General features: G+C 46.4%; 3 protein-coding genes across 5 annotated transcripts in view; 2 read left to right on the top strand and 1 right to left on the bottom strand.

The window, feature by feature from the left end:
- Ctu1 (Cytosolic thiouridylase subunit 1) overlaps positions 1–39,761 on the top strand; it is a 59,648-nt gene extending 19,887 nt beyond the window's left edge. For all 3 annotated transcript variants that reach the window (XM_075691669.1, XM_075691670.1, XM_075691668.1), the window contains 6 exons: positions 1,831–1,896; positions 14,392–14,450; positions 21,739–21,798; positions 24,716–24,803; positions 33,974–34,010; positions 39,173–39,761. In XM_075691669.1, the coding sequence (XP_075547784.1) occupies positions 1,831–1,896; positions 14,392–14,450; positions 21,739–21,798; positions 24,716–24,803; positions 33,974–34,010; positions 39,173–39,274 (412 nt within the window). In that variant the 3' untranslated portion in view covers positions 39,275–39,761. The remainder of the gene's footprint in view (positions 1–1,830; positions 1,897–14,391; positions 14,451–21,738; positions 21,799–24,715; positions 24,804–33,973; positions 34,011–39,172) is intronic.
- Positions 39,762–44,520: 4,759 nt separating this feature from the next.
- Positions 44,521–73,669, top strand: p24-1 (transmembrane emp24 domain-containing protein). The gene is made up of 3 exons (XM_075691667.1): positions 44,521–44,804; positions 69,710–69,955; positions 71,680–73,669. The coding sequence occupies exons 1-3, from the start codon at positions 44,658–44,660 to the stop codon at positions 71,905–71,907; spliced, it is 621 nt and encodes a 206-aa protein (XP_075547782.1). The 5' UTR covers positions 44,521–44,657; the 3' UTR covers positions 71,908–73,669.
- A 32,246-nt stretch (positions 73,670–105,915) lies between these two features.
- On the bottom strand, positions 105,916–264,351 carry Gad1 (glutamate decarboxylase). Its single transcript, XM_075691666.1, has 14 exons — positions 264,213–264,351; positions 201,453–201,686; positions 184,894–184,984; positions 180,545–180,651; positions 148,424–148,539; positions 141,523–141,602; positions 122,722–122,893; positions 122,469–122,533; positions 121,912–121,990; positions 121,661–121,810; positions 120,946–120,995; positions 120,110–120,164; positions 118,809–118,898; positions 105,916–116,991 (listed from the first exon to the last, which is right to left on the bottom strand). The coding sequence occupies exons 1-14, from the start codon at positions 264,259–264,261 to the stop codon at positions 116,818–116,820; spliced, it is 1,512 nt and encodes a 503-aa protein (XP_075547781.1). The 5' UTR covers positions 264,262–264,351; the 3' UTR covers positions 105,916–116,817.
- Between the last annotated feature and the right edge of the window lie 24,007 nt (positions 264,352–288,358).

Genomic DNA, 288,358 nt, shown 5'->3' with positions numbered 1-288,358 from the left:
TATTTACATCACACAGATACATTAGCATTTTTGTACTTTCTATAGCTTGCAATTCAGCCGTTTGTGCTGATCAAACCAATGCCATTTGGGATTAGAGAACATAATGTATGTCAATTGTCAGCTGATTTTCTAGTGTTCTTATTGCCCTCTACAGCCGAGCAATAGAATGAGAGGGAAAAAAATCGCCCGCATGTTTGCCATTGAAGGCACAACAAGTTTTTGTATGTTCTATATGGCATGCATTGTATGATCCTCTGTAGGGCATAACACATATCATTACATGTTCTTCACTTCGTGCTGTTTTAGGGCGCAGCTTGTCAAGTATGTTCTTTACTTCAGGAAATCCTCGGCGCATGTACACACACACACACCGTACCGCATGCGGCTTGCTCCACCGATTACTTCACTCACTCACTCAGTTCGTTGTCGCGCGTTCCCTGCATGCCAACCACGCACACATGCCTTCCATGTTCCCCCTCTCCACCACACACCGTTGCCTACCATCCCGTGCCTGCTACTCTACACAGTTGCCTACCGTCTCCTGCCTGCAACTCTACACCACCTGGCGTCGGCCCGGTACCTTCTCAAGCTCTTAGTCGCCCATTCCTGTGGCGAGCGTCACCATCTGCATAATCAAGCGAAAGAGCACAGGGAAGGATGAAAGAGCAAACACAGAGCACAGCGGGGGATGAAAGATGTGATAAGGAAAGCGGAGGAGGAGGGTATGGCGAAAGTGTGAGAAGAAAAGCGTAGTGCATCGATAATGGCTACGAGATGGCACCAGAGTAGCGCGAATCGTCTGGGCAGTTTGTCTGCGGCAGCTGCTGTGAATCACGCCCACATGTCACCCACGTGCTGCCTCTCGCAATCTCCGGATTAGCGAGGCAATTGCGCCACACTTCGCTCCATTCGCAACATTCCATACAGGACAGATTGTCCGTGCCAGCCAATATATAACAAAATGAAAACACTTGGAGCTGGACTGAAATTTCGCATTAGGGAGTATTGTAATCATCGGCAAATTAAGACCAAACACCTCTGAAGTCATCATGTACCTGCAGTTCATGGCCTCTCATACCAATGCTCAAGCTTACGTGGGCTTAAATTTTTTTAAGGCCTGCACCGTGTCTGCACCTCTGCAATTCATTTCAAGTGTTGTGTTATGCTTGCATTACTGAGATCGAGCTGCACAATTTCTGAACTTCTTGTTCCCCGTAGTGAACTGTTGTACATTGGTGCAGGTGAATTAAACGAACCTATTGTGAAAGCAATGCAGATGGAAAATATTCTTGCCTTTTGTCACATCTTTCCCATTTCTTTCGGTACCATATGAAGCCAAGGAAATCACAGGGGAATCAATTTTTAATTTTTAATTGAAGTGTAGAAATGATGAGCTAAAGGGAAATGCAAGTGGACGAAAATACAACTTGCTGCCTGTGGGAGCCAAACCGACAAACTCCACATGATGTCTGTGTAGCACTACCAATTGTGCTACGGCGGTAGCTGTTCCCAAGCCCACATTTTTGGGGTATTTATGTATGTGTACAAGATCTTACCATGGAAGTGTTGGCTAGCGCCACCCATGGCCATGGCTGCGGATATGGAACATCATTTTTTGACTGATGGCGTCAGCCACTTCATTAGCAGCCTATCACTAGGGCTTACACTTATTTGGGTAACTGGACTGCGTGACATGCATGCACAGTTCTTTCACTCAGTTTTCAGCTCAACCGAAAACTTGAGTTAAATTCTGAATGCCTCACTGTGATCTCCTCTTTGCTGTATGCACACCACAGTTGCCACTGCCATAAAAGCTTCACCCTATTGCAGGTATGCCCACTTCAAGAAATTAGACTACTTTTCTACAGAGTGCATCTACTCCCCAAATGCCTACAGGTGGGTGAGCTGGTATTTGGGAATATTGGGAGCATTGGAACAAATATTGCGTCTTTGAGTTCATTGCACCATGCCGCCATTTTAAAAGTGTGTGTTGTAGAAAACATGTCGTAGGGACCATATGTTTGTGAAGTGAATAAAATTTACAGTGTTCTTCCTGCTTTAACATGGCAATAAGCATGCGTACATTCAAGTGAAACCTTTTATAATCTGCTTAGTGCTGTTAGTTATACCATGGATGAAAGATTTTTATTGTTGATCATTGTCATTATATCTATGAAGTTGGTAGACTTGCATTATTTTTACGTGTGACCTAATCAGCCACTGTAGATTAAAAAAAAGCACAACAGTACTGAAAATTTATATCAAAAATCTGTTTTCTGTACATGTACACCATTAGTGATGTTTAACTGGGAACTTAGGTTCGTGCCTACTCTGAAAGTCATCGCTGGGCACATGAAGCACTCTGGAGCTTTGAAGTGCATTGCAAAGCAGCCTTAATATGCACATGGAATTTTTCACTCATAAGACCCTGCAAATAGCATACTGGTGAGGCTATCAGGTCTAAGTAGGCCATCTGCCATTTGTATAGTATGTCCTGCAGATTTTCTTCACAAGGTAGGTAGTAGTAGCCTTATCACCTACTGGTCCAGTTCACTGCCCATCTTACAGTGACCCACCTGCCACTTGATTATCGTATTTGCACGATTGTACCACACCCCCAATTGTAATTGCGCAGTGATATTACTGCCAACAGATTAACTTGGTGCTGATTCTACTGCCCACATAAAGTAACGAAGCTTGAGTTGATACGTACTGTGTTGAAACAATTTTGTGGAACGTACAAAGGCACATAGGCACACAGCTGAACCTTAGCGGCTAGTCGCTATCGGAGTCCGACGCCAACTCCTTTTCGCTGTCCACAGTTACCGTTACCAACCACAGAAAGTCATCTTCAGTCCCATCTAATGCATGAGAAATGCCATACAAGATTTGCATGAGAAATGCCACCAACCAAGGCAGAAAAAAACAGTGTCCGTTCGATGGCAGTGTGGCTAGCTACCCTGCATTGAGCTTTCTTTCTTGGGTAAGAATCTGTTTCGTTTTTGATTTTGAGTACAAGTAGAATTAGTTACAATTGTAAAGTGCGGGAAAATTTGAACGCACCTTTTATTTGAAAAAAGTGTGCGTTGGAATCGTGCAAATATGGTATACCTGTGCCTGCTGCAAGGTGCTGTGGCATGCTGGTATGCCCAAGGGGTGAATTGCAGGGACAGGTTTCTGCACGGGATCTGTGAAGTGCATTTAACACTATTGGAGAAGGGAAAGAGGCTTCCATTTTGTAACGAGGGCGATTTGTGAGCGATTTTGATTTAGTATGTGGTTCTCTTTTTTTTTTTTTTTCCTATGTGTGCAGCTTATTGTTACATGTGATAATTTTGAGCATATGCAGAAGGTAGGGTTTAAATAGCATGTTGTTCTCTGAAGCTCAGTTGGTAGTCCCTACTTGTGTTGGGGTCCTTTTATGTACATTGTTTTGTGCTGTGGTTACAATGTACATATACAGTGGTGTGATGTAAACACTGATGGCAACTTATTTGTGCAAAGATTCTGTGGTTACCAGCGACCATGGCGGGGCCACTACGCATGCACCTATAAGTGCTTATGGGGCTTAACCCTCTCCCTCCGCCCCCCCCCCCCCCCCCCCTGCCAGAAATGTTTTCGTACTGTCATGCACTGCCAACCAAAACAACCTGTGGCGCCAGAAATTATTTTGGATTTTGTCTAGAATGTCTTTTTCATGTTCGGAAAGGCATTTCAGCACAAACATTGCGAACTTGGGCTGGTTTTTGCAGCAGCGCCCATGCACCAGGAGTCGCATAATGCAAGGAGCCCCATCCAAGCACAGTTTCAAGGGCGTTTTGATGGCAAGCAGGCTCGTCGCAGAATATAGCGAAAGCCGCGGAGCGCATGGATTTCAATTCCGAAACTTTACGAGTACTATAATGTTCTCATAAACTTTTGATGTGGAAGTTGCATTCACATTTCCAAAGTTGTGCTTTAGATTTTTAATTCCTGAACATTTGACGCAAAGGTACCTTGACTTATCTGAAGTCATACGTCGAACCACACAACGAGACAAGCCAAATCAACACACTATCACACAAGTTGACAAAGCACGCAGCGAAGTCTGATGAGACGGAGGGTCGTGGCGGTTCATTTGTGCTGTCATGGCACAGAAAAGAATATCAACATTCTTTTCACCTGCACTAAAGCATCCATGTCCAGACACTAATGCCAGCAAAGGTAACTACGTTCTTATTTATTTTTCTACTTTGACTTTTATTCATGAGCATACACTGAGCCTCATCAATTTTCTTGCTCTCGCTACCCGCGGGCTGCCAGAGCCAGCCAGAACGCATGCATCTTTCTCGTGTTGCCCAGACTACCACGCGGCGCACTTTGGGGAGCATTCGTTTTTCTCTGGCTGAGGGGATTTTCGCCTGGCACAGCTTTGAATGCTTTCTGGCTAGCAGAAGAGAAAAAGAAACAATAGTCGCTCGCCTCCATCACTGTGGGGAATCGACGGATTTGCAACGCGTTCGCTTGAGCACAACCTCTCCAGAAAGTCTTGTCTCGCCAGTGTAGGATACCGAGCATTATGCGTATGGTTCTCTGTGGACCAAGCGTCTCACGGTTTCTTGGATATTCCTTCGGTAGCCACATTAGGTGCCCAAAGTAGGCATTCGATTGTGGCCAACATGCTTTCCTTTGCGTCTTTTTTTTTTTTCATTTCGGTGCCCCCGCCTCACAAAAAAAAAAGGCATTGTTGTGGCGAAGCGGATTGTCGCATGGTGAAACTTCGATTTTGCTACTTCTTCTTCTTCTTTTGTGGAAAGTAACGGGCCATGGGACCCTTCAGTTGCAAGATACTTCTATTATATTATTGTGACAGCAATTATATAGACATTCTAGGTGCATTCCGGCCGCCGCCATCGCCTTCTGTTCAGTATAAACTCCGATAACATCATGACCGCGTGCCGCATGCTGTCTGTGCTAGTGAAAGCGTGTGTGTGGGGGGGGAGGTAGTGTCATGAGTGAGCCGATGTTGGTGGCTTCGTCGTGTGTGCAAGGGAGAAAAGTGGGGAGGAAGGGCGCCGCCTTCCATCACGTGTGATGGAGAGGGGGGGAGGGGCTTAAGGTTGTGTGATCTGTGAATCTGTGATTACGCAACATGTTTATTTGCTTTGTTTGATGTGTTATATACAGTGACTTTTTCTGAGATACTTATATTTATTGGAAATTTATGTGTATATGTAAATATCTTGTTGCAAGGTTTTGTGCCCACATGCAGTGAACTTCGTATCCAGTGACACTTTTTTGCCCTTTATCAAGCTGTATTTTCGCATTTGTATATTCCATTGTTCATAATCTGAGAGGCATGTGTGTAGCACACGGGCATCTCTCATTTACATAAGTGACACGTAGGTGTGAGGCTAAATGTTCTTTAATGCTCTCATACACGGGGTTGAACATGGTTGCATGACATCATGGACGCTCCAAAAGTTGAACAGCATGGTGTCGCAATGTTTTTGACAGCTTAAGGTGTTTTCCAAAAAGAAGTTAGTCGCCATATGGCTGGCGTGTACATAGAACAGTGCATTTCACTGGCCACTGTGAAGCATTGGAACAAACGGTTCAAAAAAGGACGTGAAAGTTTCAAGGACGATCCAAGACCGGGCCAATTATTATCATTATTATATATGGAAACATGCAAGCACACAATGGAAACAGGAAGGGAGCATACTTACTCCTGCTACTGAGAGAGGCACAACGCCTGCCTACATTTTCAGGAAGAGGGAATGAAAAGAGGAAAAGAAGATAGAAAACAAAGAAATAGGAAAGAAAATAGGAAATAAACAAATGACAGAGACACAGACAAAAAAAGTAGAAACACGGAAAAAATGTCTATAAACGGGAAGCCAAATCAGTTTTATTCATGAAAGTTTGCAAGGCTCTAGGGCCAGGTCGCGTTGAGCAGCACTCCCTCTTGGAAACAGGCAATCGTCAAGGGTCGTACACTCGAGTTCCATCACTCCATATTCCTTAATTAGCAGTGCACATTGTGTGACAAATGCGAGACACTCCAATGTAAGGTGCTCAAGTGTCTCGCAGGAGCCACAGGACATACACGATGGACTGTCCACACGTACTTGATACAAGCGTTCGTGCAACAACACAAAGCCAACTCTTAATTTCACTAACAGTGCTCTAGCACTATGAGGCAAGCCGCAACCACAAACACGGGGAGAGAACAAGTCATTTGCAACACAGTGGTCTGGGTGCTGTTTTAGGATGTTTCGGCATATTAACACGCAGGCATTGTCAGTAATACAGGAAATTTCTGGGCAGTCATTCCCGTTGTGAGCACAAGTTGAAGCAAGGCGATCAGCCTCTATATTTCCAGCAATCCCACGTGCGAAGGTATCCACTGGGCATTGAGGGACACTCCACTAGAAGTAATTTTGTCGGTGGACCCAATTATACTGCGTAGAATAGGGCTATTGGCATCCTTTCTCAACAGCCCGCTTAGGGCAGCACAGGAGCCTGTAAGGATGATGACCTTCAATGAGCTTATTTCTTCCTGCATATACTTCAGAGCAACATCAACAGCTGCCAGCTCCGTAGTTGTTGATGAGGATGGATGAGGTATTCGAAACACTGTCCTTATGTCAGTCAAAGGGCAGGAGAAAGCTGCTGCAGCGCCTTGAGTGTCGCTGCTTACCTATGTGACCATAAATACTTTAATTAAGATGGCCTCCATATTTTTCAACTAAGTGCCGCTGGGCCAACTGGAATAGTGCCGAAACAGGCTGGTCAGACTTTGCGTATCTTGGGATTTGAAAGATGAATAGGGAAGGGGTATTTGTTATGTTCCTTCGGAGTTTTCAGTGAGGTAGTGTCTTCTGAATTGCCAGCAATGGCAACGAACAATGCCGCCATTTTCCCTATGCGGGAGAACGGTCGCTGAATCAGCTGGTTAGTGAGTGCTTGTCCGTCGGATGCTCAGTGCAGACGCTCTACGTGATGTAATGCTCTTTGGTCTTCTTGCAGCCTCGGTGGCAGCTAGTGTGCTTCAGTGAGTAATGGAGCAGACTGCACCTCACGAGGTAAGCCAAGAATGACTCGGAGGGTAACAGGATGGTCCTATTCCAGTTGAGACATTAAACTCGGTGGCACATTCAACACTGGCAAGGCATACATCATGCCAGAAAGTACAGATGATTGATATACGTGTACTGCTGTCATCTCATCACAGCTGTCGCCTCTAGCAGTCAAGGCTGCCACATATCTGAGTAGGGACTGCGATTTTCGACGTACAGAGATGACAGCAGGGCGCCATAATAGGCTATCATCAATAATTACGCCCAGGTAGCGGTGTCGCTGTACCCAATCTATCGGCATATCTCCGGGGTGTAGCTGGCTCATGATTCGATGAGCGCGTTGTCTAGGATGATACGCAATTGCGGCTGACTTAGCGGGTGAAATCTGCAGACCAACTTCATCCATGTACTGTGATGTGACATTCAGAGCTCTTTACAAGATTCCATGAAGATGTGGACTATGGTGCGAAGGACTGCTGATTCACAGTGCGATGTCATCAGCATACATTGCTATGCCGATTGGAAAGTCGCATTCTTGAGGCAATCGGCTTGGAAGTCCAGCAAGTAAGCTGTTGAAGAGAAGCGGCGATAAGACACTGCCTTGCGACACACCACACTTAACAGTGCGAGATTCACTTGTTGCTCTTCCAACGCGCACTTTCATTTTGCGCTCCGATAGAAAGTGGCCAATGAAACATAGCAAACGACGAGAAATTCCCGCTGTCATAAGCGTGAGAACAATCGCCCGATGTGGTACCGAATCAAATGTTTGCTGTATGTCTAGGAATAGTATATATGCAGAGTGCTTGTTTTCTCAAGCAGATTCAAGCGATGGCCAAAGCCACCGTGGAATAAACCCCAACACGATGGCAAAGGTTGATGAGCTGATTAGACAAGAACGGAGGATAAGCATAGATGAGCTGGCAGAGTGTGTGAAAATCAGTCACAGTTCGGCCCACACCATGATTCATGAACATCTCAGTTATCGGCTCTTGTGTGCGCAATGGATGTCCAAGATTTTGAGCCATCGCCTGAAGACGGAGAGGTTCGGCGCTGCCTTGCCTCATCTTATCCGGTATCACAATGAGGGTGATGACTTCTTGTCTGCAATTGTGACTGGGGATGAATCATGGTGACGAGCCTAAAACACGATGGCAAAGCTTACAGTGGAAACATTCGAATTCACCACCCCTAAAGAAAGCAAAGGCCGTTACTTCTGCTGGAAAGGTGTTGTTGACTTCTTTTCTTTTTTCGATTTTCAGAGGCCATTACTGGTCGAATTTGCTAAACCTGTAGAGACTTTCAATCGTTTCTGATATTGTAAAACGCCGGATCGGCTGCATGTCGCAATCAAGAACAAGCAACATGGAAAATTGACAAATTGGGTCATTTTACTCTACGACAATGCCCGTCCCCATGTCGTGGATGTGGCCAACACAAAACTGGCAAAGTTCGAGTGGGAAACGCTGCAACATCCGCCATACAGCCCAGACCTGTTGCCTTGCGACTTCCACATTTTGGGGCAATTGAAAAAAACAGTTCAAGGGAACCAGATGCGTGTTGGACAATGACATGAAAGTGTCAGTTACAGACTTTTTGAAGCGGTGGGACAAATGTATAAATGCTCAAGGAGACTACTTTTAAATAAGGTATCCGATTTGTCATATATTCGCATTTGCTCACTTTCATTTGACTCGCCCTCATATATTTTGCAGAACTCTTGCTTTTTATATGTGCTCTCTGTTGCGACTATAATTTCAGTGTAATTACAATACACGACCAGTGACAACTGCTCCTGCACAATACATTGGAACAAAGGACAGTGTCATTGAGATTTTTCCCTGGCCATTGCATATGTACAAAAATGTAAACAAGGTTCTTGAATGACGAAGTTTCATTGAAATATTTGCCCTCAACTGATTCATTTCATGACATTTACATTTTTCATATCAGCGGCATGCTCTGCTTTGATGGTTTCGAACTGATATAGTTCTAAAGTTTGTGTGGTATTTTCTCTACTTATTAAATAGACAAAAAACATGAAAGCATTGATATCAGTGATTTCAGGCACAATTTTTTAAACATACGAGTATATTCTTCTATGAACAAATACATATTTTACCTGTCTGTACAGTGTGTAGGGCTAAAGAATTCGTTTGCACCATCTTTGGCAATGGCAATGCATTATTATTTATGTATTTGATCCCTCAACAAATTCTATAAGGAGAAGGCCGAGCTACAACGTGAGCCCCCCCCCACGAATGCAATTTCTGGCTACGCCACTGGGTGCAGGGTGCAAGGTGCAAGGGGGAGCTCGCGTGTTGTTACGCGAAGTACGAGTCAGTAAGACAAGCAACTATTTACAGGTTATATTTAAAATAGTGGTTGCCGCGCTGACCGGTTAGGTTCACAGCACGAGTCCAGTTCATTCTTCCTCCTCTTTTCTTGAGTGATGGCACCCATGCGCCTCATTCAAACAATCAAATACCACACGCGTGTAGCATAATCCCCCGGCAGCAGAAGCGACGTCCCTGAGTGCCTAAATGTCATCACTGGGAGGGTGATACTGCTTCAGTTGTGTAACGTGCATGATATCACTGGACTGGGAAGCAGATGGGGCGTCAGGGGTGATCTTGTAGGTGACGGTAGTCGCGACACGAAGCACTCAGTATGGGCCTGTGTAACGAGACAGCAGTTTTTCCGACAGGCCGACCTGACACAACGGAGACCATACAAGCACCTAAGACACCAAATAACTAGGCAAGAAGTGCATGTCTCGGTGTCGCCGATCGTACAAACGCCTTTGACTCTCTTAGGATTTCAGAAGCCGGTCACGGGCAATTTCCCTTGCGTGGGCACAGCAGGCGATGGCGTCAAGTGCATATTTACTGGTTGGTGCCGCGTGAACAGGGAGGGTTGTGTTGAGGCGCAGTGCTGGTTCTCATCTGAACAAAATGAAAAATGGGGAATGACCGGCTGTGTCGTGGCGTGATGAATTATAAGCAAATGTGACAAACGGTAGAGCAAGGTCCCAGTCAGTGTGGCCTGAAAGACATATTTCGTGAGCATGTCTGTGAGAGTGCGATTGAGATGCTCCGTGAGGCCATTTGTTTGCGGATGCTATGACGTGGATAGCTTCTGCTTCATGGCACAGGACTGCAGGATGTCCGTGATAACTTTTGATAGGAATGTCCGGCCACGGTCTGTGAGAAGTTGTCACGGAGCTCCATGTAATAAAATCACGTCCCGTAGAAGAAAATCTGCAACATCTGTGGCGCAGCTTGTAGGAAGTGCTCAGGTGATGGCGTAGCGCATGGCGTAATGCGTGGCCACAGTGATCCTCCTGTTCCCAGAGGTAGAAAACGGAAAAGGCCCAAGTAAGTCCGAGCCAACCCGAAAGAATGGTTCCGCGGGAATGTCGAGTGGTTGAAAGTACCCAGCAGGGAGCGTCGATGGTGTCTTGTGCCGCTGACATTTCTCATACGCAGTTACGTATCTTCGAACGGAGCGAGCAAGCCTTGGCCAAAAGAAGCATCGGCGGATCCGGTCGTAGGTACGGATATTCTTTTAGTCAGGAGGGCCCAACGACCGAGCCGGCCAGTAGGATCCTTGAGCAACGAAAGCCAACAGAGCGCACGATGGTCTGTGATTACTGAGAAGGGCTTGCCATATAAGTATGGGCGGAACATTTAAACAGCCCAGATGAGAGCTAGACATTCGCTTTCAGTAATCTAATAGTTGCGTTCTGCAAGTGTCAGGAGCCGGCTAGCATAGGCTATAACGCGGTCGTGTCCGTGTTGGCGTTGTGATAAGACGGCACCGATCCCATAACCACTGGCATCGGTTCGGACCTCTGTAGGTGCAGACGGGTCAAAGTGGGTCAAGACTGGTGGATTGGTGAAAATTGTGATAAGGCGTGAAAATGCGGCAGCCTGAGGGGAACCCCACGTAAAAGGCACGTCTTTCTTCAGAAGTTCAGTGAGTGGTCGAGCGATTGCTGCGGAAATAAGAACACAACCCCCACAAAACCACGGACGTCTTTGACGGACTGAGGTACAGGAAAAGCCGTTACCACTCGAACCTTCTCCGGGTCAGGTTGGACTCCTGAAGCATCGACGAGATGACCTAGCACTGTAATCTGTCGGCACCCGAAGTGGCACTTCGATGAGTTTAATTGGAGTCCAGCCTTGCGTAAGACGTAAGGATGGCTGCGACACGCTCAAGGTGCGTCTCAAATGTAGGAGAGAGCACAAGGATGTCGTCAGAGGTAACAAAAGCAAGTTGACCATTTGAAACCTTGAAGCAGAGAGTCGATCATCCGTTCGAACATGGCGGGGGCATTGCATAAACCGAACGGCATAACCTTGAATTGGTAAAGGCCATCTGGAGTGATGAAAGGGCTCTTTTCCTGGCCTTGCTCATCGACAGAAATCTGCCAATAACCAGATCGAAGGTCGATGGACGAAAAGTATTTGGCATCGTGAAAACAATCAAGAGTGTCGTTGATTCGTGGTAAAGGGTAAACGTCCTTTTTACTAATTCGGTTTAGGTGGCGGTAATCAATGCAGAAACGCCACGTGCCATCTTTCTTTTTGACAAGCATGAGCGGCGACGCCCAAGGACTCAACGAGGGCTCAACAATGCCTCTGGCGAGCATCTTGTTTACTTCCTGCTGACTAACTTGCCGTTCTGCTGTGGACCCACGATACGGTCGGCGGTGAATGGGAACAGCATCACCAGTGTTTATCCGATGCTTAACAAGGGACGTCTGACCAAGTGGTCGATTGTCAATGTCAAATATGTCGCAGTAGGAATGCAAAAGGCAATATAGGTCAGCTGCTTGGTTAGATGTGAGGTCCGGAGCGATCATGAGACGTAATGGGCCGTTGAGGTCCAAGGCATCCTGCGGGTAATCAGAAGGATCTGGAGATGCGTCGGCTGCGAAAGCAGTGACATGGTTGTCTGTCCCTGACCGGAGCGTGGCCACCGCTATGCCTTCAGGTAACACTTGCTTCGTCAAGCTGAAATTTATAACGAGGAGACACATCCGATTAGCGGCAAGGGTTATGACGAAGTGTGGCACAGAGATGTTGCGCGCCAGGAGGACGTCATGAACAGGTGCGACGACATAGCCGCCATCAGGCACGGTTGCCATTGAGGCCAATTTGATGAAGGTTAGGGCTTTTGGATGCAAGAGAACAAACGCTGCAGTGCAGAGGGTGTTCGGTTGTTAAGGGCGAATATCTGAAAAAAGAAGAAGCTCGAGGCACACCGTACCGGTGGCACAGTCGATGAGGGCAGAATACGTCGTCAGAAAGTTGAGCCCGAAGATTAGGTCATGAGGGCACCTGGTCAGCACGGGGAACAGGACTGGAACGTAGCAGCCAGCAATTCCTATGCGAGCATTGCATATACCCCTGACAGCAACAGTGGCGCCATTGGCGATGCGTAGGGCTCGAGTGATGGCAGGCGCAAGAACTTTTTTGAGGTGACGACATAGGCTAGCGCTCATAATGGACACTTGGGCTCCTGTATCAATTAATGCCGTCAACGGAACACCATCTATGTCTACTTCAATTAGGTTCGTGTTGGTGAGGAGAGTCAACGGAGGATTTGGACAGGACGAACATGATGCAGCACTACCTCCAAGAGCTGCATGGCCTAGTTTTCCGTCCATCGGTTTGGCGAGGAAAAGCGGCAAGGCTGGGGTGACGGGGAGCGACGGCGCTGAGGCGACGGTGATGGCACAGAGGAGCGGCTGACAGGGGCATCAGAAGTAGGGTACAGATGGCGAGGTGAACAACGGCGAGCGTCGGCGTATGGGCGAGGAGCAGGGAATGAGCTCCAGTATGGTGGCATCAAGGTGGAGCAGCAGTGGCGGGATACATGACCAATGCGGTGGCAGCGGAAGCAGATAGGTTTGTCGTCTGTGGTTCACCATTCAGCAGGATTGCATGGTCTTGGAGCAAAATACTGGTAATGACAGGTTGTGGACATGGGAATGGTTGCTGAATCAGGTCAGGAGACAGAGCAGGTGGCAGGGATGCCAAGGTTAGCAATTTCTTGCCCCACAACTGCTTGAATAACGGAAATAGTAAGGGCAGCTTGGTCAAAGGTACCGTCAGGGGGTCGTGGATGAAGGGGGCCTGGACTCGCCGCTTCAATCTCACAGCGAACGATAGGTATGATGTTCTCTTGAAATGGTCCTGTGGCGGTAAGAGCGGAGCAAGAGGACGTGGCAGAAGTGTTTGGGACCTGGGAAAACTGTGGGACGACGCGGTGGCTTTTGGCTACCTCAAAGCTGCGGCATTCTTTGACGATGGTGTCGACGATAGAAACGTCATTATAGACGAGCAAATTGAAGACGTCTGCGATACCCTTTAGGATATGGCCCAACTTGTCAACCTCGCTCATGTGCTCATCGACTTTCCGGCAAAGCACAAGCACTTCCTGTATGTAGGAGACATATGATTTGGTTGACAACTGGACTCTGGTGGCAAGCTCTTTTCACGCAGCCTGTTGGCGACCTGACAGGTTGCCAATTAGGTCGCGAAGCCGCTCTTTGAAAATGTCCCAGCTGAAGAGCTCGATCTCATGGGCGCGAAACCAGACACGCGGTGTCCAGTCCAGATAAAAGATCACATTGGCAAGCATGATGGTTGGGTCCCAGTGGTGGCTTTGGCTAACATGCTCGTACATGCTAAGCCAGTTGTCGATGTCAGCGTCATTTTGGGAGGAGAATGTCCCAGGATCACGGAGACTAGGAACCATAACATATGTTGGGGTTGGCGCCGCAGGTGTAGGTGGGGACGGGGTGGTTCTATTGAAAGCCATGGCTGAGAAGACGACAGTGCGGCCGCTTCGGAGCTCCGTGGCGAGGACAAGGAACATTCCACCTCCACCACAATGTTACGCGAAGGACGAGTCAGTAAGACGAGCAACTATTTACAGATTATATTTACAACAGCGGTTGCAGCGCTGACTGGTTAGATTCACAGTGCGAATCAAGTTCGTTCTTCCTCCTCTTTTCTCGAGTGGTGGTGTTCACGCACCTTGTTCAAACAATCAAATACCACATGTGTGTAGCAATAAATTCAGAAAAATCTTGTCTGAATATATTTTTGCACTCGTGGCCGTGCCGATATATGGCGCAGCATGTTCAGACAGAAGCGCAAGGGAGGAGCCCTGCTGCATACATAACTCATACTGACACAGCTCTACAGTGTGTCAATGTATCCCTATTTCGGTTCAGTGCAGTACTCTGCAGTAGGTGACAGTGCAGCAGCGTGTGCCCAGTATTTTAGTCAGGCTGGCTTGCATTGCTTTGCAGAGGCCATGCTCGGGCATACCTCAAGGACCTCGAAGCTATCCGGCCTACATCCATCCTAGGTGAGTGCTACCATGTCATCTTGCATTAAAGTGCTAGGTACCTGAAGTATGTTGCTATCTTATATGCAATCTTGCCCTTTCCTTCTTCATTTATGCTATATGCAACATATATTTAATTAAACACTTTTATTTTGTGTTCCTTTGATGTTTCATATTTTTGTCAGGACAGTGCTGGTACAAGCTTAGTTCTTGTTGAAGAGATTACATGTATCATCTTTTTGTGATGGTATAGCATGTTGCTGTGGTATATCTATAGTGCAGGTTTACATGCAATACTGTATTAGTTTATTTAGTTATTTATTTTTACATACTACATCCCTTTATCATGGCTTTTGAGGGAATGGGCACATAGCACAAATGAACATGTAAGAAAATAATGTAGTTCAAGGTACAAATAAAGGAGAACATTCTAAGGCATTCAGAAATTCTTGTATATAGGTAATGACCAAATGTTGCCCGGCATTTCATTGCATACTTCTGTGGACCAAGGGGAAAAAGAACTTGTGTTTAGGCAAGGGGGAAAATGTGTTTAGGAAAGTTAGTTTGAGGATGAAAGGCAGATGTGTTTAGCACCTGGGTGTTTTAAGTGGGTGATAATTTGGAGCACGTTAAGCAGTTGTTTGAGAAGGCATATTCAAATGAGTTGAAGAGAGAGTGCAGAAGTCTCTGGAACTCAATGTTGCGTTGTTTAGAAAAGAGAGAAAAGAGAATGCTAGATGGGTGAACTGTTATCATAGTGTCAGTAGATGCTATGAACTTTGGTAACTAATGCAGAAATAAGACGAATAACTAAAAAATGAGCAAGTACATTTTAGCACTAAATTATAATATTGGTTCATACGTTCTGCATTCCTCAGCCGTAATTCCCAGACTATCTTGTACTTAACATTCTTCTCTGTGCTTTACAAATTATTCATCTATGTGTACATTGTACTGATGGGTTGTTTACACTTTTTGCTAATTGGGTTCAATTTTATTTTCCCATGACATTAGCTCTTTTTTCGGAAGACAGCACGAAAGACACAAGTGAGAAGACAATGCAAGTGCTGATTGGCAGCTGAAAGTTAATTCTACACATGGCAAGATACTTTATTTTGCGACAGAAACTGTTGATGTATTAGAAAATACACAGCAAAGAATGTCACTGTGTCACATTATAGTCACTGGCGCCACCAAGGTGCCATAACACAAACATAGAAATGCAAAGCCAAAACACCAAAATGGCAAGATAGGAGAGCACAGAGTGCTTCATACACTGTCTTAAGTGCTGTCATTAGATAGCACATGAAGAAGCAAATAAAAGGCGGGGATGAAAAGTGAGTGGTAGGGGATGAGACTGGCAGGACCTTTTCATGGTGGTGAGGATTGCGAAGAGTTCCAGGCAGGAACAAAAGACCAAAGCTGCTGCTATGGAAACATTTGAATAAAAGAGAAAAACATAATTTGTTTATCTTACGCTGCATTTGCTAATTTTGGTAACCACAATGATTCATTTTGTGACTGTTGATCTTCCTTTGAGCTAAAGTTTTTGTCTTACAATATATGCTGCCATGCGCTGAGTTGCCATCATGTGCATCAGTTGCCAGCCAACGGTTGTGTTGTCTTCTCACTTGATTTGCCATTTGCACCGTTTTCAAGTAAGGGACCTAGCCAGCCGTCCCAACACGCCTTACAAGCTCTTTTTATTTCACAAGCTTAATTTCCTCCTCATAACTTGTGTATTATCCGTTGCTACATATCTAGTCTTTCTTGTGCTGTTTTTAATGACTTCTCCTGTTCTATGTGTGATGTCTTATTGTGCCACAAAGTAGGAATGCAGTTGAACCTCAATATAACAAACATGGATATAAAGAATTATCCAATGCAACGAAATAAATATAATATGTTTCTGACTGATATCAACAGGTAATGAATATATGCTTATAACAAATGGCAGATGTAATGAAGGTACAGTATAACCCTGCAGACACATGGTTTAGAGGACCTTAGAATGAGAATGTATTATCCAGAAAAAACTCAACATCTGATAATGATTGCGGCAGAACTACTGATGATACGGGAAGCTACCCTTAATACAGAACCCTCTCTCAGGTTGAATAGACGGGCAACAAACTATTGAAAATTCACTCAGTAAAGCTCATCATCGCGGCCTGGCATTTAGATTTAACATTAAACACATGTTGTTGTTCTTTTGTAATTGTTGCTGTGAAACACACCGAATGAAGCTTGTAGTATCAATTTGGTGCTTGGATCAGATTTTAAATGTTAACAGCCTCCTTTTCAACACCTGCAGCTTATTTTTCAGTTTGCAAACGTCCTTGCATATCAAGGTAATCACACAAGGTATCAAAGGCCATGATAGATTGTCTGTGAACGTTGGTGTGTGACCCATTGTGCCTTCATCTACCTCTTCTTAGCTGTTAACTTCGTGAGCCATGTTGAGATCAGCAACCGGCAAAGGGGCACTTGCACCCCCCTCCCCCCCCCCCCGCCCCACTTTTGAAATTCGAGAATATATGCGCCTAGAGTGGCAACCAAGATCACTCGGGTCTACAGAAAGCGACTTGAAGCACTGATAATGGGTGTCTGGCCTCTCCACCAGCTGCACGTGGAGTCTCAGCCACATTGGTTCTTCAGTGCACTCATCACTGGTACTTATATAGCACTCAGAGTCTACACAGTCATCATCAGCCTGGTTATGCCCACTGCAGGGCAAAGGCCTCTCCCATACTTCTCCAATTACCCCGGTCATGTACTAATTGTGGCCATGTTGTCCCTACAAACTTCTTAATCTCATCCGCCCACCTAACTTTCTGCTGCCCTCTGCTACGCTTCCCTTCCCTTGGGATCAATTCCGTAACTCTTAATGACCATCGGTTATCTTCCCTCATCATTACGTGTCCTGCCCATGCCCATTTCTTTTTCTCAATTTCAACTAAGATATCATTAACTCGCGTTCGTTCCCTCACCCAATCTGCTCTTTTCTTATCCCTTAATGTTACACCTATCATTACCTAACGTTACACTCGGTAACAGCTCGTAAATTTCCCCACCTCTGCAAGTCTGCAGTAGTCTTTCAAGTCTTGACCCAGACATTGATTTGGGCTACTTGGTCTGTCAATGGTGCAATTGAACCTCATTAGTGCAATTGAGGTTCCCAGAACTTTCAAGGCTGCTTTTAGTTATTTGGTCGTGAAAGGTGTTCTCGCAGTAAAACTGAGGCAGCATGAAGCGTTCGCTTATTACTGCCGGCGGTCTTCATCACGTCAGCATTGTGACAAGTGCTCATGGTCTTCGAGTGAGATGTGTTTATATTTGTCTGTACATGCTGGACACCATACTTGTTATAGGCGTATACCGGTTCGGGAGGAGTTGTGCCCCTCCCCCAACAGTCAGAATTGAAAAAGAAAAGTAGGCCATTTATCCACCCTCCTGTGCGCACACACTTGTGAAAGTGGGCACTGCCGGCTGCACACTGCATAAATACAACAAAACAACAGCTGAGGCCAAGTTTTCGCTCAGAATTGGGCTCACATGGGCACGATTTATTTATTATGTATCCCCTGCTTTTGGGCTTTGCCTCCACGTACTGTAGCAGATGACCTATTACTCCATACTTTGTGGTGTGAGACGCCTGCGGGACGTGCCTTGCAAGCCTGAATTGCCAAGAAAGCTATGGCTAGGCTGTCCAAAACAAATTTAATCTACTATCACTTTCATCATCCCATGTTTGTTGGGGCCGTCTAACCTAGCCATCCTTGAAAACACATAATCAAATTTGCTTTTATAATTTACCGGTATTTTATCAATGTTGCCATTTTAGCGATTCTGACGCTAGATTTTGATACTTTTTTGTCTGTTTACGGCAAAGTTTGCTGTTTAGCAATCATTGACTTTTTAGTGACTTGAATGAACAGCTGGCAATATTTTAACACCTTATAAGTTAGAAAGATTGCTTGGGAAATGGCCTTCAAGAACATGCTTTAACATTCAAAAGCCACATGCAAGTGGCCGAAACTCGCTGTACGATGCATAGGCTCCGTGACTATGATGAACCAGCTGCCTTCACATTGGTTGCCTTCATGTTATGATAGTGCTTCACAGCACAGTGGTCACCATAGCCATGACATTGTGGTCACAAAATTGAACTTTAATTATTATTTACAAAACCTTTTGAATGTATATATATTTGAATATTACAAAACCTATGCAAACCCTCAGCGTTTGAACACTATGGGTTCAGCGATGTCACTAAATCCATCCAATTTATATACGCTTGGAAAGCGTTTCATAGAACTAATTTACGAAAACCAAGTGGAATAAATTTTCTGTTCACATTTAGAACACAGCATATGAGTAAGACCTATCGACTATGTAAAAGCGTAAATATTGGAACGGTTTATCTCGTTCATGCGCAACTGAACAAATCCCTTCCGTTTCTCACGCCTTTCGGACCAATCAGTGCTTCTTGGCAGCTTTCAGGTAGATCAAGAGCGAAAATATGGTATTTAACCTGCATAAAGCTCAGGCAATTGTCATTGCCATGTTAACAGCATGCGGCAAAGCATGTTCCACAGAATCTAGTTCTGTTACCACGAATGTCAACAAGCACAAAAAATTTAAGGATAATATGCAGACTAAATGCATTTTCATGCTAGGAAAACTGTGTTGCTTGTGTTCTTTTGAATCGTGCTATATGTGCAACCTTGCAATCTGAATATAATGCAAAAATTAAGCTGTCATAATTGAGTATGTAAATATTAGTAGTAGACGCTCGGATATCGTCTTATTCAAATACGAATCGAATACAAATAATAAGTATCAAATATTGAGTAGACAAACGCAGACACACACATTTACAGCAGGAGTATTTATTTCAGTATAATTAGGAACATGCTTGCACCGAATAAACAGTCAACTATCACGCACAATTAAGGTAGTTTTAAACACAAAATCACAACAGTCATCAAGAGAACTGCACGAATAGCCGCTTGACACCTTTAAGCCTGGTCGCAAACAAGATTTCCAAGAATGACAGGCATTTGAAACTGACCAACTTTTCAAAAATGCATAATAAATAGTTGTTGAAAAAATATCAGAAGTTATGGAAAAGGAAGATAAAACATTAAGGAGGTATTTTTGTGCCCTAGAAAAATACAGAGCCTTTACGAGAAAAAACACCACTGGTTGTGACGTAAGAGATAAAACTCCTACATGACTAGCCTACAAGAAAGACTGATTGGTAGGCATAAGCACAATATAACAGATTGTCAAAATTGGACGAAAAGAAGGGGAACTGAGGGGCCCGGCTTTATTGTAAGAACGCTCACATGTATTTCTTAGTCAGAACCATATGAAAACAACGGGTAATGAAGAAACGGAAAGCATAGAATAAATTATTTGTAGTTTCTAATTGAAGTGCGAAAGTAAGAAGCTAATGGTAAATGGGGGAAAACTCAATTTGGCTAATGGTGAGAGCCGAATCCACAACCTACGCATTACGCGTGCGTTGCACTACAGATTGTGCTACGATGATGACGGCAGTTCCCATGTTCATGCAGTCTTGGGTATTTATGTATGTATACATGATTTAACCCAAGGAGTATTAACCAGTGCAAAACTTCCACTGCAAAACAAAACAAAAAATTTAATTATAGGGTTTTATGTGCCAAAACCACGATCTGATTATGAGGCACGCCGTAGTGTCTGGAGACTCCAGAAATTTGGACCACCTGGGGTTCTTTAACATGTACCTAAATTTAAGCACATGGATGTTTTCGCCCCCATTGTAATGCAACCACCGTGGCCAGGATTCGATCCCGCCCGGACATCGTGCTTAGCAGCCAAACACCACAGCCACTAAGCAACCACGGTGGGTCCCAGGAAACCGAAAACAAAGCTTGTATTACCGACCTGGTTTTCGCATTGCACCAAAACCTTGTCGCTGTTTTTCGTATGATAATTATAATTTGCAATACCTTGTTCAGCAGGTGGAGAACAGTAACCCGATTTTAACAGTCGGTTGTTGCAAAATATTTGGTTAAATTTGATATTCAACAATACCGAATAGTTCATTTTTGAATACGAATATTACACACCAACTATCAATATTCAAAATTTTGATATTTGCCTATCCTATAGTAAATAAATTACTAAAGTAAGCCCTCTGGACTGTGTTAGTAAATTCACTGTTTTCTTCAGCTGCACGCACATTAGACCAACATGACATGTCTAGGTAAATTATTTAGTTCACGCTAGCTTATATTAGAGTGTTTCAAGATACCTACATTCATAAAATTCACTTCACAGTTATAGCGAGAGTTTTAGTGACTTTTTTTGTCTCCCTTCAGAGGCATGCTTCCTAAAATGTTGGCAACACTAGACTGTAATGGTTTGTAATTGAAAGCTAGATCTGTTGATGACAAAGATAATTTCACCAACACATTTTTCAGTTTATTTTATTGCAATGGCAGTCGGGTAATCCACAAGGGAGGCAAACATTACAGTATACATGCCACCTAGGCCCGCTCTGAGTATGCATTCTCTGCCCATCCATGAACGTGAACTTTTGTATAACCTCCAATGAATATTTTCCAGCAAATTAACATGTCATTGTTTATTGGTCTGTGGCCGCTAAAGCGGCATCTACCTAACCTCCTTCCCACCCGGAAGGAGCCGGGTGGTAGGGGCGTTAGGTAGATGCCGCTGACCTGACCTCCACTCCCCTTGGAAGGAGCCCTCTGTGTGGGGATTTGTGGTAAAAACCATACGAAAAAGGAACATGTACTGCAGAGAAGTCCAAGGGGAAATTATACGCAGGGTAGTGTAGCAGCCGCGATCCCAGGTGGCACGTACTGCGAACACCACTTTCATATATATATATATATATATATATATATATATATATATATATATATATATATATATATATATATATAGAGAGAGAGAGAGAGAGAGAGAGAGAGAGAGAGAGAGAGAGAGAGAGAGAGGTGACTTGCCCCCCCCACTCGAAATATAGTTGGTACGTCACTGCAGATATATGTGGTGGAAAACATAGGTGCCACCGACAGATGATGCTGCATTGGTGGTGTACCATCACAGTTTTTGGACATAACAACCAGAAAGCTAAAGGTTGCTTCAGAGTGTAAGAACCAGAGAAAACATAAGAATGGATCGCAAAGGTTCTGCTTGTAGCTTTGTGTTACATGCAACTTCATATAACAAGGTTTCTACTGCCTACAACAGTAAATTGTGCTTCAGTGTTCACAGCGAATGTTTTATTATGCAGACATTATCCATTCTGGCGAGTGCATGGCTGTCAAGGAGGGCGTCCGACTTCCTAAAAAAGGCAAGCACAACTTTTGAGTCTTAACTGGGGCGTTCTTTACTTCCAGAGCTGCCTTTATAAAGTAATTATGTAGCTGTGCAGCCTTAAATTATAACTCAGCATATAGGTTTTGTCAGCATGCATCTGCTACATCACTACTTCAATACAGTGTACTGTTTGCAATATTGCATGGGGATAAAGTGCTGGAATGGTAGCAAAGAATGAAAAGGGACACAAATGCAGATGTGTTCATTTGAATTAAAGCAAAGCTTTCTAGATGAACCCTCCTAGACATTGCTGACTATGGCTGCTGCTGCTGTCTTGCTGAATAGCTCATACACAGAACAGCACCTGTATATCGAATTGGCTGATCTGTTCTAACAGTTTAGATGCGCCAGTGACCTGCTCTGTTCTCTATGTAATTATGCAGTGAAATAAGAAATGGTACCTAAATATCCTCAATGCAAGGAATATGCACCTTCAGGGGCATAATCCCTTAATTAAAGCAAAGTTTTTAAGCCTTCTTGGTTGTGTTATTGTCAAGTAAGGTTGGAAAGCCCTGGAGATAGTTCACTGGTGAATTGGGCTTATCCCAGAGATGGCATTATGAAAAGTGGGCCGATCCCAGAGAGATTGTAGTCCATGGTCATGTGGATCATGTGTGGTTTGCATAGGGGTGGAGTTTCTTGTTGATTTTCCAGGTGGGCACGTAATGGCTATGCTGCAAAATGCAATGTAGAAGGCGAACACTTTTATGGCATTAAATTAACCGGTTCATGAAATCTTTGCTTCATGCAGATCGCAAAATGTGCATTGGATCTGTGTGATTCTTTAATGCGATTAGCATTCTTTAAAAACTTTATCCATTTTGCAGCGTGTGTGTGTGCTTACATGCGTGTGTGTGCGCACACACTTGCCTGCTCTCCCCCCTACCCACTCGTGCCTAAACTCTTTCCTGTCAATTTGGGTAGAGCATTGGGCTGCTGTGCTGAGGGAACCAGATTCAAAACCAACCATCAGACCAACTTTGGTCACTGGTTATCAGTGCTGCCAACCTCCAAAGCCAGCTTTCCCCTAACTATGATAAACATTCCCTGGATTTCCCTAGATTTTAATGTGTCACTGCGTCACTGGGTACTCAGTGGTTGGATAGGCAGTGCATGGGGCTGCTGTGCTGAGGTAACAGGGTTCGAAACCGACCATCAGACCAACTTGGGTCACTGGGTATGTGGCAGTATGTACATACATGCCACTCTTTAACGAACTTATTTCACACCGACATGGGTCACTGTATATGTGCATCTGGGTAGGTGCTGCTGTTTGAAGAAACTCTTTGATGCCGACTTGATGCACTGAGTATGTGCCACTCGGTTTGCGCTGGTATTCAATAAACATCTTTGATGGCAACTTGAATCACTGGGTATGCTCCAGTAGGGGTGTGCTGCTCTTCAATGAATGTCTGTGATGTCAACTTGATTAAATAGGTATGTGCCACTGAGAATGTGCTGCTCTAGTATAACGAAAAAGATCCATCTCTTATGCTGAGCAAATTCGAACCCACGCCACAAGGGTTCCTGAAGAATAGCAATCCAATGCTTTAGCAGGCTGTGCCACAAATGCACTGGGTATGTGCCCCCTTTTCACTGAACATCATTCACGCCAACGCCTTAACAAGTTGTACCATCAGTCTACTAGATATGTGCCATTCCTCAGTAAACCTCTCACCAACTTGGGTCAATGAGTATGTTCCACTGAGTGTGCAGCAAGCAAGGACACAATTCTCAGTGTTCGCAGGCACCAGTTCGCCACGCTTCTCGTCTCGGAAGTCATGCACAGACTTCTTGGCACTGCCACTAGATGGTGCAGCATGTCCAGAAAATGAGAGAGAGGAGCCTGGTTGCCTCATGATGCGTTTCTCAGCATTTGCACACACTTCACGGCGGTGGCACTAGATGGTGGTGTCGAGTCTCCTCAGGGAAGCACGAAAAAGGAATCGCACTGCAGTACACGCCTCCTACATAACTTGTTTCGACGGTGGCAATACGTTGTGTGACTATATTGATTCAATGCTAAATACGTTACTGTCGACGGTCGTCGTGAGATAAATTCTGTCATATTTTTCACTAGGTACGATTGTTCATTTTATCAATAGGATTTCTGTAAAGATAAATTCTTCAGTTATGTAAATAGACTGCACATTTTTTCTTAAAATTTATTTCTAAGCTCAATTTGAAATATTTAAATAAAAGATTGTGGCGAAACTCATCTCACGATTAATGTTGACGTTAATGCGATTAGCAATAAAGCAGTGCAGCGTCACACCATATTTCCACCGCAGAAATGCATCATGTGGGGGGGGGGGGGGGTGTATGCAGCTGGGCTCCTCTCTGGTGCTTCTCTCTGGACAGACTGCGTCATTCAGTGGCAACTCTGCAAAGTCCGCACGTGGCACTTGTGCGAGTATAACGTTCAGACAAGTCTGTCTGATTATATATGATGCTGATTCGATACCGCCCAGTACTGGAGAAATTCTGAATTATTATTTTTTTTGTCATTGTAGAGTGATACATAGTAAATAAACCATAGTTAGCCAAGTCGATGTCAAAGAGGTTCACTGAAGAGCGGCACATACCCTGTGGTCCAATTTGGTGTCAAAGAAGTTTGTTCAAGAGTGGTACATACTAAATGACACATACCCCTCATGCTCTACCCATTTACAGGAGCCTCACGCTCTACCCATTTGACCATGGACTACCCAGTAATCCAAGGCAGGAGAGAAGTTACACACACACACACACACACACACACACACAGAGAGAGAGAGAGACAAACAAACAAACTGGGTGAGGTTCCCAAAAAAATATAATTGCATTAAAACAAGCAACATTGCTTGAGGCCAATGCTGCTAAGTGTTAGATGTATGTGTGTACATGTGCAGGAACATGCAGTCGTTGTGGGTACATCTCCAGCCAGCAGTTCTGCAAGGCCTGTGTGCTCCTTGAGGGACTCAACCGAGGTGTCCCCAGGTGGGTATCCATGTCATTTGCTCACCTGGCTTCATTTCAGTCATGGCTGGGTGGGCATATCAAGGTGACTAGCTTAATTTGGGCAGTGAAGGAAATAAGCAGCCCAGTTTTTCCAGAAGCAGCCAAGAGAAATATAAACAGCCAGAATAGCTAACGTAAAAAAAATCTATTTTGGAAACCTGGCATCTTAAGGTTACAAATATTCCATGTACTACCCTATGCAGAAGTAAACACACCAACGATTCTGCAGTAGAGCCGGTTTTCTTCTCTGTTTATGGATGTAACTTGGAAGTTGAGGACCGCAGTCCAAATTTGGCATTGCAAACTTTTCAGTGCACTCGTCGATTTCAGTTTGTATGTCTGATATACGAATAAATTTAATTTTTTTGGTGAGTGCATTGTCTGTGTGCTTTTGCTCACAAATGCACATTAATTTTTCATGCACTAGCCTCTGTTTTAGTCTAACAAATTTAGATCATTTAGTGCTTTCCTCTGCTTTATTATTGCTGAGATCATACAGCAAGATTGCATTTTATCGTCTGGATCATTCATTGAAACAGTTGGCATTATTGGCCTGGCCTTTCTGGGAATTTAATCGCTGACAGGTGGCAGAACCAGCACATGTTGGTGCAGCAACTAGCTAATCTGATATCATCGTGCACATACACTGGTTTTCCTTTTTTTTCTGGACAAACCACACAAGCAATTATGCCCATTGTTTCATTAAGTGTTGCAGATCAAGAAATATGGTCTTGGTGTCAAACTTGGCCAATAAAAAAAGCAGCAGCAAATACAGTGTTCTTTGCCTCTAAAGTTAGAAAGAAACAAAAACATAATTGTGCATTTCATAGGAGATGAGTGCATTTGCTAAAAGTGTTGAGGGAAAATGCTTGAAAATGAGTTGCCATTCATTGTAGTGCTACCTTGTGGTAAGTACTAATAGCAGTGATAGCTTTTGAGTTGCTCTTGTTTTTCACGAGCTGTAGATCGGCATGAATGCTGGCATCATAGACCACATGGAAAGTTGATCAATGTGAATGTGCATAAATGTCAGAATGTGCAGTAAAATCTTGGTAAATCAAAAGCACTTCAATGGAATTGTGGCTTAAATGAACAAAAGCTTCTAAATTGGGTGAAAGAAAAAAATTAAATTATGGGGTTTTACGTGCCAAAACCACTTCCAAATTGGATAGTTTGTATTTCGGTAATGCAAAAAAAAAAAGACATTAATTGAAGCCAAAATGTTTGCAACTCACTGTAAGCGAAGCCATAGAAATAAGCTCCAAAGCATTTTTCAGACAGAGGCAGGATTTGAAATTTATAATTTGTGACACTTGTCCTGTAGCCAAAATCAATTCAAGACTCAACACAGGCAAAAATTTGACAGCTTTTTAAACCACAGCATGTACACATCTGAACAGTTTCGCAGCAACATTAATCACCCTATAAATTACCATAATAAAGACCAATAAAATTTTGGATGCCTTACAGAGTGCCATTTGATAATTTTGACCCTCCCTGCATGACCCTCTCATAGTCTGGCTCTGACAGGAGCAGTAAAAACTATGTTTTCGTTTTGGTACGTCACCAGCGAATCACAAGCCTAGCAAATCCAGTAGCCTTCAACTGCATCCAAACCACGAAGCAAACACGGCTACACTCAATTCTTTATGCATAGCATACCTATATATCAGAGTTAAGAGGGTGTATGACGTATAGTGCTGCACCTCAATAAGTTTTGCAAAAGGTGACAGTATGGTAATAGGACAACAATTGTTTAACATCATTTTGTCTCCTTTTTTAAATACTTATAGTATAGTCTCGGATACCTTGAACTTTGATGCAAGTGTAACAAAGATCTTAACAATTATATGCAAAAGCAGCTCATTTAACAAACATGATAGTCTTTTTAGAAAAGACACTGAAATTACATCTTTTCCAGTAGAATTAGCATTTTTAATGACTGAATTAACTTGTTTACTTCGAGAACTAGATGTAAAAAAAAATTCAGGAATGCAGATTTTTCATGATGGCAATGCAGTCAGATGAAGGTTGTATGTTTGATGAATGCAGAGAGGCAGCCGTGTCTGCAAAGTGTTTGTTAAAAGCGTCACAAATATTGACAAGATTTGTAGTTGTGGTATTGGCGATGCATAATCCGATATATTTCTTTGAGTGCTATTGTTGCTATTGTGACTGAAGCTCGTATTTTTCATATGACACCTGAATCTCCGTTTGTTTGCCTGATCTTTGAGTGAAAGAAATTTTGTTTAGAAATATAAAGTAGCCTATTAAGAGTATTGCTGTAGCTTTTATCTTTAGCCTCTGAATGCACATTGTGTGTTTAGTTCTTCAGTTTCTTGTACATGTTATTTTAATTATTTTAGCTGATTGCACCAGACCAGTAGTTACCCAGGATTTATGTTTTGGTAAAGCAGGATCCAACCACAAATGGATCATACCGAAGGAAGGTAATGATTATTATATGTGACAGAGAGGGTAGTATAGTGAAAATTTACAAAGCAAGTAAACGAACTTTTACTTAATCATACAGAGGTACACAGGAAGATGGAAACTAGAACTGATGTCCAGAGGATGTCCAGCGAAGCTGTTGAAAACCATCATTGCAACATCTGAGGGGTTATGCAATGCCTTTTTGCCCAATTCCTCCTCCTGCACATTATTCAGCCTCAGGAGAATGCGGACATGCGGACTTCCCCTGTGCTGGAACTCCACGGCAGTACGACCAGTGGCAGCATGCCACTGCTGCTTATATTGCCATTTCCTTTGCCGCCCCTCATATTTACACTGCGCCTCGGGAGTCCTAACTGTGCATTGTCTACCCATAGTAGTGCTGCAACAACAATGAAATCAGCTGCTAGGCTGGTTCTTTTATATATCACAAGCTAGTGACGTCACTCCCCATGTCGCAAGCTGCCGTTGCCACGACAGCTTGCATAATCAACAGTAATCTTTACCAGGGAAGGTATGCAGGGAGTAGGGGGGGGGGGGGGCTACATGCTTTGCATTTTTAGCAGTAGCACCGTATCATCAATTATGTGGTTTGGATGCTTGTTCTGTGCTTGTTCTTTATTGAAACGAATGTTGTGCTGCATGTTGTATGCACTTTTCACTTCAATCGCTGAAGGGTTTTTCTGTGAGAACGACGCTGCAAAAAATCTCGACCAACTAGAGGCTAAGAGCTTCGCTGTAAAGTAAACACTAAACAGTTCTCCGTAAAAGCTCTGTTAGCATGCATGCACTCAGCGATCCTGAAGTGGGACTTACAACCGTCCAACAGTAACTGTGTTTCACTTACCATGGAATGTGTTTTTTATTGCGAACTCAGGGCTGCAAAAATGTTTCTTGCGAACTTTCATGCTTTCACTCTTGTTAAAAATAAGCTACTGCTTTTCAAGAAGCCTGATGACCCAGAAATTTCTATAATTTTATAATTCCTACAAACCGACTGCAGCATGAATAAAAAAATAATTTCCTCCTCATCTTCTCTTACAAGCTGAATAATTCGACCATACCGAGTGTAACAGGGGCCAAGTACCTCGGCGTTCACTTCTCAAGCGATCTTACTTGGCAGGATCACATTGCAGAGATTGCCGCGAAAGGCAATAACAAACTAATCTTCTTGGCTCGAAATTTTCACCCCTGTCCTTTGGCAACCAAGAAGTTATTATACAAGACGTACGTAAGGCCTATTCTTGAATACGCATGCACGATATGGGACCCTTATCAGGACAACCTTAAATATATCTTAGAGCGTGTACAAAACTGAGTGGCACGCTTTATCACTGGGAGCTATCGCAGATCTAGTAGCATCACAGAAATGAAAATACGCCTAGCGCTTTCAACGTTAGCCGAACGCCGGCGTTGCTTGCGTCTCAAATTTTTTCATACGATCTTTTACAACAATACTGGCATTAATAAATCAAAATACATGCTTAACCCGCATTACGTATCCCATCGTCGTGAACACGCATTAAAAGTAAGGCCAATGAAGTCAAGAACGAACTTGTTAAAATAGTCTTTTTTCCGAAAACCATCAATGAATAGATGCTCTGTTTGAGGACACCGTTTCTAAAACATCAAATTCAGCCTTCTTCAATGAACTGCTTGACATGTGATCAGTTCGTGTGTTTTGATGTTTCTTTTTCTTTCTTTTTCTTTCACGTTTGCTCGTTTACTATATATATTTAGGAGCATATATGTGTTGATATATTCATGTATGCCAATGTATGTGTATACATGTACATTCAGATTCAGATTTATTGGTTCCAAAAAAAGAAGTAATTACATGACAAATATACAGACGAGGGTCCCAGAGTGAAAGAACTGTAGTGGGACCCTCGGTTAATAATAACAACATTGATGGTGATATCAATAGTCAGCAAATTAGCGTATTATAAACAACATCTACAGATCAAATACGTCATTAGACATGTCATTTACAATCAAACACAAAAAAGCATGTTATAAAGAAAGTCGGAAAAAAGCATGGATGAAATACAAGAAATGACATGCGAGATAAAAGTCAAAGGTACACCGCCAGATTGTAGTTAAGTTATCGCAGGAAATGATGCTTAAGGTGATTTTTAAAATTGCAAGTACAGGATTTTATGGTTGTTGCTAATTCATTCCAAAGAGAAAATGCAGCGAAGGAAGATGTTTTTTTGCCGTAATTGGTATGAACCATGGGTAACAAGAAATTGTTGTTAGTCGCAAATCTGGTCATATTTTTATTGTGCAAAAGGTCAGTTGCAATGAACGGAAACGTAAGGTTATTATGAAACAACTTGTGGAGTAAGACGAGTATGTTAAACTGGAACAAATTCTTAATAGGCAAGATATTATACGTGCGAAGTAACAAAGAGGCATTGGATTGCATGGAGCTAGAAGTGATCATGCGTATTGACTGATTTTGGATATGTTGAATTGATGATAAGTGACAAGCATACATGTTGCTCCATGAAACAATGCCGTAATTAATGTGACTATGAATGAACGCATAATACAATGCTAGCAGAGCCTCACGAGAAAAAAAAGGGCGAACTTTGATTAATGCACGTATACCAAACACCGTCTTGTACTTGAGATGTTGGAAGTGAGAGCGAAATGTAAGGTTAGGGTCAAGCTTTATGCCAAGAAAAGTGACATCGGTGCTAACGGGAATTGAATGAATTCCAAGCTTTACTTCAGGAATAGAAGTTAAGGCCCTTTGAGCACTTTTGAATAACATTTATTTAGTTTTTAAAGGATTAAAAACTAAGTAATTGTTGCTACACCATTTTATAATGTTACTTAATGCAATATTTAACTTACAAGTAAGAGTAGCAACAGATTTGTCAGATGAAGATATGGTTGTGTCATGTGCCTATAAAATGCAATGCACGTAGTTGGTGGAGTTAAGAGAATCCGGAAGATCATTAATATATAAAAGGAAAAGCAAAGGGCCCAGAAATGATCCCTGTGGTACACCTTGGTTAATACATTTTGTTACTGAGAAAGTATTTGCTGCATGTACTGTGTATGGCCGGTCAAGTAAATAATTTTTTAAGAATGTTAGCGCAGGACCGGTTATACCATAAGAGTCAAGTTTATTAAACAGGACTTGATGGTTAACCGTGTCATAAGCTTTACTGAAGTCTAAAAATACAGATCCGACTAAGTTTCCCGAATCGATACATTTTTTTATGTAGTCAGTTAGAGATAGAACAGCTAGATTCGTGGAACTTCCAGGGCAGAAACCAAATTGATTGTTCTTTAGCAATTTAAACTTTGTTAAGTATTTATTAAGACGTTTAACAAATAATTTCTCAATGAGTTTACTAAGGCAGGAAAGAATTGCAATTGGTCGGTAATTATTAACTGTGTGTTTGTCGCCTTTTTTAAAAACAGGAATAATCTCGGCATTTTTTAAAAATGAAGGGAATGCACCTTCTTTAAATATAAGGTTGATAATATTACAGAGCATGTCGCAAACTAAATGTGCAACCAGTTTTAAATGCCTGACACAAACATTGTCTAAGCCAGGCCCTGTATTTTTAAGGTTAGCAAACGTGGAGCACACTTCATTTGGTGTAGCTGGTAACAAGAAGAATGATTGTGTCGTACGGCTCAAAGTATTATGCAACTGCGCATATATGTTGTTATTAGTGTAAACAGAAGAAAAGTAGTCTGAAAAAGCATTAGCAATTTCGTTGGGCTCAGAAAGAGTCAGACCATTGTAATTTATTTTGGTTATAGAGGCATCAACAGACGATTTGTTAAGAAAAGAGTTCGATAACTGCCATTGCTTTTTGGGGTTATCCTTATTCTGATCAAATTTATTTTTGTAGTACCTTTTTTTTGCCTGTTTAAGTAAAACATTCAGTAATTTACAGTACCTACTATAGCGTCTAGCTAATCCAGTATTAAAGGGCTGATGTTTAGTTTTCTTGTACATGTTTTCCTTCTTTCTTAAGCTTTCTAGAAGACCGTCCATCATCCATGGGTTGCACGGATATTTATACTTTTTCCCACATTTTACAGTGCGTGTGTTAGTCGAAACGGCCAATAAAAATAAAGTGCAGAATTTGTTTAGTGCTTCTTCGGAATCACACATAGAATTAATTGGCGACCAATCAGTTTCACTGATGGCTTCAATAAAGGTATCTGCACCAAATACGGTAGTAAAGTAGTTATTATCGCTCTCATGTATTTCATTGTTAAATGTAAGAAAAAGAGGAAAATGATCGGTTATGTCAGTATTAATAACCCCGGGGCAAGGCGATGGTGATATGTTAGATAACACGTGATCAATGAGCGTACTGCTCCCACGAGAGGCTACTCTAGTTGGGCAGTCAATGAGTGATTCAAAACCAAATCCAGCAAAACAGTCTGTGTAAGTTGTGTACGAGGTAGCTTCAGTGTCAAGTAAGTTAATATTAACATCACCTACAATCACCACATCCTTATTTTCAAAAGCTAGCTTGGACAATACTGCATCAAGAGAAAGCAGGAAATCGTTAAGGGAAGATGACGGTGAGCAATAAATGCAACCAAGGATCAAGTTCTTATTGTTATTGAAGAATTACCGGTCGACTTTTATCCACACTGACTCACAATGATTCACGTTAACTGCCATATCAAAGCTGTGAGCATAGGTGACAGCTTGTGAAACAAAAATGGTGGTGCCACCATGACTGTTAGTTGGACGATGACAATACTCGGGTTGGTAAGATGGAAAACCACTCATGTTGTTGTCGGAATCAGAAAGCCAAGTCTCCGATATGCAGATAAAAGTGAAGACATGGTGAAGTGAGGCAATGAAGTTATTAATTACATCTATGTTCTTACGAAGGTTACGAGCATTGAAGTGAATGAGTGATCGTTTATTTGCGGTAAGACGAGATTTTACGTCAGCGGGGTAGAGCAAGGCCATGAAAAAAAGGGAAAAAAGAAAAAAAAATATTTACAGTGAATCACGTGAAGATTCGAAGGTCGGACTCAGTGAAAATGCGATAGACCCTGCTATCATCAGTCTTGCGGGCTTTTGTCTGGAAGTTTTCTGTCCACAAGTATTTCCACTTATTTTCTTTCTTGAGTGCCAGCGCTTTCGAGAACATCTTGTTATCAATGGTCAAGTGGTCATTTACAAAGACAGGCGTGCTAGTGCCACCTGTGAAACCAATGTGGTCAGTGCAAAGCCTAGCTCTTCTTGCCTTCCTAATGAACTCGTTTTTCTTATCGCGTGAGCAGAAGCGAACAATCATGCTCTTTTCATTTGACTTGGAGGTAACACGGTGAGCCATGTCGATATCAGCGGTTAAGAGAGGGTACTCGATAGCATCGCCAATTCGCTTCAGAATGACTCCGCAGTCTTCACCCTGCGATGCAGGGATTCCCTTAATTTCCAGATTATTCATTCTTGAATATTGCTCTAAATCAGCCACTTTTCTTTCGAGTGTTTCATTATGTGACAAGAGCGCCTGGTTTGAGGTTACGAGTTCTTCCTGTTTCAGTTTCATCATGTCTAGTTCCTTGTTCATCAACTGAACACTTTCACAGAGGGAAGCGTGCTCACCTAGTCCTACATTCTGTAGCTTGATGTTAATTCGTAACACTAAATCATCGATCAGTGTATCCAACTTCTCGTTCAGCACTGCTTCAAGAGATGCAATTTTTTTCGCCAGTTCCGCTGTGGTAGGCATAGTGAAGTATATGCCCTACAAACAGTGAAACAAGAAGTTTGGGCAGCACTTGCGGCAGAATTAACTTTTAGATAGTGTACAGAAATAACAAACCAACCTGTTGGCAAGAAGAATTTTCTTAGAAGGAGGACGTGCCGCCGCAACTGCTGCCGCCAAATTGAATCAGTGCCGTTGTGTGCATCCTTATATGGTCCTCGTTGAAGTCACGTGCAATCCGCGCAGACACAGCAGGCAGTACAGGGTTCTGACGCTTGAAAGCACTCGCAGTGAGTGCAAGCGCACGTGGAAATGAAACCACGGTGGCCATAGACGACGCAGGAACCAAGGACGAGCAGGAACACAGGCCACTGATCAACCTTTTGGCAAGAAGAATTTTCTTAGAAAGAGGACATGCCGCCGCAACTGCTGCCGCCAAATTGAATCAGTGCCGTTGTGTGCGTCCTTATATGCTCCTCTTTGAAGTCACGTGCAGTCCACGCAGACGCAGACTGCGTCTTTATAGTCCTTTCCTTTCTTTTCCCTTTTTGTTTTGAGATAGTTATGCTGCCTGCACTGCATTATTTGTCACCGTGTTTTTTGCTATGTAACCTTAATGACAGCTGTTTCACATTTGTATTATTCCCCCCCCCCCCACTGTAATGCTCTCTGAGCGAATGTGGGACTGTATAATAAATAAATAATAAATAAACAAACTCCTGATAAGTTAGTACTTTATATTATTTCGTTATCTGACTGTTACATTCAGACAAGACAGAGAAACTCACAGGAGGATGGAGGCCTGAATTTATTAACAGTGCACAAACGAGAAAAGTGTTAGTCTAGAGGCAACATATTGACAAGGAGACTTGTCTTCATCAAGGCAAAACTTCTGCTGAGACATGAACTCCTAGCTTAGCAATTCCTGTATTCACCCACTGTTAATGTACTTATATTTATGACAATATATTCTCCACTACTTTCTTCCAGATTGGGAGTTGGTAAAAGCTCTAAAGACAAGGCAAAGGTAAGCTAAAATGAATGTTAAAAAATTTATGTACCAGGTAAACCCTGTTTTTATTTACATATATATTTACAGTACTGCTAGCCTCCACGTGAAGCTGTAAGCAGGAGTGGGTGACATAAAAAACAATAAAGTGTTCATACATAAAAGAAATCAAGACACAATAAGCGTATTACACAAACCGACAAGAAATTAAGAAATGCACTCACGAGAAACACCTCCTACAAAGTCCTGTAAAAGAAAAAGAAGGAAAGAACAAATAAAGCACATGCGCAGCATTTGAAACATTGGTCATTACAACTGGTTGCAAAAATGATTACAACTGAAGTGCTTGTACACTGCTTGTACACTGCTTGTGTGCACTGCAGTGTACACCAGTGTATGCTGCTTGTACACTGGTTCTATGTATGTGCACTTGTGTATACCAAGTTTGTTGTGGAATATCAAGTGCATGTACTTTGATCGGTCACGTTGGCGCCGCTTCTGTAAACAATCTAGACCTGCTTGTTTTACCAGAGAACTCGCAGAAGTACGCCAACTATATAAACGGTATACAAACCTAACTGCTTTCTTTTGAACAGGTTCTAGCTCGTTTATGCTGCCTCGAGTGTACGGACCACTAACAATTTATACATATTCTATTACAGAGTGAACTAAAGTTTTATATGCTATTACTTTAACCTCATGTGTGCACTGTTGCAGGGTTTTTAGGTAACCAAGTTTCCACATGGCCCTCTTCACAACTTCCGATAAGGGCTCATTTCACCTTGGATCTGATGTTATAATGGCACCCAGATATTTATAGCTGTTTACCACTGCGAGAGGGTTGTCACCTATGCAGTATGAGAAATTTAACAGTTGTCGTTTCCGTGGGATTGACATCGCAACTGATTTCTTTATGTTTATTGTCACTTGCCAGTCTGAGCACCATGTTGCAATCGTTGCTAATATTAAGTACAGCCTGGTCGCTGGAATTGTTATCAGATAAAAAAAGGTTACTCAGACACGTTATGCTTGAATAACAGTCTCAAGGGCATTGGGTCCATTCTAGGGAACTGAAGTGATATTGGAGGAATGAGTCTAAAAAAGAATGACACTCAAAATACAATAATGTTTATCAGCAAAGTTCGATTCCTTAGAGGCGTTTTACAAATATGGTGGTTGTTTGAACTCGTAAGTAGGTGACGCTGGATGGCGATTTTTCTAACAACATTTGCCTGGCTTGAATGCAGCCTTATATGACCAGAAAAAAAATTCAGATCTTCCTGAGATGTGGGTGGTGAAGAATTCATTTGCTCACTCTAGGTGCAAACACGGAAGTGCCGCGATTCTACAGCACTCGCCATTTTTCTTAAGGCGGTCATAGGGTAACAGATTAAAGGGGCACTACACAAAAAAAAATAATTTGAGGTGCATTAACAGCCTTAGTGAGATTAGAAGAACTGGTGAGGCTTATACATTGCTGAATAACGGACATGTCCCCTGCTATAGAGGTCTTCTAGATAAGAAGCAATACAGGATAGGATTCTTAATCCATAAGGACATAGCGGGCAACATTGACGAATTCTACAGCATTGAGAGGGTAGCTGTAGTCGTAATCGAACTTAATAAGAGGTATAGATTAAAGGTGGTACGAGCTTATGCTCCAACATCCAGTCACGATGATGATGAAGTAGATCAGTTTTGTGACGGCGTTGAATTAGCGATGAGAAAAGTGCAAACTCAGTATACTGTAGTAATGGGCGACTTCAATGCAAAAGTGGGGGAAAAGCAGGCTGGTGAACAAGCAATTGGCAACTACGGCATCTATTCTAGGAACGCAAGAAGAGAGATGCTGGTAGAATTCGCAGAAAGGAATAAGCTTCGAATAATGAACACCTTTTTCAGGAAGTGTAGCAACAGAAAGTGGACCTGGAAAAGCCCTAATGGTGAAACAAGAAATGAAATTGACTTCATACTCTCTGCTGATCCCAGCATAGTGCAGGATGTGGAAGTGATGGGTAGGGTAAAGTGTAGTGATCATAGGTAAGTGAGGGCTAGGATTCACCTCAATTTGAAGAAAGAGTAAAATGGGTCAAGAAGAAACAGGTCAACCTAGAGACAGTAAGGGTAAAAGCAGACAAATTCAGGCTGTTACTTGCAAACAAATATGCAGCCTTAGAACAGAGAGATGATGATAACATAGAGTTAATGAATGAAATCGTAACTAGGCTGGCTTCAAAGGCAGCAGTTGAAGTGGGAGGCAAGGCACCAAGGCGTCCTGTAGGCAAGCTCTCCCAAGTAACAAAGGACCTAATAAAGAAATGACAAAAAATGAAAGTGTCCAACTCGAGATAGAATTCGCAAAACTGTCAAAACTGATCAACAAGGCGAAAATAAGTTATACTTGAAACTATAACGTAAGAAAGTCTGAAGAAGCCGTAAGAAATGGACGCAGCAGTGAGAAAGAAACATGGCATACGACAAACCAAGGTGTATGCACTAAAAGATAGCAGGGTAATATCATCAGCAATCTTGAAGATATAGTAAAAGCAGCGGAAGAATTCTATACTGGCCTGTACAGTACCCAGAGGAGTCACGATACCTCAATTAGAAACAGTAATGAACAGGATACAGAAACTCCTCCTATATCTAGCGATGAGGTCAGAAGGGCCTTGCAAGACAAGAAACAAGGAAGAGCGGCAGGAGAAGATGGAATAACAGTCGATTTAATCAAAGATGGAGGAGACATAATGCTTGGAAAACTGGTGGCTCTTTGTACGAAGTGTCCATCGACTGCAAGGGTCCCAGAAAACTGGAAGAATGCAAATATACTAATCCACAAAAAGGGAGACGTTAAAGAAGTGAAAAATTATTGGCCCATTAGCTTACTCCCAGTATTGTATAAAATATTTACCAAAATAATCTCCAGTAGAATAAGGGCAACACTGGACTTTAGTCAGCCAAGGGAAGAGGGCTGGCTTCAGGAAGAGATACCTTACAATGGATCACATCCATGTCTTTAATCAGGTTATCGAGAAATATGCAGAGTATAATAAGCCTCTCTATATGGCTTTCATAGATTACGAAAAGGCATTTGATTCAGTAGAGATAGCAGCAGTCACAGAGGCATTACGTAATCAAGGAGTACAGAACGCTTACGCAAATACCTTGGAAAATATCTGCAGAGGTTCCACAACTACCTTAATTCTACATAAGAAAAGCAGCAAGATACCTATAAAGAAAGGGGTCAGAAAGGGAGACGCAATCTCTCCAGTGCTATTCACTATGTGCTTGGAAGAAATATTCAAGCTATTAAACTGAGAAGGCTTAGGAGTAAGGATCGACAGCGAATATCTCAGCAACCTTCGGTTTGCCGATGACATTGTTCTATTCAGCAACAATGCAGACAAGTTACAACAAATGATTGAGGACCTTAACAGAGAGAGTGTAAGAGTGGGATTGAAGATTAATATGCAGAAGACAAAGATAATGATAAATATCCAGCCAAAGGAACAAGAGTTCAGGATTGCCAGTCGGCCTCTAGAATCTGTGAAAGAGTAGTATGTTTACCTAGGTCAATTAGTAACGAGGAACCCTGATCATGAGAAGGAAATTCACAGAAGAATAAAAATGGGTTGGTTCACATAAGGCAGACATTGCCAGCTCCTGACTGGAAGCTTACCATTATCATTGAAAAGGACTGTGTACAATCAGTGCATTTTACCAGTGCTGACATATGGAGCAAAGACTTGGAGATTGACAAAGAAGCTTGAGAACAAGGACCACGCAAAGAGCGATGGAACGAAGATTGCTAGGCATAAGGTTAAGAGACAGAAAGAGAGCGGTTTGGATCAGAGAGCAAGCGGGTATAGATGATATTCTAATTGACATCAAGAGAAAAAAAATGGAGCTGGGCAGGTCATGTAATGTGCAGGTTAGATAACCGTTGGACCATTAGGGTTACATAATGGGTACCAAGAGAAGGGAAACGCAGTCGAGGACGGCAGAAGACAAGGTGGAGCAATAAAATTAGGAAATTCGTGGACGCTAGTTGGAATTGGTTGGCGCCGGACAGGGGTAATTGGAGATCACAGGGAGAGGCCTTCGTCCTGCAGTGGACATAAAACAGGCTGATGATGATGATGATGATGAGTCTATTATGTTTCTGCAGTACCAAAAGTGCCACTCTTACTGGGAAAAGAGGCTTGCCAAGCCAGAAAACATATAAGTAAAGATAAGCTATGTTGCATTCTTTAAGAAGCCAAAAAATGTACTTCACGAATTTTGTAAGTAGTATTTACTGGGCCACGATGGTCCAAATGGATAAGCTATGTTGCATTCTTTAAGAAGCCAAAAATGTACTTCACGAATTTTGTAAGTAGTATTTACTGGGCCACGATGGTCCAAATGCAAAAATGTACTTTAACATTTATGACGTCACATACCAGTGCTTGCGAAATTTAAATGATAATAAGCCTGACATTAATTCTGTTCTAGTAATGACCTTCTTACCTCAGAATTAATTAACATGGAGTTTTGAAAAATACTTTATTAGTCTGACCTGGCTTAACGTTTCTCTTCGGTGTCCTATAATATGGGACTTGAGGCTCATTGAGGCTATTTGGGTGGTTAGGTTGATTGCCTCTTGAAACAGAAACTACAGTTCTGCCAGAGAGCGCATGAGATAATGTCTCAGGACAACATTCATTTGGGCTAGATGGTGCATACTGGAATTAGGAAGGAACAGCGCCAACTAAGACAATCATGAGAGGGAGAACGACACAGAACAAGCACTAACGCTTGCCCTGTGTCATTCTCCTTCTCGTGATCATCTTAGTTGGCGCTGTTCCTTCCTAATTCGAGATAACATCAACGGGAACTAAAATGTAAATCACTACAGCTGAAAAAGAAAAAAATGTTACATTCACATCTAGTTTATTTAATTGTTGTGATACTCCTGTCGTAACAATTATATGCTGTTTGCATGCTGCAGAGAGCTCTGATAACATAACTAAGAAAGCCATTGTTAGCACCATGCCAAAATGAATACTGAGCTGTTTCAGCATAAAAATAAAGAATGCTAAATTGTGTATTTCTGTGGCATTTGTTGAATCTGCTCTTTGTGATTGGGTGTGTGAAAGCACAAGTTATAATGTAGACTTCTATTTCTTTTTTTTTTCCAGTTTGCAGAACTGCAAGCACCCAATTTGCAACACTCAGTATCCCACGTTTCTGGAGCCATGTCATCATCATCGGCTCGCCATAATGCTTCATTAGAGTGGTGACTCCAAGTGCAAATGTCACCATACATTTTTGCTGTGTGATAATACGACTCAGTATTCTTGGCCTACCGTGACTATTCTGTACCTATTTCTATAAGCCAGGTATTCTCACTAGTTCTTTTATGAATTAAAGGAGCACTGACATCACTTTGTTTATCCTTTTTCCTTTCTTTAATTAAAAGTCATCGATTTCGACATTGAATAGAATATACTGGCAAGTCTCAAAGCACCCTGTATAATTCATTATAACAGCTTTTCTACAACCACTTTCGGTATCATTTCTCAGGAGGTGTAGGTGTCGTGATGTAATTACACAGAAAGTGGTCACAAGTTTGTCGTGTATAAAGCCTTCTGTGTAAATATCATGTGAGAGCTACTGCCATGTAAGGGACCCTGGGCCTCCATCAAGCTGCTGCGACAGCTTATTGCCCAGGTGTCCCTCCAGTTCCTTTTGTTTCTGGTAAATAAAATTGACTGATTGATTGATTAATTGAGTATGTGCCTTCAAAGAATGGCTACGAAATGGTCCACACATTATTTTGCAAAGGGCAGTGCAAAGCTGTGCCAATGTCTGAAGCAGTTAACATTGGCACTGGAATTGCTTTATCTATACGATCTGATCGACCTTCATATGCTGACATTTTTTCAAAGGTGACCGTAAACCTACTGAAAATCAATTATTTGTGTACGAGCCCTTGCAAATATTTGGACGGTGCCTGCAGGTCAATTCGCAGAAAAGCTCAGTACCTAACATATTTTTACTTTGCTATATAGTTTAAAATTTCAAAATTTATCACCATATACAGCGAAACTCCGTTAAACCGTAGTTGACCAGAGCTCGCAAAAAGTATGTACTAAATGGTAGTACTGCTGAACCGAAACAGAGTGAGATCACCCACTCACATGTCAAAAACAGAACTTGGAGAGAGTGCAATGAAAGGGCAGAAACATGGCAGTATTTATTCACTTCGCAAGACAAAAGTATTGTTATTTTCGTTTGATGCCGTGGCAGCCCAGCAGTAACGACGGCGGTCTCAAACTTGCTGAAGGTGCGAGCCAGCTTTTCAGCCAGCACACTCTTTTCGGCGAAAACTCCCATGGCAGATTCCTCTTTAGTGTTGCATATTCTCCGTGCAAGGGTGTAGTAGAGCTGTAGAACTTGCTGGGTGCCTTTTTCATTGCGGGGAGCTGTTCTCGTTGCTACGATTGCATTTATGAGGCCGACCTAATGCGCAGCTTCTGCCACTGTCGGGCCTGAATCGCCCGTGCTGTTGCTTTCCGTGTTGTCCTCATTACTGTTGTTAGGCGACACTTAGGCAACAGAGGCAACGATGGCAAAAAGTCGAACCTCGTAGCCGACATCTATTCACGGTCGCAGCTGCGCTGCCGAGCAACTTCGCATTCCAAATTCCACACACCGTAGTCAACTGCAGATGCCTGTTGCGTGCCAGTGCCGAATTCTTCGTGCCACATTCGGTAGCACAAACGATATCCAATTTTTCTTCTATGCTGAGCACCCGGTGTTTTTTTATCACAGCTTCACCATGACGCGAGTCTTCGCTTGCATGACGCTGAAATTATGATATGGCTTCACGCGCGAGCGCACGGGGCGGTGGGAGGCCGCTGTTCCGATCTCTGAGGCTTGTTTTTTTGACAGGCTGCCTAATGGGGACAATGCACCACCGTGATTGCACGACAAAAAGTGGAAACACTATGTGTTAACCGATGTGTCCACAATAAGCTGGTACGGTTTATGTGGATACAAAACGTATTACGTTCAGTGGCCGCTGTGTCGGGGATTTGACTTTAATATTTTTAAAACGAAACTGCTGTTTAAGCTGGTACGGTTCAACGAGGTTTTACTGCACCATAACTGACGGCTTCACAAGCACCTGAGGCCTAATACATTGTGCTCAAAAGTGAAAAAGTCTATAAAGTGGGTCTGAAATGCTACTGTTGGCACACTTTTCAATGCATAGTGGAAACTGCTATGTTTTCTATTTTTTTTTTTTTTTTACTTCTGCCTGAAAAATTTGTCCCTGAACCTTTGTGTCACTTTGCAGGTTAAAGGTTTTGCAGACAACAGTTGTAGCTAACTTGTCAAAATTGAAGGTGCAGACATGATATGACAAGAACTTAGAGTCCTAAGAAACTGAGATCTATGGGAGCCGAAGGCTCCTCCTGATGAAGTCGGTGGCTCCGCCCACGATGGGACCGGGAGACGAAGTCCCGCCGCAATGTCCTGGGCCCTCTGGACAGCTTGGAGTTGAATGTGAAGATTGCTGCTCTTGAGGGATTCCTCCCATTACTCTTTCATGATCAGTGGAAAGGCGTTAAGGGTGGGGCACAGCCAGAGCATGTGATCAAAAGAGCATAAGTCATGACCATATTTAGGGCACGACTGTGAGTGGTCAAGGTCTGTCCTGTTAAGGGACCAAGGATACGAACAGGTTTGCAGAATTCTGAGTGTGCTAGCCTGAGGTTTGTTCAATTTGGGGTGGGGGGGTGGAAATGTCCTCCTGCCCAGACGATAATGGGAAACAATTTCGTGGAAAGTACATAATGGATGTTCGAGAATGTTGACCTCGTTCCCAGCCTGGCTACCCGTGACAGCGTAGTACGTGAAATCGCGCACACTGTGGTGAGCCTGCTCGTTAGGATTACATCCGAGCTGGTTAAGTGAGGCATCTGGATGAGCTGGGAACCACGAGGTGTGGTACCCTCCTTCGCTGCTCTCCTGAGTTCTTTGAAATGCTTTGTTCACGATAATGTTCGCCTGTTCAGACATGAGGGCGGACGAGAAGGATCTAACCGCCCTGCGCGAGTCTGAGAAGATGGTAGGGGGAACTGTTGCACTGTGAAAAGCCAGAGCAATTGCTGCTTCCTCTGCCACATGGGCAAACTTAGTATAGACTGAGGCTGCATTGACCAGGTTGCCCCTGCGTCTACAACTGAGACAACAAACTTATCCACACTATCATATCTGGCAGCATCAAACAAAGAGGGCACCTAGTTGTGCTGATTGATTTTTTTTAAGGATGGACTTGGCTCTCGCTAATCTTTACCCTCGTGCACTGGGTGGATGTTTCGCAGGACAGGGTCAACCATATGCATGATGCAAATTCTGGTTTCCCAGGCCAAGCTAACTATGGTCACTGGTTCATGTCTCGGCTGGATACCCACTTCTAAAATATTGATCCCTGGCTTAGTGGATGGTAGCCTCATTATTTGAGCCACTGTGTGTGCTTCTATTAGCTCATCGATGGTGGTGTGAAGTCGTAGCTCCAGCGGCTTCTCGGTGCTCATGGACTGCGGAAGGCCGAGCACTCGCTTGAGGCTGGTTCTGATTAGGGAGTTGAGTTTGACCTTTTCCGCCTTACCCCAATTAAGATATGACACAATGTAGATAACATGACTTAGGAAAAATGCCTGTTAAGCTCTGAGCAGATTGTCTTCTTTGAGACTGCCTCTTCGATTTGAGACGCAGAAGCGCCAGTAAAGAAACCACTTGTACATCTGTTTCTGTCTTAACAACTGTGCACATAATATTAAAGAGCTTTCACACATGAAATCAATTTCTTTAAGCTTGTATTTTTATCACGCTAACTAGTATGCAAGCAGCATTAAAATGGGGTTGGGAAAGTGGTTTTTGCAGTGAAAGTGGATGAAGTAAAATTGTGCTTATCAACTCAAAGTACCGCTAGTTACGTTCATTATATTTTCTTAACACTAAAAAGGGACAACTAGAAAAGAATGTTTTACTATTACTAAGGTTTTGGTAAATAGTAAAGTGTTTGAAATCATGGTGTTCACTGCGGCATCTCTCATGGCACACACAAAACTTTTGTAGCAGACTAGGCATGCTGGTTTCCTTGTGTTATGAGGATCCCCTTTGAGGCAGGGGTGACAGCACATCCCACTATGGTCATTCCTTTAATCTTTATCAAAATATTTAATGTTTCATACACTAAGTTGCCTTACTCAACATTGAAGGTACAGACAAATGCAGATTTATTTTTTTCTTTGCGCGACCATTCTTTCAACCCTTGTCTCCATCGTTGATTCACTTACGTTCCCTCGAGTCAGGTAGGCTAACTGCAGTAAAACCCTTTTGATACATGTTCTAGGGAACCACGAGAACGCATGAGCCGAAAAAACGTAACATCCGGTAACGAATTACGGCAGCACTACAGATGAGGCAGAAAAGCTGCTTTTAGCAAACTTGCATAGAAAGGCGGCGAACTATGGAAAATGCGCTAAATAACGCTTTCTATCGCTATAGACTAAACACCTTTTCTGGCAGTCATAGCTGTGAACCACACCAAATGAAGGTTGTGATTTCTATCTGGCGCGGATAGAAAGTTGATTTATAACGGCCCTCTTTCGAGCCTTCGTACCTCTCTCAGTTCGCATGCAGGTATCGAAAATTACCGAAAACGGGCGATTTCGACGCCGTGACCTGTGTTGAGATCGATGACGATGTTCCGACGTCGTCATCGTATTCACGATGGGCACGTCATAGAAACTATGGGGCACGTGACATAAGCTGTTCGTTCTGTCGTACGAAGTTTCTGCACCCCTTTGGTAGACTCGTCAGTGTTGTCGGTGTCTTGCGCATCCTCGGCATGTTTTCAGCAGCGACACGCAGAGATAGCGTAGGAGCCTCCGACTGCCATTGCAGTTTTTGGGCATAACTGGCAACAGAAACCTAACAAACGGGATGCTAATACACTCTCAGACAAAACGTAACAAACAGGAACTTGTACCCGCATTTATCGCTAGACGGGAATTGTGGCTACGTCATTTGCACTCGCTATGCACGAATCTTCATTCCAAAGTGTTCTGTTTTTCCACATTCTCGGACGTGCACTTACTCCGGCTTCGAACGACAAGGCTCTGTCATTGGGTTTATCATAACCCTACTAGCCATTGCTAAACTCGCAATGTTAAATTGTAGACAGGCGTGGATGCGTGCATAGTGAGAAACTCTATGGATGCGTGGATTCTGAAGCCCTTCTTGCTTTCGTCGCGCAGAAGAGCGGCAGTAGCGAACAGAAACCGAAACAGTAAGAGAACGTGAACAACGTTAATTGATTGCGGCTATAGATGTATGTGCTGCAAATTATTGCGAAGGCTGAAATTTTTTTAGTTGTTGGTCAGCAGTTCGCCTCCTAGTAATGTTTTGTGTGGCAGCAACCTATGCGCGGATGTGCTGTACTTTCAGTTCCGCTCGCTGTATGGTGGCGCCGTCGCGCCGCCATGGAAAACTTCCGCTTGCGTCTGCCCGTTGTACACGTTGGAACCTGGTGAAAAATCGGGCTTATTCCGATGCCGAAGTGCCCCTTATTTATTTAATGCGTGCTGTTCCACACCAGGACCTCACACTATGTGCTCCATGCGAATGCTTATAGCTTTTGTGGCCATCGTACAGACTGCGTTTGGTGTAGAGCTGACTTTTGAGCTGCCGGACAACTCCAAACAGTGCTTTCACGAAGACATCGAGGCGAACAAACAGACTACGGTGGAATTTCAGGTAACCCTCCGAAATGTGTTTATACGATCAACTCACTCTCAACATATACCTGCTTCTGAAGGCAGTGAAATCCGACGGTATGCTGCCGGCGTGGTTTGGCGCGACAGCGTGCCGGTACGTGGTCTCGCGGGGATACGTCAACCTTAGCGCGTTGTCATATGCTACTAAACGAAATCCCTATGTTAGGATCTTAGCAAGTTCAGTCAATAACTTCTGTTTTTCGCTTTTGTTGAGACTCCGTCGTGCCACGAAGCGGTGGCCGATGTACCACGTGTAGCTTCATTTTGAATGAACCTAGTGCGGTATGATGCGAGGGTGCGCCGATCTAGATCTAACCTTTGTGATGTACAATTGCTGCATAAACTCCGAGTTTAATTTTCCTCTGAGTAAAATTGGCGAAGACAAGAACACACACACACACACACATGATAGTAACGGACAGCATGTGCAAGTAAAAAATAGCTGTTTCGTAATTCGTAATGTGCGTATTTGCACTTCTAAATAATGCGGTCTAATGCCAACACGACTGACCGCATAAGTTTAATTTGGAAAATTCATGACGTATTACATTACATATAACATTAGAAGCTCTGTGCGAAATATTTTTCCCTACATTTTCCATAAGCTTTCTGCTTCGAGTGCTCGATTGGAATTGCATGACAGTAACGAAGGCACACAGCGCCCACTGTATTCAAGGTATCGGAATCAAGACTAGGCTGCGTGCATGACCATATGGATCAAACCCAGAAGCTGCACACAAGTAGTAGTAGCAGCCACAAATGTTGTATAGCAGACAAAGTTAGAAATTCAGAGTGGCTTATGCAAAATCTGAAATATGTAAAGAAACCATGCACAAATATTGCTTTCTTTTCTATGCAGCCTACCACACATGCAGTTTAGGAGCACACTATGTTGGGCTAGTTTGTGCATAGCTATTTGAGGACCTGGTGCGAGGTTAAAATGCGCAAGAAAAAGAGAAGATGAAGTATGCTTTAATGGTGTGGAACTCTTTCTGTCTTCTTTCTTGTATGTCTTTACCTTGTGCTGCCAGGTCCTTGAATAACTGTGTATGTGCTTGTGGGTGCTCGTACAGTCTAGAGTACTACTGTATCACTGTGCTTGTACAGTTCATATTTTATGTTGAAAGATAGGAAGCAAGCTGTTCTTTTCGTGAAACATGGACATAGAGCAAGCAGAACAATGGTCGAGTTGTCTGTGGGATGCCTACAAGGCATTTCTTCCTGTCAAAGAAAGGGAAGACAAAAAGAAGAAAGAAAAAAGGTGTCCTCGTGTCTCCTGCTGGTTGTTTGTGCGATCGTGCACCAGCTCACTGTGCTCTCATGCCATTGGTAAAGTTCAGACGTATGTAGGCAGTTGACACTTGGGAGTGCGCATCAGTTATGTTGCTGGTTCAAACAAGCATTACCACATGGCTTATCATTTTGTTTACACAGCAGCTAGCAAGCAGAGCTTAATTTTTTTTCTACCATATGTGTATATCTCTGTAGTAGAACCAGAAGTTCTTATCTTCACCAAAAACTTGTGTGTGAATACTGCATTTTTTTTTTGCATGTGTAGATACTGTACCAGCTGTGTTACAAGAGAACAGCTTGCTGTATTTAGCACAGTTGTAGAAGCATTAAACATGCTCATGTTTACAAGCTGCCAAGGCCTTTCATGTTTTGTACAATATTTGCTTGCCATGATCCACAAGAGAAGGAACACTTGTTGCAGCACCTTATTATTATTTTAGCCATTACATTTTGTACGTTAAGAATGGCCGATAACTTTGCTACAGGGTGTAGTCAGGCACATTTATATGGCCCTGTTTATAGTGAACACTTACTTATTAGAAGGTTTTCCCATCATTTTTATCAAAAAGGCCCATATGCCCCATTACCCCAATGTCCAGTAATCGCATATGATGTATGGAAACATAGTTTTCATATGGGATCTGTATTTTATTATGTAAGATTATTGGGTAGAGGGTATTGATTCACTTTTTTTTAAAAAATAAGGATAAACAGATATTGCAATGTGTCAGTGTAGGACCACACACTTTTCCAACTTTCAAGCTGACATGGCCTCTGCACCAGCCATGTGCAAAGTACAGTGTGGCCACCTCTTGAAGGTGTCCTTGAACAAGGGAAAGTTAAAGTGTAAAAAACGAGTCAACTTGCTTGTACAGCAGAGTACTTAGCGCCTGGCACCTTTTCATGTTCATGCCACTAGCCTACATGCAAATACCCAACTAGCAGGTGGATATCATGTCAAACCTCAGGAGCATTAATGCTGTGTAGGTGCTTATTAACCAGACCCTAGATGTTTATGGCCAAAAATTACTGCATGTGTAACTTCGGGGTATTAAATCTTCCTGAAACTCATGAATTTCCTGAAATAAATGTTGATTGCAAGCACATTTTGCGCTAAACAGTAAATTATTGAAAGAATGCTGGGCTGTGTACAAAGAATTGCACAGAAAGCTGTGAGAAGTTGCAAATTTGGTGCCCAGGCCCACTGAACGCATTCTAACAGGTGCAGAAAGCAAAAATGATCATGTACCTTGCTTTGTGGGCATGTTTAACTCAAGGTGCCAAATTAATCCAGAGCTCCTTACCACTGGCTCACTCATGCTTGTGTGTTGTTTTGGCACGCCAGACCCTGTCAATGAATGAATCGCTGCTTTTCATGCGGTGCCCATTACTAATTTTACCACAACCATGTCAGTAGCTATCGCAAACATTGGATCTTGCAGTCCTAGCTGATTGTTGTAGTATAAGGATACTATCATGGCAGACTGCAAGCTTAAGCAAAATAAAATGGCGTTTCTGGCACTACGCATGATGTCTGACAGCAGTATGTCAGCTTTTGATTGTCTCTGGAAAATAAAGGTCCAGATACGCAGTTTCGAGCAAGGCCAAACATTCCAAGAAGACCCTGTGATTTCCTCCTCTATTTTGCATAAATTAGGAGCATAATCTCAGCAATACTATCCGTTCAAAAGCTACCACAATGTGGAAGACTGCTCACTTTTTATGCAAAATATAGCAGAAAAATAATTATAAAAACATCACTTTGTTTCAGGTGCCTATTAGAGAGTTTTAGGACAGGGGCCCCAAAGAGCTTTGCGGGTGTTAGCATTGGGGCACGCAGGAGTGAAGAGCTTTAGAATAGGGCTTTGCGCTTGTGGATAGCTTCTTGTGCTGACAGCACCACTACGGCGTCAAAGAAAAGCTATTATCAATAATTAAATAAAATATACCATTTTATGATAGGAATAGTAATTTTGAATTGCGTGTATTTGCGTTTCATTACAATTTAGAGGTTATTCTGTAAGCAGCAAACAATTAGTTGCGCTTAGTTTTCAACAAACCAACTTTACGTGCCTTCACCAGACAAGCTTAGCCGTGTTAGGCCTACGAGCCATAAAATCCGCAATTGAATTTGGAATCAGCGGCGTCTAATGAATTAATCTTCACAACACATGCTAGTTGAGAGAAAGCGATAACCGCAGTCACTGCTCCTAGCTTGCCAACTTCACGCGTTACCACGAATCGAACAAAGTTTGGTGCTAGGTTCGAGCCGTCACTGTGATTGGTGCCGCCATGTTTGCTGACGCTAAGCTTTAGGGGCCGCGATTTGGGCTCCCGCTAAACGGTGAAATAGCGTTCCCAACGCAAAACCCAAATGCAGTTTGCGTCTCGCGCATGAGCCATGGCTTCAACGCTATTTCTTTGGGGCCCCAAAACATTTGGGGCCCCTATTCTAAAACTCTCTATTGTTTCACACAGCAAAGCCATAAATTTTACCTTATGACAACAAACGGAGTAGAATAAAGTTTAGTCATCAGGACACCTATAAGGAATCGCATACAATATAAACAATTTCTTTTGGGAAATCAAAGAAGAAAAAGATGATCATAAGGGGTTGCATGTGGCAGCGTTTATGAGCATCACTCATGAGTCTTGGCTACCCAATTCACTTGAATGTAGCATAACTTTCTACAACTATGGAGAGCAACTGTAAAGTTATAAGCACCGTTCAAGAACTAGGTTCAAGCAACTGACCCTTCAGCTTTAGACAAGCACTTGCTAGACATTCACTGATTGCATATGCTTAGGGGTAGTTACATGTAAAACAACAGCACTCCCTGAAAGAAAAACTTAGAAATTTCATCCTATTTACTGCACAGATATAAAGTACACACATCGAAGAACACAAGTTCCCACTACCAACAATTTTATTCAGGGAAAGGGAAACTACTTATGCATGTACATGCATCACATCTCTACATATATGAATCCGAAAATATCACTTCCATTGTAGCTGTGTAATTGTCATAGCCCTGTATTCACAGAAGCAATTTAAGTAGGTAACAAAGAGAAAGTTCATTGATAGAGTAATGAAGACCTTTTCATTTATAATGAAGATGCTGCAAATGTCAAGAGCCTGTTTTGCATTCTGATGGCAGTGAGCAGTATATACTTAATCAACCATAACCACAGAGAGTTCTCTAGACGTGTACCACGTTCTCATACCATCATGTGCATGCTATGGCATGGCACAGAATAGTCACAGGCGAAAAAAGCATTCAAATAGTCATTAGTAGCAAAATGGGCCTTGAACCAATTGATATGGGCTTCATAGCATTATGTGTGCTCACTTTCCCAGGAGTCTGCTCACTTGTCCAGTTATAACATTCGAAATACTACTCCATACTGCTTTGGAGTGCTACCGCAGATGATGCATTAAATTGAAATTACTAAGCAGTTGGGTGTGGCTCTGCGAAATTGGCCTCGAGGGGTAGACTTTGAGCATTGTATCTTTTGATCGTAGATGCTCATTCTTGTAAGGGAATGCCTTGAGTTAGTATTAGTCTTATGTGTTTTTGGTTTTTATTAAACAGTTGGCATATTCCTTTCAGTTATCTTTGTACACAACAATTCTGTTTATTTCAGCAAATATATTTTTCATGATTTCATCATCATTACTTTTATACCTTTAAAGGTCCCAGTGGTACATTGCATGAGGTGGGAGCAAATATATAAATTGAAAAAATTCTTGAAATGAGAAGCATGAGAATGATACAGGCAAAAAGCTAAAAAAAAGTTGCAAGGCAGAAGACAGAACACAATATTTTACAGTACACGGAACAATATATAGCATGATACGGGAAACTAGGAATGATGCATGTTAACACATGTTCTTTAAATTTCTCGGGTTTTCACTCTTTGACAATGTTACTGGAAGTTTATTCCAGTCACTGGCTGCAGGTAACAGAGACTGATTAAAAAGACTGGAATTATGCAGGCTCGGAAAATTTTAATATAGGTTATGAAAAGAGAGAGTGATTCTACAATGGGAAAGGAGCTATTTTCTTATTTTCTGCAGCCCTTTTAGGAGCACGGCTCAGCACCTTGGCAAGCGGCGCAAGCAGCAGGTGAGCGGCGCACCTACAAGTTAGACACCAGCCCTGTGTCCTCTAGGAATTTAAGGAGGTGTGAAATAAGTATACGCAGGCAATTTTTCGACTGTGAACAAGAGGGAGAAGGTCCAGGGATAATTCTTTGGCCATGTCATTTTGATAGCAGTCGTACCCTGATGTGATGAAGCACACTATGTGGTTCTGAGAAAGAGAGAGTAAAACATCTTTATTAATAATATTTGAATGGCGGGAGCAGTGTGGGAGGAACCCTCACTCCAAGGTCCCTAAGATGATTCCGGCAATGTTTCGAGCCCGTTGTATCACAGCCCGGAGGACCTCGGGAGGTCCATCGTGGAGGGCATCGTCCCACAGCTCTTTATTGTGTAGGGGGTAAAGGAGAGTTGGCAAGGGAGGAAAGAGGTTTGCAATGCACTCAATCGTGACGTGGGAGATTGTGGGCGAGCAGCCACAGCCAGGGCAACGATCTGCATAACAGTGTGGGTAGAATTTATTGAGAGAGACAAGATTTGGAAAAGTTGCGGTTTGCAACTGGCGTAATGCCACTGCTTCCTCCTGCGAGAAGGATGGCGGTGGTGCAGCGTGGGTGCGACGAATGCGTGTATAATGACGGAGTATGTCTTTGTAACGGAGCAAGGGATCCCCCCACTCTGAACTAGTCGCCTCACCACACAGACTCGCCCGGAGGGAAATTTCTCGGGCAACCGCATGTGCGCGTTCGTTACCCAGCAGCGAGGTATGACCAGGGGTCCAGAGTAAGTGGATGCAGGGAGGTGTGGTTGGTGTATTTTGCGGGATCTGTTTGAGAATTTAGTGCGCCGCTCTCGGGATGCCATGTCCTGATAGCACGGAGCAAGAAATATTTAGGAGTGGAAACTCCGCTGTTTGCGGCGACCAGAAAAGGTCACAAGCCCGCGGAGCCGTTATCGTGCTGGCGGCCTGGAAAAAAATTACCGCCGTTGAGAGCGCGCCGGAGTGGCCGGAGCCACCTGCCCGGGCGCTGCATTTTTATTTTTTTTCGCTGCGGCTTCTACGACGCGCTGCATGGCGCCGCCACTGTATATGGCCCCGTCGGCGCATACAACAATTGTGACTTTATCTGGTCGCCCGCGCTCGCTCGTGCTGACGGGAGTTTCACCTCCTATATGTCTTACTCCGTGCCTGATAGGAACGCCCGGCATGCCTGTTGCGAGTCCGTCAATATATAAACTTCCTCAGGAACACGGATGGCGTATCGAATTGCAAGAGCAACACCGAGAATTTTTCTGTCAGCGGCATTTGTTCCGCGCATTGCAGCAGAGTCTCTCAGGGATTCGGTGCCATCCAAGACTACCGAGGTATAGCCCTCTTGAGTGAGTGATGTGTCCGTGTGTAAGGTATGTGTTTCCGGGATGCTTGCAAGCATGCGGCCAATGTATCGTACACGGGCTTTGCGCCGCCCTTTGTCATGCTCGGGGGGCATATTACGTGGCAATGGATGAATACTTAGTGCTTGGCTTATCGCTGACGACAAGATTGTTGGACGGGTTTCAGACTCAAGGGGTGGGACAGAGTATCCTAGCCGTGTGAGAAGATGGCGGCCAGTAGGAGTGAGTAGGAGGCGCTGGTGATAACTGACCCAGTGTGCCTCTAGCAGCTCGCCTAGTGTGTTATGTGTCCCTACGTTAAGGAGACGGCGTGTGGAAGTATAATTCGGGAGGCCATGGGCCAACTTCGTCGCTTTGCGAATCATTGCGTCTATGCGAAGTTGTTGCGCTTGGGTCAACCGCTGAAATGGGAGATGGTATGTAAGGCGGCTGATCACGCATGCCTCCACCAAGCGCAGAAGGTCCTCTTCTCGAAGGCCTGAGTGCCTGTTGGAGACCCTACGGATCATGGCCAGAATTTGCTCAATCTGTCTGGATAGAAGGGAAACAGGGTAGTTTTACCTGCCATCTGCTTGGACGTGTAGGCCGAGGATACGAGCACGATTAACCTGTGGTATCGGTGTGCCATCCACGTGCACAGTGATAGGGGGAGTAGAGGAACGGCTCCGGGGGCGAATGATTATGAGCTCCGACTTTTCCGGAGCACATTTTAAGCCGCATTTTCTCGCGTACTTGGAAACTGTATCGACTGCTTGCTGCAGTCGGTCCTGGATAGCTCCATCGGAACCCCGTGTCGACCAGATAGTAATGTCGTCCGCATAAATAGTGTGGGTGACATTGGGGATCTGGTCGAGTAACCGGGGGAGCCCTGCGAGCGCGATATTGAATAGAGTAGGGGAAAGAACTGAGCCCTGGGGTGTGCCACGTCCTACAAGGCGAATCGTACCGGATCTATGCGGTCCCATTCCTACGGTGGCTGTGCGATCTCGAAGAAATGCGCGGATATAGTTGTACATACGAATTCCACAGTGTGAATGTGCAACACTGCGAAGGATGAGGTCATGTTCAGCATTATCAAATGCCCCTTTTAGGTCTAAGGCGATGAGTGCTCTCGTTTGGGCGGACGACGGAGGTCCTATGACTTCCTCCCGCAATTGTAGAAGCACATCTTTGGCAGACAGATCTGCCCGATATCCGAATTGAGAGTTAGAAAAGAATGATTTTCCTTCGAGGAAGGGCTGCAGACGCCGCAAGAGTACATGCTCCATGAGCTTACCAATGCAGGATGTTAGGGAGATGGGTCGTAAGTTTTCAACCTTAACAGGCTTGCCCGGTTTGGGGATCAGTGTGATGTCAGCGTGTCGCCATGCTGGGGGAAGCATGCCCTTGCGCCAGCAATCATTGAAGATATGGGTGAGGTGGTTAATATCCACGTCACTGAGGTTACGAAGGGTGGCGAATCGGATGTGGTCAGCTCCCGGTGCCGTGTTGCGGCGTAGGTCTTGTAGGACCACCCGCACCTCATCAGATGTGATGTCTGCATCGAGCAATTCGTTCGCCTCGCCTACATAAGGATAGTCAGGGTACTGCGGCGGCGGGCCTGTGGGTATGAAATGCTTCTCTAGCTCTCTGAGGAGTGTCGAGACATCGTCCCTGTACTCGTGCATTAGGATGTACAGCTGTTGAAATGTTTTTCCCTTTGTTGTGGTGGGATCTGTGAGTCAGCAAAGAATCGACCACGTTTTTACTGTGCTCAATGTGCCTGAGAGGCGATCGCAAAATCCTCGCCAGTTATTCCTCGTAAGGATCTCTGCATACTCCTGGGATTCCCGTGTAATTTGATCTATACGTTTCCAAAGTTTGCGGTTGAGGCGTTCTCGTTTCCATCGTCATGTCAACCCTCTGCGGGCGTTTTAAAGATGAAGTAAATGCGGGTCTATGTCTGGTGTCTCGGTTGTGGTGCGCAGTGTGCTCGTGGTGGCCTCTAGATCTTGTGCGAGAGAGTCAAGCCAGCGTTCGTACCCTTGACGCTCAGGTGGGTCCTGGCGACGTTCCCTGAATTTCGCCCAATCCGTTATACGCACATATCGCTCGGGCCTGCGCGCACCCCGTAATGACAAGGTGGTTGCCACAGTGTAGTGGTCACTACCAAGGTGCTCCTCTAAAGGCCCGTGTGCAACGACTGGGCCAGTATTGTGCACGAAGGTAAGGTCAGGGCAGGTGTCACTAGATACGCTGTTGCCTATCCGAGTGGGGTGCTCTGGGTCGGTAAACAGTGTGTATCTCATGTTACAGATGGCACTCTATAAGCGGGTCCCTTTAGCCTGCGATTTAACATAACCCCATGCAGTATGCGGAGCGTTAAAGTCGCCGGCCACCACACAAACCCGTCCAAACCTACGAAATTCTGTTAGTAGTTGCTGAAAACAGTGCGTTCGCGAACGGGGGGAACTGTATGCGTTGAGTATAAACAGACTCTTGCTGCGTTTACCTTGCGTAATTATTTCCAATTTCTTGGTGAGGAATGTCAATGTTAGTGGTATGCATGCGACATGTAACATATTTCGAAACTAAGGCTCCCACAAGAGGAGAGACACCCGAGAGTGTGCTGTAGCCGGATAAAGAAGGGGTGCAATTGACTTCCTGTAAGAGGATGACATCGGGAGGGTTCGTGGATGTGGCGATATACTGCTGTAGGGAACCTCGTTTTCAGCGGAATCCCCTACAATTCCACTGCCACACCACTAGTTGCTCCGCATTACGCTGCGCCATCATCATCGCGACAGGAAGCAGGCGGTCGTGCATAGGGATGCGGGCGCCGGGTGCCCACATTTGAAGGTTGCGGCCGAGAGCCTTGGTCGGAAAGCGCGCTTTCGTTGTTAACGCTAAGCTCAGGAACTTGCATGCGTGCGAAAGTCCACTCTATACATGATTTTACTTGCTCCATAATCCCTATTTGAAGGGCCTCCATTTGGCGTTCTATCCTGTCCAGGGCCGCCTGCATACTAGTGCTCATGTCTGCCACCAGCGCGTCCATTTGTTTTTGTAGGCGCGCTGTCACGACGTAGGCGGGCTATTTCTATTTGAGGATAGGGATTTGGTAACGAATTGGTAATAGGGAAAGGGGTAGGGAGAGATTTACGGGGCGGAGCGAGCTGTGGGGGACTCTCCGCCCGACCTACCTCCCGAGGCGCCTCCATTGCTGTTTTCTTCTCCGGGGTCCGCTGCACCCCTGAAGGGACCAGGGTCACCTTTGCTGGGGCGTTGGTCTGCAGGGCCTGCTTGTAGGGTTGTTAGGAAGATGTGGAAGGAGGGTGCCTCTCTGGGAGGCGCACTGATGCCTCGCGGGATCAGGACCGAAACTTGGAGCGTTTCCGGGACTTGCGACGGGATCTCGAACGGGTGTCCGACCGGACTTGCCTGGTCTCCTTCGTTGGGGCGCGTGACGTTCGGGTCTCTGCTGTATCTGTGGTAGTGGTCGGGTCGCTGGAGGGTTGGAGTTCATGCTGCTCTTTTTCGAGAGCTTTCCGCACCCAAGCGTTGTTCAGTGTCTGTCTAGCACGCCGCGGGCAGTTTGGATCCGCTGTAGGGTGGGTCCCGTCACAGGATCTGCAGTGGGGGGTGCACGGATGTGATGGGGTGGGGTTGTCAGTCCCGTACGTCGCGCAAATGACCATGTGCGGCGTAGGACAGTAATCAGCCCAATGGCCGAGCTTGTGACATATCTTGCAGACCAGTTGGCGGGGTCGATGGGGGTACCAGCGGAGTTCTGCACCATAGAAACGCACGTAGCGAGGTACTTTAAGTCCTTCAAATGTTACCAACGCAACGTTGGTTTGACCCATAATTTGTGCTTGAAGTATTTGAGTTCCAGGAGCCAAAAGCTCATCCACTAGCTTGGAAGATGGTGTCCCGGGCAAAAGACCAAGAACAATTCCCTTGCATGAGTTGTCTGGGGCCGCAAAATATGTTGTGATGGGATAGACCCGCTGACCAAGGTTCAGCTCCCTCACCTTGTACAATGCGTCGGCTACATGTGACTGGGGTGTGCTGTTAATTGCCAAGTTCTGAAGTCTCAGTCGGAATATGATGTCCTGACGATCGTTAGGACGGCTGCACTCTATAGAGCACTGGCGAGTTCTGGGCGCGTCCACTTATCGAGGCAAAGTCCTCCGTGAGGCTGCAGAATTATCTTTTCATTGTGCAAAGGAAGTTGAGGCAGGTTCTGATTCCGACTGCACTTGCGTACGGTAGGCTGGGAGGCATCTGGAATGCCCAAGATGTTCTCGGAGGGTTGCGTCTTAGCGTGCGTTTGACGGATGCGTCGCGTATGTATGACTGTCATCCAACAGCCACCTGTGTCGTCGTCAGTTTTGTTGTCGTAAATGTTCGGGGTAGCATCTTCCTCCATCCTTTCCCCGGTCAGAGTGTCTACCTCTCGTTGTTGGGAGGGAAAATTGGCGACGTTGGGATCGGCGGCCACTCCCACGGTATCCACCTCGGGCGTCTTCGTTGTTGTCGAGGAACGCGCGGCGTTCTCCATCGCCGATTGCGTCCTCTGCTCGTTGGAAAATGACGTTGCGGTAGATAAATGCTCCATCGAAACAGAGCGGTGAATTGGCCGAAGGCCCTTTGCACGCCCGTTTAGAACATGGGCCTCGGAAGAGCTGGTCGCTTGGCGCTCTTGGTTCATGGTGTAGAAAACACGCCAAGGCAGCTATGGCCCCGGCAGGGGCAGCCGCGTTGGAACTGCTTCAGAGCTGTAGTGGTGCAGAGAGCGGCAACAAAGTCCCGGCAAGAAAAGGCGGTCAGTGGGAAACGGCGAGAAAGCCGCTTCCCATACGACTCCTGGCGAAAGCGGCCCGGGCAAGGGCGGTCAAGGGCGGTCGGTGAAGGTTGCGTAGTCTCTGTGGTTGCGGAGCACACCAACGACATGTCCGTTCACTTCGGCCGACTGATTGGAACTCCATGTGGTTTTGAAAGCCTTCGATAGAGTTTACTGGTATTCTTGACATGGTTTTCAGTGCCGAAGTGTACAAAGTTTTGTGCAAATTAACGGTTACGTAAGGCAATTTTCAAACAGATTGAGAGCAAATGCGGAGGGATCGTCTGATGAAACTGAAGTACTATAGCGCCAAACAGATGACGCAAGAAGAGACACGGACGTGTCGTCTGTTTGGTGCTATAGTACTTCAGTAACATGCACCAACTAGCCCAACAGAAAGTTCTTCTGTTTGATGAAACCTAGTGTTTCGGAAGCAACGGGTGCGAGCTCAAGTGGGTGGACAGAACACGTCAGATAACTTTTTTCCTTGTAAAGCTTTCACGTAGAGTTTATTGTCTTGTTTTGCTAATAGACACTGAGACGTGTTGTATGACTGTACATGCTGCCCTTCAACACTGTAAACGGAAACGTTTTTGAGATGCAGTCTTCAGGAATTTCTCAATGTGATACGTGATGTTCCGTTGGAAGAATTAATAGAGTACATGTGATATTCGAGCACAAACAGAATGAGACTTTATTTGTAACGTTACACAGGTACATATAATTAAACAAATGAAGAAAAGAAAGGTGTATGTCAAGCCGAGCAACTCACCACATCAAACACAAGACGAAGCTGTGTAAGGGTGTTCTCGCACTCTAGGGAAGTCTTAGCTAAGGGTCTGTTTTGCCACTACCTTAAATGTACCAGAGTTTTACGCGCAACTGTACATGCCTCGTCTGTGAAATTGGTGAAATTATGTGTGTCACTGCAAGGGAGCGAGCACCGGAGGAGGAAGGCGCCTGGAAGTGGAGAAGAGAATCTCGCATCGGTGAAAGTACAGAGGAGCACATTGAGGACGGACGGACGGGTGGAATACATGCTATGAGCGTCCCCTTTGAAATGGGAGTGTGGGTTGCACCACCAATCTCTTGTTATCTTTATTACTATAGCGGTTATATAGGCACTCCAAGCACATTATTGCTGTCGCGTTGATGTTCCGTATACATTCCAAGGGCAATAGAGAGCTTTAGTTTGGGGACGCAAGGCGTTGGGGTCCCTAGCGCTTGGGTGCGTTTGCGTACGCAAGCAGAAACACGTTGTCGGTTAGCGGCCCCAAACGCAAGCCGCAGTGAGGTCGCATGCACTCGCAGCGCCATCAACGTCCGATCGTTTCAGCGTTATCATTTTTTAAAACATGAAATCAAGCATATGAAGTAAAGCACGTAAAACTATTCTTATTCAAAGCAGTTTATAGAGAGGTTAGAGTGTCCGTTATTCGGATAAATGCAGGCTGGGGCGTTGCGGTGGAGCCATGAACAGGAGCGACCTGCATGGTGCAGCCACCTGGTGGCGCAAAGCTCAAACAGACAAACACAGCTAATATTGCAGTAACCAAGTGTATTTTACTTTGCTGCAGGTATAAATTTTTGGCAGCATCACAATTACGCCAGTGCCGGAAATTTACACCAGCAGGGAAGTTGAATAGACTTGGTTACAGCAATATTAGCTGCTTTTGTCCGTTTGAACTTTGCGCCGCCAGGTGGATGCACCATGCAGGATGCTCCCGTTTATGGCTCCACCCCAACGCCCCAACTGCGTTTATCTGAATACCGGACACGCTAAACCACTCTAATGCATATAAAAACGACGTCTGTCGACACTTGGCGAAAGATTTGTTAGATTATCTACCCGCTAGCTACTCGTAAGTTCTCCTACACTGTGAGAGTCATGTGGGTAACGTGACCACTTAGGGGCAGCAATGTTTTCGGCTGGCCAAACAACTAAAGGATGCAAGTAGACGTAGCGGTCTGTGCATGCGTAGTACCGTCGCCCCTAGTTCTTGCGTACGCAAGCAGCTTGCGTCCCCTAAACTAAACCTCTCTAATAACACCATCGCCGTGTGCTGTATGTGCGAGTGAAAGCGTGCAAGGGTGAGCTGACGATTTCGGCTCAATCTCGCGCACGCGCATTGGAGGAAAGCGGGGAGGATGCATGCCGTCTACCGTCATGCGCACGGTGCCGGGAGAGGGGAGAGTGAGGGGCTTGGTACTGCGACAGCAACTGAGTATGGGTGTGGTGTGTTCATGTTTTCCTGTGCACGCTGACACCATGCTTGTTAATTTAGTTGCTGGCAGAACCACTATCCTTACTTCGTATGGTTGTCTACTAATTTGACATTGCAATCGATGCTTAGCCTTTCAGGCGAAACTGCAACTTTTTTGCCTAATGTCTATATTAAAAAAGAGCACCACAGAATTTGCAGCATCAAATTTTCTTGACCACTGTTGGGAACTTTGTTTTTGTACGCTTCCGTTGTTTGTGATCTCCTAACTTTTCTGCGACTAAACTTCCCATCACCTCTTACTAGTTTATATTGCGGACATGTTTGTTTTACCTCTGCTATTCCAAACCGAAGGGCCTCAACGAGGCCAGAGGAGCCTGAACTGACCACTGGGCAGATATCTCGACATTCTAATAAATCATGTTCCACCGTTTCCCTAGCTTTACCTCAGCAAGCACATGCTTTTTCTTCTTTGTCATCATCATCATCAGCCTGGTTACCCCCACTGCAGGGCAAAGGCCTCTCCCATACTTCTCCAGCTGCGGTCATGTACTAATTGTGGCCATGTCGTCCCTGCAAACAACTTAATCTCATCCGCCCACCTAACTTTCTGCCGCCCCCTGCTACGCTTCCCTTCCCTTGGAATCCAGTCCGTAACCCTTAGTGACCATCGGTTATCTTCCCTCCTCATTACATGTCCTGCCCATGCCCATTTCTTTTTCTTGATTTCAACTAAGATGTCATTTACTTGCGTTTGTTCTCTTACCCAATCTGCTCTTTTCTTATCCCTTAACGTTACACCCATCATTCTTCTTTCCATAGCTTGTTGCGTCATCCTCAATTTAAGCAGAACCCTTTTCGTAAGCCTCCAGGTTTCTGCCCCGTACGCGAGTACTGGTAAGACACAGCTGATTATACACTTTTCTCTTGAGGGATAATGGCAACCTGCTGTTCATGATCTGAGAATGCCTGCCAAACGCACCCCAGCCCATTCTTATTCTTCTGATTATTTCAGTCTCATGATCCGGATCCGCGGTCATTACCTGCCCTAAGTAGATGTATTCCCTTACCACTTCCAGTGCTTCGCTACCTATCGTAAACTGCTGTTGTCTTCCGAGACTGTTAAACAATACTTTAGTTTTCTGCAGATTCATTTTCAGAGCCACCCTTCTGCTTTCCCGCTCCAGGTCAGTGAGCATGCATTGCAATTGGTCTCCTGAGTTACTAAGCAAGGCAATATCATCAGCGAATCGCAAGTTGCTAAGGTATTCTCCATCAACTTTTATCCCCAATTCCTCCCACTCCAGGCCTCTGAATACCTCCTGTAAACATGCTGTGAATAGCATTGGAGGTATCGTATCTCCCTGTCTGACGCCTTTCTTTATAGGGATTTTGTTGCTTTCTTTGTGGAGGACTACGGTGGCTGTGGAGCCGCTATATATATCTTCCAGTATCTTTACATATGGCTCATCTACACCCTGATTCCGTAATGCCTCCATGACTGCTGAGGTTTCGACTGAATCAAACGCTTTCTCGTAATCAATGAAAGCTATATATAAGGGTTGGTTATATTCTGCACATTTCTCTATCACTTGATTGATAGTGTGAATATGGTCTATTTTTGAATAGCCTTTACGGAATCCTGCCTGGTCCTTTGGTTGACAGAAGTCTAAGGTGTTCCTGATTCTATTTGCGATTACCTTAGTAAATAGTTTGTAGGCAACGGACAGTAAGCTGATCGGTCTATAATTTTTCAAGTCTTTGGCGTCCCCTTTCTTATGGATTAGGATTATGTTAGCGTTCTTCCAAGATTCCGGTACGCTCGAGGTTATGAGGCATTGCGTATACAGGGTGGCCAGTTTCTCTAGAACAATCTGACCACCATCCTTCAACAAATCTGCTGTTACCTGATCCTCCCCAGTTGCCTTCCCCCTTTGCATAGCTCCTAAGGCTTTCTTTTCTTCTTCTGGCGTTACCTGTGGGATTTCGAATTCCTCTAGGCTATTCTCTCTTCTACTATCGTCGTGGGTGCCACTGGTACTGTATAAATCTCTATAGAACTCCTCAGCCACTTGAACTATCTCATCCATATTAGTAACGATATTGCCGGCTTTGTCTCTTAACGCACACATCTGATTCTTGCCTATTCCTAGTTTCTTTTTCACTGTTTTTAGGCTTCCTCCTTTCCTGAGAGCCTGTTCAATTCTATCCATATTATAGTTCCTGATGTCCGCTGTCTTACGCTTGTTGATTAACTTAGAAAGTTCTGCCAGTTCTATTCTAGCTGTAGGGTTAGAGGCTTTCATACATTGGCGTTTCTTGATCAGATCTTTCGTCTCCTGCGATAGCTTACTGGTTTCCTGTCTAACGGCATTACCACCGACTTCTATTGCGCACTCCTTAATGATGCCCATGAGATAGTCGTTCATTGCTTCAACACTAAGGTCCTCTTCCTGAGTTAAAGCCGAATACCTGTTCTGTAGCATGATCCGGAATTCCTCTAGTTTCCCTCTTACCGCTAACTCATTGATTGGCTTCTTGTGTACCAGTTTCTTCCGTTCCCTCCTCAAGTCTAGGCTAATTCGAGTTCTTCCCATCCTATGGTCACTGCAGCGTACCTTGCCGAGCACGTCTACATCTTGTGTGATGCCAGGGTTCGCGCAGAGTATGAAGTCGATTTCATTTCTAGTCTCACCATTCGGGCTCCTCCACGTCCACTTTCGACTAACCTGCTTGCGGAAAAAGGTGTTCATTATCCGCATATTACTCTGTTCTGCAAACGCTACTAATAATTCTCCTCTGCGATTCCTAGAGCCTGTGCCATATTCCCCCACTGACTTGTCTCCAGCCTGCTTCTTGCCTACCCTGGCATTGAAGTCGCCCATCAGTATAGTGTATTTTGTTTTGACTTTACCCATCGCCGATTCCACGTCTTCATAAAAGCTTTCGACTTCCTGGTCATCATGACTGCATGTAGGGGCATAGACTTGTACCACCTTCAATTTGTACCTCTTATTAAGTTTAACAACAAGACCTGCCACCCTCTCGTTAATGCTATAGAATTCCTGTATGTTACCAGCTATTTCCTTATTAATCAGGAATCCGACTCCTAGTTCTCGTCTCTCCTCTAAGCCCCGGTAACACAGTACATGCCCGCTTTTTAGCACTGTATATGCTACTTTTGTCGTCCTAACCTCACTGAGCCCTATTATATCCCATTTACTACCCTCTAATTCCTCCAATAACACTGCTAGACTCGCCTCACTAGATAGCGTTCTAACGTTAAACGTTGCCAGGTTCAGATTCCAATGACGGCCTGTCCGGAGCCAGGTATTCTTAGCACCCTCTGCAGCGTCACAGATCTGACCGCTGCCGTGGTCAGTTGCTTCGCGGCTGCTGGGGACTGAGGGCCGGGGTTTGATTGTTGTATTCATATAGGAGGTTGTGGCCCAGTACTGCACCAGGGTGGCCAATCCTGCTCTGGTGAAAGAGTGCGTTACCGGTTCTGGTCACCGGGATCAGGCCGCACTCCAGGCCTGTTTGTGCAATTTTCTCAACACACGGTTTTTTTTTTGTATTTTCCGGTGGAGAATCGCGCGGCACCGGGATTTGAATCACGGTCCTCTTGCACTGGAGACGGATACTCTACCGTCCCCGCAGGAGTTAAATTAAAAATTGAATTATGGGGTTTTGCGTGACAAAACCACTTTCTGATTATGCACGCCGTAGTGGAGGACTCCGAAAATTTCGACCACCTGGGGTTCTTTAACGTGCACCTAATTCTAAGTACATGGGTGTTTTCGCATTTCGCCCCCATCGAAATGCGGCCGCCGTGGCCGGGGTCCGATCCCGCGACCTCGTGCTCAGCACTCTAACACCATAACCACTGAGCAACCACGGCGGGTCCCGCAGGAGTTGTACGCCTCATTTAACCTACAGTGGTGCCCTATTTGATCAGTCAAGGTGGACCAATCTGAGCTCGGTTATACCGCATGGATGGCACTCGGCTAGAGAACCTGGTATTTATGACCTGCACATCTGTGGCCACACATAATTGAGGATATATAATTTTTTTTTTAGGAGGGTTTCCGTACAGTGATAAAATGAAGGAAAAGACATTGAAAAGAAAGAAAAAAAAGGGGGGGGGAAAAGGAACATAACATGTGATTTGAACTCGTGATCCTTCAATGTTGCCCGGAAAGGTAGCTCAGTCGGTTGGTTCGTCAAGCCAACGGTTACTTTCAAGCGCCATAGCTCCTGCTCCGAGCCTCATACTTCTGTGGAAAGGGACTGATGTTGTCCGCGACAGTCGATTTTTGCTGATTCCGAGTGGTTGGAAGGTATACTTTCTTGGAGAAATTGCCGCCCGAGGAGAAGAGCGGACTTGAGCGGCTTTAGAGACTAGGAAAACTGCCTTAAAATATTTAGACTTGAGGGGAAGCTTCGTTAACAAACTATAACACGGCAATCAGCACTCGAATACGACAAGAGAAATTATTGAGACGTGGAAAATTCCCTTGAAATAAATCTGGTTTGCGAGACAAATGCTTGTATGTATTGAATCTCTTAAAAGATGAGGGGGGAAATATGCGCTCTCCGAGAGGGCATCGTCAGCACGAGACCACCACCAGGCACCTTACTGAGATGTGGAGAGCTTCGCGGCCGGAACGAAGCCTCCCCTCTCCGCTGGCCAAGAGTGGAAAACGCGCTTTCCGATCGCTCAAGGTTGCGCGGATATTGTATAGCTCTAGCGTCTAGGAAAAAGCTTAAACAGGTGCGAGGGCGGCACGCATAGCGTGGGAAGCTAGCCGCCAGAATAGCTATCTCAAGTACTGCTGCTGGCGAGGGCGAAATACCTTCGTGTAATTATAATAACCCTAATAGGACTTCTTTCAAAGAAAAAAAAAGAAAAAAAAAAGGAAACGGCTCAGATGGCTGTACTACGAGAGCTATGGCTGATACTTTTCTATATATATGTATTCATCTCATCTATGGATCGCATGCGCGCGCTGTTGCTTTGTCTCTGCGTGTAGTAGTTAAGAGAGCCAGTTTAAGGGCGGAGAAGAAGGAAGGAGAGGAAAGCAATATTGCAGCGCCGTGGTTTTAAAGCGCAACCGTGGTAGGGAAACGGAAGGCGATATTAGCATGCGTGTCCATGATACGCACACGACAAACTGCCTTACAATATTTAGACTTGAGGGGAAGCTTCTTTAACAAACTATAAGACGGCAATCAGCACTCGAATATAATTATAACCCTAATAATAATTGTAAATATTCATCTCATCTATAGGATTTAAAGCGCGCGCTGTTGCTTTGTCTCTGCGTGTAGTAGTTAAGAGAGCCAGTTTAAGGGCGGGGAAGAGGGAAGGAAAGGAAAGCCTCTGAAGCTAACTTGCAGCGCCGTGGTTTTAAAGCGCAACCGTGGTAGAGAAACAGAAAGGCGATATAAGCATGCGTGGCCATGATACGCACACGACAAACTGCCTTACAATATTTAGACTTGAGGGGAAGTTTCGTTAACAAACTATGATACCCCCTCCTTTATACCCCCTCTATATCCGATGATGCATTTCGTTGGCTCTACCAATGCCATTTTCTGGCTGCGTATTCTGCTAGCCTGGTAGGGCTGCATAACCATCACGGATGCCGGTGTCAGGCTTCGCATTCTCACCGATGTACTAGCTATGTGAACTACCATTGTCGTAGGCATGCCTCAAGGCTCCGACGTTTGCTGCATTGCATATCGTACTTTGACATTTTATATTGGCCGTACACCGTTAGCCTTAGCCGCCACCACACGAGAACTCTTGTAAAACTTGCCTTAACTGTTTAGCTTCCCTTAACTTAACTGTTTAGCTTCCCAGCTTCCCTTAGCGTTTCCATCACTGAACTTGCCCAATTCAATTGTCGCAGCTGGGACCGCTGCACAAAGACCATAATAATCAGGGCCAGGGCAATCCTGTTGCCCCGGTTATTGTTTTTGTCACAGCTGCAGGTAAAACAGAAGCGCAAATAAAAGAAAAATATGGATGTTTCTTGGGCGGCCAGCTGAATCATGACCTTCACCTCTTCAGGCTGCTTGCATCGAAGCACATGTAGGTTTGCGATTGAGATCCAATATCTGTCTTAGCTCTCTGGCAAGCTTACTTTCTCTGCCCGTTTTGAACTGAATTCATTTGCAGCTGAATTCGACAGGAGAAAACTTGCAGTCTCGAAAAAGCTGGTGCGCATTTTACTCGTAAATGATGAATAAATAAATAAATAACATAGTGTCGCCTGCGAGAAGAAGCATGTGCTTCGTTTCCTGCATAACAGGGGTTCTTTTTCACCTTTCTTACGACATTAGATAGACCAGGAGGTGCCATAATGAGCAGCCGTGGGAGCATCATAGTGCCGTTTCAGGCGTTAGCTGGATGAGGACATCTCACAGACACTGTAAACGATGCCATTGCATGTCAAAGCTTGGCAGCACACATGTGCTGGGTAAATGTGAGGCGGAAAAGTGCAGATTGGAAGCATATTTCGTACAACGAGCTGAAATGCTTTAGCACACTATATCTGGATCTTGAGTGACTTAGATTATGTGAACCTGAGGATGCTATATATAGTTAGCATGCATAATGGGAAACTTGAGTGATATATATTGTGGGTAGACTGGGTTCGGTTGTCCGGGTCATCAATTTATGGGTTGACGCTGGTATGGCTGGGTTTGGTGAAATCTTGAATGCTGATAGCATCAAGGTTGTGGTCGCTGAATGCATCGTGAAGGTTTACTTGTGGCGTCGCTGTGCCTGCGAGAGTAAAATTTGTGCATAGTGGAGCCAGTGGGAAAGCCTCTGCATCGGTGATGAGTGCAGTGCCCCCGAATGAAAAACTCTTACGTTTGGCCCCTTTAATTCCTTGGAAAGAGTCGTGGTGCAGCTGCCTTTGAGCTGGGGAGGAGGCTCACAAACCGAGTAGAGGTCCGATGCTGGAGTCAGCGCGTGGGACGACAAGACGTGGAATGATGCGACGGTTCAAATGTCGAGAGCAGTTGTGACTGAGTGCCCGAGGTGACATAGTGAGCAAGGACGGCTGTCCGCAAGTTGTCATAGAAGTAGGGGCTGGGGGGTGGCGTCAGGAGCCTGGAATGCAGCCAGTGCCTGAAACCTTGTTGACAAGGAAGTGGCTGTCCAGCTGGATGAACCAGATAGATGTCTGGCATGTCGATGTAGAATACCTGGACACCCTACAACCGCGTAACATCTGCTGGACTGCGTGAGGCCACGTCACTTGCCTTGGTTGAGTCGGTGCGCTGACGCTGGCATGGCTGGGCTCAGTCGTCTGGGTCACCAATTTGTGGGTTGACGCTGACATGGCTGGGCGTCCAAACAAATTGGCGTCCCCCACCTCGTGCGCTGCATGTGGAGCTGTTGTCCCACTGCTTGACTGTTCCCGAAAGTGTAGTGGGAGCCTGGCACTGTTCCAGGTAACGTGGGTCCCGAGCAAAGCTGCTTTGCGGCTCTGAAAGGTCATTCGAGAACAAACCGCCTGCCCCGCTGTGCGCTTGCAAGCCGCGAGGCAGGACGGCTGTAATGCATCGTGAAGCCCTGGCAGCAACCCCCCCATCCGCCTTTGTGATGGCAGTTGCAGACCAGGAAGGCAATACTGCAGAGAAGTACTCCCTCGGACAGGTGGAGACAATGGAGCGACCCTCTGTGCCGGGTGTGACTTACATTCGCACGGGCGCCTACCATTGGCCGAAAATGACGCCACGTGAGCGGGCTCGACGATTGACCGAACGGGATGTGACTTCGAGACACCGAAGGGGTTAAAAGTCAGAGACCGGGAGCAGCAAGAGAGCATTCCTTCATTCGTCTCTTTCGAGCTTCTTGCCATGGGCCGCAGCGTCTGAGTTGCTGCCAGTCTGTAATGACTTTATGACTGTTAATTTCTTTGTACTCTCACTGTAAATAATGTAAATAAACCTCCAGTTTTCATCTCAAAGTCCTCCTCAACCTCGGCCAACACCCGCACCAACGGCAAGGTCCAATATCTGGGGGACAGCAGTTGGGATTGTCCTCCAGATCAAACAGCACGCGTAATGCAAAGACGTGGGATCATTCTCCACCTGTGTCAAGTTGTTTGTTCATCCACTTTCATTGCAATTAATTTATCATTTCTTGACTTCAGTTAGTGAGTACAAGTAATTTCCTTTATGTTGTCTTTGGTGTCTTTGTTGGCTTCTCATATATGTATATTATCACGACGCCTAATCGACCCAAAAGAAGAGGTCCTGCACCTATGGAGAAACCTGACCGACCAGGAAAACAACAGCCCAGCTCATGTCCAGGCCATGTTGATTCACTGTAGTCCCGGCTTATGCATGCTAGTCTGCTACACTGCTGAAAACAAGCGTCAATCGAGTCCGTGCCAAGGGTGGCGTGAGTGAGCGTGACTTGCAAGAAGACGACATTGCGTCTGAAGTTAAGAGTGGAAGCCCCAGTATTGTAAGGTGGTCACAAGGTGTAACACCCGCGCAGCTGCATGGGCCTTTATTTCCATGTGCGCATTGCATTTGCTGCGTGTAGTGTTGGTCAAAAGTTTGGAGACCACTCTGCTGATGGAGGACTTATCGCCGAACCATATAAAATGGCAGCTATGACATGCCTGGTCTGTGGCAGTGCCAGTATGTGACCCATCGGTCCATCCAGTTAGTGGCTAAGCGCCCACTGATTTCCAAACTTTTCGACACTTCGATTGTGCCTGTTCTATTTTGTCGATCGGATGTGGATGATTTGCTCGATGCTGAACAACAGCTTCCATTCGGCGTGACAATTTGTTCCCTTTCATGCATGCACGCAAAAAAAAAAAAGAGCATTAACGTGCAGTTAGCAGACAGCCTGTTGTCAACTGTACGGTGGTTACCCCAGGCTCTGAAGTACGAAATCAGCAAGAGCCCACCTTCATGCATGGCGTTCGCCGCCAGCGTTTCCAGGGAAACATTATGTTTACATAGGCTGCAGTTGCTGGGAAGCATGAGAAGCAGTCAGGGATCTTTGAATACTGTCGCGTTACACTCTTAAAGGCGAAGCTTAAACATCCTCTAAGATCTTGTACATGGTGAGAGGGGGTGCCGAGAATGACCTGATGACATACGGAAAGGGTGGACACAGCAAACCCAGTTTCGAGTTTTTAAGTGTTAACGCCGTAAAATATGCTCCTCTTTCTGTTTCGACAAACCATGAAGCATTACCTACTTTCCATCTGTGAATCCTGCTAGGTTGTGTAAATCTTTGGCAAATGGTAACATACTTTTAAGTTGTGCAGCGTCCTCCTAAGCTGCTGCTCACATGTTTGCATGCCTAGTTCCCTCGTCTTCTTGCTCCCCTTTATTGACAATGCCTGTGGCCGCTCCCTGTGAAGCAGGCGATCAACAGTCGTAGACCGGGTCAGACCAAAAAAGAAATAATAAAAGTAAATGCAGCAGTTCCAACGAGCTGGAGTCTACTTACAACGAAGCTTTATGTGATTGCATAAAGCATCGAAACAAGAGTTTATGTTTTTCAGATTTTTTTCTTTGCCCCGCATGGCTGCCGCTGGATGGATGGATGCTATGAGCATCTTTTTTGAAGCCATCTGGTGATGGTACAAGAAACACAGTGGCAGGGACGTCGCGCGCCTCCTCCGCTGCAGTAGAGTTGAAACAAGAGCTTGTGCTTTTCTGTTTCTTTTTTATTTCCTCCGCACGGCAGCCGCAGATACATGGAGTCAAGCGCCATCTGGTGGTAGTAAAGAAACGAAGCGGCGGTGATGTTGCGCGCGTCCTCCGCTGTGATTGTTTGGCTTATTCAGCTAGAGAATAGCCACGTAGCACCCATGATCACAAAAATCCGGCGAGGTTTGCAGAGAAAAGCTTCGCTTTTAATTATGATAGTAATTAAAACCCACAAAACTTGCCTTTTCATTAAATGCAAGGTAGCCAACCATGCATGCGTCTGTATAACCCCCACTGTGTTTCCATTCTGTCTCTTACCCTGATGAAACATTCCGCATAATATGTTATGGAAAAAGTATGGATCTCGCGCATTTCTCTCACGAAAGGCATGGAAAACAAGTTTGATGCAGACATATACAGGGTATTTTTTTTTAGATGCACCAAATTTTTTTAAGATTGCCTACGGCAGATACCACAGCTCTAACACTTGACCTAAATTACTCAATGAGGCGGCCATTACCTCTGCGGGAAATCAAAATGTTCAATTGAATAATTAATGTAATTATGCTATTTTTAAAATTAATTCCTTTGCATTACTCATTCCAATCTACGAATTATAGCCGCTGAGTTTGCCCGGCGCATCCACTTGGAACGAATTTTCTGGACAGCACCAGTTCTGAGATATTAGTTTTCAATGTGTCCGTCAAAATGCATTGGTGTTCCAGTTACTTTTGTGCTTCAATGCATAAGACGGTAGTTTCTTGGCTCCTCTTTATGGAGAACTCTGCACATGCCTATGAGCATAAGTACAAACGCGAACCATTCTGAAATTACTCCACTGGTTTGTTTAGTTTCCAGGTTCACCTGTATTTGTAACTGGCTAATTCAGTCACCAAAACTTACATTTACGACTACTCCATGCTTGATAGTGGTGGTTACACTAGTCATACTTCCATCTAATCATGCGTAACAGGCATTCTGATTTGTTATATGCTGATCAAGTTTCAATTTATGTTGGTAGTAAATGAGGAGTCCTTATAGATAATGGCCATGCTTATGCGATTATGGACACGCACGTATGAAGGCACATCAGTATGGTATTTTATCTAGGATGTCAAAAATCTATACGTATAGGTTGGTATTGGTAAATGTAACATTTTCCTGCATGTTTGAATGTATATGGGTGACGTTTTGTGAAATGAGTAGTCTATTTGTCACCTCGGGTGTCTTTTTCATCATGACTTCATGCAGTCTCTTCTTTAAGGCTGAACCCGAATTTTACTTTTGTCACCACTGTGCCTGTTTGCATCTGCCCTGCTTATGCCATCCGCTCCTTGGTGTACTTGCAGGTGGTGACGGGTGGGCACTACGATGTGGACATGACCCTGAAAGGGCCGAATGATGAGACCCTGTACCAGGGCGTGAAGAAGCAGTTCGACACAGTCAAAATCACGCCCAAGACAGCCGGCACGTACACGGCCTGCTTCTCGAATGAGTTCTCAACCTTCTCGCACAAGCTGGTCTATATGAACTTCCAGGTGGGCGAGGAGAAGCCCCTGCCGGGACTGGGCGAGCACTACACGGCCATGACCAAGGTGCGTGTGTCCACGCCACTGTGATTACATGATGTAGCCATTGGCTGACAGTGACGGCGAGTTAATCCTCGGTGTCACTGTCGGCCAGTTAATACACGGAGCGCGTGGCACCTGCAGCGATAGGTTTGTCGTGACCGAAAATTGGTGAAGGAATCAAGGTGGCACTAGATTTGCTTCAAAAAGTAATGTGTGTTGAAGCAACAAATTGATAATGTTACAATGAATGTTATGCAACTTGGACTCTACAGATTTAGAAATGAACACTTAAATAAGAAAATGTGTGCGACATAAATGGAAAGTGAGTGCACAAGAAAAGCAAGAGTAGATTCATGCTTTTGTTACTGAGATTAGTGTTAGGACATAAGTATGTGATCACCTCGTGTTATCTTGCCTGCAGTCTCACTCCGTTTACTTGACCGTTTTGCTCGAGATATAGTTTGGCCGGCATGGGCCGGACATCTAATGAGGAGGGAAGATAACCGATGGCCATTAAGGGTTACGGACTGAATTCCAAGGGAAGGGAAGTGTAGCAGGGGGCGGCAGAAAGTTAGGTGGGCGGATGAGTAAGAAGTTTACAGGGACGACATGGCCACATTTAGTACATGACCGCAGTTGGAGAAGTATGGGAGAGGCCTTTGCCCTGCAGTGGGCGTAACCAGACTGACGATGATGAATTAATCACCGACATCCTGGTCATATGGCCACTTCAGGGATCCCTCGCAAGTCGGGTTGCTGGATCATGTCATCAGCTTTCACCACTAGCGTTCTTCCAGCATGAAGCTGGCAGTAAAACACGATGTGAGGAACAAAAATTGAGAATTACTGGCTGCAAAAAAAGGAAAAAGGAGAGATAAAAGAAAACGCAGAGAAGTTGTCTATTCAAGTGAGGTATATGCAAGGTAACATTTATTTTAGGATTACTGGTTATTACATTTCTAAGCGAAAATGCGGGACTTTAATGCAGGTTTTGTTGCTGGCTCTTTCACATTCGATGGCTGTGCATGCCAATGATGCACAGAAACGGTCGTGGATAAAAAATGTGATCTTCATGAAAGCAGATATGCCATATAGTGTGGTATTTTTCAACAGGAAGGAAAATAAATAATCGCGAAGCAGAAGGAAGTGGTTGCTGACTGCTCCTCACCACACTAGGCATAAAACTGGGGCAATCCTACTCTGTCGTGCCTCGCATCAGATTGGTGGATTCAAATGACTCGGACGTGGTACAGGAAGTTTGTCGGATGAGCTTCAAACGTGTTCGGTGATAAGCCATGGTCGTGGACTCAACTGCACGAGCCGCCTCGAAAACTTGGCCCCACCGCCGCTGACACGCATGTATAATGGATGCCACATGTATAAACATTTCATCCTGCCTCATAAGTTTTGCTAAGCTCTGTATTGGAATGGAGTGCTTACATAATCATGCATTACTGTCGGTGTTTTGGTTTGGCAACTTCCACTGTTGAAGCGGTTGTCCAACATCAAGCGCCTACTTGTGCAAGCTTACTCACAATCGTCTGATCATTTTCTGTTGAGTGCGGTGCAACGGCATGTTGTTTTTTCTTGTTTTGTATGACTTAATCAAGGCGTATAACTCGTTTTAAAACATCGCTGCTGATGCAGGTATGTTTGTGATTGAATGTGAATTTGCACAGCTTCTGATGTCAAGGCATGCTTTCCTATTTGTTATGTATATTAGAGCACTGTTCATGGTTCCCGTGCAGATGGAGTCTTCGTCCGACTCTGTGCACAACAACCTGAACACCATTGTGGACTACCAGACACACCACCGGCTGCGTGAAGCGCAGGGCCGCAAGCGTGCTGAGGACCTGAATGCGCGGGTGCTTTACTGGTCAATCGGCGAAACCATAGCTATGCTGGTCATCTTTGTCGGACAAGTCTTCGTGCTCAAAGGCTTCTTCACCGAGCGAAAAACCATTGTGACCACATAAAATTGCTTCCGAGCCCTCCCTGCCAGACTGTTGCCAGCATCCCCCCATTCCCACTGCATCGTCTTTTTCCCCATCTCTCTCACTCTTTTCTGTTTGCTGTTCACCAGGATAATACAGTACATTGCTGGTTACTCGTTCATAGGGCGTTGCGAATCCCACGCGGTAGAAAGTGATATCAAGGTGGTGTCTACACACGTCTGTTGGAACAGGGGAGATGTGGTTGGGACTTAGTCGTTGCACAGTTTTCACCTTGCGTTGCCTTGAAGTGAGCGTTCCGGGAATGGCGATTACGAATCGACAACGTTGCACAACGGTCATGAAAGGGGGCACCGCAAAGGAGCATGCGTCGGCTCAGTTATTTTCTTTTTTTGTTTTGTTTTTTGCTGACCCAGACGCTTTTGGAAGTTACAGGATATTGGACAGCTAGCATCGGCAGGTTGGTAACGGTAGCTGTGAAGCATTTCACTTGTTTTGCATGATTCTGCAGCACCATCTGTCGTTTGGCCTCTTTACCACCCAACACGTAAGGTATGGACCGTCTAAGTTTAGGGGAACAAGTATGGCAGTGACAGGTGGAGCAAGCTGATCTGAGAAGCCCATACTGGTGGGCCACATTTCCGTAAAGGTTTGCTTGCTCATTGCAGACCCGTGCACCAAGAAACTTGTGTGTGTGCTAAGCAACGCATCTGTGTCCCTAGATGTCTTGGTTGAATGCGGCATCTTATATTTCGCGGATTTAAACTGAAAGGCATGTGGAAACTTCAATCACGAGCAGTTTTGAGAGGCGTGTGTGTGCAATTGATGATACAGAGTTCATTAAAAAACGATGCAACTTAGAAATTGGCCATCAGTATAGATTACCTCTCTGTCATCTTGTGCGACTAGCTGTTCACTGGTGCTACGGCACCCATAGGACAATGACGCGACGAAGGCGGGTGCGATATGATCAGCAGTGAATTCTGGTAGTGCACAGTGCTTGCTGTTCACCAGCATATCACTTTTGGGCATCGTTATCATCCAACGCTCGTCGCTCATGGTGGGCATCACCTCTCCATTGTGAAGCTTCGCCAGCTTCTGCCATGTCGTGTAATCTGCAAGTGCTTTTCATTCAAAGGAAGTAGGGTGCTCCAGTTTTGGTCCCAGAACCTAAGATATGTCATTGTGATATGAGCCCTGTGATTAGAATAAATATCCAAGGAAAATCTTGCAGAAAGAGCATACTGAGATATATAACGCAACTGGTTGCATTTGAAGTGCAAAAGTTTCGAGGCACTTTCCCCGTCGTTGCAAGCTGGTGGGGGGGGGGGGAGGGGAGGGTATGATCACTACTGCCGTGCGTTCCCGTACCTCTACACTTCATCCCATCCTTTTCACGGAACAGCCACGATTCGAATCTCTCGCGTAGCACAGCGTTGTGGGCAAACCACTTCTTGACTGGGCTTTAGTAAAGCTGCTGCCACCCCACTCCTTCTTATGTCATGCGAGTTCGATGTGGCATATGGGTGCCTAGCTGTAAATAACCTTTGTACTACACTGATGACCCAGTCAAGGCTAGGTGGGGTAGATATTGGTATGACAAGTTCGAGAGCTATTGCTACATCGACGGGAGCACAGGATTTGAAAGTTATAAATCTTAAGTCTGGCTATTCTCGCGATACGTCGGCGATGTATGTGGATACGGGTTTTTTTTTTTTTGTGATTTGAAGACCACTTCGCCATTTGAGATTGACTAATAAAAACAGCACTTGCACTATGAGGACTATTCATGTGTGTCTGTTCGTGCCTTATACTTTGAACATTGCGTAATGCATTTGATAATTTCTTTTCACTAAGCTAATGGGACTTGCCAGCAGAATGCGGCATTGTTAGAATGCGGTTAACATTATAACGTGGTGTGAGGTCAGGATAGGGCAGGCTTAGTGCCTCCATTGGGAACGCTTGCATGCGGTGCCACTCGTGTGCCATTGGCAATTCGTAAACAGTACCTTTGCTGCAGAGCACGAAGTCATGGGTTTGGTTCCCTGCGGTATTCATATTGGAGCAGAATGCAAAAGTCCTTCGCAGATGTAAGCCGATCTCGACAGCTGATACATCAAAGACAGTAAAACTGCATGAGCAACTGTTCTAAACTCTGAGGAAGTGCTAGCAGTGTCTGTGTGCTGGCGGGTCTTAGTGATAATTCATCACCGACGCCATGGTCGTATGCTTTTCGGGGTTCTCACTCAGGCGGCGTTACTAGATTGTTTTGGATTAGATTACCTAAGCACTGGGGGTCGCAAACCGCCAGGTGCACAATATGCAAAGCTAGCAGAAAATGCAAAGGGCCCGAAAAGTCTAGTTTGCATCCCCCAACACTTACGTGTGGATTGGGTACTCTCATAAGGCCGTCAGCTTTCACCACAGCTGTCGACCTCCAATGTGAAGCCGGTATTACACTACGTGGGAAGCAAAACCTATTACTGGTTAAAACATACTTTCAGATGCGCCTGAGAAACAACGCATTGATTGCGATAACAAATTAGCAGACAGTCATCTTACTAATTAAATTAACAATGATAGTATATGTAAGCGTGACTCAACTAGAACGTAGAAAGAAACAGACACACGGAGACAGCGCTGCCTTTATGCGTCTTCTTTCTGCGTCCTTGTTCAGTCGCGCTTACACATACTATCATGCATTCAAACCGAATAGCCCGTCATCGTGTTTTAACTAAGTTAACCTGCACGGTGTCACGCGCGCACACGTAAACATGAACGCGGCAGCAGCCGCGAGCCAATTGACCTCCGTGCATCTGTCGCTTCAACACATACAAAACGTCGAAAGCACAGCATATACGAAGCTACCAGCACTACGCGCACTCTGGAAACATCGCAGATCGCTTTTGAAAATGAGACCCGCGTGGACGTGCACTTTAGCCACGTCGCAGACCGCTTTCAAGACACGAGCGCCGGGAGCGCATCCCTGCGGTGGCATCCACGATTATCTTGGTCAACGTCATAGTAGAGTGCGATTGCGAGGAGGAAGAGGCGCTATTTTCTGCAGCCCTTTAGGGAGCACGACTCAACACCTTGGGGAAGGGAACATAAAGAGGGAAAAAAAAAACAGAGAAGAAAGATAAGGTCGACGCGATTGCAGAGCCTGGTACCGCTAGCTACCGCTGTCAGCGGTAGCTATGCAGCGCATTCACAATTTACACGATAGCCCCGTGTCCTCCAGCAACGTAAGAAGGTGCCTGAAGGCGGAGCCGTGGTGCCGGCCGGGAAACAGCAACTGGGATGCCAAAACCGCTCCGAGTCCGAGGCGTCGTAATGAGACGTGGGGAGAAGCCCTCTCTTTGGAGAAGGCGGGACAGGAGGAAAGTAGATGGTCGATTATTTCGTCCTCGCCGCACGCTGAGCAAGCTGGTGATGAAGCCAGGCCTTTGCTGTACCTCTGGGATGCCGTTCAAGAGCAGCCGATCCGGAGCTGCAGCAGGAGAGACCGCTCTTGCTTTGTGAGGCCACGTTCACGAAGTGGACGGGTAGTGCGACCGCTGGCGACGCGCTGATCCTGGTGGAGCACCGTCAGGTGTCGCTGCAATGTGTGCCATGGTGCCACTGACAAAAGGATAGGGGGCAGGATGGGTTGCCAGGCAACAGCTTCTTTAGGGGGACCCAGAGCCCTGAAAGAAGCAGTGCAGGTGTGGACGATTCGAGGCAGGGGCCTCAAACAAGCAAACATTGGTACTGTAGGAGAGGCGACAGGAATAAGCACCAGAGCCAAATTAAGTCAGACATAGGGTTCATTAACATGCAAGGTGGCAGAAATAGGCTAAAATGGGAGGAAATCGAAGAACAACTAAGGCAGGAGAACTTAATGGTTTATGGGTTTGTAGAGACACATCTTAGGGACATGGAACAACTGCCCTGTAACCCTGATTATGCATGGGAATACTGCAACAGAGTGCAGGGTAGCAGAAAGGGTGGGGGAATTGAGCACTCATTCATAAAAATACAAATTGGCAAAGGGTCAAACAGGAATGCAAGGAGCATTTATGGCTAAAAGGAAAAGTAGCAGGGGTGAAAACACTTCTAGGCTTTGTATACTTTTGGACAGGATCAAATGCTAAAGAGGAAAACAAAAGAAAATGTTGGACTGTATAGCAGCGGACATCAGTGAGCTAGGAAAAGGATGCGAGATAATTGTATTAGGAGACATGAATGCGCATGTTGAAGATATGGATGGGTACATAGACTCCACAGGTAACATGCTGCTGGGTATGTGTGAGAGGCTTAACTTAGTTGTCTGTAACCCTTCAGTAGAGTTACAGAGAACTAAGTTGGGGGTTAATGCATTAATGTCACATAGCATGTACGATAGATTAGGAGCCATGATTATAGATGAACAGGGCTCCAGAAGTATAGGTAGCGACCACAAACGTATGAAGTTGAGTTGTAAGAGGGAAACTAAAGCACGAACGATGCGTGAGGAAATGCCAGATGTGATTTTTTACACAGAAGACCAAGTGGAAGTAGCGGCCAAACAAATTGAAGAGGAAATATAAGAGGGTACTGAAACTGATTGGACTTACCCAAAGTTAATGAGACTGTTTGAGGGTGAGCTAAGTAAGGCGCGGGTCAGGAAAACAAGGCAAGGGATACGAAAACTCGAGAGCTGGTGGGATGAAGAGGTTAACAAGGCCATAAAGAAACATCAGGAAGCCTCCAGGGAACACAGGTATTCCAAAAGGGAGAACCTGAAGCAGAAGTAGAGAGGAAATGGGTAAACCAGATAATGCATGAGGGAAGCATCCTATTTGATCAACGAGAAAATCAAGACAAAAGGGTCCCAGTGGCTGTCAGAAATAAGCAATAAAAAAGATAAACAGGCAGCTAGGAAATCCTGGCAACATCTGAACTCCTTGTGTAATCGGACAAGCCTAGAGCAGAGGTATATAGTAACAGCTCAAGGTACTCGGTTGGAAGGAGAGGAGGCAATGGAGCATATAGGAACCATGATGAGGGAAAAATTTACAGAACAGAGAAATGGTACATGCAGTATGTCGGAGAGGGATATCCCGGTCAATCCACTGCTTTCGCTTGGACAAAGAGAGTGGGAAAGGGCTGAGATGAGGGTACCAAGTAGCACATCGGCAGGCCCGGATGGTATTCCAATTATGTTAATAAAGAAATTGGGCCCGAAATCTAAGAAAGCATTAAGGGACGCGGTGAGCAAAATGCTAATGGATGGTAAAGTACCTGACGAATGGAGGCTAAGTAGGATGAGAATGATATATAAGGGAAAGGAGGACAAAGCTGACATAAATAACTACCAGCCTATAACAGTGACGTCAGTGGTTTACAGGGTGGTTATGCAGATTATAAAAGACAGACTACACGCATGGGTAGAGAACGAGCGGGTACTTGGAGAGCTACAAAATGGGTTCCGGAAGCATAGGAGGCTAGAAGACAATCTGTTCTCACTTACACAGTGCATTGAAATAGCTGAAAAGAAACACAGACCCCTATGGCTGGCTTTTTTGGACATCAAGGGAGCCTATCACAGTGTACTTCAAGAGGGCTTGTGGGGCGTTCTGTAAACTTTAGGAGTGCAAGATGGAGAAACCAATTTCTTAAAAGATATCTATAAAGGTAACCGGGTGATTATACAATGGGAAAAGCAGGTTTCGAAGCCTGTAATGATTCAGCGGGGGCTCAGGCAGGAGTGCCCATTGTCACCTTTGATGTTTATGCTGTACCTACAAGGTTTAGAAGCCAAAATACAGCAAAGCGGACTCTGCTTCAACCTATCATTTTTCAAACAAGGAAAATTGATTGAACAGTCATTACCAGGTACGCGGATGACATTGTATTAATGGCTGACAATGCAGAAGATCTGCAGGGATTGATGGACATATATGGTACAGAAGGAGACCAGATTAGGCTTGAAGTTTAGCAAAGAAAAATCAGCAGTCATGATTTTTAATCATAGCATTTGCGGCGAGCATAAGATACAGGAGGTCACGCTGGAGATAGTCGATAAATACAAGTACCTTGGGGTGTGGATAAATAATGGCATTGAGTATCTGACAGAGTACGAAAAATATCTAACGACTAAAGGTAACAGAAGTGCAGCGATTATGAAGAGTAGGGCACTGTGGAACTACAATAGGTACGATGTAGTACGAGAGATATGGAAGGGGGTAATAGTTCCAGGCCTGACTTTTGCCAATGCAGTTCTATGTATGAGAGTAGGGACCCGGCAAAAGTTGGAAACTAGGCAACGTGGTGTGGGTAGGCTCCCTCTGGGAGCACATGGCAAGACACCAAATCTTGGGGTACAGGGGGATCTGGGATGGTCTTCTTTCGAGGGCAGAGAGGCTAGTAGCAAGGTAGCATTTGAGGAACGATTAAAAAAATGGGGGAAATGGGTGGGCTAGGAAGGTTTTAGTTACTTATACACGAGGAATGTTGACACAAGGTGGAGGAAGCGAACTAGAAAATTGACAAGCAAATACTTGGGCAGCAGTGGGGGGACAGGTAAGGAATCATCCGTCAAGAAAAAAGGTTAAGGAGACAGAGGGGTATGTGTAAAACAGATGCAAACCAAATCAGCATTAGAAACATACAGGACGTTTAAGCAAGAAATAGCCAAAGAAAATATTTACGATAACTTTAAGGGAAGCTCATTGTTTGAAGCCAGGACAGGTGTACTGCTGACTAAAATGTACCGAGCCGGATACCAGGAGATAGATTTGTTGTGCGGGGCGTGTGGAGAGGAGGAGGAAACGGCTGAACACCTGATACTTGCTTGTAAACAACTTCACCCTGCAGTTGAATTACGGGGAACTATTCAAAGCTTTGGGTGTTAAAGACAGTGAAAGTAAAATAGTCTTTAACAGGTAGAAATAATAAATGGAGGCTGTCTGATTGGTGGATAATATCAACGCAAAAGTAAAGGAGTAAATACATACACTCTAAGAACAGTTTACACTCTTTGGCTTGCCCCTTCTGCCACACAAAAATAATCATTTGCCTTGATGCGTTTCCTTTCTTTATCGCTGCGAGCCCAGAACTTTCCAGTAACGAATGGCACGCGCGTTATCAGCATAGAACAGTTTACACCCTTTGGAGTGCCCCTTCTGATAACGCGCGTGGCGTTCGTCACTGGAAAGTTCCGGGCTTGCAGCGATAAAGAAAGGAAACACATCAAGGCAGATGATTATTTTTGTGTGGCAGAAGGGGCAAGCCAAAGGGTGTAAACTGTTCTTAGAGTGTAGGTATGCATGCATATAGTACCATTCAAGGCTAGGTGGCGCGCGCCGCCGCCGCCCGATTCAAAGGGTTGAGCCTCAATCATCCATCCATCGATGGTTGGATTTTGTGGCGAATGGACGTGCTTTTCGGGGCTCCGTAGCGGCGACGAAATCATAAGTTTTTGTGCATGCTTTGAGCTTGCTTCTGTTTTTGATTTGCTGATTTTTTGCCTTTAAATAGTAATTGGGTGGTTTTCTCCTTTATCTTTCTTTCTTTGTCTCATATTTTGGGTCAGCGGGTGTGTTTCGTGTACATTTGGTTTTGCAGGATGGTTAAAGCATCCTTTCGCGCCACGGGCTTGTACACGTGCAGCCGGGTGGGACGTTGAGCGTCTGTAGTCCTTAAATGGTAGCTTGGAAGTGGCAAAACTAATAGCTATTAGTGGTTTTACTGTGCGTGTTTTGGTAGAAAAGCGAGAGCGTGGCCGCGTGGTTGAGCGCGTGCGAAAGCGTGTCACACCTTCGGTATCCGCGGCATTGATTGCTTTTGAAACAGTGGTGAGAGTTGCTTTGCGGCATTTTGAGGATTTTGACCCTATACGTATCGATTTTTGCTAAAAGGCACGTGCTCTGCATTGATATAGTATTATAGCGTTTGCATCAGTAGTAGCATTATTATAGTATTTGCAAAAAGCCGTGCAATACATGGCGAGAAAGCAGGGAAAGCAGGCAGTGAGCGGGGCGTCCCTTAACGCAGATGAATAGACGGATGAGAATGAGGAGCGCGTCGAAACAACCGGCACACAATGTGATGTATATTCTAGGCTGCAGAAAATGGAGGCTTTCCAGGAAGAGCTTGTCAAACAGGTGCAAGAGCCCAAAATGAGCTAAACAGGGAGCTTGATGCACGAAAGGTAGTTGAAAAGAGACTTGAAGCAGCCGAGGAAAGGCTGAACAGGGCCGCCATTGTGAACGAGAATGTGCGTGACAATGGGACGCAGACCTCCGACGCGACAGGAGAGGGAGCGTAGCAAAGTACGGGGAATGCGTGCAGCGTGATGAGTTAGCTGGAAGGAGCGGCACCTACCTTGAGGCCGCCACGCGGAAAAAGCAGGAACCCAGGGGACAATGACCCTTGTCGAGTCCGAATCACGCGGAAAAGGAAGCAAGGAGAGGTAGGAGTGAGTGAAAGGGTGATTATCGCCGGTGACTCAAACCTGGCTGGGTGCTCAAAAGCAATTGTGGAGAGGGTGAAAGGCGATAAAATAGTGGCGGTAGGGACATTTCCGGGGCGGGCACTGGGTTCTGTCATGGAGCGAGCAAAAGAAAAGCTCGCGGAAAATGCCCACGTGCGCAACCATGTCATAGTAGCAGGTGGGCTAATGACGTCCTAAACAGGAAAGGGACAGGACTAGGCCAGCGCTTGCGAAGGGGGCGGATGACTTGCGCGAGCTATCCCCGCAGGTGCAGATCGTGGTGTGCACGGTACCGGAGGTGCCTGTGCGTGACAGTCACGTACAAAGAGCCTTAGTGACTGCTAATTTTGCGATATGGAAAATGAGCCGAGAGAAAGGCTTCGAGGTTGAGAAAGGCTTCGAGGGAAGTGAGAAGGTGTGGTGGTTTTAAACGAGACGGGATCCACTTCAATTACAGGCTGGCACGAGAAGTGGGCTGGCGACTTTGTGGTCGCGCTATTGCTTTTTTAGGGGGCGCGCGGGCGCTCGGGAGGTCAGAGTAGGTAGTAATGAAGGAGGTCCCATAGAGGAACCTCAGAAGAGCATTGTCCTCTTCCAGCATGTCCGCAGCCAGATGGAGGCCAGCCACCTCAGCAGCGGTGGAGCTTGCCGCGAAAGGCAGCCGGCACACCCCAGAGCGCCGAAGTACTTGCCGAACTCTGCCGAAGGGCAGGGATCACGCAGGAGGCAGTGGCAGATCCGGAGACTGTATGGACGGAGCTAGACTGTATGGACCGAGCTAGGCTGTATGGACCGAGCTGTCCGTGTAGATGTGGAGATGTCCGTCCAGCCGGTCCTTCAACAGGAACGCCGACGCCGAGTACAATGCGCAGGATGGGGATTGCCCTTTCATGAGGCCCTCCAACATAGTAGAGACCTCCAATGGCTGATGGTGCGGAGGAGATGATGGGATGGCTAGCGTAGGAGGACGGCCAACAACACCCTCGTATAGCTGACACAAGCTGCCCATGCGCAAGTGAGGTCGGCTCCGCAACCTTGAAAGCAGAGGCGTGCTACCCGGGGCGCGATGTAGCCTGTAAACGTGATAGAGGCCACGCTGTAGGAGCAGCAGGGACAGCGACCAAGTCTGCCTCGGCTAGGGTGGCAGCAATGTTCGAGGTCGCTGGCAAGCCAAGGATCATCAGGATGGCTTTCCGGTGGTGGAACTCCAGGTGCTCTACGCGAACCCGTGGGAGGGCCACAACCGGGAGTGCATAAAGAAGCCTTGACGTAGCCGCGGCGGCGTATAGACGGATACCTCATTGTGGTGTGCAACCTCTGCCGCGGAGAAGACGGCCAACCGCCTTTTGGACTTTCTGCACTTGAGCGATGAGCGCCTTGGCAGCTGGCGCCTACGAGAGCCGGTGATCAATCTGCAGGCCCAAGTAGGTAACAACCCGCTTCCATGGTATCCCGTTGCCTCCCAGCACCACCGGGACTGTTCGTTGGCGTATGGCCACGCTAGGGTGGACGAGAAGGGCGTCTGTCTTTGAGCACAGTACGGAGAGGCCTACTGTCTGGAAGTACGAAACAACTTCGTCCAAGGCTCGCTGCAAGCAGGACCGAACGGCTGGAAGGCTTCTAATGATACGCCGAATCCACAGAGCTACATCGTCAGCGTATACGGAAATGTAGACGCGATGTCGAAGGTCTGCTGGGATGGCAGAAGGAAGAGAAGCCAGCGCCAAGTTGAAAAGGAAGGGGCTTAGGATGGATCCCTGCGGCACTCCAGAACTGACTGCCCATGGGGAGCTCACAGTATTTCCCACCCTTACACAAAGGGAGGGCCCTGTGAGAAAGGCCGTGACGAAACTCCGGAGACATCCCGTAACCCCAGGATAGTCCAGAGAGAGTTGAGTGCCCGGGTAAGGCAAGCCATCAGAAGCGTTTTCCACATAAAGAAGCACAAGGAGTGCTACTTCGCGATAGTCTCTGGCGTCATTCAGGGATGATACAACATCCGCGATGAAGTCAGCAGTGCACCGGTGACGACGGACCCCAGTCTACTGTTCCGGGAAGAAGTCGAGAGCTCCCGACATCCACTCGAAGCGCGCCAATGCTGCAGACTCCAGCACCTTGCAGGCCGCTGAGGTGAGGGACACGGGGCTGTAGGAAGCGAGCGCCTTGGCAGACTTTCCTTGTTTTAAGATTGGCACACTGACAGCCATCAACCATGCCTCCGGAAGGCATCCAGACCGCCAGATGTCGTTAAAGTAGTCCAGCAGCCGGTCCTTCTCCGGATGAGCGAGGTTCCGTAGCATTTGGAATGTGATAATATCCAACCTGCAGCTGCAGCGGTGGCGTAGAGCTAGAGCATCCGCCTCGCGTGCAAGAAGACCGTGGTTCGAATCCCGGTGCCGCGCAATTTCCCACCGGATTTAAAAAAAGAAAATCTGCGGGTTGATAAAATTGCATAAACAGGCCTGGAGTGCGGCCTGATCCCTGTGACCAGAACTGGTAACGCACTCCCTCACCAGAGCAGGATTGGCCACCCTGGTGCAGTACTTGGCCATAACCTCCTATACGAATACAACAATCAAACCCCGGCCCTCAGTCCCCAGTAGCTGCAAAGCAACTGACCACGGCGGTGGTCAGACCTGTGACGCAGCAGAGGGTGCTAACAATCTCTGGGTCCGAACAGGCCGCCGTTGGAATCTGAACCTGGCAACGCTTAACGCTAGAACGTTATCTTGTGAGGCGAGTCTAGTATAGTGCTATTTGAGGAATTAGCGGGCTGTAAATGGGATATAATAGGGCTCAGTAAGGTTAGGAGGACAAAAGAAGCACATACAGGGCTAAAAAGCGGGCACGTCCTGTGCTACCGGGGCTTATCGGAGAGACGAGAACTAGGAGTCGGATTCCTGATTAATAAGGATATAGCTGGTAACATACAAAAATTTATAGCATTAACGCGAGGGTGGCAGGTCTTGTGAAACCTAATAAGAGATGCAAATTGAAGGTCGTACAGGTCTACGCCCCTACATCCAGTCATGATGACCAGGACTTCTATGAAGACGTGGAATCGGCGATGGGTAAAGTCAAAACAAAATACGCTATACTCATGGGCGACTTCAATGCCAGGGTAGGCAAGAAGCAGGCTGGAGACAATAAGCCAGCAGTGGGAGAATAGTGGGCATAGAGAGAGAGAAAATAATGCAGAGAAAGGCAGGGAGGTTAACCAGAGGTAGGCCCTCAGTCCCCAGCAGCTGCAAAGCAACTGACCACGACGGTGGTCAGACCTGTGACGCAGCCGAGGGTGCTAACAATCTCTGGGTCCGAACAGGCCGCCGTTGGAATCTGAACCTGGCAACGCTTAACGCTAGAACCTTATCTTGTGAGGCGAGTCTAGTATAGTGCGCGCACAGTTTTACCCTGCGCAGGGGGAAGGGTTAAGGGGGATAAAAAGAGAAACAAAGTGGAAGGGGGAGATAGAAAGAAAGAGAGACAGAGCGGTAGGGGGCGGCATTCTTAGAGTCTGCTTAATAACGCGAGTAAGGCCTTCAACGCGGGTGTTCTTTCGGAGCATTATCCTAAAGCTTTTAGTTCTGATAGTGGACGATTGTCCAACTGGTCCAGTACTCTACACATCACTGGGCACTTTATCGCGGGCAGACACCGATAATATGTGCGAGCGTCTCGTCGATGTTGCATGTGTCGCACGTGGTGCTGTTGGCCATTCCAATGAGGAAAGCATATGAGTTCGTAAAGGCAACGCCTAGCCACAGACGGTAGAGCATGGTCTGTTCACGTCGTGGTAACCGAGGCGGGAGGTGCATCCGTATGTCCGGAGACAACAAACATTTGAGTCCCACAGGGGCAAAGTACACTCACGGGACATCAATCGCAGCCAAGCCGCAGCGTCTGTTCGCGAAAGCGGAATGAAGACTCGCTGACCACTTTCATGTGCAGATCGGGCGGCTTCGTCTGCGTGGTCATTCCCGCTGATGTTACAATGTCCTGGAAGCCACTGAAAGATTATGTTGTGTCCCTTGTCATGGCTTTGATGATATATGTGCCGAATTTCTGAGGCCAGTTGTTCATTGGGGTCCGTGGCGCATTGGGCTTCGTATGCACTGAAGGGCTGCCTTGGAGTCACTAAAGACTGTCCATTGCTGCGGTGGCTTCTGCTTAATGAAATCAAGTGCAGCACGGAGCGCCGCGAGTTCTGCACACGTCGATGTGGTCACACATGAAGTTCTTAATTTGATTTCCTCAGATTTTGCCGGGATGATGACCGCAGCAGCAGAGCTGTTGAGTTTTACTGAACCATCTGTGTATACATGTTGCCGGAATCTGTGCACGTTGTGAATGTGCTCCAATGTTGCTTATTTCAAAGCTTGAAATGGCGCTCCAGCTTTCTTCCTGATTCCTGGAATTGTCAGTTGCACTTCCGGCCGGTGCAGACACCACAATGTATTTGACAATCGTGTAGCGGGCGTAAATTGTGATGGCAAGTAGGACTGATGTCTTACAATAGTTTTTGCAAAAGTTGAAAGTGGCCTTTTTGCTGGCAAGCAAGCAAGGTGGTGGGAGGGAATCCGAGTCAGGTGTCGGATGTGTGCTCTCAGGACATCTGTATCAATGTAGACTGTCAAAGGAGTGTCTCTGGCTATGACCACTGTCGCAATCGATGACGTAGTTTTGGGAAGACCGAGACAAGTCCCGAGTGCTTGTGCTTGCACGCTCTGGAGTTTGCTGGTATTCGTAGTGCAAGTATTTCCTAGCACATGTAAGCTGTACCGCAGGAAAAAAAAAGCTCAAACGCGGATGCAAACATGAATTCGTCAGCTTCGCATGAACTTCGTACTGCGCGCGGCCCGTCAGCGCCAAGTTACTGGATGGATGGATGGAAGGTAGGAGCGTCCCCTTTGAAACGGGGTGATGGCACTTGCCACCATGCTCAGCTTTTTATTTTGCCTTTTATTTTTACTTACCTGTGCTGTGTGTTATTAAAATTCTCGATTTTCTTTAAATACGTCTTCCTACCCTTTTAACCTTATGTCACATCTCTGCTATTGAGCCACCAATCCTCCAATCGCCTTTTGCTAATTTCCACCGCGTATTTATTTACATGACTATTATTATCTCTGAACCCTAGGGCCTCAGGAAGCGTGACTGTGGCCGCATCGACATCGGGATTGATACCATCACATTTTAGTATGAGGTGTTCTATTGTTTCTACAGATTTACCACACACAGTACATGTGTCTTCGTCTTCGTTAAATTTCTTTTTATAGCTCCGCATTCTAAGACATCCTGACCTAGCTTCAATGAGAGGGGCACTGCCTCTTGAGTTATCATAAAACGCTTCCTTCCTGATCTGCTGTTTCCAGTCTTGATATAGTTCAACATTATGCTTCTTTTCCATTGAACTTATCCAATTATTACCTTCCGTATTTTTAACCTGTCGTTTAATGCTCTGTCTTTCTTCATCCTCGTGTCTGGCATACTTACTGGTTAGCTTTCTAGTTCTTTTCCGCCATTGTGAGCAAACGCCCTTTCTGTATAGGTATTTAAACACCTTAGCTGCCCACCTGTTATCGTCCAATTTCATCAGGTGTTTTTCGTATAGGATTTTACTCTGAGCTTCGCGTGCTTCGAACGATGCCCAGCCCATATCCTCCTGGGCTGCCTCGTTTGTGGTTTTCCCGTGGGCACCTAGTGCTAATCTTCAAACAGCTCTCTGATTTACTTCTAGTCTCGACTGAACCTCTGCCCTTAAACACAGGACCGCATTCCCGAAAGTAAGCCCCGGCACCATTACTCCCTTCCAAATACCTCTCAGTACCTCATACCTGTTGCACCCCCACAATGCCCTATGCTTCATTATCCCGGCATCTCTTCGCCCTTTTGCTATGAGAGACTGTTCGTGCTTTTCCGTGTACATCTGCCCTTTGTTTATCCATACCCCGAGATATTTGTATTCGGCCACTCGGGGTATTTTATGGTCTTGTATTGTAAGCTCCTGATCAGTTGTATCGTTGAAAAGCAACCCTCCGGGCCTAGCTGCACTAAAACTGAAACCTAGACTGTCTCCTTCGTCTCCACAGTAATTAACCAGAGTTAATTATTGTGGAGCGGTGATTAACATCTATGCCTGCCGCTATTTGCGCTATTTGTTCGTCATATAATTTTGCGTACTCTTTTTGATTTCCCTGCATTTCTGTTTTGAGCAGGGCTCCCAGCTGTAGACTAATACGATTATGATCACTTCCGAGGCTGTACTTCCCCTCTTCTTTCTATTTCCATTATTGCGAGCTTGCTATACATCCCCTGCGACATTAAAGGGACACTAAAGGTTACTATTAAGTCAACGTGGACTGTTGAAATACCATCACAGAAACCTCGAAACGCTTGTTTCGTGCCAAGGAGAGACTTATTTTAAGAGAAAATGCGTTCTGAAGCGTCCGCGTACCTCTAGCGCGGTTCAAATCGCCCGCCCTCCGATCGAGGAGTACTGACATCATGGTCTCATAGTGACGTTGCGCCATCGGTGAGTAGAACGGCGTCCGCAGACGGCGCTACGGCTTTTCTGCGCAAAACGCGAACGCGCGGCCAGAAACAGAGCCAAGACAGAGCCGACAGCAGAGCGAAAGCGAGAGTATGGTGGCTAGCGGAAGGAGAAACGAATTACGTCCCACATTACGTCCCACGGCACACGGAGAGTCCGTTTTCGTTAAACTATAGGCTGCGGCGAGCTCTCAGCGTGGTCGGCGTGGTCTATGAGAAGCGACGAGCCTTTTCGCACTCGCAACAGGGCATAAAAATGTGCGAATCGACGCGAAACTCGGCCTAGAAACGTGTTTCGCCACAGCCAGGGCTCAATACGACCCAAGCTGGCACGACCCAGATGTCGTTTCCCGCACCGCCACCAGGCGCCGCTACTATACCTCAAACTCCAGCGCAAGACGCCCATTAGCTGGTACTTCATTCTATGACGCTAACTTCGACGCTCGTCGCTATGGACCCTGACACCGACAGATTGGCTCGCGATGGTGGGCTCAACTTGAGCGATTTGAGCGCCGACGAGCGCGACCTGCTGCTGATGGCTCGCACTGCCGGCGTCGTTGCGTACTACGACGGCGGCCTCGACACCGGCTCTCCGGAGCGGGAATGCAACGAGGGCTTCCCACGACATCACATGGTCGTGGCATTCTCGCTGCTTGTTCCAAATGAAAGTTTCGCGAGCCAGCAAAACCCTCACAGCACGACGCGATAACGAAACTACTGAAACTCCAAAGCGGGCGCGGCGCAGAGTCGAGCGCGCAGAGTCGAGCGAAAACGAAACCTTTCGAACACCCATATTACTGTAGGGTAACGTCAAAATGTTATTTTTTCTTAGAATCGAATAGACGTAGACAAGTAGCATTTTTTTCCGTCTTATAATCGAATGAAATGATGTTTTTAATATGAGTAGTTGAGTATTAGTAACACAAATTATGAGGAGTCCTTTCGTCATCGGCCTAGTACCGGAATGTCGCTGGGGGGTCTCAAAACGTGTCATGCATTTACCTCAATTTCTCGGTTACTAAAGCTCTGTTCGCGATTATATTGACGCCTTAGACGTTCTAGAACATTGCTCTATCACTTTAACTTGAGTTTCTGGTAACCTTTAGTGTCCCTTTAAGCAGTAGTCAATGGCCAGATAACGATGCGGTAGGGTGCCTCGATGCCAGTGCCGCCGTTCAGGGTGGTGCCATTCTTTGACCCACGAACTACTGTATAAGGGGCGACCTGCGCGTGTGGCGCTGCGCCAGCGCCGCTGATTTGCTTTTGCTTGTGTGGCTTTTTTTAGTTTTCCAAACCGCCGCCGCGAACAGTGGCGCTAGTGCTCACCCCCACCTAAAGTCCCTTGATAATTTGAAAGTAACGACACTCTTTGAACTCTGCCGCCGCCGCGCGACCTCCTCGCCTCCTCCTCGCCCCTTGTGCGTTACCCCCGCGGTAACCAGTTTTGCCCCCGTTTTTCTGCACGCCTATTGGTCTCCCTGCCGTTGCCCTTGGAAACGCGCGTATCTTGGGTTTTGCTTGTGTTTCTCTTTTTCGTTCGCGCCATTTTCCTCCTGAGCACGGCTGGCTCGGCGCTTTAGCTCGGCGTAGGGAACGTTGTACGCCGTATTTCCTGCTCTCTGTGCTAGCGCTATGCCGGGCTGTTGCGCATATAACTGCAGCAAGAAGCCTCAAGATGGCTATGCCGTTTTTATGATACCACAAGGAAAGCGTGACCGCTTGCGCACGAAGCAGTGGCTGCGTGACATTGGCCCAAAAGAACTTTATTCCGACAAAGAACAGCGTTGTTTGTGAGCTGAGGCGTCTTTCTTAGAGCTCGTAGCACAGCATCCCGTAATGCTGCATTTTTTTTCGTTCTTCCGGCCTGCTCACCAGCGCTTTTGTTGCGGTTGTCCTCAGTATGCTTAATATTCCCCTCGCACGTCGCTAAATGTTGTTATTCAGTCGGAAGTGCAGCATTATAGATTCTGCTTTGCGCCGTGAAAAAATTAGTGGCAAATATACCCGTATATTGCAGGTGATAAGCGTTAGCTTTTAGATCTCTATATTTCAAGGTCCCGTTGTAAACTGGAAGTATCACGTGACCCAAGGGAGGCCAGAGGTGACCCAAATCATGTCCACCCCTGTATAAGAGAATGATTACCCAATTAATGAATCATTAGTGATTGACATAAGGTGGATTAGGGAGGAATAATGTGATTAGAGTGTATTAAAGAAGATTAAGGTGGATTAGAGTGCGTTAAGAAGGATTAAGATGCATGAATAAAGATTAAGGTGGGTGGAGGGGGATTAAGGCGGATTATGGTGGATTACGGTGAAGGGTTGATGAAAGGGTATTAGGACCGATTAGGGTGGAATAGGGTGCATGAACTAGGATTAGGGAGGATTAAGGTGGATAAAGTAAGATTAAGGTCCATTAATGTGGATTAAGGTGAATTAGGGTTGATAAAGGGGGATTAGGACCGATTAGGTTGGATTAGTGTAGATTAAGGTGGATTAGGGACCATGGAGCTGGATTAGGCTTGATAGAGGTGGATTAGGATGTACTAAGGTAGATTGGGACTATTAGGCAGGATAACATTGGATTAAGGTGTATGAATAAGGATTAAGGTGGATGGAGGATTAAGGCGGATTATGATGGATGCGGATTGATAAAGGAGAATTAAGACCGTATATGGTAGGCTAAGGTGCATTAGGGGCGATGTACGTTGATTAGGTTGTATTAAGGTGGATTGGGAGTACTAAGCTGGATTAAGGTGGATGAAGGAGCATTAAGGTGGATTAGGGTGGACTAAGGTGAATTAGGGTTCAAAGAGTATTAAGACCGATTAGACTACCACAATCCTCCTTATGCACATTAATCCACATTTATCGACCTTAATCCTCCTACATTCACTTTAATCCACCATAATCCACGATAGTCCTCCTTAATGCACCCTAATCCACCTTCATCGACCTTAATCTACTCTAACCCTCTTTAATGCACTTTAATCCTCCTTAATTAATCAACCCTACTGCTTCCTCATTCACTTTAATCCACCCTAATCCACTATAATCGTCCTTAATTCACCTTAATCCACATTCATTTACCTTAGTCCACTCTAATCCTCCTTAATCCACCCTTATCCTCCTTCATTCACTTTAATTCACTTTAGCCCACCATAATCCTTAATGCACCTTAATCCTTTTTAATCCACCCTCACCCTCCTTCATGCACTTTAATCCACCCTAATCCACAATACTTCAGAAGAACTTCACTTTGGCCTAGTTGGTATTTACTGCATACCATATTGAAGCACATATCTCGTACAGATGGCCCCTCTTTCTGTGTTCCATCGTCCGTGGTGTCCCCAAACGAAGAATCCCTCATCAGTTACATCGTTACCGCCCGTGCTGTTTATGTGTTCTCTCCCTCTGTCCCCGTCTTTTTTTGCGGTCAATATCATATGCAGTAATCCACTATAATCGTCCTTAATGCACCTCAACGCACCTTCATCCACCCTAATCCACATTCATCGACCTTAATCCAACCTTATCCTCCTTTATGCACCTTAATCCACTTCCATCAACTTTAATCCACCTTAACGCTCCTTAACACACCCGAATTCATCTTAATCCGATCACTAATCATCATTACTTTGCTAATCATTAATCATCTCCTATGCGCGGCTGCACATGCTTTGGTTCGCTTCCCGCCTTTCTTCGGTCACGAGATATTTTCTGTAGCTCACAACGGGACCTTGAAACAGAGGTCTAAGGCTTTCGCTTAATAAACCACGCACAAAGGGATGTGTCACAAGCAATACTAGATCAGACGCACGAAGTAAAGCATCTGATCATGTGGCAGAAAAATTAATAATATAATAATATTTGGGGTTTTACGTGCCAAAACCACTTTCTGATTATGAGGCACGCCGTAGTGGAGGACTCCGGAAATTTTGACCACCTGGGGTTCTTTAACGTGCACCTAAATCTAAGCACACAGGTGTTTTCGCATTTCGCCCCCATCGAAATGCGGCCGCCGTGGCCGGGATTCGATCCCGCGACCTCGTGCTCAGCAGCCCAACACCATAGCCACTGAGCAACCACGGCGGGTTGGCAGAAAAATTGTCTGGAGCATACAACTCGCCCCAAAGCTCCCTTTACATCAGTATACCCCGTTCATACGGCTTTAAGAAAAAACCAACCTCCTCATAAACGTTGCCTTCAGCATTATCGATGCTGTTATTAGCATTTCTCAAAATTTTGAACCCCTGTGGGGCGCGCAACTGGCCCAAAGGAACACGCTTCCATAGAATCCTGCGGCCCGTCCGCGGGAGCCCAGGAGGAATAGCGTGCCGTGCGCAGCCGGCGGGTGAGGAGAATCGAGGAGGAAAGCGCCGTGAGGAGGAGAGTGTCGCTACTTTCAAATTATCAAGGGGCTTTCAATATCAATTTCAATTCAATATCAATTATCAAATGGTGTAGTAGATTTTCAGAGTACTAGCGGCCTAACCGTGGACAATTTCATGAAGCTACTAGAATTTTATCTTGAGTCCACTTTTGTAACCTTTGACAACCGTTTTCATGTTCAACGTCAGGGCATTTGCATCGGGTCTTGTGTGGCACCGGCACTGGCTAACATTTTCCTAGCCAGCATTGATCGTGATCTGGTGTGTTATTTGGACGACAAGATAGTTCTGAGAGTTTTTAGATACGTGGACGATTATTTGGTGATTTTTAAGAAGCAACCCGGTTTGACGCACACGGTTACCGTGCAAGAGACCTTATCTGTCTTTAAACGACACGGGAGGGGTCTAACCTTCACCCACGAATTACCTGAACAAGACAGATTGCAGTTTTTACATCACTTTAACACCAGATCACACGTGTTGGATGTACTCACCACGAGCCCGGAAAGACCTGTTGCCTTTTGAGTCCGCTCATTCTAAGACGGTAAAACGCGCCATTGTTATGCTGTGACTGAAGGAAGCCCTGCAGAAATCATGTGTTCACCTGGTAAAGGACAGCCTCAACAATCAGATTGGCAGGTTATAGAAGGCTGGTTTTCCCGTTTCCGTCGTGGCTGCTGTGGCAGAGAAGCTTCTGCAAAGCTTGAAACCTAGAACACCTCAAGAGGGTGGCGGTCAACCTAAGACCAGACCGGTGGTTGTCCCCTATATTCATAGAGTCTCGCACAACCTAAAGAATGTAGCCAATCGCTACGGTGTGCCGGTGGTATTTTCTGCCCCGCGCAAGTTGGCCTCTTTGTGCCCCCGGATTGTCTCCGGCGAGGAGTGCGTGCGAGACTGCATGAAACGTCACGCCACCCAGTTTGTCAGGTGTTCGGTCGGGGCTGTGTATGAAATTCCCCTGACATGTGGAAAAGTTTACATTGGCCAGACGGGCCGTTGTATAAATGAACGACTAAGGGAACATAAGCTTTCTATGGTTAACGAAAAAGGGTCAAATTTGCCCTTACATTGCGGCGCATGCCCTTTGGCTACGCCTGATAAAGCATGCCAGCCTTTGCTGGCTAGAACCAAAATCTTAAGGCGCAGTCGTAACCAGGTAGCACGTGAACTCGCAGAGGCTTTCTACATTGATAAGTCAGGTGATGAATGCGTAAGCGATTCTAGTATCAATCTGTATAAGAAAGAGAAAACGTTCTTGGCATGTGCGCTTAGGCAATGGTTGAATGAAAAATTAGGTATATATATGTATGTGCTTTCTGAATAAAATCAGTCGCGAGTTTGCGCCCGTCCATGTCCTTACTCGTCCGTGTCTTTTTTTAGCGCAATTCCCTTCTTTAAGCTTTATGTGAGGGTGAGCACTGGCAGCCTCTACCGGCACGCTTGGTCCCTACTCAATGATCACGTGGTATTTCTTCGGCCGCGCGCTGCCGTAGGCGACCACGGGATGCGCAGGTCGCCCTTTGTACAGTAGGTCGTGCTTTGACCACCCCCACGCCGCCTCTTTCTCGCTGCGACGCCATATTGAATCACGGCGGGCGGTCAGAGTGGTCGCAGTTGATCGGTGCTAACAGCTGAGCTTGCGTTGTTCGAGGCACTCGCTGGTGGTTCAACTTGTTTAACAGTGTTCGACTGTATGACTGACAAGCTTTTCAAGTCCACTGAGCCATCATGACGGGCTGTTGTGTGCCAATGTGCTCCGGGTCAACGCGTAAAGGCCTGCGTTGTTTTCGCTTCCCCCGGGACTCGGAGCGAACAAAGAAATGGGAAGCTCAAGTAAAGCGGGATCGGTGGAACGCAACTGACAGCTCATATATCTGCGAGGTGAGTTGCAAAACAGTTAAGTCTTATTGATGCGTATTTTGCAATTAAAGCAAACTCGTGTGCGCCGCTGTTGCATAGGCAGCGTATAGGTACGCGCATACGTACGGGTGCGAGCGTGTTTTTCGTTTTGAACTTAGCTTTTCTACGCGAGTAGTGCCCTGATTATGGAGTCGGACGAGGGTGATTTTGATTCGCGGAATATTTAACACTAGCAAAAAATCGTAACGTCGCACACCTGTTTTATATTTTCACAGAAAGCACTGGCGTCTCCTTTGCAAAGTTCGCGTCGCTATTGTTTAGACAGCAGAGTTACTTTTACGTTAAGCGAAAATAGACGAACCAAAAGTTAAGTGCTCGTTATTTGCTACTGAAGGCACACACTGCTTCATCTGGAGAGTGCGGCTGTTGTGCTGGTGCCACTCGAAGCCCTGCGGTTTTCTTTGAGAGCTCAATAGATAATTGCGGCTCTCATGTCAAAGTGCATACAGGATTTTTTTTTATTGGTATATAATTGCATCGTGCTATTCGAAAGCGACGTAGCCGATGTTATGATCGCGGGCATATTTGCACTACGCTGTTCGTAAGCAGACCTTATCGCTGCATGTTCGTTCCCGATCGTGGTTGCTATTCCGTGACGGAGCTAAATACTTAAGCAGGATGTACTCATGTAAATGTGCAGCTAACGCACATTATGGGTCAAATTTTTCTGAGCTTTCTGCTCGGCGTCCGTCGTAGCCTGCGCGTTGTTTGGAAACGTGCGAGGTTCGGTCATACAGCAACATTTTTTATGAACATTTTCTGTTAAGCACCTTAAATAACTGGTTATTTTTTACAAGTATTTTTGTATCAGCCCAAACAAACGTGAATATTCACATTTGGTGTTTTATTTATTTTTTTAGCTCCACTTTGAAGAGGACCAGTTCGAAAAAAATCGGCAGGATGGTCGCCGCCTGTTAATGTCTACAGCTCTGCCCACGCTGTTCGACTTTAGACGTGAGTAATAATTGTAGTGGAGCGTATTATTTCCGCGATTTGCAGTTATTTCAATAAGCATTGAGACATGTCTTTTTTATTTTTATTATTCAGCTCAACCTAAACGAAGGAAACTCCCTATGAGACGGACTGCCGAATGTGGACCTGCTGGCGAGGAAGGCACCAAGTCCTCCTCAACACTTGCTACAGACGCTGACCAAGAAGATTCCGCAGAACTGAGTCGAGATAGTACCTCTTTTTTCGAAGAAAATGCAGTGGAGCATGAGAGCAATGAAGATATTTCCTCGCTCTCTGTATGTGAGCTACGAAAGGCTCTGCAAGATGCGAAAAAGAAAAACACTGATTTGCAAGAAAACTTGTCGACATCAAGTTAATGACTGCTGCCAGGAAAACAAAGCGGTTAGAAAAAGACCTCTCAACGCTGACCAAAAATCTGGATTTCTTGAACGAGGACCAGAAGGCTGCCTTGAAGAGAAAGAGCCGGAAAGGCAGTGCATGGAGTGCAGAAACCATAAAGAAAGCGCTGCAACTCAAATTTGCTTGTGGCTCTGCAGGCTATGACTTACTTTTAGAACAGGGCAATCCTCTTCCCTCACGAAGAACACTTTGCAGACGACTGCAGCACCTGTCATTTAAGCCCGGGGTTTTGATTGATATAGTAAATATGATGAAAGTGAAAGTGGCCGCAATGTCAAACATTGAAAAAGACTGCGTCATATTTCTCGGTGAAATGGAGATTCGCAAGGGTGTCGAGCTAGACCGCAGTGGTGACGGCTTCCTTGGCAACGTGACACTCCCTGAAACCGACCGAGCAGCAAACCCTGTACTCGTCTTTATGGTTGGGGGCCTAAACACCCGCTGGAAGCAGGTGATTGCTTATCACTACACAGGTGCTTTTGTCAATGGAGAGAAGCTGAGAGACTTTGTCGTCCATTTAATCAACCTTTGTGCAGACATTTATTTGCGTGTGCTGTGCGTGACATGCGACATGGGGAGCTCCAACCGTGCTATGTGGCGGAGCTTAAACCTGTCTAGCTCCGGCTACTCTGTCACTAGATGCACTGTTCCCCACCCATGTGACAATTCTATGTCATTGTTTTTTATGCCGGATCCTTCACATGTACTAAAAAATATTAGAGGGCACCTCGTGCGAAAAGATCCCATGAAACTTAGTGAAGAAATAGTGGCAAAGTACAATTTACGCAGCAGTGACGTGTCGATTGAGTACATAGAAGCAGTCCTAAAGATGGACTCAGAACAACTGAAGGTGGCACCTAACCTGAGTACCGTGCACATTTCCAACGGCCACTTCACAAAGATGAAGGTAGGGGTAGCTGTTCAGTTATTCCGGGAAGCACCTGCAGCTATAAGGTACTTTGTAGAGCGTATGAAGCTGCCGCCCGAGGCTGAAACAACAGCCTGGTTTTGTGAAGTAATTTTCAAGTGGTACACAATCATGACTGCACGGCACCCTGTTGTTGCTCTGAGCTTATCAAATGAAAGCAAATATGAAGAGGCTATTGCAATGCTGAAACTCGCTGTTGAAGTCATTGAGAGCTTAGGCATTGGCATCAAAAAGGTCTGGAAGCCATGCCAGGCAGGGGTTCTAATGTCCACTGCTGTAGTGATTCAACTGCATGAATTTCTGCTAAAGAAATGTGGCTATGCATTCTTCTTGACAGGACGATTGGCCCAAGATTGCCTGGAGAACTTGTTTTCGGTCATCAGGATGATTTCTCCTGTGCCCAGTGCATATGATGTCAAAAATGCGCTCAGAATTATGTCAGTTAGCCAGTTCCTCAAGGTACCTAAGAACACTGGTTATGAAGCTGACGACAGCAACTACTTAGTGGATTTCTTCTCTGCAGAGATTCAAGAAGTGCAGAAAGAATTTCAAGAACCCTCGCACAAATGATGAATGCACAGAGGGCGAGCCATTGTCTCTTGTAGAAAATGACATCATTGCTCACTTGGCAGGGTATTTGGTGAAGTCTTTTATATCTACTAACAAACCATGCTCCACCTGTACTGAGACGCTGATTGCTGATGAGGCGTCCGATGAGCATGCTCTTGTGCAGCTCAAGGAGTACAATCAAGGTTCTAGAAATTTGGTGTATGTAAGCCATACGGTACTGCGCTTTGTTTCTTCCTGTGAATGTGTCTTTAAGAAATTTTCACAGGAAAATGATGTTTGTCATTTGGATCACCCAATCAATACATTGACGAGCCTTATTGAGCGATCAGTTTCTCTGCCACCTACTGAATGCGCTGACCACCCAAGCGTTATGAGAAAACTGATGTGCTGTTTTGTTGTCATGCGACTGCGTATCTACCTCCGCTGGCTGAACGAGCCTGATGATTCAGACGACGGTTATGGCAGCAGGACTGTGGCTGGCGTGAACTTGTCGTAGAGTACCTTGCTTTAAATCTTGCACCACTCCGTAAATAGCTGCTTTTTTACCACTGACTTGCTGGCTTATTTTGTAGTTTGCATCTTTCTTCATACTTTGTTTTCATGTTTGCTACGTGCACTGTGGTAACACCACAGTGCACGTAGCAACTTGCCCCTGTGTCTTGCTCGCTTATGTGGAGATTTGCATCTTTTTCCATGCTTTGTTTTTATGCTTTCCTTTTAAGGTTAAACGCCCCTGTACATACCCCACTTATCTGTCCCTCTGTCTTGCTTACTTGTATTGTAGTTTGCGTTTTTTCATGGTCGACTGCACTTGACATTAAATAAATAATTTGAACTGTTTTTTTTTGTTGCCTTTGCTGTCTGTAAGGGGTGAGGTTGACAAGCTAGGTTAGATATTGTTCTGCAGCACTAGAAGCTCAACCTTTAGGGAGCAGTTATTTTCAACATCATAGCCCATCACCACTCAATTTTGCAGGCAAAATAGGAATTGCATGCACAGGCATCGTCAAAACTACAGCTTTTTACTAAACCTTTTCTGGTCGATTGTTTTTCACAAAGCATAAATTTTCAGTCTGTTACTTTTATTTCGGATTTAAAATTGTGAGGAAGGAATTACTGCAGTTATTTAATGACCTCAAATTCACCCTTTTTTGTGTAGGTGTACAAGCATGATTTATATATGAGTACAGATGGGCATGAATAAAATAAATACAATGAAAATGTATGCAGAAATGCGCTTCACAAACGGAGGAATCGTAGCAGAGCAACCGGTGTCCATGTCCAGAGCGCAAGCGAAGCCTGCATATGAGCGCACGCAAGAACGCTCGGTGGTTGTGCGCCTGTCAGAAAAATAAAACGAGTGGAAAACTTGCAGTAGTGGTTTATCCTACCGCCAATGAGGTGCAATCAGTTTTCATGGGCCTCGTGAAAGAAAACGCAGGCGCAGTGGCAACGTTGGTATACGCGGCATCGTTTGTATGTGCCAGCGCCAGCCTGTAAACAGATGTGGTTGCATCCCTGTGGGCAATAAACAGGCGAGGAACTCGCAGTTACACTTTGGAAGATTAAAAAGCAGACAGGTTGTCTTTGCGAGCAAAACAAACGGAAACAGCTCGCGCGACCGAAGCGAAACCAACCGCCGCGCGCGAGCGGCTGATGACGCGCGGCTGTTATCATAGCGCAGGAATTGAAAAACCAAAAACCACGTAGAAAAAAAAAAATTCTTCCACTCGCACGGAGCGGTAGCACCTGCTGGGCAACGCATCTTTAAAATGATAGCCTGTTTAAAATGATGGCCAACTGACGGCACACTAATTGTTCAACCTCGACCACTCGGGGCCCTAAAATTAATTCTTACAATTACGTCTTCGACCCTCGGATGTTAAAACGGCTATTATGAGTAAAAAGATGCGCAGTGCAATATTGATAAAAAGATTGCTCAAATCAAAGCACTCGAAGCGCGCCGAGAGCATGAACGGCGCCGTTACGAGCGCTAGCGCAGCCGATCCTGTGTGCTTCAATATGGCGGCGCGTTGAGGTTGTCTCCACCCTGAACGGCGGTGCTGGCATCGAGGCACCCTACGATGGATGGATGGATGGATGTTATGAGCGTCCCCTTTGGAAAGGGGCGGTGGCTTGCGCCACCAAGCTCCTGCTACTATGCTGCCTAATATCCTACCTAGATTAACCAATGAAAAAAAAAACACTATGAACTACCACGTCCAAATTTTCTGATACCCTATTGCGAACTGTGCTTTTGTACGTCTCCGTCTTTTGTCGTTTCCCTACTTTTCTTCCACCAATCCTCCAATCGCCTCTTACTGATGTCTATTGCGGACCTGTTTGCTCTACCACTGCTCCCGCTGAACCCAAGGGCTTCAAGGAGGCCAGTGGTGCCTAAATCGACCGCTGGATAGACGTCTTCACATTCTAATAAAATATGCTCAGTCGTTTCCCTAGCTTTACCGCAGCAAGCACATGCTTCTTCTTCCTTCTTATATCTCGCTTTATAGGTACGTGTTCTAAGGCATCCCGATCTCGCTTCCAAAAGTAATGAGCTTCCCTTTGAGTTATCATAAATGGTTTCTTTCCTAATTTCGTTTTTTCCCCTTAAGTAGTTACTCATGGCAGGTTTCTTTTCCATTGCCGCCACCCATGAGATTAATTCAGCCTCTCTGACTTTCCGCTTGACCTTCTTTGTTGCTGTGTTGCCCACCCCACAGGCCGCATACTTGCTGGTAAGCTTCCTAGTTCTTTTCCTCCACTGTGAATCAATGTTTTGCCTGTACAGATACCTGAACACTCTCCCAGCCCATTTACTTTCCTCCATATTCCTCAGCCGTTCTTCATACTCAATTTTACTGCGAGCTTCCCTCACTTCAAAACTAGTCCAGCCCATATCCCCTTGCACAGCTTTATTTGTAGTCTTCCCGTGAGCGCCCAATGCGAGGCGACCCACTGACCTTTGGTTCCCGTCGAGTCCTGATTGTACCCCTGATTTATAGCAAACAGCCGCATTTCCAAAAGTAAGTCCTGGAACCATTACCCCTTTCCACATACCTCGGAGGACCTCGTACCTATTGTATCCCCATAGCGCTCTGTGCTTCAATATGGCTGCATTTCTCTTCCCCTTGACTGTTATGGTTTTTACCTGTGTTTCCATATATCTGTTGCCTTCGTTTATCCATATACCAAGGTATTTATATTCTGTTACCCGAGGTATTTCTTGGCCCTGTATCTCCACTGTCTGTTTACTGTTTTCATTGAATACAATAACACCCGATTTTCTAACACTAAATTTCAAACCTAAATTGTTGCCTTCCTGTCCACAGATATTAGCCAGACGTTGCAAATCACTTTGCTTGTTTGCGAGCAACACAATGTCGTCCGCATAAAATAAACCTGGGAGTTGCTGCTTTATTACTGTACCTGCCTGTTTGTATGAGAGATTAAACCCGATATTACTTCCTTCTAGCGCCCTCTCCATCCTCACCATGTACATCATAAACAGCAGCGGGGATAAAAGGCACCCCTGCCTCAGTCCCTTGTTGATATGAACTTTCTCCGCGCTCCTCATCCCTTCCCATTCAACGCAAACAGTATTTTCTAGGTAAATCTCTCTCAAAAGCTGTATACAATCGTTACCTAAGCCTTCCCCTTCCAGAATATCCCACAAAATGCTGCGGTCTACGTTGTCGTATGCTCCTGTAATGTCCAAAAAGGCCACATACAACGGTCTGCTTTCTGCTTTTGATATTTCAATACACTGAGTAAGAACAAACAAGTTATCATCCAAACGCCTACCTATTCTAAAGCCATTCTGAAGCTCTCCCAAAATGCCATTATTTTCTGCCTATGCTTGAAGCTTTAATTTGATTGCCTGCATTGCTAGCCTGTATATTACCGATGTAATGGTCAACGGTCTATACGGTGTGAATTCTGTCTTTCTCCCCCTTACCTTTATAAATTAAATTCGTTCTACTTTGTCGCCAACTGTCTGGTATTCGTCTATCTTTTAAAGTTTTTTTCAACTGCTTTCACGAGAGCTTCCTTACTTTTTGGTCCCAGTTCATTTATCAGCCTAACGGGAACCTCGTCTAGCACTGTGGCTGTGCGCTTAGGAATTTTCTCTTCCGCTTTCTTCCAGTTGAAATTTGTCAGCACTAGCTCCTTTCCCCCTTGGGTCTCTTTCATGCTCTTTGCTCATGCTCGATGCGGCGGAGGCGAGCGCCATCTGCAGGAGTTGAAAGGAACCTGGCGCGCTGCTCCATGGCCTTCAACATTTGCGCGCGCCGGCGCGCGCAAATCGTTGACACTGTGGCCAATCTACGAATGGTGGAAACGCTGGAAAAGGGGTTTGAGTTTCCGCGAAACAGAATTATGTTTTCTTGTATACTCACATTATAATCCGAGGCTATCTTGTCTGTAGGTTGTGTGTAAGTCATCCTTTACGATTTTTCTGACGTATTTTGCTTTGAGAAATTCAATTAGTTCAGCAACTTTGCGCTACACGGAAAGTCTGCGTGGTTGGGTTTGAATGATTCGGAATGATTGCCGAAACGACGGTGAGTGCGGGACACTGACGCTGGACCTTCTGCGACACGGGGTCCTTGACGCTATCGCGTGAATATGCTTTTTCCCTGTGGCAAACCAGGTGCCCCGGGCTGGAGATAAATGTAGCGACCGCGTTCGCGCCGTTCCGTTTGTGCTTCGACGCTGCGCTGCCCGCTCCCCGTCCACTTCCTGAACGCGGCCTCACAAGGCAGGAGCGGTCTCTCCTGCCGCGGCTCCGGATCGGCTGCTCTTGAACGCCATTCCGAAGATACAGCAAAGGCCTGGCTTCATCCCCGGCCTGCCCAGCGTGCGGCGAGGACGAAACAATCGATTATCGACTTTGTTCCTGTCCCGCCTTCTCCAAAGAGAGAGCTTCTCTCCACGTCTCATTCCGACGCCTCGGACTCCCAGCGGTCTCGACATTCCAGCTGGTATTTCCCCGCCGGAACCACGGCTCTGCCTTCAGGCACCGTCTTACGTTGCTGGAGGACACATGGCTGTCGTGTAAATTGTGAATGCGCCGCATGGGTACCACTAACAGCGGTACCTAACGTTACCAAGCTTTGTAATCGCCTCGACTTTCTTTTATTTCTTTCGTGTTTATACCCCCCTCCCGTTTCTCAAGGCGCTGAGTCGTGCTCTCTAAACGGCTGCAGAGAATAGCGCCCCTTCCTCTTCACGATCACACACTCTCTCTGTCGCTGAACATGTTCGTAGCGTCCATACGCTTGCGCATGGCCCGCGTTCACAAAGTGGAACGTCACTGTAATTTTCGTTGTTGCGACAACAAAGCCGGCGACGTCTGCATAGCAGCGAAACGGCACCTAACTCTCCGTTGGCTGCGACGCCAATGCAGATAATCTACAAATGACCCTATTATTGCGATAGCAATTACATGGACACCCCAGGCGCATTTCTACCGTCGGCGTCTCCGTGATGTTCCGCATAAAGTCCAAGAGCGATCACACCGTCGCCGCGCCCTACAACGTATGTGCGAATGAGAGCATGGCGAGGGGAGCCGACGATCGCGGCTCAATCTCGCCCGCGTGAAAACGAGGAGAGCGGGGAGGAAGCGCGCTGTCTTCCATCGTTGCGAGGCACCAGGTGGGGGGCGTTCTACTCCGGCTGCAACTGCGTATGCGGCGGGTGTGCGCGGTCGCGCGGCCGTATCTGGAGAGCGATCTGCGTTGGGGCAGAGTCTATAGGTGCGTCGACGACTCGTAGCTTCGTGCGTGCTGTGTGTTCTCGGTTCTCAGTTTGTGATTTGGGAAGTTACCGCAACACACGAGAACATAGGAGACGTCGTATCGTGTGTTCTCGTGTGTTGCGGTAACTTTCCAAATTATGCTTGAATCACCGACTGGCTTACGCCCACACTCTGCTACGCTCAGTCTGCGTTGAAGTGATAGACAGCACAAAGGTGACGTCGCTCGCTGCTGCTGCGCTTGCTCAAGCCAGTTTCGACAGCGAGTTTCCGCAGTCATCGAGTGTGATGTGTTCATGTTTGCTGTGCGCGCTGACCACGCTTGTTAATTTAGTTAGCAACCAAACGTTTACAAGTTGATACGGCCGATAAAAGAGCTATTCTTACTTCGTATGGCTGTCTGCTAAGTTGCTATCGCAATTTATGCTTGATTTTCCTGGCGGAAATGCGACCTTTTTCTGCCGCGTATTTAAATTTCGGTGCCACCGTTTATGCGATCATCTTCCAATTGCAGGCTGTCTGGCTGCACTACTCGAACTGACCTACTTCTTGAGCAAGATCTTAAAGATGCTGGTTGTGACACGCAATTTCATTCACCAAGCTACATATCAAACGGATAATTTTATTCTTACTGGTACAATAAAAATAATGGTAAAATAAGCAATGTTAGCAGATTACGTTACCTCAAGCCAAAGCGGCCCCAATACGAGAATAAACATTTTGAATTTTTGAGGTCGCACGTACAGGCACTGAGGTTCCGACGAAGAACTTAGTAAAGAACGCTTGCTGTACATTTCTTCAACTCTTCGCGAAACTTCTTTATCACAGAATGAATAAAAACTGTAAAATAGTACTCTACCATTGTAAGCATCTTCAAGTGGGTCGCGTAAGATACTTCTTAATTATTACTGCCCCTTTGTCTCCGTTCCGTAGGCCTAAAGGCTCCCATATGTTTGACTTTGTTTTTGCCATGATGGCGAACTGGCAAAACGTAATTCACCACGTAAAAATGCATTACACCCGCAGTCTGAAAAGCTAATGTCCCGAAAATGTGCAAGACGCCAGCTTCCTTTTCCTATAGGGGAGCAAAGCAAAAGAGCTGCGTTTATTGGTGTTACATGAGAATTCCGAAAGATACAAAGAATCTCGGAGCAAACAAAGAGGTGGGTTTTTGTTATACAATGTCGGCACGTGGCCGTAAGTTTCAGAAAGGTGCCGTTGCACGTACCTATACATCTACTGTTCTTTTTACTTCGGTGTTCTAAGAAAACTTAATTTTCCAGTGTTTCCACAGTTTCCCTTATAGAAACCCTGTTTTTTCATGCTTTTATCACGCCTTCGAAATATCCGGAAATTTCGCATCACTAGTCATAGGCAGCTCCAGCAAGTACCTACAATCCACAGTGGAGCATAGAAAAAAAAGGAGGGGGTGAGCTTATTTGAAAACTTTAGAATTATTCTGCACCGTCTGTTACGTTGTTGCTTTTGTTACTGTGGGCGCCTGAGCTAGTCAAGCTGGCAAAATGCAGCTCACCCCCCCCCCCCCCCCACACACACACACTTTTAACCTTACCACTATAAGGTGCATCTCATGGTGTAGTGATATGGGGAAACAAACAAAACCAAATCAAACCACAAATCACATAATTAGAACTGCAAAAAAGCCGGTAGTTTTAGATGAGGGCTATCAGTTGTGGCGAAAGTGCTATGCGGTGACAGCGTTGCTTTTCCTTTTTCTTTTCTGCGAGCGTTCTACAGTTGACACACTAGAAATGACACGCCATTCACCTGAGAAAGGAAGGGAAGAGGGCCACGAGTATAGAACGCGGCTGGTCCGGAGAATTGAGGGCCGTGGCAGGGCATCACTGTGGTGGCGAATGGTATGGCGATAATATTTAACTTTTCCGGAATTTTTAAAGATCGCCCGTGGCCGGTGGCGTAATTCTTGTCCTTGAGCTGAATCATTTGAACAGGCGGGAATTACTAGCACGATAAATTGAATCACATAATCAAATAATTAACAAAAAATTCTAATTATGAATCCTTAATTATCTTACGGCACGTTTTGCAGCTTACGAATTGTAGCCGGTGAATTGGCAAGACAGACGTATCCGCTTGAAATGAACCTCCAGGATGACATCAGTTTCCCGATGTGTGAGGCGAAATACATAAGTGTTCCATGCAGTTGCTTTTGTTCATCAATGTATAAAAGAACGTTCTGATAAAAAAGTAAGTGAAATAACAGCGCATTTTTAGGGCGAGTTTGCGCATATCTCCAAGCTGGCTGTCATACTGTAAATTCATTCCAAGTTGATACGCTTTGAAAACTCTCTGGCTACAATTCGTAAATTGCAATGTGTGCCCTAAAGTAAATAATTATGAAGTTAATTAGCGATTTATTTATTAGTTGAATATGTGTTTCTTGTACAAGTAATGTCCGCCTCCCTGAATAATCCAGCTCCAGGACTAGAGTTATGTTATCTGCAACAGTCTATTTCTGAAAAATTCTTAAATCTTAAAAATTATTGCCCCTTATAGGTGAGAACAGTATGTACACAAGCGCACTGCGAGAGACGTAGGATATTCAGCTGCGGCGTGTGTTCTTCGGTGTTGTAGGTGGTCTCGCTTCGCAGATGCTATACGTATATTGAATATTGTGACGTCTTACCAGCCATCGGCACCATCTGTACCATAGTGGCTGACTGAGGGTCTCCCACCTCCAAGAGCAATTGCAGATCACTCGAGTGAAAATAAAATTGGCAGAGGCTTAGCTTGGTAAAAGCCTAGTGGATTGCGAAAGCAAGACTGCCTGGCTGCGCCCTGGTTCCACTGAAGCCGTCCTTGGCGATTCGTTTAGTAAAGCTTATTGTTTTGCATGGTTTTGCTACCGTGGTATACAAATGAGTATACATTCGCCTGGCTGCATAATATGCACGCCGTTTAGCTAAACGTTGTTCCCGCTCTTCATCCGTTTCTTCCGCACGCCGCCGCTTCTTAGCTGCAGCACATCGTTGCAGCTTCACCTTATACACATCATCCGACATACCGTGGAGGATTCGCTGGGACGATCGCGACGTGCCGAGTTAGGGCACCGCTTTTCCACAGCTGGTATGACGTCACACATAGGTCACGCTAAAGGTCGATGGTGGATTCTCCGGAATGACGGCCAAGAGCGGAAACCTCGAGCAGTATTGCTTTCGCAATAAAAGATAATAATAATGCAATTTTTGACTAATCGTTTAATTCGTACACGGGAAAGTTAAATTAATTTTGTGTGTCGCGATGAAGTGGGATTAACAACAGCAACAACAAAGTAGAAGGAGGAGAACGGTGTAGGCTGTAGGCGGATATAGCCTTGCAAGGCATGCCGGCAACTGCTCCGCCCTCCGAGCGCCTCCTTTGGGGAAATTTCGTCGCTTCTCAGAAGCGCGCAGCACGAGACGGGCGGACAAGAGGCGGAGCAAGACGCAAGCCCGCGGAGCGCACGGTGCCGCTCCGGACCGTCCACCCTCCGCCCTGAAACGGACCCGCCAATCGCGACCAATCATTGACTAAGTCGATATCGCTTGAAGACTTGGGGAGGAATCGGGACACCTCCTTCCCGAATGTCCTGTGCCCACGAAGGAAACACCGTGTCGTACCCGTCATCATGTGGATAGCCTGGAGTGCGTCAAACAACAAGTTGCACTTTGTAACAAGTCTGTGTAGGCACTGCAACACAGTGTTCATCATAACCTAAAGCCGTACCAGGTCGGACACAACGGAGACGCGGTGAGTCCGAGCTTGTACGGCCATGCCGCAGTACGCGCGGACCCCGTACGGAGGAGATGCAGCGGGGACGCTCCTGGCCCTCGTCTCATCAACAGTATGCGAGAGCGTGGCAGCGACAGAGACTACTGCAGATGGCAGCAATCCTCCCTTTGGCAGCGCTTAAATCAACCTGTCTTCGCCAACGTACTGTCCATGACCTGTGAAAGAGCATAGGGCAAGCAATGCACGCAACTTCCACATTGTGGCCCAGCGCAGCTACTCCACGCCGTCTGTGGAATCCATGAGCGTGGGAATGAGAGAGGCAGGAAAGGTACGGTATCACAGCGTCTAGACTGGACATTTATTGCCGACAAGCATCGTTTCATTTCAAATACAGCGATGTTTTCCGTGATATTCACGTCTTCTATTTCTCCCAACGTTATGTTTTCAGATACACGGATGTTTGTTGTTCTTTGTATTAATCGGGAGGAAAAAACACAGGGAAACACCATACACGCACACGTGCACAATCAATATACAGCTGCCTTTTCTTGACTTCACCTTTCCCCAGGAAATTTTACTTATGCAGGGTTCAGTGGGTGATGTGTCAGCGTACAACCTACATTACCAGGGTACTATACATCCAGAGGCAGACGCACACGGACAAAGGGAGCCGAAAAACACCAACAATGGCTCCATTACATAACATGCTTATCATTCAGGGCTGTATTTTTTTTCTCTCTCACTGACTCCCAACTGCGCAGCGTCTGCATCGCTGCAGGACAGCGGATTGTTGAAGCCAATGCTGTTTTATTGCTCACTACGGTGGGAGAGGCACCGGCTTGCAAGTTTTCCCGCACCGCGGTGGAAGCTCGCTAGCGGCTCCCCTCGACTAAGGAGAACAAAGGTTGGGAAGCTGCGGGTGGAAGGCTTTTACAACGTGTAGCTACTAGTTGTTTATTTCTTTTCTTTTTTTTTAATCTTCAGAGACACTGTCGCACTAAGCGAAGCGGCAGACCCCTTTGAAGACTTTGAATGGGACAGTAAAGAGAAATAGTAAGGGATGCTAGATTGATTAAGAAACAGATAGCCACCGGAGCTTATGTCTTACCGCCAGTGTGGCAGAAAAGACGCCAGGACGAAAGACAGCTTCTTCCCGCATTAGTTCCTTGTAGCTATGCGACATTCAGTCGAGGCCGGCTAACTGTTGAATTACACGAAATTATTACATTGAATTTGCAAATAATATAAGGTTTAAAAGGGAGAGAGAGAAAAAAGAGGGGTCACCTAGAAGCTCTTCACGTTTATTGCGCCAAATTGGAAAAATTTTCTTCGAATCCACGAACATAGTCAGAAACGTGGTTTCAGATCGAAATTTAGAAGCAGATGTATTACCTTTTACCCGTAACAAGCAGTCTGCCCTCCCCCTCCCCCCTGCTTTCTTTTTTTCTTCAGTTTTTCGCTGTGGCGTGGAGTTCTTATAGGACAAATTACGAGCCTAAATTCGTATAGTAGTTATGTCTCGTTACACTTTAGGTTTTCGGTAGTTTGTCATTTCTTGCACGCTAAATGCAGTGGTCAGGAAAAGAAGGAAACGCGCACTAGCCGCACATTAATGGTAATTTTAACAACACGTTGACCGCAGTGGTGCGTTGCGGAAAAGTCAGCCTGCAGTTTTCAAAAGGGTCCACCCATCGAGTGCGCACGGTTTCTCTCGAACCAGTTGCTCGTGCTACCATCGCAGCAAGACCGTTCGCCACACACCCGCACAGTGGTCGACGCATGCGCAGCGACATCTTGATGAGAACCTGCGTGTGTATTTACGCCAGCAAAGATGCTAGCGGATTTTGGTTGCACATAGTTTAATACCTTGAAGTACGGCGACCCACCACGTGACCAAACAATGCTAGCAGCTTTTACCATTTTTTGTCCTATCTTTTGATCTTCACGGATGTTACATTGATCCCAGCTGGCTCTTGCTTACAACTTTGAAATAAACTGAATATACCTGTTGCCTGTTGGGACCGCTATTCTGCTTAACGCCTATGCATGCGACACTTAAGCTGTACTCTGATTAACGGTGCCCACGAAGGCGAAGAAACTTTCGTTGCAAGTCGTGCTTTAATGAAGCCGAACATGCTGCAATTGTGTTGACGCTATCTAAAGCTGCTAAGCTTTGACTGAAACGGGTTTAAGATATTTTATGTACTAACTGTAAGCATTATAGCTGGCCTCACTCATGTCACTGGTTAAAAGTTTATCAAGCTCGGGTTCTGCACGGACGCGACTTCTATTTCGCCGATAGTGTAGTGCGGACTTCAAGGAACGTCATGCGTGTGGTATTTGAACAGCTGGTTATTAGAAGCACGCATAAGCAACGTTTGGACGTCGCCGCTTGTCAGATATTATCCTCTTCTACGTGCATTTTTTCGGAAGTTATGTGCATTGTAGTGCTGCATATCGCTCTAATTTACAGCATTCGCCGTTTGTACTTGCTTCGAGAAGAGTTGTTCACCGAACACGTACGCACGCAACGCCTTGATTTCTCAAATATCCGATCAGGCAGGCGGGAAGATGCGGCTTGCGCGCATGCGCCAACAGCTGCATTTCGGTACGGCTCGAAATGTGCCGCAGAACTGTTGCCACTCACGAAAACGCTCACGACAAATGTTTTCACTCGGCAGCGCCAGAGACGTACACCGACTCAAGACGCACACGTGATGTACACAGGATACTGGGAATGTTTGTCCATTGTGGTGAATAAAGCTTGACTCTTATGAGAGGACCACACTGTTCCTCTGGTTTGAAACATTATACAACGACCAACAGCGCATGCATGCGGCACGAACAGATTGCTCGCCTTAAAGCAGCGGCCATAACACGACGGTTTCGTTCGTAAAGACTGCTTTTACACCTCTGTGCAGTAATATCGAGCGAAACAGACACATACCATTTGCAGCGTGATATGCTAGAAGGGTAGGATCACACAAATCTTCAGTGTAATGCAAGGGTATTCATCGCACATCGCAGGGACTAAAGCACAGTCAGCGCGGCGAAAAATAGATGCTCTACGTGACGTGCCGACTTAATTTTCTTCGCCAACGGAGAAAGTTGAATGCGGAATCTCTTCAAATCTTCTTTTCTTTTTTTTTTGCGTTCAGGTTGGCGATGAATTAGTTGGCACTGAGAATGTGTCAAGAAACAAAAATGTAAAGCTATATCAAGTAGATTTTTGGCAGACCTAATGCAACCGCACTTCGTAAGCACTATTCTGTATACGTGTTGCATGTAGGTGTGATGCAATGCCGGACTTTTTTTTCTAAGTCATGCATATTTAGCATGAATAGCTTGTTTGCATCCAGATGTGGCATTCAAACGAGCTGGTGGTAAACCGTATGACGTGTGCTGGCCCTGGCTACATTACTTCGTCCTTAAAGCTGTGAAGCACAACGGAAAACACAAATACGACGCATTCACCACCGGGTTAGTCCGACACAGCACGCGAATTTCAGCTTACAACCAGCTGAGTATGTACACTCAGGTGCGCACAAACATACGAGAAACAAGGAAACGGCTCGCATGCGACGTAACAAACATCCCGCGGACACATGCGAAGATATCTATGTAAAGATAGACTGCATGCGTTCCTACGGGCTATCGCTTGATTGAGAATGCAATTTTAACCACTGTGGCGCCGCGCGAGGCGCTGATGATTGTGCTGCGAGGCATAAATGAGGTTGGGCCGCGCGTGCGTGCGGGCCAACCAATGCGCGGCTATGCGGCGTAAATGCCGCTCGAAAGAAGCTCGACACATCAGCGTCTCTGTCTTACGTAGCTGTCGTCGGTGCTTGCCAGCGACTCTCACTTAGTGCGTGATGGTGCAATTACTGAGCGCCCCGGAACGCTTCTATGTGGAGGAATGATTTAAGGAGCGTTTTGTTGTGCCGGCGTTGAAAACAAAGTACAATACGTGGCAGACAAGGAAATGTTCTGCTTGAGATGCGCGTTACACCGCCTTGAGAGTGTTCATGCATGGAGGAGACCATGGTGCACGGAAGGGAATTTAATCCTCGATGCTACGCTTCTTTCATTTATTGCTAAGAGTCTTGAGCAACGGTTTGTCTCATATATGCTGTACGCGAAATATTTGTCCTGCAATTGCGCAGTAATGTTTGGAGCGAATAGTCCAAGGCCCAGAGAAGTACTCAGGTGTCATTGTGATATCGGCAGAATTACCGTGCCTGACGCAGGAAAGTATGCAAAGTGAAAACTGCTTTACAATGCCAACTTTAAGATCTTCATAATATTGCGTATATATACATGGAAGACTGTTTCTGACTGCTCAGGGCTTGAAGCGGATGCATCGAGGATTGTCTCGAAGCGCAACATAATACGATTTGTCGACGCTTACGTTAAATACATATGTATATATCTACGCATAACTGAGATCAAAGAGGATCACTGGTAGCGTTGAGGAAATAAACAGCAAGGCGGCCGTTTTGTAGAACGTGAACTAAACTATTTCACTACTGGCGATGGAAGCTCATAATTATTGAGATTGTCTAGAAAACAAGCCTCGACACGTGATTTTTCAGTCAACGAAAATTTCGTACGAAATTCCGCTTCGTTGCGAACAGTCTTTTGACGTCTTGTAAAAGCTCTCCCACTTTCTTTTTTTACCTTTTTTTTTAAAGGTCTGCGGCCTGGGAGGGTAACCTTTCCATGCAAGTACTACGGGCGACGCCGAAGGAAAAATTTTTGCTCCAACCGGTCGAGGTGCGCACAAGGTCAAGCTTGCGACCAAGTAGTGCGCGGAGTTGCCACGTATAGGAATTCTGTAGTCTCTCGCGAGACCGACCACTGAAAAGAAAACGCGATGGCGCCTGCACACTAAAAGGTCAACCAGACTCGTCCGGTGCCTTCTTCGCATAATCAAAGGCAACTTACTCAGCACGGGCACAGCAATGGCCAGAGCATGGAGTTAGCACGTTTAGTGGCAAAATCGAAAGTGTACAGCTTACTTCTATTGAGATGCACGTTGTATCACTGCGCCTAGTGAAACGCAACGGTGGTACACGGTTTTTCTGGCTTTCTTCGCCATAAACGATCTGCCGGATTTCCGCTTGTCTATGCGCTGAACTTATACTTACTAAGGTGGGTTGTCCCACATCTCGATGGACTAGCAGACGAGCTTAAAGACATAAACTGCGTATTTGCACATGATAAATTTCGGACTCTTTGCTTTTTGGCTTGACAGAGTGCGTCGAAGACTTTTTTACTTGTTGTGACTATCTTTGTGCTTCTATCTGTTGCACGCCAGAGTTAGATCACGTGCTGTAACGTGAGAAGCTTGACGTATGGAGGCCAGGTCTAGGAGCTGCGTTCGGAACTCCACTGCTCAGCTCTTCTTTGTAATACCGCTGTGCTTGCGGGCCTCGAATCAAAGCTCTAATCTAGGATTGTCTGTTTGCCATTACATTCAGTGAGGAGCTTCCAATGCTGTGGGCAGCTCCTGCATTCTTAGTCAGCAAATTAACGCACGCCAATCGAAAATCTTTGAGGTCGTCTCCCTTTCCCTCTGCTGTGGAGAAAGTAACTGCGCGAAAGCAGTTACCTTTAATCACAGACGTGATGAGCGGAATAGCTGTATCACTTTTAATTAGCTCTACTTTTTGCCTTGTCATCGCTTCTCGAGCGCGTCTGAAGAAGAGAAAATGCGGGTAGCTTACCAGTAACTGCTGGAACGCCTTGCCCATTCACACAGAGAAATCTAACGCGCGACATAACCTGCCGGTTAAATGAACAGGAAGTACGTGACCAGTGTAGTACAGGGAATGCGGCATCGATTTTGTCTACCAGACCACCGCAGCGCGGTCTGCCTTTTGGCCCATAGAGATACGGAAAGTTCGCACCACCAGTCCTGGCGTCCTAAACCTTCAAGGGTCAATTCCTCCGGCCGAGGAAGGGTCGAGAGTGTTTAACTGTCCTTATTTCGGACAGTGAAATATTCTCATGAAATTATATGCTCATGAATTTATGCTTTTCCAAGGCAGAAAGGCTTATTAAAATGTAGTATTTTGTTACGTCGTTAAAGGGGCCGTCGTTAACGGGGCCGTGACATGGTCGCCAAACTATTCTGTGTTTAAGATTGTAACTGTTGGCAGAAGGCCAAATATGTTTATAAAAAATGAATGCTGCACTCTCGACCCTCTTAGATGGCTGCGACGTTTCTCGCTGTTTACTGAGGGGAGCGGCACGCAGCGCGGAGGAAGCGACCCGTTGCACCACTTTGTTTCCTTCCACTGCTTGTGTTGTCATTCACGGGCTGAGAAGTGTTTTCGGCGGCCACAGCGCGTTCTTTAGTCCACAATCACTGAGGGGTGGGGTGCGAACGTGCTCGAAATCCCTGCTGTTCCTTCGTTTAACGATGGCAGCAGCGAAAGACGAATCGCGATTGTCCGGCCTCCGGAATCCGCCTTCGTGAAAGTGCGACGGCTGTGCTGCGGGAGAGAAGCCATTCAAGGCAGGGCTCTACGCCGTGGTAACACAGATTACAGGTATCCGCATGCATTCCGGTTCGGACATCTATGTAGATAATTTCTGAAGGGTCAGCCAGCGCTGTTCGTAAGCAACGACGCCCGAATCAACTTTGGAGTTTTAGGCGCGCCAACAAGCAAATTTGGGGCCCACTTGGTGGAACAAACACTGACGGACACGGGAGCGGACAAGCGAAGCTTCGAGCAGTCACCGGGGCACTGGGCACTGAGGCATTCAGAAGCTTCCCCTTGTGTGTACGAACAGGAAGGTGTGCTGGCAAGCCATATCGGTTGCGTGTACATAGCGGTTACCACACGATAAAGGTGCACTCTTCTATACCCTTTATGAATGTCTGAATTTCACGCGCAAGACGTAACGACGTCAATGTAGCGATACCAGGTGCATTTGCATTCACTCACCTCACTGAAGCTCTAATCCTAAGCCAGCGGAAAGAGAACGGGAAGGACTGCGGCAAGCAAGACACCTTTGCGACATCACAGACGTGTAGCGTGTACTGACACGAATAATACTGTCTTGAATCATGATACGGGACGTACAAGGGTGGCGAGTATTTACACTGACGGGGGGTTTTCCGTTCTGTCTTATTGTGACAGGCTGCCTTGCCGCGAACATGATACATTTCAATTTTGTGTTTACCTCTTATTTGTTTTCAGTGAAACATGTGAATGTTGAACTCGGTATACTTGGCAGCGATTCAATTCCTGGTAAATTCTACAGGTATATCTTATGCAAACGAGAAATACTCTTAGAGTGGCTTTATACACTGCTACAGGCGAGATTTGGAAATCTGCAGGTTTCGAGACAATATGCAATGATTTTCTGCAGCAGCATTGTTTCCGTTGCACTGAGGCAGGCCAATCAACAACTTCCATCTTATGTCACAGGAGAATCGAGGTTAACTGATATGGAAGCACAAAACATTCACCGTTTACCACGCACAAACTAATTGTCTTTATGAAATGGAGTGCTTGGAATGACAAGAGAGGACTGCGGATGAAAGCACCTATTTAATGCCACAGTGTTTACCGTTCACACACGCGGTTCGCTGCCGCGGCGCATTACGCAATGCATCAAGGGAAAACTCTGGGTTGCTGTTTTGTACTACAAGGCTTACGTGCATCCCAGAAGCGCTATAGGTGAGTGAGTCGTGTCAACCGTACACTTTTGCGGGTTTATGATCGCGATAAGCGCCCTTCCGATGTGGTTTGTTTTTGTTCGAATGAGCGACTGCTAATTACGGACGGGCACTAAGTAAAAACAATGTTACGATTTGACGCGCATATCATTAGCGTTTCCTGATCAGTTGGAATGATCTTTCGCTAACTGTTTCTTCAGGCAGTCCCTATAATTCACTAACATGATGAAAACGACACAATGAAAATGTGTAGCCCATCTGAAAGTACGATGCTTGCGTGTTGTCTCATTTGAAAACAGATTGCGCGCTGATACGTTTGAAGGTCTACATAAAGTAGCGGAGTCGAGTGGCAGTCAACTCTCAGGATGAGATACACCCAAAGCAAAGGTGAATTCTTCGACATCACTGCAAACTGGGAAGACTTAGACTGCAAACTTAGAATATTAGCACCTGTGTACCTATAGCATCAAAATCATGTGAACCTGTCTAAAAAAAACCACAACCTACGGGATACTATGACTTGAAGTTGTGCACAGGAACAAACCGTAGAATGAATGTCTCTGTAAGCACGGCTGACCTCGTTCGGAAAGGGACGGGGGGAAGTTTTGATCGAATGGAGAGCACGTACTGTGACATTGGGTCTTCGTGTGCCAGGGAAGTTTCCATCGCCACATTTCAACCGTTAAACGCGAAACAACTGGATCATATAGACTCTGTAAACGTTCAACGTGATATAAATCTGCTATCGTTCTCTCCTGCTTATACTGACCGTCCCGGTGTCCTGGCGACGAGACGATATTCATCTACACACACATACAGAGCGCACGATTGGCACGTGTTAGGGAGGTCTGGGACAAAGATGGCGGACATAGGCTTAGCTGACACTGCGCAGTTAGGCCCAGCTGGCCTGCCCGCTCAAAGCTCCCGCGACCTGCTCCTGGAAGACTTGGGATTTTGCTGCTTTGGCACGTCGAAAAGCCGCGCGGTGCGTCATCGCCGAATTTCCGAACTGGTCACACGACGCGACATGTTCGTGTTGATCGACGACGCCACCATGCACGTGCTGCGGGGATGGTCTATGTTCGTCCGCGAACGACTCGCGGAAAATCAACAACAGCAACGACGATAGCGAAGAAGAAACACTCCTCTCCTTTCTCGCCTACAACTCATCGCGATTCAACGCAACGCGGTTCATGTGAAACTCAACAAGCGTACGGCACGTGTCAACGCTACTTCAACCGCAACAGGAACACGATGTACGCGTTATACACATATGTATACATATATTTATGCATCTGTTATCTTGCGATTGGAAAATGCAGACACAGTGCAAGGTGTCAATTTATTGATCTTTTTCTTTCTTTCTTTTCTAGGCAAGGAAAGTCTTATGTCGAGCATATATTCTTAGTTCCTCCGAGTTTCCTTTGTTTCCTGGCTCTTCGAGAATCGAGAACGCTACTGTCTGAGAGCCTGCCGCCACGCAGATATAGTTTAGGAAAGGCAATATTCTTTGGCTGACTAACGTTCTACGAACGTGCTTTCAGTCAAGCCGCTATTTCACGTTTTAGTGGTTGCTGGATTGGTCGCCGTTAAAAATATCAGCAGTAATTTAAATCGGATATATCTCACGCTTTCTATTGCTTGGTTTGTTTACACCAAAAATAGCGGAAGACATGGACGTGCAGATGTTCGTAAAACATTCGTTTTTTGTAGGTTGCCACAGGAAAATACTTTTGACATGAACATTGATCTTTGTGCTATTACATTATCAATTTTACATTATGCCATTGTTTACATCTCGCAGGTTTTGGAAAGTAGATTTAGTACCAGAATTTATAATTAAATATGCGCTTCATCACATATAAGCAGTGGATGTAGGCAGCAAAACCGGTTTCTTGCGTAAAAGTTTGCTCATTATCATGTTTTTATATGCATGTAAGTGCCAGATGTCTGTTTTATGCAGTGGTAATTCGATTATGTATTTTCTTGTCTAATTGTATTCATAGAAACCCCCTAACATCGCTTATTGTTGTCGCGTAATAGAGCGTCACACGTCTTTTGCTATAAGCGAACGAAGAAACAAGCTCTCCAAGAAAATAGTTTTCTGGACAAGAGCCAGTCCTGACAAAAAAAATCAGGTGAAGGAATACAATGCAGAGGTAGCTGTAAAAGCAGGCATTATGAAATACAGTTTCAAACGCAGTGTGTACGTATAACGAGTGTGGCACCGCTAAAGGAAAGAAGCGCAGATTCTTCTTTCCTCACCTCCGGCTTGTTAAAAGCTAATATTTCACGCGATGATCACATTTGGCGGTGGGCATCGTACAGAAGCTCGCATATTACGGAAATTGTACGATTTCCTTAAAGTAAGCCTAAATGTATGCGGATACGCGCGAAGATTTTAAATATTCATATAGGCCTGACCAAATTTATAGGGCTAACTACAGCGATGAACCGTGGCACCGGCTATCGCTGAGGGAATGCGGTGCATAAGACAGAAAACACCAGCAACTGTTATCATCTAGCTCGCTTAGCAGTCCATAGCACGTCGCTTATAACGCAGCAAAATTCTACATTTCGTTCTATACCGTGTGGCCTGTTTAAATAAACAGGCCGGCACACCGTCACTAAACCCGCCACAAGATTTCACCCCTCTGTGAAACATGTGCGCGAAATAAATAGGCACTGTGGCACGAAAACTTATTAGTCCACTAGCAATGCCACAACCGATAAGTTATAAGGAAAGACGACAGCCAATCAGAGTGGCTGCACTGCAACCCACGCTTATAGCAGAAGAAAGCTTCAGCTGGGTGCTCGAGTTACCCGGACCTTTCCCTGATACTATAAAACGCACAATCACAAGCTGCGATTTTACGTCCTGTAATATGCTCAATTTTATCGCTGGAAATTGTTGTCCGGCTTTTCTCACTCTCAGTTCCTTTTTTTCTTTTCTTTTTAATTATACAGCGTAGAGCTCGCCAAATGTTGTGTGTTGCGCATATCTATAACACATTCACAGAGCAGAATATCGTCCCGGTTACGTAGGAGCAGAAAAAAAGCCCCAGAGGAGCTCTCCCTTCTGAGCCTTAACAAGGTCGGCTAACTATTATAACAGTTCCACGTGCACGTAGCAAGACAAGCCGACATCAAACAACTCTTGTAAAACAAAAGGACCAGCAGATTTCTCACGAAATTCGAGCCCGCGTATACGTTTTGCCCAACGAACGAACAACGCTATAGGTTAGACCGGCTTCTGCTTGATCAACACCTTCACCGTGTAACAAGAACACCGCCATCAATCGATGGCTTGTTCTCGAAAACGAAAAAGGAAAAAAAAATATATCGAACAACTCGGCGATGTTCTTTCCCGCTGGGACAACATCACGTCGTCAACTACCATGCCTGGCCGTATATCAGCGATTGCTTTTCCTAAATAGCGGGGCCTCACAGCAGCTCGGTTCGGTCTGGCCAACTCCGAAGGACAGTGGCGGGGCCGCCGGGAAACAGAGGACGTGGCGTGGAAGACGCTCGTCGGAGGAAAGCGTCCTACAGGTCGTGGCCGAGGCGGTCCAGCTCCTCGACGAGGAAGTCGATGTCTTCTCGTCGCACGCCCGCGTTGGAAACGATGTTTCGGAAGAAGTTCGGCTTGTCCCAGATGGGCTGGTAGGTGATCATCAGCGTCCCGGTGTTCATCATCCGCGCCTTCAAGTGCGCTGTCACCTGCACGCACCATGTCAGAATTTGCAAAGAAAGCGGCATCCACGGTCACGCGATGAGAGGTTGTCCGAATTAGAGAGCGCGCGAGACAGACAGACACGAAGCGCGCGCCCTCACACGGCACGAGACGTGGGACTCTCATCGGCGGGGGAATCAGGCATTGCCACTCTGCTGCGGATATCGCTGTGTGCCCACGAACGCACATTGAACTCGTTTTCGTGCATGGGCGCTGGCATCACAACCTCCTCGCACTTTCGTTATCTTCCCTTTCCAAATTGTGGGGTAGCAAACCAGAAGAAACATGATTAACATCTCTGCTTTTCGTTTTCTTTCTGTCATCGATGCAAGATGAACCACCCGCGCCAACTATCTCAGAAAAAGACACTCTTTTAGACTTCATGGCGGAAACATTAGTCCTGACTAGGTGATGGGGGGGGCTTAAACAATTTGAAAGAAAACGCGACGAAGCCCCACCAAAAACGTGAAAACTTGGAATAAATGAAGAAAGAAAATAGAAGGACACATCAACAAAGTTCAAGACAGGAGACTCGACCAAGCCTGTCTGCAGTCCGTGGCCCGCCCTTAAGTTCGCCTGATTTCCTATATGAAATCCAGCCCCATACGGCCTTTCACGGAGGCATTGCACTTTCTCATTCAATAGCCTCCTTATGCTCATAAAAAAAAGAAAAAAGAACAAGAGCGCATGGTTTCTTATGCACTTTATCTGGCCCCGGAATGATCGAAAGTACCGCTACCTTTCCGATAGACCTCAATGGCAAACGTTGCCGCGTACCCCATTTCGTTGCTACTTGAGCTGTCCATTCGCTTCGCTACGTGTTTGCACCTAAATTACATTTCGTATGCATAGCTTTGGGCTAACACTCCCAAGGTTAGTTTTAGCAGTAACAAATAAATACCCAGAAAAAGTGGACGGGGAAAACGGCGCCGTGGTAGCTCAATTGGTTAGAGCATCGCACGCGTAATCCGAAGACGTGGGATCGTTCCCTAACTGCGGCAAGTTGTTTTTTTCATCCACTTTCATTTCCATTTATTTATCGTTTCTTTAATTCACCTAGTAAGTACAACTAACTTCCCCTATGTCAGTGTCAGTGTTTTTTGGCTTCTTATGATAAGACTAGAAGCAAAGATTACAGGTTGTCATGCAATAGCCTTCTGCTGCGAGACCGAAAACAAATCTTGCATTACCCATTTCGTTTCTGTAGTGCTTTAAAAACTATTGTTGTTTCACTTCTGATAATTTGCGATACTTTGTTTTGCAGACAGAGAAAAATAATCAGAACTTAACAGTTGCTAGTTAGGAAATATTTGGTTAGTTTCGAATATACGAAAATACAGAATCCTTTTCGAACACAAATATGAATAACTAGTGTAGTTTCCTATGAAAAACTTGGAATATTCGCCCACCCCTACTATTTTTATGTTGGCAGTTGTGTCTCGACTTCGGAGATTGTTGTTTGGATGCATGGAGGCAAGTGAAGACGCCCCTGTGCACCGTCGTGCACGTTAACGATCCCAAACCAGAGAAGAATTATCTGTAGACATGTACTACGGTGTCGGAACGATGTAAGACGTTCATTGGCTACAGAACTTCCATTACTCTGTCTCTTTAATATCACTGCTGAATTTTGTACACTAAGGCTTTATAGTGTCTTGTAAAAAGAGCGCAAAAGGACAGGAATAAAAAGAAAACGACCCGAGCGCTCGTTTTGTTCCCTTTCTTGTATTTGGTAGCTTGCGCTGTTTTGCAACTAGATCACGAGGACTGCGTGCCGACAGGAGGAGGAAAGGTCCACACTCACCACTCCCAGCTCCTGCTCCTTCTCCCTGCTGTGGGGCTTTCCGCGAAGCCTCTTGGGAATGTACCAGAAGCACACGTTCACTAGCTCCGGCTGCGACAAGAGAAGGGAGACTTCACGACTGGCTCCCATCATCCGAGTTCGTTGCGCAAGTCCTTTCCGCGTATGTGGCATCTTGCTTGCATAAAAAAGTCTCTGGCTACCACTGTCACGGTGGAGTGCAGCGTAGTGTAGTGTTCCCGGTAAAAAAAAAATTACAACGCACGCGTGGTACGATAAGGACAGCTGACGAGTTCGATGGTCGTATATCCAGTGGCCAAACAGGAGAATGTTCACAAGGCCGAGAAATACGAGGAAGCTTGCTTCCGTCGGGGCAACAACTGTTGTAGATGTAGAGCCTAGACGTTAGGGCCAAATGCACACATTGGGGGATGGGGGGATTGGCCAAGAATCGGGTAGTTCCACATAACAATAAGAAAAAGAGTGATAAAATGACTGTAAACAAAATTGGTGAATCGGCATATGAGAAGTAATAGGTAGATTGTAGCTTATTAATTTAGTAGAATGTAAGAATAAATTAAAACAAAAATGCAGCTAATATAATGGATTTTGTAGAATTATAACAACACCTTATGTTTTGATTTTATAGTCTAAATATTTCGGACCCGGTAATAATATCCTCGATGGCATCGCCAACCTTCCTGTCGCTGTGCCCAAGGGTCGAGACACGGAAAGATAGTAAATTTTGAACATTTAAGTCTTATCTAAGAAGGCGAAACGGCGTTTGCAATGTTCTTTTTCGCAATTCAGAATATATTTGACAATCAATGAGAAAAATGATATGTTTTCCTCACGAAAACAAGTTTCCTCGTCTTTCTCGGCGTTGTGAACGTCTCTTGTTCACAACGCTCAAAGTACCAACTGCTGCCCTGACGAAAAGTGATAAAAGCAAACGAAATAAAATCTATTTACTTATTTTTGTTTTCGTCAGAGCAACGAGAAAAACAAGTTTCTTTGTCAGTGTTGTACGACTACAGCTGATCGCTTCAAGTCTCTTGATGATGACGATGCTGTGATGTGGCGCAAGGGCCAGACAAAGAGTCTCCTTCTTCCTGTGAATATCTTGGATAAACTAGGTCAATATGCTAGACTATCTCTCGCTTATAAATGTTTCTCTGAGTGAAAGAAATCGAGTTTTTTTTTCTTTTTTGCAAATATGTCTAGCGTTGGACTATACATTTTGTTCCCTTGACACCTCTGCACCTGTTGTAGTGTAAATATTAGGCTCCGATAGTGAGTCTCACCTCGAGTAGTAGATGGAACATATCTGGCCTGTCCTTGATCTTCTGCACTAGGTAGCTGCAACACACAGAACGCGGAATCGTTTCAGGTCCAGCGCGTATTGTGCCTTTAGTTTCTACGAGTATAGGAACGAGAAGCAGTGGGATACACTCATTCCTTTGAGACGCGACTGTACTTGGGTTGAAACCATAGTATGCTGTAAGGCGGGGCAGGATGCATGAACAGGATGTGCGACATTTGTAAACCCCTGTGTTCGCAGGTTTAACATAATATTACGCGTTGGTAATTCTGCCGACGGCACAGATCTACTACGGGAGAAACAAAGCGGCCGTTTCGAGCGTATTTCTGCCGCCAAGAAAATGGGTTGGAACGTTTCTGGTCTGATCCGACAAAGAGTAGTCCTAACGGATGAATTCTTGCCCACAAGATGGTGACCTTTCTATGTCTTGTTATGGACCCGCGCATACTCCACATACTTTTGCTTTGTTGTTAGTTATGATGGACGTACCATTCATAGCTGAGTAAAACATAACATAGCATTGAGTGAAGAGTTATAGGAAGGCCTATACGGCCGAACGCATTCATGATGATTGGCAAGACAAGCCTGCGGAGCTGTGACTTGCTGTCTGCGTGCATAAAAAGGTGAGCATGCGCACTTAAGTTTGGTCGACACTCTCGCGTTAGAAGACAGGGCGTACAAGGGGTAATCTTACATACCTGGATATCACGAAAGGGCTCGGCGTTAATACGGCAAAATAAGAATTATAGCTCAGCTTGAACGGTACACAGAAGAGAGGACGGGCTAATGCATACTGTTAACGTTATTAAGAACACTTACTTGGACATGTCAAAAAGGTGGTCTATTTGACGTTCGAAACCCGCGGTCCCCTGAAACGAGCAAAATGAGTTGAGCGCGTTAACGTACGACAAACAAGTTTACAGAACATAATAAAAGTATATTCATATCAATCGTTCTGATGAAAAAAAGCGATATATATTGGTTTTATTGGAGTTTTCCTGTATACGTGATCACTAACTACGGTAGCGTGACGTAGCTATAGTTAAGCCAGCGCGGCTACTGCAAATGAAGCAAAATTTAAAGTCCGAGTTCGTACGGAAGCGTAGTGCAAGACCGTGGAGGACACGGAAAAACGAGGAAGGGGACGAACGCATTACTGCGGCTGAACTGCTTTTCTTGTTACCGCTGGCCATACCTTTGAAGTTTTCGTGACTTGGCCGTTTGGTTGTTGCTTTTACTTTTCGCATTGTGTGAGAGTGCCGCTTTCCTTATCCAGTAAATTTTTGTAGGAGCGCGCGTTCGTTTATGGTCTCCTTCCCGCGACTTCTGCGGCTTCACATCATGGCTTGAAATCGAGAGCATAGACCAAATCCCGTCGGTTCGGGACGGAACGTGACAAAAGTTGAAGACCGTGAACAAATTCTTTTGTGGTAAGTGTTTGTCGTTTCATCGTTTCGACCGAGCTGAATGTTTTAAATTTCCTTATACTTAGCATCGCGACAAAGACACCGAAGTAACAGCACAGCGTGCGTACCTTGGCCCTCCACATGAGCCACAGCTTGAATATGTCGTTGTGGCGTCCGCACTGGGGCACCTTGTCGCCCGTGTCGAAGGACACGTCGTAATGTTTGTCCTGTTGGAACAGGTACTCGGCGCACATCTGATTGCAGCTGAGCAAGAGACCCTGAGAAAACGCCACCAGTGCATGACAAGTGCGGAATTGGAAAAAAAAAAAAGGGAGGAACAAGCATAATATTAGCGCTGAATTTTCGACAGGGCACTCACGTCCTCCTTCAGATGTATCGTGGAGCATTGCAAGTGTGTTCCCATTAGCTTGTGAGGATTCCATGTCACCGAGTCGGATCTGCGAAGACGGCGAGGGTAATCGCTATGAAACGCTTCGCGAGCTACACTAATTTACGGCTGTGGATTACGAAAAGAGAGCGAGAGGCAGAGAGGTATTTGTTATGAGAGTAAAGCTGAGAGGTCGGCCCGAATCAATGTTCTGACCTGCTACTCGGCTTGGGGGAAGGGGAAAAAGGGAGGTTGTTGCTGTCAGCAAACACAAAAAAAAATTTATGTTGCCACAAGGCACAGTTTTGAATTAAATAGAAAGACCAGCGACGTTGTAGTAAGCCAACAACTAACTTTGTAGTGTTAATTTGATGGCCCGATGAAGAAATTGTACGATAAAGAAAGTTGTGTTCCTCCTGTCGTGGATTTAGGCTTCTGTTCAAGCATGACAGTTTCATAATTAGTTTAATAAATTTGCACGCGATGTGCCAAACAGTAGCTAATTGTTATCAAGATACAGTTGAGGCACATAATACAGCAGCGCTCACCGTTCAACGCCGTCCAAAAGATGCCGGTGTTTCTTAGAGAGGAGGCAACCTCCACCCCAGGCAGCCTGCAAGGCAACGTAAATTCATAAGTGCGTTTGTAGCCAGAAGGAGCACGTCAAAATCCAAGCAGCTTGCACGACCACTAGCAACCTTTCTTGTGGTCTCCTTCGGCAACAATGCCAGCCGTACACAAAGGCCTTGTTCACCATTTGCCGCATCAAAGATCCGAGGTACCTATAGCAGGGATACTCACGTCTACGTGGAGCCACAGCCCGTGTCGCTGGCAGATGTCGGCGATCGGGTGTATGGGGTCGAAGGCGCCAATCACCGTCGAGCCGGCAGTGCAGTTGACAAAGAACGGCACGTGGCCGCGGGCCTTGGACGCCTGGATCTCCTTCTCCAGGACGTCCACCATCATGCGCCCGCTGCGACCCACAGGGACAGTGTTCAATTGCCTGCACCTCGTTACTAATAGGGCGAGGAGAGGATATGGCGTCATTGTGCAGTAATATATAATTAGACGCCCGCTCCATGAGAGCCCAAAGCTCTCGTGGCCTGCAGGACCTGAATAAAGTTGATTTCCTTCCTTCCTTCCTATAATCCTATTGTACCTAGTCTAACGTCTTACAGATGGTAGTAAATATTCTACAACCAAACATGCAATAGGTCTAAAGAAAGAAAGAAAGAAAGAAAGAAAGAAAGAAATATGACGCCAGAGAGGCCAGGGACAAGAATGCACGGGCCATAAACTTGACTGCGCGAAATCTGAACCGGTAAATATAGGCCTCGGGGGAAGATACCTCGTGACTCATTCTCCTTGTATAGCTTGTTTTCTGTTGCACTAAAATATGTGTGATGTTGCGGAAACATGGAGCAAGTGTCTGTATATATATATATATATATGTCTGTATATATATATATATATGTGTCTGTATCTGTATATAGTGTGCAAGTGTACAAGTGTCTATCTGTACAAGTGTCTGTATATATATATATATAATAATAATAATAATAATATACTATAATCAACAACGCGCAACGAAGTCTCTCCTGAAATGTGCACGCGTAGTGACACAATGCTGCCGAGTTGTGTCGAAGCAGCCGCGCGCAAAGCAGGCAGTGAATCCCCACGTGTCACAGTCAGGGCGCGACACCACCGCGGTGGCTAACCTTTAATAACGATGAATCACCGCTCGAGGCGCGCGCGATGGCGACACATCGTGCGTCTGCGTGCCATCGCCCCCAGCTTCCCTTCCGTTGCCGTTCAATTTGCCGTTAGCGCAACGGCTTAGCGAGAACCGTGCGATCCCCCCCCCCCTCTCTCTCTCTCTCTCTCTCTCTCCAAACGCAGGCTGCTGCAGTGCCGAGTCCGATGATTGCGCTCTCCGCGCCGTCTGAGCGTTGCCATACGGCGGCGGCCACCGAGCGGTGACTGTAGCCGTAGAAAGAACCGCGCTCGATGACTGGACCATGCAAAGCTACAATGTTCCAACTCGCCAGCTTTGCCACCAAGCATCCTTCCACGTTCAAGTGAGAGGAGGCGTTAAATTCACAGTGCCGTGAAATGCCGCTTCATAGAACACCACTTGATGAGTTTTAAGTGTCGACAGAAAGAACAGACAGCATAGCCGCGGCATTATCGCCGCAGCGATGCTGTCTGTTCTTTCTGTCTCTAGCTGAAGCTAGCTAATGTGTGCATCTCACTTGAAGACACACACACACGCACACACACACACACACACACACACACACACACACACACACACACACACACACACACACACACACACACACACACACACACACACACACACACACACACACACACACACACACACACACACACACACACACACACACACACACACACGCACGCACGCACGCACGCGCGCACGCACGCACGCACGCACGCACGCACGCACACGAACGCACCAAAACGCCATGCGCTGGCGCAGCTTGTGGCATACGATTAAGGCCGCCATTGCCAGGCTGCTGGGTGGTCTGCGTTAGACGGCTGCCATCGTAGCAGCTGCGCAACTGGCATCGGAGCGAGTCAGTTACTGGATGTGGCTACTAGTACCCTCTGACGTGGTGCAGGGAATTGAGAGACGACGGACCGCGGTGGGTGGGAGAACGCCGGAGGACGAGGCTCGGTCGCGTCCGTCGTGGTGTGCGCCGGCAAGTAATTAGCCCCGCCGGTCTGTCATGCGTTATCGGGCCCACGCCATATTAGCCCGCGACAATGGCCACGGGCGCTGAGAGAGCCGCGGGCCGATTACACGCCGCCCGCGCGTCAGCTTGGCTGCGCTCACGGCACCAGCTGCACAGGATTTGTGCGTTCGTTGCTATGCGTGAGGCTCCCAGCAAGCGTCGTTTTGCAAGAGCTCTCCGGTAGCAACAATGTTCTAATGAACGCTAAATCGCATTACTTGGCCAAGAAATTAGCACCTACAGTGGTGGCTACGAAAAAAATAGCGGTTCACTTCAGCGTTTTGTGCGGCTCTGTGTCGTTTAACTGACGCTGACGAAGTGATACACTCTAAATAAAGTTTACACCCTTTGGGGCTTACCTTGTCCCCAAACAATAATTGTCATCTGCCTTGCTTGCGTTCCCTCTCTTGAAAACTCGGCGCTCGCTACTTTCCTGTCGAGAATGCTGTGTCAAGCTGATAGCGCGCATACCCATAGAGTTTCTCACTATAACACCTAGAGGGAAATCTGGCGCCACCGTCTATGGGAGTTTCCTAAGGGGCGCTGTGCCGTCATGGGAATGACGTTATATGTGTCTGCGAGGCTTGTGTTGGCTGGTGTTGTAAGAGGCTTCGTCTAAAACGTGGACATGGCTACACAAATAACGCATTCTTAAAGCAAAATCTTCATGAAAAGTTTCCTTTCACGCAAATTGCATCTTTACTCACCTACAATGCATGACTAAGGGAAGAAAAGCAACGATAGACGACAAACTGTTTCAAAGCGAACGCGAATCTTGTCGTCTGTCCACCAACATTAGTGGCCCGGTGACACTTTTTACGTATCATATAATTGTAGATGCACTAACAATGTCCCATAGTTAAACAAGACATGTTTTCGTATAATAATAAAGCTAAACCAGCTTTTTACGTGCAGTTTTACTAGAAAATGAATCATTGTGACAGAGGAAACGGTGCTTGCCTGGCTCTCCGAGAACGATGCCAACCCGAAGTCATAATATACCGGCATTCCTATAGAGTTTCTCGTGTAAGGAAGAAGAAGTGCGCCGGTGCCGAGCTCCGCAGCCGGATCGCCAATGCTACTGAAGTGGGGCTCGGGCTAGACGCTGTTCCTGGTGTGACTGGCTAAGCCTACGCTGTTGCGTCTTCTTGTCCGCGTCCATCGTGCCGTCCACAGCCGTGTCGGACTTCATTGCCATAATTGGTGGATGTTTGCTGGATCTCCTGCAATCCTGGAATTGCGCAGCCGGACTCTCCCTGCCATCATGACCACCGAAAGCGCCACGAGCTTACCACCACCTGCTCCCCAGTCTACCGTATGCTGGCACGTTCCGCCAGCGGGACCCTCCTATCTTCAGCGGCACTGACAACCACGACGTTGATGGCCGGCTCTCATCATACGAACGCGTCAGTCGGAACAATAAATGGGATGACATCACGAAATTGACCACCGTCCCTTTCTACCTCACCGGAATTGCCCACTTGTGGTTTCGGAACCACGAAAGCGAAGTCCCAAGCTGGACGGTGTTCAAGACAAAGTTCAGCGAGGTCTTCGGCCGCCCTGCTGTTCAAAAGCTTCGTGCCGAACAGCGTCTGCAGTCGCGCTCTCAGCAGCCTGGTGAGAACTTTACCAGCTACATCGAAGATGTTATCGATCTCTGTAAACGCGTCGATGCATCCATGACTGAGGGCAATAAAATCAAGCATATCATGAAGGGTATCGACGAGGACGCGTTTCAGATGCTCATTTCAAAGAGCCCCTCTACTGTTGACTAAGTTACTGAACTGTGCCAAAGGTATGACGAGCTCCGCCGTCAACGCCTCCTCACCCGCCGTCCTGTTCCCCATCAGGAATCGTTGTCCGGCTTGACCTCTCCTTTTCCAGATGCCACCCTCCTCTCGCAAATCAAGGCTTTCGTCCGGGAAGAAGTTGCTCGCCAGCTCTCCCTCATCTCCAACCCACCGGAGTCAAGTTCGTCCCTTAGTCCGACCCTACGACACGTTATAGAAGAACACGTGTCCGAGGTCCTTCCTCTGGAACGGGCGCCTCAACTCACCGCCCCATTGACTTACGCCGACGCCGTCGCACGACCACGACCACCGACCTTCCGGGCTCCGCCTCCGATGCCTAGCCCTGTTTTTACCCCCACGCCGCCACGACCTCCAGTCCATCGAGTAATTAATCCCTGGCGTACAGCGGACAATCGGCCCATCTGCTATTCGTGCGGTATTCCCGGTCACGTTGTACGCCTGTGCCGTCACCAAGCTGTCATTGATTGCTCCCGTGCAGAAGTCGCCTTCTCTTCGCTTGGCAATGCCATATCTGATGACGTTTCGCTTTCCTGCACCAAGTTGTCCCTCACTGACGACATCCAAATACCTCCACACGCATCCGTTCTGGCACCTGTATCCTGTTCCGTTGCCTCCGATGCTACCATACTCTTCACACCTTCGACTGCTTTCGTTCATCGCCACCTCTCACCACTCCCAACTGCGCTGCTTGGCCTTCAAGCTGGCGCGACTCACCTTCCTGTATACAATTACTTCCCATTCCCGATTACGTTGCTTCGCGATGAATCTCTCGGCACTGTGGAGCCTTACGACACCATTACCACGTTGCAACTTCCTATTGGATCGACAGAGGTCAACACGCTCTACTGTAGTCCCGTGACTGCCACATCGCCTGAAGACGTTTTCAACCATGTCATCGACAATGCCTTAAACCCCAAGCAACGCCATGACCTTCTTCGTCTCCTCAAGAAATTTCGCCCTGCTTTTGACAGCCATACCACTTCTCTGGGCCGAACGACGACTGTATGTCACCGGATTGACACCGGTTCTCACTCACCGCTACGGCAGCGACCATACCGCGTATTGTCGACCGAACGGCGCGTCATTGATGAGCAAGTAGGTGACATGCTAAAGCGTGGTGTCATTGAACCATCCGACAGCCCATGGGCATCGCCAGTAGGTTTAGTTAAAAAGAAAGATGGCTCGATCCGCTTTTGTGTGGATTACCGTCGCCTAAACAAAATAACCCGAAAGGATGTTTATCCATTGCTGCGGATCGACGACGCCCTAGACTGCTTACAAGGCGCAGAGTTCTTTTCCTCCCTTAATCTGCGCTCTGGTTATTGGCAGGTGCCTATGGCTGCAGACGATAAGCCTAAAACTGCTTTCATCACACCAGATGGCCTATACGAATTTCGTGTGATGCCATTCGGACTTTGCAACGCGCCCGCGACTTTTGAGCGGATGATGGACACTATTCTCCGACGAGGCCTCAAATGGAACACGTGATTGTGTTATTTGGATGATGTAGTAGTGTTTGCACCAGATTTTCCTACTCACCTTCATCGCTTCGAGCAGGTTTTACGCTGTCTCAGTGACGCTGGCCTCCAACCAAGCCTGAAAAAAATGTCACTTTGGCGCACGCAAGCTGACAATTCTCGGACATGTCGTGTCGAAGGACGGCGTTCCCCCTGATGCCGCAAAGCTCCGTGCTGTTACAGAATTCCCGAGGCCAACGTCACTAAAAGACTTGCGCAGTTTCATTGGCCTCTGCTCGTACTTCCGCCGCTTTATTCGAAATTTCGCTTCGATTATGGCACCACTGACAGAGCTTCTTCGCGGAGACCCCAAGCTTTCCTCATGGTCCCCGGCTTGCGATGATGCCTTTGCGACGCTACGTCGCCTGCTCACAACACCACCGATACTACGTCATTTCGATCCAACTGCTCCCACGGAAATCCATACGGATGCTAGCGGTGTTGGTCTTGGCGCTGTGCTCGCCCAGCGAAAGCCCGGCTGCCAAGAATATGTTGTTGCTTACGCGAGCCGCACTCTGACGAAAGCTGAAGCCAACTATTCCGTCACGTAAAAAGAATGTCTCGCGATCATCTGGGCCATCACAAAATTTCGCCCATACCTGTACGGCCGGTCCTTCGATGTCGTTACCGATCACCACGCACTTTGCTGGTTGTCGTCTCTCGAGGATCCCTGCGGCCGCCTAGCCCGGTGGGCACTGAGGCTCCAAGAGTACGATATCCGGGTTGTCTACCGCTCAGGCAAGAAGCACGCCGATGCCGATGCTCTTTCGCGCTCGCCTGTCCACGCCGACATTGTCAGTGTGTCCGTCCTAGACGACCCACTTCTCCCATTCGCTTCTGTCGACATGGTTTTGGAGCAGCGGAAGGACTCCTGGATTTCATCTTTGATAGATTACATCTCTAATTCACCTACACGCCCACCATCCCGAGCGTTACACCGACAAGCTTCGCACTTCGCCATCCGCGACGGAATTGTCTATCGCCGTAACTACAGTTCCGACGCCCGCAAATGGCTGCTTGTAATACCTCGGCAGCTCCGCACTGATGTATGCGCCGCTTTCCACGCCGACCCTCAGTGCGCACACGCTGGTCTCTTCAAGACCTACACCAGACTACGTCATAGGTTTTATTGGCGTGGTATGTACACATTTGTGCAAAAGTACATTCGCTCTTGCACAGAATGTCAACGCCGGAAGCCTGATCCTTGCCGCCCTTCTGGACCAATGCAACCTTTGCCGTGCCCTTCGCGACCCTTTGACCGGGTTGGGACAGACCTCTATGGGCCTCTGCCATACACAGCTTGCTGGCAATCGCTGGGTCATTGTAGCTTCCTCCTTCAACGCTTCGTTCTACGTCACGGCGCTCCCCGCGAACTCCTGAGCGACCGGGGCCGCGTCTTTCTCGCCGATGTCATTCAAGAACTTCTCGCTGAATGCCGTATTATTCATCGCTGTAGCACCGCATATCACCCGCAAACAAACGGATTGACAGAGCGCTTTAACCGAACTCTTGGCGACATGCTTTCGATGTATGTCGCCTCCAACCACACCAACTAGGACCTCATCCTTCCCTATGTCACGTACGCCTACAACACGGCACCCCAGTCAACGACGGGCTTTTCTCCCTTCTTTCTTCTATATGGCCGTAAACCATCATTTACCATTGACACTATCCTCCCTTACCGTCCCGACTTATCAGAGGGTACACCGGTTTCCGAAGCCGCCCGGTATGCAGTAGAATGGCGGCAACTAGCTCGCTCCCTTACAACGCAAGCACGAGCGCTACAGAAATTTAGTCATGACGACGGGCGCCCCCACCACCAGTTTTCGCCTGACGCTCTTGTTTGGTTGTGGGTGCCTCCTACTTCGACACAAGGTGTCTCCTCCAAGTTTGTATCCCGATACCATGGACCTTACCGGGTTCTACGCCAAACTTCTCCGGTGAACTACGTTATCGAACCTCTGACGCCCCCTATACGGACCTGCGTCGTCGAGGCCGCGAAATTGTGCACGTAGATCGGCTCAAGCCGTATCACGAGCCCTTCGTCCTCACGACGCCTTAGGCCTCCTGTGCGGCTCCGTCTTCAGCGAGGGGGGAAGTTGTAAGGAAGAAGTGCGCCGGTGCCGAGCTCCGCAGCCGGATCGCCAGCTGAAGTGGGGCTCGGGCTAGACGCTGTTCCTGGTGTGACTGGCTAAGACTACGCTGTTGCGTCTTCTCGTCCGCGTCCTTCGTGTCGTCCACAGCCGTGTCGGACTGCTTTGCCATACTCGCTATATATATTGTGTTATAGTGAGAAACTCTATGGGCATTCCCATGCATGCCACAGCGCAGCAGCGCCAGATTTCCCTCTAGGTAATATAGTGAGAAGCTCTATGCGTATGCCGTTCGTGACTAGGAAGTATACCGGGCTCGCAGCGTTCAAGAAAGGAAATGCGGGCAGGACAGATGACGATTATTGTTTGGGGACGAAATACAACCCAAAAGGGTGTGAACTTTTTTTAGAGTGTAGGGCAGTGACGCAGATGTTGGCTTCAAAATTCACACTAGCGATTGGTCCAACCCCCGGAAGGCTAGTGCTAGTTTCGGATTTAAGTAACGTGCGCGCTCCTAGCGTATTCCGTACATTCTAAGATGTGGAAAATAGATGTGGATGTTCGCATTTCCTGTCATTCACAAGTCTGTAGAAATAAAGAAGTCTGAGTGAACGGCAAACAACTCTCCTTTCTATTTAGCTTTTTTTTTCTCTTTTTGCGAATTCCAAATCGGGCGAAGCGCGGGAAGTGGCTGACTTCGTGCATTCATCGAGCTTGCCTCCGCTCAACCTTGCCGCTCGCCCAGCAATATCACAAGCCGGATCGCGCTCAGTCATCTGCTTCGGTTGTCGTGCCAAGTATGAAGATGGGAAAGTTAAGCCAGAGAAACTTGATCTGGCGCGCAAGGAACGCAAGACGCAGGAAACCAGCAGGTCAACTAAGCGTTAGACGAAGATGGCTGTCTAGTGCGGCTGTGTCGCATGTCTAGTGCGGCTGTGTGGTGTTCTAACACCGTGGCCGGGATTTCCAGTGCTGCTGAATTTTTCAGATTTCCTAATGGCAACACGTGAGCACAAGTACTTCACTCTATTTTCTGAGCAGGTATTCACTTTGCATGAGTAAACCAGCTCTGTACAAGCCTGAGTGCGTTGACATAAGAGAGTGCCGCTCGACTCAGTAGTCAAGATGGCAGCCCATCTGCTGCCGGTGAAATACATCTAATGAAGGGCTTGAGTGCGTGCTAGTTTGTGTTGCTCAGTTACCTTGCTCAGTTACCATGCCACGTTTTTCACCACCTGCGTTATAGACGAGGCGCAATGCTATTTGTTTCGCCAACAAAATGTCTTTAATAATGCCAATGAGCAAAACAAGAACAAGGTCAAAGCGGCAGCCAACGTTTTGACAAGTGGACTTTTCTTTTTCTCAAGGCGACATAAGACAAGTCCACTTGTCGAAACGCTGGCTCGCGCTTTTACCTTGTTCTCGTTTTGCTCATCGTCTTGAATTTCCATCTCCCGCCTTCTCCTTGTTTTCCCTGGATTGTTAATGTCAGTAATAGAAATATAGGATATTCAATGCTAATTAAGTACCAACTGGTAATCCCCCTGGCGATGCCCAGTGCTAATAATAAGTTCTTTTTATGAATGGTTCGTTCCTTGCATTGATGTTGTGGCAGTGTCTTAACACTCGTCGTGTGTTTCCGTATATAGGAATATGACACAAAGTATGACGACAGCAGGGGCGTAGCCAGAGAGGGGGGTGCTTATTGGGCTTCAGCCCCCCCCCCCCCCCGCGAAATTTTTTCGCTCTGTCATGCAGCGCCGACCAAAGCAACACCCGGCGCTGGGAAATCATTCTGGATTTTGTCTAGAATGTTATCTTCACGCTCGAAAAGACATTTTAGACCGAACACTGCGAACTCGGACTGGATTTCGAGGTGACGCCAATGCACCGGGAGTCACATGACGCAACGAGCCCCATCCGAGCACGAAGTTTCGAGGGCGTTTTGAATGCGAGCGGGCTCGTCGCACCATCTCGCGGAGGCCGCGGAGTCTACGGAGCGCATGGATTTCAATTCTGAAACTTCATGGGTATAAAGTTCTCATAAACTTTTGATGCGAAAGGTGCATTGACGTTTCCAAACCCTTGCTTTAGATTTTCAATTCCGGAAGTTTGCGGGTTTAATGTTGTTATAAGCATTGACTTTTCTAAAGTCGTATACCGGACAATAGAACGAGACAAGCCAAATCAACACGCTGTCAGACAAGTTGTCAAAGCACGCAGCGAGGTCCGATGAGACGAAACGTTGTGGTGGTTCATTTGTGCCGTCATGTCACAGAAAAGAATATCGACATTTTTTTTCAGCTACGCCAAAGCATCCATGTCAAGACACTAAAGCCAGCAAAGGTAGTTACGTTCTGAATTATTTTTCTACTTTGAGTTTTATTCGCGAGGACACATTGATATTCTTCAGTTTTCTTGTTCTCGCTACCCGTGGGCTGCCAGAGCCAGCCAAAGCGCATGCGTTTTTCTCGTGTTGCCCCGACCACCGCGCGGTGCACTTCGGTGCGCGTTAGTTTTACTCTGGACAAGTGGATTTTCTCCTGGCAGAATTTTGGACGCATTCTGGCTAGTAGACGAGAGAAATAAGCAATGGTCGCTCGCCGCCATCACTGTGGAGACTCGACGGATTGCAAAGCGTTCGCTTGAGCGCTGCCTCTCAGCAAAATTTTGTCTCGCCGTAGTAGAATAGCGAGCAGTACGCCTATGGTTCTCTGTGGGCCAAGCGTCTAAAGTTTTCTTCGATATTCTTTCGGTAGCCACATTAGGTGCTGTTAAGAACGGCCAGCTGCAGTGCAAGTTTGCCAGCCATTTACGCCAGCGATGGCAACCTCATCTTGGAATTTCGCCGCCAACCTCTAGCCACGGTGTGACTAAGTCGACTTTGTGTCGGGAACAATACGCGCATCCTCCACTCTCTGTCGCTTCAGCTAGGATGCGTTCGACGAAGCAGGCTTTGTGCTGAAACCGCCACCGTTACGCTCTAGCCTCATCGCCGTTGTGACTGAAGGAGTTCGACGAAGCAGGCTTTGTGAGCAACACGACAACGCCGCCCTGTTCTGCTATGAGTGGGACATTGCATTTCATTGGCCACTGTGAAGCGTTGTAGCAAACGGTTCAAAGAAGGACGTGAAAGTTACAAAGATGGTCCAAGACCGGGCCAAAGCCATCCTGCAATCACCCCTAACAAAATTGCAAAGGTTGATGAGCTGTTGAGACAAGCACGGAGGATAAGCATCAATGAACTGGCAGAGCGTGTGAACATCAGTCACGGTCCGGATCACACCATAATTCATAAACATCTCGGTTATCGGCTCTTGTGTGCGCAATGGACGCCCAAGATTTTGAACCACCGCCAGAAGACGGAGAGGTTCGGCGCTGCCTTGACTCATCTAATATGGTCACACAATGAAGGTGACGACTTCTTGTCTGCAGTTGTGACCGGGGACGAATCATGGTACCACTACTACGAGCATGAAACAGGACGGCAAAGCTCACAGTGGAAACATTCGAATTCACCACCCCCAAAAAAAGCAAAGGCCGTCATTACCGCCCGAAAGGTGTTGTTGACTTTTTTTGTCAATCGTCAGGGGCCATTGCTTTTCGAATTTGATAAACCTGGAGAGACTCAATCGTTTGCGATATTGTGAAACGCTGGATCGGCTGCATATCGAAATCAAGAACAAATGACGTGGAAAATTGACGAATGGGGTCATCTTGCTCCGCGACAATGCCCGTCCCCACGTCGCTGATGTGGTTAGCACAAAACTTGCAAAGTTCAAGTAGAAAACGCTGCAACATCCGTCATACAGCTCAAACCTGCCTCCTTGCGACTTACACATTTTGGGGCAATTGAAATAAACAGCTCAAGGGAACTAGATTCGTGTTGGATGATGACGTGAACGAGGAGTTTTATGAGACGGGAATCACTCGACTCTTTAGTCAGTGAAACAAATGTCTAAATGCTCATGGAGACTACTTTTAAATAAAGTACCTCGTTTGTCATATATTCGCATTTGCTCACTTTCATTTGACTTGCCTTCGTATATTTTGCAGAACTCCTGCTTTTATATGTGCTCTCTGTTCCGGCTATAATTTCGGTGCAATTACTCACAATACACGACCGGTGACAGCTGCTCTTGCGCAGTACATTGGAGCAAAGGACAGCGTCATTGAAATTGTTCCCTGGCTGGGTAATATCAAGCCCAATCCATCATGCCAGCGAATGGTGCCACAATAACAGGAGTCATCTATGACATTGACAATGAAATACCTAACGCAGACTTCCAAGTTCTGATAAAACCAGCAAGTGAACATAACGTCATTGTGCGGGTTGGCCGCCTAGGTAACACACGTTGCGTGTAAATAACGTTCAAAAGTGACTGTCTTCCCTCCTACGTGAAGGTTGGCCACTTTCGCCACCAGGTTCGTCCATTTATTCTAAGACCAATGCAATGTTTCAATTATCAGAAGATTGGCCATGTGAAGGGCGTTTGCATAAATTCCGCAGTGTGCCCTCGATGCGCCGAACCAACTCAGAAGACAACTGCAGCGCATGCAACCACGTTCAAGCGTCCTAAGTGTCAAGGTGATCACTGCTCCTCTTGCATATCAAGATCAAGAAAGAGATCTCGATTGTCAAACAAATGTTGAGAGACAGCTCCACCCACAAAGAGGCCACTGAGACAGAAAGTCCAGCGAAGACGACGTCACCATTGAAGGTCCTCACGACGGAAAATATCAACTTTTCAAGAAAAGTCGACTCGTCAAGCAGCACCGTCAGCGGAAGTTTCCAACACCCCAAACACCGATATTAGAAGGGAGAAAACTGCTAGATCTCTCTCTACAAAGGAATGGCTGCCACTGGCGCGTACACGACCGGCAGAAGAGCCACAGCAGAAGCCGCCCTCAGTACAGCAAGGTGCTACATCCGAGGAGTCGCGGAAAGCAGATGAGCAAGTGATAGCTCTTCTTTGGCTTTTAATGAATGCCATTAGCGTGTCGCTTAACAACATGCACACACCGTCTCTCAGAAGTGCGCTTCAAGTACTGGACGTTCTGAGTCCGGTGCTGGCAACCCTTGAGTAGATCATGGCTCCCCAGCCACTGTCTTTTAGGGATGAGGTCCGAAAAGCAGCTATTTTTCAGTGGAATGCCCGCGGACTCAGAGTGCGCATTTCGGATTTCCGTAGCTTCGCGTATGCTAATATGTTTCCCATTATCGTCATTCGTGAGCCGAACCTCTCGAACAGGATCAGGTTTTCTGGATATGAATCGTTTATGTCGTCAACTGTTGGTAAAAACTGCAAAGTTTTGGTGTTCATTCGCTGTGACCTCACTTGCACTCATCAGCATGTGCCACCTAATGACGATAATCAAGATATATGTCTAACAGTAAAGAAAAAGAATTTTAGCTCTACTGTTATGGGCGCCTACCTATCTCCGTCAAGTCTATTTGGTCACAAAAGACTACGAGACATACTGTCCCCAACTCCCCATCCGTGGGTCATTATTGTAGACTTCAACGCCCATCATACACTTTGAGGACGTTCGAAGATCAACGCGAGAGGCGGAGCTCTGGTATCTTTCGCCTCCAGTAATGAACTTTGGCTGTTGAATGATGGAAGTCCTACGTTTCTACGTGGCTCCACATACAGCAGCTGTCTTGACTTGGCTTTTGTCTCACGAAGCCTTGTCGTACGTGCTGGGTGGTTTGCGAACATAGAGACGCACGGTAGCGACCATATACCCACGTACGTCAAGATCAGAGGATTGCCTCCTTCCAAAATACGGGATACGATCCAAAGAGTGGACTTGACTAAATTTCAATCTGTCATGGAAGAACACTGCGAAGCCAATCCATCTTTCGAGTTGGAAGAGGCAATGAAGAGCACGGTGCAAGACACTATGCGTACTCTCACATGCTCTTCGAAATTGACGGAATTTGATGCGGAACTAGAACGGCTTCGAGCAATCCGACGACGTGCTGAGCGAAGGTACCGATGCACAAAGGCAATTGACGATTTAGGGACCGCCAGACGCACGCCAAAGAAGATCCAGCGCCGGTTAGACAAGCTCGAATCGCAACGTTGGTTTGCCTTCTGTAAGTCGCTAGATCCACGCAAGCCTTTGTCGCAACTATGGAGAACGGTGCGTGGCCTTCGGACACCCCCGGTACAGCGGTTCCCATTCAAGACTCTAGCCCTCTCTCAAAAGAGACCAGAGATTGACATGGCAGAGGAGTTCTGCGCCAGAGTATCCGGCCAACTCACAGCTCCCATCACTCCACCACCTTCGAGTAGTCGTCCGCCACCACGTGATCACCGCATGGGTCTACCATTCTCAATCCACGAACTTAAGGCAGCATTAGCTTTGTGTCGCCGTACATGAGCGCCAGGACCTGAAGGAATTTCCTACCGAGCTCTGTGTCACCTGGGTAAGCGAGCGAGAGTTGTTCTCCTTGAGCTGTACAGTGAATATTTGCGAGATGGCACGCTACCCATAAGCTGGAAGACAAGTCGCCTTGTTCCACTGCTGAAGCTTGGCAAGTCAATGTTGGAGCTCTCATCATACGTTGTTTCCTCTGTGTAACGGACATTATTAATTTTAAAACTTTATGCTATCGTCAGTAGTGTATGTTTGCTTTTGCTTTACTTTCCACTTGTACACTCCTGTCTTGGCCACTAATAGGCAGTCTGCAGTTTTTGATAAATAAATAATACATAAATATCGCCCGATCGCTTTGGCAAGTTGTGTGGGTAAAGTAATGGAAAGGATGGTCCTAGGACGTCTGAGGTAGTACTTGGAGTATCACAACACCTACCCGGATACCGTGGCGGACTTTCGACCTGGTCAATCATCGATCGATAACGTCGTCGACTTGGTCACGTATACGTCCAGCATGAGAAATGCCGTAAGCGCCTCTGCGCTTCCTTGTTCCTCGACGTCAAAGGAGCGTATGACAGCGTTACGCATGAAGCCACCCTCTCTGCTCTCGAAGAGGTAGGAGTGGGTGGTCGGGTGTTTCATTGGATACGCAGCTATCTCTACATGCGATCCTTTTTTGCAAGCACCGAGGAAGGCCACACTTCTCTACATTATAGCTGCTTCGGCGTCCCCCAGGGCGGTGTACTTAGTCCTGTGTTATTTAATCTAACTCTAATTGCTATCCTTGAGCACGTGCCAAGCACAGTCAGGTTATCAATGTACGCGGATGACATCTGCATCTGGACGTCTGCAGTAACTAGCCAAAAGTTGCGAGCGAGAATTCAGAGAGCTGCTACCCAAACTGTTATCTACCTCAGTAATCGAGGCCTGGATGATGAAAAGCTTTATTTATCCCTCTTTAAAGGGGAGGGGGCAATGAAATAGAGGGTGGGGGAGGAACTACTTGAAGTGACCTCCTTTATCCTCTCAGCCCACTCCAGGATGGCCTCCTGAAGATCGGGCCTGGAGCTGCGCAAGGCAGCCTCCCACTGCTCCTCACTAGATATTAATTGCTTGAGGAAAGGGGGAAGGGGGTGCTTAGGGCACCCCCACATGATGTGGTTTAAGTCTGCTTTGGGAGAGACACAGAATTTACAAGAGGGATAAAGGTAAATGGCGGGATGAATGCGGTGGAGGAGGTAAGGGGACGGAAAGGTGCGAGTCTGCAGCTGTCGCCACAGAACTTCACACCTACGCGGGGATTTGCCCATGAGTGGCGGAAAGGTTAAGCGGTCTAATCGGTAGTGTGTGCAGATGTCGTGGTAAGTAATAAGTCGATCCCGCGCTGTAAACGGCGCCTCCTCCGTGGCGAAGTCCGACACATCTGATGCCTGAGCCCGGACAGTAAATCCTCGGGCACTGGCATGAGCCGCCTCGTTTCCGGCAAGGCCCGCATGCGCGGGAGTCCAGATTAATGCCACAGTTTGATGGAAAGGATGGGCCAAGAGGAGAGAAAAGGCTGGCTTAGAAATTTCCTCCGAAAAATGCGCACTGGTGTCATTTACGCGCAAACCCGTGACAAACTACAGCGTAATGATAAATGGCCAAAAATGCCATATGTTCGATTTTACGAGTTTCTAGATGTCATAATCGACAAAGACTTGTCATGACAGGGACCCCGCGACCTCATGCTTAGCAGCCCAACTACACAGGCAACCACGACGGGCCCTAAATATTTTAGAACCTTGACTAAAGTTAGCTGGGACACCCTGTATACTGACTGTGCGTCACAGTGAAGCAGCTAATCATTCAGTTCAACACCACCACCACCACCACCACCACCACCACCACCACCACCACCACCACCACCACCAACAACAACAACAACAACAACAACAACAACAACAACGAAATAGCCTCTGTAGTCCCTTGTTCGCGATAGCAATTTGCTGAGTTCTTTGCATAACTGCCTCAGTGTGTTTGATGTTGTTACGTGTGAACACCACAAAAGTGTTAATTGAACGTTTGCCACGTGTCAAACCAGTGCACCTCCTACCGAGACGACAACGCAACGTGGACGCTGACGGTTGAAGAGCGCTCACTCGACCATTACCTAGACACCTGAGCAAAGTATGAAAAGGAGGGAACCACAACGTATTGAGAGGCGCAGTTAATTAGACGTTTGCGAGTCAAATCACCACTCATCCCTCAGCACTTATCCAGCCTTCAAGACAGCGGGTAAACCAGCTGTTGCAGAGTTCCACGAAAGGCCCTCAGCCCGCCCTTTACCTGGCAGCCTGAGCGAAGAAGAAAGGGGGGAGGGGGGCGACGACGAACGAAGTAAGTGTCGCTGGCTTATTTCTTTCCACAGATTCCAAACCAGTTTCTTCGGAGGTGAAGTTACTGCGGGTTATGGATAGCATGGGCGTGGTATCGCAACGGAGTCGACGATCGTGATTTGCTGCGGTACAGTCTTGATTCCCTAGTCGACTCAGCTATTAAAGACGCCCGGATTAAAAGGAGAGACTTTTCGATAGTGTAGACAGAGGGTCCTGATGTGAGCTGAGACGTTTAACTTGCTCCTGCATGGAGTGGGCTTCCGTACTGGAGCCGTGTAACTAAGCTAAATAAATCATTTTTCTTCACTTTCTACAACTTGACGTAGTAGTCGATGGGCTTGGTGGATTCCATGCCCTGAACGCCACTCTAGCCGCAACAATGCGAATAACCATTTTCTAAAACATACATACATACATACATACATACATACATACATACATACACACACACACACACACACACATACATACATACATACATACATACATACATACATACATACATACATACATACATACATACATACATACATACATACATACATACATACATACATACATACATACATACATACATACATAGGGTGTTATACGTAACTTGAACCAAGGATTTTAAATGATGATGAAGCAACATTTGCTGGGCCCGAAATAAATCGGTGGTGCACGCAGGCACCAGACGGGGTGGTTCCCTAGTTACGGGACCCAGCAGCTCCTGGCCCCTGTCCGTCAGTGCGAGTTGAATGGGTAGGGCGGGGCTGGATAACAAGGTCTCCCATCGTTCAAGGGGTTGGGGAAGTGGTTAACTGCAGCTGAATGAAACCAACGACATATGGTTTGCCGTCATGTGGGGCTCATTAGAGTATGTTTATATTCTGCGTAAATAGTTGACTAAGAACACTTATGCAGCATTTTTTAATATTCACTTTAGGGCCAATTGCGTTTCGTTGCATTGTAGGGGGGATTCGGAAACGACCGATCCAATTTTTTATGACAATGTACATGCTGCGTGGTGATTTTTGTCTGGGTTTAAAGAAAGCCCACGAAATATGAAATAAAGCCACGTGACTACGCTCATGCGCTATCGTACTGCTGCGCTCTCAACCGTACTTCCGTGTGCGCGGACCGTGGAGAAGTGAGCGGCCGCGGCTCTAGGCATTGGTTTCGCAGTGCGTCAGCATCTTTGACGGTGGCACATGGAAAGGAAGCACCGTCGTCCCTGATAAGCGATAGGCATGGTTGAGAGCGCTGGAATGCGATTGCGCATGAGCGCAGTCACGTGGTTTTATTTCATACTTCGCGGGCTTTCTTTAAACGCCGAAAAAAAAAAATCACGCAGCATGTTTGTTGCCACGAAAATTTGGATCGGTCGTTCCTGTACCTTCTCTACAACGTAACGAAATGCATATAACCCTAATGTGAATATTAAAAATTTTGAATAATTGACCTCAGTTGACTAATCAGGCGGATTATAAAAATATTTTGAGGAGAGCCACATGACGGCAAACCATATGCCGTTGATTTCACCCAACTGCGGTTAACCGCTCTTTAAAATCATTGGTTAAAGTCACGTGAAACATCACACACACGCGCGCACACACACACACATGGCAGATGTTATTCTTTTGCACCCATCCTTCTGCAAAATATTTTATTGTCATATGAGAAGACACAAATGACATGAGCTGCTGCAAATAATTATTAAAAATTTAATCAGCCCTTCCACTTTGTGCAGGGCGTGCAGCCAAGCTGTGATGTTTTACCTCAATCGACGCATCTGTGTATTATAGGTATTATTATTGTTGTTGTTGTTGAAGGACACAAACAACGAATGCATCTTTTGACTGTGGAGCGATCTATTCTTATTCTTTTATGAATTATAGGGACGTGTGCAAGCACCGCCGCATGGCAGACAGGAATTCCACAATATTTACGACTTCACTGTGAACTACATATTTGCGAAAAGTAGAAAGAACTCGGCATAACGTTAGCGTCGTCGTAGCGGATAATTTGCGTATAATTTTTCTCGGGGTAATTTTGATAAAACAAGAGTTACAGCCGTTTTATCTAATCGTATTTCCACCGTAGACGGCCACGTATTGAAAGCAGACGGGAATTCTGTAATGTTTACAACTTCACTGTGAACTAACTATTTTTGACAAATACATGAAACTCGGCATAATGATAGAGTCGTCTTAGCAGCGAATTTCGGCATAATGTTTCCAAGATACCCACGTTAGATTGAGAGCTACAGAGCATTCGCGAGAAACTAGAGACGAAATTTTTTCATCTCGACGCCACTCGTAGACAGACGGACGTCGACTACTCCGGAGCGTATAGCTATACACAGATTCGCTGTAAAAAAGAAATCTGAATGAGGAGCATACAGTCCTTACAAGCTTCAATCTATGGCACATGTTGTCGGACCGTTAAAACGTTTTCTGCAATAAACAAAGAAATGTACCGCTATAAAATAGCAAGCAACTAAACCATTGAAAGATAAGAAAACAAAACAAAATAAAAAAGACAATCACAGCTTATAGTCCATTACGAGATTTTCAGTTATCGTACTATACCCATAAGTGCAGCCTTCGGAGCGAAGTTATTAAAGGGAACGCCGCACATTGTAACCGGCAGGAAAGATGAGCGCCGAGACTCACCTCTTGTCGACGGGTACGGAGACCACGTTGTCCGTCCCGAGGCCGACGGCTGCTCCGGCTCCCTTCACGGAATAGTGGCTCTGCGGGGCGCAGATGGGAGAGGGGCTAAAGGCACTGACGAGGACCACACTTTGTTTTTCTGTGCCATTCTCTTGCTATTCATTTCTCTTCGTATGCCTCCTCCACCCCACCCTCCCGTCAAGTAAAAGGTTGCGAATGGAACCCATATTTAGTTCACCTTCCTTTATTTCCCCTCGTTTTCTCTCGCAGTTATTCCTACAATCTAGTCATTACGTATAGCATAAATTTTCAATCGCAAGGCCACCACGCTTCCGGAGGCTTCTTATTTTTATTTGCAACGGACTATAAAGCAGTCGTTTCGTAGAAAACGCACAAATATTTGAGAAGAAGCAAGCAGTGTCTGTTACGTTTCCGTGATGTCATTTTACGCGCACGTGTTGTAAAATCGTAATGCATTAAAACTTGAATTCGGGAAACACGGGCCATAGTTGGCTGGTTGGTTTACCTCTGCGTATACGGCTCGTGCGCACTGTGAGAGACTGGCCAGGAATCGCAGCGCCTTTTCTCATTTTTCTCCCCACACCTCGCGCGATTTTCCGAACGGTAGAAAGACAGAAAAGCGCAGTCCCGACGCCTGCCCCGCACACACAACGTGAGCGCCGCACGCGGTGGCCGCCAGAGTGGAATGCGCTCGATTCATTCCGCGCAAGCGAATCCGGCGCCGAGCACCCGGCACGGCTCGTCGGCCGGAGCAAATCCACCGCGTCGCACGGGTGAGCCCCGGTCGTACCAGATGACGACAGACCTCTTTCGAGCGCATATAAGCGTCCTCGCGATCTTCCTCCCTGCAGGCGAGCTGTCCTCCAAATCCCAGACTTCTCGCCTTTTGCTTCTCTCGCCCTCCTCTATAGCGTTGTATTGCTTTACTTGTGCTGGAGGCTGAGCAACCATTTTTCTGCGACAGAGGGAGACTTTTTCCCCTTACCCAAAACGTCATCCCTGCTTTTGCATTCTTCTACATTCTGAGCACTGCCCTCTCCTGTTGTTTTAATGCCAGGAAGCAAAACGATCATTTTCCGGCTAGGGAGAGTCGGATGGGAATTCGGGGAGAGTGAGGAATCACTAACGCGCTTGCATACATCTCCGGCGCTGCGTCTCCTCCCGTTCCGTGTAACGTTTCCAGAGCAGGCTCACCGACCGAACACGCCCAACGGTGCGCCGAAAGGCGCGGGCAATTTGCAATCCTGGCTCGGCTTCGTTTCTTTTTTTTTTTCTCGCGGCAGCTTCGTTCGTGGCGGCGTCCCCACCCGACTTCCCCCAGGCGCCCTTCCCCACTGCCTCGCGCTGTGTCGTCGCGCACGCGTGCCGTCTGTTATCAGCAGCGGGCAGAGCGTCATTCCTGCGCAGTCGTCGCTGGGCGCCGACCATTCATCGCCTGCTTCTGTCGGGCCCCGCTGACAAAGCTGTTCGAAGCTATTAAAAATTTGTAACGTGGCGCGTGCGCGGAATGGCCGGCGTGCTTCGCTCGTGGCGTTCTCGGAATGTTTCGCTGCAAGCCAACGTGAGCGAGCTAGCAATTTTCCGTGAACAATTTCGAAGACGTTTCCTCCGACCGCACCGGCGCTGCGCGGGACGGGCTTGGGCGTATTTTCCGAGAACATCATTATACGCCTGCCTTAAATTACGAGGAATCGTCGCGCCGAGAGCTGAACGCGTTTAGATGTCATCGACTTCGCGCGCATGTAGGTGGAGCTGTATCATAACGGACGACGATGCCTCGAGCCTTACGAGTTATGACTGCAATGATTGTTCGTTATTTAGTTTTTTTATTACGTTACTTTGACTTGTGGAATGGAACGCAAAAAAAAAAAAATCAGTCATTTCTAACTCGTGCAATCTTAACGAGCAACCACAGGGCTTCCGTTATTGCTATATGTACTAGCTAGCCCATGTCAAGGCTCTCGGCCATAGAGAGTACTTGCTTTTAGCAAAATGTAACACAGATGTAGCAGTCTATACTTCCGCAATGTCATTACAACTGGCTTAGATATGAAGGTGGTAGCAAATTTTAGTTTATGCCGTATGTTCAATAACTTTCTTCCGTGATCCACTGAGTGCGTGATAATTGGGTGTGTGTACATTAGCAGACCGAAACTTAGTTGGCAGCAACGTTTCCGAAAGCACGCTTTTCTACTGAAGCGGCAGAACTGTGGAGGCGCGCGCACAAAGGGTGCTTAGAGCGCGATGTCAAGTGGAAGTTACCGTTGAAAGGTGGGACATTAGTAACTCGACTGCACGAGTGAGGTTACGAGTAAAATAGGGAAGTGCAGCCTGATTTATTGAAGCATGTCTGAGTAAATGCAGATCGTTATTGTTACGGCTCGCTTTATCGGCAACCGAAAAGGATGCACGACGCGAGCACAATACGATGACAGAGAAGAAAGGAAAGGTGGCAAAGAAAAAAAAAAGGACAGTGGCATCATGGCGACTGAATTAAATCTCTGTTTCTGTTCCTGAAATGCTTCCCTCCTCGTAGCATCGTAGTATTATTGTAATTTTTTCTTAACATGCGCTGGGTGTGCACGGAAAATGTCACTAATGTCTAAATTCCTTGTTTCAGTTGCTGAAGCGCTCCATTATGTTTTGCGTCTATACGGGCTTAGCAGTATTTGGCGGCTTGAAAGCCCTGTTAGCTTGGAGACCTCCCCTGCATTATACCTCCAGAGGTCGCCAAGATTCAGCTTGTTCTTTTTTTTTTCATAGAATAACTCTAGTCATACTTATCGTGCGTCTAGGCAGATGTATGACGCTGAACTACCCGGCACTGACAATGATTCAAGCGCAGCACACTATACCCGTCGGTGCCCGCGAAGCGCCCCCTGCGACGAACAAACCTTGCTTCACTGCGCGCAGCTGACCAGCACAACACGACGGTACTTATGAAAACAAAGCGGCGTACGGGAAATCCCCAGGAATCACGCCCAACTGGTGTCATGCGCCGTGTGATCTTTAAACATACGTAAGCTGGCGCCTCCGGTGGAAATCGGAGAGGAAAAAGAAAGGCAAGGCGGTAGACCCATCGCGCAACCCGTCCCAAATCCCGCTGGGTCTCGACAGCAGCGTGAGATGCGGCGGAGAAGGAGGGTGGGCAGCGCTTCGAATCGGAAATGCCTCGTGCGTTCTCTTTTTGTTGAATTCTCGTTCTCGGACAACTGCAGCGATGCACCCGTGCTCAGCAATGCGTAGCTCGGAGCAGTTTTTCGCTGAGCCCCCATATTAACTTTCCGGCTTGCTGAACATTGAAACAAGGAAGGCACCGAGCTCGTGCCTGCTGGCTTTATCGGCGCGGCGAAGTGGCGCCGAAATAACGAGCAGCGCACGGGGGAACGGTGCGGGAAGAAGGGCAGCGCAGCCGCAGAACTGTGACTGCTGCGTTGTGGGTGGTGCAAGGGCAGGCTGTCGGTGAAGGAAGATCATCGCGTGTGGATCACGGGCTGAGCCACGGCTGGGCTCACACTCGGGGGAAGTGCGCGCCATACCGAGCTTCTCTGGCGGCCTGATCGCGGGCCCAGCTATCACGAGAGGCTGCGCTCCCGGGATTACAAACGATACTGCTGTGCTTCTTCCCCACCTCAGCGACCCCTGTCTACCCCAACAGGGCGCCCCTCCCTCCAACCGACCGCTACAGCTAGTTTAAGGGATAAGGGGGTGTGGGGAAGGGGGCCTAATCCGCGCAAGATGGGCTCTCCTATATAGGCCGCCCTGAGCGCGCGCGCCGATCAATCTCGCGCTGCGAGAACCACTTCATGGCTCCCCGGAGGTAAGTAATTACGCTGACAGCCACGATTGATTCTCCGCCCCGTGCTTCCCCGTTCGTTCGACCCTTGGCTCGGTCCTGCCGGAGGTCTCTGGACCCATGGCCCGTACGGGCGCCCGACGAACGACGGACCGTCGGTGCAAAGGTTGTAAAGGGCGCATAGGCGCATGTCGAAAAAGATGGGCTAGCTCGTGAATGTCTCGGTTCCCGCTTGTATTCAGAGAATGCGAGTTATTCAGGACACAGATTCTGTCTCGCAACTTAAGCACGCTGCCCAAGTTTTGCGTGGCGGGCCAGTTCGCGCTATATATGAAACTTCGTGCCTTCGCGATTTTAATTAAGGAGGTTGAAATGAAAGCTGTTTTCTCGTGTTCTGTTATTGTTCATGTGCGCAAGGACGTACGAAGAACCATCAGGATCACGCATCTAAACGTGCGTGGTAGTATCGAGATATTATAGGCAGACGAAACATTCCGCAGAAATCATTGCATCTTGCTCACCGTATAGTCGCCTGCTGAAATGGCTCCCAAGGCTAAGGTGCAGCGGTGGCAAGCACGAGGCAGCATTATCTACTTTGTAAGGTTTCATTGAAAAACCATAGTTTGTTGTCAACAGTAAATAATCGTAACTGACTGGGAATGTGTTCTGCTGCATCAATCCCACGTGTGTGCCACACACGTCGGTGTGTGTCCGGGCTTCACCCACGTGCACCTGCAGCTCCTGTCCTCTGTGCGCTCACGCAACAGTACAAATTTCGCGACATGTGCGCTGTACATTTAACGATTCAGTTCCAGCTCTAGTATAATTATTGTTGTATGGCGCGTCACCGAAAGTCGGCGCGTATGAGAATGCGGCCACGTTCACTTCGCGAGACAGTCGCGACACATGGCGCAGCTGCACACCGTTGATACTGCCGCGTGTACTTTTTACAGCGAAGCTGCATATGGCTCGCATCCGGGGTTTCGTGACGTCTATGCGCAGAAACAATCATCATGCGGGCCGACCCTGATGATAGTACAGAAAAGGTCCAAGCTGTGGGCTCGGGAACCCGCAACGCGCCCTTGAACTACACTTGTCACGCCTGGATACCCAAAGAGGCCCCAGGCAAAAACAAATGTTTTTCGAAATAAATGTTCTGTCCAACTTTCTCAAAAAAAGGACCCTTAAAAAATTATCGGCGCCAACCGTGCGAACGCGTTCGTGCCACTGCTCGCGCGTTCATCGTCATTTAATAACACCGACACATTTAATAACAGAGGTGGCACGCGAATGTGTGTGCATGCCTATATTGTCACCATGACCACAGATCAAGACAATAAATATGTTCGTACTTTTGTTCGACATTCTTTGTCACTTCTGCGTCATGCGTTAAACATCTTCGCTGGTCACACACCTTCACACAGTGGAATGGCTCATGAATTTTTTTATCTTTTCCGGTGATCGTCTTATACCGGCTAACCAATGTTCAAAGTTATCGCCCAGCGCAAGGCACGCCTTTCTATATTGGACGTTTCTCGAAGTTATTGACAGCTTTTGTTTATGTTGTCGCCGAGACTTGTGTAATCAGAGTACGTGTGCGACGACAATAGGGCTGTACATTCTAGAACTTGCGCGAGCACCAGCGACTGCTCTGAAACCTTCGACGAGTCGTGTGTAAGCAGCCGCAGATGTCGACGAGCGTGCTCGTTGCAATCATTGGGCTGGGCGTCACTTGTTTAGCTGGGTTCGCCCAATAAAGAGTCAGTTTCGTGATTTGCGTTGTGCGACTGCGGTTGTTCACCGTCATTACAACGCCGTAACGTTACTCGCACGAGTGTTTTCTGTAGCAGGTTCTTCGACCTTCTTAAATAGTAATCACAGCACTCACTCATTAAAGAAAAAAAAAAGACAGCAGCTACGTGGTTTGCTTTTATAGAAGGCTCAAACGTACATATTGTTCAAATTCAAAGACGTCGTTAGCGGGAAAATAGAATGCTGAAGAGTGACAGTCAAGCTGATTTCTTTCCATTGCATAATTTCACTGCCTCTTCGCCTCCGTCTTCTTTGGATTGGGCAAGCTGCGGTCGCGCTCATCCTGCGTGTGCGTCCCGCGCCTAGTCTTCCCGGCGTCCCTCCTGCCCGAGCGGCACCGCGCCTGCAGCACGCGCCAGCCGCGGTGAGTCAGAACGTCGAAACGACGGCCGCATAGTACGGGAGGCACGGCGGTTAACGTCACGCAGAAGAAAAAACAGAAGGCAGTGGGGAAAAAAAAAGAGGGGGGGGGGAGAGATATAAAGAAATACAGTATTAAGCGGGAAAGAAAAACATCCGGAGCTGCATAGCGGGAAATGTCGCGAAACTGGGCGCCGTTGCAAAAGAGGCACTTTGGCGGTGAGCGTGGCGGGAGCGTCCGGGGCGGACAAGCTGCTACCGCTCCGGGGCGCCCGTTGTCGCTCGAGAAAGCAGGAACAGTAACAGCACCTCTCGTCGACTCCGTGCTGCGCGTGCTCCGGCCGAAATGAAACCAATAAGGCACGCGCCGATTAGGGAAGGACACGCGTGCGCGAGGTGGAGGGGCCGGGGGAGGGAAGGAGGGGCCGAACAACTCGTCGTGCTGCCGCAAGCTGTCGCCACCGTGGTTGCTTGCGCTTGCGCTTTCCCTGCGAGCACACTTTCCGCGGGCGCTTCCTCGCTTCCTTTTTTATTGTTTCCCTCCTTACCCATTCACTTTGGACGCGTGACAGAACACACGCGCAAGTCGCCGACAGCCGGTCTTCGGGCATCGGCCCATACGCGTGCATGTGCGCATTGTGTGATATACGAGTACAGACTGATGGTGTGTGTGATCAGGACTGAGCTAATTTACAAAGATGTTCGTAAGAATATATGTATATATCAGTAAATTCCCAATAATGAGTAGAAAAGCTTGCGAACGACATAGAAATGTTTTGCCGAATTGGCAAGCTTTGTTGCGTCTGTTTATTTCCTTTTTTCTTTCTGTACTAGATGGCACTGCAGTGACCGGGAACAGAAAACATATAGAGTAGGGCTGGGGGTTTCTGATAGCAGTTCTGGGTCGCTCACGTCTTCTGAAGTGTACATGACGAGCTGTGGCAGCGCCTTGAGTCCCATGGTCTTGTAGTTGGGGAACATCTTGTGCCGCGCCGCCATCACAGCGTACAGGTTGGACACCGAGCCGCCTGCGAGAATGGGTGCGAGGTAACGTAAGTGTCCGTTGCAAGTATACGCCTTTGGCAGGCGGTAGTTGCAAAGGTCGTGCGTGACAGCTGAGGCGCTTTGCTCTCTATAGCCCTTAGCGCGTAAACAACACCAACGACCACGTAATATGCTTCGTCAGCATACGTTTCCTCGCGCGCCCGTCAGCTGCTGACGTTAACATTTTGTCGAGAACTCTGTGTTGCCTGTTACGTGGCAATACACGATTTCAGCATCTCACATCAGTGCACAAGCAGTACACTGAACCTTTCTGGCAGACGTGTAAGTTCAGACTTTTAACGTTCGATACTTGCCCTTATGAAAAACCAAAGACACTGTAAGCGTAGTAATATAATGGTTCCACATAGCAATACACACCACACATTATGTTCGTGCATAGACTGTGTTGTGTTACTCGTGGATTCCATATTCACTTAGCGCCTTGGCGCCTCTGAAGCATGTGTATTTCATAGCCGATATCTAATGCTCTTTTCCGGTAACGAGAGGTGGACACAGAAGAAAGAGAAAAGCTATAGTGTGAGGAGAAATGGGAGCGGAAAAGCGGCGAGGGGAGGTGGGCGGAGAAAGGTAGAGAGAAGCGTTGCGATGTAATACGGAGGCAACTAGCAAAAATAAAAGAACTTGCAGCTGCTGCTTGGGATCGACAGCTCGCCCTGGCATAGCAGTGCCTTTTGTATCTTCCTTTCTGTTTTTGACCCTTACCCACATACGACGCGAATGAACGTAACTTTCGATGTCATCTTGAGAGCGGGTGATAAAAAAAAAAAGAAAAAAAGAAAGCACGCGAAACTGCGGAGTTTCTTTTTTATCAATGTAAGTATAAAATGAAAAAAAAAAGCCTGTATCTTTCACTTTGAAACTTTGTAGTGGCATTTTGGAATGGCTTTCTTCTTCCCTCTCTAAAGGATGCATTACAGGATTTTGCCGAACCAAGGCAAACAGGACTATCTAAGCCGTCCGCAGCTTCAAAAAAAAAAAAAAAAAAGAACGCGCAGCATTTATTGTAAGACTGAGGTCTGCTATTACAAAGGCCTTTGTTTTCGTATCCAGAAAAGTATTGTACACTCATGCCGAACCAAAGGAAACAAGAAAACGGCTTTTCTAACGGTACGTGGCTCCATGTACAATCTTTTCGTATAGTCTCAAATCAAAACACGGATTACGCACGACTCTACCCTCGAACCACATTTTGAGAGGAAGGAAGAAAAACGCAACCGCCTGGAGCATATAAGCCACACCATAGTTTGAAAACAGAGTAAGATGGAGGATAAGCATTGTATTGCGCCATCTTTTATACAGGGAATGAAAGGACAAAGAATCTATACATTATAACATCACCCTGTACATTTACTTCGATAATTCTAGCTTTTCTGTGTATTGTTCTCTTCGTTATTGGGCACCATGACGCAGAATTATAAAATATTCTCTCATCTTTCCGTACTTCGTGCTCGCAAAGCAAGCCGTGAATATCCTGAGTTGGTGTAGGTGGGTCTTGTGTGTTATATTTACCATTGTTCACCCTGTTCTAAGGCCAGCTATTTGCTTTAAGAAAAGAGTGCATCATTCACTACAACAATGTTTCACTATAATCTTACCATTGCTTTCTATTAGATGTTTGTGACACTACTTTCTAACGAGCTTATTATAGTAGGCTCTTCCGGAATCCTGGTTTCGCTGTGTTGGCTTTCAGTATAAAATTTCCGCTGAGTGTACGCAACTTTAAATGGAAAACAACGTCCTAATTTACTTAACGCACTGAAGCGTTACTGTATGAAAACACAATGTGCTAAAAAATTAAGTGAACTAATAAGATAACAAGTGAAAGCGCTAAGTAAGTCATTTCCGGTATACACACCGGAAACCTACCTTTAAAAAATTATATCCTCTTACTAGCGTGCGAATTATTCATACTCCTTCTCGCTTTTCTTTTAAAGTCTTGTGATGCACTTTTAATTCAATATCTCGTTTAGTCTTCATTGTTTTGTTGTCATTATTATTGGTACTATAAATTTTGTCTTGTTTTGGTACATTCATTAGGGTACTCATTTTAATGTGTTGTAAAAAAACTAAGTTCTGGCGTTTTATGCATCTGATTGCGAGCTACGCAGTAGTGGTCGGAATCGTTTTCGCCACCTCTTCTTTAGCGTTCACTCCCAATGCGTTTTTGCATTCCTTTCCCGGTACGGGAATGCGGCCACCGTGCGGCATTCGATCCCGTGACCTCGTGCTCAGCAGCAGCCCAACGCGTAATTGCACCACTTTCTTCCAGAGGCGAGAGCACGGAGGCGGATTACCGCGTCGGCTTTTCTGATATTTCGCGGGTTTTCTTTGCAAAACAAGGAGAAATAGGTACACTAAAGATATCTAAAAACAACTAAGCACATTGTGTTGAGACTATCATCATCATCTGCTTATTTATGTCCACTGCACGATGAAGGCCTTTCCCAGCGATCTCCAACTGTACCCCTGTTTTGCGCCCGCTGATTCCCTGTTGTGCCTGCAAACTTCGTAATTTTATCACACCACTTAATTATCTACCGTTCTCGACTGCGCTTCCCTTCTCTTGGCACCCACTTGCCTGTTTCACATGATGCGATTTTTGTCGCACCGGAAGTGCAATTGCCGTAGTTTGCGACGAAAATCGCAGTCGCAGTGTCGACCCCCCGATTTTCGGCTGCGACCAACCGGTTGGTGGCACAGTCGAAATTGCGCGGAGAGCTATCTCGCCGGTTTGTTTTGGGAATTGGCGTCTCGCTCAACGAGTGCAATGCGAGGTGACGTGGGTTGCCGAATTTGGTACGTACGCCAAGGGAGAATAAAAAAATTGTACCGTAGATTCCATTCTCCCATTTCTATGCGTTCGTTGACACGCTACGCAGCAAATGAAGTGCATTTTCATATTTGCTTCGTGCGCTTTTGCGGGTCGGGTGTTCGATCCCCGCGAGACGACATGGCCTTTTGGAGTCGTCACAATTTGCTTTGAGTAGCATACAAAAATTGCCGCCTACGGAGCAGCTTCAATAATTTCAACCTCGGCAAGGGCAAATGACAAGACATGTTACTAGCGGCCTGCGGGGGCTGGCGATCTTCGGAGAAGCGACCTCCGAACCCTCCCAGCCCGCTGCGACGACTCTCTTTGAGAAGACAACAATGCACCTCGTCAACAGCTCGATGGCGTCGGCATGTCTAGTGACAGTCGGCGGACCGAGTATTGTTAGTTGATTCGCCGTCGCCTTCACGGTTTGTTTGGAGCGAGAGAACTCCTGGAACAGGGCGTTTTCCGGTGCGGTCTCACGGGCCCCAGAAGTCGTCACAGTCAATGCACAGACGCAGCGGCCACTGACTGCGGGGTCAGCTCTGCAAGGGTACCGACCTACAAAATTTTCCCAGTGAGCTGCAGGTGCGGGGGTGGCGAGCTTCCCAGAAGCCACCTCGGAACCCTTTCCCACCTGTTGCGGCGACTCGCTTTGTAGGGACGACGATGTGCCGCATAAACACCCCCTCGGTGCCGCTATGACTAAACGCGGTCGGCGGACCAAGTATTGTTAGTGGATTCGCAGTCGCCGCCTCGGGTTGTTTAAAGCGGCGGAATTCCTGGAAAGAGTTATTTTGCAGCTGCGATCTCACGAGCGCCAGAAGTCGTCGGTCAATGGACAGACGCGGCGGCCGCTGTCTACGGGGTCAGTTTTTGGATCAAGAGGCGCCTGCTTGGGGCAAGACCCCTGTCTGCGAGAACCCTCTGACCTCGGTGTGTTCAGTGAAGTCTGTGCGGAAGTGAGTGTGTAAACCCTCCCTCTCAAAGGCGGGCCGGCTACGATGACTTTGGGCGCTCCCATTGGTCGAAGGTTGAACGGCCGTTTTCCCTCACCTGGGCATCTAGGGAGGACAGAGTTTTTAAGAGCCGTTGAAGGCTGCGTGGTGTGCATTCTCTTTCAGTCATGCTAGACGGATGAACTGTAACGTTCTCCACCCTCCATATAGATACTGTAAATAAATCCCATATTCCTCGTTCTCGATGAGAACAAGTCTCCCCCTTCAAAAACGTCCTCAGCGTGGATAAGGTGGACGACGGCATGGGCCAGCTACCATTTATTTTATGCCCGACCCCAATCCTTACAGACAGCAGAGTACCCGAAGTTTCAACGTTGTGCTGAACGCGGTACTGTTCTGCTGGATTTTCTTGTCGGTTTTCAAGCGCGACTTTCCCGATGTACCTTGAAAGGTTATCTTACCTCACTTATTTTCACATGGCAAACGTTCAGGTTATCGTAATGAACTTCCTGCGATAGGATTAACTCCGCGGCTTGAATAAAGAGCGTCGTCAATTTGTTTTCAACTATTTCATGCACGTTAAGTTGCATCTCTTCTCTGGAGAATTCTTTTCCTCCATAGAAACCAATAAACCTTGAATATGTTGCGGACTTTGTATCCTTACTGCCCCTGTATTAACATTTGCTTTGAACGGTAGTTAGCTCTGCGTTTAGTAAATTATTGGCTTGCTATAGTGGCACAGTGACAACGTACCCTCCTACACCGTCATGTAAAACTCGTGCAACAATGCAAAAAGCAGGCAAACAGCCTGTTCTTGTGGGGGTAAAACAGTAGAAAACGACACGTTAAAGAAAAGTAAATCAAAACTGTGCAGTGAATTCAGCCAGTTTCATCCCCCTTTCTGTGAATATTTTAAATATAAACGTTTCTTGCACGTCCACAGCTAATCAAGTATGCAGAATCATACATGCTTTACAGGTGTCTAATAACAGTTTCTGATAAGTTTGTGAACACATCTATTAGTGTGTAATCCCATATAACGATATCCTCTGTGATTACTACCTTTATAAGTAATGAAGTACCATGCTACTTGCAAGAACATATCACCCTGGGATTTTAAAAGAAATTTCTGCATTTCAACTATACACAATGTGCAATTTATTCAATAGAGGACCACAACCTGTTTTTTGCAATGACACACGTATTGCCAGCTTTACTTGCATACAGGCAAGAAAAAAACATCTGCAGACAAAGAAATTGCTCAATTTATTCGCCTGCCACTGGCTATAGCATTCTGCTGCTAACACAAGGTGAGGGGTTGTATTGCCAGCCGTGGTAGTCGCATTTCGATGGGAAAAAAAGGCAAAAGAAACTCTTGCGCTTTGATTATTTATTATAATTATCATTTATTGAACCCTTAAGCTTTGCAAGACTGTTGCATAAGTGGGCATGCATATGCAAAATCTAACAAGCAATATTAACACTAATCGAAAGCAAATGGCACAGTTGTATAACTAGCATCTTTTCTGATGTTTCGAATGTATAAACATTCATTGCATCAATATCTGTTGTCCAACAGCACTGCACAAATAAGCATGATCAGGCATAGTAAACATTCTATCAGGTAGCTGGTTCTACAGATGTATAAATCTCAAAAGACATGAATGCTGATACTACATCATGCACAAAGCACAAAGAAAACCTTTTTCAAGAGTTGTCCCTTCTGGCAGATATGAGTGGGCCATAAGCATTAGCGACTTTATTAGAGGGCATTGTGTAATACCACTTATGAAAGAATGAAGAAAGTGAAGAGGCTTTTAATACAGCACATCATGCTACTCTAATATGAGGAACGATGAGCGAAATAATTGGTGGCAGAGCACGTAAGTTAAACCGTAACTTTTTGAACGACATAAAATTCCAGGTGAGAGTTGGAGGTAAATTTCGCCCACCCACACCAACAACGCAAGCATACTCCAAGAAGCACTACAGTCTATCGAGTACTAGAGTCTATGGGAAAGCTACCTTATACAGAAATCAAGAATCATGCGACAAGCTCTCGACAACATGGCATACTTTCTTAGCCAGTTCGGCCTCTCATTTTCTGATAAGTCAGTTTACATCGACATTGGAAATAAGACCAGAATCAAAAACTACTCCATATTGCACATTGTGCTTCACATAGCTGGACAAATATATCTGCAAGTCAACAGCCCCAAATGATCGGCTAGTGTAAGACCAAGATGGGAGAGCGAGCACGTGGGCGAAACAATTATGCCATGCCTATTCTACACCCAGTGAAAAGAATAATCTTAAAACCATGGGGGTGGACAAGCGGATACTATGAAAAATCGCATATACTGTACTTGTGTCCAAGGTATTGTACAGTTGAATTACCAGCAGCGCACAAAAAAAAAAGAGAACTCATCGAATGCAGGCGTCGGGTACTGAGAGGTCATTCCAACTTTACCATCCTTGAAGACCTCTACGAGAAAGAGGAAACGAACAAGTACCTAGACAGAGTTGAGTTGCAGTCTGTGGCCCAATTTTTTCGCCTTAAAAGCTTGGAACCTGGTTGCAAGATACTACGCCAGCTAGCATGTGAGATGCAAAGACGACTACCACTCCCTTCAGAAACACTACCTCAGGAGCACCTGAACGTGAAACACAGCGGGCCCATACCATGGAATATGAGGGTAAACAATTAGGCCAGGAGACTATATGCAATTGCCAAACATACAAAAGAGGTTGCTAATCATGAAGACACAAACAAACTTCAGGCACATATAGTACACTGATGTGGCAATAACAGTTTAACAGTAGTATGACACTACATAAAATTAAATACCATACAACCAGAAAAGCTGAACTGAGAGCAATCAAAGCAGCACTTACAGTGCAAATTTGCTGACTACAACATCCTGCATGCCTGCATGGATTCACCAGAAATTGTCAGAGCCTATACATCACACAATATTATCAGGAAAATCGGCAGATTGACACGCGACTTGCAAGCACATGGCTAAGAAATTAAATTACACGATACATAGCCATGCAGATATTCCGCAACATAAGTGGGCTCATGAGCCCAACATAAGAAATGAAAACTGGAGGAGTTGGCATGGATTAATTATTAACTATAGCGAAAAGAAAAGACAACGGTGAAGATCAAATCACTCTGTGCGTTCACTTCGTTCTCGTTTATTGTCTTTCTGTTGCGCTGTAATGAATGAATTCATGAGGCTGCACAGGAGCAAAACAATGTCCCCACCTAAGGCCCCGATTTCACATCCAAATCTATTTGCACGGACGCGCACACATACACACACAAATGTTGCAAGGGCGCATAGCATGAAGCAGTATCGACAGGATGGCATTTGAAAGGGATGAGGGCTAACTTCCAACTAAGATTTATTGTGAAAATGAGGCAATTTATCCAGTTTACCAGAAAAGATAAGACAGCAAGACGGACAGGTAAAAATTGGTGCTTGATGCAACCAAACATAAATAAAAATGTTACAGAAAGAAAACGCAGGTAAAAATTCCAAGTGCAGTAAAAAACAAATCACTACAATCGCCAACCACGCGTGCCAGCACCTTCCAACAAACAATGTTTTTTTTTTCCCAATAGACAGATTGACAGCTTTCTTATGCAAGCACCGTCTTCCAGTTCCATGCCATTGGGAAAAGAGGTCTTGGAAGGTGGTCGCATGCGCAGTTGGTGATCACAATGCTTTTTTTCCCTGGACTTGTATATTTATTTGTATTTTCTCTCTTTCCTGTTTTTGATTGTTTGGTTTAATCAAGCATTGGTTTTTATCAGGCCTTGTCGCTGTACTACTTTCTGGTAACCTTTATAAATCGCTGCATTATCACAATAAACCTTTTAATTAGAAGTTAGCGTGCCCTGTTCTTACTGCCTTCACACTATACACTCTTGCAACATTGCCCAAATAAAAGGTTTTATAAGGTACACAGAAGTATCATAAGGACCATTAATGCCACTTGTTGCAGTCTAAAAAAAAATAAAGAATAGCCTGGCTGCAAATGACACAAGATAACAAATAGGACGAACAAGAAAACCGAGATCATTTTTACCGAGAACAGAATATTTAATGTACCTGGCGAGTAAATGTTGGCTGACAAACAATAAACTGAACACACACAACAAGGAGAAGCAAGGATCAATGTGTTTTTCCTGACAGGAAATGCACACATTTCTAACGGAGGCCATGCTGACGAGATTCTCCCAGCGTTTCTAGATCTACAGCTTCCATAATTTCTCTAGGCAGCAGATCTGTACAGAATGCTAGCTTCTTCGTCTACAATGCATGCTCAGATGTCGAGAGTGCATTGTAGAGGAAGAAGCTAGCATTCTGTGGAGATCGGCTGCCCAGAGAAATTATCGAAGCTGTATATGCAAAGACACTAGGAGAATCTTGTGTCAGCATGACCTGTGTTGCACTTTCAGAGATGGATGCGTTTCTTGTTGGGATCTGTATGGAAACACACCTGTTTTTGCTTCTCCTTTTTGTGTACCTTCGATTTATTGCTTGTCAACCAGCATTTACTTCGCATGTTCAATAAACTTTCATTTGCTAATGCGCCTTATGATCGTCTTGGTCTCTAGCAGAAAAGTGTTCATTCTTTTTACAGCAAAGCTCTATATGCCTAGGCGAAACACTCGTAGTCCGACCACAGAAACTCTAATGCAGGGGTATGAGCCATTGTTTGGGGGGCTATGAGCCATTGCATTCGTCTTACGTGACGGACAGACAAATTTCTCGTTGTGTAGGCATATAAATGGTCATGTATTTAAAACATATACATTTGTCTATGTATTATTGCAGGGAAGGGACACAAAGGGGGATGGGGTTCTCTCTATCTCTACGACTCCGAAATAAGTTCAAAATGTGTCCCTGTATTTAATTAAATGAAATGTGCGGTCCCGGTGTGTCACTTGGTAACTACAGTGCATAACCGAGTCATAAATACTATGATTAGCGCATTACGACACAAAAAATACTTAACATATTTCAGATACTTTGATGAACCTACTGGATTAACACAATGTACCACTCATTGCACCCTTCATGATGGTGATTATGCGAAGCGTGATGTGTGGCATTTCAAATGAACAATGTGATAAACCCAAGCCAAACGTGTGCGTAACCTCATTAAGAAACACAGACGTAACCAATAATTGAGAAAGACTTTAATAAACCGTCGGAATCAACCCAGTGATAAACGACGGAGCCGCATATTTCAGCTTCACCGGTTTACCATCTGTACGGGGTGCATGGGCGGTAATTTTTTCTGTTATTACTTGTTCAGCATTATATAATGTTGTGCCCTTCTTCCTTTGTAACCACTTTTTTGTTCCCCCTCGCCTAATATTCCAACCTCAATTGCACCCTGCCAGGTATATGAATAAATAAATAAATACATAAGCACATGTCATTCGTTCTTCTGCATACACCACGCACCATCCCTCCCTCAACAAATGCCACTGTGTTGATGTCTTGCAGTGTGCATCTACATTAACTGCTGTTTGCATTTTGGTATAGTTTGTGAACAGTGTAGTGCATAAACATTACATGATATTCTGGTTGTGACCTATGCGGTGCATAAGCAAACCTTGCAAAGGATGACATACTGGATTGCTGAAAATAAGACCAATTGTACAATATCACAGCTACTTTAACAGCATTTAATTGACCATTTGACAAAAACCTCACTTCGCATAGATTCCAACACATGCACTGAATCTGCAGTTTTTTTTCGCTTATTAATGCGGTCGTTACTGCATGACCACATCTTGTAGATTTGAAAACAACGTTCAGTAAATTGCTTTGATGCAACATATTTAAACAAATGTGTGCATCACTGCGATGGCAACACCAGAACTTGATACAGGCACGCACACTATAGCATGTGGACGAATGCTCAGGAGAAACACCATAATGTTTGCATCCTGATACTCGTAAGAGGTAATAGTTTGATTCCATGTCTGTTGATGAGAGGGAGAAAGAAAACTTGTGTTCATGGAACAAAGTCACGTTGATAAGCTTCGAGATATATTCATTACTTAACACTTTCGAAATGCTTACGACGAAGGCGCCAAGTAAAACGACGGACGAAGGAAGACGACACGGGACAACCACAAAGTCGTAATCATGCATAACCAACTCGGCCGCCAGCACGTGCTCAGTGACTTTCGAAATGAATAGTTATAGCTTGCTATCAGGGGCGTAGCCAGGGGGGGGGGGGGCTTATGGGGCTTCAGCCCCCCCCCCCCCCCCGAAATTTTTTCGTGCTGTCCATGCACCGCCTACCGAAGCTACCCTCGGCACCGGAAATCATTCTGGATTTTATCTAGAATGTCTTTTTCACGCTCGAAAAGACATTTCACCGCAAACATTGCGAACTGGGGCTGGATTTCACGGTTCGTCCATGTACCGGGAGTCACATAACGCAAGCAGCCCCATCCGAGCACAAAGTTTCAAGGGCGTTTTGATGACGAAAGGGCTACCCGCGGCATCTCGCGGAGGCCGCGGAATCTACGGAACGCATGGATTTCAATTCCGAAACTTTATGGGTATAAAGTTCCCATAAACTTTTGATGTGAAAGGTGCATTGACATTTCCAACGTTGTGCTTCAGATTTTCAATTGCGGAGCTTTGTGGGATTAATGCTGTTATAAACATTTGACGCTAAAAGTACACTGATTTTCTAAAGTCTTAAATCGGAACATACAACGAGACAAGCCAAATCAACACACTATCAGACAAGTCGACAAAGCACACAGCGAGGTCCGATAAGACGAAGCGTGGTGGTGGTTCTTTTGAGGCGTCATGTCACATAAAAAATATAAACATTTTTTTCACCTACGCCATAGCATCCATGTCAAGACACTAAAGCCAGCAAAGGTAACTGCGTCCTTATTTATTTTTTCTACTTTGACTTTTATTCGCAAGCATATTGAGCCTCTTCAATTTTTTTGTTGTCGCTGCCCTAATCGTGGGCTGCCAGAGCTAGCCAGAGCGCATACGTTTTTATCGTGTTACTCCGACCACCGCGCGGCGCACTTTGGTGCGCGTTCGGTTTGTTCTGGCGGAGTGGATTTTCGCCTGGCAGAGCTTTCGACGCTTTTTGGCTAGCAAACAACAAAAAGAAACAATGGTCGCTCGCCGCTGTCACTATGGGGACTCGACGGATTGCACCGAGTTCGCTTGAGCGCAGCCTCTCAGCAAAATTTTGTCTCGCCGTAGTAGAATACCGAGCAGTACGCCTATGGTTCTTTGTGGACCAAGCGCTTCACGTTTTCTTCGATATTCTTTCGATAGTTCCATTACGTGCCCAAAGTAAGCATTCGATTGTGACCAACATGCTTTCCTTTGCGTTTTCTCATTCCCGTGACCCCGCCCCACAATAGAAAACAAGACATTGTTGCGGGGCAGCAAATTGCCGCATGGCAAAAGTTCGATTTTCTTACCTCTTCTTTTGCGGAAAGTTTTGCGCCACGGGACGCTTCAGTTGTCGGCTACTCTTATTATATTATTGCGATAGCAATTATATGGACACTCCAGGCGCATTACTGCCGTTGCCGTCGCCTTCGCCCTCATGTTTTGTATAAAGCCCGAGGGCGAGAACATCGTGACCGAGCGCCGCATGCTGTATGTGCGAGTGAAAGCGTGGGGGGGGGGGGGGAATGGGTCAGCTGACGATGGTGACGCAATCTTCGGTGCGCAAAGGAGAAAAGCGGGGAGCAAGCGCGCCGCCTTCCTTCGCGCGCGATACATCAGGGGGAGTGGAGGGAGGAGGGTCGGGCCTTAGGATTCTGTGATCTGTGATTGTGCAAGATGTTTGTTTGCCTTGTTTGACGAATTATATACGGTGACGTTTTCTTAGATGCGTAGATTTATTGGAGACTTACATGTGTATTTAAATATTTTGTTGCGAGGTTTTGTGTATACGTGCAGTGAACTTTGTTTACCGTGATACTTTTTTGGCCTTTATCAAGCTCTATCTTCACATTTGCGTATTCCATTGTAGCTTCGTATTCCTAATGTACGAGGGTGAGTCAAATGAACGTGAGCCAACCCACTCCGCCCAATAATGGTTCGGTTCATTATCTGCGAGGCATGCGCGTAACACACAGGCATCTTTCATTTACAAAAGTGACACGCAGGTGTGAGGATAAATGCTTTTTAATGTTTCATACACTGGGTTAAACATGGTTGCGTGACATAATGGACATTCCAAAAGTTTAACAGCGTGGTGCTATGAAGTTTTTGACAGCTGAAGGCATTTTAAAAAAAGAAATTAGTCACCGCATGGCTGCCGCGTACGTTGAACATTGCATTTCATTGGCCACTGTGAAGCGTTGTAGCAAACGGTTCAAAGAAGGACGTGAAAGTTACAAAAATAGTCCAAGACCGGGCCAAAGCCATCCTGCAATCACCCCTAACAATATTGCAAAGGTTGATGAGCTGTTGAGACAAGCACGGATGATAAGCATCAGTGAACTGGCAGAGCGTGTGAACATCAGTCACGGTCCGGATCACACCATAATTCATAAACATCTCGGTTATCGGCTCTTGTGCGCGCAATGGACGCCCAAGATTTTGAACCACCGCCAGATGACGGAGAGGTTCGGCGCTGTCTTGACTCATCTGATATGGTCTCACAATGAAGGTGACGACTTCTTGTCTGTAGTTGTGACCGGGGACGAATCATGGTACCACTACTACGAGCATGAAACAGGACGGCAAAGCTCACAGTGAAAACATTCGCATTCACCACCCCCAAGAAAGCAAAGGCCATCATTTCTGCCGGAAAGGTGGTGTTGACTTTTTTTTCGATCGTCAGGGGCCATTGCTGAGAGAATTTGTTAACTCTTGAGAGACTATCAACTTTTTCGGATATTGTGAAACGCCGGAACGGCTGCGTGTCGCAATCAAGAGCAAACGACAGGGAAAATTGACGAATGGGGTCATCTTGTTCCACGACAATGCACGCCCCTACGTCGCTGATGTGGTTAGCACAAAACTGGCAAAGTTCAAGCGGGAAACGCTGAAACATCCGTCATACCGCCCAGACTTGTCGCCTTGCGACTTCCACTTTTTGGGGCAACAGAAAAAAACAGCTCAAGGGCACCAGATTCATGTCGGACGATAACGTGAAATAGTCAGTTGCTGACTTTTTGAAACAGCAACCCAAGGACTTTTATGAGACGGGAATCACGCGACTCGTTAGTCAATGGGACAAATGTCTAAATGCTCATGGAGACTACTTTTAGATAAAGTACCCCATTTCTCATATATTCGTATTGGCTCACTTTCATTTGACTCGCCCTCGTATGTTTTGCAGAACTGCTTTCTATACGTGCTCTCTGTTGAGACTATAATTTTGGTGCATTTACTCACAATACACGACCGGTGACAGCTGCTCCTGCTTAATACATTGGAACAAATGAGAGCGTCATCGAGATTTTTCACTGGCCGTTGAATATGCACTAGAATGTAAACACACTTCTTGAATGACAAAGTTTCATTAACATATTTGCCCTAAACTTGTTATTTCATGGCCTTTACATTTTTCATATCAGCGGCATGCAGTACTTTGCTGGTTTCGGACTGATACAATTCTAAAGTTCGTGTGATATTTTCTTTACCTATTAAATATACAACAACCAGGAATCATATATATCAGTTATTTTGTGCGCAATTTTTGGCACATACTAGGATGTTTTATGAAAAATACATATTTTACTTGTTTTGACAGTGCGTAACATACAAGAATTCGTTTGCGACATCTTTGGCAATGGCAATGCAATTATTATTCATGTATTTCATCCCTTGACAAATTGTTTAAGAGGAAGCGTTAGCTCGGGCCCAACTCCGGCGCGGATTATTCATATACATGGAAAACACAGAAACGCTTTTCTGTGATAACCCCTGGATCGCTTTTAATGAAATTTGTTGTATTTGAGAGAGAAAGGTGAATTCTAGTGTCTATTGGAAGCGAAATTTCGATTTAGGGCTTGAATTTTGTTGAAAATATTTCGAAAAATTCGAAAGTTAAAAAAAAAATATAAGCACGACGTTTACAAACTAGTAGCGTTGCATCAAGAAGAGATATCGCTGTTCTGTAAACATCTATCATAACAGTCAAAGCGGACAAATTTGGTTTGTCAATTTGTAGCTTACGTGAATTGGTCATGTTGTGTACAAGGATTCTGCAAAAGCCGTATTTCCACAATAGTAATTTTTTTTAGATTCATGTGCAACAATCAATTTTGTTCGCTTTAGATGTATTATTAGGTGGAATTCACAGAATTGTGATGCCAATTTTCATTGTTGAATTACAGACTTATAAACTAGATAGTTTCGTTTTCTGAAATTTTGCGATTTTGGCCAATTTTTGATAAAGAATTGAAAACCCAAATGAAAAATCCGAAACCAGCAGCCACTAGAATTTCAGTTTTTCCTTTAAATGCAAGAAACCTCGTCAAAATTGGTGCAGTGGTTGCCGACAAAAACGAATTCCCCTTCTCCATGTATTTAGGTACGAGCAGCCGACCTAAAGCTTCCTCTTAAGGACGAGGCCGAGCTGCAGGGTGAGCCCCCCAGGAACGAAATTTCTGGCTACAGCACTGCTTGCTATCGACATTGAAGCAGCCTTTTGACAGCAAGAAAAGAAACCAGTTTTTCCAGAATTGTGCATTGAATTTCAGGCAATTCAAACGGGCATAAAATTCTGCAAATAGAATCTGTTTAGGAAGACCAAATAGGAATAAAGATTTAGGCTTTCCTTTGTACTTTGGCTGAGCAACCTAGTTTGAAATGACACCAATTAGCATGTCGTAACAATGTTGATCTAATGCAGGTTAAATGCATGACTAGCTTAAGAAATCTGGATGATTGCTATAAATTACAATGAAGGAACTATAATATCTAATAACATCACTAATAATAATAATAATAATAATAATAATAATAATAATAATAATAATAATAATAATAATAATAATAATAATAATAATAATAATAATAATAATAATAATAATAATAATAGTTATTTCCACAAAACAGGCTAAGCGTTAGCGGCGTGCGAGGCTGTGCAGCAAGGTGAAAAACCCTACGGCAAGTGCGCCGCCGTGGGCGTACGTTCCTGTAGCACGCATTGATATGGTCTTCTCGTTGGAAGTTCGCAATATACTACTAGCGCGAGACACAGAACAACAAAGTGAACGAGAAGGGTGTCTTTTAGAATGCTTTGATACCACGCACTGTTTCTGCAGAAGTGAAGGAAACTGCCCAAAAAATCTGATGCGTCGGCTTTCGCGCCTTTATAAATATTCAGAGACGACTCATATATATATATATAGCTCTTGTAGCTCTCATATATAGCTCTCATATATATATATATATATATATATATATAGTCATAGCTCTTGTAGTATAGCCCTCTGGACCGTTTCCTTTTTTTTTTCTTCGAAAATAGTCCTATTAGGGTTATTATAATTACACGAAGGTATTTCGCCCTCGTCAGCAGCAGTCCCTGAGATAGTTATTCTGGCGGCTAGCTTCCCACGCTATGCGTGCCGCCCTCGCACCTGTTTAAGCTTTTCCTAGACGCTAGAGTTATACTAGGTCCACGCAACCTTGAGCGATCGGAAAGCGTGTTTTCCCCTCTTGGCCGGCGGAGAAGGGAGGCTTTGTTCCGGCCGCAGATTCCTCCCCGTCTCAGTAAAGTGCCTGGTGGTGGTCTCGCGCGGACGATGCCCTCTCGGTGAGCGCTTATTCCCCCTAATCTTTCAAGAGGTTCAATGCTTACAAGCATTTGTCTCGCAAACCATATTTATTTCAAGGGAGTTTTCCACGTCTCAATAATTTCTCTCGTCGTATTCGAGTGCTGATTGCCGTGTTATAGTTTGTTAACGAAGTTTTCCCTCAAGTCTAAATATTTTAAGGCAGTTTTCCTAGTCTCTAAAGCCGCTTGATCAAGTTCGCTTTTCTCCTCGGGCGGCCATTTTTCCAAGAAAGTATGCCTTCCAACCACTTGGAAAGCTACTATCGCGGAACACATCAGTCCCTTTCCACGTAAGTATGAGGCTCGGAGCAGGAGCTATGGCACTTGAAAGTAACCTGGGGCCTGACGAACCAACCGACTGAGCTATCTTTCCAGGCAACATCCAAGGGTCACGAGTTCAAATCACCTCTTATGTTCCTTTTTTTCCCCCAAATTTTCCTTCTTTTTTTTAAATTGTTTTTTCCTTTATTTTACCACTGTACGGGAACCCTCCTTCAATATATATATATATATATATATATATATATATATATATATATATATATATATATATATATATATATATATATATATATATATATATATATATATATATATATATATATTTATATTTATATATATATATATGGTCAATTATATATGGCCACACATGTGCAGGTCATAAATACCAGGTTCTCTAGCCGAGTGCCATCCGTGCGGTATAACCGAGCTCAGATTGGTCCACCTTGACTGATCAAATAGGGCACCACTATAGGTGAAATGAGGCGCACAACTCCTGCAGGACCCGCCGTGGTTGCTCAGTGGCTATGGTGTTAGACTGCTGAGCACGAGGTCGCGGGATCGAATCCCGGCCACGGCGGACGCATTTCGATGGGGGCGAAATGCGAAAACACCCGTGTACTTAGAATGAGGTGCAAGTTAAAGAACCCCAGGTGGTCGAAATTTCCGGAGTCCTCCACTACGGCGTGCCTCATAATCAGAAAGTGGTTTTGTCACGTAAAAACCCATAATTTAATTTTTAATTTAACTCCTGCGGGGACGGTAGAGTATCCGCCTCCCGTGCAAGAGGACCGTGGTTCAAATCCCGGTGCCGCGCAATTCCCCACCGGAAAATACAAAAATAAAGGCCGTGTGTTGAGAAAATTGCACAAACAGGCCTGGAGTGCGGCCTGATCCCGGTGACCAGAACCGGTAACGCACTCTCTCACCAGAGCAGGATTGGCCACCCTGGTGCAGTACTTGGCCACAACCTCCTATATGAATACAACAATCAAACCCCGGCCCTCAGTCCCCAGCAGCCGCGAAGCAACTGACCACGGCGGCGGTCAGATCTGTGACGCTGCAGAGGGTGCTAAGAATACCTGGTTCCGGACAGGCCGCCATTGGGATCTGAACCTGGCAACGTTTAACGTTAGAACGTTATCTAGTGAGGTGAGTCTAGCAGTGTTATTGGAGAAATTAGAGGGTAGTAAACGGTATATAATAGGGCTCAGTGACGTTAGGAGGACAAAAGAAGCATATACAGTGCTAAAAAGTGGGCACGTACTGTGCTACCGGGGCTTAGCGGAGAGACGAGAACTAGGAGTCGGATTCCTGATTAATAAGGAAATAGCTGGTAACATACAGGAATTCTATAGCATTAACGAGAGGGTGGCAGGTCTTGTTGTGAAACTTAATAAGAGGTACAAATTGAAGGTGGTACAAGTCTATGCCCCTACATGCGGTCATGATGACCAGGAAGTCGAAAGCTTTTATGAAGACGTCGTATCGGCGATGGGTAAAGTCAAAACAAAATACACTATACTGATGGGCGACTTCAATGCCAGGGTAGGCAAGAAGCAGGCTGGAGACAAGTCAGTGGGGGAATATGGCATAGGCTCTAGGAATAGCAGAGGAGAGTTATTAGTAGAGTTTGCAGAACAGAATAATATGCGGATAATGAATACCTTTTTCCGCAAGCGGGTTAGCCGAAAGTGGACGTGGAGGAGCCCGAATGGTGAGACTAGAAATGAAATCGACTTCATACTCAGCGCGAACCCTGGCATCATACAAGATGTAGACGTGCTCGGCAAGGTACGCTGCAGTGACCATAGGATGGTAAGAACTCGAATAAGCCTAGACTTGAGGAGGGAACGGAAGAAACTGGTACACAAGAAGCCAATCAATGAGTTAGCGGTAAGAGGGAAACTAGAGGAATTCTGGATCAAGCTACAGAACAGGTATTCGGCTTTAACTCAGGAAGAGAACCTTAGTGTTGAAGCAATGAACGACAATCTCATGGGCATCATTAAGCAGTGCGCAATAGAAGTCGGTGGTAACCCCGTTAGACAGGAAACCAGTAAGCTACCGCAGGAGACGAAAGATCTGATCAAGAAATGCCAATGTATGAAAGCCTCTAACCCTACAGCTAGAATAGAACTGGCAGAACTTTCTAAGTTAATCAACAAGCGTAAGACAGCGGACATCAGGAACTATAATATGGATAGAATTGAACATGCTCTCAGGAACGGAGGAAGCCTAAAAACAGTGAAGAAGAAACTAGGAATAGGCAAGAATCAGATGTGTGCGTTAAGAGACAAAGCCGGCAATATCGTTACTAATATGGATGAGGTAGTTCAAGTGGCTGAGGAGTTCTATAGAGATTTATACAGTACCAGTGGCACCCACGACGATAGTAGAAGAGAGAATAGCCTAGAGGAATTCGAAATCCCACAGGTAACGCCAGAAGAAGAAAAGAAAGCCTTAGGAGCTATGCAAAGGGGGAAGGCAGCTGGGGAGGATCAGGTAACAGCAGATTTGTTGAAGGATGGTGGTGAGATTGTTATAGAGAAACTGGCCACCCTATATACACAATGCCTCATAACCTCGAGCGTACCGGAATCTTGGAAGAACGCTAAAATAATCCTAATCCATAAGAAAGGGGACGCCAAAGACTTGAAAAATTATAGACCGATCAGCTTACTGTCCGTTGCCAACAAAGTATTTACTAAGGTAATCGCAAATAGAATCAGGAACACCTTAGACTTCTGTCAACCAAAGGACCAGGCAGGATTCCGTAAAGGCTACTCAAAAATAGACCATATTCACACTATCAATCAAGTGATAGAGAAATGTGCAGAATATAACCAACCCTTATATATAGCTTTCATTGATTACGAGAAAGCGTTTGATTCAGTCGAAACCTCAGCAGTCATGGAGGCATTACGGAATCAGGGTGTAGATGAGCCATATGCAAAAATACTGGAAGATATCTATAGCTGCTCCACAGCCACCGTAGTCCTCCACAAAGAAAGCAACAAAATCCCTATAAAGAAAGGCGTCAGACAGGGAGATACGATCTCTCCAATGCTATTCGCAGCATGTTTACAGGAGGTATTCAGAGACCTGGAGTGGGAAGAATTGGGGATAAAAGTTGATGGAGAATACCTTAGCAACTTGCGATTCGCTGATGATATTGCCTTGCTTAGTAACTCAGGAGACCAATTACAATGCATGCTCACTGACCTGCAGAGGCAAAGCAGAAGGGTGGGTCTGAAAATTAATCTGCAGAAAACTAAAGTAATGTTTAACAGTCTCGGAAGAGAACAGCAGTTTACGATAGGTAGCGAGGCACTGGAAGTGGTAAGGGAATACATCTACTTAGGGCAGGTAGTGACCACGGACCGGATCATGAGACTGAAATAACCAGAAGAATAAGAATGGGCTGGGGTGCGTTTGGCCGGCATTATCAAATCATGAACAGCAGGTTGCCACTATCCCTCAAAAGGAAAGTGTATAACAGCTGTGTGTTACCAGTACTCACATATGGGGCAGAAACCTGGAGGCTTACGAAAAGGGTTCTGCTGAAATTGAGGACGACGCAACGAGCTATGGAAAGAATGACGGGTGTAACGTTAAGGGATAAGAAAAGAGCAGATTGGGTGAGGCAACAAACGCGGGTAAATGACATCTTAGTTAAAATCAAGAAAAAGAAATGGGCATGGGCCGGACTTGTAATGAGGAGGGAAGATAACCGATGGTCATTAAGGGTTACGGACTGGATTCCAAGGGAAGGGAAGCGCAGCAGGGGGCGGCAGAAAGTTAGGTGGGCGGATGACATTAAGACGTTTGCAGGGACAACATGGCCACAATTAGTACATGACCGGGGTAGTTGGAGAAGTATGGGAGAGGCCTTTGCCCTGCAGTGGGCGTAACTAGGCTGATGATATATATATATATATATATATATATATATATATATATATATATATATATATATATATATATATATATATATATATGTGTGTGTGTGTGTGTGTGTGTGTGTTTGTGTGTGTGTGTTTGTGTGTGTGTGTGTGTGTGTGTGTGTGTGTTTGTGTGTGTGTGTTTGTGTGTGTGTGTGTGTGTGTGTGTGTGTGTGTGTGTGTGTGTGTGTGTGTGTGTGTGTGTGTGTGTGTGTGTGTGTATTGTTACGGTTGAATAGAGGACAAAGTCGTCGACGGTAAAGACGACGAAGTGGCAACAGCCTCTCGGGGTTCTGTGCTGCTGTATATATACGCATCGTGTAAATACATCGTGTAAATAGTTTATACCCGCGACATTTTGGTGGAGGTGCGGGGTACGCGTCTTCGCCACGGAGCTTCTCAGCGGACGTCTCACCCAGCCTTGGACCATGCTTCCAGTGGAAGTCACCGCGTCTGCAGCTACAATGTCGACTACGCATACCCAGTACGTTGCTCTACCTCAGCCACAAGACCACGACAAGTTCACGGGCCTCGAAGGCGTTGACGTAGAAGAATGGTTGAAGATGTATGAGCGCATCAGCAAGGTGAGCAGGTGGGATCCGATCATAATGCTGGCCAATGTCGTGTTGTACCTCGACGGAACACTGCGTATGTGGTTTTACACACACGAAGAAGAGCTAACCAGCTGGGACTTGTTCAAAGAGAAGCTGTCGGACGTTTTTGGCAATCCGACTGGTCGGCAACTAGCCGCCAAGCAACAACTCGCCACGCGTGCCCAAACTGCTACCGAGACGTATGTCTCCTACATTCAGGACGTCCTAGCCCTCTGTCATAACATCGGCACATCCATGCCAGAGGCGGACAAGCTTGGACACATTACCAAAGACATCGCGGACGACGCACTCAACCTTCTGGTCTTTAGAAACTTATCGACTGTCGACGCCATCGTGAAGGAATGTTGCCGTTTCGAGCAAGCGAAGAGTCGCCGCATATACAATAGGTTTACACGGCTTCCAAATACTGCAGCGACCTCTTCCTGTACCGACCCCACCGACCAATCTAGCTCGCCACCACCAAGCGAAAACGTTACCCGAGTTGTACGCCGCGAACTCGAAGCAGCGTTCCCTGCCTCGCCTCAACAGACGTCTTGGAACAACACTGCTGAGACGATATCGCTGATCCAGTCCGTGGTTCGCCAGGAAATCGCTAATATGGGTCTCCCCGGCGCCTGCTCCTTGAGTCGCCCTGACACCCGCCCTACTCCTATGCGTCCGTCCTATCGCAGTCCACCTCACAGTGTCCGTTATCCCTACACTACCACCAGAAAGCCATCGGACTGGCGTACACCTGACGACAGACCGATGTGTTTCTGCTGCGGCCGAATCGGTCACGTTTCTCATCACTGCCGGAGCCCTTGGCCGTCCCCTCCTCGAAACACCTTCCGGAATACAAGTTCGCCCCGAAGTTCCTCACCCCGTCGCTTCTATGACGCTTCCGACGCCACTACGTCGACTCGCCGCTATGCTCGCTCGCCCTTGCCTCAACGTCGTCAGCCACGTCCGCCCCAGCTTCACCGCTCGCCGTCGCCGACCTACCCAGGACCGTCCCAGCAGGAAAACTAGGCAATGCGGCACCTCGAGGTGGTGCTGCAATGTCGCATTCGCCGCAAAATCCTCCTTAGACGCTGTTCACGAGAAATAACCTTCTTGACGTCCAAGTTGCACACCCTTCACAGCATATCGCAGAACACATATCGATTATGACCAGCCGCCTGCGCCACCATTTAAAGATAATTGTTACGCCTTCCGTTACTCGGTTCGTACGAATCGCCGACGGTAGCATGGTGACCGTGGTCGGAATGTGTACGGCACGTGTGAGCCTTTGCGGCCGCCATACTGTCGTCCTTTTCGCTGTGCTTGACCAATGCCCCCATGACCTCATAATAGGCCTAGACTTCTCCGCCCATTCAGCGCTCATCGATTGTTCCTCAAGTACTGTGCGTCTCGACCTGCCTCTGCTGGACGTTCCTACGACACCGCACGAAATTCACCTAAGACCGACTGATTTTGTTCACGTTCCACCACAGGTCTGCACATACATCGATATGTCGCCTTCTACGGCAGTTCCCGATGGTGATTACATCTCCGCTCCCATAACTGCCATCGTTCTCACCCACAACGTTACCGTTCCGTATACAACAGTGAGGGTCACAGACAATCGCACGTATCTCTCTGTGGTGAATTTCGGGCTCGCTAAGCAAATTCTGCCGAAAGATATCACCCTGGCTACAATCACTCCTTTCGAAGTTAGTTGCGTTGAGACCTTCGCCGTCGATGCTGCCTGTGAGCCTTTCCGGTCTGCTAAATGTACTGACAACGACATCAGGAAAATGGTCGCCCCGGATCTCACTCCTGCAGAGACTGAACAGCTGATAATCCACCCATCCATCGGCGACCATACCGAGTGTCAGCTTCGGAGCGTCACGTCATCAAAACCGAAATTGACAAGTTGCTAGCGAAATACATCATTGAGCCATCGTCAAGTCTCTGAGCATCCCCTGTCGTGCTGGTTAAAAAGAAGAACGGTTCATGGAGGTTCTGCGGCGATTACCGCCGCCTTAACGGCATTAACGAAGAAGCGCCTTTCAGCTGTACTTGCCGTTTTTCGCAAGGCCGGTCTACAGCTCAACTCTAAGAAATGTAACTTCGGCCACCGTGAGATTACTGTTCTCGGACATGTCGTTAATGCGACTGGCATCCGACCGGATCCAGAGAAAATTCGCGCCGTGAAAGAGTTCTCGGTCCCACGGTCCGCAAAAGATGTCCGAGAGATAGAGAGAGAGAGAAAAACTTTATTTGGTTCCTTCAAGGATTTAGCCTCTCGAGGTCTCGGTCGTCTTGGGCGCCGGCGACTTGGAGCCTCTTCCGGCAAGGGTGGGCCCCTATTCCAGGGCTCCACTGAGCCTAGCTACCTCACTAGCGTGCTGCACTAAGGCCCTTTGGGCCGTGAGCTCGCAGCTGGTATGCCGACTCTCCCATTGCTCCGCACTCGGGTTATTGTGTTGGTGGAATGATTTATTGTGTTTACATTCCCATGTGACATGATATAGTGTGGGTGTGGCCCCACACCATGGGCAGGTGTCTCTGTATTGTGTTGGGTACATTTTGTTTAGGATGTATAAATTTGGGAAGGAGTTTGTCTGCAATCTGCGCCAACTCGTTGCTTCCTCCTGCGTTAGAGCTTTGTGCGGTGGGGGATATTTGGCTCTCGTCCCTCTGTATAAGTTTAAGATTTCTGTGTATCCTCCTTCACAAGCGTGTGGGTGATACTCCGGGGCGCGAAGTTTCGTGGGCCTTTGCTCTTACTTCCGCCGCTTTGTTAAAGATTTTGCCACGATAGCACGCCCTCTCATAGATCTCCTGAAGAAAAGTGTGCCGTTTTCATGGGGATCCTCTCAGGTCACCGCCTTTTCTCGCCTTACCACCATGCTCACCACCCCACCGATTCTAGGACATTTTGCTACTTCAGCCCCTACAGAGGTGCGCACCGATGCCGGTGGCCACGGAATCGGTGCCGTCTTGGCACAAGTTCAACACGGCCGTGAACGTGTCATCGCGTACGCTAGCCGTCTTTTGTCACCTGTGGAGCGGAACTACTTCATTACCGAGCGCGAATGTTTGGTCGTTGTGTGGGCAGTGGCGAAATTCCGCCCCTATTTATACGGCAGGCTTTTTTCTATTGTAATGGATCACCACGCCCTCTGTTGGCTTTCGTCCTTAAAAGATCCCACAGGGATGCTTGGACGATGGGCTTTGCGGCTACAAGAGTATTCCTATTCGGTGGTGTATAGGTCTGGTCGCCTACACAAGGACGCCGACTGTTTGTCCCGTTACCCTGTACACACGCCTGCCAACGCCGACATGGACGCTTCCGCAAGTGTTCTTTCCATTTCCCAGCTTTTGGACATGGCCAACGAGCAACGCTATGACACTACTTTGAGGGCCCTCATTGACCAAATGGAATCTGTTCCTACTGATCCATCGTTACGGTGGTTCGTTCTCAACGACGGGATATTGTACCAACGCAGTTCTCATCCTCACGGTCCTCCCCTTCTCCTTGTCGTTCCTCAACACCTCCGCTCAACCGTGCTTCAGGAGCTTCATGACGCCCCAACTGCCGGACACCTTGGCTTTGCTCGCACTTACGACCGCGTGCGCCGCCGCTTCTACTGGCCCGGCCTCGCAAGCTCCGTACGGCGCTATGTAGCTGCTTGCAAGCCCTGTCAATATCGCAAAAAGCCAGCAACGCTTCCTGCCGGTTACTTACAGCCGATCGACATTCCACCTTAGCCGTTCTTTCGCGTGGGTTTGGATCTCCTTGGTCCTTTCCCTGAGTCCAGCTCCGGCAACAGGTGGATCGCTGTGGCTACTGATTATGCGACGCGCTATGCCATCACTCGGGCACTTCCCACGAGCTGCGCAACGGACGTCGCAGATTTCCTACTCCGGGATATCATTTTAGTACATGGCGCCCCGTGACAGCTCCTTACTGACTGAGGCCGCACTTTCCTCTCCCAAGTCATCGCCGATATCCTACGATCATGTTCTACCAAGCAGAAACTGACCACCTCCTATCATACCCAGACCAACGGCCTTACTGAGCGACTTAATCGGACTATTACTGACATGCTATCTTAATACGTTTCACCCGACCACAAGGACTGGGATGTGGCGCTGCCCTACGTCACGTTCGCCTATAATTCATCTTGCCATGATACTGCTGGGTATTCTCCATTTTACTTACTCTTCGGTCGTGACCCACTATTATCATTGGACGCTTCCCTCCCCTTGATACAGGATCCGAGGAGCGAGTATGCCTGCGACGCCATCGCCCACGCCGACCATGCGCGCCAGCTTGCCCGCACTCGTCTGTTGGCATCGCAGGAATCTCAACGACAGGCTTACAATCGCCGCCATCGTTACACACATTTTTCACCAATCTCTCTCGTGCTACTTTGGTCCCCTTGCCGCCGAGTGGGGCTCTCCGAGAAACTCCTTCCTTGCTACAAAGGCCCTTACCGTGTTCTACGTCAAGTGACCAATGTTACTTACGAGATCATCCCCGAGACCTCCATCATGCCACCCGGTTCCACATCACCTGACGTCGTACACGTCTCTCGGCTTAAGCCGTACTTTGCCCTTACCGACGGCCCCATCTGAAGCACCTGGACGGTGCTTTTTCTGCCAGAAGTCGTGTTACGGTGTAAAAGAGGACAAAGTCGTCGACGGTAAAGACGACGAAGTGGCAACAGCCTCTCGGGGTTCTGTGCTGCTGTATATATACGCATCGTGTAAATACATCGTGTAAATAGTTTATACCCGTGACAATATATATATAGACAGCATACTCCGCACCGCGACGGAAGAACCAGACTAGCGCTAAGGTTGAATTTCACAACACAATTTTCATTCCACTGTCAGTAATCACACAGATCATTTGCGACTTCGTTCAGGGGCACACGCGGGCTTTCGGGTTGTTTACTTGTTGCTGCGTTTGGCGCAATAATATGGCTAGAAGCAGGTACCGCATATGCGCAATCACGAGCAATATACACACATTATTTCCCCAGAAGCTGACGCTGAGCACGGGTAACGTGAGGATCTTGTTGGGCTGACACGACGAATTCGTGGCAGCCAAATTCCGAATACTGCACATGCGGTGAGGGCAGCTATCTGAAGTTGGTGATTGGCCATCTTGTAGATTGTTGTAGAGCAGGCTGAACGAAACGGTCATACAAGGCAGACGATACAACACACAGCGCCGACCAACTGTTTACGGTCGCTGTGTCTCGTTGCACTGGACTTCAGAAACCGCCGTTGCGCACTCCAAAACAAATCTTAACTTCAACATGGTTTCAAATGACAAAACACGCATATTGTTTGCTCTTAATAAAGAAAAGTCTACATGCAATATTATAATTCAAACGTATTATTCGTTACATTAAAAGAAATATGCAGCGTGTGGCACGAAACCTGGCAGTTAGCCACCCTGGGCGTCGCACCAGTCGCATTGTTGAAATCGCAATCATGTGAAATGAGCCCTCTAAAAATCGCATTGCGACGCGTGCGACTGCACCGATTTTCGTCGTTCCAGTCGCAGCATGTGAACAGCCTTAATAGAACCGCAAAGGAGTGGAACGGTCTGTCTGCCCATGTCACGCACCACTCCGACGCACATCACTTCAAGGCTGCTCTCGAATCACTGTCTTGTTAAACTAAGCCCATTCCTCATGTAATACCCCGGCCTTTGAGGTATAGCAAACAAACAAACAAACAAACAAACAAACAAACAAACAAACAAACAAACAAACAAACAAACAAACAAACAAACAAACAAACAAGCAAACAAACAAACAAACAAACAAACAAACAAACAAACAAACAAACAAACAAAAACAAACAAACAAACAAACAAACAAACAAAAACAAACAAACAAACAAACAAACAAATAAATAAATATGCCCTGGGCAGTACATGGCCTGTCTAGCTCAAAATTTTCTCCTTACTGCCAACTAGAATATCGACTACCGTTGTTTGCTCTCACATTCACACCGCTGTCTTCGTGTATTTACACCCTGCATTGTAAATGTAGTCACAAAATTATAGTAATATTTATTATTCCTATGGTCAGGCACGTACCCAGCGGGGAGGGGGGTGCGAAATTAAGCGGCACAACCCCCTACCCCCCGCCCACGCCACCATTCCGCAACCATATTCCTAAAGTGCCGCCAAATCAATCTTGAGACTTGACAGCTATTCGGCCGTCAGCACTGGACAGCTGTTACAGTATTATTAGACATGTTTAGTTTAGCGTTTGCAACCAAACGTAAACACATTACGTACGTATAGAAATAGCATTGTCATCACTGGTGCATACTCTGAACGTTATTGGGTGTCTGCGGTTTACGTTAAAAAAGATTTAAATTATGGAGTTTTACGTGCCAAAACCACTTGCTGATTACGAGGCACGCCGTAGTATGGGGACACCGAAAATTTCGACCACCTGGGGTTCTTTAACGTGCATGCGGTTTACGTGCACCGTGATAACGTACGTTATTTGACGAGTTTAACGTTCGAATGCTAAGAAATAGCGTTGTCGAACATGGCAGCACCCATGGCTCCCGCTTCAGCGTGAATTCCCGTGATGGCTGCACTCCGACTCGCGTTGATCGGCAGTAAATATTGAAATGAGCTTTTGCTTCCTCTAAGCTGACCTGAAATGTTAGTTATGACTGCATAGCGTGTCCAATTTCTGAGATAGTTCGGCGATTCCGGCGCCCCTAGGCCTAACGAGACGCGTTGGCATAGCAACAGCAGGATGGTTGCGAATGGATTGTCTCGGGTTGGATACGTTAGGCACGAGGCACCAGACGGCGCCCTGTTATATAACGTGCAACCATAGAGTTTCTCACTACATTACCCTAGAGGGAAATCTGGCGCTGCAATCCTTCAACCATCATGGGAATGATGGGAAGTACAGGCTTCGGATTGGCGTTCTGTTGACAGGCGAACAAGTCTACAAGTATTTTTTGCCAGTTTAGGTTTCGCTCCAAGCGCAATTGCTGTAACCTGCAGTGCGACAGTGCAACGCAAAGCTCTCTGCCTTTGTTATGTTGCTCGAAGTGGCGATAGCGCGCTGGGCAAGCGGCTGAGATTATGTTTGTGTCGCGGTGTGGTGTCGAAGCCCTGACGAGAAAGCCACGGCATCGTAAACGTTGAAAGAACATGTTTTGACAGTTTGGACCTTGGTTTGTTAAGTGTACTAATTAGGTTGGCGCTGTAGCGTTACGTGTTTTATGAAACTTCAGAATAGGAAAAAGAAGGCACTACTGATACAGGACATAGACAGTTGTACTTCTGGTGGCTTGACAATGAAATTTTTTTGCGGGCTTCATTATGCATTGCTCGTTTATGTGCTCATTGAAATGCGTGTTTTAGGACTTTGAGAACACAAACTTACTTGTGATAGGAAAGGTTGCTGCTTCCTGGCTGTATTCTAGTGTCGCAAAATGGGTAAGTGCAAAGCCACGCCGTAACGCTTCGGAAGCGGTACGTCAATATAATATATAATGAAGCATACTCGTAGGAAGCCACAAGCGTCCTAGCTATCACTGCAGCAGATATGCTTAAAAGTACTTGAAGACGTTCCGCAATCGTGACAGCCGACGCAGCTTTTCGAAAGAGCGTGAGAGTTCGCAAGTGCATGTCGTCTGCGAGAAAAGTCTTGCGTTTGCAGCGAGCAGGCGTCGTATCAGGCGACACTTGTAGCATTCCGCTCAAGGGCGCAACACTTTCTCACAATACATGTTTATTTCCATAAATACTTGATGAGTATTTTTATATAAGTACATGTACGGTTGTTATTGCTGTTGCAAAAATAAATAAATAATTATTCTTTGGCGTTAAATCCGGAACATAATGGCACAAGAATGCATACCCTGGTGTGTCCTGGCGATAAACCATAGTAAACCGTGCTTCCATCTCAAAGGGATACAAAGTTTATGCAGCGTGTTGCACATTATATAACATACTGCAGAAATAAAATTAGATTTTACGCGATAATATTTGAATATAGCTTCGTTTACTGCGCCGCAAGCAAACGCCACTAGTCTTAAAATCGAAGTCAATCCGAAGCCTGTACTTCCCACCATTCCCATGTAGGTTGAGGCAACGCTCATGAGAGCCCCCGTAGACACTAGCGCAACATTTCCCCCTAGGGTATTTATTTAGAAACTCTATGCGTGCAACAGAACTGAGTCGGAAAGAAAGGGAGGGGGAGTCGGAATGCTCATCCATCAAGGACCCAAATGGAAAAGAGTAAATTCAAAATGTAGCTTAGAACGACAGAAAGTTGAGCTAGTTGTTAAAGATTCATTATGCAAAAAAAGAGGTGAGGGGTGCAAACAGGACACAAGAGTAGAGAAGTGGACAAAACGAACGCCGACTATCAAGTGAAGGGAGCACTGAGGCGAAAAAAGAAAAGAAGACACAAAACTCATCCGCGCAAGCTCAGGAATGGTATCACCACGTGTCAGTCGGGTACATGGTTCGGTCAACGTGAGCGATAACTGTTGAGGGACTTAATCTCTTCTTTATGTAAGGTAATCGAAGGCTGACTCACGCACGCACTTCCACCTTTATAGATATGCCATGCCTCTACCATAAGATGCGTATCGTCATTCCTATGCCTTGTCAGGATTGGGGGCTCAATCCCATCGCTCGTGATCCGTTAACAAGGTTGGAGTCGGGCATGAATTAGAAGGTAGCTGGCCCATGCCGTCGTCCAACTTATCCACGCTGAGGACGTTGATGAAGGGAAGGACTGCTTCTCATCGAGAACGAGGAATATGGGTTTATTTGCAGTATTTATATCAGTCTAACATGACTTTTTGAGAAAGTACATCAGTCTAACATGACTGCTTGAGAGAGAGTGCCCTGAGCAGCCGCACAACAGCGGTTTTTAAACACTCGGTCCTCTCCCGATACAAGGTGATGCGAACGTTCGTTTAGTCATCGTAAACTAGCCGCCTCTCTGCGGCACGGTTTACACACACACACGCATACACACAGGTGCGAAGGTCCGGAGCCGACGTCAGAGGGGCCCCGTAGAACTCGGAGCCGTTCCGGGTAGCGCGTTGTCTTGCGTCTTGGCCGGTGCGTGGGAAGCAGCGCAAAACGGCGTTCCCGCGGCAACTCGCGCACCCGTAGCAGATCAGGTCCGCGTCGGGGAGTTTGGTAACAATAGTTGGCCCGCCGAACTCATTCCGTCACAACGGCGATGAGGCTAGAAGTTGGCGGCGGTTTCAGCACAAAGCCTGCTTCATCAAACGCATCCTAGCTGAAGCGACGGAGGGTGGGGGATGCGCGTCTTGTTCCCCGACACAAAGTCGATTTAGTCACGCTGTGGCTAGAGGTCGGCGGCGATGCTTCCGAGATGTTGCTTTCCCAGTCGCAACTGGGTGGCAAATTTGCACTGCAGCTGGCGGTTCTTAACAACCTGTACAATATCGCGCATTCATCTAACTCTGGCGTGCAGTTACAATCTTGGCATATTGACATATCTATCTATATACCTTGACATATCTCTAAAGGTGGAAGTGCGTGCGTGAGTCAGCCTTCGATTACCTTACATAAGGAAGAGATTAAGTGCCTTAACAGTTATCTCTCACGTAGACCGACACATGTACCCGAGTGACACGTGGTGATACCATTCGTGAGCTTGCGCAGATGAGCTTTGTGTCTTCTTTCTTTGTTCGCCTCAGTGCTTCCTTCAGTTGATAGTCGGCGTTCGTGTTGTCTCCTTCTCCACTCTTGTGTCCTGTCTGCACGCCTCACCTCTTCTTTTTTTGCATAAGGAATCCTTACCAGCTCTTCTGTCATTCTAAGCTTCAATTCTAGTTCTCTGATCCCTTTTCCATGTTCCCCTACTTATCTGCACAATCCTGCTTCGTTAGCTTCCTTAAATGCGATATGTATGTTCCACGCTAGAACTATGTCGTGGTTTAGTCGCAATCGTGTCGTCACATTGGAAGTTGAAATGATGTGCGGCTTCCTTCAACCATCAACTGGGCATGCAAGGAGGATTGGAGCTATTCTTTCCGCCGAATCATGACGCCAAGTTAGGTTCTATCAGGAGTGTCTAAAGGTCCGTTGCGCGGCCCTGGGAGACGGACGCCATTACAACCGCCCCTACGCCGATTGGAATATATCAACATTATCTGAAAGCAACAGTAGCACATCAGCTTACCCTAAGAATACTGAAGAGACGAACGAATCTTCCGGTTGTCGCCTTCGCCAATTGCGGAACGTAACCTATTTTCTAGTGGCAGACCTGAATTTAACTCTATAGCAGCTTGCGGCGTACTACTACCCTGTTCTTATATGGCCCGTGGCAATGTTCCCACAGTAGTCTAGGGAGACTTACCCGCGCATTAATTGCTGTCATCTTCCTTGAACAGTTTCAGAAGATGATAGCTGTACGGTGGCTCTTTTATCTTGTTAATCTTTAAATGATACATACGGGTACCAGTGATGCTCACTCCCAGTCCATTTGGGTGACAAACTACATCGATTGCAAAACCTTTCGTTAATTCACGGCAGCGAAGGTGGGAAGCGTTTCCGATTGTATAACGATGCCGCAGGGAGCAAGCAATGCTGCGCGAGGCATCAAAAGGCGCCAATGGAGCTTGTTAGCCGCACGGCATTCGAAGGAATTCAATCCGCGGTGGACGTGCGAGCCAGTTTTGCCGCATGCGCTCACTGAAACAACGGCGCAGATGTGACGGAGCAAAAAAGCCAAGTCGACGAGCACCGTAACCTCCCCAGGGAAAGCTATACGACACGCCGGCGGATATATGATGGAACGCACATGCGCACTGCTGCTCGGACGCGACCGTCGACAGTACGTGCCGCGCCGCTAACAGGTGCGTTGATCCAATTCACGGCTGTTCACATTGCCAAGTACTCGGTGACCCAAGCTTGTCCAACGGTTGGTTTCGAGCCCTGTTCCCTCTGTCTATAGCAGCCCGATGCGTTACCCCCATTCGACGACGGATTCTACAAAACAGATACAGGCACAGAAACATACATAAATAGAAACATAGATAACCCCCGAAAAGTTTGTGAAGTACCCTGACTATGCTCATGCATAAAAAAAAAAGCTATTTCATGTCATCCATAAATGAACAGGAGCTCGACATGGAAACTTTTTCGGGCCTTTTTTTTGCAAGCCAAAGGCCCGAATACACAACTAATTAATAAGCCTAAATCAGTGATGCCACATTCGTGTCGTCGGCGCCACTGTTAGTGTTTGGGCACGTAATTCAGCACGGACACTTAGGTATCCATTTTCTGTGTCGATTAGTCGGTCCTAAATTTTTTGTCATGCAGCGTGGGAAGATTTCCGAAAGGGCAATTTGGAGGTCTGTTCTGATTCTGTGTCTGCTTAATACGCATGAATGGACAGGAGCCGTTTGTTGTCACTGGAGGCGCTTCAGTCGCTGCCTGTTTTGGGGGTGCTTTGCAAGCACGCTCCAAAGTAGCTGATGACATATCAGTGCGGAAACGCTGCGCATGCGTGAGTCCACAGCGTGCTCACCGGGTGCCAGGATGCTGTCGCCGTTGGTGTAGCCGATGAGATCTCGCATCTTCTTCATCACCACGTTCTCCATGAGGATGAACACCGGTGCGATCTCGTACGTGAACCTGCACAATCGCACGCATATAGTGCTTTCAACTGATGTCAATACGTGCGTCACTGTGTTTGCACCACACAGCACAAAAATGTGCGGGTATGAGCTTTGAGTTTCAATAAAGATGCTGTAACCACCAGTGTTGTCCAGGATAGAAAATAGCTATCGAGCTGCTTGAAGCATCAAAATAAAAGCCTCCGACAGGAACATGGTGCCATAAAAATGTGCCACGCAGCCCATTCTGAAGGACCACTATGCCGCAGCTACATTCACATCTAATCGACCTTTTGCTTAGCTGCCTTACCCGCCGTGGTGGTTTGGCGGGGTGTTTTGCTGCTAAGTGCGAGGTGTTGCGTACTCCAGGGTAGCGTACCGTACTGCTGCCGAGAAGTAGCGACGCCTGTCTATCGAAGCTCGACCGACATTACTTTTTGGGTAGTGTGGCGTTGTCGGCGGGCTGCAGGCATCCGGTAGATCATGGCGACCAAGCAGAGGCGAGACGATTTGCTAGTGCGAAACTTGCACTGTTTATTAAAAGGTAGTTGAAAGAAAATAAGAAAAGCATGAAGTATGAAGTCTCAGGTATGAAGTCTCTCAAAGTACATTTCGGAGCCCCTTAAATAGGCTCTCTACAAGTTGTGGGCGGGATCTTGCTTCCGTCGAATGACACGTGACAGGCACGGAGAGAGGGACCCCGTGGGCTCCGTCTCAGGGGGGGGGGGGGGTGAGGGGATGAGGTCAGCACACGCGATGCACGACCATGAGAGGCGACGGGGATGAGGTCGTGGGCTCCGGCTCAGGGGTAGGGTGAATGACCTCTCGCCACGTAGTGTCAGACGCCAACCCTAACAGAGGTCGCGGAATCAAATCCGGCCTCGGCGGCCGCATTTTGATGGCGGCGAAATGCAAGAACGTCCGTGCCCCGTGCATTGGGGACACGTTAAAGATCCCCAGGTGGTCAAAATGATTTCGTAGTCCACCTCTATGGCGTGACTCATAATCAAATGGTAGTTTTGGCACGTAGAACCCCAGAATTCAATTAACAGAGTTGCTTTGTTTCCTTGCTTTGTGCCTTGCTTGCTGCATAGGTGAAAGACAGCGAAATATCACTTCTGATGTTGTTGCTGACACAACACTTGTACATGCGTTTTATATTTCCATTTTGTCGGTTTCTTGCCAGTAGAAAAATACAACACAATGCGTTGGCGGGCTAGTTGGTGCGAATCCATGAATACTTTGCTTAGCGCAAAACGACAGGCACAAGAAAGATGACAGTCATCTTTCTTATGCCTGTCGTTTTGCGCTAAACAAAGTATTCATAGAAAAGTACAAGTTGCGAATGCTGACAAGTGCTTGAATATATTAGCTTTCTTTTTGTTTTAGCATTACGCCAGAGTGATAGCAGTTTAATAGATTATCTTGCAACGTGCTTCAGAAAATGGTTTGTCTAGGAACCACAGCTTAGCACAGAATAATGTGCGAATTATAGTAACGCGTTCAGAAAGTTCGACGAAAAGAAGATATCGTAGAAGTATTAAACCGAATTTACGAACCAACTGACAGTACGAACACATAATAGGAATGTGTGCGTGTGTGTGTGCTAGTGTGTGCGTGCGTTTGCTTTTTTCGTAAATAAGTTTGTTAGCGCTATAATATCGATTTTTCTTCGTGACTTTACTGCTTCGCAAAGTTTCGCTGAAATGGGTCGTTGTGTAAGTGAGTGCAAAAGCAATAATCTTGAAATTAAAAGAACAATTATTAGAATTACATTACGTCGAAAGGCATACCGCAGAGATAACGAATCTGACGTCATCACAGCTAGCTCGTTTAACATTGGCAGCGCGAGAACTATCATAAGTGCTTCTATAAAATATGGCTAAAACAGTGTTTCTTCAAACTTATTGCATTTTGCTTTAAGGGAAATTTCACCACATGGATAATTACTTTACAATACATAAAAAACGTAAGTTTGATTATGGTTGAAACAATATTATAGAAAACTATCAGAAATGTTAACAGCGGAGGAAGTTGTAAGATGAAAGGAAAGCACAAGAATTGCTGTAACAGATGGGTAGTGCAAACGCATGCCATAACAAAAGTAGAATCCTAAAATAAGCTAAATTGGCCTGCATGAACCACTATGGTTGCATTTACTGTATTGGTTAGTGTCTGCAGATGCGTACGATGAAGGGCAAATGGCAGGGCGAATTTACAGTGTTTCTAACAATTTCTGTAAGTATGATTTAAAAACGACAGCTTTTAGTCGCCTTGAATGGATTAAAATATTACGCTATAGTAACCTCAAAAGTATCGCTTGTACATTGTTTCTGATACGCATACACTTATTGCCATCTATAAAAAACGATTTTGTCCCCCACACCGGCGCCTGCATATACTGCTGGATTCTTTCAAGGCAGTCATTGCAACTTTTTTTTTCATGGATTTGCGCGCCTTTTGTTATCAACAACGCCGCAGAAAGGCAGTATGTTGTACTTCAGCGTGTGACGCTTACAATTATTCAGTTTCCAGGAAAGTTCTGTGGTCAGTTTGCTGCATTCAGTTCTCAATTTCCATGACACTGCTCTGAAAAGCTCTAAAATGGATATTGCACCACGTACTAATGTTTACTGCTCGAACGCGCTTGATATTATCACCTTGTGGCACGTTCCGTAGCGGAGCAAGTGGGCATGCAGGAAAGACAGAGATGACGAGCATGAAAAAAGCTCACCCCCCCCCCCCCCTCGTGAAATGAAGATAACGTAAAATTCGCCTACGCAACAACGATGATAGTTCACGGTTGTCAAGTCCCCTCTAAATTTTCTCACGTCCGTTTGTGATTTTGGGTTGGTATATCCGAGCTTATCCATCTTACCGTTATAGCCTCAGGATGCCGTAGCATTCATAAAAGTGTAGGTTACGCGAACTTATCCGCTTCACAGTAATGCGATTGTGTCTTGTGAGGAAACAGAAACGCGGTTGCATCTTGCCTGGGGAGTAACCGAAGAATATATTCAAATTGTTTCACATACGTGATCCTGCTACGTGTAGTCCAAGAGTATGCCTCCGTATTTTATTCAAATCACTGCGTAATACTTATACTAATCACTGAGCTCGCATATAATGTTCTGTACATTTATCTCTTGCGCTTGTCTGTTTTCTTTTGCTTTTTCCCGCTGGTTTATGGCTAAGTCTGCCGCATGCTTTCGGTTTTATAATGCAACGGAAATAAATTTGGACAAGATGGCCAAATCTAGGTGGCAACGTTAGAGGTGGAAGGCCCTGGAAACGAGGAAGGAGTGCTGTGACCGTGCTAGTCGCGCGGACCAGAACTAACGCCAACCAAGCTGTGGGTACTACACATTGAATAGCTTCAATGTGTAGTACCCACAGCGCTCACCAGCCTGAGCTTCTACTGTTACCTGTAGCTTGATTTAGAAACTTGATAGAACTTTTTTTTTCATAAATTGATCCTTCGTCTCATAGTGCTATTGTATTTTTGTCCCTTCTGTTATCATTATCTTACTCAATGATTCTTTGGAGCTTGTAATCTATTATAAATAAATAAATAAATAGATAAATAAATAAATAAATAAATAAATAAATAAATAAATAAATAAATAAATAAATAAATAAATAGAAAGTTGTATCAAGTGATTCCTGGCATCAACGTCCAAAGCGGCCATCGCTACCGAGCCATTCCAATTTGTCGGCCAACATCTGGTGCACCTCCCCTGGTGCTATTCACTCATTAGTCATTTAGACTTTAAAGACAAATTGTATAACGGACGCCAGCAAACGTTCAGGTTCCTTGAAGAAGTGTCCAAGTCTGAAATGTAATTTAATATAATGTTGCACATAATTGAGCCCTAGAAGTAATGTTCGTGTTACAATAATAAAAATAGGTGTATGGGAGCTACGTAATACCAGACAAATGGAAAAATACAAATTTACCTGCCAAAAAATTCGAGTACACCTAAGCGTTTCTTATGAGTCGCGAATACGAAAGCATTAATGTCTGATCAGTGGCCCGAGGCAGCAAGCGCGATCCAGCGTCACGAATGTGCGAGGTGAGCTCGTGACCTGGCGCCCTGGCCGATGGGGAAGGGGGGGTGCCCTTTCGCTGCTGCTACAGAGGCCGCCGGCTTTTTCGTTCATTGGGTCATTTGATGCTTTCGCATCAATAAATAACAGAATAGCACCAACGTAACGGTGCAGCAGAATCCAAGGAGTGAGTTTTCAGACAGAATTATCTCACATGTTAGTGTTGGCTGCAGCAGTGAGCCACTCGCCAGCCAAGGAGATAATGTCCAGGCCACTTGACAGCTGGTTGAAGAAGTGCGGGTGACCTGACAAATGGGAGAAAGAAAGAGTACGTGTCGTTATAGCGAGTTCGTATAACAACGCCAGCTACGCTGTTAATCACGGGCACAAAATGTCGCGCGTAATTTGTTTGCACTGTATTCTTCCCACAAGAAAGAACTTTTTTTAATAGGCAGAGATGACCATTATTAGATATCGATATTACATACATACATACATACATACATACATACATACATACATACATACATACATACATACATACATACATACATACATACATACATACATACATACATATGCTACGCTAATTACATATATAAATAGAGAGTATCATTACTAATACTGTTTAATTTCTAAATTCAGGCGTGAATTTGAATGGAAAACTGTTAGTGCGTCCTAAAAATCTCATTCAGTAGTTTTCATCGGTCGCTATGTCCTACGTAAGTGTTTTTTTCCGCACTTCACTCGTAGCACACGAAACACAACAGTTCCGCGGGATTGCGCGCCCGCGCGTCGCGACACCATCGATCCCGACAGGGATTTGAGGCAACTAATTTTGCACATTGGCTGCCTTCGCAGCCACCTGGAAGTGACAAACTGTCGGTGTTGGCTTCCGCTGATCGCGAGCTGCCTGTTCCGCGTGACGCGTCCAAAGCTTTGGACGCAATTCGAACCGCACTGCATGACCCCTAAACAATTTAGGTTATTTGCTTAACGGCTTTAGAAATTTCAAAACCGATGCACGAGGGCAAATTTGCTGTCCTGTAGCAAATTTCGCGGCTTTGTCAAAAATTTTCTTCCGTACTTTTCTTTTTAATTTTTTGCCTGTAAAGCGTGCTTTGCCGCCTGGAGGGTATTAACGCGGCAAAGATGCCGCAGTGAGCAGCTGCGAGATTAGTTGTATGGCAAGCTCACTGATGCTCTTAACAATTTTGTTAATATGTGCACTAGTGAGAAATCATGCGCGACAGACGTTTGTTAGTCTACAGAGTCCATACAGATATACGTGGCCAGCAACGTTTTTTTTTTTCTTTTTTACTTTGCAAAAAAAAAAAAAAACCGGGACAATGACAGTCGCGATATTGCACCTTTGGTTTGCCGAAGATTGTGGTTCTCCTACATTTAGCTGAAGTTACTGAACAACGCAAATATTTTCAAACGCTAAAAAAATTATTCGAACATGCTTGGAGGGAGATAAGCTGAGCGAATTAGTTATAACAGATGTCACGACTTGTGTTCAACGGAGACATCTGTGAGTGGGTTGCTCACGCTTATCGGAGCAGTTGTGCGTCAATCTTTTTGCTTGTTCAGTTCACATACAATTGCCGTAAGTAGACAAAACCAGCTTCTTCAGTCCTGTTTTAATGTTTAGGATGCTATGACTTAAGATATGTGACAGCGACGCTTGTATGCTACAAGTTTTACGCATAAAGACGGGTGACAGCACTTATCAAACAGAAGGTGTCGTACACTGTTAGACACAATACTACACAAGAAACAACAAAAGAAAAAAGAGTTCTGTTGGGGACGTCAACATTCTGTCTATATGTACACGCTACGTTTTTCTTACAGAGCCTCTGTCAATGAATCTGAGGATGGGATGTGATGGACGTCCCCATTATATATTCATTATGCACGATTAGGCCTGCACCGTAGCAAAAAAGCGTCTACTGAAAGGTAATTACAAAATGAGCTTCAAGGAGGCACCGAATGTTATTGTAAGCCAGGTGCAACGCATTTGCACGTCGAAGTCGAAGATAAAGGCCACACCTTGCACATAAGGCGGGACTTTTATTCTGAATATTTTCCAGGAATGCTGTTGAGCGCGGGAATGAGAAATGCGATGTCCTCGGAGCCTAGATTTAAAATCTACATGTACAGATACACTATGGAGGCACCTTTAGTGCGCTACGGGCAGGTACGTAAGCTTTATAGAGGAGATTATAGGTCCTGGCTGCGAGGCACCTCAGGTTTGCTGCAACTAAATATAGCAGCATGAAGCGTCAGGTTTCGCGAGAAAAGCTGCACTCACGCCCACATGTCACGTGACAGAAGGTTCACAATTGAAACGTTTTTGAAACAACCAAGAGATTTGGCACAACCTGACAAGCTAGCTATCCCGCTCACCACGGCACAGCGCGCCGCGCCGCCTGCAAGGTTTCCCACGCGGCGGAGGCGATGGCGCCAAGTACGTGCAACAGGAAAAGGCTCTTAGGAGCGCCGCTTAGCGTCGGTGTCTGTCGCCAACTGATTTCGCGCCACCCTGCCACGCCTGCCTATGCTTTTTCTTGTTTAACGGAGGCCAAATGAAAAGGCACGCGGTGCTGCGTAACGCGGCCCCACCTGACGGGTTCGGCTCTTCGCGCCTTGCGTCACATGACCGTCGATGCAGACAGGTTCCCACAGATGCATATCGCACCGTCAGACACGCTTCGACGAACCTGCGTCTGGGTGTGTGGGACGAGAGTTCAGAGCTCTCCTATGTGTGATGACAGGAAAGGAGTTTGGTGAAGTGGCTGCTCAAGTGCCTTTGAATGACGGTTTCTCAGTAAGGAAGCAGAACAAGAAGAAAAAAATAATAATAAAAACATTTGGCGCCCTCGCAGAGGGACGCTTGACTGACATGTGACGTGTTTTCGAGAAAAGGTTCGAGAAAAGGCGACTTACATTGGGGGGAGGGGGGGGGCGTGATGGCATCAGAACTGTATCAGAACTGTAGCGCGCATATTTTGGAACAAACAACTTGGGTGCCTGTTGTGCATCAGCTTTGCGTTTCTCTCTGGGTGTGGATTATACTTGTTCGTGTTCGGCAATTACAGCATAAAGAGCCCCAACCAGACGCATCTGCTTTGTCAACCATTAAGGAAAGGAGAGTCTCCCGAGGCTAAACATTTGGTCTGTTCAGTTTTTTCTTGTGATATCGTAGTGAGGTCCACAATCATCTACCAAAAAGAAAAAAAAAGGAAAAGAAAATAAGTACACGCACGTTTGTATAGGCCCCTTAAGCTGTCTTTTAAAAAACACTGACCAAATGAAAGCAGTAAGATAAAAAAGAGGGGGGGGGGGGGATATTCGTTGCACTGAAAGCCGCGCTGCGAGCGAGTGTGCATCGAACACAACCATATGCGATTTTAGTTGTGGAGAGCGCGAGACACATGCTGCGTGAGCGTACGTGCTGTCTCCGCAATATACACGCAGATGCCACCGCTCTCCGAACCTGCGTCGCGTAGGCTACAAAATTCGCACGAGCTACCAAGCGGGGGCAACTTGGGAGTCAACAGCCCATGTGCTTAGTGACTTAAGAGCACCCACCAGATCTAATGGCTGTGCTGTCTGAATACGTGTCCTTCCCTAATTGTCAGGTACTTGGTGCATAAGATGCGCTAATTCTGACTGCGTTTGTTTCACTTAGATTTGTTGTTTTTCGCATATTAAATATGAAAAATAAATAAATGGCAGTTTTGTGCAAAGGCGGAGCATTAAAAGCGATATCAAGGTTGCGTTGCGCTCCTCGGAAAGCGCTCAACAATACGCGGATGCGACATGGTGGCGCAACGTAGCGCACCAGAAACTCCGGCTTCTCAGCAGGAGTATCGCCTTGGCAGTCGTCTTAGAACGCTGGCGCGAAGAGGAACGCCGGCAGCGACGTTAATGGCGTCGCACTTCGATGTTGCACGAGATGAGACCCACCCGGTGAACTGTTGGTGTTAGTGGGCGCCCAATCAAAGGTTTATATAATTTTAGCTCCCAGTTGTTTACTGCCCGTTGCTTTCAGATCAGCGTATGCACCAGCAGCGCACAGCGTTTGTTCCAGCAGTGAAACGGAGAACGCTGCCCTGGCTCCTCCTGCCGCCGATGCAGCGAAGCGCGATGGTGCGTCCACTTGGCTTCGTCGTTGTCGCAGCCAGACGGACTGCGCGTCTATGAAAACCTCATTATCCTCCGGGTGTGGGCCGCTTACCGTGACAGCACGATGTCCGTACAATTGCTATTGCGATAAAAGTTGGATAATACATCAATGATAAGAGCGCCTGGCTCTGAGTGGAGCTGCTCGGTGCCGCGCACTTGATAACCTGTGCACGTGTGGTGCGTGAAATCTTGTTATTTTTCACCTGACGATGAGCGCAAGAGTGACGAAGTGGTGCTGACGCGACACGAAGCTAAAATTCTAAAATGGGGCGCACAGGTATTTTGTAGATTATCAGAAGAGGTTCTTTCCACATTCCCGAACGACTGACTGTTGCATAACTTATGTGGCATGCCCAGTACTCGTACAGAATTTTATTAATGCGAAAGCATTACATGAACCGTCATAGGCTATACATCCAAATACTTCACTGAGTTCACGTGAGATATAGCCTTGAACTGGAAGCAAAACGATATGTTAAAAGGATTGTTAAGGAGGAAAAATAAGTTTCGCCGTACGGGCGAACGAATGAATGTGATAGCAACATGGTAGAATATTACACGAAGTGTAAGGTCCGTAAGTAAACGTAAACTACGTAAAAATGAACTGCTGTGCTACGGGTCCTTTGTTTGAATCATGTCATCGGACATTTCATCTAGGTTTATTAATAAAAGCCAACGCCACTCTTAGCGAATTTACCACCACTTTTCCGTATCGGGTATGTTTTAAACCTCTTTTGTGGTCCGATCCCGTGAGTGCTGCACAGTCGCGCCAATGAAATTACATCATCTTAATGTTTGAGCTCAGTTATTGTTGGCGTTGTTAATATTAAAGTCTGGGAAGACTTAAGATGAAAGGAATGTGCGGTCGGTGTTTTCCTTGATGATCTTTGTTTGTGGGCTGCCATTCTCAAAATTCTGAGTAATAATGTTTTCAAGAATGTACGACCTGCTATGAGCAACTTAAGTCATACAATGGTGTGGCACTATAAAACCAATAAAACCCGCATATACCGCATGTAATATAGCAGGGCGTGGCATATAGCATACATATATCTATACACGTATACACGTATATATATATATATATATATATGTATATATATATATATATATATATATATATATATATATATATATATATATATATATATATATATATATATATATATATATATATATATATATATATATCGCGCTATTTGCAATAAACCATACGATTTCCCTTCAGCTTATTTATTTCATAAACTTAACACACCGAAAGTACAGGCCCTTTTAAAGTATCGTTTAGTGCTTGCGTATAAAAATGAACAGAAAAAGAACATCAACTACATTACTTCTATGGCTAACATAAAACTACACGAAACTCCATACAGCACAAGAAAGCCAGAGTACTGGCACGTACCAAAATCGCGCACAAACTATGGATCACAAATGCTGTGCTCCAGACTACCTCGGTTATTAAACGATCTTATTGTTAATAAAATTCATATTGCAACTTGTTCTCCTCCTGATATTCTTGATTTTTTCTCTCATATGTGAGTTGTACAATGCCTGTGTGCTTTTGAAGTGCAGTGAGATTTCGTGTTTTTGCTTGCTTGCTCACATCTTGCTTTTGTTGTATTTTTTTTCCTCGCCTGATTTGCGATGCGTGTGCATGATATGTTGTAATGCTTGAATATGTGTGTACTTGGGAAAACTGTATTTCCGCGCTGCTGCTCCCTTATTTTCTTTTTGTATTTTTAAGGGTATTTGGGGCTAGTCAAGCTGCTACGAGCAGCTTTTTTCCCCACTTTACCCCCGCAAAGCTGCATTTAGTTTTTGTGGAAATAAAGCATACATACATACATACGTATATGCGAAACCTCACCGTAACGCCGACACCGACGGCGAAATTCGCTTAGAATGTCTATACAATTGATATCGCAATAAAACAAATATCGACTGCTTTTTTACGTTAATGGAGAGGTGAAAGTTTTCTAACAAGGTTTGTATGACGCACTGGTAGTACTGTAATAGATGTTGCAACAGAACTGCTTATTGGCATGGCTGGTGCTAGCTAAAAGACATGTTTTTTTTGCCGTAATTGAACATACACAAAAGGAAGACACATAAAGACAACACGGGCGGCACTTCCAACTAATTTAAGTTGGGCTGTGACCCATGAATATATATACACATACACGCATGCGCTGGCTGTTCACAGATCTACGTTACCCAGCGGTCAAATAATCTAGTTTCCGATTTATAGAGCATGAAGGATCTATCGCTAATGCAATTTCTACCTTTCTTTTTTATATAGTAAGCTTCCATTAGCTCACGTGCTGTTTGAAATCTACTCTTGCCAAGAATCCTAATCTCAGAAAAAGGTGGTTTGCACATGCAGGCCTTGGAGTGCGCAGGCAAATGTGCAACGCCATCTTTCATTAGATTTAGTTCGTGTTCCCTGGCTCGTTCAATTATGCAGCATCCAGTCTGCCCTATATAGGACTTGCCGCACTCAAGGGGAATTTCATACACCACGCCCGTAGCGCATCTCCCGTTAGGACGGGCTATGTTTCTTGCCACAGCCTTGCGAACCGGTCTCCTCGCGTGTGGTCCTCGAACAGAGTCGACCCAGTTTGACGGGGGCAGAAAAGGCAATGGGTGCACCATATATATATTCATGGGTCACAGCCCAAATTAAATCAGTTGGAAGTGCCGCCCGTGTTGTCTTTATATGTCTTCCTTTTACATCACGTGGGGTATCCCTCGTTGCTCAATGGATACCTTCACACGTAGGAATCTCCGGAAATGAAGAGGCTGATCGGCTCGCTTCAAGTTGCGCTCATAACAACTGTGACTGCCCAGAAATTTTGTGCAAGCTTGATGACGCTCGTCTGCTGATTCGTCGCCACCTACTCAAGCAGCATCCAGGTCAGCGCGTCGCAAATGGAACGTTCCCGCCCCGTGTTCGCGGTCGAGGCTTGCCTCGTCGCGCTAGAGCACAACTGCTCAAGCTGAGGGTTGGTTGCGTGAACGTGCACGAACGTTTATACAGACAAGGGCGTGTGGCAAGTCCGTTGTGTACGTCTTGTGGCTGCTACGAGACACTTCAGCACCTTATATTTGAGCGTCCCGCTTTCAGTGCGCAGCGCATGTCGCTAGTGAGAAACTATCATCTCCTTGGCCTGCGGTGTGCGACACTCGAGGAATGTTTATACCCCAGTGGTTGTGCATCTAAACGTGATCAGGCCCATCGCGCCCTACCAATCTTTCTATAGTTAACTAACTTAGGTTCACGTTTGTAGCGTGAACATTCAACATCCTATAGTAGCGTCACCTTCAGTGACCGGCCCTACTGTATGTGATCTGTACTGTGTGCCAACGCTTCTCCCTTCGAAGATGGGAGGTAGCGGGTTCAAACACCTTGTAGTGTATATTGTGAACCGACTACCGGTGAAACCGTGATTGGGTGCAGCTGTACTTGGCGTCTCATCGTGGAGCACACAATTAGCCGCATAGCGGACTAGCCATGGATGTGATTGATAATTGTGGAGGCTGTTCGACGCGGCGTCACTTTAATTCCGGCTGCAGGTCGAAACTCGGCAGAACAACGTGCGTAATGTACTGTGTCCTACTTTAGTCCTTAGACTTGTCCTGTTGCTCTTCCTTTACTCTTTCCTCCCCTCCTTCCTATCTTCCATTTCTGTGTTGCTGTCACCTCCCTTCAGAAGAGTAGAGAGGCGTTGTGCCCCTTCCGGTGGCAGTTGCCAGCCTGCTCCTCGCTTTCCCTTTCCTGTTAACTATGTATATGTGCACATGTGTTCAAAACAAATAATAATAATAATAATAATAATAATAATAATAATAATAATAATAATAATAATAATAATAATAATAATAATAATAATAATAATAATAATAATAATAATAATAATAATAATTTGTGTGTGTTCAATTGCGGCAAAAAACATGTCTTCTTGTAATAGTAATAGATATCACTGGACGTGAATATCTCTGTCTCATAAGAAAAACACAATATAATAATATTTGGGGTTTTACGTGCCAAAACCACTTTCTGATTATGAGGCACGCCGTAGCGGAGGACTCCGGAAATTTTGACCACCTGCGGTTCTTTAACGTGCACCTAAATCTAAGTACACGGGTGTTTTCGCATTTCGCCCCCATCGAAATGCGGCCGCCGTGACCGGGATTCGATCCCGCGACCTCGTGCTCAGCAGCCCAACACCATAGCCACTGAGCAACCACGGCGGGTCGAAAAACACAATATCATCTACGTATGCATACTTATGTAATTCTTGATGAGGTGGAATAGAACTAATCAGGATATTAAAAATTACGACGAAGTCACTACTCCTTCAGAAACGCCACGTGATTGCCTGCGCAAACTCGAAGAATATGGGGTTTTACGTGCCAGAACCACTATCTAATTATGAGGCACGCCGTAGTGGGTGACTCCGGAAATTTGGACCATCTGGGGTTCTTTACCATGCACATCAATCTAAATGCACGGGTGTTTTCGCATTTCACCCCCATCGAAATGAGGCCGCTGTGGCCGGGATTCGATCCCGTGACCTCGTGCTTAGCAGCCCAACACCGTGGCCACGAAGCAACTGCGGCGAGTTGCGTACACTCGAAGAAAAGTCACTCGGAGAATAATAAAATTCCCTCCCAATTAAAAGTTCGCCCAACCAGGTTGCGGGGTGCTTGATCTAGCCAATAAATCTTCGTGCTGTATACTATTGTGAGCTTTGCAAATGCCGATTGTCATTAGAGCAGCAACCTGTCTCTGGCGCCGTGCTAATGTTGTTCTATGTTCCAGATCCACACGAGCAAGCCAGATGGCACATGATTGTATTAATCCAAGTTGGATGAGGGCCTGAGACTAAACAAGTACTTGTTCTGTACAGATTTCATAAGACGCACATAGAGAATTCTTTCAATTGTTTCAACAAATTAGAGGTCAGCGAAATTGGTCTAATGGTATTTATTGTGTATCCTACTACATATTACTTGAAAATAAAGGGATTCTGTTCTTTTCTTATAATAATAATAATAATAATAATAATAATAATAATAATAATAATAATAATAATAATTTTCAAAGCCTATACACACTGCACAACATTATTACCATTGTAAGAAATCTTTCTTCTCCTTTTGCCACTAAAGCTTTGCTCGTGGCAGGCCCGCCTTGTGCTGAGGCCGTATCCGCGAAAGAAATTGGCGACTCGGCATCCGCAAATATAGCATATGAAAATCGACTTGCCAAGCTAGGAGCGCTGCTCGGCTTAAAGCCAGCAGGCAAGCTCTGGCGAGCAGCGGGACCGCGGCTTGACGTCACGAGCTTCCGCGGGCTTTGTGGCGAAGCGCAGTGCACGCGCGCACCGCTGGCACAGGGTGCGGGGGCGGGAGACAGTGGACCCACTCGTCCCTCTTTGGGGAGGAGCGGTTCCTCCTGAAGTGGGCGGGGCTACCACGCTTCGCGCACCCGCCTCCCGCAAGGCAGCGCGTGGAGGCACCGCGGCAGCATCGATCGCTTGCGTGGCGAGCGATTATCCCGCCCGGCGGACCGCGAAAAGGGAGCGCCGCGCGTCCTTCTTCCTTTTGCCAGCGACGATACCATCCGTCTTGCTCGGCTTTCAAATGTCGTGCCGGCCGCCAGAAAGCGCGAGCGTTCGGGAAAACGCTTTCCCCTCTCCTCATTCCTCCTTCGCACTCGCTCTCCTTTTCGGGGAGGGCCGAAAGAAAAAAGAAATACAACCATCAAGCACAAAAATGGAAACGCGTCGCTGGCGACAGCGCAATCCCCGTCGGAAGCGGCGGCGGCGTTGGCAGGGATCCGTTACGCAACGTACGCGCGGCGAGCAGCTGACGTCATAAAGCCCGTCTGTCCGTGTGCGCGCGTTCCTCCTTCCTCCGCGCGCAGCTGTGCTTCGTTTCGCAGCGGTGGACGTTGAGAAATACGTGTGACGCGGCTGCTGGAATGCGCACTGCGCCAGACTGCGCTGCCGGAATGCGACGTCGCGCCGCGGTGCGTCGCAGTGCGGGCACGTTGCCGTAAGGCAAACTGAGGCAATAATAATAATTAAAAAAGAATTCTCTCCGCTTGCCTCGTGTATCTCTCGCGGACTCCCCGTTTTAGTGGAGGTGTACAGCCAAGGGTGCGTTCCAGACCCTGCAGGCGATGCCGACATTTTACGTGCTTCGCCGTCCCCGCTCCGATGCACGAACTTTGCATGATGATGGCGATAGCGGCTCCTGGCACTGTAGAAGAGCCGAGTAAGCGTCGTTCGTGTTGGAAACTGAATTTCCGTCGCCCACGCAAACCTTAGTTTTCCCGATGTAGGTCGAATTCTTGTTCTCGTAATTTAACTCTTTATCCCAATAAGCGTGCGGACATTCAAGAATCTTTCTACGAGATGTTACTCGTGGCTTGTGTCAGTAAATGTCGCATTTTCTTGCAGTGCATGGCTGCTGCCAGAAAGGAAGCTTTTGAAAGTTGCCGCTTAGCTGCATGCATCGTAGGGATGCTGCCAAATCCCCAATTAAACACGTCGTGAAACACTGCTATAGGCTTGAGGAATGATATTCGTTGCTTGAAATGTAAAAGAGGCGTCAACATATTAAGAAACCACGGCTCGATTCAACAAAGCAGCAGCAACGAGCCGAAAGGTTGAGATGAAAGGTCTCGCGCTCCGATGTCTCAGTTCTCGCTCCTATAGTCGCTGCGGCTTCATCTCTCTCTTCACTGAGGCGACGACGCGCCTTTCATTTTCGCATTCTCGAATTCCTTCTGTTGAAAAGGCGTCGAGGAGAACGCAATAACAGAGCGTCGCAATCCCTCGCTGCGCCTGTCTATCGACGAGCGCTCTTGTCGCCTGCGCTCACGAGCCTGCTTTTGCCCCAGACTCGCGACTGTCGCCGCGTCTTGCATCGAGAAGTTGCGGCGCCCAAAGAAACACGAGCGCGAACGCGATAGCTGGGGAGGAGCCAAGGGGTGAGTGGGGACCAATATTCCAATTTGCTCACCCACCACGTGCCTTTGCCGGGGTTCGCTCTGTTGTTTTTCTATCTTGCTTTCGATCTCGGGCGCATCGTTCATTCCCTGCAGAGCACAGACCGACGGGGGTACGGGTTGGGACGCCGTGGAAGAATGAACGAGCCCGGCCGACAAAGCGACGGCCCGCTCCCCTGCGCCCTGCCCTTCCCTCCTTCGCAGCGGGCACAAATATTATTTTTGCGGTGCGTGCCCCTTGTGTGGCGGCCGCCAGAGGAAGGCGACAGAGCGTGAGGCACCCAGCCGCGTGTTTCGTCCGCCTGCACCCGTGCGTTTTTTGTTCCGTGCTGTTCGGCCGAACATTGCGCGTAGCACCGGCGTGCTCGGTGCTGCAAGGCAGCGCTGAAGAAAATCATGCGTTTTTAATCCGAGCATTGTAACGACGGCGCCCCCTTCCGGTTTCCTTCGCAGCGAAGCTGTTGGTACGGCTCAAAGCGCTAAAACACGGTATGCCATTTCAGTGTCTTGAAAGAAGTAGATCATTCACCAGGTTTATATATATAGTGACTATAGAAAAAAGGGAAAGAGAGGGTATAATAGGGATGACCTGCAGACAAAATTTGAAGGGTGTGGGTTAATTAGGGGCTAAATGATAATTGCTAAACCGCCCTTTGGTGCTTGTTCCCAGAGTGACAAAGTATTGTGACTGCCCTGGGATAACTGCAAATTGCGGCAATTTTATATTTAACAAGGATGGGGGCCGTACTATGGGTGATACGTATTTAAAAGCTTGGACTGCTTATATTATTTATGAACTTTGAAAATAGTTGCTGCGTATGCTCATTATCTCTATTTGTTATTTGGTTATAAGAGGCACGTAGTTGTTTTTCCGTTATTTCCATTGGGAACTAAACGGGGCGCGTTGTTTATATTCGCTTGACATTGGAAGCATGTTGAGGAGTATGTATGATGACAGCCTGTGATGTGTAGGTTAGTTTCAGTTTTTTGTAGAAATATGCAAGCGTTGCGGAGAGTTGCGAGATTATTTTACAAAGCACATATATACTTTGCCCAGTGTGTACTCAAAGAACGCAGCATGCCAAAAGCTGACATTTCAAGGAAACAATAGACATATCAGCGATTCGCAGGCGCAGGTACAACAGAACCAGACAACTAAGGAGTTTGCAAAACGTTCTATTAGCGCGTTTTCGAAAGGGTTATACATAAACCGTTACCCTCAAAGTTTCCCGGCGTCCTATATAGAAGAACTGTACCTGCCATTAAAATAACATTCGGTGTAAGTAAGGGTTACACTAAGAGTGTTGTGTGGAGAAATTTTAGCCTTCCTGGCCTAATTATGAGCATTTTAAACAATCACTGAGGACCCGTGTTGTCCCTATATTTGCATGCGTAATACTAAGTGCGTCGTTTCTCCGGTGACCTCGGTGGATTAAGCGAGGTACCTCGTTAATATTTGGTGAAAATCAGGGGAAGTTATGGGTGACATGGGTATGCCTAGTTCGGAGAGTGTGTATGGGCAATTATGGACTTTGCAGTAAATGACTTAGAGAAACGCTCCATAGCGTAATATATAGGTTTGATTTAAGAATGATGTGGAATCTAGCTTTCTATATCGTATACGTACTATGCAATACCCGAAGACATCAAATTTGCTGAAAATGGGGGGCAAATCATTGCTGTTGTGCATGCGAAGTTTAAAATATGTGGGTAAAGTACAGCTTTTGTTAAAAATCTCTCAAGCAAGTGCACGAAAGCGTTATATGTAGGCAACGTTCTTGTTTTACTGCGTGGTTTAATTACAAGCAACTGAAATTCTTAATGCTCGAACGAGACAGCTTCTCTGAATATTGTGCTCTGTTTCTGCAAGGTAGCGCAAGCGTGCTGCTCTTTTGTACGCGCAGACGTATCGGCGCTGGAGGTTCGCCGCCGGGCTCGCGTCCTGCGCCACAGCGCCCTGAGAATCGATCGAGACGCGCTCCGCCTGCGACGCCGCGTGGCTCGCATTGCGTGCGTGCTTTTTTAACGACAGTTGTGAGTTCCCAAAGCCGAATTACAAAAAAATAATAATAACAAGGAAAGAGATTCACGATGCCTGAAGCAAACTAGGTTACTCAGAAGGTGGGGCCTTTGAGTGCCCTATAGGAACAGTGAAAGTGTTGTCACAGATAGGTTCGAAAATGTGTGGCACTGAAATGTATATTACCCATGAAAGAAAAGGTCATTGCACCAAATCACTACAACGGACGCGCAGCGGACTTGCGCGTCAAACGTCCCCCGTAACCGGAAGCCCAGGGGGTCTAATCTGTACATGTACACTTATAGTGTATACATGTCCATTTCGGATGCTGCTGAAGTGCTGATTGGTTGGGCTGGGGTACTACCGAGGAGAAAACAGGCGATTACAGCCAGTTTACTAATCGCTGGTTAAGCTCCAGCTGGTCAGCTTCAGCCGAAATAGGTAGAAACTTGCAGAATACCCCCCCTCCCTCCAGAGAAACGCGACAAAGCGCTACCAGCTCCTGCGCATGCGTCTCACGTTCGACAACGAACTCACCTCGTAAGTTGGTTGCGCGAGAGCAAGTGCCCTTAGCGGAGGAAGTTTGAGCACGAAAACGGGGAACGAGCCAACAAAAGCAAGTAAGAGTCACAGAAATGCACCCAATTTAATAAAGGAATGATGCGCTTGACAACGTATATTTGTTGCCGTGAGGATACTTAGGTATAGCACTTGTTGTTACGTGGCGCGATTCCGTAGAGAACAGATCCGGTGAAAGGAGTGTCTGTCATCGCACAGGTAGTACGTATACGCCGACGCGATATTGTGGGTGCTGTCCTGTATTGGGCTATCTTCAGGCGATGATGCAATTCGCGTGAAACGGAAGATTGCGGTAGACCGTGAAAAAAACCTATTGTGCGGATACGCACAATTTTCTGCACAAAGTAAGAAACTCTACAGGATGCACCATGAGCCGACACCGACTCGGTAAAGGCCATCTCGTTGAGGTATCGTTAACAGCGGCTATCCCGCATACCCTGCTTGCAAATGCATGGTACTGCGGACAGTAGGCATTTTCTGCCGCACTTTTCAGATTACGGGGGAGCCTCTGCAGTTTCTGCAGGGATTTCTTTCTTTTCCATTCAGGTGGCATTGAACTTCTGTAATCGTGAATATTTTTAAGTTATGCGGAACTTTTAAAATTGCCTTTGGCAGATTTGTGGCAGATGTAGGCTAAATGCAAAAAAAACAACATCCATGTACCATGCGTTGCATGCAAGTTAAGAACTCCAGGTCGTCAAAATTAGACCGGTGTCCCCCACTACGGCGTGCGTCGTTATCATATTGGGGTTTTGGCACGTAAAACCCCACAATTTCGGGGCTAAGGTCCTTCCCCTCCCCCCCCCCTCTCAGATGCAAAACCAGAATGCCACTGTCAATAGAAATCGTCAATGGTGTCCGCGTTTATTTTCATCTAACCAAATATAATAAAAATATGACAGCCCCCTCCCCCCCTCCCACCCTTCCTGTTTTAATGCATGCTCCACATTCAGTGCACAACTGAGTAATCTCTAGAGGAATGACAGCGAGTCAAAATGCAGCTCTCTGCAAACTCGACTAGCAAGCTTGTTGTGAAAAACTATAGATTTCTCAAGCCAGTTTTCTCAACAGCATCAATGCAATGTCATCGTAAGAACAGTTTTTGCACGCAGCAGGTCGCAACGAAATTTCAACGTTATATAAAGAGTCATGCAGTGTTCAGCGTTAGTCAATAAATATTTCGATATCATATATCCAAAGCAACACAATACTACTTCAGTTTCATTTCACGACGTTGACCAATTGTGTTTCAATAGTCTGTCAACAAAATTTCACATAGCGCAGCAAGCACACTATAGCGGGCGAAAACGACGTTTTGCGCATCGCAAAGAAGTTGTTCTTGAGAAGATGACTGTGCCCCCTGTGATTGCTGTCCCGGAAAATGTATCCATAGCCAGTGGAATCGCTGAAATCTGTCTTTTTAATGCGAAGCGTTCTTTGAATTACGCCAGGCTCGCGTCAAACACAAGTGCTTGCTTTAGGCAAACACGTTGCTCCACCTCGTAACTCTTCGAAGAACCCCAAACGGTGCTGAACAGCCAGCAACTTGCAAAATGCTTCGCATAGCAGTGATCCCCACAATAGCTGGGATTTGCATAGTTTGTTTTTGTAAGAATATGGGCTGCTGTTAGCACCATTCACGTGAAGGAAGTCGGTGTTGCAGCTTTTGTTCATTAGTGAATAAATATTTGCGAGTGGCGAGATCGCATTGTTTTAGGCGTCGTTCCTAAGTCTTCCGTGCGGCCACTTTTTCGATGCTTTTACACGTCCCGAACTCCCTGCCAGCATTCAGTCATCTACTCGCCCGCGTGACACTGAGAGTCTCCACTTACGAGTTGATATCACGCGGTTTCCCGACATCCCGGCGGGGGTGGGTGTCCTGAAATCGGAGGCCTCAATAATAGCAGGAACGCCAGCCTGGAATTCTGGCGGTGCCCCCACTTAGTATTGGCGAGGGCGAAAATGTTGCTGTGGTCGTGGCTCTTGCTCTGCCATGTGATTGTTTCTGCTGCTTACGATTATTTTTACTTCAATGTCGCTGAAGTGAGACCGTTCGCGATCGCTTGTTTTTTACGCTAGATGCGCGAAGCGTGATCGCACTCGCAGCCTTGTTATCCAGCAGAGGATTATCGGCGCCGTCGGGTGACCCGGCGGGCCGATGTGAGCACAGCTTGTGCTCGCGTTGCCCGCACTTCTTCCTTACTCAAAACGCAAGAGCAAGAAAGAACGGTTAAGCAGCGACAAAATGTGATTGGAGCGCGATGTTCCCTCTTCATTTTAATCTCTGTTTCTTTTTAGTAGTAGTTTGGTTATTATTAATTTCATGATGAACAACTTGCAGCGCACGATAACGAGATGCTTTGTCTCGGTAATATCAAGCACTAATTTGTTGTTGACCATTGTTCCACCTTGGCTCTCTCTCTTTTTTCGACAGTGAGGGGAAGAAAAATAAAGAAACAACTTTGCGATATCACTGATTGTGGCGCAGAACAGAGTGTGTCCGGAAGCAGACACCAGAGGAATGTGCAATGCACAACAATTTTATATCGTTCCTTACAAGTCCAGTCAGAATTACACGTGCCTGTTGACAGCCTTCAAAGAAACGTGATTGAACTTGCACAGCGCTTTCGTCTGCACCATCTTTCTTTCTTTCTTTCTTTCTTTCTTTCTTTCTTTCTTTCTTTCTTTCTTTCTTTCTTTCTTTCTTTCTTTCTTTTCCACTACTCTCCTTTGCACAAAAACTATCAGCGTTCTTAGACGAACTTTGCCGAGTCATTGAACATTGGGAATTGTCAGGCCTGTCATGTGCGCCTTTACAAGTAATACAGAAAAATAGACAGAGGCGGAAATCTAGCTTTTTTTTTGCTTCTCAATTAAGAACGCAAGCAAGCAGACAGGCGGGCAAATGGATGCGCGTCAATCGGCGCTGCAGCCGTCGAGCCACTGCAGGCGCATGCACGCGTACCTGTGCGCACTTGGTGCTTGAGCGCTTCGGCGCAGTCTGCCAGCACACGCTGCAGCGGCTGCGGCTCGTCGGGCAGCTCGAGGTCCAAGATATTGATCAGCTCCTCGGGCATGTGGAACTCGAGTATCTTGCTTGAGCGGTCCTGTTGCTTGTCGACGTAGGCCCACAGTATGTCGAAGACGCGTTGCAGGAACTCTCGTGTCGGCCCGGAGTCGTCCCGGAAAGGGTAAAGATCTGCGAAGGCAACACGTGACACGAAGAAGTAAGTGAGCTGTTTGTGTAGTAAATCTAGTTCACAGATATAGTGCGTTAGACGTACTTGGAATGGAAGGTAGGGCAAAATAACACAATCATAAGGGCTTGTGCTACGGCTTGTGCTACGGCTTGTGCTACGGCTTGTGCTACGGCTTGTGCTACGCAGCCTCCCTTATTATTAAGTCTTTCTTGCGCTACTTTCAATTACAAGTATTTCAACTCTTTGTAGTTATCAGCCGTAAGGTTTACTTAGGTATTAATATTCCTGTAGGTTCTCCAGCCGTTTGCAGTCCTATGTCCAACAGTTAGTATTGTTCAACCTGGCCAACAACAGCGGCGACTGCGAGCGTATAAACGACAGACGCCGGACAAAAGAAAGAATGAGACACACGTAGAGCACTGCACTCATGTGGCATCCAAAACGCAGAGGCCCATTTTCCGCCACGGAAGACACACTGACAGGTTTTTTGAAGACAATTTCTTCTTGGGCAACTTCACACGCATTTGGCGTACGTGGGATCGAAGTCTATTTGACATCTTGATCAAGAAACGGTCCTTTCGCGTCTCCAGTGCGTCGTAGCATGTCGAAAAAGGTGTCAAATTGGAGGCCCGGAGGAGACAAAAAGCAGTGATTAGTAGCACAGTAAATAAAATTAATTGTGTGGGCATAATTGGCGACAATATAGTCGAACATTAGCCACATTGTACCATAGACCAAGTTATCTCCGGGATGGGCCCCCACCTGGCCTCTTGGTAAAAAAAATAAAAAATAAAGGAAGGCATGTCAACCAAAATTGACGCGAAAGAAGGCAACGTCGACCTACATGTGGTTAAAAAAGGACACATGAAAATGAAAAAAAGGATAGAGGGTCCGGGGAAATAAATGTGATATCTTGCAATAGAAGGAAGGAAATATAGCAAATAGCTCGAAAATGTAATGTAATTACAAAGTTGCCCACAATTTCATTACATATACCATGTACATATCCCATGTACATGTATATATACCATGTACATACATATACCATGTACCTCGATCTTGTCTTCTTTCGCGCCGACTTTGGTGGACGACCTTTTCTTTTTATTCGCATATCACCTTCGCCTCAAAAATAAGCCATATAGCCATGGACTGCGATTGCGAGCTAGAACAACACAGCTATGATATTTTGGAATGCAGATGCGCTTTTTGTCTATTAATTCGGTTCTTTACATTGCTGCAGTGTTCCCGACGCAGTCATTCAGGTAACGACTGGTTTGCCCATTATGGAAGTGTCCCAGCTAACGTTAGCCAAGCTGTTCAACAAAATAATTTATTTTAAAAAAGCGGTGCAAGATACGGTTTTAAGACCTACGGTGTTTATTTGACAAAATGCTGACAGTAGAACAGCGTAGATCTTGTAACTGTGTCTTGCCCAGTGTTTTTAAAATATTTACTATACACTCCTTACACGCTCGCAATGCTCAGCCAACTCGCCTAATTTTAGCCCTGTTGACGAACGACTGGACGAGCATTCATTTCTGTGTGCTCTGCATTGAACCTGGCCGAGTGAGCGTACAAAGAAGAAGAGTCGGAAACATGGTTAAAGAAATAGCTGCGTTGGCGAATGGAGTCCCATAGAAGAGCGATGGCCGACACCCTGCAAGATCTGACGCACATGACTTTTGTAGACGTCGTTTTCCTCGGAGGCACCGCGGCCATGAGGAAGAGAGCGCAACGACTGCTGGTTGCCTTCGTGCGAGACACGGGGCTCTTCGACACCTGGTGATGCGCACAGTGGTACTCACAGGAGGCTCAGGTGGCACAGTTGCCGGTTATACCTATGCCAGGCTAACCCCGCCTGCTGCGACAACGCGACCACTACCCCATGGCCACTGTATACGGAAGAAGTGTCAGCGAACAGCGTGTAGCTTGTCTGAGGAATGTCGAAGGTGCTGCAGGAAGTAATCTTTTTTTTCTATTTCCGGTGGGAAACTGGGTAGATGAGCGCGGTTACTTCCTTTTCCCCCTGCCTCAGGAGTCGCAGAATGCGAAAGGAGTCTCGGACGCAGCGGCCAGATTCCGTTGGGGGCGTATGCAAGAACGCTCGTGCGCTTGAGTCCCGAGTGGGCAAAACAATTCCGGAGCAAGGCGGAGCATTGTTCGCATTGGTCCTCTACTCTGACTGACCGGCCGCTAAATTAATTGTACGCGAGCGCTCGCGCCACCCACGCAGTAAGCGAAGTACGTCCGCTACATATCATGCGCTGAGCGATGCAGAAAGGCTAGCTTTAGTAGCAAACACGTGACGCAAGCACGTTATTTTGGCAAAATCCATTATAGCTGGAGTTGTGTTTATTCTTGCGACGAGACCATTGATGATGCAGGATGGCCTCCACACTGGCATCGTTCCGCACAGGCACGAGTTGTGTGTTCTGTTTTATACAGTAATGCTAAACTCCAGTTAGGGTAGATAGCTGGGCGTCCTGGTTGAGCATGATCTGATGTGAAAAGCGCGAATACGACCACGAATAGAGAGAAAACCTGAAAAAAAATTTTGCGTTTTCTTTCGCGATTAAACATTGTTGGAAGAGGCACCCTATGTGTGTGTTTTTTTTTCTTTGTCCGTCCTCGTTCTCGCACCTTTCACATCGGATCATACTAAACAGCAGGTAATAACAATGCATTACGTCAGTAGTGCCTACACCTGGTCGCACTTCTTGCTGAAAGAATGGTTATCTTGTCCTGCAGTTGAACTATATGCCACATACGGCCACAGAGAGCGCACAGGGCTTCGGAGTTGTGTTCTTGGGGGAGTTTGGTCTTTAAAAACTTGCCGCACATCGGGTCAGTCAAACTGAGCTCATTTTGTTGTAAACTGCTAATTATGACTACTTTCTCAAGGAAAGCTGCCTCTGTGTAATTCGTTCATATTGTCAAGGGTATAAACTATTTACACGATGTATTTACACGATGCGTATATATACAGCAGCACAGAACCCCGAGAGGCTGTTGCCATTTCATCGTCTCCACCGTCGACGACTGTGTCCTCTTTTCCACCGTAACACGACCCCCGGCAGAAAAAGCACCGTCCCGCTGCTTCAGATGGGGCCATCGGTAAGGGCATAGTACGGCTTAAACCGAGAGACGTGTACGACGTCAGGTGATGTGGAACCGGGTGGCATGACGGAGGTCTCGGGGATGATCTCGTAAGTGACATGGGTCACTTGACGTAGAACACGGTAAGGGCCTTTGTAGCATGGGAGGAGTTTCTCGGAGAGCCCCACTCGGTGGCAAGGGGACCAAAGTAGCACGAGAGAGCGTGGTGAAATATATGTGTCACGATGGCGGTGATTGTAAGCGTGTCGTTCAGATTCCTGCGATGCCAACAGACGAGTACGGGCAAGCTAGCGCTCATGGTCGGCGTGGGCGATGGCATCGCGGGAATACTCGGTCCTCGGATCCTGTATCAAGGGGAGGGAAGCGTCCAATGGTAATACTGGTTCACGACCGAAGAGTAAGTAGAAGGGGGAATACCCAGCAGTATCGTGGCGTGATGAATTATAGGCGAACGTGACGTAGGGCAGCGCCACAGCCCAGTCCTTGTGGTCGGGTGAAACGTGTTAAGATAGCATGTCAGTAATAGTTCGATTAAGTCGCTCAGTAAGGCCGTTGGGCCGGGGATGATAGGAGGTGGCCAGTTTGTGCTTGGTAGAGCATGATCGTAGGATATCGGCGATGACTTGGGAGAGGAAAGTGCGGCCTCAGTCAGTAAGGAGCTGTCACGGGGCGCCATGTACTAAAATGATATCCCGGAGTAGGAAATCTGCGTCATCGGTTGCGCGGCTCGTGGGAAGTGCCCGAGTGATGGCATAGCGCGTCGCATAATCAGTAGCCACAGCGATCCACCTGTTGCCAGAGCTGGACTCAGGGAAAGGACCAAGGAGATCCAAACCCACGCGAAAGAACGGCTCAGGTGGAATGTCGATCGGATGTAAGTACCCGGCAGGAAGCGTTGCTGGCTTTTTGCGATATTGACAGGGCTTGCATGCAGCTACATAGCGCCGTACGGAGCGTGCGAGGCCGGGCCAGTAGAAGCGGCGGCGCACGCGGTCGAAAGTGCGAGCAAAGCCAAGGTGTCCGGCAGTTGGGGCGTCATGAAGCTCCTGAAGCACGGTTGAACGGAGGTGTTGAGGAAAGACAAGGAGAAGGGGAGGATCGTCAGGATGAAAACTGCGTCGGTACAATATCCCGTGGTTGAGAACGAACCACCGTAACGATGGATCAGTAGGAGCAGATTCCATTCGGTCTATGAGGGTCCTCAAAGTAGGGTCATGGCATTGCTCGTTCGCCATGTCCAAAAGCTGGGAAATGGAAAGAACATTTGCGGAAGCGTCCATGTCGGCGTTGGCAGGCGTGTGTACAGGGTAACGGGACAAACAGTCGGCGTCCTTGTGTAGGCGACCAGACCTATACACCACCGAATAGGAATACTCTTGTAGCCGCAAAGCCCATCGTCCAAGCATCCCTGTGGGATCTTTTAAGGACGAAAGTCAACAGAGGGCGTGGTGATCCATTACAATAGAAAAAAGCCTGCCGTATAAATAGGGGCGGAATTTCGCCACTGCCCACACAACGACCAAACATTCGCGCTCGGTAATGAAGTAGTTCCGCTCCACAGGTGACAAAAGACGGCTAGCGTACGCGATGACACGTTCACGGCCGTGTTGAACTTGTGCAAAGACGGCACCGATTCCGTGGCCACTGGCATCGGTGCGCACCTCTGTAGGGGCTGAAGTAGCGAAATGTCCTAGAATCGGTGGGGTGGTGAGCATGGTGGTAAGGCGAGAAAAGGCGGTGACTTGAGAGGATCCCCATGAAAACGGCACACTTTTCTTCAGGAGATCTATGATAGGGCGTGCTATCGTGGCAAAATCTTTAACAAAGCGGCGGAAGTAAGAGCAAAGGCCCACGAAACTTCGCGCCCCGGAGTATCACCCACACGCTTGTGAAGGAGGATACACAGAAATCTTAAACTTATACAGAGGGACGAGAGCCAAATATCCCCCACCGCACAAAGCTCTAACGCAGGAGGAAGCAACGAGTTGGCGCAGATTGCAGACAAACTCCTTCCCAAATTTATACATCCTAAACAAAATGTACCCAACACAATACAGAGACACCTGCCCATGGTGTGGGGCCACACCCACACTATATCATGTCGCATAGGAATGTAAACACAATAAATCATTCCACCAACACAATAACCCGAGTGCGGAGCAATGGGAGAGTCGGCTTACCAGCTGCGAGCTCACGGCCCAAAGGGCCTTAGTGCAGCACGCTAGTGAGGTAGCTAGGCTCAGTGGAGCCCTGGAATAGGGGCCCACCCTTGCCGGAAGAGGCTCCAAGTCGCCGGCGCCCAAGACGACCGAGACCTCGAGAGGCTAAATCCTTGAAGGAACCAAATAAAGTTTTTCTCTCTCTCTCTATCTCTCGGACATCTTTTGCGGACCGTGGAACCGAGAACTCTTTCACGGCGCGAATTTTCTCTGGATCCGGTCGGATGCCAGTCGCATTAACGACATGTCCGAGAACAGTAATCTCACGGTGGCCGAAGTTACATTTCTTGGAGTTGAGCTGTAGACCGGCCTTGCGAAAAACGGCAAGTACAGCTGAAAGGCGCTCAATATGTGTGCTGAATGAGGGCGAGAACACAATATCATCATCTAGGTAGCAGAGAGAAGTCGACCACTTGAATCCTTGGAGTAATCAGTCCATCATGCGCTCAAAGGTAGCCGGAGCGTTGCATAGCCCAAAAGGCATAACTTTGAATTGGTAAAGACCATCAAGCGTTATAAAGGCGGTCTTTTCACGATCTAGGTCATCGACAGCGATTTGCCAATATCCGGACCGCAGGTCGATGGACGAAAAATACGATGTCCCGTATAGGAAATCGAGGGCGTCATCGATAAGAGGTAACGGGTAGACGTCCTTCTTCGTTATGCGGTTAAGGCGGCGGTAATCGACGCAGAACCTCCATGAACCGTCCTTCTTTTTGACCAGCACGACAGGGGATGCTCAGAGACTTGACGATGGCTCAATGATGTCTTTCGCTAGCATCTTGTCAATATCGGTTTTGAAGACGTGACGCTCCGAAGCTGACACTCGGTAGGGGCGCCGATGGAGGGGTGGATTATCGCCTGTAGATATACGATGTTTGAGAAGTGACGTCTGGCCTAAGGGTCGGTTGTTCAGGTCGAATATATCCTTGTAGGAAAGCAGTAGAATGCAGAGCTCTTAAGTCTCTGCAGGAGTGAGATCCGGGGTGATCATATTCCTAATGTAGTTGTCGGTACATTTAGCAGACCGGAAAGGCTCACAGGCAGCATCGACGGCGAAGGTCTCAACGCAACTAACTTCGAAAGGAGTGATTGTAGCCAGGATGATATCTTTCGGCAGAATTTGCTTAGCGAGCCCGAAATTCACCACAGAGAGATACGTGCGATTGTCTGTGACCCTCACTGTTGTATACGGAACGGTAACGTTGTGGGTGAGAACGATGGCAGTTATGGGAGCGGAGATGTAATCACCATCGGGAACTGGCGTAGAAGGCGACATATCGATGTATGTGAAGACCTGTGGTGGAACGTGAACAAAATCAGTCGGTCTTAGGTGAATTTCGTGCGGTGTCGGAGGAACGTCCAGCAGAGGCAGGTCAAGACGCACAGTACTTGAGGAACAATCGATTAGCGCTGAATGGGCGGAGAAGTCTAGGCCTATTATGAGGTCATGGGGGCATTGGTCAAGCACAGCGAAAAGGACGACAGTATGGCGGCCGCAAATGCTCACACGTGCAGTACACATTCCGACCACGGTCACCATGCTACCGTCGGCGATTCGTACGAACCGAGTAACGGAAGGCGTAACAATTTTATTTAAATGGTGGCGCAGGCGGCTGGTCATAATCGATATGTGTGCTCAGGTATCTATACATGCTATGACGGGTGTGCCATCAACTTGGACGTCAAGAAGTTTATTTCTCGAGAACAGCGTCTAAGGAGGATGTCGCGGCGAATGCGACATTGCAGCACCACCTCGAGGTGCCGCATTGCCTAGTTTTCCTGCTGGGACGGTCCTGGGTAGGTCGGCGACGGCGAGCGGTGAACCTGGGGCGGACGTGGCTGACGACGTTGAGGCGAGGGCGAGCGACGTCGGAAGCTTCATAGAAGCGACGGGGTGAGGTACTTCGGGGCGAACTTGCATTCTGGGAGGTGTTTCGAGGAGGGGACGGCCAACGGCTCCGGCAGTGATGGGAAACGTGACCGATTCGGCCGCAGCAGAAACACATCGGTCTGTCGTCAGGTGTACGCCAGTCCGATGGCTTTCTGGTGGTAGTGTAGGGATAACGAACACTGTGAGGTGGACTGCGATAGGGCCGACGCATAGGAGTAGGGCGGGTGTCAGGGCGACTCAAGGAGCAGGCGCCGGGGAGACCCATATTAGCGATTTCCTGGCGAACCACGGACTGGATCAGCGATATCGTCTCAGCAGTGTTGTTCCAAGACGTCTGTTGAGGCGAGGCAGGGAACGCTGCTTCGAGGTCACGGCGTACAATTCGGGTCACGTTTTCGCTTGGTGGTGGCGAGCTAGATTGGTCGGTGGGGTCGGTACAGGAAGAGGTCGCTGCAGTATTTGGAAGCCGTGTAAACCTATTGTATATGCGGCGACTCTTCGCTTGCTCGAAACGGCACCATTCCTTCACGATGGCGTCGACAGTCGATAAGTTTCTAAAGACCAGAAGGTTGAATGCGTCGTCCGTGATGCCTTTGATAATGTGTCCAACCTTGTTCGCCTCTGGCAAGCACGTGCCGATTTTATGACAGAGGGCTAGGACTTTCTGAATGTAAAAGACATACGACTCAGTAGCAGTTTGGGCACGCTTGGCGAGTTGTCTTGGCGGCTAGTTGTCGACCGGTCGGATTGCCAAAAACGTCCGACAGCTTCTCTTTAAACAAGTCCCAGCTGGTGAGCTCTTCTTCGTGTGTGTAAAACTACGTACACGGTGTTCCGTCGAGGTAGAACACGACATTGGCCAGCATTATGATCGGACCCCACCTGCTCACCTTGCTGATGCGCTCATACATCTTCAACCATTCTTCTACGTCAACGCCTTCGAGGCCCGTGAACTTGTCGTGGTCTTGTGGCTGAGGTAGAGCAACGTAATGGGTATGCGTAGTCGGCATTGTAGCTGCAGACGCGGTGCCTTCCATTGGAAGCATGGTCCCGGGCTGGGTGAGACGTCCGCTGCGATGCTCCGTGGCGATGACGCGTACCCAGCACCTTCACCAAAATGTCACGAGTATAAACTATTTACACGATGTATTTATACGATGCGTATATATACAGCAGCACAGAACCCCAAGAGGCTGTTGCCACTTCGTCATCACCGTCGACGACTTTGTCCTCTTTTCCACCGTAACAATATAATCCTAACGCTTATTTTCCGCAGTGCACCTTCTCAATAACAAAATACCTTGGTATTCAGCAATATCAGCTGGCCCTGGTTGCTATGTTCTGTACATTCAAGCACTAAAGGGGGGCACAGAGAAGCCCAGAGGTTTGGTGCAGTTACTAGCGCTTCTATTTTCTTGCTAATGAAGACGCACATCGTATGGCCTGGTGGAGAATCGAAATGCCACATCGCAGTTCACAAACAGCACAAACATTGTCTGCACGAATGAAAAGAACTGTGACATCCGTGATAGCTATACTGTTTGCACTAAATCAAGCCTTTACAGGTAAGTTGTAGGGAATAGATAAGTTGTTGAGGATCTCTGCCGAAGGCGGATATCCACAATGTGTCTGGACGGAGATCCGGAAATCCTCCAATCATTTCATCATCCCGAACCTCTCCCAAGAGATAGACACACACGTTGCGGGAAGGAGAAGCCCCCTGTTTCGCCTACAGGGATGCATTCCTCGTGTTTCCTTTTACAATCTCATCCCTTACTCTCAGCCCCTCTAAGCAGTCGCCAGGCCTACTGCCCACACCGCAATTAGAGGAACAAAGCCAACGGCGCTAAACGATTGCGCTTTCCCCGTCACAAGGGAGACCACCGCTTTCGCCGAGAGGCGCCCCAGCGCGAGGAATTCATTAGCCCTCGCCACCGCGGGAGGCACCGTCGATTCGGGATGGGGGACTCCCCCAAGGGAAGGGTGGCTCGGGAAGCTGGGAGTCGAGCAGTTTACGTTCACTCGGCGCAGCGCGTCGTGGCTGGAAGCAGCCCCCGAGTCGGCGCGTTGCCTGTCGACACCATGTGTCGCCGATCATTTATTCCCTCAGCGTTCTTTTTCATTGTTACTTCCACCTTGCGCAGTAAGGAACCATCCCCTCTTAGTTCCCGTTTTTCTATTGCGAAACGCTCAAGCCAAACAGGATGTATTAAGAAAAGGAACAAAACTGCAAAAATACGGGCAATTCGGAGTGACTGGGGACTTCTGGCAGTGACGGAATGGCTTTTGAGAATTAAAGATTAGAAAACGCGTGCTCCAATTACGTACACAAAATGAGATGTCGGAAAGAAAGCGCTATGACTAAATAACTGAACGTTAAGCATGGGGAGAGGGGGCGCGGGGGGTGGGTACGAATAACAGCGCAAACAACGGGGCGTCCAGACTGAGACCGACGAAACGCTGGCTATGAACCACTATTTTATTGCGCACACAGCAGTAGGTGCAGGAGCTTGAATAGGCTGGAGGGAGAGGAGAACATATGAAAATGGGAATAAATCGTCATAAAGATAGCCACGATAAACAATATAAGAAGGCACAACTAAGTGGTCGCCATCATTTATGTGCAAGATACGCGAGTTCCTCGGTGAGGAGCTATATCGATGGCACACTCACGCATATTGTCGATGCAGAAGGCCTCGTATATCTCACGTGCCCGCTGGGAACCATAGCGCCTTAGTATTTTGTATTGATGAAATAATGTACGACAACCATAACGGGAGATATGCGCAGCTAGGCGGCTGTCAACACGCCCCTTAATTAAATTGGAATGTTCTTTGAGGCGGTCATTTACACAACGGCCAGTTAGGCCGATGTAGCATCGACCGCAAGAAACGGGCATCTCATACACTACGTTGTGCCAGCAATCAACAAACTTTTTTTTTTACCACACGTGCGAGGTCCTGTGTCTTCCCTATTCACTTTTTGGCACATATTGGGCGATTTGTTTTTCGTTGAAAAAACAACTGTGATCCTTGCCTTTTGTGTTACGTTTTTATACAATAAAACACTCGGTGCAAATAAGGAATGACCGCGGTTCCTGAATGCAAACTTTTCTCTTTTGAATGTTTTTTTTTTTTGCTGTTTTACGTCTGCTAAAGGACATTCGGCAATCGGGGACCGTACATTGTCAGGATAGCCTGCCATTCGCAGTCTGAGCACTTGGGAGTCAAAACTGCTGCGCACTGTGTGAAGGAACGAGCGCGACAAGGCGGCCCCTAAACAAGATATGGCAATATAGCTTCGCTAACTGTTTCAAACTCTGAAAATAAAGTATAACAATGCATTTTTATTAGCATTGCGAATTATATGCTGAATACTCTACGCATTTGTGCTGCTTAGTTTTGATGGGCGTATTTCTGCTGCTGTTGACTTCCTGTGGTGGCGAAGCAGATCAGGAAGCACTGTGACTTTCCTCTTTCTTTATCGTCGCCATCACTTTTATAAAAATATGGAATAACTGGTCGATTTGTTCACTGATTGATTGGTACTCGCGTAGCTTTCACTCCACTATGCTTCAGGCATGCCTGTAAAATCCTCTGTCCGCAAAGGAACGCCCCTGATGAAGCTTAGTAGAGAATACAAAACCTGTTTTTTTTTTTTTTGTGTGTGTGTGTGTGTGAGTCGTCTAGAACTTAATCCAATCACTTTCACGCGGCGCTATCGCGTAGTAGCTCACTGGACATGCGCCCTAGGGCGTTCTCGCTGCTCGATGACGCTCCATGCAAACCACACGGTGTTACTTATTATGGAACCCAATTTCTTCGACAAGACACTACTGCCTCACAGGTTAGCACGGAGTGTCAAGTAGCTATGACATAACGACTCAGAGAACAGAGAAGAAAATCGGGGCGGACGGCTTGCCTATGAACCAGTTTTCACTAACAAGCGGCAAGCAGTGGGCAACGCCAGAGGCAATATTACGGGGTGCACAACAAATCGTAAAACGAACAAGAATTTTCATGGCATAATCTCTTTTGACTATGGGTTTTGTTCGTGAATATTTCTTGAATGGCAGCACGTTTTCGTGTGAAAGCACATATAGGATTTTGTAGGATGTGCCACTCGCATTTTTCGGGGGGGGGGGGGGGGGGGGTCAGTTCTTTTCAGCTCTTAAAATATAAAATTTTAATAAGGACACGTTATCGAAGGAAAATAGATTTCACGCCGTAAACTTCCTTAGCTCACAACCAAATCCTGTTGCTCACTAAAATATCAAGCAGACTGAACCAGTTTAACGATGCCAAACTTCTAAAATTGTCCCGTACTCCTCCTCTCAGTCATCGTTTATTTTGCGCACACTTTGTAAATTGAGAAAGGAGTGCAGGAATGCGGATATTAAACAGAAGATATGCGGAGATGGAATGGCTTAGCTTCTCAAGGCAACAACAATAAGAAAAAAAGCGGCAAGTGAATTAATAGGGGTCGCAGTCCGAACGATTGCCGCGGGAGAAAGGCAGTGTGGACGGGGGAGGCAACAGCGGCGTGCACAAATATGCAAAAACTACCCCGCGCGCGCCCCGACAGACAGCCGACAGCTGCTGACGAGAAATGGGTCTCGGTCCGGCTCCCCGGTGGCGTACCTTCACGAGTCGCTGGCTTCACGAGCGGGGCTGCTGGCTCCCGATAAGGTGCGTGCGGGGAGAGACGTCATATTTTTATAAGCCTCCACTCCCCCCCTCCTTTCAGCCATGGGCTCCGCAGAGGGGAGGGCGCACGTTGCGAGTTAGGCGAGAGCCTGCGCCGCGCTACGTCGTATCGAACTGTCACGAGCGCCCATCGCGGCCATCGCTTATGGCGCCCTACAATGGCCACAGGGTGCATGCCAACCAGGCTCTCGGAACGCTGCCTCCCTCTCCAACCGCGTCTTGCAGCCATCGGATGCGTTTCCGAGCCGATACTGCCTCTGGATGCGTGCCAGAAAGTTTGTGTGTACGCGTGCGCTTTCTGACAAGTGTCCGTATACGTACCGCGGGGCAACCCACGTACTTCCAACCCAAATATGCGTTACGTATCTGGCCGGCAGGTTCGATTTTTCCTGCTCCTGCCAGACGTTCTTTATTCGAAGTTCCTGCGTTTTTTTTTTTCTTCATGCGGCCACTACGTTGGTGCTGATGCTTACACGAAACTGAAGCGTGCTCAGTTGCGTCCACTCACCAGCGTCACTCGGTGCCGCATCGGCCTCGCTTCCTATCGCGGAATTCCAAACGTGGGATCCAGCTGCTGCACGGGCCTGGCGGAGTTCCATGCTCCCACCCCGTGCTCATCCTGTGCCGCGGCTTTTTCACGCTAGCGCTCTGGCTTTGTCTTTTTTTTTTCTTTCGTAGCTTACGATGATTCTTGAAAGCGTTGTGTCTAATCCAGCGTCCTCTCTCCGGATAGAAAAAAAGCTGCGCGGAACGGTTGAAAGGCAATCCCCAAATAACACACGCCAGGAGATGTTGTGCGCGAGGCTGCGAAGAAGCATTCACGAAGCGTATAAAAATGGCAGTCGCCTTCTGGCAGCGTTGCTGCTGGAAGACTCAGGAACTAGCTTTCTTTTTCTCTCCGTTTTACTCAGCCTATTCGTACAGGGATAGACAGTATATATATTTCTTGCTCTCGCGCGCTTTGAGCAGGCACAATTAACCCCAGATCAGTCGCCATTTTTCGGCACGGAGAGCACAGACACGGCGTTTGATGACAGGACAGCTGATGACAATGCCGTGACGAGCGAACGCCATCTGTGTCAAGTACGTGAGAAAAACAGACTCAGTGTTCACATGGCCGTTCCTTTCGCCAGTTTCCGACAAGTTATGGCTGTCGCCAACAAACTCTCCAAATTCTGGTCTTTACACTAAACAAAATAAAGACCAGCAGAAGACCAAGTACTATTGCCTTTTGATATGAAGAAAAACGCGACATATTAGCAGTCTAAGAACCATATATATTAGAGAATAAAATAACAGGTTTCCCAATGAAACACAAAGTCCTTGCACCTACCAAAAATTCTAATACTGCAGTAATAATACATAATGAAGGCGTACCAGTATTCCCAATTTTAATAGAAGAAAATATAATAGCAGTAACAGTTACTAAAGATAATAACAAATATCTAATCGTAAACTGTTCCAGCCCACCTCAAGAGTCAATATCATGGGTACTAAATAAATTAGAAAACATTGTCCCTGACATAGCACACAACAAACTCATGCTTTTAGGGTGTTTTAATGCTAAGAATAAAATCTGGGGTAGTAAGACTTGTGACGAAAAGGGCGAAGGCCTATTAAAATTACTATTAACATAATTTAGTAATACTAAATGATCAAAATTCTCTACCCACATTCAAAACAACAAGGGCAAAAGGATGGATTGACTTAACCATAGCAAATCAAGAATTAAGGGAAGATATTTTAAGCTGGCAAGTACTTAAACACTTTAACAACAGCGATCATAGATATACATAGCTTAACATTAAAATGAAGGACAAAACTATTAGAGGAGATAAAGAAAGATCCATGGTTTAGTGAAGTATCAAATGGAACAAGCACCAAAAATGACATCGAGGAAACAATTAAGGAATTATATAGTAAAGTAGAGACGTTATATAAAATATACAAAAAATAAAGGAAACTTTAAAAAACAAGAACTCATGGTGATCTGAAGACTTATAGATTAAACGTAAAAGAATTTAGAGCCTTGCCCAGAACGTACGAAAGATCTATAGCAGAAATGAGAACTGAATTTGAAAAGATCTACTACTTAGAACATGGCGCTTATGATGACATGACTGAAAACTCCAAGGACAACAGTCGGCATAAGGTGTGTGAAATGGTTAGGAAAAACCCCTTCACTTTACCGTAGCAAATAGCACAAAACCAAGTAAAACTAAGAGTCATATTAGTAAGTATAGAAAAAGACAATGAGGAAATGACAAAATCCTTAGAAGATACAATAAATTACATCTTAGACAAACTGTATCCTGTCACAGAAGTAGAGGTCATAAACCAAACAGAACAGGATAATCAAATAATGAAAACAAATCAGATACCAGAACCAAAAGTTCAGGACAAACCATTCACACAATTAGAATTAGATATTATAATTACAAACCTACGTAAACATGTAGCACCACTTCCGGACAACCTAAACGCCATAATAATTTAAGAACTATAAAAAGAAAAAGGAAAAATATAAATCTTTATAATGAGTGCCTCAAAAACGGATATTCCTCTAAGGAATGAAAGTCATCAAAAGTTATACTCATCCCAAAGGAAAAATGGGAAAGAAAATTTGGAATAAATAAATATTGACTCATGGCTATTAATTCAGTATTAAAGAAGATACCAGAAGATATCACTTATCCCTTCTTAGTAACCAAAAAGTTATTACAAAAGAACCAATACAGATTCAAGCACAAAACATCAATGATTATGGCCCTGCAAAAAATCAAGAGTTATACAAGCTAAAATAGATAGACAAAACATCTCAATTATCTCATTGGATATTAAAATGCCTTTCATTCAATTAAACCTACAGTTATCAAGAGAAAATTAAAGGAAGTAAAATGTTACCAAAACATTACAAATCTACGATATACTTTATGTTACCAAAACATTACAAATCTACGATATACTTACAGACCGCGCACTCATCTATAAAAGTGAAAATGAAAAAAAAATTGTCAAAAATTTAAACATATAGGTTCGCCGCAGGGCTCTCCTCTCAGCCCACTCTTGTGGAAGTTAACTATACCAGGCCTTCTCGAAATAAAATTACCTTCGGACCATTGTGATGCCACAATGGTCGGAAGAAAAAGGAATAAACTTCAACCCAGACAAATCACAATTCTTACTTGTAGGTAAAAAGTACGAAAGTCACCCGCCACACATAAATATGGGTACACATAAAATTACAATGGTAAAAGAAATGAAGGCTCTAGGAGTAGTTTCCGGCAATGCATTTTCTCTCCTACCGCACCTGCAGTATGTAAGAAATAAAGTGGCTGCATTAAGCTATAATATTAACGGAACTTTTAAACAAAAAATAAAACGGCAACCTCTATCAACTAAGGAAAATCTACATTCCAGGCATCGAAAGAATCGCCCTTTATGCATCGCCAGTTTGGTACACAAGAAAATACGTTATTCTCGAAAAGCGCAAAGCTATTCAAAGAGTATCCTTATTAATGATCGCAAAAGCATTTAAGACGACTTCAAACATAGGATTAGCCATATTAGCTAATGTTCCCCCAGTCTGTCTCACAATATAAAAAGAAAGCGAAATGTACTACATACTACGGGAACAAGAAAAAATTAAAATAGAAAAACAACACGTTTACAAGGAATGAAATAACTGAAAAACATTATCTTTGGCAGGATCATCCAGCAGACAGAGTAGAATACGCCTTTACTAAAGAAGATAACCGAACAAAAATGAAAATGTACACAGACGGTTCCAACAAACAAAATAACGTAGGAGCAGCATTTATAATACTAAAAGAGGAAAACCACATGATGGCAAGTAAACAATATCAACTACCACCCTACTCGAACAATTTCGAAGCTGAAACAATAGCAATTCTGAAAGCTATCATATACATAAAAACACTAGAAAATTTGAACAACTACCAACTATTTGCAGATAGCTTGTCTCCTCTTCAAACTATTAGAAACACGGTAAACGACAATAATTTAATCCAGCAAATTGAAAAAGAGTTAAGGACAGTAAACTTTAAAATTAAATAAACATATATTAAAGGACACAGCGGAAACTACAAGAAATAATTTAGCTGACGAACCAGTGAAGGAAGCCGGAAAATAGGCCGCACACGTTGCAATACCAGTTACCAAAACATTCATTAAAAAAAACTTAGACAGGTTATTAAGTGGAGTAAAGCTTGGATAGCAGAAGGTCAAAGCGGCCAGATATACCGATGGGTTAAAAGTATAAAACAAATACCCGAGCACTTTCCAACTAATTACCATACATCACAAGCAATTTCAGGCCATGGCCGATTTCCACACTATATTGGAAGATGTAGAATGAAGGAACGCATCACGTGCCAGTGCAACGCACAAGCCGAAACATTCTATAACTTTTTCGATAAATGTCCCATTGTCCATGTTGAAAGAACTAAATTGGCAGAAATAGTCGGAAAGAAATTACCTAAAATAAAATCAGAAATCATGCAAGACAAAAGGACAGCAAGTATACTAAAAAACGATTCAGATAATCAATGAAACCATTTCACAATATTAAAATAAACGAACACTTAACTATTGAATAACTACACCGCTTTTGAAATCCTAAGCGGGAGATTCTCCTTGCTGGAAGGCCGGAGGCTGAGTCTGCTTTTGGTGCTCAAAAGATCTAACATCATTACCAATACACACAAAAAAAGAAAATGAACAAAAATAAACAAGGAAACAAACAAATAACATAAAGGCACAAGCAGAACCCAAGAAGCAATATTGTTCGTCAAGATGGAAGTTCAAATCCCATGTAATTTCCTTTGCTTGCTTTTCTTTCAATCAATAAATGCTGCTGCTTGTGATCCATTCCCTTGGCTGTGGTCACCCGTGATGGCAGAATCTATACGTCATTCTTCCTCTTTACTCTTTCTATTCTCTAATTCCTTATTTCACATTCCTTCCAAGCTCTTTACCTTTTTTTCTTTTTGTTTTTCTTCTTTTCATCCTAACCTTTGTCCCCATTGTTGTAATCGCACCGCTGGTACGATTTGTTGGGAACTCGGCGCTGACGCCCGTTGTTGCACCTGGGTCGCAAGCCCCAAGGGTAGCGTTGGCCTGGCGGCCTGGGGTACAACTGGAAGCATCCGAAGGTCCCGGCAAAGCATGAGTCGACTGGTAACAACAAAACAACTTGTTTATTCTAACATCGCAAAGAGTTGGCGGTCAGGTTGACCGAAGTAGAGAGACGGGAGTGCACTTTACTCAACAGAAGAAATCGGAGCCCTCTTTTGGCGTCCGGGGGCAGCTGCTTTTATACTCTCGCAGTTGAGGGCAAGAAGGAACCCCTCCATAGACGAGCACGTGACGGTGCCGCTCGGGCACAAAGGGATAAGGTGGCGCAGCGTCGTGTCGGCGCCACTCGGACCCCCCCTTGCTTCACAGTTGTTGGGAGCTCCTCTCCCCGGCTGCCGCGCTTCGACAAGCGAGGGCACCAATATGCACATACACTCACACACGCACATGAAGACACGGGGCATCGGAACATGCCGGGACGCGCTTGGCAGGGAGGCGTAGCGGCGGCGCCGAACGGGCCAAAATGTCTGCCGCTTTGAACGAAGCCCTGGAGTCTGTTGTATCCTCGCCGGCTTTACCGCGCGTCGTAGGCGAAACGTAACAGACCGCCCCGCCGGGGGAAGGAGATCCCGATGGACAGGGGACTGCATCCGCTGTCCGGAGGGATGTCGCTCGATGATGCTCATAACCGAAGTCGGGCGTCCCTCGACGTTTCTTGAGCGCAGCGCACAGAGAAGGCCTCGTTCTCTCGTTCAGGTTCGCACGGGACACTGCAAAGTGACTTCGGGAGAGTTCACATTCTTGTTCTCGTTCCCGGCAAGCGTTAGAACTACGCTGAAACTCAACCGCTCAGTCAGCAAGCACGGCACAACCCTCACTAAGCCCTGCCAGGCTCTTTCCCCTTTTATACCACTGCCTAGTTCCTTACAGTAGTCTAGCATCACTCAGAACGCGTCCACAAATTGGAAAATTGCACTAGAAAGCATATCATCACTTTGAAACACTAAACAAAAGCAATATGTTAAAAAATCCTGCCTCAGGAAGAAAAACATCAGTAACAAACAATTTTGAGGCTGATTCCTACGTTAGGGGCTTCGACTTAAGCCATCGGCATTACCGTTGAGACTCCCCTTTTTGTAACGCACCTCAAAGGAATATTGTTGCAAAGCGAGGCTCCAGCGCAGGAGGCGGCCATTTTTGGGAGAGATGGTCTGCAGCCATTGGAGAGGGCAGTGATCCGTCTCAATTATAACCCTCGAGCCGGCTAGATAGCATGACAATTTCTGAACGGCCCACACGAGACATGCACACTCTTTCTCGGTGGCGCTATACGCCTGCTCACGACTGGTCAGCTTACGACTAGCATACAGGACGGGGTGTTCTACTTCTCCATTTTCCCGTTGGCACAGTACAACGCCCATGCCTCGCTCACTAGCATCGCACTGAACAACGAACCCTTTTGTATAGTCTGGCGATCGTAGCACCGGCTGGCTTGTTAGGGCACTCTTTAGGGCGCTAAAAGCTCTTTCCTTTGTCTCGTCCCATACGACTGTTTGGGGCTCTGTTTTTCTTAGAGCATCCGTCAGGGGAGCCGCGATATCAAAGTACCTGGGGATGTACCTCTGATAGTAGCCGGCGACACCTAAGAACGACCGAATATCGGTCTTCGTGCGCGGTTGCGGGAAGTCTCGCACAGCGGCCACCTTTATTTCAGAGGGGCGGCGACGACCCTGACCAATCACGTGACCGAGGTAGACAAACTCGGCCTGTGCTAACTGGCACTTGGGAGGTAACTGAGTAATACTTGTTGGGGGGCTAGTTGGTGCATGTTTCCAGAAGAGGGTTATGTGTGTTTCCAGAAGAGGGTACGTGTGTACTTCACCTATCTTTATCCGCTTTTTGTAAAAACCTCGTGCACATGTGTGGTTCTTGCTATCCATCTTTGTTTGACCTCATATTCATTCGCATACGCGGTGAATAAACAGTTGGAAGTTGCGCCTGTCCCGTCTCGCTTGCTGTGTGTTGTGTTTTTTCGGCGCTATAACCCTCTTCTAGAGGCACTTGGGAGCCTTGACTGTCAAGCCCGCTTCGCGCAGGCGGGTTAGCACTGCCCGCAAGTGTGCCATATGCTCAGACCAGGATGCGGAGAATATCGCTACGTCGTCTAGATACGGTAAAGCGAATTCTTGCTGTCCCCGCAACACTTTATCCATGAGGCTTGAAAAACAGTATGGCGCGTTCTTCAAACCAAAACTCAACACTTTGGGACGGAATGTTCCCATTGGTGAAATGAACGCCGCATACCTACTAGCCTCTTCTGTAAGTGGAACCTGCCGATAACCCCTGACAAGATCTAGGGTGGAAATAAACTGAGCGCTACTAACTTTCTCAAGGCGCTCCTCGATGTTAGGGATCGGATAAATTTGATCCTTAGTGATGGAATTAAGCCTGCGGTAGTCGACGCAAGGACGAGGTTCCTTGCCCGGTACCTCAACTAAAATCAAAGGGGAGGTATAATCACTCTCACCTGCCTCAATAACACCGAGCTGTAGCATTTTCTTTACCTCAGCCTCCATAATATCGCTCTGGCGGGGTGACACCCGGTACGCCTTGGATCGTACTGGCTCTGGGGAGGTAAGTTCTATGTCATGAGTAAGGACAGAAGTCCTACCAGGCCGCTCAGAGAACAGACCTTGAAACTCTTGTAAGAGCTGGTGTAGTTCGGTTTTCTGCTCACGCGACAGCGATGCCCCACTGACTAAGTCACTAATGACTTGACCGGTGTCTTCCCTGTTCGTCACTGAGCCTAGTCCCGGAAGCTCGACCGGAAGCTCTTCAGGAAGGTTTACCATCATGCACACCACTGCTTCCCTTTGTCTATAAGGTTTGAGCAGATTACAGTGGTAAACTTGCTGTGTTTTCCGCTTTCCTGGCAGACTTACCACGTAGTTAACGTCCGACAGTTTCTGAACAATTCGTGCTGGGCCCTCCCACTGCACGTCTAGTTTGTTGTTTAGCGATGTGTGCAATATCATGACCTCATCGCCCACCTCAAAACGACGGGCCCTGGCTGTCCGATCATAATAAACCTTGGCCCTCTGCTGGGCCTTTGCCATTGCTTCACCTGACAACTCCTGTGCCCTTCTTAAGCGTTCGAGGAGCTTAAGCACGTACTCCACCACGACTGGGTCGTCGCCCCTGCCTTCCCACGATTCTCGAAGCATGCGAAGCGGAGACCGAAGCGAGCGACCGTACACCAGCTCAGCTGGCGAAAACCCCGTAGCTGCATGCGGCGCGGTCCTTAATGCAAACATCACCCCAGGCAGACACAGCTCCCAGTCAGTTCGATGTTCAAAACACAATGCTCTCAACACGCGCTTCATGACGGAGTGAAGCTTCTCAACGGAATTCGACTGTGGGTGGTACACTGAGCTGTGTAACAGCTTTACCCCACACCTTTCGAGAAAAGTTGTCGTCAAAGCGTTAGTAAACACTGTGCCCTGATCTGATTGGATTTCCGCAGGAAAACCGACTCGCGCAAATATGGACAGTAGTGCATTGACTATCTCAACTGAGCTGAGTTCTTTAAGCGGCACTGCTTCAGGGAACTTTGTCGCTGGGCAGATCACAGTCAAAATGTGTCTGTACCCTGTGGCTGTTACCGGCAGAGGTCCCACTGTATCAATAACGAGCCGTCTAAAAGGCTCCGTAATGATAGGCACCAATCTCAACGTAGCCCTCGATTTGTCCCCTGGTTTGCCCACCCGCTGACAGGTGTCACATGTCCTCACGAAATGGTCTGCGTCCCGAAAACACCCTGGCCAATAGTACTCTTGCAAGAGACGGTCCTTAGTTTTCTTAACTCCTAGGTGTCCGGACCACGAACCCCCGTGCGACAAGCGCAACAGATCCTGACGATAGCATTGAGGCACGATCAGCTGATCGAACTCCACTCCTCTGCGGTCTAGATACTTCCGGTACAGGACTCCACCTCTTTCCACAAAGCGAGCATTTTTCTTGGCAATACCTTCCTTGACATTGCAGCGCACGTTTTCTAGGCTGCCATCCTTCTTTTGCTCGGCTATCAAAGCCGACCGGCTGACTTTTAGCAACCTATCAAGTCCGTCTGACGTAGGCGCGATGAGCAAATCTGCAGATAGCTCTTCTAACTTTCCCGCATCGGCAATTTCCTCTCCGGTATCTGGTGCCTTTAACGTTACAGACTCAATTTTATTCAGTTCAGGCGTGCTCTGAATATCGGCTTGCTGCGCCTCTGACCCTTTTTCATTGTTTGATAACGTCGGCCCCGCAACTACCGCCTTTGCAGCGAGCTCCCGAACCTTCGATCTGGTTAAGGCCTGAACGCTAGCCTCACCAAACAAAAGCCCCTTCTCGCGCAGGAGGAGATCGGACCTGTTCGAAAATAGGTACGGGTACTGGGGGGGCAGCATAGATGACACTGCGGCCTCCGTCTCAAGCGCTCCGAAAGGTCCTTCGATAAGCACCTTTGCTACCGGCAGACACACGCTATGAGCTTCCACGGCTTGCTTGATCCATGCGCACTCGCCCGTGAACATATGGGGTTCTACGTAAGAGGGGTGAACTACATCCATCGTAGCTGCGGAATCGCGAAGTACTCGGCACTCTTTCCCGTTCACGAGGAGGTCTCGCATGTAAGGCTCGAGAAGCTTCATGTTCTCGTCAGTGCTGCATATTGACAAAAACACAACTTTTGTTTTTGTTTCCGGACACTGCGCCGAAAAGTGACCCGGCTTGTGGCACGTATAACACACGCGCGCTTGCCTCATCTCGAACCTCTTTCTGCGTTCGGCTTCGGCTGCCTCCGTCTCTTTACGTTCAGTCGCACTGCTTTCACTCGCCTCCGCACTACGTGTGTTCCCCTTTGCTCTCATGGGTGTGAACTTCGGCCTCTCAAACTTGGAGCCAAATTCACCCTTTTGACCGTCCTTAGCTCCGCGAGCCCGACGCGTCACAAACTCCTCGGCTAGCTCAGCGGCTCTAGCCACCGTACTAACGTCTGGCCTATCCAAGACCCAGTACCGCACGTTCTCAGGTAACCGACTATAAAACTGTTCTAGCCCGAAACACTGCAGAACTTTATCGTGGTCACCAAACGCTTTCTCTTCTTTGAGCCACTCCTGCATGTTTGACATAAGCCTGTACGCAAACTCTGTGTATGACTCACTTCTGCCTTTCTCATTTTCCCGAAACTTCCGACGGAACGCCTCCGCTGACAGCCGGTACTTTTTTAGCAGACTCGATTTCACTTTGTCGAAATCCTCTGCCTCCTCTCTATCCAAGCGAGCGACTACGTCGGCCGCCTCGCCGGGTAACAAAGTGAGCAAGCGCTGTGGCCACGTTTCCCGAGAGAACCCCTGCTTCTCGCACGTTCGCTCAAAGTTAACCAGGAACAAACCAATGTCCTCTCCAAGCTTAAACGGCCGCATCAGGTCAGTCATTTTGAACAATACGCGTTCTCCTGCACCGTGTGCCTAACTTCCATTACGAGCGCGTTCCATCTCTATCTCGAGAAGCTTCATTTCCAAAGCGTGTTGACGGTCATGCTCTTCTTTTTTCTCTTGTTGCTCTCGCTCTTTCTGTTCTTTACGTTCACGCTCTTCTTTTTCTTTCTGTTCTTTAATTTCGCGCTCCTGTCTTTTTGCCGTCTCCCTTTCCTCAATGGTCTCAAGGCATTCCGACAGCTCGTCATCCTCAGCTTCTAACTCAAGAATAGCCCTTAGCAGTTCTGGTTTTCTGAGTTTGTCCGAGACATCCAGACCCTACTCTCTTGCAAGCTCCAGCAATTTCGGTTTGCGCAACGACTTCAAATCCATGGCTGCTCTGAATGCTGCTTTCTCTACTGCCTAATATTGTCTTGCCGCAAACTAACCCGGCAGCAACGACAACCACAATTACCAGCTCTGTTTCTGACACTAACAAAAGCCTGGCAAAGCTCAGAAGAAGAAAGTCCCGCACTCACCAAACCTCGCAGCCAAGAGTTCAGCGCAGTCGTTCCGCTGCAGGCAACCAGTCATCACACAGGGCTCGTTGCACTGCTCCCGGATCGTCGTTGAGCTGCTCAGCATACAGTCAACTGCATCTCTTCGCTGCTGGCCTCCGTTGTCGCGATCTCACCGCTGGCAGACAGTTGTTGTAATCCCACCGCTGCCACCAGTTGTAATCGCACCGCTGGTACGATTTGTTGGGAACTCGGCGCTGACGCCCGTTGTTGCACCTGGGTCGCAAGCCCCAAGGGTAGCGTTGGCCTGGCGGCCTGGGGTACAACTGGAAGCATCCGAAGGTCCCGGCAAAGCATGAGTCGACTGGTAACAACAAAACAACTTGTTTATTCTAACATCGCAAAGAGTTGGCGGTCAGGTTGACCGAAGTAGAGAGACGGGAGTGCACTTTACTCAACAGAAGAAATCGGAGCCCTCTTTTGGCGTCCGGGGGCAGCTGCTTTTATACTCTCGCAGTTGAGGGCAAGAAGGAACCCCTCCATAGACGAGCACGTGACGGTGACGCTCGGGCACAAAGGGATAAGGTGGCGCAGCGTCGTGTCGGCGCCACTCGGACCCCCCCTTGCTTCACAGTTGTTGGGAGCTCCTCTCCCCGGCTGCCGCGCTTCGACAAGCGTGGGCACAATGGGAAGAGAAGGAGGAGCAGCCGTCGTGTCGGCGCCGCTCGGACCCCCTTGCTTCACAGTTGTTGGGAGCTCCTCTCCCTGGCTGCCGCGCTTCGACAAGCGTGGGCACAATGGGAAGAGAAGGAGGAGCAGCCGTCGTGTCGGCGCCGCTCGGACCCCCTTGCTTCACAGTTGTTGGGAGCTCCTCTCCCCGGCTGCCGCGCTTCGACAAGCGAGGGCACCAATATGCACATACACTCACACACGCACATGAAGACACGGGGCATCGGAACATGCCGGGACGCGCTTGGCAGGGAGGCGTAGCGGCGGCGCCGAACGGGCCAAAATGTCTGCCGCTTTGAACGAAGCCCTGGCGTCTGTTGTATCCTCGCCGGCTTTACCGCGCGTCGTAGGCGAAACGTAACACCATCTTTCACCTCTACCTGCGACACCTAGTTGGTGCAGGCGGGGCATCCTCTTGAAGCCCTTCTCACATACTGTAGCCATCACTGTCATCATCGTTGTAACTTTTATTAATATCGCCGAGGGTTCCGACAGGCATACGAGACAAAAGTAAATTAAAAAATCCCTGTTATCACACTTTGTGCAGGCATCTGTGGGCGCCTGGAAGTGGAGAACAGAATCGCGCGCCGAGGAAAGTACGGAGGAGCGCGCTGAGAATGGATGGATGGATGCTATGAGCGTCCCCTTTGAAACACGGTGGTGGGTTGCGCCACCAAGCTCTTGTTCTTATTTTGCCTAATGTCCTACCTATATTTTTGAGGACACACAAATCACAAAGAATTCCCAGCATCAAACTTTCTGAACCATTACTGGAGAATCTGCTTTTGTAGGCCGCGATTGTTTGTGTTCTCCCTACTTTTATGCCACCGAACCTCCAATCACATCTTACCAATCTCTACTGCGGACATGTTCACTCTTGCGCTCCCATTACTGAACCTAAGGACTTCAAGGAGGCCAGAGGAACATAAACCAGCAGCTCGGTAGATATCTTTACATTCTAATTAAACATGTTCCATCGTTCCCTACCTTTGCCGCAGCAAGCACACGCTTCTTCGTCTTTGATGTACCTCGCTTTATAACTACGTGTTCCAAGGCATCCTAATCTCGCTTCGAAAAGTAAGGAGCTTCCCTTTGAGTCATCATGAAGTGTTTTTTTCCTGATTTCGTTTTTTTCCTATGAGGTAGTTACTCATAGCAGGTTTCTTTTCCATTGCCGCCACCCACGAGATCGCCTCAGCCTCTCTCGCTTTGCGTTTCATGTTCTTTGTTGCCATGTTGTTGACCATACAGGTCGCATACTTGCTGATAAGCTTCCTAGTTCTTTTCCTCCACTGTGAAACAATGTTTTTTCTGTACAAATATCTGAACACTCTCGAAACTTACTTACTTCCATATTCCTCAGTCATTCTTCAAAATCAATTTTACCCTGAGCTTCCCTCACTTCAAAACTTGTCCACCCCATATCACTCTGCACAGCTTCATTAGTAGTCTTTCCGTGAGCGCCCTATACAAGGCGTCTTACTGACCTTTGGTTGCCATCAAGTCCTGATTGTATCCCTGACTTCATGCAAACAACCGCATTTCCAAATGCAAGTCCTGGAACCATTACAGCTTTCCACATACCTCGGAGCAACTCGTGCTTATTGTATCCCCGTAGCGCTCTGTGTTTAATTATGGCCGCATTTCTCTTCCTTTTTGCTATTATCTTTTTTTCATTTGTCTCCAGATGTCTATCGCCTTCTTTTATCCGTACACCAATGCATGTGTATTTGTTTTACCAGGGTATTTCTTGGCCCTTTATTAACGCTGTCTGTTCATTGTTCTCATTGAATACCATAAAAACAGATTTTTTAACGCTAAATTTCAATCCAAAATTTTCACCCTCTCGTCCACCGATATTAGCCAGATGTTGCACATCACTTCGGCTGTTAGCAAGCAACATAAAGTCGTTCGCATAAAACAAACGCGGAATCTGCTGCTCTACTACTGTGCCCGTCTGTTTGTACTAAACCCGATATTGCTTCCTTCTAGCACCCTCTCCATCTTCACCATGTACATCATAAACAGCAGTGGGGATAAAGGGCACCTCTGCCTCAGTACCTTGTTCATATCAATTTTCTCCGCGCTCCTCATCCCTTCTCATTTAACGCAAACGGTATTTTCGAGGTAAATCTCTATAAAAAATGTATACGATCGTTAACTAAGCCTTTCCCTTCCAGAATATCCCACAAAATGTTGCGTTCTACGTTATCATACGCTCCTGTAATGTCTAAAAAACTCCACGTATAACTGTCTCCTATCTACTCTGCATAGTTTAATACACTGAGTAAGAACAAATAAATTTTCATCCAGACGCCCACCGATTCCGAAGCCATTATGAAGCTCTCTCAGTATGCCATTTTGTGCAACCTATGTTTGCAGTTTTAATTTAATCGCCTGTATTGCTAGCCTCTATATTACACATATAATGGTGAACGCTCTATACGAGTTAATTCTACCTTCACCCCCCCCCCCCCCTTACTTTTATAAATTAGATGATTTTACTTTGTCGCCAACTGTGCGGTATTCACCTATCTTGTAAGCTTTCTTCCACTGCTTTTGACAGAGCTTCCTTAAATTTTGGTCCTAGTTCATTAATCAGCCTAACGGTAATCTCGTCTAGCCCTGTGGCTATGCGCTTCGGAATTTTCTCTTCGACTTTCTTCTAGTTGAAATTTCTCAGCACCTGCTCTTTTCCGGTCTGATTCTCGTTCATGCTCTTTTGTTCCTCAGAAACCACCTCGCCATTGTCTTGGAACGTGCCGGCTGCTATTTTTCGAATGTAATTTAATTCCGTGTCCCCTTCCAGTTTGTTTCCATCTTCGTCTAGGATATGCTGTTGTATTGTTCCCGGCTTTCTGCCTAATAAGTTAATGTGATTCCAAAATATTCTAAGTGCGACCCTCTTTTTCTCACGTATTTCTGAAAACCAACGTTCACTTTCACCTTTAATCTTTGCTTGAGCCAGTATTGAAACCATAGTGTTTTTCTCCCAGTATATTTCCCATTTTCTCTCTATTTCATCCTCCGGCAACTGCATTTTTTGCCTGCCTGTGCTCTCTTGGTGCTTTCTACCGTTTTGTGCTTCTTGAGGACGACGGGCTTGTGCGACCATCTGTGACTATTAATGCAATTTCTATAAGACCACACGCGTCAGCGAACTCACCGCAATTTCCTTCTTTCCTTCCCTCCTCTCTCTCCCTGTCATTTTTGTTCTCCCCTTTCCCATTCCTCCGGTGTTGGGTAGCCAACAGGACGTTATTCTGGCTAACCTCCCTGCCTTATGCCGTTCTCTTTCCTTCTTTTTTTTTTTCTGTCGTTCATCGATCGCTTCCCGTATCTCCCTGTTCGACAAGCTTGTCGGTTTCCTTCTTCCTTTCAACAAGCGTGTTGGTTCTCTTTCCACATTTCTCTCGTCATTACACTTAGAAGCTCATTTGATTCCTACTCCTTGCTTGGCCATTTGCCAAGTTCTTTCTTGAAACTTATGACTATATTTGTTATTTGTTCTGCATTCAAATTTGGACTGGCCCATTATGCCTTCCTTGCTCTCTTTACCAACTACATATCACATTTCAAAATGACGCGCTTGCAGTAGCTCCCTATGCTGCTGTATCCTTTCTCCGTCAACGACTATTTCTCTCAACTTAGCATAAATTCCTAAGTCATCAGGCAATAATCAATGCTGATTGTCTATTTCAGCTTTCCCACGTGATCTGGCAATCACATTTGGGCCCCGCGTTCACGATAACGAGGTTACGTTCCTCACAGAGATCTAATATTAACTTCCCGTTGTTGTTGGTATAACCGTCTACATCTGGTATGTGGGCATTTATGTCACCCAACAGGATAATTTCGGCGTCATTTTTGCAACTCAATATCCGCGCTTGGCCATCCCACTAACTCTTGATTTTTCTCTTTGCAATTTTTCCCGTCCGTAATTACGTCACGCCCAGCCAGGTTTTCTTTCCAATTACTGTGCCTGATAACCAAAGATACTCAAGATACTGTGAATTTACTTTTTCCCATCACGCTCCCTGATGTAAGCGAATTACGACTCCCCCCCACCCCCACCCTCTTTCTTTTCAATTGTGTCCTGTTGCGCCCTTCCCAAACATAATTCGCGATTATTGGCGGCTCTTCTAAGTCTCTAAAGTGCGTTTTTATAACCGCATACACACTTATTTGATTTCTAATCACTTTTCTTTCTTCTGCCGTCCTGCATGTTTATGTAACCTGTTACTCCGCGAGCTATTTTCTTTTTTTTCTCGTTGTTCGGTTGTTGCCGGTGAATCTAGTAAGCCAGTAAGGCCAGCCAGCAAGCTAGTAAGGCCAAGGTTAGTATAAATGAGGAAGGTCCCCTCGGGGGACCTTCTTCATTTATACTTACTTTGGCCTCCCACCAAAAAAGCAATTGCACGACCAGCAAGTCATCAGCCCACTTCTTGTCCTAGCCTGTGATTTAAGTGGATTCCGTCTCTTTAAAAATCACCCTACCTTCTCACTTCCCTGTTGACATCCACAGCCTCAAATCCCTTCCCTCGGCTCACTTTCCAAGTCGCCTCATTAGTGGCCGCAACTGCTCTTTGTGCGTTAGTGCCACGTACAGGTACCTCCGGCACCGTGCTGACCACAATCTGCACACGAGGGGACATCTCGCTCAAGTCGTCCACACCTTTCGCCAAACGCTGGGCTAGTCCCAACCCTTTCATGTTTAGCACGCCATTTAGGCCGCCCGCTACTACAAGATTGCGTACCCATGGATTCTCCACCAGCTTTTCTCTAGCTCGCTCCATGACATAGCCCAATAGCGCGCGGCAAAGCAACGCGCGCTATTGGGCTGTGTCAACGCACGCCACCTAGAGGAAAGTCTAGGTGGCATTCAGCGAAGCGGGGAAGGACAAATGAGGCGAAGCGTCGCGGAGGAGTGGGGTGGGCGGAGGCGCGCTGGGTTGAACCCATCTGGCAGTGGCTACGGGTTCTGTGTGCGCTATGGACGTACCGGATCCATCTCGTGCTCGAGAGGCCGAGCTACGAGCGAGAAGGACGGAGGAACAACGCGTGTGGCGGCATGCCGAACGCGAGTCGACCGACCCCGAAGTCGTCACCAAACACCGGACACGAGCTGAACAAGTCCGGCAAAAGGCGCGGCAACTTACTTTCGGTCGCATAACTTCTTCTGCCGAGAGGCTGACTGAAATGCAGCAGCTTTCGCGTTTTTGCACTTCGCGAGTTTGGCTCTGGCAAAAAAATTCGCTAACCTGATATTACATTCCGGCCATGCAACCACCTGCAGAATATAAGTTCCGATAGTCGCACATGTCTTCCCCTATTATGACACATGACAGTTGTTTTGGCGTGCCCAATAGACTCCAAAAGAGTAAGAACGAGAAGAATAAGAAAATGGATAGTGTGGTTACTACATTAACAAGTTGCTTTAAATATTAAAGACTGTGCATTTCCTTACAGTGCCTTACCATCTTTACTAATGACACTTTACACTTTATAACAATCTAAAAATGGACATAAAACATACAAAATAAAAACGGGCCTTGAAAAAACCGCCCCACTTTCACACAATCGAAGCCTTTTTAAAACATTCTGCGCGCAATGAACATAAAGAGATTAGCACCAATAGACTTGCGCGTAACCCGCGTTCACGTAGTGAAACGACACTGGAACTCTTTTTGTTTGGTGACGACATCACTTGGCGAAGATAGAGAGAAAAATAATAAAGGCAACTGGTTGGATACGCCACATTTAGAAATGGAAACGAAAGTAGAGAGAGAGAGGAAGGCTGCCCGTTTTATTCAAAAGGCTTGGCAAAGGCCAGTACTATGCGAAAATCCCAAAAGCTCCTTCAATGCCACGTAAGTGAGGCCGGCTAGCGGTAATTTTATTGTTTGAGCACGGTCGTCTGGCTGTTATGATACGTTGCAGATAGATCGTCTCTTTAAGTTCGTGTCCGGAACATGGTACAGTCACTGCTCGGCGTCGATGTACGCCACGCGGATGTACGTACATTCGCTGTAAATACGATCAGCAGCAAAGGAGGGGAATAACAAAACGAAAAACGATATGCGTCAGTAACGTGTGCTTCTCCTCGCAAAGACCTTTATTGAGGAGAAGTCAACGCCGGCGCCACATTTTTGCATTTTGCTCATGCGCACAAGGACACTTCCTCAGGCGCGTCGCATGTTTTGTAAACAGGGATGCGCTGATGCAAAGCTTTCTCTCGGAATACAAATAAAGCCTAAGCTCGCACTATCTTTCCGGCGTCACCTGAGCAAATACCATTCCCAGCAGGAAGCAGCATCATTTTTTAATTGCGCACGCGAGGGACACAGCATAGGCTCAGCTGAGGCAAATGAGAACGCACCCCGATTTATACATGCTGATTAAATGTTGTGTAGGGAGGGTCCTCCATACTGCCGCGTTACGCGAAGCTTTATATAAAGAAGTAACGTTCACTTGGCTCCGCGTCTTCCCATGTGTGTTAAAGAATGAATGCATATTACATAAATGTACACGTACTCTTTTTCTGAATGTGATATCTTGTTGTCCTATTGATACTTAGGTCAGGAAATATGAAGGGAGCTAGCGTATCAATTCTACAATAAATGCCGCAGTGTCGACGTAGGTAATGGCGCTGCCTACAAAAAAAAAAGGGGGGGGGAGGGAAAGAAGAAAGGCTAGCACGGTGATTTTGGCTACATGGCTATCACTATCACCGTTTTCCGTACGCCCTAGAGCAGAAGTAAGAAGACAGAATGTCGACATGAAGAGGTTGCAGTGTGCAAGTGTCCTAGCCACCGGCGTGGCCTGGTTTGCCGCTCCAGTGAAGAGTGCAACTCATATAGGACGCCGTCCTGTTTATGACATGTATATATATATATATATATATATATATATATGTAAAGTACTTGAGCAAATTGGTAGTGAGCGCATAGCTACCTGGCATATGAAACACAAGAGATGGAAAGAGGGAGCCAATTTGTAGGGTCATATATTTAATTATATTTGTGACAACTTCGGGGAGGGCGACGTCAGTCTGGTGAGTAGTACGGAATTCAGCATGTCGGAAACGGTGCAAACTCTGCTTGCACAAGGCGAATAATGAAAAGGAAAAGAAAAAAGTGTTTATGACAGCTATGAAAAAGAAGGAATATACTTAAAGGTGAAAAGAATAAATGCGTAGTACCAACACGGGTGGTGCCGGAGAGAGTTGTAGTGTAAGAAAAGGGAGACTGAACTAAAATGGAAAGAAAGACCAAAGCGCTAGAAAGAAAAGATGAATAGGCGACAGACGCATGTGGGAAACAATGAACGCAGTGAAAGAAGAGCCCTGCCGAAAATCGTGGCCCGGTGCCGGGCTTTAGTATGTGGGCGGGTGCCCTACCGCGTCAAAAAATAACGGCGTCGGGGAGGCGATGAACGAGCGCAGTTATGAAAACGGACACCCCCCTCCCGTACCTTCCTCGGTCTGGCGCTCGCTTGCAACGTGACTCCATGATTGGGGCTTTGCTGCTACTGGGGGGCGCTACCGAACGACGGCGCTCGGGGCGACATCTCGCGGCGGCACAGTGCAAATCACTGCTCCCCGTTCCATTCTTCACTAGCAACGGCTGGCTGACTCCAGAGAACGACTGGGGCTCTTGCGCTTGGCTATGTCCCCTAATAAGCACCTTGGCTTTCGCTTTTCGCAGTCGCCTGTGCTGCGCGCAGAAGGTCGTTTTGTCGCGACGGAGACAGGAAACAATATAGAAAAGCATTACAGCGGCACTCACCACTTACTTTCGGTCGCATAACTTCATTCTTCTGCCGAGGGGCTGACTGAAATGCAGAAGCTTTCGCGTTTTTGCACTTCGTGAGTTTGGCTCTGGCCAAAGAATTCGCTAACATCATACTATTATATACCGGCCATGCAACTACCTGCAGAATATACGTTCCGATAGTCGCACGTCGTCCCCTATTATGACACATGACAGTTGCATATCTCGTGTAGGAATCTTCTCAAGGGCTTTAATCTGTGTCCTGTTCTATAGCTTGTGTTTGTCACTTGTAACTAGTTGTCGCCTTACGAACAAGGCACTTATTATCTGGGTTTCACCAGGAACAAGCAATGTCTTAAGAGTTCTAGGTTGCTAATGCAGAAAAAAAGCAAACCAATGTTGAGTGCTGGCCTTAGCAGATTATCGTGAATTTTCTATAGTCGTTTATAATTAGAGCATTCTAGTGAGCGAAATGTTATACCGACATCTAATAGAATTGTCGATGTCAATTTTACTTTTAGTAAATTGAGGCTACTGGGATACACGCTGGTCGATCGCGGTAAATCGTAAAATAAAGCTAAAGCAGCTGCCGTCACGAGAATTATAGAGATTGAGTTTGCTGTTGACATTCAGTAAAGAACAAAACATTGCCTCTATGAACATCGTTACAATTCTTGCTGTTTATAAATTGCAGCCTTGTATTAAGGATAACGTGCATTGAACTAAGAGACCACATAGAAATAAACGATATAATATGGTACTAAGTGCATATATTAACAACGAATGCATATTTCTTCACTTTTTCAAACATTGTGGTAGCTTGAAATTATTCTTATTATGGCAGCGTCACCACAGATGTGCAATACGTTAGAGGCATCTCCCTTCATGGTGCATAATTGCACGTATCGCATATGTCAATAAGAACGAAAATTAATATATTAAACGAATATCTCACGGTGAGTCGTTGGTCTCCTACTAGCACTGATTTATACGACGATAATCATGTCAGCACCTACGAAATAGTTATTGAGAAGCACGTTGTAAAAACTGTAATTGACAAGAACGTTCGTTTCTTTCCGGATTGTTCAGTAGAGTCTTCCTCCGTTGTGTTACCCATCACGTGAACACATACTGAAGGAGACAGTCAGTGATCTCATCATTGTTCGTCATCTTGCGCAGATGGGTCATATACATGACGACCGGAAAAATAATGCAGGCTTACTCTATACTCTAGCAGCAATAAATGACGCCTTCACTACTAAGAACACCGCATCTTCTATTTGGCATATTTCGATGCTGTTGTTATCTGCTTTTACCTCCCGTCAATAGTTTTTAAGTAATTGATTACTTTGAATTAGTAATTATTACTGCAGACAAAAGAATGCACTTTGTTAATAAATGTGACAGAGCGCTCGAACCCTTTTTGATTATTTGCCTAATTGAATACAGATTTTCTGAAATATGTGTGTACGTCGGTGTTACATAGTTTTTACAAGTGTTCCAGTGGTCCTGAAAACAAGCGTCAGACGTTTATCCCACTCTGCAGCTGCGAGCCGCAAGCCTCCTGGCATTTGTGATCACCGTATTGAACCGGCACTTCTTACCATAAGTTTCAAGCGCCGCCTCACTCGGGTGAAACTGTTCCAACTCGCCAGTCGCTTTGTAGTTGACATTGCTCTTTTAATAAGCGGCACTAAGCCTATTTGACGAAAAGGCAGGTGAATTGCGTTCTTATCTGCGCATTCGCTTTTTTTCCCCCTTCGGTGAGGAGGAAGGCGCACAAGCGCTCTCTTGGAATCACGGAGTACAAGAGACAGTTCGTTTAGCCTCGACACAATGGCGCAATCACGGCGCTCGTAGTCACTTAATCAGGCAGCACTGTGCCTCTCGTTTAAGGAAACGTGCCGTCACGGGGAGCGTCGTCGGGTGACGAGGCGGCGGCGGCACAATAGGTCGCAAATTTAGCGGCGGAAATTCGATCAGCGTCACCGGGGCGCGGATGGGGCAGGATTAGATCGGGTTTCTTCGACGAGAGGGAGAGGTGGAATCATGTATGCAAGGCTTAGCGTTTCACCTGCAAGCACGGAAACGGTTTTACGTGCGTGTCGGCTTATCATGACATGGGGCGCTATTCTGGACACTCCGCCATTTTCTTCGATGCGTGACGTAGACGCGAAGCGAATAAAATGGCGCCGATGGCCCCATTTTGCTTTCGCAACGTCACGCCAACTTGACGTTTGGCCTAAGAAACTGAAATGAAGGCGCTGAACGTAAGGTTCTCGGTAAAGCAAAACAGTTTTCCTCCGCTGTAAAAATAAAGCAGCTAGCTCAAAGCACATGATTATTCCGTCGAAAACCGTCCTCGCTTCCGTCGTCTGCTGCGTACAAGCCGTCGTCTGCTTCATAAGGTAAGATGCATGTCCCCGGGAAATGGAATGAGTCATAGTATGTTGGCGCCAATACGCTTGTTTTCCACCTTGAGACAACAAACGCGATCTACCAGTGGTGATGCGCGCGCGTTTTAAGCCACGTTATCGCTATCCCGTGAAACGCAAGTGACTCAGCCTAACTCGGCTGGCTGACAAATGGCCGAATATCACCGCTAGCATTGCGCGCGCCAGAGATATCCACTAGCGCGACGCAAGCGCCGGCGCTGCCATCTCTTGTTCACTTCGCTGGTTACTCGCACCGCAGGAGGAAACTTCAAGTCGCCGCCTTGCATACATTTTTTTTTATAAATTAGAAAAACGCCGTTGTCATAACTTTTGATTGTGCGAAAAGGCATTAATCTCGATTATAATACAAATGCAGCAGTGAAAAGTCGACAACATTGCCGAAAGTTTGCTATGTTCAATCAATATCATTTCGTATAAACGCGTTCTTTTAAAAAAAATGATGGCCCCAAACCACGGAGTAAGACATTTAGGAGGTGAAGCTCCCGTCAGCGCGAGCGAGCGCGGGCGACCAGATAAGGTCACAATTGTATGCGCCGACGGGGCCGTATACAGTGGCGGCGCCATGCGGCGCGTCGTAGAACGCGCAGCGAAAAAAAGAAAAAATGCAGTGCCCGGGCAGGCGATTCCGGCGCGCTCTCAACGGCGGTAATTTCTTTCCAGGCGCCGCCAGCACGATAACGGCTCCGCGGGCTTGTGACCTTTTCTGGTCGCCGCAAACAGCGGAGTTTCCACTCCTAAATGTTTCTTGCTCCGCACCCCAAACGCAAATGCCAGCACCACCCGAGAGCGATGCAAATACTATGAGCACGTGTTATTAACAAAAGATTTTCATGGCGCCAAACGATGGGGAAAATGGGGCGATACGCATTCCTCTCGGCTGCCATTGCATATGGTTGCTCATTAGCATAATTCGCGCGGCTCGTCGCCCTACAAATTATGGCGGAAAATCTCAGCAATGGCGGCCCAGCGCAACGTCACGCATCGCCAAATGACGTTTACGAAACAGCCCTTCCTGTGACGCTTCTCACGGGATATTCCTTCAGCCAATCAGCAAGCTGGCATGGCGCATATCTTGGATCGCCACCACATATTCGCGAAATTGCAGATGCATTGCACTGGCTTCTGTATGCTACCGCTCAAATTCTTTTTGAAGCGATAACGTCGCAATATAGCTGCCAAAGACAAAAACATGTATTAGTCGATAAAATTTGCAGCTTCACGTCACATTTCGTCATTTTGATAAAAACGCAAGATTGCATTTTGCGGATCTTCCGTTTATCGGCACAAATATCAAGGCACGTGAGCTCTCCACAGCCAATCAGAGAGTCAACATGGCGGATAATGGCGGCCGTGCAGCCGCCATGCGTGTCGAGAATAGCACCCAATGGTCTTTCAGCAAGTACCAACGTAAAGCTGGTAAGCTGAGACGTAGCTTTTTCTTTCCAAAGGGCCAGTGACGTAGGATTTGGTCTCTCCCTGACGCGTCTCTTAAAATTGCGGCGTATTTAATCACAAAATATGACATTCGCGGCCGCAAACTTCTGCATTAAACTGAAATCTACATTATACAGGGTGTCCCAGCTAACTTTAGCCAGTGTTAAAAAATATGCCGATTCACTCTAAGACGACGCGACCAAATCCATGTTGCTGAGTGTGTATGGAGTAAGCCGCATCATTTCCTGTGTTCTCCTTAATTGCATAATTAGTCAAGATTAATTAACCAATTTCTGAAGCAATGAAGTTACGCAAAATTTCCTATTAGAAAGTTGTACAGCGGTTTGCAAAACGTCCGATAAAACAGCTTAGAACTTTCTATCTATTACGCATTAGTTATTTTTCGCTTACTGCAGATGCCCTCGAAATACAAAAAAGGCACCACGTGACAGCCCGCTTGCGCACCGTGATTGCAGTGCTCTCGAACGTTCCGCGTACAAACGAACACAGCGTTTAGCAGGGCGTGCTGCCGCTTAATCGGCGACAGGGCAACCGTTGTCACAGCGCAAGCGATAACGGTTGCTGGCGTAAATCGCACAGCCTTGCTAGCAAAAGATTTCCAATGCCGGCGCCCTTTAGGTTTCCACCAGCTAAGTACATTCGAAAAGCATTCTCTTTGGGGTTTTAGAGCTTTCCTTTTTTCACGCATATATGGATAAACTGAAAGGAACAGCTAATAATTTATTTTAACGAAATAGAGGTTTATCACAACTTCCTCAATAATGCGCTACAATGTGTCCCGACATCTTCGGATGGACTGTGCAAAAGCCGCATAACGAGAGCACCGGTGAAGTCGAAGCTCCAAAAATTTCAAGTCCTTACATCCAATACCTAAGATAGATATAGCTGCTTGTGAATATGGGAGACACTCAGTCCAGTTTAAATTTGTGACGGCTTTGGAAAAGAAAAGTAATGATAAGAAAATGACATCAGGTGATAAGAAAACGCACATTGTGCTCGAGCTATGATAATAGTAAGTCGGCGAGAATGCCTTCGCTAGCACACGTATTGAAGATGAAGTACAAGCTATTTATTTCGATTATGCTTGTCTTTTAGCTTGTTATGTCTTCTGTAGCGTTGCAACACCTAAACGTGCTTCGATTTTATTGCAGCCTGCGCTTCAGGAACACCGCGCATCTCTCTTTCTTCAGCTTGCAACTCTGGCCCGCAGCGTTTATTGTACATACACACCGCATACGGCCAGGGCGCGCCAGTTGAGTGAGCCGGCATCGACAACAATTCAGCCTGCAAGTTTTTGCCCGTTCTGGCTCCTCGAAGCCCGTCCACGTCGGGCCGATCGATGAACCGCGAAATGTGACGCCACCGTGGTAGCGCGCTTATCGCAGCGCCAGGGGACACTTCATTTCCTGGCGGTTACACGGCGCGCGTGCCGATAGGGGGCGCCCACCGGAAGGCGCGCCGGTGCCGCGCTTATCTGCGACCAGCATCGCGGTTTGCGAACGGCCGGTGCACGCCTCCCCCGTCTTCCGCAGCGAGCATCTCCTGCACATGGCTGTGTGGGAGCCGCTAGGGGGGCACTCGTCGAAAACGTCAGAAAAAGAAAGCAGATACGCAAGCGGGAATACGGGACACGGTTTCTGCGGCTCCTCTTCTTCCCTTTTTTCTCGATATGCTTGTCGCAATCCGAGTCGCTAAAATCCGAGTCGCTATACCCACTAAAATGTCTTATTGTGAGACACCGTGCGCGAGGACGACAGCAAGAAAAAAAAAGAGACATAAGAGTTCGCGCCATCGCGCTAACCGCGATTCCAGCTTATTCACCGCCAGGAGGAAGCCGTATGTATAGGCGACGCACACTTCAGTTTGGTTGTAGCAGATGGTAAATGTTCGGGAGCGAAAGCAATATCATTCTTGAACGTTTTACGTTGGCTTCATGGCAAGGTTCCGTTGTCCAAAACTTAATGTAAATGCTTGTGAAGCAAGCTCTAAATGTGAAGCAGATGCATGTCACACTATAGATAAAAGACTATTACACAGTCACTCATCGGCAGAAAAAAATCTCCACACAATCGTCAGTTTAATAATACGTTGGTGTTCATGTTCCGGCCAAGGATGTCTTGTGACAAAGCTCACCTTGCGATGTTCTTCAGTGAGCCTGGCGGGAAGCGATGCGAACGCTGCACCTTCTGACCCTTGGTTCGATGTTTAAGAAACTTGCGATTTATATTTGAAGACAATGCTGGATTCATGCAAGAGTCGCTTTGAAGGGGGGTGATGGCTAAAGCTAACGAAAACTACGGCTGCCAGGTGGTTTATCAAAGTCCTACAGGAGAACTGGACATGAAACTAAGCTTTGTCCATGGAAAATAATTTCTAAACGTTGCCCGCCAGAAGTGTCAGTGCGGATTAATTGTTGAGGAGAAAGGCTTTACAGCTTCCATCAGTAGTGCTATCTCCGGCATAATGTCTTTTAGATAGGCGTAATCGAAAATGCCAGCATAACAGAAAAAAACAGTCGAAGTAACGGTGACGGCGATGATATGAAAACTATCTATTTGCACCTTTGAATCGAAACCTGTGCAACGTGATAGAGAAAGCATGGATGCCCTAAAGAACTAATATAACAACGCCAACAGCTCAATATGAGCGATAGAAAGAGAGAAAAATGCTTATCAAACGTACGTCTGGTTTGCTACCCCGTAGTTTGGGAAGGGAATAAAAGGCTGTAAAGAGAGAGAGAGAGAGAGAGAGAGAGATAACAGAGAGCTCGTTTCGGCGCACACTTGAAGGCGCACACTAAATCCACAAACGGTCGCAGAGACCCGTCGATTTCAAGTGCTGTAGTAATGCTTAATTGCTGCTTTGCGTACGGACACGGTCAAATTTATGTCTGTCAGGAATTACGGTAGGTCATCAAGGCGTGTCTAAAGCACTCTATGCTTGTCGCCCGCAATCATACCACGGAGGAGCACAAAGCCCTTGCGTTTCGGTGACACACGCAGTGTGCACAACCGCGGCGTTCAACAACGCAAAATTCATCTTTACCGGTGGAACACGCACGGCGGCAACTATGACAACGTAGAAGAGATGTCTTCAGGCGCATCGGATTGCGCCGGCTATTCTCATTTCCCATGTCTGCACAGCGCATTGCCGCTATGTGGCGCACAGTGTTACGATTACAAATCTGGGCTTTAATTAAGTACCAAGACCACTATCTGATTATGAGGCACGCCGTGGCGGATTCATTTTGACACCGGCTGTTCTTTTAACGGTGCACCCAGTGCACGGTACACGGGCGTCCTTGCATTTCGCCCCCCGTCGAGATGCGGTCGGTGTTGGACATCGTGTCCACTCGGTGCATCGAAGAGGGCCAAGTAAGATGGGCCCGACAGAATGTTAGGCTTGTAACGTTGAGTTAGTCATGTTTGGACGGCTTAGCGCTCTGCGTCAATAAACCCTGCAGAAATGTATTTTGCAGGCTTCTTAAAGAAACGAACGAACGAACGAACGAACGAACGAACGACGACCACGACGACGACGACGACGACGACAACAACAACAACAACAACAACAACAACGACAACGACAACAACAACAACAACAACGTTTATTGCAGCGAAAAATGCCAAACAACACAACAAACAGGTCGGTCTAATCGGGCCGACGCCGACACCGGATACTGTGCGACACGGGGCCCGATCGACAGCAATGGTGGGCCGATCCCGGACGCAGTGCAGGGCAGAGCAGTGGCTCGTACGCCCGTTAAGCAGAGGCTACAAGCAAGTGACTCATGAATGGTTCATACCCACGTAGGCAAGAAAAAAGGAGTATGTGTTTGAGTTTCCTCGTAAGAGAATTACGTTTTCACGTATATTCAATCTTCCAAATGGCCAAACTCGAACAGGTACAAAGAGAGCCGTGCGTTTTATTTATAACACATTCACGAGAAATTTAATTACAGAGCTTTTAAAGAGAGCTAATCTTTCTTCTCTGGCACAAAGAAATCCTTATTCGCGATTGAAATTCTTATATCAACTAATAAAGGGGCACTTCAAGACTGACATGACGTTAATCACATCCTCCTCGTCCGGGCACTCTTCTCGGCAAATACGTAATTTCACTATGACTCCATTTTTCTCGCCTAGGAACTCTTTCAAGTATTCATTCCCACCGCGTACAATAGTGGACTGGAACCACCGAAAAAATAACGTCGTCTCTGCGCCAACATTACATTTCTTATCATGTTTACAGTGGCATTATTTTGTTCGTATCATGTTTGCAGTGACAGTCTTTTGCTTCTTTTGTGTAAACTCGTGTGTGCCCAACCTGTATGTTTCGTATTTATTAATATAATAGTTTTTTATTAACCTGTGGATTTTCTGGACATACGATTGTATTAATTAGGCTTGTATCACCCTGCTAAAATCGCCGCATGGTGATTGCAGAATTAATAAAATAAAACAATGAATTATAAAATAAAATAATACCTGTTAAAGAATAATGCGAGTAACTCGCCAAGAAACACATTGTCTGTAAAAATCACTTCAGTGCAATGAAAGCTGTCCTTTCAAGGCCATGTTCCAAATATGGTTTCCCAGAGCCCATTTATGCGCTTACGGTGCGTACTCGAGGTGCTACTTTTGGATATTCCACTGGAGCGCGAGTGATATATAGGTTACGAAGCTGTTACGCCAGCGGTTGTATAGCGCATACGGGCTGATAAACTGCGAAAGCGCATTGAGGTCAGGACATATTGTGTGAGTTTTTAACACTTCAGGCGGCCCATCGTAAGGTAGCACTGCCATACTGTCTGCATCAATGACAGCCTTTATCCCAGTATTCGCCTCAGATATTTAGCACCTGCGTGGTTCTACAGCAGCTTCTTCCTTGCGCACGAGTCAGGGGCTTATGAACGAGGTTGCTTCATATATCAAGCACCGCTACAATCTACAAATGTGTTTTTTTTTTTAATGTGGGGGGAGATCTGGTCTTGCGAAGGTTTTCAGTATATCCTGTGACTCAAGCGAGGTCGCACGTGTAAGTATCACGCAAGATGCTTTACCCTGAATTCTATGGACAAAACATAAAATATGTTTGCGTGCAGGGTTGTCATACGTTTGTTTTCAAATCACCTGGAATGCCAAATTGTAATTTCAGACGTTGACTGTTTTTCATGTATCCTACGCGAAAGCGCGAGATTGTGTCCTATACGCGCAAGCGTGATGGCTCGTCACACGCTGGCGTCAAACATCAACCTCAAAAAAAAAAAAAAAACCAAAGCACTGAAGCTGAAACTGTACGTTCCCAAATATCAATCTGACATTCATTCATTGTATACAGAATGTCCCAATTATCATGCACCAATATTTAAAAATATGCAAATGCCACGTAGCTGGGCAGAACCAAGGTAATGTTCGCCGTCGCTTGGAGATACTCAAATTATTTCTTTAATTCCGCTTAATTAGATAACTTGTCTTAAATAATTAATCGACTTTTCAAATATTATATTTAGATAAAAAGTGTCAATGAAAAAGTTGTGGAGCGATATAAAAAACTCCCGATACAGCTTGCTGTTTCTCATTAAGTGCTACATAAAAGTGTTTTTCCGAGCGTGAAAGAACTTCGCGAGTACAAGCAAAGTGCCTCAAGCGGCCAATCGCGCAACAATTTTGCGTGTATTCGCGGGCTTCTTTCACGCTCGGAAAAACACTCTTATGTTGCACGTATTGAGCAACAGAAAGCTGTGTCAGAAGTTTTTCATTTCGCTCCACAATTTTCTCATTGAAACTTTTCATGTAATTATAATGTTCGATAAGTTGATAATTAATGAAGACTAATTATTCATTAGGCAGCATGCAAGAAAATAATCTGGGTATGTCCAAGCGACGGCAAACAACATTACCTTGATTCTGTCCAGCAACGTGGCATTTACATATTCTTTAATCTTAGTGCTTGATAGTTGGGACACGTACACTGTATGGTTTAAGCAAAACTGCCAACCTTTTAAAATTTACGACTGAAAACGCCACATGACAGGGTTCAAAAGGGGTACATGTCACTATTTACTGATGTTCCAGATCAAGTTGACAACAATAAAAGATCGCTGCCCATCCTAAATTATGACAAAACGAATATGCGCATGCACATAACTCTTTGCTTAATGAAATACGGCAATTGCAGCGAAACCTGCTTTCTAGCTTCACTAGCTTGACAGGTGTCTTGTGTATATGATAGCTGACGTGTAACGTCTGTTAAGTTTTGTCACGCTTATAAAACACTCCGCTATCTCCGAACCTCATCCGACAATTGTACTTTATGTGAAATCCAACAACCGTATTTTCTTTAACTGTTGGTGGAGAGCTGTTCAAGCCCGGAGTCACACTACTTATTCGCGTGCTAGGGTGCCTTTGGGACACGAGGGAAACGTCTGACTACGGAATCACGAATTCGATATTCCGGATGCTTTGAAAGCAGACGTATGCCAATTCTGCACCCAAGCATCTTGTCCGCACTGTACAGAGAGTTTGTAACCAAGCATTTTGCGCACAGTGAAGTCAGATACCACTGGAATGATGCTGTGCGTTAGGGACACGTGCGACAGTACCCTTCTTCTTTTGCGTATGCGCCTTGCTTACTTTCTTTGATGCAATTATTCGCATATTTATTGTAGCCCTAGCACTGTGCCTGCAAGAAGCCATATAATTGAGAATCATGCAGACTTTGTTGTCTGATATGTCTCATCAAATATTCCAAAGTAAACTGATAAAAGCGTTGACGCAAATCAGATGGTGCACCTTGCACCGAGCGCTCCCATCGTAACGTGCGGCCCGTAACACAGATGAGAAATAAATGCGAACTTACAAGAACTGATTTATCTCGCACATATTCACCGCAAGTCTCGGCTGCTTCCTTTGAAGCGAGCTGCAGCTGCGGCTTTTAATATTCATACCTAACTGGATGTGTTAAATTCAAGGGCGTACTCATATAAAAACCCAACGCCGATTTGTGTAAATTTGTTCAACTTACAGAAGTCCAATTATAATAATTTATGGGTGAATAATTTTAGAGCAAATCGTTGGTTTGGGCTAATTGGTAATCCGTACTTACTTTTACGTATATTTTAGCTTAGGCCGTCAAGATGAAAAAAAAAATATTAGCCATTTTCTTTTCTAATTTGATGTTTTATCTTTAGCAGAAACACCTTTGATGAGCAAGTCGCAACAAGTGATAATGCAGGAAACGTTGCAGTGCGCGCAAAATGCTGGAGTTGGCATTTGGATTCATTGATTTGATTTTGTTAATCAAGCCGATATGTGGTGATTCCAAATTTCTAGCATATAAGTATTGTACGATAATTTGCGTATGCGGGAGGAATCTCGCAGGAGTGAAGCAACCTGGGGCCTTCGTCGATCTGACCATCGCCGGGCCCCGAAGAATGAATATGAAGATATATTTTTTCCGCAGAAAGAGACCCGACGTAACACGCAGTCGTGCTTTCTTACTGCCACAAAATCCACCGTGGTTGCTTAGTGACTATGGTGTTGAGCTGCTAAGCACGACGTCGCGGGACCGAATCCCGGCCACGGCAGCCGATGGCCCTTCGCAGCCGATGGCCTTTCGCATTTCGCCCCCTTCGATGGGGGGGAAATGCGAAAACACCCGTGTAGTTTGATTTAGACGCACGTTAAAGAACCCAAGGTTGTCCAAATTACCGGAGTGCCCCACCTCGGCGTGCCTCATAAGCAGATTATGGTTTTGGCACGTAAAACCATCATTTTTTTTTATCGCCACAAAGCGTGGGCTCCGCTGTACATCCGTAAATACACATATTAAGATCATCTGCTGGCGCTGCAATGGTTCCAAGCCGCGTATGCTACTCGAAATCTGCTATAGGCCTCCTTGTAATGAAAACTCCTTTATACGGTCGCCCCATGTCTGTCTGGCGGTGCTAACAACCATGTATTCCGAAACTATCATTGGACTCTTCGGCAGTTTCAACCTTCCCTCAATTGCATGGTCGAATCTATGATGCACGTTAACAAAAAATAGCGCTGACAATGATTTCTTTTTCGACGCATGCCTTACCTCCAGTTTACTTCAGCTGATTACGGAACCAACACGTTTTTCGGACCGTTCTTCTAACGTACTTAAAGGACTGTAAAAAAGGCTTATAAAACGCTTACCGTATATACGACCAATGGTATCATATTACCATGATAGATGAAATAACCTGCTGCTGTTTCAGAGAAATTCGGTTCTGGCTATGAGCAACGCTCTGCGAAATCAAACTGGCAACTCTCAAAAGAAAATGCATCGCCTAATACGTGCACATTTCAAGATCCTACCATTAATACTCTGCGTGCCTAATCATCATGGTTGAATGCAGATTCGAGGCGTTCAAGCTAAACGATAAACAGTTATTTCCGAACTCTCAAATATTCTGACACCAGCCTAGTCTAGGTTTAAACTATTTAGCCGAAAATGAATATAACATATTGACAGACAATCTGAGCACACATTTTTCAGCTCCACTTTGTCATTTATGTTGCATAGTGATCCTAAACCTTTTTCGAAAACTATTAAACCTACCAATCGTAACACGATTTTTCTGCTCGACGCCAGCAGCTTCCCTGTCGCTCATTCTGACGTTGCAAACGTTTTAAATACCATGTTGTCTTCCATTTTTACTGAAGAACCTACCGTCAACCTTCACAACTTTCCTTATTTTGTGCATCCACCGATGAACTATATTGCATTTGAAACAAATGGCAACGTGAAAATGATTACTCCTTCAAAAAAATCATTTGCGAAAGAAACCAACGGTATCGGCGCTAAAATACCTGATAACAATATCGCTATCGTTATGTTATCACTGGTATTCCACAAAAGAATAAGGGCGCCCGAACGCCTCAATGTTTTGTTAGTCACCGCTATACGGAGAAACAGAAAACAAATGCAGAGTAAATACAGGAAAAAAGAAAGTAATCATTATTAAATTGAAATGAAATGTGGTCACAGCGGACCATCAACAAGCATGTGGATTTATAAGCCATTCTTCTGCTTCATGCAGGTTCGTGATTACTATAGCACAATTAAGAGCATTTATCGTGGTATTGTGGTCTTGCGTGCACACAACAATGCATCTCTATTGGCAAAAATGTGTGTTGTCTGTGCTTGTTCATATTGTGTGGAGATGTTGAGTTAAATCCCGGCCCCTCTGACGACAGTAACTCTTCCACTGAATCCATGCCCAAGGAACTATTGGAAGGTCAAAATAAATTGGTAACGTGTGTAAGAGCGCTTAGCAAACAACAGACTAGCATGCAAAAACTAGTGGCTGATCTTAGAACCAGGTTTGCAGAGTTGGAAAAAAAGTTTCGCGTGTCTTTCTTTGGATGCAAAATTACCTGACCTAGAAGATGGGAGTAGGCGCTCAAACATGGTGGTCTTCGGTATTCCTGAAGATACGGATGAGGCAGAATTGGTCCTAAAAAATAAAGTTCTTAACGAAATTTTCACTGCAAAGCTTGACATTCAATTTCAATCCATTGGTAGAATTCATCGCCTAGGACGCCCGGGCAAACAAAGACCAGTCATAATTTATTTCCAGGATTTTAATGAAAAGCAGCTTCTGTTGAAAAATGCTTACAAATTAAAAGGCACCAGAACATCGGTCCAGAATGATTATTCGCGAAATACTCTGAGTACGCGAAGACTTCCATGAAACAGCGCAAAAGTTGAGAAGGAGCAGAGAAAGAAAGTATGCTTAATTAATGACAGACTCCGAGTGGACAATAAGTTCTTCGTTTGGGATGAACAAAAAGAAAAGCTCGAGAATGCAAATTCGTGGTAATCAAGGTACTCCAAAGAATGACTGGCGCGCTACGGTTGCAGCTAAAGAATTACGGGTTCTGAACATTAATGCTCGCAGCATTGTTAACAAAACTGAGGAACTTGAATCGGTTATCTTGAGTTACCATCCCCATGTAGTTGTGCTAACCGAAATGTGGCTGCATGACGCTATCGATGACACAGTTCTTTTTCCCCCGCCTTATCAGGCCAATCGTCGCCTAAGGTCATCGAGGAGTGGCGGGGTAGCAATTTTGGTAAACAAAAATATAACTGCTGTTCTTTTACTTCAAGCCAGTAACCTAGAAGCTGTTACATTGAAGCTTTTTTTCTGGGGTAAAGAATTTTTATTGTTTGCCGTTTAGCGAGCCCCTGACTCACCTGCGCAATTCCTTTGTGATCTTTGAACATATTGCATCGTTTACAAGAGATAATGTTCTGCTTATAGGCGATTTTATTCTACCCCACATAGATTGGGAGAATGTATCTTCCGTCACTGAGTCTAACTTGCACGTGAACTACCTATGCAATATGATGCTTTATCATAAGTTGCAACAGGTTGTCAAATACCCGACACGCATTCACGGCACGTCGGCAACGGTCCTTGATCTTGTTGTCGATTCATTAAAAACTTTTCTGTCTCAGTTGAACATGGCATTTCTGACCATGAACTCGTGTATTTCACATGCTCGTTGAACTCGTGTCCTGTTAGTAAAAACAAGACAATTACTGTTAAAGACTTCTCTCGAACCAATGATGAAAGCGTTCTAGATTACCTTCAAATATATCTTAACAATTTTTGAGGGCATGATATTACTGTACTTTGGGGCATATTAAAAAAATTCTTAATCACTTCCTCAACAATTTTATTCCGAGCAAAACTAAACGAACATCTGATACTACCTGGATAACAAGAGGAACCTTACACTTTAAAAGAAGAGATAAGCGCTGAAGACGTCGACGTGGTTCACGTGACGCAATCCCAGAAATACAGAATAACTTGAACCAAAAGATGGAACGTGCTAAGCGTCGGTACTTCCAGCAAACACTGCCAAATTTTCGCACCGCAAAAATTTTTGGCCTTTCTAAGCAAAAAGAACAAGGCAATTAGCCATATTGTACACGAGGGGAATATCAACGGAAAGCACAATATTGAGCGAGATTTTAATTGATACTTCCACGGTGTTTTTTCTAATTCCGATACTACTACATTTCATAACTGTGCGTCATGCAACTCTGCACCTGGTATTATGTCACTACCAGGTGTTGTTTCAATGCTACTCAACCTTAAAACTAAATCCTCCCAGGTCCAGATGACGCATCCAACGTTATTTTGAGGAGGTATGCCGAAGCATTAGCACCTTCTATAGTTGTTATATTTCAAGTGTTCTTGTCTTCAGCTATCCTGCCTAGAGAGTGGCTCTTGGCAAGTGTCTGAAAAATGTGACGCCACACTTGTAACAAGCTATCGTCCTATATCACTAACTTCATCATCACTTTCTTCTCACGAACACGGTTTTCGCAAGGGTTTTTCTACTGTAACACAATTAACAACAGTTATCCACCATTTTGCTAGTGTTCTTGGTAGGACCGGTCAAATTGATGCAATATTTTTAGATTTTAGAAAAGCGTTCGATCTCGTATCAGATAGCAAGCTTATTAATAAACTAGAATCAATGAACCTTCCAACCTACTTAGTGAATTGGGTGGCTGCTTATCTGACTAACCGCATGCAGTTTGTTTCAATTAATGAGCACTCATCACACGAACTTCCAGTAGCATCTGCAGTGCCCCAGGGCAGTATACTGGGCCAGTTACTATTCTTGCTATACATTAATGACATTACAAATGAAATTAAATGCCCTGTTCAAACCCGATTATTTGCGGACGATTGTGTACTGTATAAAAATTGATTGCCATGAATATCAATTAGTACTCAACTCTAATCTCCAAAGCATTCTTTCGTGATGTCGTCAGTGGAGCATGGAATTAAATACCAGTAAAACGGTGTACAGGTCAGTAACCAAAAGAAAATTTAAAGAAAACTGTCGTTTGTCTACAAATTAGGTCCCGAACTGCTTGCGGAAATCAGCGAGTACAAGTGCTTGGGAATCACAATAGCCAACAACCTCAGCTGGAGCACTCGCATCTCTAACGTATGTAACTCTTTGTTCAGGAAACTCTGCTTTCTCAGACATAAGCTAGACCGTGAACCTCCTAGCACTAGGTTAACCGCTTATACATCTCTAATTTGACCTAAACTCGAATGCGCCAGCATTGTCTGGAATCCCTATACAAAAACTAACACCGACGCTCTTGAAATGATACAGCGTAAAGCTGTCAGGTTTATTTATTTTAAACATCGTTCAAGTGACTCTACGTCTAGTCTAATGACGCAGCACAACATTCAGACTCCACAAATACGAAGAAAAATACAGACTAAAATTTGTTTTCGCTCAAGAATAATCTCTTGTCTGTAAACCCAGATCCTTATTTAAAACCTCTAATAGCACGTCGAACACGGCATCTTTATGCTGCCTCTTGAACACCTTATAAAACCCGAAGTAACCTTTTCACGTATTCTTTCTTTCCACGCGCCACAACAGATTGGAAGAACCTACTTTTTTCAGTTATCTAATGCTGATTTTTTTAGAACATATAAGTCTTTGACATCACTGGCATTAAGGTACTGCGAATTTATACCTACGCTTCTCTGTTTTTTTTGTGTTCGCTTATTCTGTGTCTCGCTAGCTGCAGTAACGGCCTCGTAAAATGTTTTTTTTTTCACCTGCGTGTGTGACATGCTTTTGAAAATTTGGTTGTATTTCAAGCGCGTAAACAACTTTATATATCACTGTGCTGCTACGCTTCATTGCCCTGCACTTGACGTTGCTATTTGCTAACATTTGTATGGTTCGTGCCTTTCTTCTTTTAATTTTTCTGCTTTCACAATTATTACTCCTCTTTCGCTGAGTATATGATCTTGTTATATACTAATATTCGTACGCGTTGCTTGGATACATATTTATGTACTTTTGTCCCTCCTGCTTGGACCCTCTTTAGGGCCTGCAGTATTCTGTGAATGAATAAAATAAATAAGGAACAACTGGACGAAAAGGTAACTCGCCGCAGGATGGGAACCGAACCCACATCTTGAGCAATTTTAAAACTACCGCCGCCGTCCTGCCATTTTCTTTCTTTGTGGAAAAGATGAGCCTTGAGAGCGTTCCGTCGCGCCGCCGGCAGCCAATGCGGAACTTCCTTTCAGCCTTGACCGTGACGTGGTACGTGAGCTTAGAAGCTGGCAACTGGCCAATATTTCCTCGTATGCTGCATGCCTCATGAGAAACTGCAGGCCCTCGCTATGCAATGAGCGAAAAGAGCAAGAGGATCGGAGCACCTAGTTGATATGCTCGTCACAACTGCACGAAGAAACAGACAGACAATGAAACCAGAGAAAGCATGGGGGATAATATCGTTATGCTTAATCGCTATACGTTTAGATACACATCGTGTGTTCTAGCGCTGCGCTTCCTCGTGAGCGCGACGACTGTGCAGCAGTGCCTCGAGCGTGAAGAAGGCGAAGATGTGCTACACGAGCTACCACTCCATCATGCTGCGCCATAATTATTCAGGACAACAACTTCAACAACAGCTTGATACCGCTGTGTATATATCGTGTAAAAACACTCCTGCTTCCTGGGGCCCTATAACTAAAACCTATTCCAATATGTTTTTATTCCAATTTCCTGACGTCAAATTTGCGTAACCGCCGACGCAAGCATCGGGCGGTCACCCGCAGGGTTGTCTGAACAGACCAATCAAACGCTCTCCTCGTTCATAGGAGGCCACTTTTGTTTGCTTGAAAAACGAATAACATTGTCTACACTGAGCGGCTTGTCTTATCTTATTGGCTGACAAGAGGCGAGGAGCACGCCCAAGTGGAGAGGGATTCGATAGGGCCGAGCCCCTGCACTGAAGACCGATAACCGGATGACGAAGGTGGCGCCAGCGTCTGCGATTGGTCCGCTTTCCCTTACTTTGCTTGCGGTGACTCGTCGACAATAGCGGCGGCATGCAACGGAAACTTAAGAATGACGCTAAAACGGATCCTCAGCAAAGAAGAAAAGAGTTGGCAGAACGAGGTCGCAAACGTGCCGAAAGTGCTCGAAAACGATACACGGCCACGCAAAAAGTTTAATACACTCAAATAAACCCATGCTCTCCGACAGCAGCGAGTAGCCAGTGCCTGAGCGATCGGCGCCAGCTATCTTTTATTCCATTCGGAACGGGGCAGCCTGTGGCTATTCAGAAGAAAATTCAGTTTTGTTCGGCATATTAATGCATCTTTATCGCGTACACTTCACTTTGATGCGTGAGTTTTTGCGGTTTTGTGACGTCACGTGAGAGGCAGGGGAAGTGGGCGCAGCCCGAGAACTTTTGACCAATAGCCGAGGGCTCATGGCGAAGAGACGTCGAATCAGAAATAACTATTTTTCTTTTGTTCGGTCAAATCCTGCATAATCCGTGTGTACCCGTTATATCAGATGGGGAGCTATCGCGGTTTTCGTGACGTCGCGTGACAGACAGGTGAAATGGGGGTGGTCCAAAAAAGTTTTTGACCCATCGCGGAGGGCTGATTGCAGAATTGGAATAGAAAAGTTTGGAATAGCTTTACGTTATAGCGCCCCTGTTTTCGTACGCATAATCCCCAAATTCACTATATTCACTATGACAGGTCACTATATATGCATATAGTGACCTGTCATATCAATTTTTTTTCTAATGTAGGACTATATGCCAGCGACTGCATAGTGTGCCATCGAATAACGAAAACATCTAATGTTGACGTGATTTCATTCGAACACAGGCTGGGTGAGCTACACTGCTTATCTCACTAAATGTTAACAAAACCTCGCCAGTCTTTTTCAATCGCTGCCGTCACAAGCCTGACCGAACTCTTTCACGATCGCCCTGTAACTCTAGCATTCCCCGTCAGAATATACGTTGGCATTCAACTTTCTTGTGACCTAACATATGAATGACATTACAAACTCTGCTAACAAAGCACTTGGATATATGTGCCGCAACCTTGCTCTGGCATTCCATTTCGTTAAACTTCTCGCTTACAAGACCGCCATATGTCAGAAATTAGATGTCGTAGCGCTTTGATCGCACATCAAGTGGATCTAATCAACACACCTGAATCAGTTTCAAAACCACGTGACCAGGTTCACTCTTCGGAATTCTATAAATTTAGCCATAACCGCCCTAAAAACGCAACTTAGTATTCTTCCTTTAGTACTTTAGCCTATCGCCGTAATGTAGCATGACCTTGCCTTTATCGCACCTGTTTTCCACGCCCTTCTAACACGTAAACACTTCATCCGACCAGCTTATCGCATCTGTAGCCACTCAAACTCAGCTTATGTTCAAAATGGCTACAAAACTTTTCAGCACTCCTTTTTCCTGCGCACGACCCACGATTGAAACGATCTGTACCCACGCAAACCGCCCTGATGGCTGACCTTTTTCACTTCGGTACTGCCATCAAATCATGTGATTATTCAGGAACTGTCAGTACTGCAGAATCAGTGCCCATACATGCGATGCCCCCTTTCAGGGCACTTGAGGTTTAAGAGAAAAAATTGTTTTCGTAATGTGGAAAACCTAAACCACGAACAGGGAGTGCAACCTCGGCCTATATATACAGGTTGTGCCACATAACTTGAGCCAAAGCTTTAAAAATGAAAGGCACTCCGGACGCGAGTTGAACTGCATTTATAACGTTGGGCACTGACCTACAATTACTCGGGCTATTCTTTATTTTCCCCTTAACTGAAGTATTCGTTATGTTCAATTAATCAACTTTTTAAGTTTTGGCTGCAGACCCCAATTGTGATACGCAAAGTTGTATGGCACCTTGAGAAACCTCTCAAAAAATTGTTTCCAACGCGATATATCTCACGTGGTCTTTTTTCCGCGTTCCAAAGAAAGCCCACGAAATATGAAAAAAAAAAGACACGTGACGGGGTACTTGCGCACTTTGTGCAATTGTGCTGCTCTCAAGCGTGCAATTGATGAACAAGGTCGGCAGCAGCGAGACTGGCCCTCGACAGGGCGTTATGCCTGGTGTAGGTATCTGGGCATGCTAGTTTTATCGCATGACGGCGCAAATGCGTGCTGCTGGCCGAGTGGTGCCGAAGCGATAAAGCGTCCAAGGAGACGAAAGAGAACACGGCTTTTATTTTCCGATCCTTGAAATGGGCAAGAGCTCGCAGCGTGCCGACGGAGTGTAATGGAGGCGGCGTTAGGGGGGGGCGGATTGATCTTCCAGTGACCTTCAATCCAAAAAGCACCCTTTGATTATAACGTGTTCGAAGACGTCAACATCTGCTGCAATGTACATTTGGCATCTCGTAGGCACATATTTTGAGGCATTCTTGATCATGGTATCAGGGATGGAGTTGCAGACTTGTCCTATTTTTTTTCTTCTAGGTTCTCTGATGTTGTGGTTGGTGTCCGGTATGCTCGATCCTTGACGCAGCCACAGAGAAAGAAATCGAGGGGAGTTACATCTGGCGACCGTGCCGGCCAAGCAATGGGCCCATGCCGTCCAATCCACTGCTGCAGGAATACTCCATGCAGCCATTTGCAAGCTTTGCTGCTGCCGTGCGCGGGAGCCCAATAAAAGTCAGTTGTAACTACGCGGGTCCTGTCCTTTTCTTCTTCTGTTGTCCGTGTGTCTTAGCGCCGTAACCCCAGTATTACAAGATGAACTTCCACCAACTAGCCCAACTTGCCGCTCTACTGCTCTACAACACGATCATGCTGATACCAAATATCCTTGATCGTCGCCAATGGAACTTCGCAAAGCAAATCCTCAAGCGCCCCACCAAAGATGTCGTTGACGTAGCTTTCGCCTGTAAGCATGTTATCAAGAAAAAAAAAAACACGGAGCCAATGATACTGCCACTGTAAATTCCAGGCCACACATTAACCGACCACTGATATTGACGTTTCAAAACCCAGTGAGGGTTTTCGTCGCTCCAATAGTGAGCGTTGTGGATGTTCACTTGGGCATTACGTGAGAAGGTAGCTTCGTCGGTTCACAGTATTTTGTTCCTCTTCCGTGTTGATTATAATCTAGTTTTCAAAGTCCTTTCTATTTTGGAAATCGCGGGGCTCCAACATCTGGTGCAGCTGCACGTGGTACGGATGAAGTTAACTCTTATGTTCTCTCCACACCAGGGACGTAGCCAAGGGGGAGTAGGGCTTATGAGGCTTCAGCTCCCCCCCCCCCGAAATTTTTTTCGTTCTGTGCTGTCGTGCACCACCGACCAAAACAACCACCGGTGCCGGAAATCATTCTCGATTTCGTCTAGAATGTCCTTTTTCACGCTCGAAAAGACATTTCGGAGCGAACATTGCGAACTCGGGCTGGATTTTGTGGTATTGTCCATGCACCTGGAGTCACGTAATGCAAGGAGTCCCATCCAAGCACAAAGTTTCAAGGGCGTTTGCAATCTACAGAATCTACGGAGCGCATAGATTTCAATTCCGAAACGTTATGGGTATAAAGTTCTCAAACTTTCGATGCGGAAGGTGCATTGAAATTTCCAAACCCTTGCTTTAGATTTTCAATTCTCGATCTTTGCGGGTTTAATGTTGTTTTAAGCATTCACTTTTCTAAAGTCGTATATCGGACAATAGAACGAGACAAGCCAAATCAACACACTATCAGACAAGTTGACAAAGCACGCAGCGAGGTCCGATGAGACGAAAGGTTGTGGTGGGTCATTTGTGCCGTCATGTCACAGAAAAGCATATCAACATTTTTTTCACCTGCGCCAAAGTATCGATGTCACGACACTAAAGCCAGCAAAGGTAACTACGTTCTTATTTATTTTTCTACTTTGACTTTTGTTTGCGAGGACACATTGAGCCTCTTCATTTTCGTTGTTCTCGCTACCCGCGAGCTGCCAGAGCCAGACAAAGCGCATGCGTTTTTCTCGTGTTGCCCCGACTATTACGCGGTGCACTTTGGTGCGCGTTCGTTTTTCTCTGGCCGAGTGGATTTTTGCCTGGAAGAGTTTTGGATGCCTTCTGGCTAGCATACGAGAAAAAGAAACAATGGACGCTCGCCGCCATCTCTGTGGAGACTCGACGGATTGCAAAGCGTTAGCTTGAGCACAACCTCTCCGGAAAGGCTTGTCTCGCCGGCGTAGTATACCGAACAGTATATGCGTATGCTTTTCTGTGGACTAAGTGTCTAACGTTTTCTTCGATATTCTTTCGGTAGCACATTAGGCATCCAAAGTAGGCATTCGATTGTGGCCAACGTGCTCTCCTTTGCGTTCTTCTTTTATTTAGGTTCTCCGGCCACACAAAAGAAAGAAAAAATACATTGTTGCGGAGCAGTGAATTGTCGCATGGTGAAAGTTCGATGTTTTAATTCTTTTGCGGAAAGTAATAGGTCACAGGACGCTTCATTTGCCAGATACTCTTATTATTCGCCGTATGGCTGCCGTGTACGTTGAACAATACATTTAGCTGGCCACTGTGAAGGGTTGGAGCAAACGATTCAAAGAAGGACGTGAGAGTTGCAAATACGATCCAAGATCGGACCACATGTACACCGTGCAATCATCCCAAACACAATTGCAAAGGTTGATGAGCTGATTAGACAAGAACGGAGGATAAGCGTCGATGAAGTGGCAGAACGTGTGACCATCTGTCACGGTTCGGGTCACACCATAATTCAGGGATATTTAGGTTATCGGGTTTTGTGTGCGCAATGGATGCCCAAGATTTTGAACCAGCGCCAGAAGACCGAGAGGCTTGGCGCTGCTTTGACTCATGTGATCCGGTATCACAATGAAAGTGACAACTTGTCTACAGTTGTGACCGGGAATGAATCATGGTGCCACTACTACGAGCCTAAAACACGATGGCAAAGCTTACAGTGGAAACATCCGAATTTATCACCCCCAAGGAAAGCAAAGGCCGTCATTTCCACCGGAAAGGTGTTGTTGACTTTTTTTCCAATCGTCAGGAGCCATTACTGATCGAATTTGTTAAACCTGGAGAGACTATCAATCGTTTCTGACATTGTGAAACGTCAGCTTGGCTGCGTGTCGCAACCAAGAACAAAGGGCGCGGAAAATTGACGAACGGGGTCATGTTGCTCCACGACAATGTCCGTCCCCACGTTGTTGATGTCGTGAACACAAAACTGGCAAGTGGGAAACGCTGCAACATCAGTCATGCAGCCAGACCTGTATACGACTTCCACTATTTCCACAGGGCTTGCGACTTCCACATTTTGGGGCAATGGAAAAAACAGTTCAAGGGGACCAGGTTTGTGTCGGATGATGATGTGAAATAGTCAGTTACAGACTTTTTGAAGCAGCAACCGAAGTACTTCTATGAGACAGGACTCGCGCGACTCGTTGCTCACTGGGAGAAATGTCTAAACGCTCATGGAGAGTACTTTTAAGTAATGTACTCCGTTTGTAATATATTCACATTGGTTCATTTTCATTTGACTCGCCCTCGTATATCTTGCAAAACTCCTGCTCTTTATATGTTCTCTCTGTTGCGACTATAATTTCGGTGCAATTACAATACACGACCAGTGGCAGCTGCTCCTGCGCAATACATTGGAACAAAGGACAGCGTCGTTGAGATTTTTCCCTGACCGCTGCACATGTATAAAAATGTAAACAATGTTCTTGAATGGCAAAGTTTCACTAAAATATTTGTCTTCAACTTGATCATTCCGCAGCGTTTATATTTTTTCATATCAGCGTCATGCACTGCTTTGCTGGTTTCGAACTGATATGGTTCTAAAGTCCGTGTGATATTTTCTTTACCTATTAAATAGACTAAAAACACGGAAGCAAGGATATACGTTATTTCGGACACACTTTTCCAGACATATGAGTATATTCTTTTATGAAAAAAATAGATATTTTACTTGTCTTGACAGTGCGTAGCGTTCAAGAATTCGTCTGCAGCATCTTTGGCAATAGCAATTCAGTTATTATTCATGTATTTGATCCCTCAACCCTCGACAAATTCTATAAGGAAGAGGGCTAGCTGCAACGTGACCCCCCCCCCCCCTCCCCTGAGCGAAATTTCTGGCTACGCCACAGCTCCACACTGCCGACTTTGACACTCCAGCTTCAGCACTCGCACTACAAACGATTGTATGTGGGTCTGAAGAAAACTTTGACAGAATATCTGTCTCGACGTCCTCGCCAAAGATTGAAGATGTATGTCGTTTCTTCGTAAAAGAGCCAGTCTGTCTCAGCGTTTCATGTGTACGCACAATCGTCATTGAGCTCGGACGCGTACCTGGATGCCAGCGTTGAAATAGCTCAACTGCGCGCTTGCTATGTGCACTTGGCGCACGTAGAGCCAAAACCATATCCGCTATTTCCTCATTGAAGTAAGCCATATCTGCTGCTCAACATTGGTCACAGCCAAATAGCTTTGCTGTGGAGAACACGCAGGGATACGGGCGCCTGAGGAAAACTGTATATATTGCAGTTCGCTGGGATTGGTTCAAACGAGGTACATAAGCTACGATCTACACCCGGTAAACTGGAACAACCTGCGGGAGCACTCAGGGACTGACACGCCGGTCACGGTGTACAAGTGTGAAGCCAGACGCGGCTTTCCCGATACTGTGACCAAGAAGCGATGCACACGTGCGGGGTGCGAAATCAAAAAATAGCGTCTGGTAGACCGTAAGTGTGAGAAGGAGAGCAGACGGGTCCAGTGCCAAAAGCGTCATGGTCTGAAGACTTGCGTAATTTTCCTTGAATATATATAGTCAAGGTTTTTTTTTAGCATTAATTAGTTTTGTCCCCGTGTGGTTTATCCGCTGTTATTAGAGCCCTAAGGTTTAAAGTTGTAGCATCATCGTTCACTTCGAGAACTACTACAAGGTCGTTTGTGTACAAAGGGAAGATTGTAGCAGCCGTCATCGCCTTATATCGTTCCCACGTGCTTCGCCCTTTCCTTCTTTCAAGCAGAATCAAAATGCTGCTTTCGTCTTTTCTTTTTCGTGGCCTTAGACATTTTATCGCTTCGGCAACGCTCAGCCAGCAGCATGCATTAGCACCGTCATGCGATAAGAGCCGCATGCCCAGATACCTACACCAGGCATAATACCCTGTCGCGGGCCAGTCTCACTGCAGCCGACCTTGTCCATCCATCGCACGCTTGAGAGCAGCACAATTGCACAATGTGCGCAAGTGCCCCGTCAAGTGTTCTTTTTTTTCATATTTCGTGGGCTTTCCTTGGAACGCGGAAAAAAGACCACGTGAGATATATCGTGTTGGAAACAATTTTTAAGAGGTTTCTCAAGGTGCTCTACAGCTTTGTGCATCACACTTGGGGTCTGCGGCCAATAGTTAAAACGTTGATTAATTAAACATAACTAATACGTTAGTGAAGGGGAAAATAAAGAATAGCCTGAGTGACTCTAGGCTAGTGCCAACATTATGCATTCGGTTCAACACGCGTCCGGAGTGCCTTTCATTTTTAAAACTTTGGCTCAAGCTACGCGAGACAATCTGTACAAGTGTGGGCTTTTTAATTTGTGTGCTCCAGCTCTCGGACGGCATCGACAGTTTATTTGTATTACTCGACAACTCGCTTTCGAAGGCGTCAAACTCGTTTGCAGCTGCTTTGGTTTTGAGTTTTGATATCAATTCTACGGGGTGCATTTCAGTTAACACCATGGGGCCATTGCCAGACTACTGTACAATTCGTTGAGAATTTGCTACGCACTGTTGTCTCGATACATCGAATTTTATATGAAACGTCGCAACCGTTGCTGGGTGCGCCCAGGAATGGTTTGATTCTGAAATGTCCGAGTATATTCTTTTTAGTTACTAGCGGTGTACTGCTCCATTAATGCTTGAATAGTTCATTTTTTTCATAGATAGCCCGCCCAGGAGAAGAATTAACCTGCGTTTACAGTAATATTTACGTCACCTCAACCTGTTCTGTCGGCGCGCTCGATCTCGTGAGTCCTGAAGAGAGGATTTCTTTTTTTTTTCGGAAGCTCGCTCTACTTTGCCCATTTCCTGAGGAATCATAAACTATATAAAGTGTTGAATGATAATCTACCTTTCTGTTGATGAATAATTTCGCTTCGCACTACCATCTCCTGAGCCTCCTAGTGAGATCACTTTGCACAATCACCCGTTCAATATGGCGGTCTTCACAATTTCAGTGCCGGGACCCTGCGTAATTTTTCTAGAACTATTTTGGATAGCTTCTCGCGGGAGTGAGCTACTTATTATACAAGAAGTCCTGGGCCAGAGGGTGGAGGATGGTTTCTCCTAACAAAGATATTTCCGCGTTATCCATTTCCCTCACTTGATTTTGTTTATTATGAACTTTGGGATGCTGAACTGGTTTGCTTACGGCCTCTCTATACGAACCATTAGGTATACGATCCTTGCACCTCACAACAAAACCAGCAATAAGTAACGAGCAAATTATCATTCAGGTGTGCCCATAATTAAATAATCGTGCAAATCGTCATGGTCGGTTTCACACTTCGCTACAGCCACGTTTCCAGGCTGCGGCGCTGCTGTCACGTGTGTCATCTTTCTGCAAGCTTTTGAAGTTTTCAAAAATATCAGGCTTACAACGTTGGACCCTCTTAGATGCTGCATGTTTCCTTGCGTCAGCGCGTGCGTAACATTGTTGCCCTTTGCATCGCTTAATACAGACATTCACTCAAACCGTACTAAATCTGTTTTCGAAAAACTAAATTGTGCAGTTTTACGTGCCGAAACCACGACTTTATTATGAGGCTCGCCGTACTGTGGGGCTCCGTATTAATTTTGACTGCCTCGTTTTTTAACGTGCACCCAATGCACTGTACACACGAGCGCATTCCACGCGTCTGGACGCGGCCTCCGGGATTCGATTTCGCGACCTTGCCTTCAGCAGCAGCACGGCGCCATATATCCACTGGGCCACAGCGGTGGCTCCTGAACCAGTTTCAGTTATTCGCCTTGTCAGTTTTTGTTGCCCACCCTCATGCCATTGTTCGTCTTTCAAAGGGGCAGAGTGACGCATAAGTCTGCGTTTAAACCGGCTGCTTGTTTATAAAACTAATCGCTGACGTTTTGCTCGCTCGCTGCGTGTGTCAGGCCTCCTGGAAGTTTTGTATAATTGTACGGTGCGTTTAAAACGTAATCTGGCGTGTTTGCACATGTTGAAGGCTTAAAGAACGCTGCAAAACAAAACAAACGAAGGTAGCTTCATAGCGTCGTGCACAGTTTTACTGCGCGGAATTTTTTAAATAGGTTTTTATTGCTTGAAAATAGCGGTTATCATTCTCTAAGAATCAGCGAAGGGAGTATTCATTCTTGAATGCTGGCTTGCAAAACTGCGCCAGCATACTGTCACAAAAAGAATCAAATAAATAAATGAATGCAAGGGAGAATTTCAACAAAAGCACAATGAAACAAGCATCCTGTGTAACAATAGTGGAGGAGCTACGCTGTTTCGTATTTAACAATCCGCCTGTTCTCATCGCAGGCGTTGCGTGTAGAATTATAGCTTTTTGGGAAAAAGTCGAGTAAGCCACTTTATGATAGGCGAGAATCTGTGAGTTCCGTATTCATGAGAAAAATGCGAGTAAAGTTTTTATGCGTAAGTTTTTACAACATGTCTGTACGCAACAAATGCAACTTTAAAACAAGTTTTATTATTTTATCATTTAGGTCGCTTTTCATGTTCTGCAGCTTACTGCTAGCTTACTAGTTCACTCCTATATAAGTAAACTAGATCTACCTTCATATTTTTCTACACTCAATCTGCTTACCTTCGCAATGTACGTAGAATGGTGTAGTTATGTTCTATATATTAATAATAATAATATATGGGGTTTTACGTGCCAAAACCACTTTCTGATTATGAGGCACGCCGTAGTGGGGGACTCCGGAAATTTTGACCACCTGGTGCACCTAAATCTAAGTACACGGGTGTTTTCGCATTTCGCCCCCATCGAAATCCGGCCGCTGTGGCCGGGATTCGATCCCGCGACCTCGTGCTCAGCAGCCTAACACCATAGCCACTGAGCAACCACGGCGGGTATGTTCTGTATATTCGTCGCGTATGATGATGAATAAAGTTTAATTCTTTAAAAGTAACACGCCAGTGATGACAGCGCGGTCTTCAACAAAGATATATGTCCAGGTATCGAGACGTCGGCCGGCCTGTCTGGGGCACTTAACCCTTGTTCACTCTACTTTTATCTCGCATTAACGAAATCGAACACACTTTAGTTGACTAGCCAGCGCTTAGCCTCCATGTACTCATTGTTAATTATTACCCGGTTTTACTCGACAATAAGAGCCATCACTATATCGCCTTCGAGTAGACATTCTTTTTTACAAACGCCTATTCATTTCTATTTGGAATGGCGTCGGTGTCAGTTGTGATAATATGGCCACAGAATAAATTTTAGAACACCGCCTGTATCACTGCCCACAATACGAGGATGGGGGGCTCGCCCTTCTTAGGACATCTTTAGGAAAAATAGACGGTAGGCGTTTTCCAGACAAGCAGCTCCTAGGCTACCGTGCCTGTATGCATCTGCGATGTACAAAGTCATCAAAACGCTTGAATTTCTTGGGGTGCTCCAGCCTGTATGACCGTTTGTGACGAATCAAACGATGATCGCTTCCCTGCCCGTGCAGACGTAGTGTGAACTTGTCGATTTTTTTCTGCTTCTCATCTTCCAGTCCCCTTTGCAATTTTCCCAGTGCAGGGTTAGCCAACCGAGCTCAACCTGGTTAACCTGCCTGCATTTACCTTATCTTTCTCTCACTGAATAAAGAAGATAAAAACTTTATAGCGATATTGGGTTACGACTGAGAAATTATTCGTAGCCTAAACCCATGTTATTTCGTGCGCATACCTATAGAAAGACCAACCTTTCATAAAAAATCACTATAGTAATCGAATAATGGCTCGACCGACTGCTGACGCTGAGCGGGGAAATTATACAAATGCACCTTGCAGAAACAACAGCGTCCAAGTTGCAATATGTGTCCGTAGCACGTGCCGGCGTGGACACGGACGACAACTTTCATGTTGTTTTGCGCGCAGAAAGAGCGTCAAAAGAGGGTTTCGCCCTCCTGCCGGATTGTCCGTTTGCCACCAATCGACTGCCTAGCGCGGCTCTGGCCTGCCTCAACGTTTGCAAGCGTGTTGTTGCTGGCGTCTCGCGCTTCCTCAGCGCTGATGACTTAGGCCAGCTGGGTCACAGCTGCGCGGGGCCGGTGCCAGCCATAACAAATACGTACGCCCCTCGCGACTGTATGCCGGGAAAGAAGCGCTGCCCTTCAAACCTGGCGCGGGGGTGCGTGTGTTGCAGTGTCGGTTTCACTGCTCGACGAGACGGGTGATCGTGCTGCCGTACCTGCGCGGCGCACGCGCACAGCAGCGGACGACGACGCGAGAGCGAGCCAGCGTTTGCATGTTGGTGCAAAGCCAATCGTCCGACCTTTTTTTAAAGGCAAACACTGAAGTTAGTACGGCTCTAAGCATGCTATTTCATTAGACATCTTTAAATTCTTTGCTTGTTTGATGACACGCGGACTTCACCTGATGCGTAACGTATTGCCGTGGACTTATTGCCTAAAGTTCGGCATCGGCTTCTTCGCTATCTGTATTGTGGTTTTATTCCTTGGGTTCAGTCTGGTTGCAGCATCAAAGAATTTCCCTTTTCATCCTCAATGACTTTTCACTGCTTTCTTATTATGGCATCCCGAACACTTGGCTGCAGTGTTCGTACCCTCACCGAGATCTTCTAATCAATGGAGGTCAATTCGGTCCACAAGCCCGGTTCTTAATTGGATCACGTGATGCACGTGAACTCGTATGACGCTAGCGTTTGAGCAAAGATTTGTCAATGCTTCTTGGAAGCAATACGCTTTACAATTTAAGGATCAGTACTTCAAGGCTTGCGGGATTTTCCTAAAGCCTTTATATCTTCCCAGTGCGTTCGACCGAACTTACTTGCGCAAGAGCATGCGAGGAGCACGATGGGTTAGTGTCGTAGTCTCGTTTTGCGAAGTGTTGCGGCTGGACGCCAGTGTGCGTATGGTAAATGTTATTGCTTGGAAAACTGTGATTATTTAGATAATTATGTAAAATTACTTATCAAGTTTTATTAACTTGCGTTTAGGGGCATTAGGATAAAAAAGACACTAAAACGCAGTGATTTTAGCGAGTGCGAAATGTGGCTTCATTTTCCTTAGTGAAGCCAAGCAACGAGATCGATACAACGCACACGGTTTTAGTTATCGGCAAAGTACATTTTATGCGGCCATTTTATTTTTCACTGCTCTTAGAGTTCAACAAACAAGTTGAAATGTGCATAAAACCTAAAGCATCAGGGTCTGTTTTATTTATTACAAGCACAATATTTTGTTTTCTTTTCTTCAAACAAAAGAATGCTGAAGTAATAATGTGCTGCCAACTATAGTTTGCGAATTGTCTAAATACCAATGTGCTCAGGCGTCGCTCCTGGCGGTAACAAAAAAAAAAAAAGAAACGAGAAGAAAGAAGACGTACGGACATTAGACGACCACCGTGTGGTGACGCAAGCTCATGTAACCAAAGCGTACAAAAGCTCGCCGGGAAGGCAAGATGTGGGAGTCTTACAGGCTTCGCGGGTGGTTGTAAGCGTTGTAGTATAAACCAACGACGCAGCGAAATCACAAACAATGGGTGGAAGTTTCGCAGAAGCCCACCACATCTCTGTATTAGGCGCAAGTGGTACACAAAAGGTCATAATGGCGCTAATGGCGCTTCGATACTCGTCAAATCGAGTGAAAAGAAAAGAAGTTGCGGTGGAAAGGGCGGCATGGCGGTGTCGCTCCGCGCAGCGGAGTCACCTTGGTCGCTACGCTGTCTTTGTGGTGAGTGTGCAAGGGTGTGGGGTGCTCGAGTGATAATTAGCGACCATCCTTTGTACCGCCCTCGTTCGAAGATTTCAGATAGAAACTAACTCGTAGCAGCGTGGTTGCTGCCATCGACGACATTAGTGCTCAAAGAGAACGCGAACCTCTCTTGACCCCAAACGGTGCCTGTCATTCCTACACTTTCGCACGCCGTGTTGAGACTACGGCCGCAACCTACGAGCGGGAACAGCTCCGGTTCGGGCTCAGGCACCCTGCCGCCGATACGAAGGGAGAGAGCGACTCACCTGTGTACCGCAGCTTGGACACATCCTCCGTTTTGTTCGGCGCGGCCATGACGGCTGGAGGGGTTGCGACGTCGGCGCTGTGTACTGGTGGATTCTCCGGTGGCACCCGGCAAGCGTGTCGGCGGCGCACTGCAGACAAGCCAAGCGCTGCTTTGCAATGCCGTCCACGGGCCGCCCCCGGACTCGGCGCTGCATCGATCGACGCTCGCTCATTGGCCGAGCAGCGGCTGTGACGTCAAGGACTATCCCCCCGTCCCACAGTACGGTCCTGCCCGAATGTCGAGATCGATGCTCGACGAAGCACCGGCAACGGAACGCGCTTCGCTGATGAGCGCCGCGCGGAGCCCCAACGCCGGAAAGGCGGTCGAAGAAGGCGAGCGAGCGAGGCCGTCCGCGCAGGCGGCAGGCGTGCGCGCCCACCCTTGGTCCCTGGGGCAAACATGGCGATCCACGGGTCGAACACAGTTCTTCATCTGCGCGCGCAACCACTCTAGTGGGGGACAGCGAAAACTGCCTGCTTCTCCCCTCCGCTCCTAACGAGCCTATAAATAGCTGCATTGACCCGATTTTGAAACGGCGGCCTCTCGCGAGTTCGGGACGTGTACGCGACAGCAATGGATGCGCTGCACAGCACCGCTCATCGCGCGGGTTCGATCCCCTGGTGAATCCATTAGGCTGGGAGCGCTGCGCATATGTGGGAAACGTACGCGTCTCGTTCTTTCACTACTAACGTTGTGCTGTAATATCAATGGGAAGCTATTAAAATGGCGTAACGAAATCACTTAGTGTAAGCAACAGCACTATCTCCGCCGTAAGCCTCTTGCGTTCTTTTAGGCTCTCTTTTGCGTTCTCTGGTACGCCAGGTGGCTTGCGGTCCCTAACCCCCGCTTGGGTGCCCTAATATAGATATATCTAGTGACTGGACTAACGCAATGGACACAGCTTATCCTTTCGCAACACCACATCCGTGCTTTATTGATCGCCTCAAGTTTTCTCCCATAAGAAGCGCCCTCTTTGAGCTAGGCTAATATATACCACTGTGCAGATATTCGTACATCCTAGGGACTTCTTAATGCTGACGCGCCTTGTGGCTATAGGTATTCCGTCAGCTGCTAGTCCTAATCAGCAACAGAACTTACGGTACCGCTGGTGCGCATCGCAGTCGCTATGTTTATTTATCTTGGTGCATTCGAACGGCCTCGGCATGTCCTGACAGTCCTCATCAGACGCTTAAATTATGTGTTTAGCTGCATTGCCTGCACTACTTCTTTTAAGTACGTAATTGAAAATGCAACGTGCTGGAGAGAGCTCAAAACAACAAGATTATGAGACATTCTGTTTGTTATCTGGGGAATGAAGAGCCCCGGAAGGTTGTGAGAAGCAATCGCGCGTTCTGAGAGTGCCGAGCGCAGTGCTCGATAATTTTCATGCACACTTGATTATTAGGGACCGCCTGCCGCTTGCATTTTGCATTTTGCGTTCTCTTTCGGCGGGGACCAATTTAAACGACTTTTTGGTTGCGCCAGTAAAACTGAACGCTCTGGGTGCACTTATACAGGTGATTTACAGGGGTGTGCGAATACCGAGTATTTGATTTCAAATCGAACATCGTATTAAAACAAGAAAAACAAGCCGAACACGAGTCGAATTTCTAATATAAGAAAATTTTGCGCAAAATTTAATGCTTGCAAATTTTGGGAAAGAGTATACAGTGCTGCACGTGCTCTGGACTCTACTAGCATTCCACGACACGAATGTAGGAAGTTATCAGTAACGCAGCTTACATAGATATCAAGATTCAATCAAGAAATCTTTGATTTTAGCAAAGCTTTCGATCGGCTCAACCATACAATAATATTCGAGATGTGAGCCCGCATTGTGGCTTTCGATGAACAAATCTACGACTTATTAAATCTTACCTGAGCACGGGCGCCATCAATACATCGAATTAAACAAATATGAAACCAAGCTACGGTCTAGTGAACTTGGATTTCTCCAGGCTGGCGTATTGGGACCAATTCTCTTTGTTTTCTATAATAATGATATTGTAAAAATATATGAAGAGTGTAAATATCTTATATCTGCCATTGATTTCTCGGCACTAGTTGAGGGAAGAGACATTGACAGTGTAACACGAAAGGGAAGTGCGTTCTGTCACAACTTGCAGATCTGGCGCCAGTACAAGAGGCTCATTCTAGATGATTCAAAAACTAAGTATGTCGTTTCGCACCCCAGACATATTGTAAAAAGCAGAAGACCATGTAGCTCTCGGATCACTTAAAATTAAAATAGGAAAGTCTGTTAGAATTGTAAGTGTAATTTTTTGAGAAAGCATGTCTTGGAATCGTGAGAACGTGAGAACTTTATTGCCTAAGTTCAGTAAAGCCGCCGGGGCATTAAGCGAGAACAGTCCCACTTCTCCAGTCAGCATTAATAAAGAGATCCTATATTTTGCACTCTTTAACTCTCACTTATATTACTGCATGCTAATATGAGGAAACACAGCAGCATCTAACTTAAAGAAAATTTTTCTCTTTCAGAAAAGAACACTTCGTCCAATAGAACATGCATCGTTTTTAGAACTCGCAGAACCACTCTTCACAAACATAAAATTATGAAAATTCACAATACATACAAGTGCAAATTATTGAGAACATACAATAATGCCACACTACAGGTGGAGCGGAACTACTCGAAGAACTAGCAAACCGTCGGTGCAGTACAATTTGTCCCCTTTCAGGTATCAACCGTTATACAACGTTCCCTTCTCGCTCACCCATTATGGGAAAGAAAAATTTGACTACGCACTGGCAACCGCACTAACCGGGAAAATGTTGACGTTCCAGCCATTAGTAAGAAAAGCTTATTTGACCTGTTTGTATAACTGCATTGGAACTGCTCATGTGTGGAGAGATAGAGAGAAAATTTATTCCAAAGAAGGCAGAGAGGTTGGCCTGAGCTAACGCGCTCTAGCCTGCTACTCTGCACAGGGGAAGGGGGAACGGGGACATAAAGGTGTGATGAGGGATGGTGATGACATAGAAAGAGGGATGCACAACGGTGAAAGCAAGTTCTACATTCTGATGATAAACATTCAGGAATCTGAACCATGAAGCCACTACCGGGTTCCGTATCTTGTCCGTATTCACTAGTTCAAGTGAACCTGGAGATAAAGGCGCTAAGACGAAGCTGGTGCGTGGCCCTCCCCTGCGTGAGCAGCACAGGCGCCGTACAAAAGCTTTACGGCATGTAAAGAACTGCGATAAGCGGCTCCAGTACGACGACCACCTGCAGGGAAATTTTAGCGGCCGGATTCTGCAGACCATCGAGAATCTCGTGCATTGGCTCTACCAGGTGCTTCAGCGTTTTCTGAACGCTTTCCTTCCCATTGTGTGCATGTCCTTGCTTGCCCGTAGTGTCACTGGTTTCATTGGCCCTGCCATTCTTGGCTTCATGGCGCAGAGGACCATTAGGGCCCGCTGTCATGGCCTTGGGTGTAGAGGGCAGCAAACGCCATTCCGTATCTTTATCAGCCAGTGGAGGTGAATATTCGCCGCGCGCTCTCATCGACCTTGAATTAGCAGTAGACGCGGTTGCCGTCCCCGGTGCACGCAGAGGCAGAGGTGGTCGTGGCGCCTGCGCCTCGCTGTGTAGCTCTTCCGAAATAGCTTTGTAGCGCTTCTTTCGCGAGCGTTGATCACTCTGGCGAACAGATTGAGCAGGCTCTTTACGTGAAGATTGGTCTCTTGCCCTACATCGAGGAATACGAGCTCCTTGTTTCATCTTCGCGCATTTCTTTGAAGTCGCTTCGTGAGAGCCAGTACAGTTGGTACATTTAAATGAAGACGCATCACAGTCTGTGTTATTATGCTCTCCGCCGCAATGCGAGCAGGTGGCTTCACTTTTACAAACAGAGCTCACGTGTCCTATCTTTAGACATTTCCGGCACTGAAGAGGCCTCGGAACGAATGGCCCTACACGATGTATCACGTAGCCCACTTTTATAGACGCTGGTAATGTCGAAGAAGCACGTATTAACTTGATACATCGGGAGTTCCCCAAGCGGTGAATCTCAAGAATGCGCACCGATGACCTCAAAAGACTCTTGAGGTGAGCATGCTTGATTTCAAGCTCCACGTCGGAAATCACACCAGTCGTTGTCTCCTTTTCCTAAGTAAAAAAGGAGCGGACGGGGATTGCGCTTAACTGCGGAATAGTCTTTAACTTCACAAGTATTGCGAAAATTTTCACATCTGTTGTCAGGATGCTCTTGCGAGCGCTGATCCTGATCTCGTCGATTTGCCCAGGGCCCACACTATCAAATATTTGGTTAGAAACTGCCTGCCGAGGGAGTTCATGCTGTGTGACGTCTAGAACGGCACTTAAGAAACCGTGAAGGATTCCTGCTCACTCTGATTCGACGAAGACGTCTCAGTCGACATACGGCGCACCTTCTCCATAAGGCTACGGTGTACTCGTTGCCAGAGTCCGTGGCTTCTGCCGTTCAGCTCTCCTATGCATCCAGCTCGTCCGAGTTTCCAAAGGCACGTCATCCAAAATGAGCGATGAAGCTGACGAATGACCTTGTTCAGGTGGTCGTGGGAGCGTCTTCTTGCTCATCCTTGATAAGATGACTCTCACGAAAATGGCAAAAACGTGAGTGAGTGAAGAAATTTTGTTGTGAATGCCTGCAGAACGGTTAGCCTTCCCCTATTAGGGAGGCGTTACCGTGACGCGGCCATGACGTGGCGCCTCTACTTCGGCCGCGGCCGCACTATTCCCTTTGGTCGACCGCGCCTGCCCCTCTTTTGGGGTGGCAGCCTCCCTCCGGTTTCGCTCGGTCGTTGCCTTTCGAGGGCCGCCGAGATCTGCTGGACGGCCTGGGTTTGGACATCTTGGTCATAGCACCTCGTTGCGGCCTCGAGCCGCGGCGGGATCGTTGTCATCGTTGCAGCTTCGTGCGGATTCTTAGCACAGTCCCAAAGGATGGGAGCTGCAGTGGCTCTTTCCTTTCGGCACACACCAACACATATCACCTTCATAAACACTTGGACACACGTGCCTCATCAGCACCGGGGTGAATAACGACCCCGTTTGAAGTTGTCGATATAAAACCGCCTCTTTACGGTTCAAGCCCGGATGAGGTGGCGGCATAGTCCTTCGCTCTAGTCGGTACCATTTCACAATTTCGTTGTAGGAAGTCATGTTGTCCTTGGTTTCCCACCACCACGACGGGTCGGCCGTAGTAGCAGCGGCGCGGTTGGTTAGTCCTCGCGCCACCGCGTTCGACGTCTCGTTGTGGTTTGCGTTGCCGCGATCCGACACATCCCTGCCCATGTGGGCCGGAAACCACTTTATCACAATACACCGACTTTCACTCGCGAGATCGACCACACGCAACACACGCGCGACTTCACCACACGCCCTTGCTCTAGCGTAATTTTTCACAGCCGTCCTAGAATCACAGAGCATAGTCGTGCACTCGGGGTCGGCGATGGCCAGGGCAATGGCCACCTCCTCGGCTTGATGCGCCCCTCGAGTCCGCACACTCGCCGCTGTTCTTGTTGCACCGGTCGATGCCCCGACGACTGCAGCGGCGAATGCCTTTCTGTCATGTGGATACTCTGCCGCGTCCACAAACACGGCACCCCTGTCTTTGGCATGGAGATCGATGAGCGCCTTGGCCCTCGCCGTCCGCCGCTCTTTGTGGAACTCAGGGTTCATGTTTCTTGGCACCGGACATACCCGTAGCCGTCTACTAATTGCGTCCGGTACAGGCACTTCTGTATTTTCGGGTCCCCTTTCCTTTGGCCAAAGGCCTAGGTCACGCAGCACTTGTCTGCCCGTTCTTGTTTCCGATAGCCGCGCTAGCTGAGCGGTCCTCTGGGTCTCGGCAATTTCCTCCAGGGTGTTATGCACTCCCAGGGCCAGGAACTTGTCGGTGCTTGTGCAGTCGAGAAGTCCGAGTGCAGTCTTGTACGCTTTGCGTATGAGCGCATTGATCTTATTTCGTTCGCACTGCCTCCAGTTGTGGAAAGCAGCAACGTATGTAATGTGGCTTATAGCGAAGGATTCCACTAGCCAGGTGAGGCTTTCTTCCTTCATGCCTGCTGTTCTGTGCGACAGCCTCTTAATGAGGCGGATGGCCGTGGTGATTTTGGCCGCCAGACGGTTGACCGTCTCGCCGTTGACTCGTTTGCACTCAGTCAGCATCCCCAGCACTCGGATCTTCTCGACAACCGGGATCATGCGACCACCGCTCGTCTTGATCTTTATTGTGTCTTGCTCTCTCGCAGGTTCGTTGCCTTTCGTCTTCCTAGCTGCCCTTTTCGGAGGAATCACCAACAGCTCAGACTTGCTTGGGGAGCAGACGAGCCCAGACCCGTCCAGCTGCTCTTCGATAACGTCAACCGCGTCTTGCAATGTATTCTCGATGTGTCCGTCGCTTCCTCCTGTGACCCAGGGCGTTATGTCGTCGGCATAGATGGTGTGTCGGACCCGCGCGACTCGTGAGAGGCGCTCGGCCACCCCTATCATTACAAGGTTGAAAAGTAATGGCGAGATGACTGAGCTCTGGGGGGTCCCGACACTGCCGAGCTTCTTCTTTTGGACCCGCAGGTCACCGGCGATGATTTCGGTAGTCCGCTCCGTCAAAAAATCCTTGATGTACGCATATGTTCTCTTGCCCATGTTTAGCCTTGACACCTGGGCCAGAATCACAGAGTGTCTCACTTTGTCAAAAGGCAGGTCCAAACCCAAGATGGCTCGCTTGTCTTTCGTATTGGTAGTGTCATCGAGGATTTCATTTTTCATTTGTATCATGGCGTTCCGAGTTCCGAGCTTGTTTCGGAACCCGATGACGGTGTTTGGGTAGAGCCCCGAATCTTCCAGGTACCTCTGCCACCTGTTCATGAGTACATGCTCCAACGCTTTGCCCACACAGGACGTAAGCGAGATCGGCCGGAGGTTCTCAATGTTGGGTGGCTTGCCCGGCTTGGGAATCAAGATGGTCTTGGCTGCCTTCCACTGCCGGGGTAATGATCCGGCTCGCCAGCAAGTGTTGAAGTATGCCGTGAGGTTCTCGATGGCCGCTTCGTTACGATTTTTTAGCGCTCTGTTCGTAACGCGGTCGGGAACAGCGGCGGAGTTGCTGTTGAGATCGTGCAGGGCAACCCTTACTTCCCATACTTCAATGTCTCGATCTAGCCGCTCGTTTGCTTCGCCTAGGTAGTCCGGGTGCGTCTCTGTGGGAGTGACCGGGAGGTACTTGTCGTCGAGGCGTTTCTTTACTTCGTCTTCCCCGTGCTCGGTCAGCGCCCTGTGGATGATCTTGGCCAGGTTGTGGTGCTGGTGAGACTTGGTCGTGGTCGCATCCAAAAGGTGCCTCAGAATACTCCACGTCTTGCCACAGTGCATCTGGCCGTCCGCTGCGTTACAAACCTCATTCCATTGCTGAGTGCGTAGCACTCGGCTGTGGGACTCGATCTCACGGTTGAGTTCGGCGACCTTCTTGCGTAGCTTTCTGTATGTCCTCTGCGTCTTCCACCTTGACAGGATGGACTGCTTGGCTGCGATGTGGTGGGCGAGGCGGCTGTCAACCCTGTGGACACACTCGTCCGTCTCGACTTCCTTGTTGGCCTTTTCTACCTTGTTTACAATCTCGGTGGACCACTCCTCAATGTCCGTAATTTCGGTCTGCTCCTCGGGTAACAATCCTCGAAACGCGTCCCAGTCAGTAAATATATGTTTCCGAAAGGTTCTGCCAACATCGTCGTTACCACCGAGCGGGAGAGCGACCTCCACAATGTAATGGTCACTTCCCAATTCGTGGCCCGTGTTTCGCCATTCAAAGTCCGCCATACCACCGCCGTTACTCCTGACGAAAGTGAGATCGGGCGTTGTGTCTCGGGTGATCGAGTAGCCGATTCTTGTAGGGTATGCTGGGTCGGTGATTAGATTTAGTCCCAAGTCGGTAGCATCTTGCATTAAGTCCCTGCCCTTTGCCAATGTTTTAGGGTAACCCCAGGCTTGATTCGGCGCGTTAAAGTCTCCGCAGATTACCAGCCTGTTGTCGGGCCCCGCGATGTTGCACGCTTTGTGTAACAGTGCTTTGAATTTCTGCTTTCCGTGAGACGGGCTACTGTACACGTTTACCAGAAAAGTGCTTTCCTTCTGATTTTTCCCGGTAACCATCTCTACCATGGTGTGCTCGATTGGGCTTTTGCTCACTAACTCGTGCTCGACGTACGTGATGCCTTTTCTCACCAAGGTGCAAACCCCCTGCCGTTACTGCCGGCCGTGGTCCGGAGGCTTGGTGGGCTGGCGTGGGATCGGTAATTTGAGAGCTTTACTTCCCCAATGAGGGTCCCTTGCAACATGATAATATCTGGCTTTCTTGATACTTGTTCTAAGTGTTGCTGAAGTACAGCCTTTTTTACAGCAAAACCGTTGCAATTCCAATGCCAGACCAGGAGGCCTTTCACTGCTGTTGTGGTTGCGGTAGTTGATGCCCTATCCATGTTTGCTGAAAATTAGCCATTTGCGTCGCCAAATTCTGCACTGTCGTAGTTAATTGCTGGCACGTCTGTTCAATTGCTATGAAACGGTCGGTGATTGTTTTGGTGAATGTCGTGCGAATATACTCTTCAAAGTGGTTGAGCCTATTTCAACGTTGTGTACCCTATCGCTGAGTCTCCGCTCTTTAAAATTTTCAATTGCTCTTCTCTTGGGTGCTGGACACGCCAAGGCCGCGTTCTCTGACCTCGGGTTCACCGCTACTTCTGGTTCATCCTCGGTCATTGCCATCTGCTGTGGTTGTGGCGATAAATGCTGTGCCTGCTGCTGCTGTAGCTGGACCGTCATCATTCTCTTGATCTCTGCCATTTCCTTACTGATCTTACTGACTGTCGCCTCTATTTCAGTGTTCTTCTTCCGCAACGCCTCGTTTACTTCTCTTAGCGCCTTCATTCCCTCACTTTCGTCTTTAAATTTCCCTCCACCACTTCTAAATGGCGGTGACTGCTGCTGCTGTCGCTGCTGCTGCTGCTCTTTCTTGGCTATCCCCGACTTTACTACATCTGCCCAGGCTACCCTGTCTTTGGATTGGGATCGGCGGTGGCGGTTCATGCTTCTGTTTCGACCTTCGCTGTTGTTCCCGCGCGAGCGTGACTCATGGCGACCAGCTGTGCCGCTCGCTCCTGTTGACGTCATCAACGGTGGAAACTCTCCGGATGCTAGTTGTTGCTGTACGCGCTGTTCCGCCATCTTGCGCTCCCACTGCCTTTTCGTTACTACGTAGGGAGTTTTGTATTTGTTCTTGCATTCTCTATCGGCCGTTGGGTGTTGTCGCCCACATAGTTTGCATTTAGGGTTACAGTCGTGGCCATCGACAGGGTTATTGGCCCCACAATCGAAGCACACTTTCATATTGGGGTTAGGACAAACGTCTCTTCTGTGGCCTATTTTGCCGCACTGTTTGCAGACATCGAAATGCTTGCGGTACAGACTGCACCTCGTTAACACAAGGCCATAACGTACATAATTTGGAACTTTTTGGCCTTCAAAAACTACAATTACGGTAGCCGTATTGCCAATTATTTGCGCCCCTCTTGCTAATGGATTTCTTGCGTTAACAACGTTCCTGTCAATCTCCGCCGGAGTATCTTCAATGGGAATGCCTCGAATGATCCCCTTGACCGTGCCATATGGTGTGGTTTGGTACGCGCCTACCTCGTGTATCTTGTCCCCGATGCGGATGGCCTGAATCTTGGCATAGGACAAAGCACGCCCCTTATCGGGGGTACTCACCACCATGATATTCTGGTGCAGCTTGGGGCAGAAGGTATCCGCCGCACCGTCTTCTCTCGAAACCCTCGCCGCCGCCATGATGGCCGAGGCAACGATCCCAGTCTGCGTTCTTGCGATCTTTAGGCCTCCTCGCGGCCTCACGATCACTTTGGTGTCCTCTCTCGGCAGCACGTCTGGCATTCTCGCTGCCCTTGTCGTTGCGATCACTTTTCTGTTGACGTGGTCTCTTGTTTTAGGCCTCGACTGGCGAGCGGGGAGCCCTCGCTCGCCGGGGCTGTTATGCGCTGGCCCACTTGCCACCAGCCGATCCCAGTGTGGAACTCCTCAGGAGAAATCTCTTCCCCTTGCACCTCGACGCTCATCTGGCCGGAGCCAGGGCTCGATGTCGTCGGAGACGTGGCCGTCTCCATCTCGGACACCATGTCGTATGGTTCCACGCCGGGGTCACGCCCAATCCCGGCGGCCACGAAGCAAGCCTAGGCTTAGCTCACCACCGCACCGACGCCGGCGAACAAGTTCCAGAAAACGGCGAAATACTTGCCTTACGTTGAAAGTTGGGTATCGGGCGATTCCTAGCGCCTTCACAAATACACTGGTAACAACAAAACTGCGATTTCAGTCAAAAGACACTGTCAAATCGGTCATCGAAGACGGAGCCAGTGCCAGCGAGAGGCCCAGAGCACCAGTGAGCCTTGGGCACGTTTTTCTCTTCCTCCCCTTTGCACATTGAAATATGCATTGTGCATATTGAAATTGCACATTGAAATTGCATACTGTGTAATTGTTTTCGTTGTGCGCATATATAATATGGTATTGTAGTATTATTTCTATGCTTCCTGATATGTTTGTGTAACTGAACCATATAACAAATGATCGTGTCACTGCTGCTGTACGGATGGTTAGAGCTTGGTGAAGCTGCGCAGATGCAGCTTTTTTCTCTGACATCCTATATTCGCAGTACCAATGTATTGTTTACGGCGAAAATAAAATTTGTGTGATTGAGTAATTGATTGATTGATTGATTGATGGAATGAATGTATGTGCAATACGGTCTACTGTTAATAAAGGGAATGCTACATTTGTATGTCAGCACTGATTACAACTCAGTTCCAGTATATGAAGTTCTTAAAAATATTTTTATCAGCACATTTCTGTCGAATACGATCAAGTACTTTTTCACTCTGAAACAATTAATTAGTGACGTTCTTTCGTATTTATTACCAATGAGGTTCTCAGTTTAATAGCGGACCTGTGTTTTGTGGCAATCTTGTTTATTGCATCGAAAGTTCTGCTTTCCTGTTTTTCTACAAAATGCAGAAGAGTTATCCCGATTTTACGGCAGGGGGTTATCGTAAGGCCAATGGCAGCGGACGGAAGAACTGCGCGTCATGCGACTCGGTCACCTCTTCGCGCGTGTGGCTGGCATGCCGCGGTTAAAGAGCAGGCGCCAACCGCGCCATTTGTTCGGCGTGGTTTGCCGCCCATCAAGGAGCATGAAATCTGGAGGGTGACTGCATGTGTGCGACGCTCGCAACCTCCTCCACCTTCACGCGCAGTCTCCCGCTTTCGATTGCGGGGCGGTTTGTCAGCTTTCGGCTTTCCGAGTGACGCGCGGCTGCTGCTAACAGATCCTGATAGATGTGCGTCGATTCGGTACCAAACGGCGACTTTAGTTGCCAACGCTCGACGAAAAGCGCTATTAGGCCTAATGGCCTATATAGGAAAGGTGGCCGGGATGAAAATTCGCCGCTGGCCGATGCGGTAATGGGCCGCAAGCCGTTGCGGAATGCTTGCCGCTAATATGTTCGTGCAGGTGGCTCATCAGTGAGCGGCCCCGAGATAATTCGCGTGCGGGTTAGATTGACGGCTCTCGAAATGGCGTGAATCGTCGGCGCGCGTATCCAGCACGATCTGCTTGCCAGCTAATCGGCTCCATCTTCGCACCTGCTTTCGGACTTTGCGAAATACGCGTTGCTTCTGTTCACGTTCTTACTGTCCGCGTTGAGTTATCATTTCGATCGGTCCTGTCGACCCGGACGAACATGAATTCTAGAAGAGTTGACTGTTGGGCTAGTTGGTCGTCCATATTTGAAGTAGTGGCTTAGCGCAAAAAAACCACGGTCACAAGGAAGACAGACAAGGACAAGCGCTACTCACAACTGTTTAATGGAAGGTATTGCTTACTGTTTGCTTGGTAGGCTCATGCGTGACAAGAGGATATATATATATATATGCACTATCCATCCTTCCTTCCATTAAACCGTTGTGAGTAGCGCTTGTCCTTGTCTGTCCTCCTTGTGACCGTGGTTTTTTTTGCGCTAAGCCACTACTTCAAATACGGACGAACATCGTTCCGACAGAGGCGGCGCCGGCCGACAGTGAGTGCGATCCGCGCATCGGGCCGACGTCGAGCAGCGCTCGAAATGGCCAAGTGCGACACCGCGTCAGCCGGGGCGGCCCATCCGCGGCGCCCGCTGTGCTCCTCTTGCGCCGTAAACGAACTACTTACTTGGGCGGCGCTCGAAGGGCTCCACGGGGCATGCGACATGCGGCACGGGTTTCTATACATCGGATATATCGAATATTCTAAAGATAGAATGGCAGATAATCGATTCGCGAATCCAATTGTTCGAACATTCACTATTCGATTCCATTCAGTGATATTCGAATATTTGCACACCCTGTTATGCTTGGACTCGGGCATGAAATAAATGGTAGCTGGCCCATGCCATCGTCCAACTTATCCACGCTGAGGACGTCGTTGAAGGGAGAGACTTGTTCTCACCGAGAATGAGGAATATGGGTTTATTTACAGTATCTACATGAGAACGTTCAGTTCATCAGTATAGCATGACTGAAAGAGGAATGCACACTGAGGAGCCACCAACGGCTCTTTAAATACGCTCTGTCCTCCCTAGATCGCTAGGTGAGGGAAAACGGCCTTTCAACCCTGGACCGATCGGAGCGTCCAAAGTCATCGTAGCCGACCCGCCATTGAGGGGGGGAGGGGGAGAGTTTACCACTCACTTCCGCACAGGTTTCACTGAACACACCGAGGTGAGAGGGTTTCTTGCAGACAGGGGTCTTCACCCGAGCAGGCGCCTCTTGATCCAAGAACTGACACCGTAGACAGCGGCCGCCGCGTCTGTCCATTGACTGACGACTTCTGCGCTCGTGAGACCGCAGCTGCAAAATATTTCTTTCCAGGAATTCCGCCGCTCTAAACAACCCGAGGCGGCGACTGCGAATCCACTAACAATACTTGGTCCGCCGACCGCGTTTAGTCATAGCGGCACCAAGGGGGTGTTGATGCGGCACATCGTCGTCCCTACAAAGCGAGTCGCCGCAGCAGGTGAGAAAGGGTTCCAAGGTCGCTTCTGGGAAGCTCGCCACCCCCGCACCTGCAGCTCGCTGGGAAAATTTTGTAGGTCGGTACCCTCGCAGGCCGTTCGTAACAACCCCTAGTGATCTCCGAGAAATCTGCGGGCTTGAGACAGATCTTTGCGCGCAAAAAAAAGAGAAAGAAGAAAAAGAAATAAAATAACACAATAACTGGCTGAGTTGACCGGTTGCATACATTCAAGCACAGAACCAGCTAAAATCAACCTAGACCTACAGAACTTGTATTACCGTAGTCGTCACTAAAATAATGAAGTCCAAATGTCACAGAAAGCGAAAACGGCGACTAAATTATCAAAGCAAACAAAAAAATGAAGCGATTCAGGTTTCTGTCTTTAACAAGGAACGATATGGGAAGGTTGCACAAACTTGTTGCTAAACCAGACTCAATGCGGGTGTTATTATTCGTTTTGTACCAGTAACTACGTGATGCCGGGCGTGCAAATAAGCAAGAAAGAAAAGAATATTCACATCAGTGAAAATGTGAGAAGAATGCCAAGCATGCTGTGATCACAGTAATCCACCTACACATAAGTGCAGCATCCGGCGAAAAAGCGCTGCTCAAAATAGAAATGCAGCTTGAACGCGTGATGGCTGCATCTGGGAAGAGAATCTAGCCGCTTTGAAAAATAGCCGAAGATGTCGCCGTTGAGCGTGAGCACCAGTTCTCAGACGAAACAGCGATGCTGTTATTCGACTGTTCAGATGACACTTCACCTCTGCAACAAAAGCCAGCGTCCACTGACAGCATGGTTTTATTTAGCGTTAGAGATTTAGAAGATATTTTTAACGTTTGTACAGTGCACATCGGCCGCAGTGCTTGTGATTTGAAGCCGGAGTCGGCGCGGTGTGCACGCGCGTCGAAATAGTCTTGCGGTCGCTGCAAGCGCACATTCGAACTTGATGCATCGCGTGTTTCCGCCAGATGCATCAGAGCGGATACGCGGCGGCTGGCATGCCATCGGAAGGGGGACATATTTTCTCGCAGCCCGCGTGAACGAACCGGCCGCTCGTCATTGGTCGCCCCGATCGGCGTCCAGCGGCCGGCCGCGACAAACAGCTCCGATCGCTCGCTCCGCAGCGTGGCCTCTCAGCGGTTTTCGAGGCTCGCTTTCTGCCGAGTGCGGCATGTCACGCTCGTTTTTGCCGCTGTAGTGGAGACGCACATTTACATAGCGGCTAACACGCGTTAACGGTGGCTTAGGTGGCTTTCGCGCTGCTACCAGACTTGCGTCTCCTTGATTTTCGGTACTAACTTTTTCTTACTTACGAAATTTTACACTTATACTCACCAACGAGCGTTTTGTCTGTTGGAAATATATTGTTACAACGCTTTGGCACGACATTGAGGAAATAGAGCGCGAGCTTCCTGCTGAAGACGACGACGCTAGAGACTTTGCTGCAGCAAAATGTGGCACCAGAAGGTAGCAAATAGAGAACAAAATCTGCTTACAATTTATCTGAAAGAAGGGCCAAATTCGCGGTATCCCCACTACCCAAGAATGTGCATCCTGTACATCACGAGGGCAGGAGAAAAAGCAGGGCAAAGAACATGGCGAATAACTACGGAAGAAACAAGGACGCGGTCTTTGCAGGCCCTGCACGTTACAAACACAAACGCAGCTTTGTGGCAGCGGTACTTAGCCACAACAGACAATGCTGCACAAGTTTTACTGTGCAGCATTACTGTGCAAACGACACGCATCGAAACGGCAGAGGAAGCGGCTATAGCGTTAGCCATAGCACAAACCAACGCATGCTATATAATCAGCGATCCCCAGGTGGCTGTACGCAACTTCGTGAACGACCTGATTTCGCCTGAGGCGCTAAACATACTCAGAAAAGGCGAAACAACAAGGGAAGACAGACGCGTCCAAAGCCTATGGATACCAGCTCACACCCCCGACTTAGCGGGAGAGGACAACTAATGGGGCGACACACAACGTAGCTCGAGGTCTCACTTTCCGAGCTGCGACGAACGTAGGCCCCTCGACAGGGCCCTCCGAAATATAGGAATGGGAAGACAGAATGACCAGGTTCAATGACATCACCAACCATTACACGATGCAAAGATGCACTTATCCACCACCCATGCATCCACAACTCAGTAGATCGCAAGCTGTCCAGTGGGGACAACTACAAATCAAATCATACAAGAGTCCGACACTAATGTACGCTATTTTTCCAGGCATACATACAACAGATAGATGTAAAGTGTGTGGCACCGGAGCCACGCTAGAACACATGCTATGGGAATGCCAGGGACCATATACACGTCAGTGAGAGCGAAGCCTCCATCGACAGCCTCCGCGCGCGACGGCAGGCCGCGCTGCTCAGCTCGAAGCTGGAAGACCAACTCTGGGTGGTCCGGCGGGCCTAGGAAGCCGCCGAGAGGCAAGAACTCGCCAGACACGAACACGCGATTGGTGAGACAGAATACATAAATAGAAGGACAGAGAAACTATGAGAATACAGGAGAGAAGTTGAAGTTTACTGTTTGTTACTGCATATACTGAAAACGGGCTTACATATTACATATAGCATCAGGAGGTCCCATAGCGAAAAACTGCCAGGGAGACCTTCTATCATTAGTGGGTACATAAGAGTATTGGAGCAGCAAGAACAGGGCGAACAAAAAAAGCGTCACGAAATACAATCGTTAAGGAGCAAGTTATAATAAATAGTAAACAATTAAATATGTATTAAAACAGCACAGTACAATAATATCACGATGAGCGCTCACAAACAGAAATATCTAGTAGTGTACAAAAAGTACGCTTTTCCACGCACTACTAGCAAGGAAAAATAAACTTTTTTACAAAAATATGGAGGCTAACAATACAGTAATAAAAGTAATGTAATGAAAATGTAATAATTATGAAAATGTGTTTATGACAAATGAAAAGACGTTCTAGCTGCTAACAGTATTTTTCTCATGTTGTGTATAAAAAAGTGTAACGAATGAGGTGACTTAATATTAACAGGGATACGATTCCAAAGCGCAATACCATAGAAGCGAAGCGTAAATTTTCCATAGTTTGATCTGATATAAGGTAATTGAAGGTTATTGCGCTCTGAAAACCTAGTATTATTTTTGTTGGTGAGGTTATCAAAAGTAAGGCTGCCTAATGATATTTTACGATGAAAGAGACGAAATGTAGTGAGAGACAACTTATGATAGAACAGCTGTTGAATGGGTAAGATGCGAAGATGTTGATAGATAGGTAAAGAATGCCAACAGAATGAACAAAAAGTAATTAATCTTATTGTCTAGCTTTGAAGACGTTTAAGTTGTTTGAGACGAATTGGATATGTGTTGCACCATGCAGACAAATAGTATGATAAATGACTAATAATGTAGGCATGATACAACGAGCTAATAACATGAGGTATCTTAATGATAATGCGGATACCAAATGAAACCTTTTTTATTAGCGAGTTGGCATGGCTGTTGAATTTGAGGTGTTCGTCGAGAGTAACACCCAGGAATTTAACAGTATCAGTTGTTGGTATAAGGTAATTATTTAACGACACAGTTATGGAAGAAACAATCACCGTTTGTGGTTTATGAAATGGTATAAACGTTGTTTTCAAAGGATTTATTTGAAGCTTATTATCTCTGCACCAAGAGTACACATTGTTAAGATCGATGTTAAGCGTCTTTAAGCGTAATAAGCGATTTCTGCGATGAGTAAAAGGTCGTGTCATCAGCACATAATAAACAGAAGTGGTAAGTACATTAGGTAGATCATTTATAAATAATGAGAATAACAATGACTCTACTATCGAGCCTTGGGGAACGCCACGGTTAATAAATTTTATAGAAGAGAACTGGTCATTAAGATGCACTACTTGAGGCCTGTTAGACAAGTAACTACGAATAAGATTTGAAGGTGGGCCGGTAATACCTAAAGAGTCGAGCTTATACAGAAGAATAAAATGATCTAGAGTGTCAAATGCTTTTGTGAGATCGATGAATATGGCTCCTGCAACAAACCCTTAGTCAATAAATCGTTTGATGTTACCTGTGAAGTTATTTAATGCCAATTCCGTCGAGTAACCATGCCTAAGACCAAACTGGAATGGAGAAAGAAGGTTAAATTTATTTACATACCGCATTAGATGACTGTAAATAATTTTTTCAATTGCTTTACTAAAAAATGGCAAAATGCAAATAGGCCGCTAGTTATGCGGCTAGAAAGAAGGTTCGAGAGAAAGTGTGAAGCTTGGAACAAAACGAAGACAACTGAAAGATATAGATGTATAAAATGACAATTGTACAGACATTTTGCGTTCTATGGAGAGGTGAGTTTCCGCTCAAAAAGGTAGGAACGTGGAAGGGTCTAACGCCTGAACTATGGTCACCAGAATGGCAGAAGGGGTGCAAGCAAATATATATAAATTTATTCTGGACGCTCTCCATAAGGTAAAAATTAGATTCGCACGTTCTGTCTGAAACTACAGAGTCGTTCTCTAGTAGCGGAAGACACACAGTAGAATACATCATTTGATAGGCAGCAGGAAAGTTGAAGTCATCCGATATTTGGCAAACAATGTCAAGAGCGCTGAGAGAGCGTTCTTTCACATATTTAACTTGTGGATAGAAGCGCAGCGTTTCGTTGAAGTACACACCAAGGTTTTGATTTCATCGATCACAGACAATGGAGCATTACGAAGAGTGCGCGAAAATTGCACATGGTATGTTTTTTCTCGTATAATTTACTACCGTAGCTATGGAAGTGGTGGCTCATTGTCTGTGCACCAGTTCGAGAATTTAAAAAAAATGTCTTTTTGGTGGCCAATGCAGTCGCGAATACTGTCTACAATTTTAAATAGCTTTAAAGAGACTGACAACTGGCGAGAAGCTGTTGTGAGACGTTGATGAAAATGAAATGACCATGGTATATAGTGATGTAATCTAGCACGCTGTTTGCGATTTAAGTAGCAATTATACTTTTAAATTGGTAAAGAAAATCTCAAAAACCAGTAAGTGGCGAGACCTGGCGGTGAAATCTTGCTATTTCGGACGTATTCAATGAGGTTACTGTAGGTAAGTCGAAGTACACCATAATTATTGCTTAATCTTGCGGGAGGTATATTATTAGACACTCGCTCATTATTCTATGTTTCGTAAATCAAAAAAGTACGCGTGGCTACGGCAAAACTCTGAATTCCATATCACGTATAGAGGCGTCGTTTCGTTTTTGATCCGATTGGTTTCGTTTTGGCTGGCTAAATACCAAAGCTGTTGAACAGGAGACCACGGAAACACGTAGCTATTATCGTAGACGTATTTTAAGAATTCGGAAAACATAAATTTCAGGAACGTCGACTTGATAAACAAAATTATGCTTTGTTACAGCATGGCCACACTTGTCGTGTGCCTCCCACTAGTGCCCGCGTATAATGGCGCTCACCTATCACGGTTTCCAGAATGCTTCCAGTGAATGACTACACCCTCGCTTTAATTCTTGAAGAAATATCATTTACAAAACAGTAAGAAGAGAAGACGGCCAAAAACGGATCCTTGGGGAACTCCGCTAATGACCTCAAGGTTAACAGAGCTCTGCCCATTAGGGCTCACGAAGCAAGATATATTTATTAGGCAATTAAATATCAAGGCAGTGCTGGAAGAAGGTATGTTCATTTGCATGATCTTTGTAATGAGGAGCTTATAAAAGACAAGAAATGTTTTACTGAAGCGCATAATTGGTACCTAGTTGGTACCCATTGCTACCGCTCTGGAAGCATTGGTCACGAAACGAACCATATTGGTTGCTGTGGATAGCCTTGATAAAAAGCCAGGCTTTTCATTAAATAAAATTTCCTTAGCACGAACGGAAGGCAAAATAATCAATACAGATTCACTTACTTCAGACGCAGCGCAGAAGATAGAACAGGCCGGTAGCTGGTAACTGCACTTCCAGAACGCAATTCATGCACAGGCACTACTAATGCTATCTTCAAAGGACTAGGAAACGTACTGAACTTCAGAAAACTATTGAGGATGCGTGTAGGAACAAGGACAAGTATGCTCCCATACACCTAAGGCAGTGCGGGAGGGATACCATCAGTGCCACAAGAAAAGGAAGGTTTGAGGTGCTTCCGACACCGAAAAACAAGATCATCGTGACACGATAGTGAATACGGTGTACCAGGCCACGAAGGAAGGTTACATGAGGTTAAAATATTTTTTACGCCAAACACCGATAATAAATGGTCCGGAAGGACACCAGCACTGTTCGAAAAAAACCTCGCCATTTTTATCAAGAAGACCACCCTGAACAAAACACGCATCCTCGGTGTTGTTTTTGGAAGGGTATAAGAGAGTGCGTAGCTCCAGAAATATATTGGATTACGTGTCAATCTGGCTTCAACGCGTTCAGTATGGTTCATGGTTATGAAGGAATTTGTGAAGAGAACTACAGTGCCTATAATAATGAAATAATAAAGTGAACCGTGACTGGCGCTCTGGCCCGACTAAAGATAAATGAGGTAGACTGAAAATAAGAAAGGTTGAATGCACAAAAACAGTTTTTTAAAGAAAAGAGATAAGAGAAATGTCGCTTTACGATTATGGAGGAGCGAACAACTTCATAGAGATTGAACACTGACGACAAATTCAAAGAATAAAAAAAGCTGTTGACAGAGCTCGCGCGACCGACCACGACCAAGGAGCGAACACGTGGCTGCTCACAGCGGCAAGCGGCGCCCGCCCGTCGCCGCACCGAAGGGCACGGCGGCTGGTGCCCGTCCTCTCGTGCCGCCGTATCCACGCAGAATAAGTGGCAGCGTACGTCCTGTTAAGGCGCATATGATTGGTGTAGCAGCTTTGCGACTGCAGTCGCGCGACCTAAATATCGAGCAGTGAGCGATTGACCGAAGACAGTCGCTTTTCCGGCCAACTCGCGACCATTTGCGACCGGTCGCCGTGCGGCGCCCGAGAGCCGCCGTTGTGAATGAGTCCCCCCAGAAAAAAAAAATGATCAAGTAGGGAAAAACAATACCTGGACGTAACGTTCCGAGGAGGACAAATGCCACCCACGTTTCCTCGCGAGAGGACTTCCAGGGCGCGCACGTTCAGCTTCCGTCTAAAACCGTCGGCTGTGAGCTGGCGCCGAATGCGGGTTTCTGCAGCATCAGCTGCGAGCGAAAGCCGCGGTGCTCCAGTCCACCCGCGATCATATCTGTGCAGCATTCCAGCTGTGGGTTTACTGGTACGTTTGCGAACCCCACCTGCAAAAGCTGCCTTTTCGTTTCAGCTGCCGCCACTCTTGTGCGGTGCTTAGTGCATAATCTGGCAAGCGAATTACATCCCGAATGTCTTAGCATTAGTAGTTAATGTGTTATTGCGCCAGTAAGTTAAGAAATTGATGCTCGTCCATAATTATTAAAAATAATTCGTACTGCCATATTTTCTTTGTAAAACAGCACCAAACAACGTTTTCATATTGAAGAATTGACAGTATAAATGTTTTATATCCAAGAAGCTTAGTGTTACTTGAAACGTCAGGGAGAGAGCGCTACAGGAAATAAAGTTTAGACAATGCCTTACTGCAGGTGACAGTAATATGCTGATTTTATTTCAGATCGTCACAAATATGGAAACCGAAGTGCTTAAAATCTCTAGCACGAGGGTGTACGTTTCCATTCACCGTTCAAGACAAAATTCAGAGGGTGTTTCTTATTAGTCATTGGCATAATTACACATTTCTGATCATTAACGGACATCTGCCATTTTTACACCAATGAATCAATTTATCTACTTCTGATTGAAATTTTTGCTGGTAATTAACATAATTTATCTCTGGATACACGACGCAATCGCCGGCATGAAAATTAAAAAACAGTTATTAACAATATCATTGATGTAAAGAAAGAACAATAACGGTTCAAGACTTTCACCCTGCGGGACTCCCAAGACCTCTTACACCATTTTTCAGGGTGTGTTAAGAAGGACATAAGCTGCCTTGAAGCAAGGTAAGACTCGATGCAGTTACAAAGCTGTATATTTTTTAACGTACGCCATAGCTTCAGAAGCAGTTGAGAATGAGAAATGTTATCGAACGCTTTGGCGAAGTCTTATAAAATTACATATTGCTTGAAAAACTGGCGACCCTTTACACGAGCTGTCTATCGATTTTATGGGTCCCAGAGAACTGGAAGAATGCCAACAGTATACTAATTCACGAAAACGGAGACGTTAAAGAATTTAACAATTATAAGCCCATTAGCTTATATTCCCAGTATTATACAAGATACATTCACCAAGATAGCCTCCAATAGAATAAGGGCAACATTGGACTTCAGTCATTGGACTTCAGGTGGGCTCAGCGGCTGTGCCTCTAGCATGTCCACTAACCCGCTGCTTTTCGCCACGCAGGTGTTTGCCGAGGCAGTCATCCCGACGCTCCTTCGTGTTCCGGCGGTCACCGCTCCCTCGTGCATGCCAATTGCGTGCGCATCGTGGCCCCGCACAAACGATGACCCGGTGGCGATTACCATGCATCTTCGTGCATCTACTATCAACGCAACTATACAATCGGTATCGCCATCGCTGTTCCTGGACCTCGGCCAAGCCAATCAAGCACCATCGTCATCGACAGCCGCCTTCACCTAAGTGTCATGAACGCGCCGGCTTGCGCGTGGGGCTTTGGAAGGAAACTTCCAGGGGGCGCTGCCACACGCATACACGTCGGCAGCGACGGCGGCTAGCAGCCGCAGTGCAGGGGCCCTGCGCGGAATGCGATCATCCGCGCGCAGTCAGGAAGGCAATAAGAAATAAGAGAGCTTCACACTACGTATATGCTCGCTCGTTCATGGCTGCAAATTGCTATATAGTAGCATAGCTCCTTACGAATCACAGGGCGCCAAGGTAACAATCCGATTCAGCGCACATCGATGGTAGAATGCACCTTGTTTTATCTGGTTATCGAACGCAAAGGAAGAAAATTCCCACTGATAACTCGGAAGCAAACATTTTATTTTCAGCACATTGCTTGCACAAACAACTCATATTTTGAAGAATTGCTTAGAATCTGTAGAAAGCAAACTATTCTCAGTCATCGACGATATTTTGATACGCGACACGCCAGAGCTGGTGCTCTTTTTTTTTCACGAGAACAAAAAAAAAACATTTTGTTTAAATAGTTTACAAGCAGTTCCAACAGAACGTTGTCAGCCTCTGCTAAGTGACGCGCCTGAGCTTCAGGTGCTTCTTTTCACAGGAAAACGCGCTCTCTTTGTTGAGTGCATTTGTGTAGAAATGTGCAAACGGGTGACCAAAATAAATTTTGTAACCTGGTTGGTGAATTTGGGGCCATGCTGTGCACAGCCTAGCATGGCGTCATTTTTTTTTTTTTCAGTCAGAAGACAAGCTTTTCCAAGAAGTCACTGTGCAGCTCGTTGTAACTGAACCACACCGAAAAAAGAAGTTTCAAGAGCGTCTACATATGAGAAGACCTTCTCAGAAGGGTATATGAGGCCCCGCAGAACTTGATGAACATCGCCAGCTATTCTTTGGCTTCGTCGGCGAAAACAAGGAGCTCGTCAAAGCATTCCTTGCACGCAGTCTTCAGGATTGTTTCGTGTACAACATACCCTGATATGTAGAAGACTAGCCGCGGATCGCTCATCTTTTCAAGGTACTCATGGTGTGGAAGCATTGCGGACTTCTTTATCACGTGAGAAGCTTCTTCAACCTTCCCGCTATTGCTTGCATCCTAACCACTGAGGAGAAAGGTCAGATCGCCCCCTTCACAGTTGCCACTCCTGGCCGGTTTGACCAATTCGTAAAAACTCAAACAGTTCACAACGGCAAAAATTGGGCAGAAGAGGGATGGTCGTTGCCACCAGAAAATCGTCTAATGATACCAAACAATTTCTCTAGGCAGTCTTGCCTCAGCCGGCAAGTCAGCAGCTACTTGAAGCCAAGTTTCTCACGAAGGTACTTCATTAGATCAAGCGTGGCCTGAAGGGTGACCCTTAGTCCCTTGGCAGTGCTTGCTGAAAAAAATCCTGCTGGTGACGTTCCCGCGTGAGCCTCCCATCGGTTTAAGCAGTCTCATACATCCTTGACGTGCCTTTCATGTTCAGAGTCAGGTTTCAATCCCTCAGGTGGAATTCGTGCTCTCATTGCTTTTACTAGCTTCCACATTAGCAGAACAAAGGCTTGACTTGGTGCGGGGTCACCCCAGGGCTCCTTTATTTGCTTCTTGTAGAAAAACAGGCCCCGAAGCACCTGGGGAATGAAAAGGTGCAATGCCAGGTTTACCTTCATCTTTTCAAAGTTGTTAGGTCTCACGTGAGCAAGAGTGATCTTCGGCATCACTTTAAGGGTAAGTGGACACTTATCCTCTATGTGTGCTGCTCTGATGTGCTCAGTATAAACAGACCCTTCAGGCCTTTTGCACCTTGCTTTAAGAAGGCCATTTCGAACACATTTTATCAGGCTCGGAAAATCCGAAATGAAGAGGCGTCTTCCACTGTCAACAGGATATGGTGCAGATGGTTTTATGGACGTCGAGGAGCCAGAAATCACAAAAAGCCGCGACTTTGAACGTTTCCATGAAGCTCCGTCCGCCGTGATATAATCTACCTTCAGCCCAGCATTTTCTGCGTGCTACACGGCATCTGTTAAGATCTTGCACAAAAGCAGCCTTCACATCTCCCCTGGAAGCGAAAACGCCGAATATCTGGTGCCAGCTAGGAACAAGTGAAAGGTTGAAACATGATCACAAGACCGTGATTGCAGGGAAGATGTTTGTCATTTTCCAATGTGAATTTACGCCAAGTCCACCACTCCTTCTACTTTCCCTCCTGCGCCAACATTCAAGAACTCTGACAGCTTCATTTCGTCCACAATCAGGCCACCATGGCACTTGAATTCCTCCATAGATTTGGTTTTTCTTTCAATGCCTGTGATATAGCAGGGTTGAGGC

The sequence above is a fragment of the Dermacentor variabilis genome, chromosome 5, assembly GCF_050947875.1.
Source record: "Dermacentor variabilis isolate Ectoservices chromosome 5, ASM5094787v1, whole genome shotgun sequence".
Lineage (NCBI taxonomy): Eukaryota > Metazoa > Arthropoda > Arachnida > Ixodida > Ixodidae > Dermacentor > Dermacentor variabilis.
The sequence above is the reverse complement of the archived record's forward strand: the minus strand, read 5'-3'. Positions and strand labels throughout refer to the sequence as shown.

What these genes read in the sequence shown, in the direction of transcription:
- p24-1 (XM_075691667.1), top strand. Translation starts at nt 44,658, where the DNA reads ATGTGCTCCATGCGAATGCTTATAGCTTTTGTGGCCATCGTACAGACT. An exon ending in AGACTACGGTGGAATTTCAG is followed by an intron (nt 44,805 to 69,709) that starts GTAACCCTCCGA and finishes GTGTACTTGCAG; the next exon opens with GTGGTGACGGGTGGGCACTA. An exon ending in ACTACACGGCCATGACCAAG is followed by an intron (nt 69,956 to 71,679) that starts GTGCGTGTGTCC and finishes GTTCCCGTGCAG; the next exon opens with ATGGAGTCTTCGTCCGACTC.
- Gad1 (XM_075691666.1), bottom strand. Translation starts at nt 264,261, where the DNA reads ATGGCCGCGCCGAACAAAACGGAGGATGTGTCCAAGCTGCGGTACACA. An exon ending in CGACAGCATCCTGGCACCCG is followed by an intron (nt 148,540 to 180,544) that starts GTGAGCACGCTG and finishes CCATTCTCGCAG; the next exon opens with GCGGCTCGGTGTCCAACCTG. An exon ending in TCCGTACCCGTCGACAAGAG is followed by an intron (nt 122,894 to 141,522) that starts GTGAGTCTCGGC and finishes TGTGGGTCGCAG; the next exon opens with CGGGCGCATGATGGTGGACG.